The following is a 283,155-nucleotide window of genomic DNA, read 5'->3' on the forward strand; positions in this document are numbered from 1 at the left end:
AAGACACCATCATAGCCCAGTAAATCACACTGACAGAAGGGTTTGCATGCTATCACCAATGCTTTTCTAGCTAAGCCACATTCCCCCTCTGCATGCTGCAGCTCATCACTGTATCTCATGTATCACAGCTGATTAAGACATCCCAGAAGAGGCAGCCAGGCTAAACCCTTTAGACTCACTGCTCCTGCAGCCTCCTCTGTTGTTCCCATCACTCCAGCTGCAGCTTGATGGGTCTGCAAAGGGAAGCCCTAGAGATGCCCCATTTATTATACAACCAGCACCTCTTTCATAACGCAACTGTTATGGCAACGCATTGAGACACGGCCATTTCCCAGTACGTGCAGTGCAATTTGAGTATTCCAAGTTAGATTTTGATTTCATGGAACTGCTCATATCCAGAGGAGAAAATGGAACAAGCTGTCCTGAGCTTTGACACATGAGAGCAGCAGTAAATTCATGTAGAACACACCACTGCAAAATCTATAGTAGCAAAACGCATTCTATATTAAGAAAAGCTGAATTTTAAGAATGTTCCCATAAAACCAGCCATTTCATGACCAATAACCCTGCAGGGTGCAACCAAGCAGGAAGGATGTCACCAAAGACAGCAAGTCAGCTCTCCTCAAGGCTCACTGGCTGCCAATGGGACTGGGGTTGGGGCTGGTAAAGATCTGGGTTCCAGTTTAAGGAGAAGGGGAAATGCATGCATAGCTGGCAAAACGGCAAAGAGATGAACTCATCACTTCATCCATGCTTCAGCCTCCTGAGTCTGAGAAGCAAAGTCAAAAAGAAACCAAGTAAGTCTGGAAAGTTTGTAGGGTGTAGAGGAAGAGTAGTCATCATCTGCCTCCCCTCTGCTCAGCCTGGGACTCACAGCAGCAGTGCCCACACAAACACGTTTGTTAGAACACACGTTCACCCTGCAGCCACAGGGTTGGACGTAAGAACACACAGCAGGTTCTTGGTCAAACAAAGCCCATTCCAGATGTCTGGGAGGACAGCACACTGCCATTGCACTGCTTTGATGAATTTACAGCACTTCATATATGCAGTTGTTTCCATAACCAGATCCAAGAGAGTCTGTGAACAGGAAGGAATTAGGCACTTATGCAAAGACCATTAAAGTCAAAGGGAATCTTTCCACTGGCTGGAAAGTGTTTGGCTCTGAATGTCAGTAGCTGCTGCGGGGGATTTAGAGCAGGAAGCAGGAGTGGACTTTGCAGGTTTTCTCAGCATTTGTTACAGACTTCAGCACAGAAGCTCTCTGTGCCCATTCCCCTGCATGTAAATTAAGAGGTGTGCAGGCAGTGAGCGCTCGCCCTGGATGCAGAGCCCTGACAGCCTGCCTCTGCATGTCCTCCAGTCTCCTTGAGGCAAGCAGAGCAGAACCTGTAGCAAGCAGGAATAGTCCATTCCTATGGGCAACAGGAATTCTGCACGGGTCCCAGCACGTCATTCCTGGTGCTTAACACATTTATTGTCAGCCTGAGAGGCAAAAATACCAAAAACCAAAAACTTCAGCAGGTCTGAAAAGCTGGTTAATCCAAAATTGGAATTCACCTCAGGCTGACCCCGCTGCTGGGATCCACACAGCACTGCACGTCCTCCCAGGTACCCAAAGCCACCAGCATGGAAACAAGAGGTGACAGTTATATTTGAGTGAGAGCAAAACAGCACCTGTTGGGAGCTCAGCTCTGCAGGTTCCCTTTGCAGGAGCATCCCTCCAGCGTCTCTCCCAGCCCAGAGGTACCCGGACACCAGGGGAGGTTTCTCACCATCATCAAGATGTGGGTCAGGAGATGAGCTCAGCTCCCACCTGCTGCACATTTACTGCTTTAGTGGGACCAGTTGCCAATCTGGCAGGAGCCGGGTCTCACTGGCGTGGCTGAGGCTCTGGCAGAGCACAGGCTCCTGGGTTCCATTAATAGGAAGAGCTGAGAGATGCCATGGCAGCAATTCAAGGCCGGGCGGTGCGCACCACTGCATTATGAAGTCTAGACAGAGCTGGATCCCAGCAAGCCTGAGGAATGCCTGTCCTGCCCTCGCACACTGCCTCATACCGAGCAGCATTCCTCAGCCAGGAACGGCGTGGGGAAGTCTTTCATCCCCTTGTTTAACCGGGTTCCTCCTGCAAGCACCTCCACCCCAAAGTTCTGCCTGGAAGCCGGGAGCTTGCTGTTGCTGTAGCTTGCACAGAGCTTCACCTGGCCAAGAGCTACACTGAGGAAGGATGTGGGGAAAAAATATTTTAAAAACAGGGCTTTGTTTTATTCCTATCTGGAATGAAAATAGCACCTTTGGAGCAGCAGCCTGCACCACAACTGGCTGCAGGCAGCTTCCCAAGAGCTGGTTTGAACACAAAGCAAAAAAACCAAACAGCAGCAGTTGTAATTTATTGGAATATTTCTACTGAGGCTCAGATGTTACATGCGTTTTTCACCATCTGAGGGGTAATTTGTACTGAGACGGTATTTCAGCAGCTCTGAAATAAATACAACCCTTGAATGGGGCTGGGGGAGCGGAGCAGCACTTCCCAACCCATGGGCACAAGTGGGACGCAGCAGCTGGGCAATGCCTCCCAGCAGTTCTGATGGCACCAGGGGCCACTGAGAGCCGTTCAGCAGCAATTCAAAAGGAAAATGGGACCCGATGAGGACCCTTCAGAGCAGCTCTGCACATCAAGCACATACGTGCTTTCCTTAAGTGGATTGATAAGCGCTTTGAATTGGTATTAACACACGCCAGATGCTGGGGAATCATCTCCCACTTATGGCAATTATGAGGATATCCCAGAAACCAATAATGCAACTGAGAAGATGAGCATCTGGTGGTGGCTGTCAGGCCCCTGCCCAGCAAGATAAATCTCTGTAATGAAGAGGTGTGATTTCATTTATTTTTTGCTTCAGCCATATGGCATTTAGCTCCAGGTTCATGCAATTCCTCCTCCTTTGGGGGATTCTCCCTGGGAGGAGCAGGGCAGAGCAGTCCCTTGTCCTCACCATGCTTCCAGCCAAGTGCAACACCCCTAAGCTCAAGATGAGAGAACACAGCTTGATTTGGGGTTTGTTAAGAAACCTACAAGGTGACAAAGCAATGAAGGCTGCTTCATATATAAACAAACTGAAAAATCATACAATCATTAAGGCTGGAAAAGACCTCTAGGATTCCCAAGTCAAACCCCAACCCATTCCCTCCATGCCTTCCAGCCACGACCCCTCCTGGGCTAACAGCTGTTTCAATTGCTTGGGGTCTTTGACAACACAATGTTATGACTGCACTAACTATATAAAAAGCAATTTTCATGTCCCCATTAGGCTTCAAAGAATGATTTTTACTTTTACCACAGAATGACCCCACAGGGGTGCTTTGCTACCCCAAGTCCCATGCACAGGAAGGAGGGTGAAGAGCGTGCATGCACCAAGCTGGATAGAAAGCACATCCATCACAGCGCCTCTGAGTGCACGTCTGCAAAGTGCTGAGCAACAGGAAATCGTTTGACTTCTATCAGGCCAAATCCAGGGAGCATCAACCCTGCAATTAGCTATAATTAGAAATCCACTCTAGCAGTGCACCCCCAGGCAGGATCCGTGCACACCCACATGATCCTGCATGCTAAAACGATGCTGTTAGAGGCACAGACAGCGACGGTGTCTGCAAGGGGGGAGATTTCACCAGGAGCAAGAACAGGGTTTGAAGGACTGTAGCTTTTCTGGCTTTAGTAAGACAATAACTCACTGATTTGAGATCCCACGGTGAGCCAAAGCGAACCACTTCCTCATCCTCCCACTCCCACCAGTGTCAGCCCTTCCTCTCCACCACCACCCAAGCACCAGCGGGCTCCTCACCAGCAGCTGGATGTGGCTTTCTGCACTGCCATAGGCCCCTGTGGCTGGTGCCAGCTCTCAGAACATCCAGAAGACAATGGGAGAAGCTCATTCAGCTGTCACTTTATTTTCAAGGAGATTTCACACTTGCAGTGCCACAGCAGTTAAGATGCATTTCGCCATCTTCCCACTTAACTGTGTCTGCAGCTAAAGCTAAACATTGTCACACAAGTGGAAAAACCCAGTGTTTATGAGTCCATGATACTCAGGGATCTGGAGAAACCACAGCAATCCCAGCTATAATCCATGCCCTGTAATCTGCACGTCATGAATCACCACGTAATTTGGCAATAGCTGCAATCACAGCACACAGTTATTTGCTCTTTATGCTGAAATAAAATGGTGGGGAAGATGGACAGACACTCATAATTTTCAACCTTTTTCTACCAACAGACCCTTAACACTTTCTTATGGAGGAAGAACACAGCAAAGATTCGACTTCTACCCAAGCGGGAGCTGCAATCCCCACATGCTAGATAGACTAACCCTGAACCTCTCCAAAAGTAAACCAATTCCACAGCCCTCCTACAAAGCTCAAAGCTTCTGCCCAGACACCGCAGGCCTCCTATGGCTGCAATTCCCACCAAAAGATCCCATCTGCAGAAACCTCCTCACTGCCGCTAACGTGTCTGCTGTGGGCAGGCGTCCTCAGCACGCGGCTTCAGTGCAACGATTGCAAAACAGAAAGGATGAGGCCAACATTTGAATTTTTCCACTGCTACGCTCACATGATTCTGTTGGTTATAATGGATGCTTATTAAATTACGGTTTAAATCTTCCCTTTAAATGGTGAATGCTTGCACATGCCCCCGCATGCTTATGAGCAGCAGAGATGGGCAAATGGGTGATCTGGTGATCTCATAGCTCCTTCTTTCCCCGCGCCTGTATCTCATTTATTCATAGAATGAAGAGGCATTGGCATTAATAATTAGCTATTTTAAGTTACTTGCAAGTCTAGAGAGAGGGAGAAAAACCTTCCCGAGTGCGGCAAATTCCTTTATAGTTGTCTAATGGTTTTTCTGCTGTGGTTGGTGAATATCACCACTGGAGAGCAATTTTAGCGTGTGTCCTAAAACACTCTGTTCCCATGAGAGGGAAGAGGTGGCCTAAGGGAAAGAGGAGCCAAAGGAGAGAGCATGGGGAAGAAATGTGGGTACCCCCATCCCTGGAGGTACTCAAAGCCAGGTTGAATGAGGCCCTGGGCAGCTTGATTTGGTGGGTGGCAACCCTGCCTGAAGGATTGGGCTTGGAACTGGATGATCACTGAGGTCACCATGCTGTGACACTATGGTGGGAGCAGCACTACAGATGAGAAAGATCCAACGCCTTCTGCTCCCCCTACCCCACAGGACTAACTACCACATGCAGGAAGAAATATTCCGTGTCCTGTGGTTACAGCTATTTCACAAGTGTTTACCTCCAGATGAGTACCAAAGCAAAAAAAATGTGAATCTCAGAGCCAGCACAAACCCCCTGCAGGATCTCCTTGGAAAAATGTTGTGCTATAGATACACTTAGGCTGAACCCAATGTACGCACTGACTTTCACCACAGGCCCTAAGACTCGAATCCACGTTCTTTCCAAATGACTGTAATTTTTAGTCTATCTCCTGTGATGATGTACCTAGCCAGCCTGAAATTCCCCTGTGGCGCTCTAATGAGTAGTTTAACCTGAGATATAATTTACAAAGATATAAGTGTGTGCTCAGGAAGATCTATTTCTGTCACAGGAACTTGTACTAAAAGCAGCATCGCCTTCCTCCATCACTGGTATCACCCTGTTCCCCCAGGGCAACCACTCTCCTTTCAGTAGGAACACACTTTCTGCTCTGCACAACACCCCTTGGTACTCACTAAGGGTTAATAAGGAATTCAAGGGCTGAGCTGAGTAACAGCTGAATTTACTGCTGATAAGAGACCTCTTCTTCTAAGCCTTGTTAAAGCCAGCCCGGTTATTTTCTTGTTTCAATAAATATCTCCTTGCTGGCTCTGGCAAACAGTCCCTGCGGTGATGGACGCTGGGGCAGTACTAGCAGGCAGGGCAAGTCCAAGACCATTATTTAGACACAAGTGTACACGCCTAGAAGGCTGGAGGAATTTTATAGAGAGACATTTTAACCTATGAGAAGTCCCAGTGCCGTAATTGCATCTTAATTTGACCTGAACCCTTGATTGTACAGCGGTCACACAGAAGTTCCCAGGCAAACACGCAGCTCAGAGGCTCTTCAGCAGGATGTGTGTTTCTGTTTCTCCTTATTTTACATCCTGGTGGGAAAAAAAAGCCACCAAAACATCCCAATGTGACTGTTGTCTTCCAGCAACGTGAGAAAACAGGAAGCAAACCGATGAGCAGCTCAGGCCCAAATAGCTGACGCAGTTTTGATGCCAGAGGAGCCCACGGCGATGGATGGGAGTGCATTGCATGGATCCAGGAGCACATCTGGTGTCTGGTTTGGTGGCTGGTACCCTGCCCATGGCAGGAGGTTGATCTCTGATGTCTCTTCCAACCCAAGCCATTCCATGATTCTGTGTCTGCTTGTCATTGCATGAATGGAGCAGCTGTCCTCTTGTGGTGCCCCCCAGCTCCTCCACTTGTTCTGTTTTACATTTGATTTACAATGCATGCTGCATTTCTCACAAAACAAGCTATTGAACAGATCCTTGTGGTGCAGTGCCCTACGTGAGCCCTGCATTGTTACTTTTAGTGCAGAATGCCACGCTCACACAGTGCAAAGCCCACTGCCCTCTGCCATCCAATGCCAGCCCCCGAGCCAAGGTCAGGGTGACCACAGTCAGGTCAGGAGTGGGGAAAAACCAAACACAAACAAATGGAAACAAAGCTGAGCACAGCTGCAGTGCAGCAAAGACTGCCCGGGACACACAGACCTGGACTCTCTCCTTCATCCCTCCACCAATCCTTTGGCACTTCCAAGCCCTTCCCAAGCAAAGGGCACGTGGTCCTTCCCAACCCCCAGACCTCTCCAGGACGAAGCAAGAGGAACCATTCTTACCTGGTTTAACAGCTTCACTTTGTCTTCTTACTACAAAACAGCCATGACTTTACAGCCTGCCTGCATGTGGTTTTCACTGGGACAAGATGTGCAATCATAATAGTGCACAGCAGCCAAGATTGTATAGTTTCCTCTAAATAATTTAAAGCACTGTTTTTGCAGACAAAGAGGAATCAGCCAGCAACCTCCATGGAGGACACAGTGCAAAAACCACACCTAACTCACAAGACAACTGATTTCCTCCTGATAGATTAATGCTTTTCCATGGAAAACACATTTGCTTTGGAATGAAGATTTCCCAGCTGCCACCACAGCCTGCCATGCGCAAAGAGCAGAGGCTGAAAGCTGCATTCTGTGCTCTGTATGAAGTGGGACGAGGCTGGAAGTCAGGAGGCTTCATTTTCTGCTTTGAAAACAACAGTTGTCCCATCTGCTGATGTGCTTTTAAATCCTGCTGTAAGAAGTCCCAGACCTCAGTGGTTTATGAAGATGGGTAGAGGAGCTATTGCTTGGCGGGGGTCAGAGCCCACTGCCCTAGGTTCAGTCCCTTACCACTTTGCTCAGCCCCTGCTGTCTGCCTGATAGCATAGGGGAAAAAATAACCAGAGTTCCTCTCTTTGAGAGACACTACAGGTTTAAAAAATCCTCTGCAAACAATCTGCATTTTATCTTCTTAATGGCTCCAAAGCCTCCACTTGTATCCAAAAAGAATTGTTTTCAGCGAGGGTTGAAGAATATTCCTCTGAAACCATGGACCAGATGTTCCATTGAGACCATTACACAGTTAACTACCAATAAAAGTAATTCAAGAAACCAAATACTGATTAAAGAACGCACACGTACAGCCCAGCTCTGTTTGCAGAGCAGGAATGTGATTGGCTCCATGTGATTTAACCTTTACAGCACAGACGCACTCTCCCCTTCCTCCTCAGCAAGGGTGACATCGGCCAACGAGCTCAGCCCAGCAGAGACTGTTTTGTTTTTCCTATCTGGGAAGCCAGATCTCGTCAGTTCATTGCAAGCTGAGCCAGCGGCCAGGCGGCCAGAAGCCCAGGATTGCTTCAGAGGTCAGCACTGCATCGGCACAGCCAAGAGAAACAGCCCCGCGTGGTCCCCACTGCAGGGACAGAGCAAAGGAGACTCCAGGCTTCGTTTCCACTTCGCACATCTCTGAACACCTCCTTTGATATATATAATTACGTTTCTGTAGCAAAATCCCTGGAGTGAAGAGCCATCCTCCCTCCAAAGATGCAAGTGAAGAGGCATTAATTGTCCAAGTGGGGCCTCCAGGGCTTTTCTCTGCATTGTTAGCTAACAAAAACGTGTTCTTCATTTAAACACTTCGCCCCAGCGTTATGCTGCTCATTACAAGCCCAGGCAGAGCACGAGGCAACGCTCCCCCACCAACTGGCCCTGGGGTCCTTCTGTCACACAGGAGCCCTCCAACCAACACAGTGCCGACCCTTTCCCAGTGATCCTCATCAGCCTTATGGACACAAGTTGGGGACTTTACACCCAGCGTCCCTCCAGGGCCGGGGGCAGAACGGAGCTCTGTCACACTGCTGGCATTGCTGCATCCCGATGTGCCCAGACGCATTTCCATAGAGAAAAGCCAAATACTCGGCTCCTCTATTTTGTATTTCTATTTCCTTTCAAATGCTATGTGGCCACCTTGGTGTTTAATCCTAGTAATTAATGGGACAGCAAGAAAAGAGCAGATCCACCTCTTTTTCCCCCATACAAACACAATCAGAGGGGCTGGGCTGGGTCATTCCTGGAGCATTTCAAGCAGAGAAGGAAGAAAGAGAAGCAAACAGAGGCATTACTTATTGGCAAGCAGGAGGCAGCTCTAAGGAAGACCATTTTTAAATCAGAAATGCATGAGAGTACCCAAATTACATACATTTCCCAATGTCTGGGGAAAAACAAGAGGGAAATCTTTTGTTTATTAAAAATGACTTTGAAAACAACCTCCTGGTTACCACCCGAAGCACAAAGGAAATCCTTAGCATGGGATGTCACTGCACGTTTATTTCAAGCTTTAATGATATGTTTGGGGACATCATCTACGCCTGAATATTCCTCCACTGTGACTGTCTGGGAGAAGGAGTTCAGTCTGAAAATAGTAAACGAAGCCAATTATCTGGTGGCAATTCCAAAGGGTAATTTGGTTCCTCTTGAGCTGTCCGTGTCCTGTCCAAGCATCTCTGCAGGTTTGTTTTAGGAACACATCTGCACAGTGCCTGGATGCACCCACAGCCTCCTGGGACAGCACGGAGACATTCAATAGCAAGGAGAACCACGATGTGCTCAGAGCTGAGGGTCACTAAGGCTTTGGGAAGGACCGCAGTGCTTCAATTTGGTACAGATTGATGGGATGGCTTTATTTAATTATTTGTTTTTAATTAGCCTCATTAGCAACAAAACGATCTTCCTGCAGCGTGTGCAAATAGCACAAAGATGCCAGCCCTGCTGATGGCTTTTCTCCTCGTGCCGTTGTTCAGAATTGGCATTGCAAACCAGCAAAGATTTAATAGTGGTTTCTGGGAGAGATTAGCAGCGGGCAGCGGCTCAGAGGGGATTACGAATGCAGCAGCATCAGCCGGTTTTGATGGAGTGGTTGTCAAAGTTGTGCTTTAAGTTTAACGTGAGGCGATGAGGGCTTTTGGAGGGCTCACATCCACGGAGCTGTGTTTGCTGGTGACTCATTCTGGCTCGTTGGAGCGCAGATTTTGTTCACTTCAGCTGGATAATCTCGTGTTTAAAAGAGAAAAAAAAAAAGTAAATAAAAATGAAAAATCCTATTGTTAGCCACAGACCATTGCTTATTGTTGGGATTATTGGGAAAGCACCAAACCGCCGGTCCGGGAAGGGCTGAGGACGGCAGATCTGCTCGCCCAGCAATACAGCACCACTGGGAACGAATCCCCCTGCAATGATTGCTCCAGTTTTAGCCCCCAAATACATAACATTCGGTATTACAACAGCGAGCCCCTCACACCCAAACCCCAAACTCTTCAAATAACAAAAAACGGAGCAGAGTCATTCTGCAGACGCAATTCCAAGTGAGAATATGAACCGGTGCCCATCTTCCGACGATCAGGAAACCGAAGGGAACGCAGGGGAGCGGGGTCAGCAGTTGCAGGGGACAGCGCTACTTTCGGAGCGACCGCGACGGGCGGGGGCAGCGCACCGGGACCCTCCTTCATCCCCGGACCCCCTTTCCCACCGGGACCCCCTTCCTCCCCGATCCCCCCGCGCTCTCCTCCCTCTCCACGCCCCGGTCTCTCCGCGCTGTCCCAGGCCGGCCCCCAGCGCCCTGCCCGCTCCCCGCCCCGAGGTGCCCGCACTCCCGGCTCCGCCGCTCGAGCTCCCCCGCGCGTTCTGCCCCGGGAGGCGGCGGCGGCGGCGGCGGCGGGAGGGAGGGAGGTGCGGGCTGTCCGCACCCGGAGCTGTCGCCACCCGGCAACGGGGGCCATGCCGGGGCCCCGCCGGGACCGGCCGGCCGTGCTGCTGCTGCTCGGGGCGCTGCTGGCCGCCGACCTCTACTTCCACCTCTGGCCGCGGGCTCGGAGGGAGCTGGCCCCGAGCGCACCGAGCTGCCCGTGCCGCCGCCGCTCCGCTCCCTCCGCCGCTCCGCCGCCGCCGCCGCCGCCCCCCGCCCGCGCCGCCTCCTCCTCTTCCTCCTTCGCCTCCTCCTCCCCGCTGCGGCGCCTCTTCGCCCACCCGCTGTACCGCGCCGCCGCCCCGCCGGGCCCCGCCGAGCCGCTGCTGGGCGCCCGCGAAGCTCTGCGCTACTACCGGCGGAAGGCGGCCCGCTGGAACAGGTGCGTCCCGCCGCGCGGTACCCCGACACGGCACCGCTCCCTGGGCGGCCGTCCCCGGGCTCCTCAAACCCAGCGTCCCATCCCCGGGCGCTTCATCCCTCTGCGCCTATCCTCATGTACCCGCCCCCGGGCACCTATCTCCAGGTATCCATCCCCGTGTCCCATCTCCAGGCACTCATCCCCAAATTCTAATCTCTGACCACCCCGTACTCGGGCATCCCAAACTCAGCACCCCATCCACAGGCACCCCATTCCAATCTCCAGACAGCCAAACCCAGCACCTACCCGCAGGTACCCATCTCCAGGCACACATCCCTGGTACTCCATCCCTGGGCACCCCTTCCCCAGGTGCACATCCCCAGTCTCTGGATTCCAATTTCTGGGTACCCAGAGCATCCTTCCAGCACCCCCTGCATGGACACCCCCCAGATATCCCTTGCCCAGACACCCTGACCTGTGCGCACAACCCCTTGGCACCCCTTCAGTGGCCCTCTCCATGCCCACCTCCTGGCTCTCTGCTGTCCTTCCCATTGCCCTTTTCTACAGCACCCCATAGGTCATAGGGCTCTGCGTGGAGGTTCTGCTGGGAGGGAGCTTCCTGTGGTCCCTGATGGGGAAGATGAGGAGGGGAAGGGTGCAGGGATGCAGGGTAAGACCCTGCGAGTTGTGCATAGCAGGGAGAAGTGCCTTCTTCACTCTGCATCAGCACTGTGGGGGCAGAATGGTGTCAGCCCCTGGGTGCTGTACCCCAGAGCCATCTCCTTGTACCCACCAGCAGGAAAAGTTTCCCTGTTTCCAGTGTCCTGGAAGGCACTGTGGAGGAGGGGAGGGACCGTGACCTGAACATGGCTCAGACTCCTCCAGCTTCTTCTTCCTCTCCCTGCCCTGAGAATGCACGGGGTGAGGCCGAGCTGTGCATTGGCTGCATGTCAGCAGGGTGGGACAGAGCAATGATGAGCACACGGCTGGGAAATACGAGGCGAGAGGGCTTGGGATGCTGGGTGGATGCTTCCCAAAGAAAAGCACTGTGGGGAGTTGGGATGCGACCAGGATCAGCTCCATAGTGCACTACCTTACACACCACCATAGAGCACCCAAAGCTAAGTGCACCACTGTGATTTCCAGCCAAGCCCCTGCAACTCCACAGTTCTCTCCTCTGTTTGGCATTGCAAATTGAATGTGGGTTAGGAAGGTGCCTGCCATGGTGCTTTTTGCTAGCCCATCAGAGTGATCTGTGCCTCAAGGTCATACAGCCACAGCAACTCATCTTCCTGGCATGGGGACATCCCTGGGCTGACAGTGGGATCCATATAGGACCGAGCAGCCATGGCTTTCCCAGCCCATGGGTTTGGCAGAGCATGGTGTAGGTAATGGCTGCGCACACATTCCCAGCTCTCCGCAAGGTGTGACACATCCTACAGGGTAGAACAGGATCAGAGCTGACCCTATGGCCATCCCACGTGAAGCATGAATGGAGGGGCTATCAGTGCAGCACCCATTTGCATGGCTTGAGTGGACCCAGCTGCAGCTCAGCCCTGCACCTACAGCACAGCACAGTTTCTGCAGGCAGGTAGAAATAAGTTGGTCTGGGGCCTTCTCATTCCCTTTCCTAGCACTTTGGCTAGGAGAATCTGTCTGCAGGGGTGGCTGATGGGGTTGCAGGAAGAATAAAAAAAAAAAAAAGCAAAACCAAACAAACCCAGAGCTTGTTTCTATCCACGAAGAAACAATTCCATACTCCAAACTCTGTGACCTGCTCAGTGCCAAGCACTCAGCCCAGTACCATGGGGACAGTGGCACCCAGTGCCTGGTGCCTCCTGCAGCCCAGTGCTGAGCAGAGCTATCATGGACCTGCTTTTTACATTATTATGTCTTTTGCAGAGGGCTGTTTTTAAAGGGAAATATTTCAGGCACCCTGGAGGGAGCGGCGTTTGGGGGTTGAAGGCTCGCAGGGCGGCTGGCCCCCGGCCCCGTGCCTGCTGCCTCCCCTTGCACAAAGGCTGCATTTTTTTCCCCATCAGTAATGCACCGCTCACCGCCATCCGGGGCGGGGGGGGACAGGCTGCGTGCATGGCAAGTGGGAGAGCAAATATGGTAAAATATGTGGGCAGCTTCCCTCGGGAAAATTCCTGCGTCATTCTGCTGACACTCACTGGGGGCTTCGCCGTCCCCGTCTGCATTTGTGGGACTGGTAGCATCCCCCACATTTCTCCCCAAATATCCCTGAAACGCATCCCTCGGACTGGGCTGACCGCACTATCCATGTGCACCATGGAGAAGGGATGGGAGCCCTACAGACCCCGCTGCCTGGGGCAGGGTTGGGCACCCCAGGGCCCCACTGGTTAATGAACCACTCGCTATCGGCCCCGGCTCCTGTTTGCCTTCACCGAGGTATCTTGGCACTTTCAATGCAAACTGAACTCAGTTTTCCCTTTATCGTGAGCGCAGATGCCACGCACGGCTCTGCCGATGTTAATGAGAAACCAATGCTGTCAGCCATGGGATAAATGACCTTTTGGTGGCAGTCCAGCAAAGCTTGGGTCTTATCAGAGGCAAAATGATTTATGGTAACAAACCTTTGGTTTGTCACAACTCCACCTGCCAGAATGGGACAGGTTCACCCCAGTTTTACCAATTCCAGGGCAGCGCAGTGCTGGGTGGCCCCCCTGCATCCCATTGCCCAGAACGAAGGCTGTAGAGGACACGGGACAACTTGGGACTCCAGCAGTCGTGCTGCCTGGAACTTCTGGATTTGGCAAAAAGTCTCCGGCACAGCAAAGGCTTTCTGAACCCATCCCATCACACAACAGCCCCCAGCTCTGCTCCCAGCACCGAGGGTTTCCATCCTGCACCCATCCCCATCACCCCGTGCTCATTCCCTTCCAGGAGACACAAGCTCTACAGGCAGGAGCTCAACCTTACGGCTGCAGCTGCGCTGCTCCCGCTGCGCCCTGAAGCCAGCTGGCTGCAGTTCCACCTGGGCATCAGCCGGGATGGGCTCTACCCTCGTTCCAGCCCTGCTGTCAGCAGACTGCTGCAGGACATGCACGACTTTGCCACCGTCAGCGCTGGTGAGTGTCGCAGTGTGGGACTCCGAGCCCTGCGCTGGCTTCTCCATGGGTTTTGTGCTGTATGATTGTCATTGTGTTACCTGGAGATGGGAGAAGGGCTGTGGCCCTTCCTGCGTCTTTAGCGTATAAATGGAGCTTATAATCAGAAGGGAGTCTGGCTTTTTAAATGGTCTGATAGCAAGCCCTGCACAGCCCCTTCCTCACGGCTCTTCCTGCTCTTGCAGACTACAGCCAGGATGAGAAAGCTCTGCTGGGAGCCTGTGACTGCAGCCAGAGTGAGTGCATCCTCCCAGGACTCTGTGACATCTTTGCTTCACCCAAGTGGGGAGGGTGGCACTGGGTTCCCCTCAGGCTTCCATCCCCACACTCCGCTCAGGGATAAACCCCACAGCCCCCACAAGGACGGGGTGGGGATGCCAAGACACTGATGTGCCAATGAGGGGAGGAAAAAGTCCCCAGGGGGACCAACAAATGGACTTTGGGAGACTTGCGTGGTGCAGAGGTGCAGATCTGTAGCACACAGGCACCTAACGTCCCCTTTTCCTCCAGTTGTGAAGCCCAGCGGCGTGCACCTGAAGCTGGTACTCAGGTTCCAGGACTTTGGCAAAGCCATGTTCAAGCCCATGAGGTAAGGCAAAGCCCCACTGCCCATGATGAGCAGCTGGGAGCACTGGAGCTCTCTGCAGTGAGGGCTGCAGGCATCCTTGGGCAAGGAGGGGCACGTCACATTGCATCTCCTGTCCTTTGCTCAGCAAAGCCACCTTGAATTATTAAAGCTACCTTTAATTATTACTGGCTGCTTGCTCTCTCCCCAGTAACACGCAAACATCAGTGTTCCCACTCTGTTTATTGACATTGGAAGGCTCTTTCTCTGTAGATGCCAGAGAACGGAGGACCTCAGGGCACTTTTCTCCTACACGCTGCTGTCACCTCAGGGCCAGCACATCCTCAGCACTGCTTTAGTTTTGTCTCTCCCTGGATCCCCTGGGTGCAGCTGCACGCACACCCCAGGATTGACCCCTGGATTTCTTCCAGGCAAAAACGTGAGGAGGAAACACCCGAGGACTTCTTCTACTTTGTGGACTTCCAGAGGCACAATGCTGAGATCGCAGCCTTCCACCTGGACAGGTACGAGAGGAGCTGTGCTCAGCTCTATGGAGTGCTGGCCATGGGTCAGCGACTGCTCAGCAGCACCGTGGTGGGGAAAATTCTCACTGGGAGCCCAGTACTCATTTTGCTTTGCTCCATGCAGGCTGGGAAGTGATGCACAGGTTGTAGCTTTGCTGCATGCACTGGGTCCATCCTGGGCATTGACCCAGCTGAGCTCTGGGTGCCTGGTTTGTTTTGTTTCAAACTCACAGCTAATGAGCAATTAACCCAGGAGCCTTTTCCAGCAATCCCAGTTTCACCTCCACTTGGGTGCAGCCATCAAGAAGGCAAACATTTTGCCAGCAGGAAGGGCACGGGCAGCATCTGCCGCCCCATGCAGTCAGGTCTCACTGCGTGTCACTGAGCTGCTTTCCTTGGGCAGGATCCTGGATTTCCGACGGGTGCCTCCCACTGTTGGGAGGCTGATCAACATCACCAAGGAGATCCTGGAAGTCACCAGGAATGAAGTCCTGCAGAGCGTCTTCTTCATCTCTCCAGGTAGGAAAAGATTACGGGCTGTGCAGGAATGGGAACTGAGGTCTGTCCTGCTTCTTAATCTTTCCCCCAGCATGGGACTGAGTCTACCCATCGACCAAAACTCTGGTTCTCTCCATGATTTGGCAGTTCACATCCATTACGTGCTTAGATACATTGCATGATGAGGCAGGGGTCAGTCCAAGCTCCACACCCTATAGCTTCTTTCCCTAGTTCTCTCTGTTCTCCTCCAGCCAGCAACGTGTGCTTCTTTGCCAAGTGCCCATACATGTGCAAGACAGAGTACGCAGTGTGTGGGAATCCTCACCTCCTGGAAGGGTCCCTGTCTGCTTTCCTTCCATCCCTCAACCTGGCGCCGCGGCTCTCCATCCCAAACCCATGGATCCGCTCCTACTCGTTTGATGGAAAAGAGGAGTAAGTGGGTAAATGCTGCTGCTTCATATATATGCCTTACAGAGAGTGTGTGGGAAGGAGAACAAGTGGGATACAGACTGTGAGTGGACTCTGTGCCCCCTCCCCTGGTGTCCTGCAGGTGGGAGGTGAATCCGCTCTACTGTGACACTGTGAGGGAGATCTACCCCTACAGCAGTGGCAACCGGCTGCTTAACATCGTTGACATGGCCATATTTGACTTCCTAATAGGTACAATTAAAGCATTTCATGCTGACGAGAAAGAAAACACGGGATAGGTCTGAAAATTACTCAGGCATTTGCAAGGGAAACCGCTGCTCTGTTCCTCCTTTACCAGGGAACATGGACCGTCACCACTATGAGATGTTCACCAAGTTTGGAGACGATGGCTTCCTCCTACACCTGGACAACGCCAGGGGGTGAGGCTGGGAGGCCAAGGGGATGTGGGGAGGCCATGGGCAGGTGGTAATACTCCATGCTCTCTCCTTCCCCCAGGTTTGGGCGGCATTCTCACGATGAAATCTCCATCCTGGCCCCGCTCTCCCAGTGCTGTGTGTAAGTGTCAGCTTTGTTTTCCTTCCCAGACACATCAGTTCCTCCTGGCCCGGCAGCGCTGGCTGCTGGAATCCACCTGGGAACCCAACCAAACAGCACAGCATGGAAACCACCAGTTATCTCCAAAGCAAGAATTAAGCTTTTATGTCACTCAGAGCATCGAGCTGCTCTGCTGTGTCACACAGCCATCATTCCTGCACTTCATACTTACTACTCCAATAAACCCTTTCCCATGAGAACCTCTAAATAACCCTAATGCCCAGGTGAGCTTCCCAAATCCCCACAAACAGCTCCCTTGCTCAGCAGCAGGCAAACATCTGATGCTTGAATGCCCACCAAAGCATCAGTCTCACACACAAAAAGGCTGTCACTGACTTTTCTGTTGGCCCAAACCCTTCCAAGAAGCATCCCCTTGCATTTCCCAACACATCAACACAAAGTGCTGCCAGCCCCACTTGTCTGTGTGCGCTAACGTGAAACCTCCATCCACCAGCTCTGATAGTTAATCAGGTTTCTTCTCACGACATCAAGGAGAAGCTCATCAATTTTACCATTTGAATCCTGTCTTGGCCACCCTTTTATTAATCCACATAAATCAACAGCTGAAAGTTAAATTAAAGAGAAAGAGGAAGAAAAGCTGCTCCTCCCTGTGGTTTCTCTTTAGGAGATCCCTAATCTATTTCCTTGCTGTACCTGCTCCATGTAAGCCTTGGGGTGCTAATTGCACTCTCCCCATATATTCGTATTACCGGATCTAATTTTAAGAACTGCTGTTTGCACCGAGTGAGACTTTCCATTTATAATTGCAGTGACTCCTTCTGCCGTGCTCCTATTTTGTGCAGTTCACATGAACTCTTCGACCCAGCAGCACTACCTGCAGGTCACATCCTTCCTGCTCACCCAGATCTACCTCCCAGAAGCTGTTCTTAATTTAGGTAGGATGAGCTGCAGGTCACACCTTTAACGAGCCAGCTACAGGCAAGAACTGCAACTTGAAAATGACTTCCACTCATTACAGAGCCACCCCAAAGCCTCATTTCCTACAGCAGTCCATTCATTTGGAGCTGGGAAGCATCCAAAAAGGCTTGGAGTCCTCCGAGCTTGGCTTCCTGCAGCCTCCTAGTGTTCTGACCCACCTTTCACAGCTCCTGTTCCAGTCCTTGTCTCGTTTAGTGAAGATTGCTCCTCTCCTCTCCTCTCCCATCATACCTTTCTCCATGGAAATTCTGGCTAAGTCAGCGTGGTTCCACAAACACAGGCTGCCATCTTTCCAAAATTCAAAAGGCAATGGTTAAGATCACTGGTCCATTTCAGTAATAGACTCTGAAATCAAAGTACTTCTGCTGAGCATTAAACAAATCATGTCAGAGTACCTAATGTCATTCCCCAAAGCACGCCAAGATTATAGCTTTTCATCCTCCCTTCTGTCAAAGGGAAATACTTCATCCTCAGTGCCTCTTCAGGCACAATGTCAGATCAGCTCTGGGAAATACTCTTTTTGCTCAGTTTAGAGAGATTTTTCCTCATTCATCAGCAGCTAAGATGCACAGCTTCATTTTATCTCTCCTTCTGCCCTGTAAATGTCATTTCTGGTACCGTGGCACTGTCCTGCAATCATCTGGGGAACTAGGTCACATCTGACTCAGAGGAAGAATGCTCATTGCTGAGGATTTCTAACATTCTTTTCTCTGAAGACAAAAATCTGCTGTATGAGCACTCTGAAAAATAAGTAAGAACCAGAGGTTTCTGCAGAGATTTCCAATTACTTCAGTAAGAGCTTTTTGTTCCAAATATTGTTACCTGGAACCGTATCTTCCCTCCCTCTTCCCTCTCTCAGCAGAGGGCTCAGACAACTGTCCCTTGCTGGGGTGCTGTGAAGTTTGGCACTGGGACGTCTGATTTCTTTCTCTTCCAGAATAAAGCGGACGACGCTGCTGCGCCTGCAGCTGCTGGCTGAGCCCGAGTACCAGCTGAGTGCTGTGATGAGAGAATCCCTGCTGCAGGACCCCCTGGCACCCGTCCTCACCGAGCCCCATCTCCTGGCCTTGGACCGGCGGTTACAGCTCATCCTGAAAGCCGTGAGGAAGTGCATTGACTTGCATGGAGAAGCCAAGGTGGTGGCTAATGACACCAGGCAGCCCGAGGCCTGACAGAGACAGAGTGAAGCTGAGCACATAAACAGCCCTCAGCTCCTGCTCAGAAGCAGGGGAGACCCCCGCGAGACCAGGGACAAATGTTAACAGTTGGTCATTTCTATCTACAAGTGCCCATGAGATGGAGAGGGGAAACTCTGGAAGATTTTCAGGGATTCCCAGGCTGAGCACTCAAGCAAAGCTGCCGGGCTCAGCGTGGTGTGGCTGCAGGAGGTCTTTGCACCCCAAGCACCAGCTCTGTGGGAAAGCAGAGATCTGGTTTGCAGCTGAGCATGCCTTGTGGGTGAGAGGAACACATACAGCCTGCAGTTTGCTCAGCCTGCTCAGGAGCTTGGTCTTGCTATGATGGACACAAGCTAGATCCAAGGATGAGGCTTGAATAAAGAGATGCCACGAATATTCTCCTCTTACTAAGTCTGTGTTCTGTAATCAAGACTGCATGTGAGAAAGGAGCAACCTTACTCTGAGACAAGGTGACACATTGGTTCATGTGGTCAGACTGGAGCACCTCTGCACAGTACCCACCAGCAGACAGGACCCCTGTCCCTGGTTCTCTGCAACAGAAAACAACCAGCCCAAACCAATTCAAATACGTGCACACTGCCCCAGATCCCACTGGCTTGCAGAGCAGTAAGATCACTTCTATTTTCAGCTGTCTTTGGGGTGGAAGAACCAGGCTGGGTTATAACAGAAAAGCAGGGAAAAAAAAATAATAAGAAAATATGTATTTTTATATACATATATATATTTATATATATAATATATATATATATATACATATATTTAGATATAACTACTCAAAGACACAGGACTGTATCTACAATCCCAGAAGTCACCCACTTCTGGTCAAAATATTTTGCTGAGGTGAGGGGCTCCGTCTTGCATCATCATCTTGCTTTAAAGTCACTCAAGCTATCAGAATTCCCTGGAAAACAGAAATGGCTCCTCCTCCTCCCCTTATCTCTGCGTATTTTGAGGAGAAGCAATAGGAACTGAAGACCAAAAAGGAGTAGAGAAGGAGTTATCAGAGATCTTTCAATTTGTAAGCTTCCCCTTGCCTCCCAAGGGCAAGGCTTAAGCGTGGTTTGATTACTGCAGCTCTCTTTAATAGCTTTTTGCTTCAACTGTTCAGGAATGATTACACTGAGCTTCTTGGCAGCCTAGGGAAAGTCGTTGAGAACTTTGTTGATCATTTATCATCCTTAAAGAAAAAAAAAAAAACAGTCTACTAGAAGTTCATTCTAAACTAACCTTTCAGTTAACCAAGAGCCATCAGCAGTGCTGCAGGCTGCTCAGGTTCACAGCAAGCTGCATCACCTACCACATTTTCTTTTTAGGTTGGAATTCTGCCCAGCCTAACAAGCACTGGGTGACGCTGGCCTGAACTGTGCAGGGAAGAAACAGAGCTGGTTTGGCCAGCACTGCTGTTTTTCACAGGGAACTGTAGTGAAGCTCAGTCCAACCCCAGAACAAGTGTTCAACCGGCTGCCTGTCTTCACTCTGTAAAGCTACTAAAGAGATTGTAGGCGTAATTTTTATGTCCCCACAGGTGTTGTTCTATTCATGTTTGAGGGAGTTGGGAATGTTTCTGCTTAACACAGAGAGCCCAATGTTTTGAAGCCACAAAGGTCAGGAAAAAAAAAAAAAAAAAAGATCTAATGCACAAAACTGAAGAGCAGACAAAAAACCCAGCCCAGCAGGGTCCCTCAGTCTGTCTTGATTCAGCCACGTCCTTCCACTTCCAGCTTTCACCTAAGCACATCTTAGATAGCCTCAATCAAACAGAATTCTCAACAGCAGTGGGCTTACAGGCCTTTTCTTCCCCCCCCCCCTCCCCCCCCCCCCCCATGTACTCTTGTGAGCACATAATAGATTAAAATGAAAGGATTTAACTCACTCTCTCAGCACACACCACCTGCAGTTGTTCCAGTATGGGATGTTCTATTCCCAAAGTTGCATCTCCCTCTACTGGTGATTTTTTGTGCACGTTGCGCACACAGCCCCAGAGGGGAAGGGGCAGCTGTGCTGTGAGCAAGGACTGAAACTCAAACCTCCATTAAGTTTCTTCATTTACCACCAGTTTATTGGCAATTCATCCTCTGAAGGTGAAGGAAAACATAAAACATAGGGGTGGGGAAAAAAAAAAAAAAAAAGGCTGATTGCATTTAAGAATTTAAATCATTTTATTGCTTTACCTGCCATTAGGACAATCTATAACAAAAGGAATATAATATATTAGCACATACAGTAAATCAGACTTATATAGTCAGGTAACAATACAAAAATGGTCCTCTGGTTGACTATAGCTTTCTAGGGCAATAGACTTTATAAATTCGCTAAAGGTGGACTAGCAAAAATTACTTCTAAAGCCCCAAACGTTAGCTAAGGCAAAACTATGCCTATTGTGGTTTCAAACATATTTAAATTGCACACAAATGTAAAGCTACAACTGTGATTAATATTTAACTCAGACTTAGCTGATTTATCTTAAAATCTTGTAGGTAAAACTACAAAAGGGAGTAAACAGCAAGCTAAAAAGATGCAGTAGTGAAACTTGATTAGAAAGCCTTATATAAAAAAATGTGCACTTTTGTGTGGAGCTCTAACTAGTTTACACAGTTTTTGGTGCTTTAAAGTAACATGAATACATAATGAAGGAAAAACCTGGATGGATCCAAAACTGAAGAGAACAGTTTTACAAAAAAAAATAATAATAATTAAAAAAGAAAAGTAGCATTTGCTTACTCCTTAAGGACTCCGGCAGAAGCAGTCTTCTCAATTTCTTGCGAAGACAGAACTCAAACCACAAGCATTTAAATCCCACCACTGAGATTTCAGGTTTGGAAATACCCTTTTGTAAAAGCTCAATACCCTCAAGATTACTTTGCATCAATTAGCAGGCTCTTCTTGACACGCCTGGGAGAAAGCCTGTTGGATTTGAATGCATATCATCTCGGAAAGTAAATTAAATGAGGGCTCCATCTTAAGAAGCAGTTGCTCCATAAACGCAAAACCACTTGCTGTCACTCCCAAATACAAACCTACACTACTGGATATAAATTACAGGTTAAAGGAAACCTTAGAAACTGCCTACCATTATTGAACCGTGGAATTCAGTACAAACCTCTGGGAAGTATTGGTGCACACGGAACGATGCAACACAAAGCTGGAAAATACTGAAATACGTTTAAGACTCCACAACATATTGAACTTGGGAGGAAAAAAAAAAGTATGAAATGCGTCGTGTCATTTGGGTAAGTATGGAAAGAGAATAAGCTTTTTGTATTTAAACTAGACTCCTAATTATCCTTTTTTAAAATTATGAGTTGGTTTAAAAACAAACATACTTAAAGAGTGTTGAAGGAAAGTTAAAAGGTTGAAGCGAGGCACATTTTCTGCCTGGCAGTCTCCACTAAGCATAATGGCATCTCTACGGGCCAGCACCCTGCAACTAATGCTGCCCATCAATACTTCAAAGTTTAAATTTCCCTGGTATCAAAGGGACACGTGAACTGATGACCATTTAAAAAAATAATAAGTCAACTGGGGAATACAAAGCAAGCAAGGGAAATAAAAAGTTTGCTTCCAATTTCTGCGCCAGTGTAGTACCTGTGCATGACTAACAGCTGGGTGGCTGCACCATCCCTATGTCCAAGTACTTGAGCCCAAAGTTAGGCATTGTATGGAACATTTGGTTCTTGCCACTTTGAACAGGAAGTTCAGGGCAAATCACTGAAGAAAGAACAAGGAAAGAAAGAATCAGTTGTGGCAAATCAGCAAATTAAGTAACAACTGCAGTAGTTCACCTGAACTGTTAACCTTGAAAGCTTTGATTTACACTCAACAACATAAGTAACCTTAAACCAGCAAACACAGGGACAATTAAACTGCTAAATTCCAACTGTGGCTTTCTTAGCAGCTGATGCCTCACGATTGAACCCTGTATTACAGTACCCAGAAAATTATAAAGAAAACCCCAAGCCCCCAGAAGCTCAGTTACATGGACAATTCTCATTTGGAAAGAAATACAGCAGGTTAGGACTATAGCCTTAAAATCTGTCCAATGATTTAAGAAATACCTTGAAATTCCCCCCACACCCTGTTACCTCCTTACTCTATGGCAATTGGCACGGTGCCTGGAGATCTCTCCCTCAGTAAAGCAGGCTGTGTTTGCTGTATTTGCCCAAGTTGGACACAGTTGCACAGAGAAAAGCTGTAACAGCAAACATCTCCATAGAACTTTTTCCTATGTATTTAATGGGACAGAGAGCACGGAACTAATATGCTCTAAATTAAAAATAGTACTATGAAAAGCTTTTTTTTTTTTTTTTTTTTTTTAAAACAGACATGAAGCTGCAAATGCCAGTGGCCATGTGGCTCTGCACAAGGGTAATAAAGCAGTCTGCGTTCGTGAAGCATGTTGCTGAGAGGGAGGAAGGCTTCAGACAGACAGCGATACAAAACTGTTGTACTGCTGGATGTTTCGCTTGAGAATATCTGAGCACGGACCCAGGACACGTTCAAATCGGGGTCGATCAAGCTTTACACATTTCAACAGGCCACGAGCAACAACTGTGGCAGCACGGGGACGGTTCATCAACAGAGCTATTTCACCTAGAGCAACGGGAGAACGGGAACAGCATTACAAATCAAGGTGCAAAGAGTCACACGTTACCCCGCTGTACTTCAAACCGCTGCAGGAATTGAAGCAAAGTTAATTCAGCATTTATCAGAATGAACGTTTATATAGGTACATTACAAGCAATTGTATAGCCAGCATAAAAAAGAAAAACACCTTCACGTGCTATTCTTTTTTTAATTATTCAGAAATCTGCGTCAGTATTTTCCTTATTTGAGAAAGGGCCACATCTCAGTTAACTATGTAACTTTCCTTATCAAGCAGTCATTTTTCTAAGATGTAAGACATGTTGCTGATCAATTCAAACTTCTATGACCCTCGGGACAAGACCATGCTATTCAAGTAATAACCTCAGTGCACAAGACAGAAGCTTCTGACCAATACCTAGCCAGAATTAAGAACCATACCTTGCCATTGGGTGGTAGAATGAGTATCTCAAGCCTGGGATTCCCATTTCATAAGTTACACACAAGCACATCAAAAGCTTTGTTTCAAACGCATGTTACAACTGCTGAACAACGTATTTTGAAATTAAGTTTTCTTCGAGCCATTGTTTCCCTTGGTGGTAACAGCTATGCCTAACAATCCTAGCAACGAGCAGGAAGTCATCGCATCAACTTCTGGGTTGGTTTGGTTTTAAGCAGTTGAACAGGTTACACTCATGTTCAGGTCTAAGGATAGAACGCAGGGATCCTCAGAGAATAAATCTGCCTGCATTATCAGAAGAGATGTTCAAAAGGAGAAAATTTCCTCGGTGCCAATTAAAACCTCAAACTCGCCAGCCTCAAGAACACAGGCTTGCAAAAGAGTAAGTAGGTTCTAAGGGAGACTTAAAGCCTCAGGGACAGATCTGCAGCACCTGAACAAGGATGGCATTCAGTGTAGTAGAAGGAAATTCAAGGATATACATATCAAGGGAAAGATTGGAAGAGACCAATGTTTGACATAGGTAGAACAAACATCTAGCGCCAGGTACTGAGCTAAGCAAATCTCTGGCCAGATTGAACGCTACCAGTGCACTCCTGAGCACAGCCCCCTTCAGGCCTTGAAACAGAGTATTTGTTGATTACATCACCTACAAAGTTGAAACACTGAACAGACAACCAGAAGATTTTTGCAAGAGGACAGCTCAAAAAAAATAATGAGAGGACATATCTTAAACCTGAAGGAAAAAAAAACAAAACAGCCTTTTTGTTTTCTGAGAGGGAAGTGTTTAAATATTAAATAGTTGGTTCTCAACAGATTTGAGGGGGTGGGAAAAAATTAATTCTCTTTTGAAGAAGCTTTGTTTGGGAACTTCAAGGCATTGTTCTTCTGAACCTAAAATGAGGCAGTCAGGAATATCCTGTTACACACCATTACGTTATTCTCCAAGAATGCCCTGTGAGCATACATGTCCAGTCCTTACCTGTGATCAAATAGATCAGTGTGCATTAGGAACTTAGCTTTTTTATTTTTTATTTTTTTGCTAGTATAGAGGCTTTTTCAAGCCAAAGCAATTTCTCTATCATGTAACTTTTAGCTTAGTAAAAATACCTTCAACAGAAGGCAGAAGAGATGCTGATTTGCACCAAGTACTGCACCCAATCTTAAGCTTTTCAGTGCAAGATGCTGGCATGAAACAAGTCCAGCAATGCCACCCAGATGGTTATGGGACTGCAGCAAAGGCTGTACAGAGAATTGCTGGAGGAACTGGTCAGTTTGATCTTTACAGGGGAAGGCTTTAAGTGAGACTGTGGGATTTCCATCCCTGGATGCAAATTGCTGTAGGGAGGTCAGACCAAATCATCATCCTTCCAAATATCACCACTCTACAACCACCACTTTTCTATAACAGGCTTATACACCTGAATGTCAAGTGACTGACACTGAGTGAACCACATGAATCAGACAAAACAGTGATTAAGCAAATCCATCCCATCACTGTCACCCACAGCAGTCATCACCACAGGTTAAACACTGACAGTGGTATATGGCACCACTGTTGTCACTACAGAACTTACCAAAATAATCCGAAGGTGCCAGTCTTCCCACTTCAACAAATTCTTCATTTTCTGATCGACGCTGTAACACTGCAGCTGTGCCCTTTAATGAACCACAGCAATTAGACAACTGGAATTTCTGCTATACTTCAATCACTGAATTCCAGAATCAGTTGCTTTGCAGAAATAACTCTTATGATGTCAGTCTTTAAAAACCACTTCACAGTTCATGCATAGTTCATAGACTGCTCCATAAGAACAACTGGCCTTCCTTCTTTAAGCTTAAAACATCTTGGGTACCTACTTTCTGCAGCATTGATCTCTTCCCATTTATCTTGCACCAGTATTACAGTACAGTTTGCAAAAAGAGAAGATAATACCACTAGCAGGATATTACTAGCTATCTAGTAACATGTGTCTTTACTTTCCTGAACAGGATAAACAGTTTAAGCCAGAAACTTTTTTTCCTGGAATTACTATTTATAAAAATAGCAAAACTAAATATAAGCTTTTGCATGTCCAGCAAGATTGTATCTCATGAAGAATTCTCTGAAAGTACATTCCAACATTTCATTTTCTGAGAATCTATTTAAGGGCAGAATAAACAATGTTAAAAACACAGACAAACTTATGAGGTTTTGATTTTAGTCCTGCTTACCTCCAAGATAATGAAGAACTCATCTCCTGGCTCCCCCTGGACCACAATCTTTTGCCCATCCTCAAACTGTACTGGTTCTAAGGCATCAGCTACAGTAAGGCGCTCCCACTTGTCCAGAGATTCTAGAGAGTTAAGTGTCCATTAATAGGTTGTCTTTTCGAGGTACAAATCACATACTTTCCTCCATCCTTACAGACAAGACAGCATATTTACAGCTGCAGTTGGGCACTGCGTATCAAGACTTTAATTACAATTATTTTTGAATGATGCAGAACAGCAATACAGAGTTTGCAGTCTGTTCGTCACGTTACCACAATAGCCTGTAATCATAATAATGCTGAGTAACAGCTTAATTGTAATATGGCAATTTATTCCACTTTGGAACAATATCTTCGTACTTACCCAATATAGATACTTTGCTAAGGAATTCCTCATACATCTTTCTCTTTCTCAAAGTACTCCCCTATGAAAAAAAGCACAAAATGAATCCACAAATTTTTTTTGTCTAGTTCTCATTTGATATCAGACTTCAAATAAAGTTAAATATAAAAATATACAGCTTCACCTGATATATTACATCCCATCCCACACAGCCCAAACCCACAAGAGTAAGTGACAATTTAACCAGGAGGTGGTAAATTTTCAATCCAGAGAGCTGCATCTCATAGGTAGCACAGGAATCGATTTCTTCACTAAAGCAAGATTCCTCCTGCCCCATTCCTGATAAGTGCATCCTGAATGATAAGCTCTGATTGCACAAGACATAAAACAGGATTTTGTATAAACAACTCCAACAAAACACAAGCACTGAAAGAAGGTCAAGTAACCAAGAGAAGTTGACTGAAGGGTAAAAGCAAAAGCATAACTGCAGGTTAGCAGACAGCTACTTGAGTCACTGGTGTAAACCACACACCAGCTAGACAAATACTTGCCATCAAGATCCTTCTGTAGCTATCTCTGTCAATGCCCCACAGCTTCACATTTGTCTTCGCTTTGACAGTTGCTGCACGGGGAGTTCCATATATAAGGGCAAGCTCTCCAAAGCTTCCTCCTTCACCAACACTGGTTGCCCACTCATTGTTCACATAAACCTGAAAGCCAAAGCCCACAGTGTCTGGAAGGTTGGTCAAAGAATGTGATGCTCCCACTACCCTGCATTTCCTTTATAACGTAGGGAAATTCTCACATCTACATAGTCAAAGTGGATTATTTCAGGATTTCACTAACACTTCATACCCAACCCCAAACCCCATCACAAGCTTTATTTCCATTGACAAAGAGTCTGCTGTCCACATCATGTGCACAGAGACTAGAGATGCAGACCCAAAGACCTTTGGATAGGAAATAAAATCTCAAAAAGCCTCAATGAAACACAAAGGACTTGAAAGGATTTTCAAGAAGCTGTCACAAAAATTGCATAAAAATGGATGATTTGGATTAGAAAATAATAATCTTAAAGCCTGTCCCACACCTTACCTAGGCTCTAAACTTGTAAAGTATTAGTGCTTTATTAACATCTGAATAATTCATCTTAAAGTTAAACACAATTCATAGTCTCTGCAGTCAGACTGAAGAATCAATAAAGAGCAAAACAGCTCCAAAGCAAAATTAGCTTCTACAAGTTCCCTTCTGCTAGGGATGAATGCATCATTAATAAGCTACCAATAATGCTTACATCCATTTCTCCTTGATCAACAACATAGAAGTTATCACCTTCATCACCTAAAAAACAAAAAACAAAAAAATCAAAAATTAAATACACAAAAAGAGGTAAAGCTAGGCAAACATACTTCTACAAAGCCAGCATCTCTACCAGCTTTCATGTGCAGAATGTAATGAGGTTGGCAGAGACATTTTGCACAGCTGGAAGGGTGAAATACCACATTTTGTTCATTTCACACTCTTCTCAGTCCTGTGAAAAAGGACAGCTACTGGCATGCAGTACATCAGCCACATTTCCAAGAATGACGGAAAGGCATACTGGATCCAAAAATTGTCATAAAGTATTCTACAGAGTCACTAAATCACAATCTTTCCAACACATAACATGTGATGAAACACAATATTCCCACAACTGCTCTACTCCTTATTTCAGAGCATGAGCTGTGCTTCAGTTAACATGACAAGAAAGGGTCACTACATCCAGAGAGGGTTTTTTTCCTTCCAAAGCAGCACACGAACAAGAGCATTAGGTCACAGCCTGCCCACCATCTCAAACATTTATCAATGTAAGCACAGTCACTTGCCTTGCTGTATGACAGTCTCGCCTGCAATGTAAGTGACGGGGAACATCGCATCAAAGATGTCACTGAAAGGAGGACACCAAAAATCAGACAACTGCAACACACACAGCAACCTAATCTAGTGGAAGGTGCCCCTGCCCACAGCTGCAGGGCTGGAACTAGATGATCTTAAAGGTCCCTTCCAACCCCAACTATTCTGTGACACTGCGCACGCATTCGTACATCTCCAACCTCAAGCAACCAACTTTTCCAGTCATCCCTTTACTGCTGTAAACAGGCTGTGCAACTTTGTATTTTACTATAAAAATGCAAAGTTACATGCAAGTTGTAACTTCTACCTTTGCATTTTACTATACTTTGTTCAGACTTCAACATAGATTTATTCCTACCTTCTCTCATTATCATCAAGATGGGCAAACAGCACATTCTTCTCAATAGCTTTTGCCAATGCAGCCATAGTTTTATAATCTTTTGGAATAACCTAGGATTAAAAAAAAAAAAAAAAATCAGAAAAAATAAAGTAACTGACTCAATTTCAAAAAGAAAATCTTCTGCACTATCCAAGACTAACAAATGACTCAAATTGCTACAGAACTTGAGTCTTTCAGATTCTTTCAAGCACTCTAGCTCTAACAAACAAATACAGTCAACATTTACAGCTAGCTTATACAGAAGGTAAATAAAATATTGGTTCTATGCAACTGTAAAAACGTAATTCCATGTTAAGTCTGTAGTTTCTTTTCACAATTGCAAGTATACGTTCAACTTAATTCCCTAAGAATAGCAGCTCTGCCTTTGGGCTAAGCCTAATAATGCTGCAGCTGCTGGAAGCTCTCTGTGTGCATGCATTAAAAATACATATATGTGTGTATATGTATATACACACACACACACTACTTCAAAGGGAAAAGATCAAAACCGTGTAAAAGTGATTTGTCTTCATGACAAACTGAAGAGCTATACACACAGGTCTGAATCTTACTGTTATCACACTACCTAACAGGCTACAGGCTTAGTGTTACTTAATATATCAGGTAAACTCTGATTGTATGTGCATCTCTTGGCAACACTAAAGGAAAAAAATAGAGCACCTTTCTAACATAAGATGCAGCATCCTCCTCTGTATAGACTTCTGCACTGATGGCCCCACGTCTTCTTCGACCCTTGACCACAGGGTTCATAGGAGGAGGAGGAGAGATTTCATCCTCCCGTGAGTCTGAGCGTGAGCCAGACTTCTGTTGGTTTAACAACTGTTTTGTTTCCTCCTAAACAGGAAAGAAGAGATATTTGTGTCACATAATCCAGTAAAGGAAAAAAAGCAATTACATATCATATTCCAATTTAGCCTGCCAGTGCAAGGGAGCTTCCTGTGTCCTATTACTCTCACATTAAGGCAAGCAGGAGATTACAGCATGATCAAATGCCTTACTGAAGTAGATAGAAGACGTGCCTTTCCTAACATTCACGTCACAATGGTGCTTATTTTAATAAATTACACTAAAGGTTAATTAACTTGAGAAGCACAAACAATTTGACTCTACTTTCCACCAGCATATTCAATAGGCAATGAAAAAAAACCTGCAAAAGAGAAAGTCATTTTCCCAAGAGTGCACACAGCAGTTCCTTCCCTGAGCTGCAGGGTGTTGGTGTTAAGCCTTTTATTCCTTTGAAGGACAGAAAAACAACTCCTCTGAAATCCCTGTTACATGAGAAGCTTTTGAAACAAGGTGAAGTCACGGACCAACTCGATGCTTGGTAACCATGGGTTATTTTAGGAGAAAGAAACACAAATGCAGCTCACAGAAGAGGTGCAGAAAGGATGCTAAAGGCCAAACAGTATCTTCCCTCAAACCACAGATCTGTCAGCTGTGTACAATGCTAGACATGTTCCTTATTTCCCACAGCTGCTTCCTGGGTTGTGTTGTACTAATACTGGGGAAAGCCAGCACACTTGGAATAAAGTGAATTCTAGCCACAGCAATGCATGGGGATTTGATCCTTTCACATACCAGAAAATTCACCTTACTTAACTAAGATATTTATAAAAAAAAAAAAAAAAAGCCAATCTCACAGCCAAAACATTTGAGTCATAATAGCTCAAATCACTTTCTCCCTGCCATAAGGAAAGAGGGTTTGGGGACATGTTTGAACAAAACAAGGAGTCATCTGTTCTCCGAGGACTCCAGGCACATAAAAGCCAGGCTTGTCCCCATGTCCTTGATAAACCCTTCCCCCCCAGCCCGGTCAGGCAGCTTGGCTGCCACAGTGCACTCCGGAGGTACACAGAGGCTGTGTGTAACACCACCACTTTGAGGAAAGGGACCTCAGCTAAGCATTACAGTGAGTTGACATTTTATACTTCTCAGACAGCCAAAGAGCACCGACCCGTCAAATCACCCCGCGCTTCCTGCTTTGTGTTCATTAACAAAATAGTGCCACATTTCCAACTGCTGGGGCAAGGAATATTTAAAGCCTTGGCACTTATTTAGAAAGCAAACATCAGCTGCTGTGACTTTACCAGTATCACACAGGATACACAGACCCTGCAAATGCCAGAGGCAGAAGCACTTCAGCAGCACTGAGTGAGGGAGCTGCACATCACAGTGCTGCACTCAGAGAGAAAATAGAGCAGGCAGAAGTCAGCAGTTATGAGACTTAATGCTGTTACATTAAAAACAAGCCTGTTACTGCAGGACATGTGGACATGCAAAGGTTACACATGGCTAAGATAAAATACTCAAGGATTTCAGCTGGTCTGGACATTCTGCTGAAACACCTACGGAGAGGATTGCCCCTAATGAGACAAATCACTACATCCACATTACTGCAAGACAGCTCTGTGCCATTAGTAAGGGACACACTGGAATCTCACTGCTTCCATTACAGAAGCTTTCCATGTATTCATGTTTTTAAAACATACCTTATATCATTTCTGATACTGGACTGTGTTCTATTACACCACTGGATTGGAGATAAATTACACCAGGCCCCAACCAAGAAGTCAGAGCTGCTCCTTTCAGGTACCTTAGAATCTAACCAGAGTGAGGAAACGTATTTGTTCAAATTTAGAAGCTCTTGAAATGAAAGCAAATATTGAAGAAAAGCACCTATGACCACAACATGGATTCTTAAAAGGTTTATCACTAAAGCCAGCCTACTTACTGCATCCAAATGTTCAACCTGACCTCTCAGCTGACAGAGCAGCTCACACAAAGATTTTATTGTCAGTGACCACAATTGTACATTCCACTGATCCTGACAGATAAGAAATCATTTAAGTCCATTTGCATTATTACTTATGAGATAAAAAAAAAATATTAAGATAACGAGCTGCTCATCATCACATTTGAATTCTTTCAGCTACTGAAGACCACATGATTTCAGAATTATTTTGTGCACTATACACTCCAGTATCTGGTAGTTGTCATTAGAATCATAGAATGGCCTGGGTTGAAAAGGACCACAATGATCATCCAGTTTCAACCCCTGCTATGTGCAGGTCTCCAACCACCAGACCAGGCTGCCCAGAGCCACATCCAGCCTGGCCTCGAATGCCTTCAGGGATGGGGCATCCACATTACACCAGAAATAGCTGATTTCCTCTGGTTAACTTTATTTAATTTATATCAGCTCTCCACCATCCTTTTTTTCCCCCCAAACAATTCACTTAAACTTGAAGGATATTTAGGTATGCATTTGTGGAGGCAGGGCAGATGATGGGGAACAGGTACAGTACTTCAGATTCCTGATTTCAGTTTTGCACAAAGTCCAACACACGTGCAGCAAATCCACCTGGCAGGCTGCAATACCAATCTCTGCATTAAGTTTCCACAGCTTCAACTACAGAACCCAGCCAAGCTCAGCACCAGCTAGCTATCAGCTGTCAGTGTGCACTTGTGTTATCAGCCCTGTTTGCAAAGCAAAACCAACAGAAGCCATAGTGCACCACAAACTGATTGTAAAATGTTATTTTATCTGAGTGTAGTGATAAAATTCACACAAAGTTTTTCATAGCTGAAAAGGACACGTGAATTCCTATTGCAACTACATCAGAGGCAGTAATTTTAATGTTTCTGAGCAATAATTCAACAGCAAGTTTAAACATCTTCAATGTATGTGAGTAACATGACAGTGAATCAGCTCGGTGGAAGAGATGACTTGTCAGGAGAGAAAATAGAACCCACACTTCATTTTTAAATGATGTTCCTCCAGAAGTCAGCCTCAATCAAGGCTTAAAAAACACTGTCTCAACCTCAGTTTCATTCAGTGTAACATTTTAAAAGTAGATGGGAAAGTTGCCCTGCTTTCATAGGGATAGAACAGATGCTACTTCTGGAAAACACGTTTCAAACATTTTTACTGGACTGGAGCTAAGTACCAGGTTAGAGCTGGTTAACAACAGTAGCACAGCTACTGTTATCAGACTGAACTATGAAACTACCTCAAGGAAGACGTAGCAATTTTTATATTCAACAATATAAGAAGGCTACAGTTCCACTGGCAGCTATAGCTGCATGAGTTGGCACATATAAGCCACGCCAAAACTATTCGTAACAAAAGGCCTTAAACAAAATTCTAAGAGTAATTTCAGGGGAAAAGCATTATCTAACCAGTTTTATTTTCAGCTTCCTTGTAGGCTGATGGAGTGCACGGACAGCCTATTTGCACCAGAAAAAAAAAAAGTTGTTCATCTCCAAAATACACATGATGAGAGATGGCAAGCCTAGCTCTGACCTTACAGACAAATTATCTTTAAAACTAATTATTGCACATTGAACATCAGCCCACTGCAGAACAGAATTGAAATGCTTGTTTTATGCCCCTTCATGTCTTTGCTTACGGCTTATTCTAAGTTCTACCTCCTAAGCAGAACAGTTTTCTTTTTAAAGCAATGTTACTGCAAGCATTGATACACCAAAGTGTACAATATATCAGTATTAGAAACCCAAGAATACAAGGCAGGAAAGCTGGCATGGTAAAAGGTGGGGACTAAGGATTTTTAGGAACCTGACTGCAATCTGGGCTGCTGCTGGGATTTTGAAAGAGAACATACTCAAGATGTTACCACACAAGAAGAAGAAGAAGAAATACTACAGAGTTCTTGTGCACTTAACAAGCAAATTGCTCCTCAAGCACACCGCAAGCTACAGGAGGTACATCTGCAACATCTGATCACCTTCTAGTACCTATCACAAGCACTTCCATTAGAAGACTATTTCCACTACACATACCTACACTCTCTGTAGCATTATTATTATTTATTTCAGCAATTAATAACTACCTAGAATTAAAAAAAAAATAGGACAAAGATACAGTTCCCATGTAAGTTGCACCTGCAAATGACTGCTGTACAAGGTCACAGCTACATTAATTACTAACAAGCTGTGCTGAGTACAGTGGTTATAGCTAATCTTTCTCCTGCATTAGCCTTTAAAAACTTTCACAGCATATTTCTTTCTATCAGCTTAAGATATTGTTATATTCAATGAACTGTTCAATTTAATGTTAAATTGATTCAAATATGAGCACTGAAATGAAAACTCTTTTCATTCCCAAGATCACAGAAAGAGACCTTCAGGACAAATGAGAGGCACAACAAAGCAAAACACTCACACTCAGTTCCCAACAGAATGAAGAAACAGGCTTGCTGTCTTAGAAATCAGGAAAATAAATGCTCCCATTTGATTTCAGCTAGGCCTGAATAACTACCACTGGCCTGCTGCTGTTCTGTACCTGAATATTTGTAATCAATTTGCCTCAACAGAAGAAAGCAAACATGTATCACCAGCAGCTACCAGGGTCACACAGCACAGTTACCATCTGACCACAGACAGGATCGTGTGTCCTATCTATCAGCTTCTGTGAGTAAACACTAGATTGGGATTACATGTGCATCCCAGGTGGATGAGTCTTCCTGCCAGTTTACTTCTTGCCTTACTTGCTTTGTTGTGACAAAGGTGCTCCCATACCACAAGCCACTAGCAAAAACTACAGAAAATGCCATTCATTCTCCAAGAGCATCAGGCCCACTTCCAAACAGCCAACACAAACATGGGCCAAACTGGAAGCTCAGACACTAAATCAAGTTGAGCAGTACAGATTTCAGCTGTTCCGCTCTCCTTCTCTCCCAGTGCTTATTTTTACCTTCTCCAGTCTTTCAAAGTATTCTCTGAGGAATCCCATGGGTCGGTCAGGTCTCACTGTGCACAGCTGCACAATGCAATCCTTCAGAAGCTGCTGGATGTTGTGTTTTTGGACATAAAGTTCACATTCCCGAAGACTGCGCTCCTCCTCACTGCTGCTGCTGCTGGAAGTTGCCATTGCTGAAAATAAGAGAAAGAGAAGGTTAAAGAACTAGTGGAAAAGAAGATGGTGCTGCCCAGTATAGTCAGACATGTTATATTGCCTCAAGGAAAATCATGCAGCACTATCATCTTACTGACATCACTGGATAAAGTCATCTTCATATCTAAGATCAGTAACAAAGCTAAAGGGTGAAAGAAAAAACTATGAACTTATTTAGCAGAAATTATTTAGAAAAAATAAGAACTGACTGCTCCATATATACAGGCAGAAGTGTATTTGATTGAGCTGAAAAAACCTCAACAATTCAAGTCCTGTGAGCACTCAACATCAGGGAAGAGTTTTCATCTAAACTTTCTGATGATTAAACCTACTATTTCTTTTTGAAGAATCACTTCATAAACAGAATTGTATGGTGTATGGGGTGCTTTGGTTTAAGCTGACAGGCAGCTGAAGCACCACACAGCTATTTGCTCCCCCTTCTCCATTGGGATGGGGGAGGCAAGTAAAACTTGTGGATTGAGATAAAGACAGTTTAATGTGACAGAAATGAAAGGGGAGAGGGGAAAAAAATAACAAAGCAAACAAAAACCACAAAACAAGTGATGCACAATGCAATTGCTCACCGCCTGCTGCACGATGCCCAGTCTGTCACCAAGCAGCAGCTGCCCCTTCAGCCAACTCCCCCAGTTTTATTGCTGAGCATGACACCACGTGGTACAGAACATCACTTCAGCCAGGTGGGGCAGCTGTCCTGGTTCTGTCCCCTCCCAGCCCCTCAGTGGGCTGGTAGCATGAGAAGCTGAAACAGCCTTTGCTCAGCATAAGCACTGCTCAGTAACGGCTATCAACACTGGTTTCCTCTCAAACCCAAAACATAACACTATATCAGCTACTGTGAAGATTAGCTCTATCCCAATTGAAATCAGGAGTCAGGTGGTGATGATCAGGAGATCAGTGGGTGGAAAGTGGGAACCTGAGAGGCAAGCACTGCAAGTATTCGGAAGTGAAATGTACTAAGGTCAAACCAAAGCCAGCTCACCAAATGCCCATCAGTGGCAACTGGGGAATTAGAAGCATTTCTCTTAAAAAGCTCCTTATTTAAGCTGTTTTATAACTACCTTCATGAATACACTGCAATCCCCCAAATATTTCTCCAGCTGCGGATTATCAGGAGGGCACCCTGAGGCATACCTGTCACATTGTCAAGCTCTAAGGAGACTCTGAAATCACAGTGCCAGCTGCAAGGCTTTGAAAAAATAGTATTGTCTGTTCTCTTTTATCTTTCATGTTATAAAATTACGTTAATATATTTATATATATATATATACACGTGTTTATAAAAATCAGTGTTGAGTCTTTTTTTTTTTTTTTTTTCATAAAACAGCAAAAGACATTGCTGGGAAATAAAACGATTTCTCAGGGCATTTTTGATGAAATATAAAGAAAGTTACCTGGCTCAGAGACAGCTGCAACAGCTTAGGACTATTGAGCGAGAAGTATCGATATCAGGATCAGCTTTAGAAAGAGAAGGGGGGAAGGAAAAAAAGGATTCAGACAAAGCAATGTTGAGATGCCATGTCACCGAGCTGCCACACTGCGTGCTTTATAAGCAGCAATAGGCGATATAACACCGCACCCCTTGGAATTGTGCTGGGATTACAGGAGGTACAGAGCTAACACAGAGCCGCAAACACTTCCAACAGGTCACAGCCCCGGGCAGACGCGTTACACGCGTTACACAGCTCACAAACACTGAGCGCGGCCTCGAAACGACTGAAGGAAGCCTCTCCTTCCTCCCGCTGCTCCCTTCGCTGCCATAACAGCGCGCTGAAGGTCAGCGCTAACGAGGAGCCCCAGGGAAGCCGGGGCCGCGGTGGGGGTCGCTCGTTGCTCACACAGCCCGGCAGCTGCCGCCCGCCCCCCAGGCCCCACCCCGCAGGTTTGGGAGCGAACCCCCCCGTCGCCTAGATTTCTTTTTCATCCTTTCTATCGTTTGAACGCTTCCGTTTCCAGTGCCCGAGCCCCGCGCGGCCCTTCGCAGCGCAGCCTGAACAGCGGGGCCTACAGCCGCGGGAACAGCCACAGGGCTTCGCTACCGGCCACAGGGCCGCTCCCTACGGCCGGGCCCGCCCCCAAAGCCGAGAAGCTTCCCCCGCTCGGCCCCACCGCACCGCGGCCGTTCCCGCCGTGTCTCTCACAGGCCGCACCCAGCGCTCACCTGGCGCGGGCGGCTCCGCCGGGCCCTCAGCGCCCCCGCCCCGCCTCGGCCTCACAGACGGCAGCCGCAGCGGCTCCCACCGGAAACCGACGGGTTCGACCAATCAGCGCGCGGCGTGACGTAAATGCGCCTCGCTCTCACCCGGAGCCGTCGCCGCGGTAACCTTAAAGGGACAGCGCCGTTCTTTGCTACGCTCGGAGATACGGCGTTCCCCGCTGCGCCTTTAAGACGCACGGCTGAGGGGAGCGGACCTGGCTGGCGTTAAGGCTGGGGCCGCCCTGTGGGCGGGAAGCGCTGTGTCAGTGCGGGCGTAGCTGCGAGCGCGGCCTGGCGTTGGGGCGGAGTCCCACAGGCTGTGCGGGTTAAGAGCGCAGGCAGAGCGAAATCCCACTCGGTACAGCATGGAGAGTCGTGTTTTGGCTTGCCCCAAGAGGAGCTAACGGGATAATGGGGCAGCCGGGGCTCCGAATGTTACGGCACTGAATCAAAAGTCTTTCAATAAACACTGGGTTTAACAATAAACACCGAGTTTATCCCGATGCTAATGCTGAGGGCCCGTCAATGTGTGTGCAGTGCTGTTCTGACAAGTCCTGCTGCCTTCCCGGTCCCATCTGGAACAAAGATCTCTCCGTGTGTAAAACCTGTTCTGCAGCATTAGGAAATGAGTTTGCTGCACAGCTTAACCTTGGTGCAATCCTCTGCTGAGCCAGAGTTCAGCTGACAATGCAGCACTGCAATGAAGGGAGCAGGACAGGCTTTAAAAGGAGCCAACCTGAGGTTCCTCTTGTTAATTGTGTGCAAATCCTTTCTCTGTGAGGCTGCGCAGACTTACCTTGGAAAGTTAAATCATGCTTCTCATAAGAATGTGTTTGTATGCACCTGTGTGTTAATTCTTAATGCGTTAAAGACGGAAGAAATTAAAAACAAAAGGCTTTGCCATTTAGTCTGGTTTGAATTGCAGTGAAACCCTAGCGTTAACTGTCTAATTAAATAATGAACATTCCCGAGTAAATAACTTGCATTACCATCAGCACTGTTCCCACAGCTTTCAGTTCACACTACTTCATGCATTAGAGTTTCTCATGAAACAATTGTGTGAGGCTGTGGCTGCTGAAGAGAAGAGAAGAGCTGCCCAGACTACTGAGAGAGTGTGACAGAGCCAGCAAGCCATGGGGCAGAGGGGGAAGGTGGGCCTGTGCTTTCACAGAGCTGCACTCATTGTGTCTCTTTGCATTTAATAAGAATTCTATTGAATCGTTTTTCTGGTTCAGTTTCATCTCCTATCCTGTAAGAGACGCTGTCCTAATGCCCCATTTTATGATCTAGTTTGTAGACAAATCTAGAAGTCAGTCCTGGTTCAAACCCCAACAGCGAGAGCCACGGGTTAGCACAGCAGTGACTTCAGTGATGGTGACCATCACATGTCCTCCTGGTGGGACACTCATTTTCCTAGACTGGTAAACACCGTCAGAGTCTGAGAATGGATGAGGGGAGACAACTCCCCAGGCAGGGCTGTGAATCATCATGTGCCACTGCACAGACTTGCAGAAAGCTGCAGATAGGACTTACTGGATTTTAGGAGTCTGATTACTGTCATTTTTAAACCAAGAAACACTGCCTGAAGTTTATTCTTTTTGGAAGGAAATAGCAAAGGCAAGTGCCACAGGCCAAGTTCATCCTTGGTAGGCATTCACAGGATTCAGTAGTTATGTCAAACCTACATCTGGCTTCAAACAGCAGTTACTATTATTTTACATGCTCTCCCAAGCCAAGAGTTAAAAGGACAGACACTGTGGATGTGTGGGAATCCGTGGCCCAGAATATACAAAGATATTGAGGGCCCTGCAAATTTAGAGGAGTTGGCTACCCAGTACCTTGGAGGACCTGGAGCTGTAAGACCACTCCTCTGCTCTTCAGTTCATGTAGTTAGCCACTTCTGCTTCATCTTCATAATGAAGATGTCAGCTGCACCATTTTCATGATTAAAACCAGCAGCCCTCTTCAAGGTCATCACGCTTCCTTCACTGATGGAGTGAGAATGGCTCATCGTCATTCTTAGGCATTTTGTTTACCTCCATTTTGTGTTAAGTCCTGCAGGATTACATATTCCTGGTCTCATAAAAGACCAATAAATTTGTCTGTGAAAAGCATCTGAACTATCCCTAGAGATAATTTGTTTGCTTTTTAACAAAGCTTCCCAGAAGTTCTTAACAAAGACTAAATTTATGACTTTAATTTTTATGGTGCTGTTTATCAACATGGTGTTCAACAGTAATAGAAGCTGAGAATGGTCACTGGGAAGAAAAAAAGGCAAGGCTTTCTACACTTCTTACCACCATGCAATCCTGTAAACCCCACAGAGATACTGACTCAGTATTATCCTGTGAGCATAAAGCATTGCAGCATTCACCAAGGAAGCAGATGAGAGCAGAGCAGCACAACAGACCAGCCAAAGGGAAGGAAGGCTGGGTCAAGGCTGCTGGGTAAGAAAAAAGCAGATGGAACAGGATAGCACAGGGAAAGGCTATGAGAAGTGCTAGAGGAGCATAAGAGCAGCTTGAAGGTGAAGTGGCTGAAGAGTCACTGGATCACTAGGCAAGGAAAAATATCTCCATGAAGAACTGCAGTCTGACAGTGGGGCAGTGAGCAGGGAGGTTGAGGAAGGGAAGATAAGCCACAATGAGGAATAAGGGCACAGAAGTCTATCCCTGCTGCATGTATAGAAGAAGAAAAAAGGTTCCTGATAGGTTCTTCAGAGGCAGCAGAATTGACAAGGTCTGTGGGTATCTGGAATCTCACATTGTAGTTGTAACAGCAGGGATTTCCGCTAATGATACCATCCTAACTTAGTGTCATTTCTGCCCATGAGGTACTACCGTCTCAGAAAAGACACTGGGACTGAAAGCAAATGAATCAAACAACTCTCTGATTGGAGCAGGCTAGGTTTATTCCTCAACGTCACCCACCTCCCAGGTCTACCTGTTAAATCACGTAAGTGATGTAAATGTGTCATCCTTAATGTACAAGAAGGATCCAAAGAAGCACAGCCCAACATACAACACTTGGTCCCAGTGACTGCTGTGTGAGCTACCTTGGTGCAGGGAGGATAGGGAATGAAAAAGCTTTGGTGATACAGGAAGGTTTCTTCTATCAAGAGTAACAGCCATCAGTCCCAACAGCTCTAAAACTCACATCTATCAGAAATCAAACTCAACAGAAGAAAAATTTGTGAGTTCACTGTGGACCCTGGCAATGTCAGAGGTAGAGTTTGTGCTGTGTACTTTGGATATATCTTCTGGTAATTTAGTTCAAGTTTTAATGAGCATAGAAAGTAACTGTCTATTGCTGCTGTACATCATGTCCCACTCAGATGATGCAGGGTGATTAATAGGAAGACCCATAGATTAGCAAGGCAGAAAAAAACCATAATCCTGCTTAACAGGAGACTATTTGGGGACTCCTATGTCCCAAGCCAAACTCTGGAGTTGACTGTATGCATGAACTTGACAGCTCTCAGTGCGACACTTCAATTTACTGGTATACAAGCAGAGAAAATTGGTGCTCACCACAGTGCACAGCAATGTGCGGTGTTTGCCATGCAGTCTGAGCCTCTGGATAAGTAAGTAGATCTGGTATCAACATCTGTAACTTTGCCACATGAAAGAGAAATCATTTAGGTCATAAAAGAACAGAACAAGGAATTACTATGATCAAAATCCATGCCATCTGACAGCTACCACCTGAGCTTCCTGCTCTAACCCTGTCGTGTCCTGTGCTGTGGGATAAAGACCTCCTGGACCCTGGAAGATGGTGCATGGAACCCTTCTTTGCTCCTGCCACACATCAACTGGGCAGACAGCTGTGTGAAATGGTCTCCATTGCAAAACAAGTTTGCTCTGAGCAGCAGTTCTCAAATCATTTCCATATGTTACTTTGAAGAAGAAAACGACTGGTAAGTCTCAAAACACAGTAAGCAAGAGCCAAGAAAAAAAAAAAAAATGCCCTGAAGTGCCCAGATCTTAAAGATTGGCCAGTCAGGGAATCTGTTTCCATCTGCAAGACATGCCTGCTACAGCACAGCCCATAGCACGCTCAGCAGGGCTCCAGCTGGAAGGCTTCCAGCACCCAAGAGTCAATGCTGGGAACATTTTACCTCCCGAGTAAATGCTGAGCAGCTCATCATCATGAGGGAGGCAATGCAGCTGGGGTGGCATGATTGATTAGCTGAGGTGTGTCACGTAGTGCTTACTGAAGGATGAGTTCAATTACACTGAAAAAGCTGTGAAACCTCGATTAAATTCGCACCTAGATTATTGTGTCCTACTTACCACTCAACCACGTTCAACTTGAACTTCACTTTCCTGACCTATGGAGTTGCATCTAGGAGAGGAATTAAATCGCACCTCAACAGTGGGGCAAGAATTCCTAGATTAACTCATAAAGGCATGTCCTGACAGCATTTACTGGAAACTCCTTGCCTAGGAGTCTGAAGGACTTCAGGGACCCTCAGCTGTGAGTGAGGATGGGGAAACAGAGCCTGCTCAGAGTGCTGTGCTGCCTTATGAGAACTGGGAGATAAAAAAAACAGACTGAAACGCTGCAAAATAAAGACCTTGTGAGGGTCAGTCCTCCAAGGAGAGGGGAGGAGATGGGAAAGAGGAGCAGCAGTTTGTATGCAAACCCTCCTTTCATTTGTATTGTTAACTTTCTACAACATTTGAGCACCTTCAGTAGTTCATGAGCTGCCCAAGCACCTGGCAAATGTGATTCCCAACTCGGACAGTCTCTCTGACGCACACTGAATCAAAGAGCAGCAGATAGTGTGTGGCTGCAGTTGACTTCTTTTCCGGGAATGCACGTCAAACAGTAACTCCCTGTTTGTTTTGCAGCAAAATGCAAATAGTTCTGTTGAGACGAATCCTCAGATCCCTTACTTCTAATGTATAAGCTGTTTGGGGCAGCTCCCTCTTGGAGCATCGTCTGAGACACTGTTCTGTTGCAAGCTAAATACACACCAAAAGATTCAAAACAGCCTTTTACTTATGGGCTTTTCTCTGAAAGCAGGTGGCAAAGCAAACACATCGTGCTGTCGGTCACATCCACTGTTCTTGGTCTGGACTGACATCTGAACAATGCCTGGACTGACATCTAACAAACCAGCTACAGAGCCAAGCGACTGCTGATGTAAGTTTGTGCCTCCCTCCTCTGCCCTACATGCTGCTCCCTCCCCACAAGATAATAGAAAAGTTTCCCAGATGGACGGAACCCACTTTAAAAACAATAGGGCTTTGAAATGTCAGTGAAGGCTTGCTTGGCATATGCTGTGCGCCCCAGCAACGTGATAGAGCCTCCGTGGTTTTACAATTGTAGCCCTTCAATCTAAAGCAATGTGATGCACTGTAGCAACAAAACATCCTGCACGCACCTGGCAGCCACGCTTCCACTGGGTGACCCCTTCCCAGCCCCAGGCTAGAATCTGACCAGCCACATTTGCAGAAGATCCATTCTGTTTGATCACTGTCACAAAGATGTGCTGCCCACTGCTTCTTCTTCTCTCTGTACTGCCCATTTTTACATTTGATATCACAACATCAAACAAAGGATTTGAACCAATCAAGAAGAGAAAAAACACATAGATGTCCTGACACTGATTCATCAAGGCAACAGGAGAATGCAAGGCATACTTTCCATGTTCCTACATGCAAGGTCTTACTAGCAGGACTACTTGATTCTGTGAAGTCAGTGGCTTTTCCTTAAATAAATACTAAAAGCTAATGCAGGTGCAGGTAGATCGTTAGATAATCCAAATATTAAGCAAATGCTGTTCTTTCCATTTAACAGATGCACAGATTGCTGTGTGCCCAGCATCAACAAGTGTGCAGCTGGACACGGGGCACCAGATGGCAGCATTTATTGCCTGCAGATCTCAGAGCAGCCATGCTGCTGCTTCGCTGCTACACAGCTCATGCTGATTACACCTCTGAAGGCTGCACTGCAATCTCTTCTTCCTCCTTGGCATTGGTGATCGTGGTACCACTGGGTAAGGCTGATAACCTAATGCAACATCCCCTGCCAAGATCTCTTTTGTGCAGGAGATTTCACACAAAGACCAGGCATACCATCAGTAGCTGGCTTTTATCTGTCTGATAGAGGAGAGCTTGGCTGGAATTTAAACACTAAGCCAGGGGAAAGCCTGAAAATACCAAAGGTACCTAACCCTCCTTGTGTCAAATGGCAGCGTGCAGAATGCCCTGCTGGGAGTGGTCCTTCTGGAAGCTGGTTTCCATGCTTCTTTACCTGCATCTCATCTTTAAAACTTAAATACACACATGTGGAGTGCAGAACGCAAACCAACATCTGTCATACAAAGTTTTCTTCATTGAAAATCGAGCAGAATTCATTAGCTGCACTCTGGACTGGTTTTAGAGATAATGAGTTGAGATCGTTAGTGTCAAAAATTACTGCACGTGAAACAGAGCTACTGAAATCTCAGGCCCACGAGGAAAGGAAAGCCAGCTCCTGATGTATTCTTCCCAGCAAAGCATGCATCAGAGTGAGAGCTATCCTTCTGGTGGCTGGCATTACACTGCTGTCTGTGCTCGACCATTTTCCCCAGGTGTGACATATCACCAGATCCCAAGAAGAAATTCAGCCCTTCGCCCCTACCTGCAGCCTCCTTCTAAATCTGTCCTTTAAAAACCAGAGATGAACTATTTTTTCACATTTGAGATATGGGAGACACTTCATCTCTTTCCAGAAAGACTCACAGTTTCCTCAGTTAGCACTTCAATTTCTATTCCATGCCTACAGCCCCAGTGCCCCAGTCTGTTGGATATCCTGGAGATCCCGGGAGATTTGGCTTTACCAACACACAGAAACTATTCCAGCCAGAGAAGCAGCTCCTCACAGCCACCACCGCTGCTGTGGCACAGCAGTGCTCAAGAACATCCAAAGGCCAACAGAGGCTTTTGCACTGCAGCAGAGGACAAGAGCAGTTTCTCTCCCAGCCCTGCTGATTAAATAGCCATTGAAGGCAGCCAGCTGAAAGGAAGATTGACCAACGTGGTTGCATCAGTCAAGCTGCAAAACTAATGGTGTTGCCCAAGTCTCAGATGCTTCTGTGGCTCTGCTTTATCTCAGCTTCATTTTAAAACCAGCTCATGGTAGTTTGCCTGATTGCCCAAGCAGCAAACATCCAACTACAGCAATTGCTCAGAAACTGGTTTTGAAGCACAAGGCACCCTGTTTAACTTCTTCGTAATCCCCAACCCTGCTTTCACTTTGATTTCACTATTTCAAAATCAAACTATGCTGAACTCACAGGGACAGTCTCAGCACATTCAAAAACAGGTTTATTTCATTTGTAGCTTTTATTAGTGCTCCCCACGAGACCCCTATGGATAGGAGATGTTTTTTCCCCAAAACACTGTAAATTGAAAATCATTCCCCTGCTGGCTTTCCAGTGCATTTCTTATGCTCTATGGCCTAGGGATGGTCTGTTTTCACCCTCACTACAGGCTAATGCTGTTTCAAAGCTGTTTGTTTTCATACTTCTTCCTGAAATCAATCATCTTCACAGTTGCAGGTCTTAAATTTCAAAACAGGGGAATATTATGAACACTTAAAGGCCCCAGTGATGCAAAGGGGGATTAATCTAGGCAGATGTGTCCACATGGAATCTGCCTCATTTGGATGGTATTGCATGCAGATCTTTTTTTCCAAAAGTCCTGTGGTGTACACCAAGTGATCTAGGGCCAATGACTTCAGCACTCACATGAGGATTACTCATCTAATTAGGGGGTTTGCAGGCTCTGCCCCTGTGTTTCTGTGCACTGTTAATGTCATTGTACTGACTTCTGGAACATTTGTCATTTAGAGACTGGCTTTTTTTTTTTTTTTTTGTACTTCTACCGGTAGATTTGACCTCACAAGGTAGCATCAGTCCCATGAATAAAGCTGTTATCTCTGCATAAACGCAGTAAGTTTAGACCACAGATTTTGAGAAGATCTAAAAGCCTCTTCAAAGCCCTATTTAGCTGCAGAGGCTGAAATGAGGGAGAAAGAATCTGAAAGGAGGACTGTCTTATTTTGCAACCAATGAGAACAAGCATAATCACAAGCTTTATTCTTTTCCCTTACTCCTCGCATGCTTCGGCACCTTGTCTATCCAGCACAGCACCTCCTTTGTCTTATTTATCGCAGCACTCCGGGCACAGCCTCCGGGACGACGAGGATTACCGCCCAGGTCAGGTCAACCTCGGCTTTGCTCAGCTGAGAGCCGGAAAGCTCCGGAGGCCGATCCTGCGATCCTGCCCTGCCCCCCCAGTGACCGACCTTCCCAGCACCCGGCGCGAGTCCCCCAGGCACCCCACGCTGCCACGGCCGTCCCTGCACCATCCCCATCTAACCACAGAACGGCCGGCTCGGAAGGGGTCTCACAGCCCACCCACTTCCAACGCCCGCCCTGGGCTGCGTTCCTCCAGCAGCTCGCACTGCCCAGTGCCCCTCCAGGCGCGGAGCACCCACGCATCTCTGGGCAGCAGCGCCAGCACCTCATCGCCCTCCCGCTGAGGAATATTCGGAAACCTAAATCGCCCTTTTTGAGCTCGGAGCCGCTCCCCTCCCAGCACGGACGGCAGCGGCGCCGCTCCTCCAGCTGTGCCCCCCCGGCAGCGGCCGGGCCCCGTCTGATGCAACCATAACAGCACCGCGTGGTCACGCACAGCTGTTCCCTCCGCCAGCCAATAGCATCCGGCCCTTCTCCCCCTGTGGGCGGAGCCTCCCCGTCTTCCCAATGGCGATAGGTCGAAATCCAAGCCAATCAATCGATAGGGCGGTTCTTCGGTACGACCGCGGACCAATGGAAAGCGGCACCGCCCCGAACCGCCAGCACCGCGGAACCGGGGCCGGCGCGGGGGGAGGTGGCGGCGCGGCGGGGGCCGGAGCGGGCCGAGCCGCCGCGCCCGCTCCATGGAGGCCGCGGCCGAAGCCCCGGGGGGGCCGGCGGCGCTCAGCTGCTTCTCCTACAACCAGGACTGCACGTAAGCGGGGCGGAGGGGAGATGGAGATCGGCCTCGAGGGGGAATGGGGGGGAGTGGGAACGGAGCTTCCCCCGGCTCTGAATTACGGCCTGCCCCTCCGCAGCCCGGCGCTGAGAGCCGTTCCCGGTGGCACAGCGAGCACCGCTGCGCTGGAAGCTCCAGTCAGGTTTGCAGACGTTCCCGTGGAGGTGCTGTCAGCCTCCCGTGCCCAAACAAAGAGCAACGCAGTGCTGCTGACGTGAGCCCGCAGCTGCCAGCACGGGGGATTCCGGGCAGCTGCTCGCTGAAGGCCGGCACGTTAATGCTTGGTGTCTGAGCAGAGCCAGTCCTTGGCACGGCTGTGCTGCGTGCCTGCAGCCCTCAGGCTGAGCTACTCCTGGTTTCAGAAAGCCCCTGTGCAATGCAGCAGGTGTGTCCCGTGGGCCCCGTCTGCAGGTAGAGAGATGACTGTCCTCCCAGCAGCCACAGAATCCCCGTGGGTGACACTGTTGCACATGGATGCTCTGCGGGCTGCAGCATCCTCAGATGGAAAGCAGGATGCTTGGGTTTGTTATATGTAGTTGGCTGAGCGGACACTGAAGTTGTGCCTTCTCAGAGCACCACACGATGAATTGCCCATTCCTTTTATCTGCAGGGACTCCTTGCTTTAAATGCACTACTGGATCTAACCCAGTGGGCTTTTGTCTTATCTTTGCAGCTCCCTGGCAATTGGAACCACAACTGGATACAGGCTTTTCTCCTTAAGTTCTGTGGAGCAACTGGACCAGGTCCACGAAAGCAGTAAGTGTCCTCTCCCTAGGTGTTGGCTTTAGCTATATTACTGCAATCTGGTTTGTTTTGAGGAAGTGATCCTTTTTACTGCTCTTGCAGCAATGGCATCTATTTCTGCTGCTCACTTATCAGGACAGAAACAGCTCTGGTTAATGCCCTGTGCATGGCAGCCTTTAAAGCCAACTGCAGCTGTGCAAAAACTCCTGAGCCACTATCAGTACTTTAACAGAGTTTGGAGGAGTCCCACAAGTTTAGAATCCAGCTTCTTCCTCACTACTTGTCAGACTGACAGCAGCAGTTTGTTCTGGAAACCAGTATTTAGAGCTAGTTTGTAGGTTGAATACTTCACATATGAGAGGCTGCAGGCCACTAGCATGGACTCTGGATAACTCACAAGCTTTTAGTTCCATGTGTTATTTACTTGTAAGATGTTTTTAGTGGGTTTCCAGTCTAAGGAGGTCATTCAACAGCACACTTTCAGCCATTAGCTGTGCTCAGAGCAGCACGCAGTGCACTCAACGACCCAAGACAAGGCAGACCTTAAGCACATATTCTGGCGTGGTTCAGGCCAGAACCAGATGTGCTTCAGCTGAGATAACACCACACAAGATACAGCCCACTCCTGTCTACAGTGGGAACTTCAGCAACCAGGCATAGCTTTCATCTGGCACAAAGTTAAAGCTCCTTCTTTGCCTTACAGAGTAAGTGAACTGCTGTAAGGCAGCAAGCCACAGCCATATTTCAAAGTTGTTTAGGAGTTTGGATTATCCACACAGTCAGATCCAAGGATCAATGAGAAACAGATCCCTGCAGGTATTACGTGCACAGTAAGGGGCTGAGATGCATAGTCTTACATCATCATTGTAGATCAGTCTTTATACCTCCAATGCAGGACAGCCCAACCACTGGTTCAGGACTATTTAATTAGAAGTCACAGTTCTTAGTTATTTAAGTAAATGTCCAAAAGTGTCATTGTAATGGTGCCTTTCCAACATAAAAGCCCAAACGTGGTCACTGCAAGACATACCACACCACTGTTCACCTCAGCAATGGGAAGAGTAAATGTGTCAGCCTTCCCATGTCCCAAGAAGGCTAGGAGAAATCACACACCATGCAGAATGCAGTGAGTTACACACAGCCGTGCCTTACCTTGGTAAGTCCTGGCCATTCACTGCCTCTAGAAAGGTCCCTGACCAAACTGGCTTTTATTTCCTTTCATAGGAATGAGCTCTTCCTTTTTTATATCCCACCCCAAAGATTGATTACAGCTGGAGGGCTCTGCCCAGGAGGGCATGACAGCATTCTGCCTTCAGGAGAGGCTTCATTAACCCCTTCCTGCTTTGTGCCTGCTATGAGAAATTTTTAATAGAAGCTGATGTTGAACTTCTTAGCCCTGAGCCTAACCCCATTTCTTTCCGAATTGAGCTTCACTTGTCACTGCAAACAAACCAACCATAAACGAAACTAAAGACTGTCTTGCTTTCCTTCTTTGCCCAGATGAAATCCCAGATGTTTACATCGTGGAGCGTCTGTTCTCCAGCAGCCTTGTGGTTGTGGTCAGTCATGCCAAGCCACAGCAAATGAATGTCTACCACTTCAAGAAAGGGACAGAGATCTGCAACTATAGCTATTCCAGTAACATCCTGTCTATCCGGCTGAATCGTCAGGTAAGGAGCTAGGGAAATGGGTTAGCCAGAGTTGTCCCACTCTGGCTCTTTACTGGTGCTGACTCTACACAGACCAGAGTCCATCTGGCACCCTGCTGCTCAGCAGAGCAGCAGCAGCCTGGGTTTGTACTGTGTTTCTGCAGAGGGTTTGGAGGGATAGGTCTATGTTCTCTTCTACCAGCTCCACCTCAGTCCTGGTTACCTTTGAGAAAGGAGGAGGGTGGCTGTGGGTATCATCTGCCATAACCACTTCAGAGTCCTTGTTTTCTTAGCAGTTACACAAAGGCTTTTTGTTGTTTGCCTTCTGGCCTACTCAGCGTGCAGTTCTGCAAAAAAAAAAAAAAAAAAAAAAAAAAAAAAAAAAAAACAGCACACCTTTTCTTCATCTTTCTCCCTCCCCTGGATTCCATATCCTGAATCCAGGACCACCTCTGCCATCTTTATGCAGATGAGACTGTCAAAGTTGGTAACAAAACCCAGGAGAAATGTGAACCCCATGATGGAGGCAAAAGGCTGTTTCTCAGGTACTGCTAGGCACTGTGTTTTATTTTTAAAGGAGTAGAAAACGTTCAGGCCATTTGGAAGGAGGCTTTTAGACTGTTAGCCTCTGAACTGATCTAGCCTTATGCAGCTCTGAGCCCTGTTGGAAGATTTAAAATCATCTTTCTTTTATCCATAATTATATTCAAAGTATGTGCCATAAGAAGCTAAGGACATTTTACAATGAAGAAATAAGCAGTCTGGGTAATTGTATATAATCAGCTTCTCCTCACTTAGCAACAGTGGGACCTGCAGTAAGGCTCTCCCATAAGGAAACTCAGGGTTGAGTTTCCAGTAAGGCTGTGTTTGACCAGAAGTTCCTGTACTACAATTAAATCTGTCCTAAATGGATTTTTTTCACTTAAGCTTACGATGAAACCAGCAAAATAAGAACTTCCTTTGAATTGCAGATAGATGTATATGTATAAAAAAAAAAAAAACTGGGAGGTTCTTAGCATTTCTAGGAGATAAGAATGTGAGTAAAATAAGTCCAGGATTTTTCCCGTGTGCTGCTCCAGTGACTGCCTGAAGATGATGTTAAAAGTCCATATAAGGCCAAATCTCACATAAGCTGTTAACACAGGAAAATGGTAGTAAATAAAACAGGAACAGAACTCAAACAGCACATGTTTTGACTTGATCTGTCTGTGAAAAATCCTTGTGCAAACAAGAGAGCCCCTTGGATGTTGCTGATCCACTGCAATTCTTTGTTTCAGGCTCCATTATAACTCACATTCACATTAAGCTAGGTCATGGTGTGTCTCAAAGCAGAGAGTAAGGCTGTACTGTGAGATCAGTCAGCATCTCCCCTGCAGTCTCCCTGGATTCTCAGTCCTGCTAAGCCCTGCTGAATTTTTTGGAGACACTTGATAGTTTTTTCTGACAGTATCCATATCCAACACATCTTAAGTCCTCAACATACAACTCAGCCACCCCACTCAATTTGTGTCAGACTTCAGTGAGATGCAGTGCCTTGAATGGTGTGCAGCAATCGCAGCACCAGGCACCTTCTGTGAGGCTCTCTTTGCACAGTGAGGGTAAAACTCATTCCTCATCTCAGCAGGTTTTGCACTGATGTCAGCTGGGGCTGCACAGGAGGCAGAGAACCAGCCCTCTCCAGCTCCCACTGAGCTTACCCAGGCTTCTTTTACCTCTTCACCTCCCACCACCCCCTCTTGTGCTTTCCTGGATTTTGTCCCCATCAGCGCCAGCATCTCTTGCTACAGCTCTGGCTTGCTGCTTTACTATCATCTGGAGTATTTCCCTTCACCTGTACATCAATAGCAGTGCGTTTTGCAGTTCTGGGAAAGTACATGGTGGCTTTGCTGAAATCAGCTGTATAAATATGACTCTGACAGTCCCTGCTAGCAAGTTGATGGCTGTTACTGTAGAAAAGGCAAAATCTTCCTGGAAATGCAAAATGGCTGTGACACAGCCCCAGATGCTGTGGTTAGCAGGAATAGAAGTGGGAAAGAGTTTGATCTGAGAATAATGGTGGAGCAAGGCAAAGATTTTCTAATGTGGGTGTTTTCAAGTTAGTAACTAAACTCCACATTTAGATACTAAATAAGTGGCCTCATTTCTAAAGAGGTGGAGGCTCTGTACATCCTGTACATGGATTTGGGTGCTTCAGCTTCAGGAGCTTGGGCACAGTCTGGCCTCACACTTTTATTGGGATGTTTTCAGAGCTTCTGGACACATGGCACTAATATAGGTGGAGCTGTGCATACCCAGGGGTCAGAAAGCACAGCCCTCCAGCCAAATCCAAAGCCTGGTCCCAAAAAAGCCTCTGTGTAAAATGCCTCTGTAGAAACTCATAGAGATCTGGACCACGCTGAGACGCAGGGCAGAGCAATCACAGAAATGATGGCCCAGTGCTAAAGTTACAATATTAGGCTTCCTTTTTCCTTTCTGCCTTTCCTGCCTGTGGTTTGGCAGCTCCTCACTCCGCAGCTGCCTCCTGCTGGGTGGGTGTTTGTTGCTGATGAGTTCAACAGAAGAGGTGCAAGCATATAAGCTTGGAAATACCCTGCCTGTCTGCCAAGATAGTGCAAAAACTAGGTGTGAAGCACCAACCTCGGTGACTATCCCTGAACAAACTGTTCCTAGCCCAGTTTTATGCAATTCTGCCTCACAACTTTGGGCACATAAAGCACAATCTTGCCTGCTTATGCTGACACATTAGGTTTAGCAGCAGTGGGAGGCCCACCACTTAGTTGCTTGCTTCCAATTTGGGAAAAAGTCAGGGCAAGGGCAGGAAATCCCATCTGCAGGCAGGCTAACAAGCAGGACTGGCAGCCTCCCTGTTCCCTGGTCTACACGATCAAAACGTAGTTCGCTGTGAAAAGAACTGCAAGGAGAAGTTGGGGTAGAAATAGATGCTAACCAAGACCCATGGCAAGGGTATAACCAAGGTCTGTCTTTGTGTTCTTAGGGCCTAGGGATGTGGAAGATCAGTTTGTAGAGTAATAAAGAAGTTGTTACCATGTTTTATCTGCTTTCTAAGGCAAAACCAGATGTAGTCAATTCTCAGAAGCAGAGCCATCCAAAATCAAAGGGTGTCCAGTGGGAGGGGATGTAGAAGCAGAAGAGGTCGTGTTTCTGCAGCATTACAGCAAAATCCCTGCTGAGTTTTTCTAGCAGCAATATTTGAGTGTGCCAAGTATGGGAGCAGTGCTGGTGAGGCTCTGTACCTGTGTCCTTGCAGAGGCTGATTGTTTGCTTGGAGGAGTCAATTTACATCCATAACATAAAGGACATGAAGCTCTTGAAGACTATCCTGGATACGCCCCCAAATACAACAGGTAAGCAAAGGAATCTGTGTGTAAGGGAGAGGTGAGCTCTGCAGGAGTTTTCCATAGCCACAGTATTTGTTTTAGAATTCAAACCGGCCTGTGGTGTGTGTATTCTTAGCAGCATGATTAATTCAGCACTGGGGAACCAGAAATGTATGGAGGCAGTCAGTCAGGCTTATGAGAGAAGAAACCCTGCTCTGTCCTGAGTAAATGCTTCAAAGACAGCAGCACAGTTTGAGTTAAGTTCAGTCCTTTCCCATCCTGGAAGGGATACCCATGCAGCTCATGGCTTCCTGGAGCACACCTTTGTTCCCTGTTACAAGACCAAACTGTAAGGCAGGCCAGTATACAGTATACTCCCCTCCGTATACAGGGCAACTGCATGTTCTCCCCATGGGGCTCTCAGCCCCTCCCTTCAGGGTGCCCTGTTTCAGAGTCCCACAGGACAAAGGGGCCCTGCTTCCCTGCTGCCAGCATGAGTCAGCTGTGGAGGCACACCTTGGCACTCCCTGCAGACCTGCTTCACACCACAAGCACGCTGCTCTGCCAGGCAGGCGGCTCCTGTGATCAATTAGGTGCTCACAGTCAGCTCCCAGAGTGAGTAGTGTTGCAAAGAGCACCTGGGACAGAAAACACAGCCAGGCACAGTGCTGATTCCACCGTGCCTCTGAGCCAGCCCTGCCGGGGAGTTCCCCGAGCTTGGGCTGCCACCTGATACTGTTCCACACACAGGAGAAACCTGCAGGGCAGGGCAGGTGGCTGCGCAACAGATTTTCCCTGCGTAGTGTAGAGTGAATCGTGCTGATGGAGAGGAGGAGTTTTTAGCAGTGAGCAGGGAAGCCTGGCTGAGCGCCCACGGCAGCGCTGCCGGATGGAGCTGTGACATCCCGGTCACAGACCGCAGCAGCTTTCCAAGGGCGGTTGGTTGTGAAGTTATTGATGTGCTCATGCCTGGCTTCTGGGCTTTCAAGGGATGCTGTTCTGGCTTCTCCCCTGACCTACTTCAGGTCTTAACAGATGGCCTCCTCATGTAGATTAAACATACTAAATACTGAAAATATAATTAAAGTTTAAAACCTTCCTGAGAAAGCCCAGCAGCAGCATGCAGGAAGGGGATATTCCGGGCCTGGAGCTGTTTTGATCAGGTCACGGTTTAAAAGGAACAGCAATCAGCAGTCACTGGGACAGGACTAGGCTGCTGCGGATCATAGGACTTCATGCAGGCTTAATTTTCTAAAACCCTTTCACCACAGCAGCTGTCATTGAAATGAGCTGAGTGACAAGTGCTGTGACATGCGTGCTCCCTTTGTCCCCCAGCATCTGCTTTGCTTCCAAGCCTGACCCCAAAGACAGCGTGTCCGGGAGGCCAATGCAGGCCCAGCTTACTGCTCGTTTTCAGAGCAGAGATCTGGGGATTTGCTGCACACCCATGGGACACTCACTGTGGGATCGCTGCCTGGCGCTGTGCAGGACGCAGCTCCCAACCCATCGCTTTCCTTCAGCTTGGGCCGCACACGAGGGACTGCGGGTCGAGCAGCCCATGCTGCTGTCACACGGCTGAGGGAAGTGCAGTGACCTCGGGCTCCCCTCGCACACACATGCCAGGAGAAGCGATGCTTCCTGCGGGGCGATGCGCGCAGCCTTTCCAGGATGATCGCACGCGCCGCGGGCTGCCGCTCGGTAATGTCTGGCCAGCCTCCTCCATGCAGGAGAGGAAAATGCCCGGGGTGGGCGAGTCTGTTGTTTTTCATGCATGCTCAAATAAGGAGTGAATTTCTCTCCTGAGAGGAAACCACACTGCTTAGTCTTGAGCTTTCAGCTCCAGGCGAGCACACGAGCCAGGCTGATTGCTCGTGCATGAAGCAAAGCCCCCGGGGAGCACGGCTCTGCAGAGCGGGGCTGTCTGTCACCATCAGCATGCTTGCTGTTCAGGAGAGCACTGGTGGCTCTTGTCCCCTGAGAGTCCCAGCCCAAACTGCTCCAGGGAGGGCAGGAGAGCCCCAGGGAGGCTGTGCAGTGACTCATGTCAGAGGCAGGATTTGCACTGGGGTTGTTGTGCTCAGTGCTCATGGACATGCACACTGTGAGGGCTGATCTGTGGAAACAACTGCAGCTTTGGAAAATACTTCAGGTGATTCCCTTGAGCCCCGAGACCCCACTGGACCTGCTGCCCTGGCAGCAAAGCCAAGTTTCTCCCATGCTATAGGTGTTTCTCCATGCTACCAGAGGAAGCTCCCTGTGATGTGGCAGCTACAGAGATGCTGTACTGAGCCATGCCCACTCCTGTGCCCACTGACTCTTGCTAGGCTGCCAGGTGATAGGACCAGAAGAGCATTTTCAAAAGCTGCCGTATGGCTTATGCTCTGTGTTCTTTGTTCGTCCCTGAGGTCAGCTCAGTACACTCACATCTGTGTTTTCCCCTGGCCTGGTTTCCCATTTGCTTCTCCCAGACAGGCGCATAGCAGAGGAAGAGGGTGACTCACACCGGCCAGCTCAGAGCTTGCTTTGTTGAGCTTCAGCCTTCCTTAGGCCCTCACTAGAAGGGGCTACACTGACCCCCGGTGCTGTCTGGGCTGGGGCAGACCCTCCTCAGACACACAATTGCTCTGTACAGCAGTCTCAGAGCTGTCTGCGTTCCCCTAGCCTGTCTTTCTTGGGTGCCATCACCTCTGCTGTCTCTGCTCCACTTCCCTGCAGCGCACACAGTCCTTGGCATGATGTAAATGCTTCTCATTGATAGGGAGTGGACCTCAGGGGCCTCTGGCCCATCCTGAAGCTCCTGACTGTGCTGCGGTCTCTTTGTTTAGTTATAAACAATGACCTAAAACAAGATCTTCAGCTGATTCTTCCCTACTGCTGGGCCAGGGCCAGAGCAGTGTCCTGACATGACAGCTTGCAATGTCTGTGCGCGTGTCAGTGCGCATATGTGCCCGTGTGCGTGTGTCCTGTTTGGGCAGTGAAGAGCACAGCCCCGCAGCCTTTAACCCCACAGCTTCCTCCCCACGTGGGGGACGTGGGACCCCTGGGTGGCAGCCAGGAAGCTGGGGTCGTGCTGAGCCCCCGGCTGAGTGCTGGGATGACAGGGAGCACGCAGACATGGGGCAGGAAGCAAGTGAGATCCATTGCTGCGTGTGACATGATCCACTGCCATGATCCTCAGCCAGGGCAGAAATGAGAGGCAGGAAGAGGTGCTCCGTTCCTGGGTCACCAGGGGGACAGGCGGATGGACAGCCCTACACACACACTCATCCATCCCTGTTGTGTTTCCTGCAATTCCTGCTCACTTGAAAGGGGATGTTTGGGAGACTTTATTCTCATGTTGGCGTAAAAACAGATCTTATTAAAGGGAAGAAATCTTCGTGTGGGTAAAATTCAGCTCAGCTCAAGTTCCTCATCTGCCAGAACCTCTCTGCACAACTGTGGCATTTGCTTTATCTCCCCCTGCTTCCCTTTTCCTATCAGGGAAGGAAGTGGCAGTGCCCGGCCCCGTGGCTGCAGCTCAGAGCTCCAGCTGTGCACTTAGCCCTGCTCACCTCTGCAGCTGTCCAGATGTGCCGGGACAGGAGCCCTGTTAGCCCTGAGACCAAGGGTCCCTTGGTCCCTACATTCTTGCCTTCTCAAAGGAGATGATTAAAGAGGAGAAAGGAAGAGCTTCAGCAGGACAGGGGCTCTCTCAGGGCAGGGTTTGGGGAGGCCGTGGCGGGGTGCAGGAGCCATACTGTCCCGTACCAGCAGGTGTCCCCACGGCTGAGGCGTTGCCAGCATCCAGCTGGCGCACACCCGGTACCGGACACCATCCCAAAATGTGACAGCACCCGAACCCCTGCGGTGTCCATGGCCACGTTTCTGCTTTCTTTGCTCCACCAGCAAACAACCTCAGCTGTGTCCTTCTTGCCCTGCCAGGTCTGTGCGCTCTCTCTATCAACCACGCCAACTCCTACTTGGCTTATCCCGGCAGCGCAACCAGCGGAGAGATCGCACTTTACGACGGAAATACTTTGGTAAGTGTGAAGCTCGCCCATTTGGATACCGGCAGGGGCTGAAAACAAACAGAACCACAGCAGAGCCAACAGGGCCTTGGGGAAAGATGAATAAATGCTCTCTGCTGCGCTGCAAGGAATATTTGCCTGGGGGCAGGCACATTCCCTATCCCTTTGCCTGGATATCGCACAAAGCAGGCAGCCTCTTTGAGATCAGAACATCCATTCCCAGTACTGGATAGTGACCCATGCTCGAGGGCAGCTGCCAGGTTGGCACAGACAGGGCTCAGCGAGCTTCAGCCTCACGCCCAGGAGTGATGTGAGCGGGGTGGCTCTCAGAGCTTGGAGCTGCTCCAGGCCTAGGATGTGGGCAACTGCTTTGCCGTGCCACAGGCTGCAAGGGATGCTGAACCCTGAGCCATGTGGAGGACGAGGTGCTCACATCCTCCTCAGAAAGTTTGCCCCTGGCTAGGAGCAGGGTTGTGGTTATCTGCAGTTTATGCCAGGGCTTTGGATTACATAAGGCTGCTGCTCTGTACATGCAGCAGGAGCTGAAGATCTACAGCAGAGGAGAGCAGAGCACATATGGGGAAAACACACTGCTGCTGTGGAGAGATGCTAGCAGGAGCCAGGACTCCCCACAGACAGTAGGGCCACAGCAGTATTTGCTGTATAGCCAGAGTGCGTAGAGCCAAGGCACAAAGAAATGCCAGGCTTTGGGGGCACAACTGCGAGCCTGCAGCCTGCTTGAGGGGAGAGGAGCTGAGGACATCTGTGTCCAGGAGGAGCTTTTGATAAGCACAGTGCCTGTAGCAGGTGGAGAGTGAGCTCGAGGCAGGGCAGGGACTGTTGAAGGGATACCAGAAATGCAATACGGTCCCTTGAATACACATGGGCAGTTCTGCGTAGGGCATGAGGCAAGAACGCCCTGCGCTTACGCAGTTTGAGGGGCAGTGTGTCTCTTTACTCTCACATCACCTTCTGTCCTACAGAAAACAGCCTGCACGATTGCTGCCCACGATGGGCCTCTGGCTGCCCTAACCTTCAACTCCACCGGGTCGAAGCTGGCGAGTGCTTCTGAAAAAGTGAGTGAGCACAGCTGGGAGCAACCTCCTTGCCACTACCAGCCCGTGGCTGGCAGAGGAACACAGGCAGCCTTGGAGCATGGAATGCAGGGACAGGGGATGTTGGGGTGGCCCCTTTTTAAGCACAGCTTCCCAGAGAGGGGCACTCAGGTAACGGACTTGTAAAAGGCCAGCATTTTGTGCCCATATTGACCCAGGCTGACAAACAGAGCCTCTACATATTCTGAGTTTCCTTGGTGTGTCAGGGCTCGTGCTCTTTGCCCTGCTCCTGTGTGATCTTTCCATCTGCATTTTTTGCAGGGCACAGTCATTCGTGTGTTTTCCATTCCTGGTGGGCAAAAGCTCTATGAATTCCGTCGAGGGATGAAAAGGTCAGTTCATGCTTCTATCAGTGACAAGTACACAGAGGGCTCCTGGAGCAGAAATGTAAACATGGGGACAGAGCACCGTCAGATCCTGGCAGCTTTGGCATCTTTTGCAGAAAGAAAACAAGAGTGAGCATATCAGATAGAAATGTCATTGTGCCAGACAGCCGCGCTGCGCCCAGCTGCCTCCAGCAAGCTTAGCAATTCCATTCAGTGTGTCACAGAACAGGGCAATCGCAGAGAACAGAGGTAGATTCAGTCCATCTTCTCTGTCCATTTTTTGTTTCTTACTTGAAATAATGAAGTCTTCAGAGTTATCATCCTAATTCTTCTCAAAGGAGGTGTTTTGAAACTGCTAAGCCACTTGCACAGAGCTCAAGTCTTGATGGCAGGGGTGGGCTGGCTCTTCTCTCTCCCTGTGCTCTGTGAGCAAAACCTTGCAGTTCCCATGCAGCGGGGTGCCAAGTAGTGAATGGTCTGTGCTTGGCCGTAGGTATGTGAATATCAGCTCTCTGGTGTTCAGCATGGATTCCCAGTTCCTGTGTGCTTCGAGTAACACAGAGACAGTGCACATCTTTAAACTGGAGCATCTCACTGACAGGTGAGGGAGTAACCTGAGCTAAACTGCTCTAGGAGTGTCCACTTTGGACATCTGCCTGTACAGCTCTGTTTGTCCCCCCTCAGCCGGCCAGAAGAGCCACCAACCTGGACTGGGTACATGGGAAAAATGTTCCAGGCTGCCACCAACTACCTCCCTGCCCAGGTGTCGGGCATGATGAACCAAGATCGAGCCTTTGCCACTGTCCGCCTCAACATCTCTGGACAAAGGAACATCTGTGCCCTCTCCACGTATGTACTGACATCTGCTTCCCACTGCCACACCAGCCTTCAGGCAGACACAGCTATGTATGCTTACCTCCACTGCTGTTACCTTGCACCCCGCAGAGCACACAGTGTATGTTTGCTGTCAGTGTGTGCATGCAGCTGTTGTGTTTGAACTCGTGATGCTTTTCTCCTTAGGATTCAGAAGTTGCCTCGACTGCTGGTGACTACATCTGATGGACATCTCTATATCTACAACTTGGACCCGCAAGATGGAGGAGAGTGTGTCTTAATTCAGAAACACAGGTGAGTGCCCCTCCAGTTCCCAGCATTGATGTTTCCTACACATTTGAGATAAATTCTGATCCTTAAAAACTAAGAAAGGGAAATTTTACCTGCAAGCACAAAATGGAATTGTAGGAGCAAGAACATTGGAACTGAGTTGTGATTTTAGTTGCTTGATCTAGCAGATATCAGTGAAGACCATGTCAGCAGCAGGGACCTGGGGCATCATGCAGAAGAAACCAGGGACATCTCAGGCAGCTGTGGGGACGTAGTCTAGATGGCAGAGGTGGGCTTGAGGAAACGCCTCCATCAGCAGCACACAGACCCGAGGGTGGCAGAGAGCAGAGCACCTCTCCCAGGCATCAGCGGGTGCTGAGAGCCAACTGTGAGGCTGCGATCGTGTGGAGCAGCTCTGGGAGCTTCCGTCACCAAAACCTCACACACACGCATGCCTGCAGGCACGCAGTGCCTCAGCAGAGCCTTCCGTGCTGCCGTTCCGTTTGTATGCCAATTTGATTAAGCACGTAACCCCGCATCTGGGCTACTTGGCTCCAGATGCGAAGCCTTTGGGGTGGGGTGCGATGTAACATGTGCTGTAAGCCAGGAGGTGGCCGGCAGCCAGGAAAATGCCAACAGATTTTGAAAAGCCACAAAACAAAAGCGCTTCAAAGCTGCGCTGTCCAGCGTGCTCCGGCCGCCGGCCTCCCACCTCCTTCAGACACTGCTGACCCCCCTCCCGTGCTCCCATTGTGCTGTGGCTGTCCGGAGCTGGCAGCCCTGCGTTGTATGTGGGTTCCTCTTTTAGCATCAGAGAACTGAAAAGGGCCCTTGGGTCATGAGTTACATTACATCATACTATATCTCTGCTCGGGCTCCGTCTGAAACTAGCCAGCACTGCTTTTCCCATCTAGTCCACTCCTGTTGGAAGCCCTTTAGAGCCCCCTCCATGATTAGAAACACTGTTTGCCTTTGTAACCTAAAGCTTTTGTGGTCAATCTGTTCCCTTCTATTCTCATGCCAGCATTGTCCTCTAGCTGAAGTGCTGCCTTCCCTATCTTCTGCATCCCCCCTGCTTCATTTGGAGAGCACAATGATCTCCTCTTCTGCAGCACTGTTAGGGCTGCAGTCAAAGTTTCGATGCATTGTTACAAATCATAGAACTGTAGGACGGTTTGGGATAGAAGGGACCTTTAAAGACCATCTAGTTCCAGACCCTACCTGGCATTGGCTTGGGCACTTTCCAACTTTTCAGTTGGGTGATGTGCCTCAAGGAGACACAAGTGCAAATGTGTATCTCAGCTAGTGCTGGGGGAGGAACGAATGGGATCAGAACTAACTCTTCTTCCCTCTTTTGCTCCTGTACAATCAGTCTGCTTGGCTCAGGAAAAATGGAGGAGAACAAAGAAAATGACCTTCAGCCTCCATTACCTCAATCTTATGCAGCAACTGTAGCCAGACAAAGTACAGTGCCTTCAACTTCGACCATGCCAGGTAAGCACCACACCTGCCCTTTCTCGGAGCAAAGAAAGCAAGATAGCCCCTGGAGCAAAGTGGGAAGTCTCTGAACAATCAGATGTTCACTGTAACCGTGTGCAAGGCACACTGGGGCAGCAGGGCCTTCTGCAGCTCATCCAGTTCATTCTATTGGGAATGGGTCAGTTATTTTCTGCTCTGCTTGCCCGGACCCCTTGCCAGGCAGCTGCAGTCCATTCCTGATAGGTAGTGTTGATTGTGATACCTTTTCCTTCTGCTGCCCCCAAATGCTCTGCCAAATGCCAGAGAAATCAGGATGTATTAAAACACTGGTAACAGCGTTGCAGCTGTTTGTTTCCAGCCTCATAGCACCCATTTGTCAGCAGTGCTTTGCATTTCCACTTCTGCAGGTTATTCGGAGGATGGTGGTGCCCTGCGAGGAGAGGTTATCCCAGAGCATGAGTTTGCAACTGGACCAGTGTGCCTCGATGACGAGAATGAGTTTCCTCCTGTGAGCATTCAGGACCCCTAAAACAGCAATTCAACCCCAATGCTAAGAAGAAAATATTAACCTCTTACAGAAGAAATTCTGTTGCCCTGACCTTGTCCCAGTTAGCTGTGAAGCTTAAAGTAACTAATTCAGGTATAGGGAGAGTGCCAGGCACATCACACCCCTACTACATGGCAGCTGGGATGGGGCAAGGATGATCAGCCTCATAATTAGAGAGAGACCTGAGCAAATGAGCAGAATGAAGTTCAGATGCAGAACGGAATTCAGATCCAGATCTGACCTTTGTGCCTTGCTTGGATTTCTAGTATTATCAGGAATAGCTTTAATTTGAACAATGCCATCATTTAGAAATAAAAACTTAGTTTTCCTGTTGGATTTTCAATCAGTTGTATTAGCTTATGGAAAACAACTGGAACATACCTGAACCTCATCAGCCCTCTGGAAATATCTCATTCCCAGAAAAAGAAACAAAGCAAAACAGATTTTTAAACCATTGTTTTGTTTTTTTAAGTGGCACTTTCTCAGTTACTGTTGGAAGAACATACTGGCTTTATAAAATTTAACTTAAGCCTGGCAGTGTCTCCCAAATCTTCTTCCTGTTATATAAGCATTTACTGTGTTAAATACTTGACCCCTAATTGGACAGATATTGCTTACACTGCTGTGATCTGGCTGTAATCAGCAGCATCTTCATGATAGTAATGCATTAATACAGGAGAATATTGTAATGGATTTCAAGCTGTAGACTTGGCAGACTTTGGAATTCCTTACTCCACTTTCACATATCCTGCTGTTGGAGATTTGCCTGAAGAAGGAGGAAGTAAAAATTTCATTGGGATCCCAGGATTTGTTCCATATGCTGGGGCTGACCTCCTCTGTAAGGCACTTTCAAATTAAGTGATGCAAAGAGTTATTTATATAAAAGATGACTAATTCGTGCCTCCCTTTGAAACTCTGCCTAAATGCAGCTCTTCAAGTCACATAAATCTTAGACCGATTCTCTTTACCTGTACCACAGCTTGTTGGGGACAGAGAACAAGAGTTTTCTATTTCTCCTACTCCATCCCCTGGAGTAGGAGGACGTTTCAGTGTCTCCCATCTGCTCAAAGCCCTTTGGGCCGCAGAGCAGCTGGGAGGAACGTTTGAGGAGCAGCAGAGCCAGAAAGAAATCCTTTGCTTCCTTCTGACGAACCTGCTCTTTGAGCATGTGGTTTGGGGCCATGCAAATGCCAGCAAGCAGGAACCACGCTGCTCCTGAATGAGCCTGCCTGCTGGGACTGCGCTGTAAAAACCAGCCCCAAACCCCTGCTGTACAGGCAGGGGTTTTATTAAATGGACTTTGATCTGTCAAAATCCTGTGCTGTAATTAACCTGACGGAGCAACTTACATGTGTAATGTTAGGGAGGAGGTGGTGTGAGAGGGAAGGAGCTTTCCAAAAATACTCTCTGATACGGCGGCTTAGAGATTGGAGCTTCCAGATGAAGTGTGTACAGTCAGGACTTCAGCTTTGCCCTCCATTGCTGACGGTGATGTGTTTTGCATCTGCTCTGCTCGCTGGTGCGGCGCTGGCTCCCGCTGTGTGCTGCATGGGGAGACTTGGTTGGGATGTTTTGATGTTCTGAATTTCACTCAGCTTTGCTGTTTTCTCAGTGCTGAGCAGTTTTTGGTGACTCGTCCAAGAGGGGTTTCAGGGATCGGTCACTTCTGTGCATAGAAGGAGGGAGAAGAAAACTGACCTTATCCAACAAAAATGTTTTGACAGCATTCTGTTTTGCGGAAACATGGGAAGGGTTTTGTTTGTTTTCCAATGTGCAACAAAAAGACATTTAAAAACCTCAAAACTTGTGACAAAATGGAATATTTACCCACAGCCCACGAGCACGGCTTTGAACTCAGACGTACTTCTGGAGGAACAGCAGCGCTGAGACCCAGCGGATCCTCTCCATTTTGAAATGGTTTGCCTTCCTCTGACCTCAAGTGCTGGTGAGCAAGACTTCAGAGGCTCAGCTGTTAATAACGAGGAAATGCAGCTTCGGTCTAAAGCACAATCTGTGGCTAATGGTAGAAAACTGCCTCTTCATTAAATGGAAGGAGGGACAGGTCAGAGAAGGGATAAGCACAAGGAGGGCTTGTAAAAACACCTCGATAAGAATGAATGTGGCTATTGCTGTTGATGATGCCAGCACGGCAGAAGTATCCTGTAGCAAGAGGTTAAGCAAGTTCAATTATGTGTCTTGCTTACACTGATGGGCTGGATTAAATGCTCTCAGGTCTCCTAGGGGCTCTGGAGTAACTGATCTTCTGCAGAAGGTACTCAGGCATTATTGAGATGGACAGCAGGCTGGAGGAGAAGGTGAAGAGAAGATGCTGTGCCTCCGAGGGGCTGAAGGAAGCAGCACTGCACCTGATCTGAGCAATTGGACGGCGCCGCGGGAAGAACGAGCCCAGCTCTGGCTGCAGGCAGTTGGGATGGTCCCTGCCGTTCTCACCAAGCAATTGCCACCTCTCTGCAGGTTCACTGGTGTCACTGAAGCTTCTAGCAGTGTCAGAAATGTTGGTGTGTGTTCACAGCTGGCTGCTCAGCCTCAGCAGGCACCATAGGGTAGGGCTGTGAGGTTCCACAAAAGAAATTCCATAAGATTCAGTAAGAATGAAGCCAGATGGTGCACGTGGCATGTGTTTATACATGAGTAGCTCATGTGAAGTGTTTCAGAGTCTTTGCTGCTCCCACTTTCCTCTCTCTGGCTGCTTTATCACTAAATGGTTTTGGTGATACTGAGGATTGGTTTTGCCTTGCCTTGTTCAGGTTGGATATTAGGAACAACTTCTTATCTGAAAGCGTAGTCAGACGTTGGCACAGCTGCCCAGGGAGGTGAGGGAGTCCCCATCCCTGCAGGTGTTCCAGAATGGTGCAGATGTGGCACTGAGGGATGTGGTCAGTGGGCACGGTGGGGGGCAGGTTGGGCGTGGGGATCTTAGTGCTCCTTTCCCACCTTAATGACTCAATCATCCTCTAATTCTATAATTCAGTCTGGGTTCCATCTGCAGTCCCCAGCGATGCACATTGCGCTCCGTTCTCCTACTGTGCCAAAGATGAACCTCTAGGGGACCTGGTGGGGCAAACACAGCTCACCCAGAGTGACCCCAGTCCTGCAAACAGAGCTGCACTCAGTGCCATGCCCACCCCAGGCAGGACACAGCACCAAGACAGCTGGTTCCAGTTCCCAAGGCTTTAAATTTGGGGAGGGGGAGAGTAAATAAATAAACCTCTGACAAATCTGCCTTTGAATGGAAAGTAAAACACTGCAGGACATCCCTCCCCTTCTCCTCCCATGTACGTAAAACCAACTTGAAACACACCCCGTTGCTGGGAAAAGTAAGGCTGTTCTGTTTTGATTTTGGTAGATAATCTTGTGCCGTGGAGGTCAGCCGGGCAAAGCGAAGAGGTCATGATGGAAGCAAACATCCGTGTGTAGGACAGCTGCTGGGAAGTGCTTGGGAGCAGCCAGGAATCTCAAAGAACAGATTTGTGAGTCTTCAAGAAGACTAAAAAATCCAAGGTGGGCCACTGCTTTTAACTAGAGTACGTGTAAGTGAATAGCTGATCCTGCTCACCCCTTGTTTTTAATCCTTGTCTGGGTGGGGTGTCCATGTACTGTATGCACGTTGCTATATTTAACAAACCATATGTTAGAACCACATTGTAAATGCTAATTTAATCAGATCTGTATGTAACCAGGATTTTATATACCTGTTTTACCCGTTTCTAATTTATGCTGTTCTATGTGTATAAATGTACTTATAGGAAGATATATTAAACTTACGTCTTTGTACAGTACATACTATTTTACCCAAGCAAAGTATTTTTGCAGTGACACAAGAAAAGATGCGATTTGCTACGGCTAAAGACAGAATAAAGTCACAGTCCGTCCCTGGCAGCTCGCTGCCCGTGCTCCTGCTGTTCTTTGTGGGGCCCTAAAGATGTCAGTCTTGATTAAGCTTTAGCAAGTGGGTTTGGGGCGCTGCTGAGAGGTTGGTGGCTCCGGCACCATCCGGACCCAGGCCAGCCAAAGCCACACTGCGCTGCTGTGGGAGGCTGTGGGCCAGTGCTAATTGCAAACGGTTGGGCAGCCCCTCTAATTTCAGCAGTGCTGCCCGTAATTACAACTCCCAGTTTGCTGTGGCTCATGTAACACCTTGCTTTGCTTGAGACAAGCCACTTACGGCTTGTCCAAAGAAAGACCTGGGTGCGTAATTTGGAGTCCAAATGTGTTTCAGAAAACCCTCACTCAGCTGCTGGGAAATCCTGGTGGTTTCTGAGTTTCAGCTGCAACTTCAGTTTTGCCTCTGCAGCTCCTCAGGCTTTTGCATGTGCCCACAAATGTCCCACAGGAGCCTCGCCCAGCCCTGCAGCATCGCATCAGGGTTGGTAGAAGCTGAGTCTGCCTGCAGCGCTGGGCTGCCTGGAGACCGTGGGACCCTCTCCCTGAGCTCCCTAAAAGATGCAGATACAGAGTTGACAGGGAGCAGTTCCCCCAGTTCTGCATTGCACACCTGTTTACACAAAGCCTTTCAAAATATCAGGACTCAGATATTTCTCCCAAGACAATCTCTGACCTCCGCTATGCAATGCACAGCAGCTGCAGGACACACCAAGCATCCCATCTAGCAAGGTGTCAGGGATGCGCAGCCCTGCAAAAAGCCCGGAGCCACCAGGTGCTGCAGTGACTGCTCCAGCCAGGGGACAGTGCTGCTCTGCATAGAGCTGCAGCAAAGGAGACCCTCTGTCTGCTCCCTCAGACACAGCTGAGGGAAGGCTCTGTGCAAGGCACAGAGCGCGGTGAGCTGCAGCCTCCATCCCTGCTCTCTGGGCCAACCTCAAGCCTGCAGCCAGCACGAACAGCAGTCCCATTGACAGAAACCAGGACTGGAAGAGAAGCAGCTTGAGCAATGATTTGCTTACAGACAAAGCCGTGTTGCTCTTCTGTCCGTGTGTTGGTCCAGCGAGGCTGTGTGAGATGTGGGTGTGTGGCACCGGCAGGCCACGTGCTGTGTGCTGCAGCAGGGCACCGCGGCCGGGTCCCTGGAGTAGTCTGCAACCGTGATGTTGTCTGTTGCAATATCCTCCAGGGCCTGGGCATAAGCCCTGCTGACTGCAGGCAGCACTGCCTGATACTCCCTGGATGCCACGTCCAAAGGCTCCTGCTCCTGGATATCGCGATCCAAGTTGAAAATGAGAGGTGGCCAGTGATGCTCTTCTAGCCCAATGCTTCCATCACAAGCCTTCGCCCCTCCTAGGGAGGAAAAGAGAAACACAGTGCAGTGCCAGGCTGCTCACCCCTGCCCAGGTATCACCTCCGCGATGGCCCTTTGCCACCATGGTGGCTTTGGGAGCCCTTTGCTAGGCTGAGTGCTTCTGAAGCACCAGCACTGTGACACGCACACACTCCTTGCTGGGCTTGCTCTTGTTGGTGTTAATCTGATTTGGTTTTCACCCATCCCTGCAGGGAATTGAGAAGTCCAGAAGTTGTTGTCCTTGACTTTAGCTCTGTAAAGCAGCTGCCCTACCTGTGGTGTAGAACGCCTTGTACTGAACCAGCCGCAGCGCCTCGACCGCCCCGTCCTTCCCTGCTGCCCCGCTGTTGGGGTGAAGCAGCATCTGAAGGAAGAACACAACACAGCCCACTGCAGAGAAAACCTGCTCTGTCCCAAGATCTCCCAACGTGGGGTCACCTTCCCAATAAAAGCACACATTTAGAGGCATTGCTCAGCCCAGGAGCTGCAGCATCAACCCGAGTTCTGCCTGCTGTGCCCACAAAGGGAGTCAGGGTGAGGAGGAAGGAAAGGAGGGAGGGGTGGGTCGAGTCTCTGCTCTTTGGTATTTAGGACACTTGATGCCTTGGCACATGGCAGTGAGAGACAAGTGAGCTGGACGGTGCGGTGTGCGCGTCCCTCTGATCAGATCTGCTGCAGAGCCAATGGCTTCGCTGAGTGATGAGTCACCAGAGGTTTCCTCCCTGGGAATTGAATTTAAAAGTGATTCAAGAAATTTCCACTGTGCTAAAAATTAGAAACATCTGCCGAAGTTGTAGGCAGCTGCGGTGCCAAGTTTAGTAACAGTGTTCGCAGCTGATCAGCACTGTAATGACCTAGCAGGTGTCCGGCGCAGGGCCCTGTGGCACTGATTGCTCTGCCCGGCACCCCCAGCAGAGCCACGATTCGGGGGGAACTTCCCATGGCTCTCAATTTCCTCTCCTGCCCTCAGTTGCAAGGCAAGAGAGGCAGAAACGCCATCTGAAATTCAGTTTTAAGATGGTATTTTATGGGGGAAAAAAAATGAAAATCTGAGCTGAGGAGGTGGTGTGGTGCACGTCTGCTGCAAGGAGGAAATCTGTACTGCCATCCGCTTGTGCTGGCACCCCTCTGGAAGAAACAGGTGGCTCCAAAGCAGAAATCAGCAATTATTTTAGGGTGCTTGAAGCCAAACTATCAAGAACTGAACCTATCTGTCCGCTTCCAGCTTTACAGCTCAGCTTTGCTTGTCCCCTTTAACTTGAGCAGCATGGGCTGGATGGTGCTGTATGGCTGCAAAGCACCGAAACAAACAGCAAGCTTGCTCACGAGCTGCCTCCTGGAGCCCCAGCACGAGGGGCTGACTGCACACATAAAGAGTTTGCTTCAGCTGAGCCCTTTCAGGAAACATTCCCAAGGTTTGCAGCCAGTGACTTTGTTATTAAAAACAAAAAGAAGAAATAGGAAGAAGAAAGACAAACCCTCTCCCCAGAAAACCCTCCGTCCGCACGTAGAGCTCCGGGCTGTTTTCACAAGTGAGCCGTGCGTGGGGAGGAGGAGCACAGCCCTCTGACATTACGCTAATGGAAAGAGCGTATTTGTGTGACACTCGTACCCTTGATACATTTCGTGTGATGTGTTTATTTTTACTGTAAATAGCCTTTGCTCAAAACAGGGCCTTGGCTGCTGCCCAGTTCTGTCACAGGTTGTGCCGGCGCTGAGCCGGGCTGGGACACAAGCAAGGTTACGTCCGCACCGTGAGCTCAGCCCCCACCCGCCCGAGTGGGAAAGCAGCTGTCAGCAGCGTGCGTGGATCCAGCGACCGGGCGAGAAGAGGAACTGCTCCGGGAGGATTTGTGTCAAGGAAAACCCTGCGACATCAAAGGTGGTTTTGCCATTAAGAGATGAAAGCGCCGCGCTCCCGCTGCTGAGCCGGGAGGGGATGAGCGCAGACGAGCGGTGCACGGGGAGATGCTCGTTGCACTTGTCTGCAGGGCTGCAGGGATGGGCAGGGACAAACCCTCCTGGGACAGAGCAGCTAGGACGGGCAGGGCCCTGATAGCGGCACAACACCCCCGAGAGCACCGGGGCGGCAGCAGCTGGGGGCTCAGCCCCGGTTTGGGGGATCGCCTCCTGGTCCCAAGCATGTAGTAAGGGCTGGTGAGGGCGGCTCCACTCTGCTGTGCCTCTGCAAGAAGAGGGTTAATCCCTGAGCCATGTCCCATCCGCTCCCACGGTTTATCTCACAGTTCAGTAGAAGGTTCCATAAATACGAACTAAATACCAAAACCCTGATGGACGCAGCTAGCAGATCCAAGATTCCTGCTGGGAGCAGGCTCGTGGTGCTCACAGGAGAGCCGAGTTTGAAAAGCAAAACCAGGCTCTATCTGTGGGTCTGCTTTAAAGCCAAACTTCTTCTTATTCAGTTCAGTGAAAAACTTGTAAAATTCTGAGAAAAATATATTGCTGTACTTCTCGTTCTGGTAGCTGCGTTTCTCATGCCTAAAGGAGCCGTCAGCAGCTCCTATTGTTGCAGGGGCAGAGAGCTGCAGGGCACGGGGCTGCCTGCCCCACTCAAACATCAATAGCGGGCACCTTTCTGAGCCAAGGAGCTCAGAGAAGGAGTGCTTAATTACATCTCTATCTGTCAAGATCAATAAAGTAGATAGAAGGAGGTCTGAGCCCCAGGGATCCTTTGTTTCCCATGCCTGTGCACCTCTCGTGACCAGGAAGGAGCAGCCCGCGCTGTGCCCGTGGGGCCACAGGAGGGACGATGCTCCAGTTTGAAATCATTTTCCCTTTTTCTATCACAACAGACTCCACTAAAGATTCTGTCCCTTTCTTCTTGCAGCCCCCCTTTAGATCTGAGGACATCCCCAGGATGGGGCTCTCCTTACCTTGTGTCCCACGTCTGACAGCCCGAAGAGAACCGAGGACACGTCCATGCCATCAAAGCGCCTGTTTGGGGGAAGTGTGGCTCCAGCCAGGGCCACCAGCGTGGGGAAGACGTCCAGGGTGCTGGGGAAAGAAGCAGGTTCCACCAGAGTACAGAGCAAAGCCCCCAGCCCCACCTGCACCCGCTACCCCTTGCTTGGGGGCCCTGGCTGCTTCCCTACAGCAGAGCAGGGTGCAGCCCCCGCCACGTCGTCCCCCCGGGCACATGGGGAAGGCCCCGGGTCACCCAGCACAGAAAGTGCTAGCACAGGGACTTTTTACGCCAATCCCAGCAGATCCCGCAGCCCCAGGAAAATGTGGTCTCGCTTTTGCCTCGCACAGCACGAGCCATAGCAGCCAGAATGGAAAATGAGAGCGGTGCTATTTTGTGCACTTATACCAAAATGCCTGTCAGCATTTCCACCATAATCCTCTCTTTTCAGGGGCCTCCGCCACAAAAAATCTCTCAGGGCTGGGTCTTGGTTGCATGGGTGACCCGGTGCCCTCTCACTGCCAGTGCTGACACGGAGGGCAAGCGAGTCGAGCAAAGGCACGTCCTGCTGCAAAGCACACCTCCCTCCTGGGCAAGTGACACACGGCAGTGCTGCGCTCCCTGGGCAGTTGGCTCGGCTGGGCTGATGCTTGCACCGTGCACCCTGCACCCTACCAAGAGCTCTGGGTCCCAGCATCCCCCAGCTGAGCACCCCAGGGCGCAGCAGCAGTCACACTGTAGGAGCAGGGCCCCTCGCCTGGTGCACACAGGCTGTTGCGTGAGCAGAGAGAGCAAACAGCCCAGGACTTTAGGGCCCCTGTTTCTCCCATTCAATGAGTTTTAATTTAGCTGCTAAGAGACGGAGAGGACAAATAAGAACAAACAATGCTGAGGAGAGCTGAAAGGCAGCCCCGGCTATGCAGCTCTCATGGAGACGGCCGGAGCAGCCAGGAGGCACCAAAATCCTCGGCTCCCCACTGTGCAGAGCTGGAGTGCATCCCTGCAGGATCACACTGAGCCCTGCACGGGGCTGTCCCACATCGCTGCTGCAGTACTCAGCACCCACGGGGTGCAACCCCAGCACTGTGATGTGTCTGTACCCATCCCGTGTGCAATTATCCTAAATCAGCAGCTGGATCCCCTTGGAAACCATCACAGCTCATAAAAAGGGCAAAGCAAGAAGAACTGGGACAGTGTCAGACAGGTGCAAGCAACACGCTGAGATGAAAGAAGGCATTTTTCAGCACTTAGCAAAGGCTCCATGGGTACGGATAGGCTCCCAAATTCCCAGCTTGAGCTCAGCACTCGCAGCAGCAGCCCTGTCCCTCGCAGCGCCGAGCACTGCGCTCTGCTCACTTCTTGGCCACTCCACTGACCCACTTCCTCAGCACCCTGCAGGGTGCGGGGCATGGCAGGGGCTCCCACCATTAGCTATAATTAAGAAGAGCCGATGAAGCAGCTCGGTGCAGGGCGCGGTGCGCGGGTGCAAGTCCATGCAGCTCCAGCTGCTGCCTCCCCAGCCGCCGGCCACGCTCACCTCCTCTCACCCAGCAGGGAGGTAACGAAGAGAGGTGATGCCACACAGCCCCGGGCAGAAAGAGGGCCGGGCTGGGGAGCTTTCTCCCAAGTCAGGCTGTAATCACTGCCAACACTTCCTAACCCCAGGGCAGGAGGATGCAGGTAATGCCTGCCCTTGCCCAGCCCCATGTGCAGCCTAGCAGAGGTCACCTCTCTCCAGGACAGGATGAACCAACCTGCTCAACTCAGAAGCATTAGGGTGGGACCGCTGCTGAGGTCCCCAGGAGCCCTGTGTCCCATTGCAGTGACCCCCACAGCCCCACCGTGCCGCACAGCTCCAGCTGCACAGCCGGGTCGGGCTGGGTGCCAGCACAGCTCCAGCCCACAGCTGGCAGCTCCCTGCCCTGGGTTGGTTTGTGTATCACACGCCTGAACTTTACGAAACCTCCCTGGGCTGTTGGCTTTGAATTTCCACGGTGGAGGCAGGCTCCTCTGTAGGCATTTCTGAATAAGCAGCTGGGTCAGCAGTGGTGAAAAGCAGGATGGGCTGTGCTTCCTGGAGGTGCCCCGAGGTGCGATGGGGCTCAGTGCAGGGACATCAGCACCGAGGTGACCACAGCCAACCGGCACAGCAACCACACGTGGCTGGAGCTGCACAGCTCTGCAGCCAATGTGTGGGCATAATCAGACCCAGCGTCGCAGCTTTGTCTTCAGAAGAGTACAAAGTAATAATGATAAAGAGCTGAGGAAAGCCCTGGGGAATGGTGGAGCCCCTGCGTAAGCAAGCAGTGTGTGCAGCATAGCCCGGTGCTGGCAGCTGTCTGCATTTACAGCCGCCCAACCTGCTGGACTGGATCTGGGAAATGCAGGAGATAAGGAGTGGGAGATAACCGGGTCCCCTGGGGCTGCTCTGTGCAGGGGGATGCAGGCTGGAGTTCCCCATGCAGGGAGGGATTTGCAGGTGGAACCCCAGGCGTGCCTGGTACTGCACTCATCAATCAGCAAGCATCAGAACTCCAGTGCATGCCTGTAACCATCAGCCTTACAGAAATCCCAGAGCTCTTTGCTGCAAGGAGGGATGCAAGTGCTGCAAGTGCTGCAAGAACTGCAATGAGAGCTGCCAGGAGAGCGGCAGCATTGCTGCCATATGGCTTTCTCTGTGCCAATCCCTGCAGTGCCACCATCCCCATCGTGTCCTGTCCCCTCTGCTCTCACCCATGTGCAGGAGCAGCTCAGGACTACCTCGGAGCGGGGCTGCTCTGCCTGCCAGCACTGTCCCTCCGGACGGCCTTTCCCACAACCGCACCCTCCTTCACATTAAGCCATTTGCAAACCACAAAGCCTAAGCCTGCTTCTCGGTGGAGAGAGAGAACATCGTCATCTTTTAATTACCGGGAGGCACTCAGCCACCGAGGGGAAGAGAAGCACGGAGCCCTGCAGCTGCTAACGCGGATCCACCAGCCGCACAAAAAGAGCTTTCAACTCCTATTTGCTGAAGCATTAAAGTCTTTGGGGAGAGGACAAAAGTGCGGCGTCATTCACAACGCAGGCAATGCCCAACCAGGGCCCCGTGCTGCCAGGACCCAGATAACCACATGGCTTTGGGGCTGTCAGCACGTGTGGCAGCGTGACCTTGCAGACCCACAGCATGAAACACAGCGAGCTGTGGCACAGGCACAGCCCACCCCACTTCCCAAACCATCCCTACCTCAGCATGGCGCGGCTGCTCCGCTCGGCAGGGACGTGGCCAGGCCAGTACACCAGTGCTGGCACCCGGTGCCCTCCTTCCCAGGTGGTCTGCTTGGCAGGGCTGCCTCCTGCAAGAGAGAGCAGAATGCTCAGCATCACCTGCATGGGAGCTGTGAAGCGGTGGGGACCCTCTGACCCAGAGCTGCTCCGGAAACAGGAATGCCCTGGGACACAGAGCACTCAGAGGGAGGAAGGTAGCAGTGGTTGGAGCTGGGTCAGGGGAGGGAGAAGAGCTGGAGGAGTTATTACAAGAAATAGGAAGAGGGTGGGAAAGGGGCTCAGCATGGCATTGCCTTTGGTTTCACATCTACTCCAGCAGGAAGTGATGAGAAATGGAACTGAATACTTCCGTCCACCTCCGTGGCTTGGGGCAGGTAGCGAATGCAGGCATTGGTTCTGGGGGCTCCCAGCCATGCCCACGTGTGTGTGCACAGGTGCAGTATCTGACAGCACATCAGTGGTCCCCAGTCTCATTAAAAACACATCCCCGCTGCTGACTCTGCAGCAATCCCACCTGCTGACCAATTAACCCTTTTCCTTGCTTTCTTGAACAAAGTCTGGGAAGCACAGAGGTGGGAGAGTCACCAGGCCCTGCCTGCAACTGAGGGCTGAGCACCACAGAGAAGGGCTGAGGATGTAAGTGGGGACGCTGAGCAATAAAAAAATGTGCTGAGCAGCATGACGGGGCTGCTGGTGGGTGTCACCGAGCTGCTGCCTCTGCTGCAGCACCAAGGGCCCCAAGCAGCTGGGGGAAGGGGTTGGGCATGGGGCGAAGGGAACATCCCAGCCCCATTCACTGCACGGAGCTCCTAAGTGGCCACTGCCCTTTGTCTGCCTGGCTTTCAGTGTGCACATGGCAACGGTGCGTGCCCGCAGACATTTCCTTTGGCAGAGGCAGCAGCCAGGGGATGTTCCTGCTGCGGGACCCCACGGCCAGGCACGGCGCTTCGGGACGCACCGCGCCTCCTGCGTGTTCAGCTCCCCTAGGAAATGATATCAATTATAACAAGCATTAAATAATCCTCGCAGTATTGCACCTACGTTTCAAGGGATTTGCTGCACAGCGAGCAGCCTGGGGGCAGCAGGAGGAGGGCAGCAAGTCTGTCCGTCTGTCCATCAGTCCGCAGCCAGAGCAGCCCTGGGACAGATGCTGTGCCCCTGCTTCCCTGCAGCCTGCCTGGTACGGCTTGGAGCAGGCTGGGAGCCTGCACTGCCCATGTATGAACTCATGTTCCACATTCAGCACTGAACTGGGCTGCAACACCCTAGACCCAAGCAAGGATTTTACTCCGGAGCAGGGATAATGCAACCATTCTGAGGCCACTTTCCAGGAATGCAGAGCTGAGCATTCCCATGCAGGGATAAAAATCACTGTGTCCCCACTCCTCAGTGGGATTGCAGACCTCCAAACTTGTCTCTGAACATACTCACATCCCAAGACAAATGTGTCTCTTCCCGGGCACTTGGGAACAAGGGATGGGGTTGGGTTTTCCGGGTGGGCAGGGGGCTTCTAGGGAGGGAAGGGGGCTTCTAGGGAGGGAAGGGAAGCTCTGCCCTCAACTTGGAGCTGGGGGGCCCAGCACTTGTGTTTGCTGTGCTCTGCGTGCAACGGCCAACTGTATCGAAGCAAGTGGAAAACATTCCTGGAATTTGGGTTGGACCCTAAAAGGAAACGCCAAGCTCTGCGAAATGTATATAACCCTGAGCAACAGTTCCTCCCCTTCCTCTCTGTCCTCCCCGGCGTGGGGAGGGGGAGATGCCCAGGCGGAGGCTATCTGACCACCAGCTGGTGGCTACGGGCAGCCCACCTTCCTCCAGCATCCCGTGCTCCCCAGGGCAGGGTTGTTTTGGCAGGGCCGCATGTGGGCAGCGGGATGCTGGAAAGGGGCCGTGTTTTTGTAGGTTTGTTCCCGAACGCCGCGTTGCCCGTACCATCTGCTCCAGCTTGTGACCATTGGTTGCTCAAGAGAAACCCAGGTCGTCGGCAGGGCTTGTTTACTAAGAAAATGAAGGTTACGATTTCTTCCCAGGGTTGGAGCACCCGAAGGAAGGACCCTGGGAACCGGAAAAGGGAGCGGGGGGAGCCAGCGGCTGCCAGCCTCACGGCCGTGCTCACACAGCACCGGCAGCGGCTTCCTCCCCCGGGTAGGTGTCAGGAAGCAGATGAGGAAAGAAAGAAGAGCTGCCTCCGTGTCCCCCCCGCTGCTCCCCTCCCGCACTGACCCCGAGCAAACGGGGAAACATAACCCGCCACACATTTACAGTGCGTAATACAAGCAGAAGTGGGAAATGCCTGACTCATGCATGTTTCTGGCCGCTCCGGCTGAAAGAAACCCACCAACCAGATGGCTTGGCCGGAAAAGGAGGAAATAATAATAATAATAAAAACAAAACAAAACAAGAAGTTAGAAAGAAAATACAACTCCCGCTAGGCTGGGCTTCAGGGAGCTGGGCAGGGGGTGCAGGGGCACTGAGACCCGAGGGGATGAAGGGCAGAAACTGAATGCTCCATCACCTGCAGATCCCAGGAGCTGAAGCACCCCACGAGCTGCTGCATCAAAGGGATGAAAGCAGCGGCCACTGATCATCAGCTTGCCAAAGGTTTGGGGTAACAGGAACCTGGCGGGTTCCAGTCCCACCTGGTTGTAGTTTTGGGGGAAAACGGAGGAATAGATGGATCACCACATCTGTTTTGAAATACAAGAAACTGCTGGAAAGGCTGAGGAGAGAGAAGCGTTCCCCACTTTCTGCCCACAGGCAGAGCAGGGCTGTCTGGCATCAGCTCTGTGTACCCCCCCTGGAAGCCCCCCCAGCCCCTTGAGGTCACCTCGTGCCCTCTGCCAGGCCCCCAGCAGTGGCCCCAGGCGTCCCGCCAGCTCACACTTCTGCATCCAAGGGCCGTTGTCACCTGCAAGAGACAGAAATGTCCCCATGAGCAGCAAGCAGGGGCACCTCCGCTCTGCAGGGTGACGGAGGACAAGCAGCCCCCACACTTCGTCTGGTCCCCTGGGTGCTGCCCTACACCAGCAGGAGCAGCGCAGGGCCTGGCAGCAGAGCTGCTCTTGTTCCTGAAGGTTTATTTCCAAGAGATGGGGCCCATTTCTGGGGGTCCCAGGTAAGCAGCTGGAGCAAAGCCGGGGCACAGAGGTGGCTGTCACCAGCTCTGGGCACTAATGAGCAGCAGAGCAGTTCCTGTGCCAGGAGCAAAGTGTCCTCATTAGGGAGGCTGCACAGCGCCAGTGGATTTGGGCTTCTTAATGAGTGTGGATTTGAGGTTCAATTAGGCAGGCCATGCCCGGGGTGGGGGAGGGGTGGCGGGATGGGCACTGGCTGAGCTGCTGCCCATAGGGCCAGCACAGGAGCCACATCCCCACAGTGACAGCCCATGTTCCACCGGTCCTCCTGTCACAGCACATCAAGGACTGCGGAAAAACACCAGTCCCACTTCTTTGTGCCGCTGGGGCTGGTGCACAGCCATCACCCACCACCACGGCCAGTTGCAGTGCTTTACCTGTGAACCACAGCAGCGTGCTGCCCTTCCCACAGCTGTCGGCCAGGCGCTTGACACGTCCCACCAGGGCATCCATCTCACGCAGGGCAGCCCCATAGGTGCCCCCGTCCCGTGGTGGGGCGATCTGCAGTGGCACGTGCATGTGGGCCAGCGCCAGATAGAGGAAGAAGGGACGGCTGCCGTCCCTGAAAGGAACAAGGGGAGAGTTCAGCGAGGTTGGGGTGAGGTGCAGGGGGTCACAGCCGAGTAGGGGATGTGGTGTGGTGGCCCTTCCTTGCAGGAGCAGCAAACTTGCTATAGCAAACTCTGCCACCCTGCAGGACGCTCAGCCCCCAAAACACAGAGAACCACAGTGGGGAATGAAAGCAGAGGCCGCCTGCCCCCAGGCAAGTGGGAGACGTTCCCAGACCACTGCTTGGGCAACGCTGGGTGAGCAGCACCTGCCCCAGCACCATGCCGGGAGGAAGCGGCAGGACAGCACGTCTTCACTGTCAGTGAGTCACTCTTTCCCCACCGAAACCTCCCCAGTGCTGCTTCCTCTCCCCCTGCTCCCCCCGGTGCTGACCTTCCCCAGGGCACCCACATTTGGGATGAGCTCGTCCCTTCCTCCATCTCCCACGTCCTACAGCACATCAGCCATGGGCAGAACGCCCCGCATCGATGCTCCCCTTCCTCTCCTTATGCAAGAGGAGAGGCAGCAAGGCGGCTGTTTGCTTTTAAATCACCAGAGGACACGTCCTGTTTTCTTGTTTATGGCTATATTTATCTCCTCCAGTGTGGTTGCTCTTCCTCAGGGAGCTCAGAAGGGAAGGGTGGGATGGCGGGGAGGGGCTGGATCCCTGGGATGTTCTGGTGTGGGTGCCCCATAGCCCCACTGTGGCCAGAGAGAGCTGGGGGCTGCCAGGCTCCCACCGAACTGCAATTCCTTTCTTTGCCCCCTGTGCATCACTCACCTTGGGATCTCAAACTAAGAAATCTCACCCTTCCCACAACAGCCATCCCATCGCAGGGCAGAGGCGGAACCCCGCGTGGATTTGAGCCCTTTCAGCACCCTGCAAACCAGCAGGATTTGGGAAACAGAGGGGCCGGCTGCACATTTCTGCAACTGGCACTGCGAAGCACTGCCTCTTTGGGATTTCTGCATTGCCTGTGGGATTTCTGACACCCTGGAACAGGGGAGCATGGTTCAGCTCCCAGTGATTGCCCGCTGTCTGTGAGCCAGCAGAGCACAGCAACCTGCCTGAGCCCTACCCTGCAAGGAGCCACTCGGCTTCATGCAGAAACCTCCTCCACCATACAAAAATGCTTAGCATCCCCTTCACTTCTTATCAGCAGCAGTGCTCCAATGTAGCCTGTGATTACAGCTCTCATGGGGCAGGTCTGTTTCTCGTACCGCTCTGGCTCACACCCAGAGCCCCAGCATGAGTTTGTCCCATGCAGCTCCAGGGGAACTCTCAGACCGGTAGAAAACAGTGCGCAGGGATCGTTATCCTGGCACCCCACTGAGAGCCCTGCTCGCCTTTTGCATCTACATTTCATAGCTCAGCCCCTCTCCTGAAAACTGAGCAAACATTTAATCAATAACTTAAGACTTGATGTCCTTGGCTTTTGCTCCTGTGTTTGTTGTGCTCTAAGCGTCCTGGCCAGAGCAAAATCTCACTGAATTGCTCAACCTTGACACGACTGGTTAAAAAAACAGCGAGATGACAAATCCTGTGTTCTTTTCGTTGCCCCATAATGAGTGAGTCAGGCAGAGGAAAACTGAAATAAACCATCAAAGGAGAGGAAAGGCAGGCACCTGTTTAATCCTGTTCTCTGTAAACGCAGATAACCCCAAGACAGTGCCCAGACTTCTCCAGATCCCTGACACAGCCCTTTCCTTGCAGTCTTCTCTCTGCCTCTCCCATTTCTTTACCCCCCTACAGCACGCAGACCTTTTCCAAGCCCCCCTGCACAAGCAGCCCAGAGCTGTGCCAGGCAGCGGGCACTGTCCCTCAGATGGCCTCTTACAGAGCTGCAGAAAGGCGTTTTGCAAAGTCACAGCTATTAATCCTTGAATAATAGGGATTAGCATTACGAAACCCATCGGCAGGGCGTGGGGGCTGCTGTTTCCCGGAGGTGCTTTTGCTCCCTGGGGAGCAGCAAACCTGGGCTCCGTGTTTCCCTGCACCGCAGGGAAAAGTCACCCACGAAACGCGGTGACTCCAAGGCCTTTATTTGGGTGCAACACCCAGGATGCTGCCTGCACCTCCCAGCACATGCTGCCCAGCAGCTGTCCCCTGTCACCTCTGGGCGACACCAGCACAAGGACAGCGGCACGGAGGAGGATGGATGCTTCCCTTCACTGCTAGCCTGGATGCTGGTGCACGTCCAGCCATGAAGATGCCCCCAGATGAAAGGCTGTGACCTTTGCGGTTAGATTGTATTTATAAATCCCTTCGCATGTGATTCTCTGAAGGCCAAAACATTTCTATGGGAGCCCTGTGGGACCTTGGAGCAGCTCCTTCCTTACCCAGAACATCAGAAAACAAAGCCTGGAGACTCCATCTCCGCAGATCTGCTCACCCAGTACAGCACTGCCACTGTTCAGCTGAGCTCATGAGTTCTAGGCATGTGAATTCTGGCTGCCCCAGGATGAGCAGAAAGTGCTTGCCAGCTTCAAGATCTGGTGTGGGGAGAGGGATGGGGGTGGGGTTGGTGTGCGGTGCCCTCACCTTGCCTGCTGGATGAAGCGTGCTGCCGCCTCCACGTACCGCTCCACCAGGCTGCTGAGGTTGACAGGCTGCTGGATGATAGTGAGGTTCTCAAAGAGAGGAAGGGCTACATCCGTGTAGCAGTCCTTGTTGGTGGGGCTGCAGGAAGAAATCACTGCATTATCATCACTGCAGCAAGGACTGCGATGGCTGGGAGTGGGCACAGAGCCCACTGTTCACCCAGATTTGTAGAATGGCACTGCCTAGGGTGGCAGAGAGGGGACAACGCTGATGTCCCCACGGCGCAGACTGCTCCCTGCCTAGCCAGACCACCCCAGGGCCCCATGCTTCACCTCTCCATGCCATCTGCAAGGAACGTGAGGGAGACCATAGCAGGGAGCAGTTCATCGGACTGCAGCTTGCAAATCCCAAATCCCAGCATTCAAATTGCCCCGTGCATGGTGTGTCTTCAGCAGAGCTGTACCTGGTGGCTGCGCTGTGCTGTGGGCAGGGTGGGCAGGGTGGCACGTTGTAGCCAGGTGTGTCCGTGCAGCCCATGTCGTGGCTGTAGGGGATCCCGAGGTAATAATCGAACCCTGCCGGCAAGGTGGGGGTCAGTGGGGGCCAAGCAAACGCTGGGCACTCATCTCAGCTCCACCTCATCCTTACCACGGAAGATGGGGTGGTGGTGGCCATGGTGCCCCAGGTGCCATTTGCCTGCGTGGAAAGCACAGAAAATCATTTGGGAGGTTAACTCAGCCGTGGGCGCTGCCGTCACCAGTGAAAACCCACAAGGCACAGTGCAGGATGTTTAATCTAGAAACAAGAAAGGCCACTTGTTTGTGCTGGCTGTATTTCTTTTTACGGAAACCCAGAAAAAAATGCCAAAGGTATCTCATGTCTGTCCAAATCAACCATCTCCAGCTTTAAAAGGCTCTTTCATGTGTTTGTGTTCAGAAGAGACAATTTCCTAACCCATCCCAAAGAATTGAATTCATCCTCTGATCTGCAGTGTCCCAAGACTTGGCTGCACCTAGCACATTGATATCAGAGGGGAGAAGAAACAGCAAGGGCTTCTGTGCTTGATGAAACCCCAACACACACACGATCACGGGGAGCTCCACGTGCAGAGGAGTCATCACCGCCTGATGCACTTTCAGACGGGTTGCAGTGCACTGCGTGCACAGGAAGGTGCCCAGCACCACGGCCCAGCAGCACAGAGCATCCCAACCTGCACTGCCAGCCCCTGGGGCACCACACTCAGCATCACGCCCACCCAGGGCGTGCGAGGGCAGCGCTGCTCTGCACACTCATGTTTTCTCAGGAAAACTCAGCGTTCCCACTGAAAGGTTAAGCAACTTCAGATTCCAAAGAAACCTGGGGCAGGCCCAAACTTCAGGCTGTGTTTGAATACGAGCATGAAAATTAGGGATTGCAAAAAGAGAGGGGAAAGTGCAAAATCTCTCCCACCCGATCCTTTAGCTGCCGGTGCCTGCCCTACGTACCCACGGCACTTTCTTTTTGGGCACCTTCATCTCAGCCACAGTGTGACTAGTGGGTGTTACCTATAGCTGCTGTGCTGTACCCTGCTGCCCGCAGCACCTCAGCCAGCGTGGTCTCATTGAGGGGCAGGCCGCCCTGCGAGCTGATGGCAAAGTTGTGGGTCACCCCATTGCGCACGCCGAGGCGCCCCGTGAGCAGAGAGGCGCGGGATGGTGAGCAGGTGGAGGCGGCCGAGTGGAAATCCACGAACCTGGAAAATGAACAGAAAATAAACCTTGGCTTGCAAAATGTGCTCAGCGGGAGGCTGCCCCATCCCTCCCGGCTCACACACAGCCCTCTGAGCCCCAAGAACAGGGGGCTGAAGCAGGACAGAGGTACCAACGATGCTCAGAAAGGCCCAGGGTGGGGATGCAGGGTTACCTTGTCCCTTCAGCAGCTAACTCATCCAAATGTGGGGTCTCCTTCGTCTCGGCCCAGTTGGCCCCCAGGTCCCCCCAGCCCAGATCGTCTGCCAGGATGACGATGAAGTTTGGCTTCCCCTGTGCCACTGGGGGAACACAGAGCCCCATCAGCACAGCGAGCAGCAGCACAGACCGTGGGGCTGGAGTTCCCATGATGCTAACGGGGTGATGCTCTCTCCAAAATGCTCCTCCAGGGCCAGGCTGAGTGCCAGGCACTACTCCACAACCTCAGCTACTGACCTGGCCGAAACACCTGCTCCATCCTTCAAACACAGGCACAGCTGGTACTCCTAAAACCAGCACCAGCAAAAGTGTTATTCTTACAAGTCAGGCACCCTCTTTGAAGTCACTGTCACTCTACTTTTAACTTTCTTTCCTTCCTGGTAAATATCTAAACTGTTATTTTTTCCTCCAGAAGCGCACTGGAATTCAGCAGCTCCTGTTGGGGTGACATCTGACAAATGGCTCTTCCTGTGCAGGGTTTCAAGCACAAGTTTGGCAGCAGGCCTTGTTCCCAGTTCTCTGAAGTGTCCCACGTGGGTAGGAATCACCGAGGCTCTGCTGGTAACTATCAGGAATCCTTTGCCTCGTCAGGTGGTCGCCGCTGTGGGAATTCCTGTGCAAGAGACACAAGCAGCTATCAGAACCTGCAGAAACTCCCTAACCCCAGTCCTAAACCTAATTAACCCTAATCCTAACAGCCCCTCCATGGACGCAGCCTGCAGGGAATGGCTCATCCAGCATTGAGGCTTTGCCTTTGATGTTGCATTTCTTGCTGCCCCGCCGCCTGGTGCACAGGGTCGAAATCATGCAGCAATCCAGACAAACCAAAAATGCAATAATGCCCTGGCATTTCTAGGTTTAGAGAAGTAAGTGCAGCACTTGAAAACTGTAAGCTGGGATGGCTGCTTAGGGCAGGATTTGTCTCCAAGTGGCAAAGAGGCAACAAGAGCAGACAATCCAAAAACCAACAGCTGTGAAACCCAGCATCCTGAGCACATGGGGACGTGCAGCCAAGCAGGACAAGAGTCACAGAGATAAAGTGTGAGGGAGAGGAGGGAGGGAACGATCACAAACAAACGAGGACAACATGACAGAAGGAAGCAGGAGAGGGAATACGATGAGCCCCATCTGTAGGCCAAGAGTTTTGTCGCTGGCAGAACAATTTATTTGCAGGTTTCGCTGTGCGTGACTTAAAAGCTTAGGGCTGTCGCTCAGATGGGCAGAATCAGGGCTTTCATCACAGCATTAGGAACAGAACTCAATTCATAATTCATTGCCCGGAGCTTTAACTCACCAGCCCCCAGCAGAGCTCTGCAGCTCTCCGTGAGCTGAGCGCTGGGTGCAGGCAGCACAGCAGGACATGGGCGCAGTGTCACGGGGCCATCATGCACCCTGAGCCACAGCTCAGCCCTGCACGCCCAGCTGCAGAACAACCAGAAAACACCTGCAATCTCTTTGAGAAGCCCTGGGATTTTGGGGAGGAAAGGGGCTTGAAAGCATCAATTCACCCGGGCATGGGGAGGACCTCAGCCCCATTGCAGCTCTCTGGCTGGAGAGGACCAAGTTAAGGCTCCAATGCTCTCCTTTCCCCTACTGACCCAGGTGAATATATCTGTCTAGAAGCCTACGTAAGATTTCACATGCACTATCTAAACAAAAGACAGATATGGAGCTGTGCTTGCAATTCCTCCCTACCAGCACTGAATGGTTTTAGAAAGATTTGCTCCCCATGTGGGCACAAAGCCCTTCCCAGGGACCACCACCCCTCACAGGGACCGGAGCAAGGCCACCTGCAGGTCAAGGGGCTCCCATCCAGAAATGGCAGTGGAAACCACACCAGGGTGCTGCTTCAACACAGAAGGGCTGGGTGCAGGAGTGATGTGCCAGGGCTGCCAGCATGCTGATGGGGCAGGGGGATGGGGAGTGCCACCAACACCTCAGCGCCCACTGCAGTCGATTCAGGGGGACCAAAAGGAACAAAGCTGAGCCCCCCATCGGGATGTGCTGATCATAGGCAGATGTAGCTTTGCCAGGAAGCCATGCCATAGTAGCCAGCCCCACAACCTCACCCTGTGCTGAGGATTGCCCCGCACCGCTCCCCGCAACCCTCCAAACCCCATCCTTGTCTGAGCTGCAAAGGCTCAAATCAAACTGCTGAAAAGGCAAGGGGGACAAATGTAAGAATCCGGCATCTCAGAAGCTGCTCGCCAAGACGAGGGCTGCAGGGCTCTCCTGGCACGCTGCCTGGCAGGGAGAGACGTCACAGCAGACGGCCGGCACACCTCCGCCTTCAGAGCATCCAGATAGCGGAGTCACCCCGAACTTGGCAGGGGCTCCTGTTTGCTTTGGGGAGGTACACCAGCGTAACGCAGCTAAGAAAAACAATCAAAAGCGTTTTCAAAGGACATTCTATTCTCTCTAATTTACAGGGGGAAGTTATCCGGGCCAAAATTTATACACCGCTGTCAGACAGGGAATCTGAGCTCCGATTTCAGAAGAGTTTCCAAAAGATGTTAAGAAAGGCAAATGGAAAAGTGGGACGTGACAACGCGGCATGCGCTTCCCTCCCTCGTGCCAGAGGAACTGTCCCCATCGGCAGCTCTGACCTCCAGCATTACCTGCAGGAACTGAGACCTCCTCCACTCGCCAGACAACCCGCACTGAGGTGCAGGGTGCTGCACTGCCAGCACTGTACGGCTGGCTGTGACCACTGTCAGATGGGTGCTGTGTAACAAAGTGAAAGTGTGCTTTTGCACGCCAGATAACGTGGTTCAAAAACAGCAGAGGGGGATAAGGTGGAACCAGACAAACCAGTTCAGAAAAGCCCCACAGCCTCCGCAGGACATTGCTGGGAAAGGCAGAATAGGAAAAGGTGCTTCTGGGGCTGCGCCCAGGGATGCCACCACCAGCTCCCAGCTGCCTGCAACAGAGCCCCAGCCAGGAGGATCCGCCATGTATTTATTACACATTAACCAGAAATTTGCAGTCTCAGGGCCAGCATGATGACTTTCACATTTTTCACATTCCTTCACATTTTCAGGCCCGTGGAGCCAGGTGACAGCTGTGGTGCTCAGAGTGCTCCGCTGCTGTGCCCCGGCCCCACGCACGTGGGGATGCAGTGGGACAGCAGAAACCCCAACAGCAGCTCTGCTGCTGCAAGGGGCTGGGATGGACACATCCTGGTAAGGGGAAAGGTTGTTTTGTTTCCACCTTACCACGTGCAGGTGTTTTATTTTTGTATTTGAACACAGCAAAGGGCAGGCAGTGCTTTGTGCGTGAGCGTTTTCACTGCCCCATTCAGCCTCCGCAGTGCAAGCAGAGCCCATTCCTGGTAACGCTTGTCCTGACAGTGTTCCGAGCTGTCAGAACTCCATTCCAGGAAAAGGTTTCCGACTGGAATAGTTTATACAAGCTCCCCTCGCAGAATAAGCAGCACTGACAAAAACATACTTCTGCAGACTTACTAGGATTTCTGCCAGATCCTGAGACCGGAGAATGTTTTCCACTCATCTCACTGTTCGGTCTTTGAGGAAAAGCATCACACACACAGAGCAGTGCTGGACAGACCCGAGCTGAATAACTGAGCTCCATGTCTCTGCCCCACATGGGCAGCACAGTGCTGGGCGAACCGCTGCTTCCCAGCAGCCGCCTCCTGTGTTGTGCCCACGGTCAGGCTTTGCTTTTCATGGCATTCTGCAGAGCCCCATCTCAAGACCCCAAATCACTCCCCGAATTCTTGGGAAGCAGCAGGGAAAGGAATGAGAAGGCAAAGCCAAGGGACAGATGCAACGTACTGACAAGAAATACCAAGGAGTGAACGCCTTTGTTTCTTTTCATGCCAAAGATATCTGCATTCTTATTTCTCCCTTGGAGGCACAAACCTGTTTTGTTGTCCCTTCAGCGCTCACGCTGTCACTGCTGGGCTGAATTACAGCTCGGGGAGGGCAACCCCAAGGTGAGGCTGTGTAACAGGAACGTGAGAGGTGCTCACCGTCGGCACCACAGGGCATTGCCAGCCACAGCTGGGACAGCAGGCTCAGCGCCAAGCTGCCCTGCCGGCACAGGAGCATCAGTGAGTGGCCAATGGGCTGGTGCTGCTGCAAGAAATCTGTGGGCTTGTGTCTAAGTTACCAGGTGAAACCTGTATCTTCTGTACCCAACCTCCCAAAAGTCTGTTGCCCACTAAACCGACCACTGCAATCTCCACTGTTAAATAAAATAAAATAAAATAAAAAAAGGCAAAGGGACTCCAGCCCAACCTAAAGCACTGGGGCTTACTGACAGGTTGGGAACTGAAGGAGCAGTTTCATTTGGGTTATTTTTCCAGCTGTATAAGCTAGAATCAATGGGTTACACACTGCCCCAGCAAAGTGCACCCAGCACAGTGCAGGAAGGCACATGGGGCAGGGGTATGGTGTGCTCCACTGTTATCTGTGGGCAAAAGTCCCTCTCCATGAGCCCTAAGGGTGCGAGGCCCCGAAATCACCCCAGCATTGTGGGCAGAGTCCATCTGTGCCTGGCACATCTGGCACGGCGAGCTGGGCGCTGCAGCACTACTGCCTGAAGGACCCTTCCAGCCCCAGCCATTCTAGAACACTACGATCCCACCATTCTGCAAACAAAGGGACACACAGCTTCCTAGTGCAAACCTTATGCCATGTTCTGCAAGTCCCCACCGGGCAGAAGTGATGGAGCAAACCCAGCCCTTCTCCTGTAATGCTTAACGCTGCCCCCCAAAGGCACTGCCTGCTCCCCTCTACCCTTATCACGTTTTGTGCCAAGTCCCCACTAACTGGACCAGAGATGACCCAGTACCATGGCTGGGACACACACCCCCAACCCCAATTAGCGTGGCTGGAGACTCCAGTAGCACACCTGGAGACCCTCCTGGTCAGGGACCCTCCAGCACCAGCTCTGGAGACTCTCAGTAGTGTGGCTGTGGACCCAGCAGCAGGGCTGGGGGTCTCCTGGTAAGAGGGTAAGGGACCCCTCCCCCCCCCCCCCCAGTAGCAGGGCTGGAGATCCCAGAATAACAAGGGTGGGGATCACCCAACACCTGGGCTTGAGACCTTCCCTGTAATAGGGCCAGGGACCCCTCCAGTACCAGGACTATGGACCCAGCTGGGCTGGTGTCTCTCCCAGTACCAAGGCTGGGAACCCCCAGCAGCAAGGCTGAGGATCCCCACAGTAACAGGGCTAGAAACCCAGCAGCAGGGCTGGGACACCCCCCAAAAAAGAGAGGCAAGGACCCTCCATACCCACAGCCGGGGTCACCCCGCAGCAGCAGGGCTGGAGAACCCCATGCACCGGGGCTACGGACCCTCCGGCAAGCAAGCCTGCAGACCCCGCAGCGGGGTCGGGGGCCGCCCCTAAAGAGCCTCAAGGCTGGAGAACCCCCAGCACGAGGGTCAGGGACCCGCTATTAGCCGGGCCGGGGACCGTCCTCTGCCAGCAGGTGCTGGGCCGGCCCGGCGGTACAACTCTCCCCCACTCCTCCGCACCCCCCCCTTCGAGGCGCGCTCCCAGCACCGCCCCTCCGCGGCACACGCGGTACCGGCGCCGCCGCTGGGGCGAGCCGGGCCCGGCGCGCACATGGCGCTGCGGAGCCGCCGGCGGAGACCGGCTCCAGCCGGTATATAAGGGGCTGGGAGCGAGCGCAGAGCAGCCGCCGCCGCGGGCAGCGGGAGCAGCGAGCGGCCGCCGGGCAGCGGGGCACCTCGGCACCTCCTGTCGCCGCCCCGCCGAGGCTCTGCCGGCATGGGCAGCTCGTAGCCCCGCTCCTCGCCCCGCCGCAGCACCCAGCGCCGCCCGGTGAGTGGGCTCCCGGCTCGGGGAGAGGGGGGCTCGGTTGGCTTTTTTTAATTATTATTACATATATATTTTTAATATATATATATATATATTTTTTTTTTCTTCCTTCCCAACCCCCCCTTTCCTCCTTTTCCGCATCCCTTTATTTTTAGCCGGCGGCCCCGGCGCTGCAGAAACCAGGTCTGAAATGTTCGGAAAGTGATGCAGGGAAGGGGGGGCACGCTGCGTCCCTCGGCTCCGGCATCTTTAATTTTTTATTCCCCCGCATGGTTCACCTTAATTTCTTTTAATTTTTAGACGCACCTTATGCACGTTAAGGTTGGTTTTTTGTTTTTTTTGTTTCTTTTTTTCTTTTTTCCTTTTTTTTTTTTTCTGCTTTAATAACGAGCTTCCTTCCCATCTCCTTTCCTCGTGCCATGACACAGGCATCCAGCGCCAGCTCCTCGGGAGGGATCACGGCACTTCCCACAAACTTCGGGCACCGCACGGCGGTGGTCGTGTACCCTCCCTCCCCCCCCTCCTTTTCACCCCCCCTCTAACCCAAAGGGATACTGGTGGCAGATTTCCCCCCCCACCGGCCGTGACCCACCTGGCGGTGCCGCAGAGTGTGGCGGTGGGTGCTGGGGGAGGGATGGGGGTCCCACGGGGCCGCCCACTGTCACGGCTGGGTGCCGCCCTGCCCGCTGCCGGGTGAGAAGTTCCCCAGTGGGATGGGGAAGCGCTGCCGGAGCCGCTCAGGGTTCAATCGAGCGTAAAATGGAGGAGGGAAATGCCTCGGAGGGGGGGGGAGGGAGGGGTGCCGTGCACCGGTGGCCCCTCTTGGGTGACGGCTGCAGGCGGCGCCGGGACCGCGTCCCTACGGGCAGCGCAGGTGTCGTGATGCAGAGCTGAGCCGGGGCCGCGGGGCTGGCCGTGCTGATACACGCGGGGATGCGGGGGCTCGGCAGCCCCGCAGCGGTGCTTTTGGGGTACAGGTGTGCTCCCGAGGAGTTGCCGAGTGCCGACAGCCGCACGATGTGACGTTTGGGGGTTTTAAGGAGCAGCGGCTTGCTGCGGTGTGCTGGTGTCATTGATCGACGCTGCGGGGAACGAGAGGCACCCCGAGGTGCGGGCGGCCCCGGGCTGCCGCTGCCCAGCGAAGGGCTGCGGATGGGGAGGTCGGGCTGTGTCGGGAAGCCGTGCAGCCCCAGCAGCCCTCTGGGTGCCGCGGTGGATCTTTCACGAACTGCATCCATCCCGCTGTGCTGGAACGCAGCTGATCGCTGGGTTTTGCTGATGGGAAACGGCTCGACCCGGTGCTGAGCGGAGAGTTTCTGGTCCTTGGTTCAAAGGGCGCGGGTAGAAATGGTCCCCCTGGGACTGTCGGGGGAGGGACTTCAGCCCAACTCCTGGATTTAATTCCTCAGCAGCACGGGGACTGCCTAGCAGCTCCGGCCAGCTGCTCAGCTGTGCCTTGGTAAGCAGAACTCGTCTCGAGCTGATGCCCGGCTTGTTCTCTCTTCTTTTCCAGATCAAAAATGACTGTCAAAGCTGTAAAAATGCCGTGCACCACTCCAAATGTTTATACTAAAGTGCCTGACGGAGGATGGGGCTGGGCAATTGCTGTGGCTTTCTTCTTTGTGGAAGCTCTTACATATGGCGTTATAAAATCATTCGGAGTCTTCTTCAATGACCTGATGGAAAGCTTTGATGAAACCAACAGCAGGATATCGTGGATAATATCCATCTGTGTGTTTGTGCAGACCTTCACAGGTAAGAGTAAAGGGCAAGAGCCAGAAGGTGCAGTTCTGCTGACTCAGCACATGGAGGCCAGGGATCAGGGACTCGTGTCCCAATGGCTCCATGATAAATCGCAGCCTCCAAGCCTTTGTGGCTGTTTTCTGAGACACCACCAAATGGCTGTCCCAGCCCCCTGGTTTCCCTGAGCTACAGCTCCTGTGTGGCACAAGGACGTGGCCCTTGGCCCAGCTGCTCGGCTCTCAAAGGAGATGAAACTCTGACAACAGAACATCAAAACCTGACTCAGTGGTGGAAAAAGGAGGGGATATATAAAACATAACCAAAACCCATTTGCTCCTGCTGGTTTGTTCCAGGCCGCCCACCCATCCTGGTCTCTTCTGGTTCTTATCCCACTGCCACGAGCTGCGTGGTGCTGCAGGAGTGATGCTCCGCTATGCGAGCAGATGGGGAGGTGGCACATGGAGGGGACGGGGGTACCTGCAGGAGGTGGCTGGTGGTGGAGCTGCTGGTTGTGTTGTTGCTGACCTGTGCTGACCACAGCTCTCTTCCCATGCAGCTCCTCTGTCGACGGTGCTCAGCAACCGCTTCGGTCACCGCTTCGTCGTGATGGCTGGAGGGCTGCTGGTCAGCACCGGCATGATCACAGCCTCCTTTGCACACAGTGTCGTTCACATGTACATCACCATCGGCATCGTTTCTGGTGAGTTCCCCTCTTCTCAGATCTGCCCTGCGCTTGGCTTGCTCCCGCTGCTTCCAGCGAGCTCTGCTGGGGAATGCTGCCACGCTCGGGCAGGAGCTCTGACTGCTGGGCTCAGAGGAACGCCCTTCGTGGGATCACGTTCTCTCTCCTCCTTTTCTCCCTGTTATTTTTCCCTTGTTCCCATCTGGCCTGGGTGTCCTGCTCACATCTGCTGTCAGTGAGCTTGCCTCGCTTACGGGAGCGATTGCTACAGGCTGAGTCCTTGAGCAGATGGGGTCCTCCGAGTGACGCTGCTGGCTGTTTGGGAACAGGTTTGGGGTTTTGGGCGTTTTGTTTTTTCTTGGGTTTTGCTTTTGTTATTTTTCTCTCTTCCAATTTAAAAAAAATAACATTCTGGTTTCCCCAATGGTTTTTTTCCAGGGTGACTTGCTGAGTTGGCCGAAATGATACTGTGTAATCTCGCCATGGGGAAAGCTGACTTAACGTGTTCTCGCATCGGTGTTTCCCCCTCCCTTACTTGTTGTTATGGCAATTTTTGGCATTTATTCACAGGCCTTGGGTACTGCCTCTCTTTCCTCCCGACTGTCACCATTTTATCACAGTATTTTGACAAAAGACGTTCGTTGGTCACAGCAGTGGCATCTACAGGGGAATGTTTTGCTGTCTTCCTCTTTGCACCAGGTACAGTGCCGGAATGCCGTGAATTCATGCATGCCTAAAGCACAGCGCTACTCTTTCTCCCAACAAAATGGTGCACACTGGCCTTCCCATGAGCTGCTGCAGCCCACGGTGGTTGCTGATGTACTCATAGTTACAAGTAATCCTGGAGAGCTAAGAACCATGTCTGACACCCTTTTCTGTCCCAAGGAGCTGTGCTGCAGGGATACCCGCATCCCCAGCACAGGGGGCACAGTGGGGAGCTCGCAGCTGTCTTAGGCCACAGCAGGGAGAGGGGAAGAGGCACAGCCAGGTGCTGGCAAGGGCTGGGAAAAGGGCTGAGCTCACCCAGCATCACCAGGCAGAACAGGACATGCTACGCTGATACACAACCTGCTGCTTCCCTATATAGATCTCGCAGGCTAAAAATAAGACTGAGAAACTTCAGCTATTTAAAACATAAGGCAGTACGAATCACAAGCCCGCTAACCTTTAGGAGCAGTCCTAAGCACAGGAAAGTGACACGTCCCCATTGCCACCTGCTCCCCACCAGTGTGTCACAGCTTCAGAAGTCTTTTCCCCCCACTTCGGATGGGTTTCTGATGTGCCTGCTTGCTTCCAGCTAATACCCATCACAAAGCTTAGCTGATTGCAGATGAAGGCTTGCAATTAAGCAGTTGCATCCACCTTAGAGCGAGGCTAACAGACTTCCTCTAGAAGCTGGTTTCAGGGTGGGGTCAGCTGTAAGAGGAAACTCAAATGTTGAGTTTACTTTCATTCACTAAAAATAGCACCACCTCTGTCCTTGCGCATCCCCAGCTAGCTGGGACCTCAGAAGATAGCCTCAGCCCAGTGACAACCCAGAAGATGTTTGGAGTTGGAAGGGACCCCTAAAAGTCATCCAGTCCAACTCCCCTGCAATGACCAGGGGCATCTACAGCTCAGTCGGGTTGCTCAGAGCCTTCCTTAGCCGTAAACTCTAATAGCTGCTTGGTGCAACTGCAGGGATTTTTAATGATGCTCTCTTTCTCTGCTTTCTTTCCTCAGTAAACACTCACTTGAAGGAGCAGATCGGCTGGAGATACAGCCTCCTTTTCGTTGGGGCGCTGCAGCTGGGCATTGTCGTCTGTGGATCGCTGCTGCGACCCATGATCATCAAAGAGCAAGAAGAAGAAGAAGTGAAGGCGCAGCCTCCAGAAGAGCCCGCGGAGACAAAGTACATGCTTGAAAATGAGCAAACACGCACCTCAATAGAGTCCATTGACTCAGGAGTAGAAATAACTACCTCACCCAAAAATGTGCCTGGAAACACCAAAGCAGAGCCGAAAAGTGAAGAACCAAAGGACCACGTACAGATAATCGTTGAAAATAACAGCAGCCCTACAGAACCAAAAACCAAACTACTGGACTTCTCTGTGATGAGAGACTATAGCTTTATCTGTTATGCATTCTTTGGCCTATTTGCTACCCTGGGATTCTTCGCTCCCTCCCTGTATGTCATTCCCCTGAGCCGCAGCCTTGGCATCAGCAAAGACCATTCTGCATACATACTGTCTGCAATGGCGATTGCGGAGGTCTTGGGCAGAATTTCAGCTGGCTGGGTGCTCAACAAAGAGCCTATCCGCAAGATCCACATCGAACTCATCTGTGTCGTTCTGCTGTCTGTAGCACTGTTTGCCTTCCCTTTTGCCTCTGAATTCTGGGGGTTGATGACATGTAGCATATTTTTTGGGTTCATGCTTGGCACGGTAGCGGGCACGCACATCCCGCTGCTGGCAGAAGACGACGTGGTTGGCATTGCAAGAATGCCTTCTGCAGCTGGAGTCTACGTCTTCATTCAGAGCTTCTCTGGGTTGGCTGGTCCACCCCTCGCAGGTAACACTTTTGTTGTGTTTTTTTTTTTTGTATGTTTGACAGATATTGGTGTTGGTTTATCTAGATAGCATTCTGCCAGCCCTAATGATAGAACTGCCCTAAAGACCTGCAGCTAGCACAAGGAGACTCAAAGCCAGAAGGCTGCTGCAATGCAGCTCTGCAGAGTCCCACAGATGAGGCAGTCTCCACCGAGGAACCTCAGAGCAGAGAAAAATACTGCAGTGCAACCCTGATCCTGTCAGACACCTACTGCTGGCATCGCTTCAGGCTGTGGTGAATGGTAGAAGCAAACTACTTGCCCTATGCATGTTTTTACCATACTCAGCCAAAAAACAGACCCTATCATAATATAGAAATGCCTGAAGTATTGCAGTCCTGCAGTGACTAATCCTCTGACTTGCCTAGCAATGACATGCGGAACACATATTTTTACTGCTAATTTTAAAGTAACATCTATTTGTCATTAAGTGTCCTTTCCTTGCAAATAATGATGCTGTGGTACCTGGATTAGAAGCCCTATGGGAGGGATGGCAAGAGCGTGGGGGGCAGGTCGTGGCTAACTGATGTATTTTCTGTAGGTGTCATAGTGGACAGAACACAAAACTACAGCTCAGCCTTCTACTCCTGTGCTGCTGGCACGGTCATGGGTGCTGTGTTTCTGTCCTTGGTGAGACCGTGCAAGGTTGGGATGTGCCACCAGCAGCCACCAGGCACGGAGGGAAGCGTGGTGGAAGGCACACAAGACTCACCAGAGGACTTCATAGACATGGACATTGGAAAGGCAGATCATTCAGGAAAAGGCTCTGACAGCGTGGCTTAAAAACCACTCCTCTACCAAGCATCCTTGGTGTAAGACTACAGAAAATGTCAACTCTGCTCCACATTTTAAAACTACATTCTGAAGGGAATGTGAAATTTTAAATGTGAACAGAACAGTTGCTATCAACAACTTTTTTTTATTCTTAGAAAAAAAACTTTTTTAAAACCAATTGAAAGCTCCATAGAAAGCCACAAAAGAGCAGCTTCTGCCTAGCATGAAGATGTGATGCACACTCCTGCTTTCCAATACCACCTGTAGCTGAAGTCTTGACCGACTCCACGTGAAAAGCTGAAGAGCAGAATCAGCCCATGCAGCTCAAGCCAGCGGAGCAGCCTGTCTCCATCCCATGCTGCAAGTCCTGTGCAGTCCAGAAACCAATTACACTAACGAGAGAAGAGTATTTCATGCAATACCAGTAGCCAACTGCAGTTTCTTGCAGAAGAATATGGACTGATGTTTCAGATTTGAGGAGGAGGCCAGGCTGGATAGCGGCTTAAAACATTGCAATTATTCTTCTAATTAACTTGAATGTCACAAATGCTGGGAAATTGGAGGTTCCATATGTCTTTATGGCCAGTTATTACTGCACATGTATCACAATAAGGTCATTTTTCTTCTCCTGATTGATTTTTAACTATTTTCTATTCGTTTTCTGTTTATAATTTAACTATTTATTAATTTATTCTGATAGTTAAAGGACGTTATTTTAAATAACTGGAGAGGAAAAATTATCTTCTGCATAGTGGGAAGCTGTCTTTACGTTAGTCTTTTCAATACCTATATCATATTGCTCGCTTGTGAAATCATTAGGAAACTTAATTTTACAGCGTAGTTGTTTTTAATAGGTAGGTCTTAGGTAGCCCAATTATTATTTAAAAGATGATGATGATGAGAATAATAATAATAAACTACAGATTCAGCATCTCTTTCTGTAAGGCCTCAGCTGCTGGCAGCAGATCTGGCTGCACTGCCACGACCAGATCAGTGCGCAGGGAAGATCCAGCCCAGCACGTCTTTAACCATGTCTGAATGTACCCCAAAATTTCCCCTCTCGGTGCACAGAGGTCTGTGCCACATCACTGAACAAAGGCAGGTTGGTGCCAGCAGTGCCCCCTCCTCCCACGCTCGGTGAGAGGCTCTTTGCTGCTGCCTTCAGGGAGAAATGAACTGGAGCCCGTGTGCATTTGATCTGTAAAAGGAATTGTAAGACAAAGTAGTAGCTGTTCATGTAGTCTTAGTGGGAGAGGCTCACGGTGACACAAGCTTGCTTACCCCACCTATATGCATCTTAATGCCTCTAGGCAACTCAGGGGGATCAATAAAACAAGTCTGCTTCGGTTCGATGCTTTGGGAAAAAAGCATTTCTGTGCATTTAAGTGGAAGTGGCATCATGCATTAACTGCTACACTGACACGTCTGTGTATTCTACCAGCCATAGATATGTGGGACAATCTGTTAAACTCCTCTTTGGGAAGGTGCTTGATTTGTTTTTTTTCTGTCTTAGATGTCCAAAAAATGATACAGGCACTCGTGCAACCAGTTGGCTGCAGCAGCCCATTGCCGCTGCCTGGCAGCTGTCGTGTCCACGCTGCATCTCGTGTCCTTTCTGTGCCTCAGCACTTTATCACCCCCAGCAGAACCTCACGCCAAGGACTGGAAGACCCTCACAGAGGACTCATGCGTTGTGAGTCAGTGAGTCAATGATCAAATGTGTCGCGTTTCGATGTACTTTTATTTATTGTTAATTTATGATACTTCAAGCACGTTGGTAAATGTTCTGTAGCCTATAATTGTAAGGTTATTGAAGTCTTTGTAACACGAGACCTCACTACAGCACTTTGCTATTACAACTCTGCTTGAAAGTGGAATAAGGCCTCCAGGTTCTGTGTGTGTGTGTGTGGAAGCTCTCCGTTCTGCAGATTTACGAGGTTCTACTGTATTATTATTATTTTTTTTTTTTAAACAACCGTTTCCAATACAGCTCAAATCCTACATTTGTCACTGACCTCACAGCACGTTTCTGTCCCGGCTCCAGCAGGGCAGCACGGCTGTGCCGGCCCGGCAGGTGCCAACGAGCTCAAAGCAGGATTTACTGATTTGTTTGTAATGTATCTACTGGTCTCTGGAAATACTCTAAACACTGAGTTTTTGCAATAAACTTGTTTGTTTTTTTTTTTTTTACTTTTTTTTTTTTTACTTTTGAATTATGAAGAACCTCCCTTCCCCCCCCCCCGGGCTGCTGCTGCTGCTTCCCCTGCCAGGAGGGCTGTGCTGCTGCACATCACTTCTGGGGCTGGAGCAATGTCTCTGCCATGCAGCCTGGGCAATCCCACGTTCTACATGAGCTGCCTGGAAGCTGGTAGCTTAGTGCTGACCTCAAGGGGACTCTTGTCAGCCCTTATAGCACAGGCCTGAGTGTGAGCAGCTGCTGCTGCTGGGTGTGAGTGGGAATTGAATTGGTGCTACTCAGAGAGGTGATCTGCATGCCTTCAAGAAGCAGGCAATCGTGTCATTATTACATCATCTCTCTCAATTGCAGAATGCTTTCTACTTGCCAGACTAGACAGCTTGTGTATCAGAAACCAAGCTAAGAAACTCCAGGGTAGTTGCACTTAGTGACAATTTTCTCCCCCTTAAATCTCACTTCTCTTTATACCAGTTGAGATTATGTCCTCCCTCGCTTACTCTGTAACTCCCAGAATCGCCAACCCCTGCAAAGAGTACTACAGCCAATGCTGCACCATTCCAAATATGAGTGCATATATTCAATTTGCAAATTAACTACTTGCTGAAAGACTCATCACACCACTGATACACACTAATTGCAATTTGCTTTCATTCCAGTTGCAAAAGTTCTAGAGCAGAGATGATGATACGTGCAAGCAGAGCAGACAGCACAAATACCAGAGTGCCAGGAAGATCATCAGTCTCCAGATCTGACACTCTGGCTCATTTACAGCAGTGAACAAACACTATTTGCAACAACTTCCCCAAAAGAACAACAGAAGAGCTGTACAAGGGCTGCACACGCTGCTCCCCTACTTAGATATAAGAGCACATAAAGCTGTAACACTCTCACGTGTCTCCCAGCACACAGTTTTGAGTAATTCTTCCCACCTGGTTTAAATTAATGGCCCATGACCTCCTCTGTTATCCTGGTCTGAAGGCATTAATACCAGAATAAAATAGAATAAAAGCACTTCTACTCAGTAACTGTATATCCAATTTGAACCAGTAAATAGGAGGACAGCGTGGGAGAGGAGAGCTCACTTCTGCAAGCCTCCACATTCCCTTCAGAAGGGATTGTATAAGCTCTGTAGCCATCTCGCCAACGAGGGCAATGCCAACCAGATGTAAGCACAGGAAATTACACAAGGGCAGCTTGCAGAGGGCAAAAAACGCCAGCCATAGGTGTCTGTCCATCCTACAGCAGAAGGCTGTCTTGTTCCTTGTTTGGGGGCAATAGAGGTCTTTAAAAAGAAAGTCCCTCTCTTTTCCCCCATTGAAAACCAAAAGGAACAGCAACCTGTTGGGCTTTGCCACTTGTTGTAGATGAGCTAACATCAGGTACTCGGAGGGAAAAACGTCTTTAAAAACAGCTGAACTGGTTTGGGGAAAAAAAAAAGAAAAAAAAAGTGAAGTAGGTGCTTACAAAACAACACAAGTGCTTTAATGATTCCCTTCAGATGTTAGTTGTTAGCATGTGAGATCATTGTTTTCCAGCTGCCCACAGTAAACATGACCTGAATTTTCACACTGATGCAAGCACAAAAAGCAATCCTTCTCCCTGCTTAGAGCTCACCCTGAAGATGTCTCAGAGTTCAGTTTTAGAGAGGGCTCATGAAACTGCTGGCTTTGTTAAAAGAGCGACAAAGAGAAAAGGGCTGTGTTCAGAGGAATTACTTTCTACTTGGTGACCACTGGGTAACACCGAAAGGCAGAACCCCTCCTTTGCACTGGAACACCACACCAAGAGCACGTGTTTCCCTTTGGCCAGAGATGCTCTGCACAGCAATCTGCCCGCTGCCCATCAGCACTGAGAGCACAGACCCACAGGGGCCTGGGGACTCTGGGCTGGAGAGGGAACGGTTCCCTTTAGTGTAGTGCTGCTGCAGGAGGCATCCAAAGATGCTCTCAATTAAAGAACCCTGTTGTCAGCTGAAGTTTATGTACCTCCTATGGGTCCAGGCAAACTCTGGGGTTCCTGGCAGAGATATACAGAGTTTTTCCTTCCCCATAGCCTACGCTAGCATAAAGCTCTTTTTTTTCCCCCTGCAAATTGCAGCAAGTCATGCAATAAATCAAATACAACCCCCCACCCTCTTTCCTACAGCAGTTGTCAAGCCCCAGTTACGACAATTTGTGGTAAAATATTACTCACCAGCATTTTGGCCTGTGTGAGAAGCTCTGCCTCTGTAAAGACAGCCCCCTAAATCACTGCTTTGTCACAGAAGCCACAAGCGTAACCAAAAGACTTATTACACGCAGACATTATGAGAAGAAGGCCAACAAGACAATAGTTCCCCATCCTTCCTTTTTGTCAAAGCTTTCACTAATGCTGTGAATGGCTTTTGCTCCTTGAGCTGCTGCTGGCTGCTTGCTGCGGGCTGCCCAGCCCTTGGGCACCGTGAGCTGCCCAGCCCTTGGGCACCGTGAGCATTGCTGGGAGCTTGTGCCAGAGCCTGGCACCCCTCACCATGCCCCTCTGCTTTGAGCATCAGTTAGCAGAAGGCACGTGAAGTTACCGCAATCTGCACAGCAAGGCTTCTTTGCATTTGGCCACTGATGTCTCTCCTGTGCTGAGGACTTCACATTTGGATGCAGTGCTCCAGGTGAGGGCTCACCAGCACGGAGATAATCTGCTGCAGGATGATCTAAAGACCTGGAACAACCAGAGAAATTACAGCCATGGTTTGTCTAAGGACTGTGGGAGTTGGGCACAGGGAAGCAACCCCAGCAGGGAGAGGGGTTTTGGTTCTCGTTGCTCCCCATGCAATGCTGCTGCTGGAGCAAAGCACTCTTCTGCTCTGCCCTGGGCACTGAGCAGGTGCCCCAACCCCAGCACAGCCCCTGCTCATCCCCATTGTGTGCAATGGGGGAAGGTTTCCTGCGCTGGGGTTACTGTAAATTGATGAGTAAGTAACACAGGGATGGGTGCCCAGGTCACCTGAAGAATACACAGACATTTTAGTCACCTCTGGCATGATCCATTTCTGACTCTGCCCCTTGGACAAATCTACCGCTGAGGCCGGTTTGAGTTTCAGCCACTTCCAGACACAACATTTGAGCAAAGTCACTTAAAACCTTCCCCTCACATGCCTGCTTCTCTCTGTTGGTGTCAGCATACCCTGGGCACGCATCTTGGCTGCAGACAGCAGTGCTTTGGGGACACCTCAATTCTCATGGGCACTGTTATTCACGACTCAGCACTGGCAGCCAGGAGCTAGCACAGCAAGTGCTGCACTCTGCATTCTCCTAGAAAGCCAGCAGCAGGTGTAAGGGAAGAGACTGCTTGGTTTGCACAGGGGGGAGAGCAGGGCAGGATCCAGCAGCAAAGACTGGGCTCAAGTTGGGGTGCACCCACAGCAGGACTCCTCTGCTCTACAAAGACAGCTGTGTGCTACAAGCCAGCTTTTGCTGAACTCTGCATTGTGCATGCCAAGAAACTTGGCATTTGGCAACACATACGGAGCAGGAGGCCCATGCCCTGCTAGGATCTGAGCACCCTGCCCCTTCCCAAACACTGCAAGGCTCCCTGCCTGCTGGGAAACATCCCTCACCCTCCTCTCCTCCTGCAATAGCCCAGGCCTTCGGGCTCTGAGCTCGCCCTCACCACAACACATTAGTCACCAAAACGCTGCCTGCACTTGTATCTCCCTCCCTCACGCACCCCAGGCTTTATCAACAACAGCTTATCAGTGGCAGCCACTCAGAGGAACAGCCCCACGGGCACTATCGGTGACGTGAGGCAGGGCTGGATCACTGCTGTCAGCTGGTCTCACCAGGCGGATGGATCAGGCTGGTTTTGTGCCTCCAGGAAAAGCCAGACCCCTCTCGTGCACCGTCATAAAGACCCAAAAGCAAAACCCGTGCACTCTCAGCACAGAGCTGCCTGCAGTAGCTCAGTCCTCCTTGCCTCGGAGTCCAACAGGAGCACTGCACACCTCTGTCTGTGAGCTCAAAAGCTCTGGCTGCAACAATTCTGCAACAGCAAAACTCCCCCCCATGCCCACCTGCAGGGGAACCACTTGGTCCTTGCAAGACTTTTCCTCCTTCAGTGACACAGCACAACTCCCATGCTCTGCCAGAAGTAAAACACATTAAATAAACAGTACCTGGAAAGACAGAGCCTGCAGAGTCTCTCCCATTCACGGGCTGTTTTCCTCCTGCCCCAGCTGGTGAGGAGTCAGAGCCCTGCACAGCTTCTTTCAATATCACAATCGAGAGCTCTCAGAGGAGAGCTTGGAAACAAACTCCCTTTACAACAATTAGCAGAAGTCCTGGTGCAAACACATCACCTCAATATTTAAATACAAAACCAATTCAATCTCTGGTTTGTAAAAAGTGTTCACTGAAGCTGCCCATGTCCTTCCCAGGCCTACAGTGTTAGCTTCACACCTCTACGATTTTTCTTCCACCTATTTTGCACAGCCTTGAATAAGACAGGAGTTTTCAAGAATTTCTTCAGACACACCCCTGATCTTAAATGCATGAAGGAAGCAGGGCTGGCTCTTCTAAAGGTAGATACAGGCTAACCAAGTCCAGCCAGCATTTCTTTGTCACCAGTGTATGTGCCTATAGCAGTTCTGACCCACTTCTGCAAGCTGCTCTGCTGGTGAAATCTGACCAGTGGCAGCACTTCAGAATGTACCTGTACACTTGGAAGTGCTTCTTGGACTGTCTTCTTTAAGGACCAGACCTTGCAGCCCAACCTGCATGTTGTACTTCTTGGGACAACGGTGTCTTCTGTGCAAGAGAAGGAGCCAAACTGGTCAGCTAACAGTGTGTGTAAAGCAATAACTGGACATAAACGATATATTTTTATAGGGTTAATTTGTTTCTATATAAAAACAGTAACAATAAATATCAGAATGTGTGTTTCTATTTCAAAATACTATTTATATACAGAGATGCAATTTATTGAGTGCTTTCTGATTGGCAGAACAGCAGATAATTCACACACTTCAGAGAAACTAATTGCTCTCAGTGTGTAAGAGCAGGAAGGGAGCACCAAAGTAGATCTGTGCACCAGGGCACAAAAATTAATCCTGAAAATGATGCCCAGTGGGAACTCTCACCTGCCAGCCTGGTCTGGGGCCCTGGGATGAGTGAGTCAAGTTACCAGGAAAGATGAGGAAATATCCTACCTAGGTGATGTAAAGCAAAATGAAAGGCTGATCACATCCTGGTAACATTAATTAAAAATAACACCCGACACAGGAAATTAAACCTTTCACGTGAATTGCCAATTAAATCTGTGAACCCACTTCAGGAAAAAAAAATCATAAAAATCAGAAACTACGTAAATAACCCGGATTAAAGTCCAAGGCACCTCCTCTTGATCTTCACACAGGCAGACGTCCGACCCTCTCCCTGTAATGCACTGCCAAGGACAGGGCCTGGTACCAACACCGGCTCTCTTTGAGCACAGCACTGCCCTCAGCTGATGTCCCCACACCCATACCCAGCTCCCTAAAAAACAGCAGTTCAGTCACCGCCGCCTTTCACCTGCAATCACTATTTTACTTGTACACAGGGACTCTCATTCCTGCAACCCCAGCACTAGTCTCACAGTACATGAAATATTAAACAGCACAAGAATCTTTCGCAGCTGCGTGCAATGCAGCACACCCCAGACCCTATTTATAAAAGAAGTGTTCAACAGTGATAAAGACAAACATTCCTGGATACAGGCGGCATCAGCAGAGACCAAACACTGCAGCATCCTGTTAGCAACCAGTGTCAGCCAAGAGATGATACAAACATGAGCTTTTCAGTGAAGAATTTTTAATGCACTGGTAGATTCTCATCACGCTGTAAATTTTAAAATAGTTCGTAGTAAATGATGGAAAGTAACCCTTTAAATACCCGAGCTTTTCTGTGTATACTCTACACTTCTTTTGCCTGCTTTTTCTGTATGCTTTAGTCCTACGCCACATCAAAACCTGCTGGTAATCACCTGTGGCTCTTCTTGAACACTTCTAGGGACTCTGGGGAACAAGACTTGATGGCTGTGCTGGGCCCTGCCCATGGCAGTAAGGCCTTCACCATAAACAGACAACACAAAATGAAAGATTTTAACTTGAATGCTGTAAGACCAAAGACTTCAGAGTCGTCTTCTCACCGCTGCATTCTGTTCCACGCTCTTAATAAAAGTGGGGTTAATGCTAGCTAGGAGGTCTTCAGCCCCTGTGTGCAGCAGAACCCTCCTGCCTCTCTCCCCAAGTGCCCCGGCAACACCTGCTTCTTGTTAGCAAAACAAATAAACAGTTTGTTTCTAACCACAAGTATAACTCTCTACCACTGACATTTCTTTGCACGTCTCAGACCACAGCTTCCTTTTGAAACCCTAAACTTACATGCTCCCTTAGTTCTTTAGTAAGACTGTAGAAAGATGAGAAAAACAAGAAGCCGTGCAGAGACAGAAGCGACAGTATCTACAGCAACAGCTGAAACAAAAACTAACCCAGGGGTTGTGAAATTCACCGTGCAGGGACACTAAAACAGGCTGAGTGGCACACACTGATGGTGAAATCAAATCTCACGAGTGAGGTGTCAGTTCCCAGGCAGGGCTCGTGCTCCCAGCCACCAATTCCCATGGCACTTCCCAGGCAGAGGCAAACCCTAGCAGCAGTGCTCTGCTCTTGACACCTCTGTCTCAGGAGGCCGTGGGAACTGCCCACTGCTGATAACAGTTCTGAAGACGCAGTACTGGCATTCGTGCCCTGCTGTACAAGATCTGTAGGGCAGCGGGTGGCGGCACCAGGATGCAGGTCGGCGAGCAGCGAGAGAGCTCTGCAGCAGGGTGCCAACAGCACAGCTGCCGAAGGAGAAGAAAGAAAAGTTTGGCTTCTGGGACTGCCCAGACCTGAGAGCTTTCAGCGTGGCACACCGCAGCTCGCACCTGCAAGCTGGGCACAGCACAGAGGACACCTATCCGAGCTCCCCAGGTGCCCAGTGGCACTGGCACAGTCCAAAAACCAGCCCAGTTTCACGAGCCGGCACAGACAGCGTTAGATAAACTCTTCCTCTCTTCACCTCCTCGCCTTCCTCCGCTCCTTTCCACTACAGACCCGCTGCACGCCGCGCTCTTCCCCCCGCCGGGGCGCAGCTCGGACCCGGGGCCGGGCGGCGCTGCGCAGCCCGCTGGCGCCCCCTGCTGGCCGCCCCCGCGGGGCTCCCGGATGGCAAAGCGGAGCCCGGCGTGGGGGGAAGCCGGCACTCCGGCCGCGCTCTCAGCGACGCTTTCAGCTCTTCTCACGGTATTTTTAAGGCTGAAGTCACTGTGAGGCTGCTGCTGCCCTTACCCGCACGCCCCGTCACCATGCAAATCTGATTGTTTGAGCGTGACGTGCCTAGCAAAGTCTGACGCTTGATAGCTTTATCAGGGAAGGGTCAAAGAGCGTAATTACGACTGGCACAGTTCACTTATCAGGGAGCCCTGCTGTGACCGGGGGACCAACCCACGCTCTGAGCGTGGCACGGGTCACTGAAACTATCAGACTTACAGCCCATCTCTCACATGTCAGGAAGTTTTTAGCATGTAAAAAACACGCCGCTGTTTGTTAGGAACTCCCCTCTTGGTTTTATTTGCATATGAAACTCAGCAGAAAGGGTGTCTGAGCAGCACAGTACCACTCAGAATTTAGCACCACAGCATTCAAGTTAAAATCTTTAGCACCACAGCAGAATCAGTGCCGCTCGTGTGCCCACCTTCTGCGATGATTAGATAGCAGTGAAGTGCAAATATATCCATCTTCTATCATACAGCCATAAAACAAACTAAAAAGCAGTAACCCTGCTCACCTTCCACCACACTCCCACAGCAAACAGAACGTGATGATTTTGTATTATTAGCGCAGAATAGAATACAACAGTTCCATTGGAAGGCACATCAAAGACTATCACATTCAACTGAAGCTGGCTGTTTCTATTTTGAAAGTCATCTGAGTTTTCAAGGCACACAAAGTGATTGCTGTAAGACAACACAGTACCTTCTGTCACAGAAGTTTGTCCAAAGAGGGAATTCCAAGACTCAGCTGGATGGAGGTGTAGCACAGCTATCTCCACAAAAAGCATCTCCTGGTCTTTTCTCCTACAGGTACTGCAAGAAGTCCCCTGGGATAAACAAACAAATAAACAAACAACCATTGATGACAAGGCTATTTTCAGGAAATACAGAGAAAAGGTGTGAACACGCAGGGTTATTTTTACTAAGGAAATGTTCAGTGTTGAGCAGGACAGCCTGGGCCTCCAGGCAAATTAGCCTAGGTGGTTTGGGTTGGGTTTTTTTGGTTCACAGAAAGGACAGTAAGAAATGTAGATGCTTGAATCTGCCGCTGATTGATAGGGGGCAAAGTCTTCTTGGCCCTATGGATATTAGAGTAGGCTCAGCAAAATACCTCATAAACTCCACCACAAGAAAAATACCAATATGAGTGAATAGCAAATTTTATTACTGTACTTGCCCTAATTGTTCTCCCAACTTAAACTTGACAAGAACATAAATCCCACATTATTATGCTCAAGAAAAGGCAGAACACCTCTCTGTCCGCTGCAGTTATTGAGGGAGTTTATTTCTCATGCACAGTGGCTGACAGTACAGCCTTCACAGAGTAATTCCACCAGCTCCTGAAGCATCAGGCTGCTGCTCTTAGATCACCCTGCCATCTGCAGTGGGACTACTCCAATGAATAAAAGCTACAGAATCAGCTACAGGAGCTGGGATTTGGGCTTGCAAGATACTGACCTTTAAATTGTCTTCACACCTGTTCTCTCCAGCACAAAGCACAGGCTTTTAACAGACATCTCCACCTTGATTAACGGCCAACAAAGAATCTGAAGTTCCCTCTGTTTATCATCTAACAGCATTATGTACCTGAGTAAGTCTGTAGGCTCCCAGTGTGCCCATTTACTTGAGAAGCACACGTTGTATCTGCAACTGGAATATGTTTTGGGATCTGTACAGTCAGACCACAGCAAAAGGCTTCACGGTACTCCTTCAGCCATCTCCTACCATCTTCCAAACTGAGTTCTTGAACAGACCTGTGCAATGAATTCAAAATGGCACGAAGTTATTAAAATGACATCAAATTATTAATTACCTTGCAGCAGAATAAGCCAATCAGCTCGCTTAACAGCTTTTCTCAGAGCTGCAATATTCCCACTTACTGCAATTTTTAATGAATTTCAGTCAATTTCATGGCACAAAAATACACAGACCAGCTGCTGTGCAGCACTGTAATGTGTAACACAATATAGGGGCTTCAAAGATCTTGTTGTGTTGATATCTCCCACCTTCACCAACCCTGCAGCAGCACTCTGCCCATCACAGAAGTATAAATGTGTACCAATGATGGCTGCAACGCTGCACACCATGGCCACACAAGGGCTTGGCTATCTGCCATCACACCCAACTGGGCCACCAGCAGCATCACACCCCTCAGCATGGGACAGAACCCCAGTAGCACTACCCACATTCCAACACGACCATCCCAAATTCCCAACACAACCATCCCACCCCATATTCCCAACACGACCATCCCATCCCATATTCCCAACACGACCATCCCATCTCACATCCCAACACATCCCATCCCACATTCCAACATAACCATCCCATTCCACATCCTACCACAACCATCCTATTCCATATTCCCAACACAACTATCCCATCCCATCCCATATTCCCAACACAACCATCCCGTCTCACATCCCAACACATCCCATCCCATATCCCAACACGACCATCCCCATCTCACATCCCAACACATCCCACCCCACATCCTAACACGATCATCCCATCTCATATTCCCAATACAACCATCCCGTCCCACACCCCAACACATCCCATCCCACACCCCAACACTCCCCATCCCACACCCCAACACATCCCATCCCACACCCCAACACACCCCATCCTCCCCTCAGCCCAGAGCTTTGCACCAGCTGCCCTTGGGATTTGTTTTCCAGCACGCACTGACGGCAGGAGCGCAATTACTCGCTTTACATGTCCGTGTGAGAGAGAGGAGCGCATTTTATTAACGCAGTTCATTCCACAGCTATGAAGACAACCAAGCAAACGCTAACGCAAATACACAGCGACTGATCAGCACCAGTGCAGGCGTCACACGGACCACTACTAAACGAAGAGCTGCGGATGGAGTACCCGAAACAAAACCGCTCCCGTCCGTGCGGCGAGGAACGGACCTGCAGACGGGACCCACGCGGACCCACACGGAGCCCCGCAACCGGAAAAGGCCCCATCGACCCGGAGCCGCCCCCGGCCCCGCCCGCCCCTCCGCCCCTTCCCCCGCACGGGCGGAGCCGGGCACGCCGACCTTCCGCCTCCGAGCCGGGCGGGGCCGTAAGGCCGCAAAACTTAACGCAGAAGACGGCGGTTCCCGCGCTGCCCTGGATAAGAAGAAACGAACGCAGGTCTTAAGCCTCATGATGTCTGTCTGTCTTCAGAGGCTCCTGCAAGCATCAGTAAGGCGTGCTGCACGATCACAGAATCATGGACTGCCCCGAGGTGGAAGGGACCCATAAAAATCACTGAGAAGGAGGAAGAATTCAGCACACAGTTCCAAACTGTGTTCTGTTGTTTGTTTGTTTCTTGATGTTTTCATTCTCCCAGACATCCGAGAGACACAAACCAGTGAACAGACAGGATCCCAGCTCTCCCGGTGCCAAGATGGGGATTTAATTTCACACTTCCAGCTCCGTCCCGGTGCGGGATGTTATCTGCTGTGCTGACGGAGCACAGCTGCTATATTTAGTGCTCAGATGCTCCTGCACTCTAGTCCTGTGCTTGGATCACAGTGCTGCTCCCTCTGCTCCTCTGAGATGATTTTGTCTGAAGCAAACAGGGGCGGTTTGGATGCATGCAACACCCCCAGCCCTCATCATTCCCAGGCACTCCGGGTCACATAGCTGAGTGTACTTGCAAACATCAGCAGGCAGTTCTTTGGACAGGGTGGAGAGCTGAAAACAACCTCACCATTTATGTGTGTCATGGATCTGCTGTTTCTCGTGGTAATGATTTCAGCTCTGACCTGCTTTACAGACTTTGTATTAAGAGCTGGGCTTACCTGCACCGAGTGAGACGTGGGAATAGAGAGACATCCAGGTCTGCAAGAAATGCAAGTGCTGTCTAGCAGAATGATGGAGAAAAAATTAGTCCACACTACAAAAATATACGATCCAGAGAAATTCAGCTAAGGAAATGGAAATTTAAATGAGGATTTTGTCAGTTTTTTGCTTTTAAGGAACTGTAAAATGTGGGGTTATTTCCTACACCATTGCCAAAACCTGGAGCCATTCTGCAGTGGTTACTGCAAAAGTGAACGTGGAGACAGGACTGATGAAACCCAGCCACAAAGAGCCGCTGGAGGACCTGCACAGAAAGTCATCCTTCACGAGAAGACAGAGCAGACCTTTTCTCCAGGAGTCTGAGCTCTGCAGAACTCATCACAACATGCTGCCCTTCCCTCGTTAAGGGAGGCAGCACGCAGGCTGGAGGTGATTTCATTTCACTCGAGGTGTGTGAGAGCACAGTGACACAGCCTGGGAGAAAGCAGCCCGACCAAGGAGTGACTGACGTGAGCTACCTGGGACACGGCTTCAGGCTGAGAACTGCTCCCTGCAGTGGCTTTTCTCTCCCTAATGATGGAAGCTGACCCTCGTTGCAGCTAGCTGCTGCAAACACTGCTTAAATTTGGGCGGTAGCTCTGATCCAAGGAAAGCTGCCCTGCACAGGGCCGCTCCAACACCAAGGGAAGCCAAAGGTGTAAGTGAGGGTGTGATGCTGCACGTTCCCTCCCTATGCTTTGGTATAACCACAGACATTTGTCTTGCTGCAAGCGAATGATACAGGGCACAGAGAGAATGAAAATAAAGCCTGGCTCCAGCTACAGCCTTGGCTGTCAGCCAGATGCTTTCATATTCGATCCTTCTTCTGGCAAGAGGGAAATATAAAACATTTTACCTTGCTAGCTTCTTAGTGAGGAGCTACTTTTGACAATTGATTTGCATATCACATGTATAAATACTCTCCGTGTGTTTATCCTGCTCTTGCAGGAAAATGGGGTTTCCTTTCTGAAGGAGGAAATCTGTGTCAATCAGTGCTTTGTCTTGACGAAGAAACAGACAGGGTGACTTGCTGCTGACGTTCATCCATTGAAAAGATGTTCCCTTGCCTCGTTGGCATCCACAAATAAAAGATAGTAGGGATGATTGTGCACCGATTTATTACAAGCGCAATGAATGGCAACATTTCACTTGGAACAAAGGATCTGCTGCGTTCTGAAAGACGTATTTCTCCCTTAGTATTGCAGAGTCACGTAGGCAGAGCACCCTTTCCCAGCAGAAGGTTTGTGGTGCCCAGGTGATAAAACTGGAAGCTCTGAGGGTGTTGTTTTTTTTTTTTTTAAAGGTATAACTTCAATGCCAAGTTCACATCTGCAGGTTGCAAACATGGATCAGCTCACAGCAGTGCTGTGCACGCAGCTCCTGCGTCACACTGCTCCCAGCCCAACGCAGCTGAAGACAGCAGCTCTAATGCCCATCACTTTGCTGTGCCTGGCCTGAATCACATCCCCTTTTCTCCTCAACATTTTGTAAGAGGGGAAGGGAGAGAGGGTGAAAGACAGTCTGCTTGGGTCATCTGCATGAATAAGAGGAAGTTTTTCCCTTAATTCTAGACAGTTTTTTTAGCAAATGTCAGACATGAGCTAAAAAGGCTGTCACTGCTGAAGGCTTGCTTAGCTTGCTCCCCTGCAAATCCTAACATTAACTCTTCAAAAATGCTGGTTATTTTGAAGGTTTGCTGTTTGCTTGTTTCCTCTTTCTTCAGGAAAAAGAGAGGTTTCAACAGGAAATGGCCATCAATTGGTAGCTGCTTTTGTGACTAGATGTGGATTAATGTCAAAGAATCAGGCTCATACAGAAAACATTACACCTAGGCAACCCCAAAAGGCCTGCATCATTTACAGATATTGCCTTTTCTTTCTATAAAAGCTTAAAACCATTCCCAACCAAAGACTGCAGGTACACAGAGCACTCGAAGTTGAGCCTGGTGTCAGGCTGATGAGCACACATACTAATTGTGGAAGTGCTGACTGACTTAACAGCCTGATGTGAGCTGCTGGCCATTAATTACACAGGGTTGGTGTCATGCCACAAATGTCACTTGCATGGTATATGTTCAGTATGGAAACAGTCATTCATCATCTCAAGTCTGCATGGGGGAGTTTCAGTGTTAAGATATACACCCTTTTTTTCCTCTACTGTTTCCTCTTTTGAATCTAAGAAGTAGCTTTCTTTAACATAAGAAAAGTTGACTGTCTTCCAGGCTGCGGCCAACAAGAACTAGAGAGCACAGGGCAGAGCCTTTACCACGGCTCAGAGACATCAGACCTCTGATATTGGATAGGGGAAAGAAATGGAAATCTAGCAAGCCTGCAAGCATTTTGGCTGTAAGTCTTGCTACCTGTCAATGGGAAGAGGCCTGGGAAGACAGCACAGAATCTTCTATGCTGGCAAGATACAAGATCCATTACACGGAACACTGGATCCAAAGACAGCAGATACAGAGAGGCACAGTCTTATGCTTCCTCTAAAGTCCTAAATTAATCAGTGCTAGCTTGCCTTGATCAGTGTCATCTTACTGATCCATATTACGTCATATTTTAAACTCCCCAGACAGAGAAATTAGATTTATGCACTTACTGTGCATGCTGACGAACACGTCCCTGCCTTACCCTCCAATGCCCTGCAGCCCTTGTTGCCTGCAGAACAACAGATGCACATCTTGCTAACGACGACCACTAGCTTGGAAGATGTGCCCTTTGAATTTCATCCTTTGTATGAAGGCACAAGTTGGAAGTTGCTCTGAACCAGAACCCTCCTCACAACAGCCTACATCAAATTCAGACTTGTCAAATCAGCGACTGATCAAACTGTTCCACTTTCTCTGAGGAGCAAAGCAGACACAGTAATGTGGTCTTCAGTGCCTTAGACTGCATGTGTGAGTGGTGACCATTTCCATCAACTCAAATGTACATTTCTGCTGGATGTTTTGATTCCTTATCTTCAAGTCATCACAGCTCGTTGACTGAATTCACATGTAAGGATTTTGACTCTGCCACAGCAGTTTTCACAAGGCAGACTGTGAAGCTCACTACAGGGCCTTCCAAGAGCTTTCCTTTGTAGCAATAAGGAGCAAGAAGCACAGAGCCCAGACAGCTGCTAACAATGGAAGTTGCACTCAACCAAGAAAAAACATTTCGTCCCTCAGTAAGTGTGCATAAAAGCACAAGGGAAGAATGCAGAATAATTTACCACAATCTAATACTACCTAAAGTTAGACAGAAAACGGCCCACGCTACTGCAGGACCTTGTGGGACTCCCTGGACTGAGTTCATTGAATAATTTCCATACAGTTGTAAAGAGCTTGTGTGCATTAGGCAAGACACTCAGAAGTAACCTGCACCAGAGCAGACTCACCCCAGTTCCACCCATATCCCCAGGACAGCTCCCAGCTGGCAGCTGCTGCTCTAGCACTTTGCCATTCAGCTACTCCAGAGCAGACCGTCCATGTCAGCTCCTCACCAGGGCTCTGGAGGTCGGCTCCAGGAGCAGCTCCTGCCTGCAGCCACGCTCAGCTCAAGCAGTGAGCAGGGCTGCTTCAGCACAGCCTCACTTGATTCTGGTTCCCTTATGTCAGTTGTTGTGTAATCACCAACTAACAGGAAGGAAGAACCCAACCTACATTCAGTAGGCCATGCAATTAGGTGAAATAAAGAATTTATCAAAAGCAATGAGACTTCTGCTTGCTCACAAATCCAGTAACAGCCCTTCTCTGCCCGCTTGGCTCTCCCTGCTGCTGCCAGACACAGCACACAGCCACCTTACCAGAACCCACAGTGCTCAACAGTCCATTACCAGCCCTGGTTCTGCTAACAGAGCTCACGTTCCAACAGCATGCATATTTCAGAAATAGTCACTCAACGTTAGCAGCACTTCTGTTACAACTCCAGTGTTCAGGCAGGTCCTCCCAATAAGGAAAAGCTATTTCTAATGACAGCTTTATTCAACAAGGCCATAACCAGAAGCCTGGGTGAACCTTGCTGCAATTCCTCTGTGGCACTACCCTGCTCACTTCTCTGGATGTTATTAGCTTTATTCCACAGGCAACTGACAGCATCTCAGAAATTAAGACGTGTACAAAAACAAGATTTCAACATCATTAAAAAGATTGATTTTCCGCATTAGAAGGAAAGCATCACCAAGGCTGTTCCAATACAACTGTTCCAGTGCAAAAAAGAGGTTAAGTGCTAAGTTTCTGAAGAAGCAGAAGCACCTGCTCTAGAAACAGGCAAGACTCAGAAACAAAACTGCATTGCAAAGCAGTGCAATGCTTTGTGTCTCTCACTCCTGATTCCAGAGATTCATGAGATGCTCTTCACAATCAGTGCAGAGGGCTGGGGAAAGGATGCAGCTCCCTATTAACCCACAGCAGATTCACATCATCCCAAGGATTTCTATAGCTTACTTATTAACATTATTAAGACAAATACTCATGCTAACAAGTAGCTGCATATATCATTACTACTTGGTCTGAGTATTTTCAGAGATGTAGTGCCCACAGCCAGCCACATCTGGGCTCTGAGGAGAAACTGAAGCCTCTCAGGCATAAAAAAACCCAAAAAAACTGCTAAGGAGAAATCAGTGTTTTGCTGCAAAACATGTTTCACATTGCCAAACAGCCAGTGACCCATTTCTGGAGGAGGCAGAAGTTGGCAGAAAACAGCCATAAATAATGAAAAAATATAACTATACAGAACTGAGATAGATCACTTATACAGAAGCTTGCCACTGACGCCAACACACACAAGCATCGTCAATACTTTAAGTATCAAGTACCAAACTGATTGCCAAATGCAACTGCAGCAATTTCACTTACTGGAGAAAAAGGGAGCAGTGTGAACACAAGAATCAGGACGAGCCATTGAAGCCAAGAGTTTGCTTGAGCCCAGAGACTTCCAACATCACGTATTTTATGTGCAGCGCAAGCTGTGGCAGAAGCACAACAGTTGGCCTGATAACCAAAAGACAAATGATCTGAGTGCCACCACACATCATGTAAGTATGAATCTGAAAAATGATTTCACAATACCAATATGAGGCTGTATATGTTTATTCATCGTCAGTAATTTTGTACACAAGGCAAATATTAATAGCTGAAAGGCAACACTTTTGGAGAGTATGTACAGAGCGATGTACAAGCGAATGGAAGAGGTTTTAAACTATAAATTGATTTAACCATTTTATAAAAAGGAAGTGATGTTCTGTCTTCTAAGACCTCCCTTAGAAATAACTTATTGCCAATCTTTAACTAAAGCAAGGAGAAAAAAAAATTTACAATAAAAAGTAGTCCCTGGAAAGTTTATAAAAAGTTAAACATATAAAATTGTAAGCCACAAACATTTATACAAAGCTAATACAAATCTTGGTTTTGTTAAAGATCTATGAGATTGTTACAAAATATATTTTTACATAAAGGCTTCACTTAAGGTAAGCTCTCACTGCTACTGAAAGCGCAGGAAAGCGGTTTTAAATAGTCTGCAATTCAACTTATTTTCAAGTACAATGCAAAGAAATTGCAAAATGGCACTGTATTGCAATGCTGTATAATTAAAAAAACAACTATGTTAATGGTACCATCAAATAGACAAGACCTGTAAAGTTAATTTATGGACATCTCAGTATGGTGTGAAACTTCTGTTCGTTTTGAGGAAGAAATGCTACTGTTGGCAAATGAACGATCTGCAATTGACCTTGAAGTCAGTAAGTCGGGAAGTCTTCCAATGGCAACGGACAATGAAACGTGCTTAGGTCTGTGCTTAAGCAGTGAGCTGCTCCTAAACACCACGAGCAGATCAGTTGGATAAGCTGTCTGAAACCGATCATAAATACTATTATTAGCCAAGTGTCACAAAGCTTGAAACGCCTCATCTGAGCAGTTTGCTATAATAGTTCTGATGGGCAGAATATAAAGCCTCTTACTAGACAAATGAGTCCAATATACAGCCGTCAAGACGAATGAACCCACCTGATCTTTTTTTTTTTATATTATTATTATTTTCTTTTTAGGTGAGTGGGCATCCCAGAAGAAAGCTTTACATTTTACATAAGCTGATGGCTTACGCTCCCACATACAACACATAAAGAAGTAAAAATTTTTAAAGCCTCGATGAACAGCCACAGTTTTAAGGTATCAATTGATGCAGCTGAACGTACTGCAGCAGGGAACAGTCATTAAATTTCACTTCCAAGTACAGTAATCCTGTACAAGACAGTGGTATATCTCCTTATGGTCACTGATCAGTCATCTTTTTTAACAGGGCTTGCTAACTCTGTCGTTAAGAGAGTTCTGTGAACCTTGCTTTGCCACCTGCTTTTCCACCTCTCCTGGAAACGCACCTTGATTGGAATGCAGACTACCAGGCTGACCCTTCCTACCCAACGGTGATTGCTTTGGGATAAGAACCAGCCTGTTCCACAACAGCAGTCTTGTACCAAAATTAAATAATGCTGTACAAGAATTATATTCAGAAGAAAATCTAAAAAGCAATACAACAGTACATGATGTGCTCCTTTTCAGGTAGCTATTAAGTTTAAAGATGGAAAAGCCCAATGCTGATTCAGTTTGTTTATCCAGTATGTTAACATAGGAACCATGTAAACAGTTACATCAAGGTTAGTTGCCTCCCTCCCTTTAAAGAAGTGGGAGTGGGAAATGCAAGTGATTTCATTCAGTAATTTCATTAAAATAATTCACTTTTGCCTGAGATCCATATAGTGCTTATCTCCCAGGGACTACTAGTTTGTCAGAAGTGCCCCAACACTTGGGTGCATCTTGCTGCCTTATAGGCCCCAACATTCACAGAGAAAGTCTTCTGAAGGGATTAAAAACAGCGGTGTTTTGTTTTGTGTGTGTACGTTGGTTCGTGGAGAAGCTCGCTGAATATTTTCCTACTTGAGCTCATGTCAGAAGTGCCTCGGTGAAACTGACTGCATCCTTAGACTGACATCAGTTTTGAGGATTTTTTGTAAATTGACAGGTCCCTTGACACAGCAAATTATCAACACTTTACTTTTTTTTTTTTTTTTTTTTTTAAAGACAAATTCCTGGTAATATTCCTCATCATCCAATATCCAGTCTTCAGTCTTCTCTGCAGCCACCCGGGCTGACATCCCACAAAACACTTACTACAGACCCTCTCCAAATTAATTATTTTAATCAGCACAGACAAGTCTTTTTTCAAAATAAACTTGTTCAAACAACTGTCAGCAATGGAGAAAAGTCCCTTCCTCCTCCTGTGGGTTTGTTCCAATGGTTAATTGCCCTTCCTACAAGGGTGTGGATTTGTTCAAACTTCTGCTTGCAAACAATGGACTTTGTTATGCGCTTGGAGGCCAAAAGGCAGAGGTTTGTCATCTGCTCACACAGCATTTATAGCCTGATCAAATCAACCTGTCATCCTCCCAAGAGGAAAGTGGAGAACTTCTGGACTGACACTAGAGGCATGTTGTCCAACCCTTTAAATACCCTCAACCAGCCTTTTTTGAGGTGTCCACTTCACCATCCTTGAGTTGCTTACACATGAACTGAAGACAAAGTAACCGTATCCATGCCTACAACAGAGGCAAAATCTAAATATCCCCATCTAATGATTGTATTAAGCCTCTCGAAAGTGTTGCACTATGTTGATAACACACTGTGACTCCTTCCAAGATCTTTTCAGAATTCCTTCCTCCCAAAATAGTGCCTCATTGCAGCAAGCACAGACTAATCTATGACTATTCATTGGATGATATAAAAAAATAGAGGTCTTTCAAAACACTTAACTAAATAAAAATACACTATTCTCCATCTATGAACAGGAGAATGAGGTACAGATGTTAATACAACTTAGAATCACAGTAAGTAAGGTTTAAGTTCAGAAGACAGGCAATTTTCCTATGTTCCAGCAACACGATCACACCTGCAGGGAGGCTGCTCCAAGCAGTGAGAACATGACATCACACCTCTTGCCACATATGTGGTACGCTGATAAAAATTCATTTTAAGAAAACATTGGCCAGCATCACGATCCACAGGAATGTGCAGGTTCCACGGAGCAAAGTGGCAAGTTGGGCAGACTAAGTGGAACTACAGCCTGGGGAAAGACTTGGAGCAGCTCTACTTTTTAAAAACCCACCTTGGCAAGCTTACTCTTAGTTAGTAGCACACTGCATGGTGTATGAGGATTTCTAGGCAAGAAGCATTTTTTTTTTTTTCTTTTTCTTATTTTGTAATCACATGGCAACAGTAAGACCTCCCCCCTACCCTTTAAAAAAACTACAATGGAACTTTTGGTAAAATATTATTAGTCACAAGCAGCACTCTGAAGTACGCTATGCAACATGTTTGGCTCAAGTACACTTAGGATTGCTAGACCCAACTGGAAAGTCTCAGAAAGAACCTCATCAGCTGAAGCATTTCTGCTGTGATGGCCTTTTTTCAGAAAACACATTCATCTTCACGGTGTCAGCTACACAAGGCCTCTGCTGGGAACACACATTTGCATAAGGCCACTGAAAATACTGTAGGACAGAACACAAGGAGGCACTTAGGTCTGCAAGTACTTCTATCCATCACCAAATCCTTACTGATCACGAGGAGGCACGCTGCAGGAAGTCATCAACCAGTGATACATTAAAGCGCTTCAGGAAAAGGCAAGGTACCTACATGTCACATCTGCTCTGTGAAGGTAAGTTTAGCTTGCTCCCCTTCCCACATCAGAATTTCAAGAGGACCGTATCATAGTGCTCTGTGTTTGCCACGGCTCCAAGACAGTACTTACAATGCGACAGAGTGAAACAGTGCACTGTGCCATTCTCTACGCCTCGCCGCTGGACCTGTGCCCGCACCAGAACTTCCTGCCAGGCGACTGAAGTTCCCAATCCAAGGATTTTTAAAGCACATCCTACTCAAACCCCACGCAAAGGTTTATGCTTAACAGGAAGAACGTTACACCCAGGAATCCTAGCTTCAGATGCATGATTCCAGTGAGGGATTTAAGGGTTTTCTAGCCAACAATAGACCTGAGAAATTGTAAGTCAGCTACAGTATCACAGTCTTCATTACGAAGTCAGATGTGAAAGGTTTGCCCCCCTAAAATTACTGCCAAAGCTCAACGATTTCAATGAAGTTTGGACTTGGAATTCTGAATATAGAATGATTTTCTAAGATAATATACATGTTCTTAAAAGGTCAAATTTAATCACTTTACAGGTAACTTAGACATAGGTCTGCTATAAAATTACAACTTGAGTCAACTTGAAGCTACACTGGGAGAGATTAAGCCTGAAATTCTGCAGAAATTGGCAATAATGTGTTCAGCAGCAGCTTTTAGCCACATATCAAGAAGTCTGACAGGATCTGGATTTCTCTACTCCTGCTGTAAACTTCTAGTTAAAAAAAAAACCAACACACAAGAGTTACTCAAATAAAAATGTCTTTTTGCACATCACTGTAGCATAAGCTGCTTGAGGTTGTCATGAAGGATGGTATCCTTGACATCACGGAAAACTAGCCGGATGTTTTCTGTGTTAATAGCAGTGGTGAAGTGGTGGTAGAGGGGCTTCTGCTGCTGGTCCCGGCGTTTGGTACGAAAACAATCCACCAGGAATTTTTGGACATCCGTTAAGCAGTGGGGATCCCCTTCAAATTCTGGAAAATAGTCTTTGATGCTCACTTTTTGTACTTTTTCCTCAAGCAAGTCCGTCTTATTTAAGAAGAGAATGATGGAGACGTTGCTGAAAACCCGGTTATTGACTATTGTTTCAAAAATGTTCAGGGACTCCGTAAGGCGATTCGTTTGCCGATCCTCCATAAGCACTTGGTCAAATTCACTTGAGGAAACAAGGAAGAGTATTGATGTGACACTGTCGAAGCATTCAAACCAACGTTTCCGTTCCGACCTTTGGCCACCTACATCAACCATTTTGAAAGGAACATTCTTTATTTCAAAGTTGTACTCATGAATCCCTTTTGTGGGTCTTCTTGCCAGCAGTATATCTTGCTGTGAGGGAAGATAATCCTAAAAAAAGTAAAGCAGTTTGATGATTAGGACAAGTCACAGGCACGATGATCACAGCTGACTTACAATTGAGAGAAAGCTTGCAGAGGAACAGCGTGAGGCTTTGAACAAACATGCACATGCATGTATATTTATATTCCAACACTGAAGCATTTTGCAAAGATCTGGAGTCAAAAAAATCAGGAAACACACCCAAGATTAAATAAAAACATTTATTGCCCTGCAGAGAACTGAAGCTTTCCATTTACCACACAACAAGCATTCATAAACAACCCTGAAAGGTGCACCATCAGCTCCTCATGCCAATTTCCCTTATTCTGAATTATTTTCTGCTTCATTCATCATCTTCCCACAAAGCTAGGAAACACATCTGACAACTACACAGGAATGAAGCAAATGGGGTCTAAAATGGGTCTCTCAAACCAGTATTCATGGTAGTATTCCGTTCTAACTACGGGCAGTCAGTTTGCCCCATGTTCTCATGCATTCTGCACAGCTGCCTCGAGGCAAAAAAAAAAAAAGAGCTGCTTCAGTTAGTAATTAAAGGCAATCAATTAATCATGCCAGAAAAGTCAAACCTAAGCAACTTGCTGTGTTTGTACCATGGATCTTTTGGATCCAGCTGAATCTGTCAAAAAAAAAAAAAAAAACAAACCCAAAAAGCACTTCTATTAATTAGCTGTGTCCCTCCTCTGAGCTCCCACAGCTTGGTTTTGTCCAAACATCCTGTGCAATTGCAATTAGTAGAACAGAAGGAGAAACAAGTAGTTGATGACAGCAGTGCTTTTGCAGTAGTGCAGCCTAGGGAAACACCTGAGCCAGCTGTCCCTGTGGGTCTCCAGCCTGCCTTTCTTCCCAGAATTTCATAGGCAGCATTAAGTTTCTGCACTTCTTACACAGTCATTGTCAGACGTAGATGCTTATGGAAAGAGGAATTTTATTAGTCAGCTTTTGATGGTATGAAATTCAAGATGCATCATATTGGGTATTTCTTCATTCTAAGAATTACATTTAAGTCTTCTGCACCTAAACCAGACAGCTGGCTGATGCTGATGCTTACAGCTTTTTCGTTCACTTCTTACTGAAACTCTTCCTTACATTTTTCCAGCATTTCTCCTAACTTCAGAAAGAATGATTTACATTTCAGAGCTGGAACTTTAGCCTCTTCTTAGTGATCTATGTCTTCCTTTGACACTGCCAGTTACCAAATTGGAAGCTTTTATAAAGATGTCTAAGATCATAGCCCAGAAAGTCTGATTCAGCTAATACGTTGTGAGTTAGGAGCAGGAGGGAAAATATATGGCAATTCAAATACTGGCATTTCCAAGTTTAAGAGAGCTAGAAAAGTCTGAACCACAGCAAAAATTGCAAGGGAAATGTAATGCTCCAAATATTTAATTTGCTTTACTTTGTAAGCTCAAAAGTGAAACTAGCTAGACTGTTTTGTTTGAACTCCTTGCTCTCTTCATTCGAGCCGCCCAGGACTAAGGCACTGATTTTTATCATGGCTTGCAATCTCAAAGCAGTTCTCTGAAGCAAAAGATCCCCACCCTGCACTGCTAATACAAATCCCAAGCCTGTACTACTTCAGTCTGCAGGAGAGTTCAACAGCTATAACAGTTCCATGTTCTCCTCCAACCGTGCACCAGACATGTGCTTCCAGGCCCTTCTGATGAAAGAGAAGGGAATATAAAAAGTAATGGGATGGTTGTATTAGTCACATTTATCTTGGATTTTTTTCTACCAAATGCTGTTAAGAGAAGGAGGACAACCAGAAACAGAGTGATATCAAATGGCAGTGGGTACACATGAAGGCATTTTGAGTACTGTTGACTAAAAGCTTCTTAGCAAGAGAGCTCAACACATATCCTATCTTGCAAACAGCCACCTATAGGGTTTCTTATTTGGGAATTCAGTCACAAGTTCTCAGAGCAAAACCAGGAAGTTTTAGGAGTGACTGATATTCTTGAAAGAACATAAATGAATAAAATCAGATAATAGGAAAGACCTTACATGCTTTGCATATTGCTTTCCATATTGAAACAAGAGGACAAAGCAAACCCTCTGGAAGCTGGCCCTGACTGTTTATTCAGTAAAGCTTTCAAGCAAAGGGCTTCATCCTAGAATTCCTGACAAACTCCCTGCACACTGCAACCACAGATAAAACACTTTCAAGTGCTTTCAAGTTCCACATGGAGAAGACCTACCACATTTTATCCTACGTAGTTGGCTGCTCCTATGCAACAGCCCACAGTTGTGTGACTGGAAGTCAAGTGCTTGCTACAGAGACATCATTTGCTTACAGGAGACTACATACAACTCCAAAGTAATCTCCCAGTATTTTAATGCGCTTTTTGAAGGACATTTCAGTTCTTTTCTCCTTCACGGAGATCTTTGGGATACCAGCAGCTTGCTACTGTAACAATTCTAAAGTAGCCCTTTCCTCACTATTGATCCCAGTCCCTGCACTGCACTTGTCCTGTACCCACTCTTCTTCACTTTGTCCACTCTTTCATGGGGACTGACTTCTTTGCTACCTTCCTTTTTCCCCCTTTTCCTCCTGTGCAGCTCTATTTGCCTGTAAGCACTGGCTCTTCCCAAGGATACACATCAACAATGATTCCTAAAACCCAATTCAATTTTTTTCCTACCTCCTGCTTTCTTCCTGAATCGTCACCTTCCTCAATTTCACTACAGTCTACCTTTTCCAACAGCACAACTTTCTGTTATCAGGCAGCTATTTTGCCTATCACATCAGTGTTTGCTTACTTACAATTGGAATTTAAGGTATGAATAAGAGCCAACCACACCACGGAAACCAAATGTCTCTATGAGCTTTTTTGAATACATACAGTCTGCACTGGCAGCAGAAGTAACAAGCAGTTGCAAGGAATGCAGCCGATCCCAACCTCTCTTATTTTGCTGAGCTGATTAAATCTGAACAGCAAGTTCTTTTCCCTACATGCTGTTATCAGCAGCTCCCTTTTTGGCAACAGGCAAAAGAGCCCCTTTTGGCAAGGGGCACACAAACCAGAGGTCTATCTGTTTATACACAATTCAGTTGCAGGCCAGCCTCATTGTATCAGATTATCAGATAAAAGCAGTAAAATACTTACATTAATACAGTTTGTTGAAACAATCATTAGATAAATCTTCCATATAGATAAGAACAAACCAGAAGAACCTATCAAATCTTTCACTCTTAGTAACACAGCTAGCAGTTTTTTCCACCAAGATTAAATATTTTCTGTGACTGCAGATCTTGAAGAATCCTTTGTATCTCATAGTGTTTGGTCTAACCTTAAGCAGGAAATGCTGTCATTTGGAGTTCAGCACTCCCACACCAACAGCAGAAATACAATTGGAGTGTGCATGCATACAAATCTATATAGACATACACCTTTTTTTTTTTTTTTTTTTTTTGAAGTAGTGAGTTTTGGTCCCACGCTGTAATCAAAGGTTGGAAGAAGGTTTCTCATAAAGACCTTTGAAAGAGAAACTGCAAAAATTTGCGCCCAAGTACACAAAAATAAGTGGGAAAAAACCCTTGAAATTCAAGTGGCATTGGATGGAGAGTGTGAGAAATCCACCACTTGCAACAAGGTTCATAGTTCATTAAGAGAATTAAAGCAGTTTTGTATTCTCTCATAACTGGAGGCCAATAAAAATTCAGAGTGAGTGCTAGACTTCAAGCAAGATACCTGGAAGCACACACACTCCACAAGACATCACTGGTGCTCTATTTAGAGAGCAGAGCACAAGAAGTCTGGCTCCACTTTTTTTTTTTTCCTCCAATCTGTTACAAAGTCAAATGAAATTAAGCATGATGTAACAGCATTCATCTGAAGTGGCTCAGATTCCTTCAGTATTTGTTACCATCTGCTGGGAATGACCATGGAAAAACATGCAGCTGAAGCCAGCGCTCTATTTCAAATGCAATTTTCACATGCTGTTTCTGCAATACAAGGCTAACGAGCATATAACTTCATCACTGAAATAGAAACCAGCATCGTATCAAAAATATTGTACAGAAATTTCAGCTTTTTCCCTAGAGAAAACACATTCTATTCTGTACCAAATTTGTCCACTTAAAAATAGATACTAAGTAAGTTACCTCTGCTTTATAGATTGATTTAACTCAGTTTTCCTAAGTGTGTATCTATACACATTTTTAAGTCACTTTTGGATAGCAGTTGATCTTAATGTGCTACTTTAGCAACCTTCTGAGTGGGCAGCCATTTGTAACTTGCTTCTTGCTCAATTTCCACAGAAGAGTTTTAATTCCCCAGTCTCTTGGCCCTCACATTGCATTGGTGCTGACACACCAATGATGAACTGCTGAGGTAATGAAGTAGGCAAAGTTAACTAAAGTTATTTTAATAGACGCTAATTATATTTGATCAGCTTAAAATCCAGTGATCAAAGAATCCTTTGAGGAGAGGAAAAACAAAAAGCTTACCTGTTCTCCAAGTTTATCCAAGTTGTCCAAGAAATATTTTACGGATTCCCCCTAGAAATGAAAGCAAACAATTCCTTAGCAAGTGGCTCATTCCATCTCAATGGCTTATACACTCAAGTCCAGTTAATCTAAATCTAAACTGAATTGTTGTAAGCTTTAATTACTACCTTCTTTTTTTCCCCTAAATCAGCAATCCTAAGAACGCAACTGAAGTTTTATTTAGGCCAGTTAATATTTAAGCTTCAAAAGCACAGTCAGCCACGTTTAGGGGAAAATTCTTTCCAATTTTAGGATTGCTAGATAAATCCTACAGTGTTATTCACAGGAACAAGCAAGGAAACAACCACGCCTTCAGTATGAAAAGATGCATTCAATTCTCCCAGCCCTTTGAAGGCTCTGGGCACATGCATTCAGATGTAAGGGCTGAGCACTGGAGGCAGATTAATTTATAGCTGTATTGCCATAGGATCCCACTCATGTGTGCTGCCCCTGAGCACCAACAAACAATGAGCAGAGGAGAAGAAACAGAGGAAGCATTTTACTAGACAGGCTTTCCTGTCAAAGATCAAGCTGGAGAAGAACTCCTTACTCAGGGATTAATACACTGAGTTCTGTGCTGCAATGGCGTGCGATGCTGCATCTACTGTATGGGCAACCTTCCAATCCAAGCTATCACTATCACAGAAACAACAGTTCTTAATCACTCCACTAACACAGAATTGAAGATTCTTTTTGTAACTACAGTCAGCATCCCAGGACTCTGGGAGGGCACTGGAACCCAGGAATGAACCCCTCTCACAAGGATGCTGCTGGACCCAGAATTACTTGCAATATGTAATGAACCAGTTGAGCTCATTGAAAAGGGAAGAAGTAGCTTAGGACTCCCAGCATCACAACAAAAACATGCTTCCCTCTGACAGCTCTTGATTACCAAGCTGTAACATAACTTACTTTATTACAAACACACAAAGAAAAGCATCTGTGTTCCCACTCTGAGGATGGAAGAGTAGGAAACCATGAAGCATCCAAGACTGGAACGGCTACATCCAAGCCAGACAAGTGAATTAGGACAGCAGTTACACAGCAGTAGTAATGACTTCTCACTTGAATTGGGCTCAATAAATTTTTCTAGGAATTACATCAAATCTCAGTGTGAACCTGTGTCCTCAAAGCAGCAGCACCACATTAGGGTAAAGAAACAGAGCAAAAAGGGTTCCAGCAGACACACGTGCAATGTCAGTAGATCCTATAAATCACATAATAGAAGTATATGCTGCACCTTTAATTGGGCAATTTGAACATCAACTTTTAATTAGGCAAGAGTGAGACTTCGGTTGAAACATGCTTTGTGCTTGACACACCTGCAGAACAGAGTCCAGCACAGATCTCTACCTGTTCTGTCAGTGGGGACAAAGTACAGCAGTAACACTATTCTAAAGCCTGCTGGTGCAGGAAGTGTTTTATTATATTTTTCAGCATTTCAGAAATCTGTTCTAAACACAGCCCTGCAAGGAACGTGTAGGTGGAAGAGCAATCTTATTTTGCAGGCAATAAAAACACTACTGCTATACACAAACCTACCAGGGATACTTCAGCTTCAAGCTTCCCAAACAGGAGTAACAGGAACAGAACTCAGCCTTCCAAGAGCTAAACCCACCGCCTTTAGCTGAATGGTATGGCAAAATAAAGTCAGACTCAGTTTCTTGTTTAGGTTCTAGTAGGAGCTGAGAACCTCCCTCCCCCACAGGGTTATGTAAAAAAAAACTGGCTAGATGTCAGATTCATTAAGAGAAGATATTTATTCTAGAATACCTGGGCCTCAGGAGCTGTAGGTATATGTGTGTGTGCATATATGTATTTTAATATCAGCTCTTTTATACACTACTTATGGCAATGCTGTTCCCTGAAGCATTAACTCCACAGTTCTGGAATGCATGAGTTACTGCCTCTCCTTCAAATCCTGGGCTTACTGCAGACCAGCAGCTCGTGCACACAAGCAAACCACAGCCTTCAGAGGTCACCAAACAGCACCAGAGGAGGGGATTTCCAGAAAGCACAAACGCAAAATGCATCGTCCTGCAGCACTGGTAATGCTCTACAGTCACATGTCCAGGAACAGCAAAGCAACACAGAAAGTTGCTTAGGTTTTTAGGCTGCCGTGCAACAGAAGTCAGTGGCAGATGAATATCAAGGTGGCCGTACTGAAATTCAAGGAATTAAACTATAGAAGTAATCAGCTGTAAGAACAGTGAAATTTAAAAAGCAGAGATGTACTGAGCTTCCCTCCTCATTGCTTTGGGATCAGTCACCGGCTCTTTCCTCATGAAAATCTTTTCAGACAACCAATAAGACACCATTCTGAGCAACTGTCAATGGCACTCAACCCTGCAGTATCTCTAAGCCATTCACTCATTGGCTTTTATTTATTTGGATGTTACTGCAGAACCGAGGAGTTTTAACACATTTTAAATAAGCTTAAGAAGGCAGCATCACAAAGCACCCAAGCAAGACTGACGCCTTGGGAAGGAGAGCAAACTATAGAAAGGAAAAAAACAAAACAAACTGATGGAAAGACTTAATCCCAGTAATTGCTAAAGCTGAGTAAGAAGATGATCTGTCTGCAATCTTGTCTGACAACAGGTCCAAAGACAGCTTTCACACGAGGCTATTTCCTGATACCAGATACAGAACTAGATCTCGCACTGTAAACTGAAACAGAAGCCACCAATAACCAACCCAACAGCAGCTTGGGAAACTGCAGGATTTCTCTGTTAAAAAAGGCAACTTTTCCATTACACTGCCGTTGTCTTCCAGCCCTCATTCTGTGAGCATGTATCACGGAAAGTCCAGCTGAAGATCTAGTTAAAGCACGGTGATGCAGTGAGCTCATGTCGGTTGCCTCATGCTCCACAGAGATCCCTGAACAAGTCACAAAGCCAGGAATAACACATCTCTGATGCTATTTTAATGGTTAAGGAGATGTCACAATGCTCCCCTCAGAGAGACAGGAGAGGAGGAAAAAAAGAGCACACCACACATACTGGGTTTGATACCTATTAGATAAAAACAAGGTTACAATCAATTGCTGTCAGGTAACATCAGCATGTTCACAAATGAGCTTGTTACACAGCACAGCATGGTTCTGCTTTTACTTTGTGAAGGTCCCAGGTGTTGGTTTTTACATTTGTTTGTTTTTAAATGCAGGTAAAACTTTCAAAGTGATTTCTGCAGCTCAGCAGTTCTGAACAGCAAACTTGTGAAGTGTGTGAAAGGCCCCCAACGACCTCACCTGGTGCTGCTCAGTTCCTTCTGCTCAGCCTGCAGCACGGCCCTAAGGACACCAACATGAGTGTAGAAGTCAAACACGGGCCTCAGCACATTTCTTGTACTCACACTGATGAGCAGCAGCTTTAACCAACAGCCACTGCAGTCAGCACAGCAAAAATGAATGGCCTACATCAGCTTTAAAGATCCTCCAGCCTTAGATGACTGTGCTTTTACACCTTTAATACGGGACTAAAAATACATATTCGAATCTCAGATTTAAAGCAATCTGTGACCGCTTGTAGAAAATGTCCTTTTGACTTCAAACAAAGTGTATGCATTTCAGCTGCAGCCCTTCAGCCTCCTCCTGATTCAGAAAAGCATGTAAACCACAGGAAGTTGACTGTTAAATAACTTTACTCATAATTGTCAAGTATTCCATTTTCAGAAAGGTTTGATTCAGAACAGCTTGTATGCCTCCTGAGCCTTGTGATCCCTATGCTGAAGTCAAGCCAAGTCATTTTATTATGAACTCAGGAGTAATTCACAAAACACAACTAAATCATATTCTTATCGAGGTATCTGATGTTAAAACAACAGCTTCCCTCACAAAACTGCATTTATTTTAACCAGTCCTGCTTATGTCAGTACAGTGAAGGACCTCAAGTTCTGTGCAATGCACTCCTTCTGCAGCAGTGATTTACCATAGGACACCAGTGCGTTTTAACTGCTGTTTTAATTCAGAAGACCAGAAGATTAAGAATCTTTCATAACAAAACATGGTACGGAGACAGATGACTGTCTAATACATTACCAGTACCTACAACAAAGCAGCCACAAATATTTTGTGGGAAAGAAAACTACATGAAACACAGTAGATGAACACATCTTTTAAACTCAGGAAGTGACGTCAACTTACTCGGTTTCCATGAAAACACTATCAGCCATCATATATGATTTATTGATACCTTAAGATAGCTAAATGAATTGTAGCTGCTTTAGGGGAACACAGATGGTATAATTCTTCCTAAAGCTATAAATTAAAAAAGGCCTGAGAATCTGAAAGAGTAAATCAGGTATTTAATGAGAACAGGAGATACAGCCTGGTAACAGAGCAGGATGATAGCAAACACCAATCATTCTCTCTTCCTGACCTGACTTGAATTTCTGGGAAAAGAGAAACCAGTATTTCCACATCTATTAAAAACAAATAAACAGAAACTCAAACAACCAAAAAAACATGCTTTTTTAAAGCTCAGTTTAAAGGAAGAACAGGTCACTACAATGTTTTTGGGTTGCTGTGTGTATGCCTAAGCTGACATAGAGAGCAAACTGCCTATAAGCAGGGAAATGCAGCCTGAAGAAGGAAAGATGTAGGAGGAGCCAGTGTGTTAAATAAAATGCTGCATCTTACAACACCCATACAGTCAAGTACTTACAGCTTCTGCTATTAGAGATTTAGTACAATAAAATCATATCTGAAGATTTTTACAAATGATCCAACCAAAAGAACCCCTAACCTTTATTCTCTTGATCTCCCTCTGCCCCAGCTGATCCAAAGGAATTCTAAGTACAGCTCAGTGGTGCTGCTATTGATGATCCACCACAAGTCTTCTGAAGTTTCAGCAGTAAGCACAGGAGCAATTCTCAGAGGTGTCTGAGTCAAGCCAATGACCTTTCCTAGTGAGACGAGCAGGTAGGAGCACCGCAGCTCACCCTTCACCCCAATCCCTGAGGCTCAAAACAGTGCCATAAAGAGTCAGATGATCAAGATGACGTTTATGCCATTAACACATCTAACCCTAATTAAGGTACCCATCTCCAATCTCAAATTATTTTGATAGTTAGAACAGTGAAAGCTGAGCCAAGTCCTACAGCCAGACATTAAGTCTGCTCCATTTCTTTCACCAGCCTCAGAGTGAGGAACACTCCTGGGCCCTTCTCAACTTTGATGTTTCTACAGATTAACTTCTCTCACTGTTCACTCCTCTTGGGCCTTTTAAATGGAGGCTCCTCTTCCAAACACATCTCAGTTAAGAGAAAAGGATGGAAATTCTGCACACTCATACGTGTAACTCGATTATTCTGATCAGAAAAAAAACCTCAGATACCCACCCTACTTCACAGTGACTTCAGTTACTTGCTTGGTATCTGCTATGGCTGGGGAAAATTATTTATTTCCCAACTGCCGTTCATCTGTTCTAACTATAACAACTTTATATATTGCTTTCTGTTTAAAGAGAAACTTTATTGGCAGTGTCTCGGGAATTTACAATAAGAATATCCAATAATTCCTTTTTAATAAAGCACTTTGAGAAAAGTGTCAGTGTAAGCAACTGTCCATTTACTTACTGAACTGAAAGCCTTGCCTAACACAGAAAACAGCTCCCCAGCAGAAATACATTTCCTTTATCTACAGACAATGTTATGTTAAAACCAGCACAAGCTGACACCCCCACCAAAACAAACCACCCCATTTATGTCCACAGAAGCATTATCACACCTTTGTGGTACAAACAGATCCAACATTTGATCCATTTATACTCATTTGTCCCTAAGAAGTGATGGCAAACTGCTTTAAAGCAATACTGTGTGTTAAAAGAACAGTCTTGGGAGGGCTGAAGCACAGACCTTGTTATTACCAGACCTTTAAGGATCTGTCTTCTTTCTCTCCAGTACAACCATTTGAACAGTCAGCTTAAGTCTGTTCTGCCTGTTTTCAAGATAAAATTTAAGTACACTGGAATTAGCAACAGGTTTTTGCTAATGTGCAGAGCCTCAGCTACAGAATACATCTGCTTTTACAGGGGTACAAAACAATCCCTTCCTCCACCAATGCACGTCACAAATGCGTCACAGCTCGTCCTACCTCTGCACAGCACCATCCTATTTCCTCTTTTCAGCACTTCCTGCGTGCAGCTCACATTGTATTTGGCTTTTCTTCAGAGCAATGAGAAACGCATCACGCAGCGTGCAGGTGAGACCTCAATCAGGCACACAAAAAATGGATCTGGCCTCAAAAAAGAAAGGTTTAGGTCTTGATTCATAAAAAGTAATCTTCTGTAAAACCTTTTGGTAGTAGAGCAGAATTTGGAACAGCTGGGTGCAATTTGGTGGAGGGCGCTCAATAGCACGAAGCTAAAAATGAACCAAGAAAGGGAGGAGTCCCACTGAGTTCATTGCATGCCTGACGTTTTTATCTCATGCAACAGCACTAACAGCAAAAGGTGAAGGAGTTTAAGAAGGGTTTTTAACCCAATTATATCCCTTTAATCTATTATTCCCTATTTACCAAGTAATCCAATTAAACCATAATTCTCAAAATGTGGTTAATAGAGGTAGACAGAGCACATCAACCTGAGCACATGCACTGCAGTGAGCGGGCAGCACCTGTGGGCTGCTGGAAACCTGCTGGAAACCCAGGGCCACCTCATGGCTGCTGTGTCCCAGCAGGGAGGAGCAGAACACCAGGCCATGAGCACTCCAGCCTACAACACAGTATTCCAAACAAGGCTCTAACACCTGTTTTCTTCTTGCACTGAGTATGGTTTTGAATCATCCTTCAAAGTGCTTCACTGACTTAACCCTCCAATTTCATTTGTTAGCTAGGTATCCTCCCATCTCCTGATGAAGTGATTTAATTGCCAGCTTCCTAATAAAATTTGCTCAAAGATATGAAAATACACTACAGCTTTTAGGCTAGAACAGAGATAGCTTTCCATTAAAGCCAACAAAACTACAGTTTCTTCCATGCACATCGCTCAGTTATGACATTTCCAAGTAATCCTGAAAGCCTACTTGGAAAGCAAGATGTGCCATATTCCATTAGCAGCTGAGAATTTTAAGAAATGGAACAATTTTGAGCTGTATGAAGTGATATTCTGTTTGTACAACTCAAGAGCAAAACCCAAGAGCCTGCTGAAAAGCCTTCCCACACCTAAAAGCCCAAGCAAAACACAGCATTTGGGCTGGCATGCCATGCCGTGCATCCTGAGGACCGCTCTAAACGATGCAAACAGAGGCCTCTCCTGCAGAGCTCAGAGCCAAGTCAGCAACCACCACAAACAGAATTTAGGACACAACTACTGCAAAAGCAATGCATTGAACAAATACACTCAGGTTTGCCAGAACCTGAAATCAATCCATGACTGCAATTTAGGATATACTGTTCAGAAGATCAAGTGCAAAAGACCATTCAAGGACCATTTTCACTTGCTCCCTCAGTCTTTACAACCCACACTTGTCTTCCAGAACATTTCCTTTAGGAAAGGCACTCAGTATTTTGCAAATATTTTTCAAAATTGCATTGACGAAATGATCTTTCAAGTCAAAACACACAGGGACCTAGCAAGAAGCCATATGAAAACAGGCACTGATGGAGATGAAACAGCCACCTCCCAATCCCTATTTACACTCTGGGAAGCATCTATGTAAACTTTAGATGTTTTGCACACAAAACAGACTGGAACAAGACTGTAAACATTTGTTCCTCTTCCAGTGCTGACCCACTGGCTCCATGACTTCATGTGTTTGCAACTCAAACTGCATTTCATCTAACACTGAAGGAGCAGTGAGTCTGCAAATCCACCATCCATCATTTAGAGCTTTGCTTGCTTCCAAGTTGTATAAGACTGGCAAAGGCTTCAAAAAAATGAGAAGTATTTGGCATGTGGGAACACATCAGCACTAAAACTGGTCATGTTGAACTTTAAGATGCTTGAAAATTCCATTATTGCACATTCAGTAAACCAAATCATAACATCTTAAAAGCAGAACCCTAAACTAGATACTGATGCATGCACTGAAGTATCCCTAGGATTCAGTTTTACAACACACATTTGGTTTCTATTTCAGCCTCGTGAGAAATCCAAGCGACCAAATGCTTTTTAGTTCTTCCTCTGCATCCATTAGCAGAACCCATTTCAATTAAGTTCTGATATTTTTGTTTGCAAACAGCACTAAACCAGCAGAACTAAGCATTAGTACCATACTAGTGTATCAGAGCTCGTAACAAGATATTTGATGAGAGTTAGTGATAAATTTATACCTTTTTGAAAGACCTGCAAGTACCATTAGATGAATGTTAATTTAAGATGTAGTAGAAGCTGTGTCTCAAGACAGTAGAATCTCAGAAACTTCCTAAATAGAAGCAATACCCAAACATTTCACATCACTTGTAGAATTCCACACTAGAAGATAACCTTCTAAAAGAACTACGTATCTGCTGTACACGCTTCTGCAGAGATGCTCTGAATTACAGAAGGTACCTGCATGCTGTATTCCCTTTCCTGCAACATCCCCGTCCTCTTTATTCAGTCACCACGGGGTGACCAAACACCACAGCCAGTGAGAAGTGCTTCCAGCTGTCTGTCGAGCCCCCAGTCCAGCAGGTTGCTTAAAGCCATTTCTCTGGCATCATTAAACAAAGGAGGAAGATACAGAAACTCACCTCCAACAAAAAAAGGATGCAGGACCTTTTCAGTTCCTTGGTTAAATGAAAGAAAAGGTGCAGATACTACAGTAGCCAGTATAGTTACTCCATGTGTTTTCTTATGTATTAAGGTCAGCTGCACTTTTGTTTTCTCACATTTTCTTGAGCAACTTCCTCAGCTACCACAAGTTGAAGTTTCCTACCATTTTGCTGCTTCTGCATAAGAGTTACAGCATGAGCAGGGCACATTTAAGCAGCTCTCATCACAAAGTGAAGCTCATACCAATAAAGACAGCCTATGCAGACATCCAAATGCAACCAGAGTACATGAAACTTGTGCTCAGCAACAGCAGACTGGAACCAGGCTGAAATTTAGGGAACAGCAGCATGAGACAATGCTGCCCCTGGCACTTCGCCTTAATCCTAAAAGATCCCACGTTCACATATGAAAAGGATCACTCTATTCTTTGCCTCAAGTGTAAAATTAATTTAATGTATATAAATGGAACATCACTGCTGCTTCCACACATGTTATGCCAGCACGGAGATTCGCCGACTGCTGTGAATATTGGGATTTTGCAGTGTAGATTGGCCTTATAGAAAGTAATTTCCAAATGGACAAAGTCTGAGCCACTGCCACATCAAAACCGTGGGAAGTAACGGTGCTACAGGTACTGACGTGCAGGTTAGTAACCAGGAAGGAAATTGGCTCCTAGCCTTTGTTCGTACCAAAGTCTCACATTAGACCGTAGCAGCAGAAACACCAAAAACTCATCCAACACTTTTTCTCAGCAGATTCTTTGAGATCTGTGCAAAGGTTCACCCACTTAAATCTTTGTCTGAACTCTTGGTTGGAAGACAACTCAGCACGCTGCCATCTGATGTATGCACTGACATAACACATCCACATCAAGACAGCCTCCACTGAAACGATCCCAATCCAGTCACATCTGTGCACGAAAATAATTTACAAGATACGTATGCACTCATTTGGAGTAGTTGTAAAGAAAGAGCCACTCACACAGCCAGTAGCTGCACCAAATACAGCAGCAGTACACTGTGTAGCAACCACGTTCTCCACTCAGCTTTGCCAGTGCAGACAAAGCCCAAAGCAAAATTACTTTCAAACTTGAAAAAAAAAAAAAAAAAGACAATCCAACTACGGTGAATAACAAAAAATCAACTTCCTAGGTGATCAGAAAAAAACATGACAAAGATGTCCATCTGTAAGACCAGGCCATCTTATGCTACAAAGCCAGCAGGCCATACATGGCCACTGCTCTGCAGATATTCAGTACCTTCTGCTGAACAGCCAGCAGGCAGACAAGGCAGAATGGCAGAAGGGGAAGGAGGCAGACCCAGAAGCAGCCTTTCGAGGCACAGGAACTCAAAGAGATTGAAACAGAAATCCTAATCTGAGTTTGGAAAAAGATGAAAGTTGGCATTTTGTGTAAAACTAGAATTAAAGAGTTCATTCAAAGGTAATTCAGCTCAGTTACAATATTATGATCAATCCCCATTACCCGAAGCACCCGTAGACGTGTTGGGAGGGTTTTTAGCCAAAAACTAAGCCTCCTTAATGTTTGGCTCTAGTGTTAATCTCTATACAAAACCTTACTAATATAGATCCACATAATCTTGTCACTGGAACAGGAAAAAGAGCAGAACAACAGAGACTCCCAGTCTTCTCTGAGGATTTGAATGATTCACTTTGTAGAAATGAGTTTTGTGGAAATTTGTGTTAGCAACAAGCTTTGATAAATCCTTTTAATACAAAGTAAGGACAGAAGATGGCAAGTAGCTCTAACCTTCCCAATGGTTTTAAGGAGTCGTGCTCACTGTACACATGCCATCTTGTCATGTGATGTTTAGCAGACCTATCGATCAGGGAAAAAGGGGAAAAACAATTCATATTTCAACACTCACAAAGCAGCAGCAGTTTGTTATTTTTTATCCACAAAAATTCAAGCAACATGCAGCGTAATCACAATGTTTTATTTAAACATACTAACTGAACTAAGTCAGTGCACGCTTACAGAAACACTGTGTGACTGGATCACAAAGAAGATTCTTACATAGAAGCATAGAATTGCTCAGGTTGGAAAAGACCTCAAAGACCATCGAGCCCAACCACAACCTAACCATACTACCCAATTCTAACAGCCCTCCATGAGTCAATACAACTTTCTGACAGTCTGTGCACTGAAGCTTGCCCTGCAGTTCAGGGAGGCTGCAGAGGATGAATAGTGAGAGGAGTACTGGCACGTTCCAGAGGATACAAGCTGTTGAAAGCCTTCTGAAATTCAGTCACTAGTATGGTGTAGAAGACACTTCTGATGAGGCGTGGGCAAGATAGTCTGACTTCTTCCAGGTTCAGAGTTGCTGAAGCACTGAGTTCTGAACTGCCTCTAAGACATGACTTCCTCTTTCTCGCATGTGGATGCAGCTGCTTTGTCACGCAGCCCAGTCTACCCTCAAAGCAAAGGCCTTCTCAGGATCACTGCTCTATATGCGTATTTCAAAGATATGTTGCCTTTGGACCTCAAAGAACAGTAAATTTTGCTAGTACTTTGCAAAGGCCATCTGAGGACTGATTCTTTCCCTGAGAGCTAATTTAATGTTCTCTTGCATACAATAGCCCCATCAATACTCAGAGGCAGAAGCTAGAAAAGCTCCAAAAGAAGATGAAATACAATCTTCCAGTAAGCTGTACAACACTCTCCCGAAGTGCTACTTTGCATGACAAAAAATACTATAGAGAAGCTGCAGCAAAAAGGACTTCACTCTGAACACACCTTTTCCTGTCTTCTATAATCTGATCGAGCACTTGCAGACATGTCACAAAAGTAAACAGGACCCAGAGGTAAACACATACCCAGCTGTCTTTATGTGCCAGTGTCTGCAGCTCTGGGTGAATGCTGACAGAATGAAATGTCATCACTGCCTCCTCACACTGAAGGGTCACGGTATTAAAAAAACATCTGTGTAATGTGCAAGTAGGGCAAGAAGCACATATCTGAAGATCAACAAACAATGGTAACAAACATTGAAACCTACCCAAAAGTTACCTTTACCAAGAAGAAACCTTTAGCACATTCAAAGCTTATCATGCAGATGAGGAACCCAGCTCTTATCCCACTTTTCCACTCTCAGAGAGAAGCAGGCTTTCAGAAGCAGCACTTGCACAGAAGTGCTCTCCTCGGTTACTGGATGCACAGCACCAGAATGAGATGCTTTCTCAGTTGCCAGTGCCTGAAAGCAAAACTGAATGAGAGCAGCAAACCTTTACAACTACTGAACGAAGGATCCCACGGGTATAAACATAAAAGCAAGGAAGTCTCTACTTAAGCACTCAGACATCCCTCACAATTTGTTAAAAATACCTCTGCTTCCCTCCTCCTCCAAGTAAAGCAATACAAATTTCACTCCAGCGCTCAAGCAGCAGCTTTCCAACCGAACGGAAAACCAGCTTGCTTTTGTATTTAAACAAACCACTGGTCTGCGAGTCACACAACTAAGAGATGGGTAGGTTTATCCAGGTCACTTCAGGAGATTACATACACGCATTTACTGGAAATCAACTTGTAATGGGAAACGCAACGTGTGAATGAGATGACAAAGCATTGGGGTGACACAGACTAACTCCATAGCTAATCCATGCTTGCTGTCGGACACAAGGTCATGGGAGGAAAGCTCCATAGACAAAGAAAAAGCTTGTGGATGACCAAAACCCCAAGAGCAAATTACAGGAACTGACTATGCTATGGAGCCAAAGTAACCTGTAGTTAACCGTGTTAGTACCTAAGTGGTTTTGGTTTGTAATAAAATTTGAGGGATTATAACATTAACCATCAGAGAACTACTGATGGTCACATTGCACTGTAAGCTGTCATTAGTTCTTTTCAGTTTTAACGCATTACAAGGATGAAGTAATGAATTTTCATAAGTACTGCTGTGTGACTGGCCAGAAGGCCCCTATTTTTATACGGAGGGAACTAAAAGATATTAACTATCCCCATGACCACTTAAGTTAACAAAATGAGGAAGGACACCAGTGAACTAGGCATGGAAATGCTGATTTCTAACTCTATTAAAATACAACCGCATTCCTCCCCCCCCACATTGCTATAAAAAGACGACGCTGTTTCTTTAGGCTCCCAGCATCATCTCTGGTGCTACAAATGAAAGATGGAGCAAAACAAAACAAATAGCTCAATGATCTCTCACAAATATACAGCCATCTTCAGATTTTAACTACACACATGCATAAGCTTTCACCTTAATCTCTCTTATTCTACACTTATCTGCTCAGGCTATAAATGGCATCCAGAACCACACTCCTGCATCCTTCCCTCCACAATTTCCATGCAAGTTTTTGTTTCGCTCCTTATCCATCATTGCTCTGTTCTTCATTTGCTCACTTCTCCCTTTGCCTTACTCCCATCACAAGCAGTACTTTCCCTGCATTCCTGCCTGTGCCATTATAATACCAGCCATGTTTTTCACTGCAGTCTGAAACTCAGTCCAGTCCCAAACTCAGTCATCACTCTGAAGTTAGAGCATACACAGGCAAATAATACTCCTTTCTAATTCCTCTATTGCCGATTCCTCTTGTTAGGTTTTTTCATTATACCTCATTTTTTGCTACATGCAGTTGAACTGGATGTAGAGCAGTATTTTTCTTTTACCCCCCACGCTGCAAAACAATTTTCAGTTTTTAAGCCTTATTTGAAGAGTCAGTACTCAATACAACTGAGCCACCTGCACGTGCCTTCCAGCTCCCCCTGCCCTCCCTCAGGTACACCTCCAGCTCCCACCTTAGCTATTTGTCTTCATTCCACACCACAGCACACGTCTGGATTCCCTGAGAACACAGTCCTACAAAACCTGCCAGTGGATATGTCAGAAGTACACACTGCTTTCAGGAGTTCTTTGTCACTCTGTTGACCATTTGTATCTGTCATAATTTAATGCTGAAATGTACTAGGGTAAAATTGAGACTTGATATTTGGGTATGCTGCTTGCACCCCATGCAATGACATCATTCAGCTTTTTTTTTTTTTTTTCTTCCATGTTTATATCATGTGATAAAGAAATCCTTTCAAAATCTCAGCACAATTTAGGGAATAAAGCAGTGTAAGTATAAATAGAGCAGTTACCTGATCTGCAAAACCTATTACTAGGGCAGCACTCAACTATGAATAGCACATTAAGAAATACTTTAAATTCTGCCTAAAGCCCAAATGGTAATGTGTTTTTTGCAGAGCCCATTACACAGCTTTAGGAACTTCCAAAACAAAACTTTCTTTTCCCCCCTCCCTTCACAGATTCAGTAGAAAACGTTTTCAGCTCCTACTCAAAGTGAAACTCTGCACATGGTTCACAGAATCATAGAATCACAAGGTTGGAAACGACCTATAAGATCATCTAGTCCAACCGTCTTCTCATTACCACTGCTACCACAAGCTACTTCAGTTATGGAAAGAACCTACTTGTCAGAAACCCAAGGTGGCAGAAGTAGAAGCGAAGGAAAAGGGAGCTACTTAGCCTCAAGTCATTAAACATATCTAATAAAAGATGGAACGTTTTTACTCAGTGGATTTTAGAACAGATCACTCCAGCATAGCAATTATGACAACGAGAAGTCACATTTGCAGCAGATGAAAATCCTGAATACAGTCGTGCGATTACCCCTTCGTGATAATTGCCAGTGCAAAATGTAAAATGCAACAGGCCTCATTAAAAACATACTGAAATAGCACAAACAGGTCAGGCAGGCGATAAGCAAGTCGGGCACCTCTCCGAGACATTCCAGGATCTGGGCAATACATATTTATAAAGAATATTTATACAACCTATTTAAGCCAGCCTGTGATTATACAATCGTTCATAATAGCTCAACAGGAGACATCATTAGCCATTGTTCAGATTCACATTAAGACAAAGGTTATTTTTAAGACATAAAAGCACAAAGCCAGTTAGGTTTAAGAGACCAACAAGAACAGATTTAATCTATTTTAAGGTTGTCAAACCCCACCCTCACCCCTAAACAAGCCTATGCCATTGGCATTTACTACACAAGCCTACAAAACAATAAACAGCAAACTAAGTCTTCATTTCCTCTTGTACTATCAGCATGGAAACGGAACGAAGGGGCTTTCGCTGTCACAGTTAATGTTTCAGCTCGAGAATCAAGGCAATCCTTTTTCCTTTCCAATCCCACTACTGAACTATATATTCCAGCCTTAGCTGAGAACTTCCATCTAACAAAAACCTTATTACAAGAGAATTAACACAGACATCTGAAATTAAACAGGAAGTATACAGAGGGAATGTTTGCTAGATTGCTCAAATTGGAATCGAGAAGGGAGTGGTTTTTAAATTCTTCTCATTAACCCATGCATATCTTTTCTTAAAGATCACTTTAAGTCACCCCTACAAATGATGTTTTTTAAAAAAGTTTTAAGTAGAAAAACATAAAAATAATCATTTGTTAAAAACACAACGCAGTTCCAAGCTTTGTTGTTGAACATAAAAGGTAACTGATACTTTGGCTTTCTCACATTTAAATGTGGACAATTATATCGGGTGCGCCATGTAAATCTTCGTTTTGAAAGAAAAAAGGGGGAAAAACGGAGCTAAATGCATGAGTTTACAGTAACACAATAACAGACTGCCATCCAAAATGCAGAACATCCATAAGGAGGTCACTTAGCACAAAGGTTTCAACAAAAAGCAGCACACCAACCAGGCAACACGCACAGCTCAGACTCAGAACACTGAAAAACAAAGCTTACCAACTGGAATTCTCTGCGCCTGTCGTACGCATGCTGGATCCCACTGTCTGCCCATAGAGCTCTTATGGCCGGGAGGTACTGTAAAAAAACTGCTGTCTCCACCATTCCTTGCACCACCGTGACTGAGCGGGTATCGAAAGCCATCATCGTATCTCCGTTACTCTGGTTAACAGGATCTCCCCAGGGGATATGAAGTTTCTCTCTGGCATCCACAAGGACTCTCACACCTTTAACAACATGAAAGAACACTGCAATTAGAATTTGACTGCACCTACTATCTTTCTAGCCTATAACTCTGCAGAGAGTCCAACTATATGCTTACTCTGTACAATCAAATCTCAGTAAGACGCTGAAGCCAGGAGAAAATCAGAAAGGTTCAGAAATATTGAATTAAAATACTACGTTTTCTGGTAGTAACAAAACTCAAAAAACAAGAGCCGCTATCAGGAAAACACAGCCTTGAGAAACAGGGTAATATCTGAAGTACAACACTTCCAAAAGTGCCATCTTTAAACCACTAAATCCCCAATCTATGGTATTATGTAAATATATTTCACATATATTTATATTTTCCCCTGATCTCCTGAATCATTTTACAGCTGTTATATTTACTTGGCAGGAACACCAAACAAATGAAGTATATTTAAAAGTTTTTTTCAGAATATGTTAAACCACTTGATGGCTTAATTTTAAGGCTCCCAGTGCCTACAGGGAGTACATCTTACCACTTTGTTACAGTGTCGTATTGAATTGTAGAGAGTTGACAGCCTTTAACATCTTCACGATGTGCAGACTAAACTCAGTAAAAATATAGAGCTTTCTGAACTGTGTGGTTTTACTGCTTAAGAGCAGCTGGAATTGTATTTACATGAAGACTTTCCCACACTTACTGTAATTAAAAAAAAAAGTAAATAACCTCTAGGAGAAACTGAGCGTCTTGGTACTGTCTCACATAGATTTTAGAGAAAAAAAAAAAAATAAAATTGTGTTGATACTGATCACGTAAACAAAGGGAAATAAATTTTAGTATTATGCTTGCTGGTGGCAAGGAAATAAAATCTGGTCAGAATGAACAACTGTAAAGGCACAGAGAAAGACGGTGTGTACTAATGGAGGGATAATGACCCCCCCATGGCAGCAGGCTGAAACCAGGAGATCTTTGAGATCCTTTTCAACCCAGGCCATTCTATGATTCATCAGGACCAAAGCATCCTTCCAAAATTAATTCTCGTTCTGTCACTGCTGTATCTGTCAAAGCAACGATTGCAGCAGCAGACCTGCACTTGCTCCGTGTATACTTTTACAGTACGAATCACCCAGCTTTATTAACAGACTACCAGCTCAACATTTCTGCTCGTGATTTCTACTTCCTCGCTACGTTTTTCAGCCTTTATTTGAAGCACTGTTATGAAACAGCTCCTTAAGAACCGCTGGAATCCCGGAGCCCCATTTAGAAAGGCTGACGTGTGCCCACGATTCAGCCTCAAGAAACACACCGAAGACGGTACCAAAGCGTTACAGAACCCAAACTCAGAACGGGACGGATAGGAAGGCAGGGCTGACAACGCGCGGCCGGCTGACAGCGGCGAGGCGAGGCGCCCAGCCCGGCTGCGGCCGCTCGGAGCGCGCAGCTTAGCCCGCCGCTGTCAGCCCGCCGCCGCCGCTCCTCGCACGGAAGCAGAACGCGCGCCGAGCTTCCTGCCCGGCACGGGGCCCGGCCCGGCCTCAGGTGCGGCTCTTCCCCACCCAGCACCCCGCGTCCCGACCCCGCCGGCAGGAGGAAGGCCGCCGACGAGGACCCCGAGCGGGACGGAAGCCGAGGACCCCCGCCCGCCCTCCGGCCCTGGGCCCCGCCGCCCTCAGGCCGCCCACGGCCGACGCACCCTTGATAACGTTGCTGTAGATGGTGGCCCGGAACTCCTCGCGGGCCGCCCGGTCCCAGTCCTGCCCGTGGATGATCCGCATCTGCTTGAGGAAGGTGGACTTGCCGCTCTCGCCCGCTCCCAGCAGCAGGATCTTGACGAGGCGCTTCACGTAGGTTTTCTCGCGGTTGAGGCACTTATCGATCTCCTTAGACTTGCGCTGCTGTTCGGCCTCGCCACTGGTCAGCAGGCAGCCGGGGAAGCAGCCCGACAGCACGGAGCGCGACGGCAGGAAGTCCGCCATCTTAGCTTGCACTGCCAGCGAGGGGAGCGGCCGCCCGGCCCGGCCCGCACCAGCCCGCTCTCTGCCCGCGCATGCGCATCCACACCCTCGGCGTAGGACGTGCCCTCGCGCCTCGCACGCGCGTTCACGTGATCGCCGGCGTCATGTGACGGTTCCAGAGCGCACAGCGGTGTCACGTGGTAGTGAGTCGCGCCCGCTCTGGGCGGGAGACCCGCGCGGCAGCGGCTCCTGACAGGAAATGGCGGGAGGGCGGCGGCGGGTTTCGTTGGTGTGGACGAAGTGACTCTGAGGGAAAACGAGGCCTGGGCTGGCCGGGTTGGGCAACAGCACCTTTACCATCGGCCTGGCTCGGTTCTGAGAAGCTGGCCGGGGGAGGTCAGCCCTCGGTCAGAAGAGCAGGATGGAGCTTTGCCAGCTCAGCGGTTTTTGTTCTCCGTACGAAAAGCAAACGGTTTTGTGAAAACGCTCAGAACGGTTTGGCACGCATTTCCTCTTCGGTGCTCTGAGAGCTTTCCAGTAGTACTGCGCCGTGGCACAAACTAAGCAAACCACAAAGCACAACGCCTCACAGTGATAAAAAGCAAGCAGGATGTTTATTTACCAACAGTAAATGAGTAAATCCAGCGTTCTGATGTGTTTTGTACTGAAGTTTTCCTGAAAGTTGGCTGCTCTTTGTGGGGTGGGCAGAGCAAGTGATTCCTCTTGGATTTAAGTTCTAATGGTTCTTATCAGTGAGGTGGAACTAAAGGAAAATGAACGTTTATTGCATCCCACTGATGGAGACAGTTAAAGCTGAGGGCAAAGCATAGAGACCATACAGGTCGTCTTCTTTTTGGAAGCGAGTTAATGCCCACTAGGGAAGCATAACAAAAAGAGATGTAATTAGCCATAGAAACAAGCTAAAAGTCAAAGCTGTGCAGCAAAGATAGCTGACAGTCGAAGTTGTGCATGGATATCGTAATGAGTCTTTGCCTTCCAGGCCAGCAAAGAAATGCACCTAAAACCCGTGCTGCAACAACAATGAGGGAAAGAATGAAGAAAGAAGCTATTTACTGATGTCTCCCCATGGTAATATCACCTTCTTCATCCAGAATATCCCTCACAAGAGGTATTTGCTGCTTCAGGACAGAGAAGTGTCTCCTAGGGCTACCTGCACTCTGTTTCAAGGCTACTTCCATCTCCTGTTGGCTCTCCCTGGCAGTCTTAGTTTTGCCCTTTTTCTTCCTCATTTTCCTCCTTTCACTTCACTTTCCCCCATCCGCTTGCCTACCCGGTTACTTTGCTCAAGCCCCTCCCTCCACTGCCCCTGTAGCTCTCACTCTTTCATCAGCTGCTTCCTGCTGCCCCTCCCTGTACAGGTCCCTGTCTCAAATTTGTCACCCAATTTTCCGATACTTGTATTTCCGGCTATTCAAGTCACCAAGTGCAGGGTCATCCTTGGCATCCTCCCCTCTTCTCTCCTCACCCCCAACAGCTGCCAAGCTTTCCAAAGCTGCTTAGGTGTGCCATTCCCCTCCCTTGGCAAAGCCGCATGGCTCTCAGCATGCTGCATCGAGAGGAGGGTATTCCTGCCCCAATGATGATGGATTTACCTCAGTACTGCCTCAGCTGTGAGTCCAGCTGTGTTCTCTCTCCCCAGCAGCAGCCTGGTTTCATCTCTGAGGCATGGTGCATAGAGTATTTCTCTGTTTCCCTTTTTTCCTTCTTCTTTGCCACTCCCTGGAAAGTTCAGCAGTGATGGGAGACAAGTGCTTGCTGTCTGTTCCTGCTCACCACTGCTTTTTGGCAATTAAGGATCCCTCTTGTTTTCAGTGCTTGTGCTCTACCAGCTGGGACAGTGGACTCCGGAAATAGTGCTTCCACTGTTGCCTTACTGGGAGACCTGAGATTAAGTCATGTCTCTATCTGTGCCAAGTTTACACTATTTTCTGATAAACTACTTTGAAATCTTCCTGGAAGGAACTGCGTACTGAAATTCAGCCTGAGCCTGACACTCAGTGCCATTCATTTACGTTGATTCATTGATTCATTTACCTACCCCTTCCTTCCCCTCACCGCTGTCCCCAGTTTCCTCAGATAGAAACGTAGTTACCACACGTCTTTTGTGTTGCATGATTCAACTTCTGATGTGTGAAGAAGGGGCAACCACTTAGGAAATGTGATCTTTAAAAAAGGGGGGATTCCACTTGCAGTGCTTTCTGCAACAGAAAGTAACAAGAATTGTTGACTTCACTGTGAAAGTGTCTGGTGAGAACAAACATTACTGAAAGGGACTTCACAAGGACATCAGTACTTAACAGGGGGAGCTGGAAATAAGCAGGAAGACAGGGATTGTGCATGGCTTCTGCTGGCACTCTTCTGCTCTGCCCTGTTGCACAACCTTTTTTGACTGACAGATTCACCTATAAGTCTGCCAAATTGTATCAGGGATGGAAAAAGTCTGTTTGCTCTCCACAGGTGAGGATTTTGTCATTGGAAGCCCAGGACTGTCTGCCCTTTGTGAACTTGTATAATCTGATTTAAGTGCTTCGTGCTTCACATGGCAAAGCTGCCATAACACATTAGCTGCTGGTGTAATTCACCTGGGCAGCAGGTGAAATCTCTGATCTCTCTTTGGTGGTTTGCGTCATTTCTAAATAGTATCACTGTTGAGCTTATGTTTGACGTTTTTATAACAATGACATGAAACAGATTTATAATACACAGAGAAATGCTCTTACGTTTTATTTTAGCTTCTCAGAGAAGACTAGAAACTGAAAAAAATCCAAACCTGAGCTATGAGGGGGCTTATCTAGGGTGGAACAGCAGGGTTTAAAATTACCAAGAGTGTTGGAGCTCAGCAAGGTTAGAGCTCACACCACAGCTTGAGCACTTTCAAAGCTATTTCTCCTGGCTCTCCTGCAAGGAAATTTTGTTTTTCTGAATTCATTTGTAGACCACATTTTCAAGTGTCTCTCCAAAATGAGACACCTATATGGCTCAGTGGGACGTTTAAAGTGAGCATTGTGGGGTGAAATGCCCATTTTTGCTCCTCTAACTGTGTGAGGCATTTGTGGTTGGTGGTGTCTGATCCTGTTTTTAGGCCAGTGTCTGCACCTCCAGTGTCATCTGGAGAACTTCTGGATTCTTCCACAACACAGTAGGGGCAATGCTAACAGCCATTCAGAGAAACCTTTTGCAATTTACTGTGATTTTTTCCAGTTTGCTTACAAAGCCAAGACACTGAACTACATCTTTTTCAGGGCCTTCTTCCCTGATATCACGTCCAAAAGTTACTTACATTATCTGTCTTTCTCAGAAATGGAATCACTTCTCTTACTTCACACCTTCAAAATGCTTGCATGTTTTACTGTTATTTCCCTTTCCTCATCTCACCCCACTTTTAATTCCCTCTCTCCTGCTGTTTGCCTACAGAACAGTTTGTGCTACTACAGTTTGTCACCTTGGCAGTATCAGAGGGCCACCAGGATCTGAGCTTGTTTTGAAAAACCAAACAGCAATGCAACGCTGGAACTACAAGACACTGCAAATGCATGAAGAACTTCTTCTTCTGGCAGTCAGCTGATGCCTTGAAGCATGAGGTGGATATAATAACTTTGGTATTAGCGGAATGACAGGTTACTCATTGTCAGTATGCTAGCTAGGAGCACAAAGCAGAAAATGGTGGAAAAGCCTTTGGAAAGTAAGAAGTGTCTGCGATTCAGCGGCTGCTGTGACTCACAGGGGGATTTCACATGGGAATGACTGAAAGCAGACACAGAAGAAAGGCCTTCCAAAGCTCTGGCTTGTTCAGATAGTATGAAAGAGCAGAGATAAAGATAAAACCCTTCCCTGAGGGCAGCAGAGCAACTGGGAAAGCAGCCCGTGCCCTCAGGGTGTTATATGAATGGAAAAGAACTTGGCTCTGTATTCAGAGCCAACGTGCTTTCCTCCAGCACATGAGCCACAGATTGCAATGTCAGAGCAGTAGCACTCACTGTGCTGGGGAAGGCAGTGCCTCAAGAAGCAGCAAAGCACATGCATGGGATGTGTGGATGCTGCAATGCATGACTTCAAAACAGCTGTAATGCGTGTGAATGTGCGGGGTATAAATGTGCCTGTATGATCTCTGTGCGTGTCTGTGGGATGTGTGAGAACACCGGCCACCATGCTGGGCGGGTGAGTAAGGACCATCTCTCCTCCTGGCTGTGTTGTCTGGCCGAACCTTGGCAGCAGGAGGAAATTCCACCACTCTCTGAAGAAATCAGAGACACGAAGCTCTTGGTTTTTAGTGCTGCCAGTCAGGTTTCTGTTCCCCCACCCACTGGCATGAGGCAGCTCTATCGTGAGGAAGCGCGCTGTAATCCTGTGGTGTTCCTCTGGTCACCGTTAGTCATCATTTCCCCACATGACAAATCCGTTGAGTTCCCAAAACCGCCCTGCTGGCTGGCAGGGGAGCAGCGTTGCAGTTACAGGTGCAGCTGCCCCAGTGCTGCCCGCCTCTCGCGTTGCTCCATCACACTAACCCAGCTGCACGCTGGGAGCGTTTTGGGAAGACTACTCTCCCCAGGCAAGAGCAGTGTTGGAGGGACTCTGCCAGCTGCCCTCCCAAACACCAGCGGCACGCTGTACGAGGACAGCTTCCTATGTGCGCTATCACCCACCCGCAGGCCCCGCTTTCTCAGCCCCGCCCGGCTCTCAGTGGCGCCCCGAGGCGGGAGCCGTGCCGCCCCGCGCCTGCATGTAAATGAGCGTGGAACGGCGGGTGCTGATTGGCTGCGGCGCACAGTGGCGGCGCCACCCTCGGCGAGGACGGGAGCCGGTGGTGGGGGGCTGCAGCCAGGTGAGCTGCTGGAATCGCCGCTCTGCCCGTTCGCTCGCCGCGCTTTCGCATCGGCAGCACCATGACCGTCGCGCGGCTGGACCAGGGGCAGCGCTACCGCCCGCGGATGGCCTTCCTGAAAAAGGTGAGGGCTGAGGAGCTCCGGGTGACAGGCAGCGCCGCTCTGGGCGTCAGCACCAGGGGCTCAGATCGCACCCTGGCTGATGGCGCTCCGGGTAGGAGACCCCGTGTCCATATCAGCCGTCCGAGCATCCTGCTGGGAGCTGCTCCCCAGAGCCCCCCGGCAGTGTGCTGCCCGCCGGGGACAGCCTCGTCCCCAGGGCTGTGCCGTGTGGCCACGTGGAGCCCCCGGCACCGGGGCTTCGGCTGGTGGCTGAGGAGCAGCGTGTGCAGGAGTCACGGGGGGAAAAGAAAACTGTAATTCGAAAGTTATTTATATTATTATTATTATTAGCTTAGCTGAATCACTCGGGCGGTTTTCTTCCCTCTCTTGTCTTTTCCCCTAAATCTCTACAACCCAGTCGTTCCCTGGGGGAAAACTCCGTGCCGTGGCCGGGGCTGTATCCTCCGCTGCGTTCCCACCCGCTCAGCTGCTATCTGCTTTATGAGCGTATGTCATGGCCAGCTTTTGCTTCCTGCCTCCTTCCACATTGTCAGAGACAAGCGTATTTGTGACCACAAACAGTTGAAAGAGTGGGAAGATGCATGCCTACGCTTTTGGATGTGATGCGTAATGTTGTAAAGTATTCAGTGTTGGGTTTTTTTTTTTTTCTTCCCTGTAGCATTCATTCAAAAGTGTAACTGGGTTTTAGTGCAACCAATATCTGCAGAGATTTTTAAAAGCAGAGTGTTAAGCTAGCTTTTCTTCCACCCACCTCTCCTGCCTGTGGCTTATCTTGCTGAGTGGAATTAGCTGAATTTCCAGTGACATGCACAGCCAGCCAGTTGCTATTCGAGTCAGCTCTCCTGCAACGCCTATGACCTGCAGAGACACAAAGGTTCCAGGGATACAAATGAGGAAATCATGGGCTATTCAGTGCTCAGGTGTGAGCCTGGCAGTGCTTTTCACAAGGAAGGAAGCGGAAATTACACATTTATGTCTTTCAAGTTACACTTGGCAGGGAAACCCTGTGGAGGAGATACATGGGGCCACATTCTGCACTAAGTAATACTTTGTGGGATTTCATGCAGAGATGTAGAGGAGAGGCTGCATGCTTTGAGAAAACAGCTTCCCACAGCTGTGCTTCAGCTGCTCAGTGGGTGTTAGCAGTCTTTGCAAAGTGCTCTGAGCTCCTCAGGTGGGAAGATCTTTTAAAATACAGCCCTGTTTATGGAGCACGCACAATTCACTCTGCAAGAAGCAGGAGGGTTGAGTAGTTACAGTGCTTTGAGAGTGGCACTGTGAAAGGACACCCCTGGATGGTCCGCGAGCAGGCTTTAGCTCTTCTCTCTGCTTTCCTTCCTCCTCTGCTTTTTCAGTCCTTGGGGAAGCCATGGACAGAGCCTCAGCTGTACACTGCAGCGTGTACATGGTGCTGGTCACATCCCCTGAAATACCGAGTCCTTCATTGTTGTCCGGGAGGGAGCTGAAGATGCTTGGTACTCATCCAGTGAGCGCTTTGGAGGCTTAGAGCCTCGAGGAGCTAAAATCGTAGAGAGAAGCTTTGTTAATTGCTTAAGTCTGTGCTTAGGCTTTGCCACGGGCTGACACGTCTGCTGTAGCCATGGGTTTGTGCCAGCAGCACGGAATGGTTTCCTGCAGTGCCATGAAGCTGCTGGTCCTGTGCTCTCACAGCTGCAACTTGTCTCCATGTGCTGGTTCTCCAGCTTCTGACTGATTTAGGGAGTAGAAGGGCTTTCTTCAGGAAATTAGGTTGATTGTTACATTTTTTCCTAAACTGCATTAGTAGAAAGAACATGGGCAAGAAAGTCTGTCAGGACAGGAAAAAAGCCTCCAAAATGCACGTTTCAGCTACATGTGCTTCAGCTCAGATATTGTGAATGTTTGGTGGTCTGAACCAGAGCAAGCTCACAGTGTCTGCTACCCCAGCAGTGAGGATCTGGCCTCACAGGGTGGCAGGCAGCAAGGCACGCAGCAGCATGGGGCTGTGCTCCCAGCACCTGGTGGGCACTGTGTTTTCCTCTGCTGTGCTACATGAGCTGCATCATGACTCATGCCTCGTAGGCTGGGCTGATGGATGCCGCTTGCCTTTTTCTCTGCCTCTTCCTTATTTAGCTCCTTGATGTCCAGGCAGACAGAGATGGAACGGATCCACGGCATTGTTGGGGCTTCCCAGCCCAGCTCCATCTTGGTTTGAATTCTCCCATCTTATACTATTCAGTTGCTTCTTGTCTGTCCAGATGTTTTTAAAGATGTCTCAGTGCTGGAATTGTGTTGTGGCTGGAAGGGGCTTCTCTGTAGGCTCCTGCTCTCCATTTAAATGAGGTTCAGAACATTGCCAGAGCTGAGCTGTCAGCCTCTTGGCTTCTCTGATGCCGTTTGTTTTGTCCCATGGATGAGTTAGCCTGAGTGCAAAGGCAGGGGCTGTGCTGGCTAAGGGCAGGTGATTCCCTTCCTCCTTCCCTGTGCTCTCCCCTAGGTACAAGAAGTTCATCACCAAAGCATCTCAGAGGGTTAAGGCCCTTCCCATCTAGAAGTGGAAATGCCAGTGCTGTTTGAGTGAAGTGCTGCACGAAGTGTGAAATGCTGTGTGCATCCCTGGTGAGAAGCTGTATGTGCAGCTAGGCAGGGCTGTCTTTTGGTTTGGTTTTGTTTCCTTGTGGGTTTAATTTGGAATGGAGATGGTGCTCCAGTGAGAAAAGATAATGCATAATGGCACAAGAGACAGCTGCAGCTCCTTTTCCCCATTTGTGGATTTACTTCTTTGATGTTGGATTGCTTTGCTGTGGTGGGGTGGGAAAATCTTCCTCCTCCTTTGTCTTGGTTAAGGAAAAGCAGGGATTTTTAGCTGGTTAACAAATGACTCATGTCTTTCTTTTTTTTTTTTTTTCCCCCTCATCATCTATGAAAGTGCAAAGCAGAACTGTTAATTGCAGACCTAGAAAACTGGTTGAGTTAATCTTTTGAGCCCAGAGTAGCAGTGAAATACTGCACTGCTATCTGGGAAGTCAGAATGGAGAGGGATGATCTTTACTAGGCAGTGAGTGGGACTGTAACTGCGCAAGCATTCCTGATGGAGAAGGCAGCAGATGTTTAACTATAGCACCAGGAGTGGGCACTGCACGAAGCTGGAGCCTGCTGGGAAAATGCGACATCATGAATGGAGACGTCTGCCTGTGCCTGTTGTGAGGGGGCTGAACTCCTCCCTTTGGCGTTTTGCTGTTGTGTGTCAGACCCAGCACACCCTGACCCTGGTTGGTGCCCAGAGGATAAAGCCAGGAGAAACAGGCATGGGAAGTGTTCCCAGGCAGCTCACCAAGCTGCCACCAGCTGCCACCTGTCCCCACTGCTCCTTCCCATGAGAAAGCCTTCACCAGGATCGAGTTGCTCCAGCAGTCAGATTGTCTGCCGGTGTCCCCACAATACAGTGATCCTTTTTCTTATGGTTCATGAATGTAAGAGATTTGCTTGTCACTTAACTGTCCCTCTGACTTGCAGTTAGAAGACAGTTTTCCTGTTGTATTTGTGGCTTTTGGGCTGAAGTCACTTCTGTGCAGAGATTCCTGCTGATCTGATGGGAGACCTCAGTGGGGTTCATAGTTTTCCGTGGCTCTGTGCTAGAGGTGAGCTCACCCCATAGCCTGGCTCTGTTGCAGTTTTCCTGCTGATATTTACCTCTCTGCACATCTCCACCCATCATCAAAGGCAGGAAGTGGCTTCTAGCTGTACGAAATTAAAGCCAGACAATGCTTCTCTGGCTGAAAGTGTGACAAAATGTGTGAAAGCCCTTAGCAAAGCAAGCAAATGTTCTTGCTGTATTTTAAGCAGCCCTTTTGGCCTCCCGCTGGCTGGCTGGTGCTGAGAGCATCTCCTGCCTCCAGCAACCTGCCATAAAGCAGAGTGTTCCCTTGGGAGGAGAGGAACAGGCAGGCAGAGTATTGATCAGCAAAGTGCCTGGTTTGCAGCCAGAGCAGCAGGCACCCCCCAGCAGCAGCTCCTTGACTCCTCTCTCTTCTTTCTTTTTGGTATACGTTATTTTTCCATCGATAAGAGGGAGCCCAAAACAGAATGAATGCGACAACAGTCAGGAGCTCTTTGCTCATTAGTGAAAGAGAACGTGCTGTGCTGGGAGGTGTGGGGGGGCTTCCAGGCCAGTTCCACATTCTTGGCTGCTAAAGTCCTGTCTGGAACCCACTGAGAGGGGAGGGCAGCCCTGAGGTGCTCCTGCCATGCAGACTGGGGCAGAGGATGCTGTGCTGTACTGCAGGCAACAAGTGCAGCAGTCCAGTGGTGATGGGCACTACTGTATCTGCATCCCAATATCCCTTGGAGTAAGGAAATACTGAGTCTGGCAGAGAAGGTTGCTGCACTCTGTTGCTGCAGAGGGCAGAGTGCTGGATAAGGGCACTCTTGTGTCCTTTGGCCCCATCTCTGATGCCACAGCCCAAGGTTCAGTTAAAATATGACAAAAAAAAAAAAAGAAAAAAAAAAAAATCATGTTCCATTGTTTTGGGTCTGGTTTTGCTGTCTTAAAGTATTTATATACAAGTATTTGTGTGAATTTTTACCAGATTTCTCTGTTTTAGTATTAATTTGACATTGGCTTAAAGGACAGCGGAAAATACATTTTTACTGTTAAACCTAGATTGCATCCTGTCACTATGGGCTTAAATCCTCACTGAATTTGGCAAGGCTCAGGGCCAAAGTCACTGTGGTTCCTATGAAAACAATGCCCTTCATTGTGCATAAGTGTCATCAAGTCACACTTGTTAAATCCACAAATCCTAGTTAAAAGGCTACAGCTTCTCCTGAAATGGATGTGCAGAGAGACTAAATTGGTCTTGTTGGACCAGTTCTGACTTAACATCTCTGGAAGCAGAAGCAAACATCAGAGCATCTCTCACGATGCCAGAGCTCTCATAGCCCTCAGCTGAGCATCACATGGAAGGAGGAGGTGAGCATGTCCCAGGCCCACCCATCCTGAGCATATTGGGACATTCTTGCACTTTTAGGATGCTGTTATCAGGAAGTCAAGTGTAAGAGAAGGATGTAAGTGTAACATGTGAATGCTGGGCTCTGTTGTAATCGATCCTTTGCTTGCTTCAGAGACTTGGTTCCAACGTGGCTGTGCTTTCTCAAAGGATGGGCCCTTCTCATCTCCCTGGTGTTTGTGCTTCTTGCTCAGTCCTGGAGCAAAGCAGTGTGCTTTTCCTGCTGCTCTCCTGAAGTCCTGTCTGATTATCTGCAGACCAGAAACAGAACCTTTGCTGTTTGGTCACCAGCCAAAATGCTGCCTTTTTTTTTTTCTTTCTTTCTTTTTTTTCCCCTTGGTGAGTGATACAGTATCTGTGAGTCTGTGCACAGCTGGGGTATTTGTACAATAAAAGCAACTTTCCACGCTTTGCAGATTGAAGCACTTATAATGGAGATGCAGAATCCAGACACGGGCATCAAGACACAGACTCAGAGGGTGATGATCACAAACATCCCACATGCCGTGGCAGGTAAGAACTTGTCCAAGGGAAGAGCTGTGGCCAAATTCAGCAGAGCAAGGCTGTGTGAAGACCCCCTGTCTATCCCCAGGTTATTGCTGCATGGATTCCTGGAGAGGTTGTGGATGCCCCGTCCCTGGAGGTGTTTAAGGCCAGGTTGGATGGAGCCCTGGGATATCCAACCTGGTACTCGATCCAGTGATTGGCAACCCTGCTTGTGGTGGGGAGTTGGAACTTGATGATCCTTGAGGTCCCTTCCAACCCAAGCTATTTTACAATGGAACCCATGCTCCTGATAAACATTTGCTGTATGTCCTTTGGGGCATGCCTGTCCCCTTTATCTCATTCTCACTTGTCTCATTTTATTCCTAGCTCTTGGAATAAGAGACAAAGATTTCTAATCGTGGACTTAGAGCTCTCTCATGTGAGTGTCACTCAACTTGTTGTGGTTTTTCTTGGAGTAGAAGTGAAAAGGTGCTCTGGGCTCCAGACCCATTGTATTCCTGGTGTTGCTGGATGATAAATAAGGATAAATATTAGAATGTGATTACAAGAGGCAGAGTGGAATCACAATGACATATCATGCATCAGAAATGACAACAAACGATTAGTCTTCCTTTTAACGTTTTCTGATAGTAATTGTTTTTCTTCAACCTGCAGGAAAAGAACAAAATATTCAACCCACTTCTCTACCTCTAAATGACAGCTTTGCCTCCTTCAAGCAGGCTGGAGGAGAAGCAGACACATAGCTGGACTGTGATGTGTCACATCTAGCATTACAGGCAGCTCTTATCACAGCCCTTCTTTATGACTGCTTGCTCCTTGCCCAGGGCAGCAGAATGCACTATCAGTATCTCTGCTTGCCTGTTATCCAAGCCTCTACAGCAGCACTTGTGAGAGATCCTCTACTATAAATATTCACACATACTTGTACATTTTCTCCTGCTTCATTTTTTCTGCAGCACTTTGAAATTCAGAACCAAAACTCCTGCTGAGAGCCGTGAGCTTGCTCTGGGTGACTCAGGAAGAAGTTTAGCCCCAAAAAATTAATTCATCCTGACTGTATTTGTGGAGCCCTGCAGGCTCTGCATATTTCTTGCCTCCCTTTTTTTTTTTCCTTCAGTACAGAAGCAGAGGCATGCAGATTAAGCCATTTGCCCATAGTTCCAGTCGGAGTCAGTGTAAGGAGATGTCTGAAGCTTGTTCTGAGGAGCACCTCAGTGTGTTATGGCACATCCTGCTCCTGCCTTACAAAGCTGCTATGAATGAAATTTGGTGGACTGTTTTGCATCTGCAAAAGATCTGGCCTTGCCTCTGCTGCTTCTTATTGAATGTTAAGGCAGTGCTGTAGGAAAGTTGCCCCATTGCTGTAGATGCTTCTATAGTGCCAACTATACTAAGTGCTTCTCCTGATATCTGCCCAAGAGAAAATACCACTTCCTAAAAGTCTGTGGCTAGATAATGTGGAGGAAAGATGCCCGTTGGTGCTCGTTGTCTTCACGTGCTGTCTGCTTTATTCTGGTTCCTTAACCAGAGTTGTTATGAGTTTCCTCCTGCATAAACTGTCATCAACTTCTGGTGGGCATGTGAGTTACAGTTGCGTGGCAGTCATCACTCTCTAAACTGTGATGTATTTAGGGCTGCAAAAACTGCATATATACTGATTGGTTTCTGGGTATTGCTTGAGAAATTAATTAATTTTTAATGATGGAATGTGGAAGACAGAACAAATCAATCTGTGGACACACATTCACTGTAGAGAACTTTGCTGTTTGCTTGCAGGAAGTGAATTAGGTAAATTCCGTATCAGTAAAATGGCTTACATCAGAAAAGGCAGAGAAACATCCATGCTAAACGTGTACCTGTGGGAGATAATACAGAGAGAACTGTCTAAAAATGATTGATGAGATAATCCTTTAATTTCATCTATTTCAGGAAGCAGGCAGTAGGATAAGAGCTCTGAGCCCTTATTAGAAAGTTAAGTCATCACTGCAATGTCAAGAAAGGTTAGCATCACAATCTACAATCCTAGGGGACTTTGGGGAGAAGAGACCAATAACTGATCAGGGGTTGAGTGCATTTCTGCTTGGGCCTGTTGAAACAGAAGGAGATTCATGTAATCTGCCTCCCAGGACGTGAAAATAAAACCACTGGAGATCTATGCTGACTTTGGGTATGACTGACCGCATCCCAAGAAAAGAACTGGGAGAGCTGCAGTGTTTGCAAATGAAGAAAACTCATTTGCCTTTGATATATCCTGTTATCACTGCAACCTGGATCTGAGACTCAGACATCCCTTCTGCTCTGAAGGTCACATTCCATAAAGCACCAGAGCAGACTAGTCACTAGTCTCTAACTAAAACTGAGACAGAACCATGCTCTATGAATCTGGAGATACTATGCAGTGAAACTTCCAAGACAAGCTAGTACAGAACAAGGGATGCTTACCCTTCCTTGGGGGTGTAAGCTGTTGCATCACTTAAGTCCTTTCTAAGCCAATGATTAGGGTTTAAATGTTGCTTAGGCCATGTGGGTCTCCTGCACACTCGTAGCGTGTCATGCTGAGCTCATTGCTGCCCTGTGCTCCCACTCCCAAAGACTGGTTCCTGCTTGGTCAGAAGAAAGCCAGAGTGACAGCGTGGCCAGCGAGATGCTGGTTGTGCATTTTATCTGTGTGCTCTCAAATGTGTCATGCAAGAGAAACATTTGCAGGGAGGAATCTGCAGTTGCTGAGCTCCCAGGCTGTGTTGGGGTGAGGAGTGGAAAGCTATCATTTTGGCCCACAAATTGTACACTTCTGGTTTCAAGTGCCCAGTATTTTCTTTGCTTTGCAGGTAATGATATATTTCAGTGGATTCTCCAGCGTTTACAGATCACTAATGAAGGTGCGTAGAAATGTGAGGTAATGATGCCTTTCCAGATTAGAGTTGTAAGACTTTAAGATCTCCATAGACAAATCTTCCTAGATGAATCCTTCTCTCCTGAGTTACAGCTCACTTCTAAATTCCAGTGCAGTGTTCCCATCAATCAAAACTTCTACCTTCCCTATTTTCAGAGGCATTGCACCTGGGGGACCTGTTTGTCAAATATGGCTACATCTACCCTCTTCAGGAGCCAAAGAATCTCACCCTCAGGACAGATGGCAGCCTGTACAGGTTTCAAGTGAGTTGCACTTCGTCTAATGCCACCACGAGGGAGTTCACAAGTTTTGAATACAGGCACCTAGGGCAATTCCCCAGGAGCTGGAGCCATGAGTCCCTGCTGTGCAGCCATGCTGATTACCCGGTGTAGGGAAGGAAAAGGGATCCACAGAGCAGCTTGATGCTGGTTCACCCAGTCAGATGTCATTTCTGTGTATCAGAGCACAGATTACAGTCAAACTATGATGCTCCCTTTAATTTAAAGTTGCTGCTCCAGCTCAACTTAAAAATAGCTGTGAGTTCTTCCAAATATGTTTCCTTCCAGGTTTATCATAGCAAATGGAATGGAATACATGGTTAATTGTAGAATGATCTGGGGAGAATGAATAACAGATACACAAAAACCCACAGTGATAATGAGATTTTTTTTTTCAAGGTTCTCAGTTGGAGAGTTTCTGCTGCAATGGCAAATTAGGATACTCTGATTAGTACTTTGTATGAGAGAGTACTAATGAGCCAAATCGTGCTCCAGCATCTCAGTCTAAATGTTCATGCGGCAGGGAAAGGTTGGACACACTGATTGTAGAGCAGAAGTGGATTTGAAATTGCAGTCTGATGACTTAAATTCTCATGCTGTAGCTGGCCTGCATCACTGTGCATGCTGAGCTAAGGAGCTGAGGTTCTGGGTATGGCAGAGAAAAGCTGTTCTCTGCTTCCAGTATGGGCAGTGCTGTGTGCCACTTGGCATGAGTTCACGGCTGCTCTGCACTAACAAAAGGCTTGTTCTCCTGCAGACCCCGTATTTCTGGCCCGCACAGAGCTGGCCTGCTGATGACACCGATTATGGTAAGTGATAGCTTTGTATTTAGGAGAGGTAATTCTGGTACAAGTTTGTGTAGGCAGTCCTGCATTGTGCTTGCTCTTCATCTTTTCTTGCTGCGTTTCTGCATGGTATGACCAGCCCTTGTGTTCATATTATCTTGTGAATGACTGTGGGTAATGCTGAACTGAGGGAATGCTCCGGATGTATGCACCTCGTGTGCCTTTGATGTAAGGGCTTATCCTCCTCTTACGTTCCAACCAGAGACATAGGACTGGAAAGTGTCTAAAATACTCTGCTGGGTTGGGAAGACTTTAAACACAAGGTTAGGTTTCCCTGAGAAGTTAAGTATATTCCTGGATCTGAGCCCAAAACTGTCTTCTGTAGGTTTGGATCAAACCCTGCATTCAGAGATGATTCTTTCTTTACATAATGCACACTGACTGCCAATACCTCTTAACACCTCTTCCCTTCACTCTTGCTGTCATTGTAATGTCTTTTATCATAGGGCTGGTCATGAAACTTGGGCTGATCAGCTTAATTTCTCCTTTAGGCTGTGCAGTTCGCAGATGGGTTTGTTTATACCAAGGTTGTCCTCTGTGGTTTTTATCTACATTATGCTGTAGATCTGAAAAAGAGCACATTCTACACTGGAATGTTTTTAATAGAAGTTGAAACAGAACATTGGCCTGCTTTTGGAAAACGTGGAGGACGAGCTCTAACAACCTCAATATCTTAAAGATTTGGCTCAACATACTTTGGCCCATGAAATCCTGGCCGAGTTCCCAAAGGAGGAGCAGCTGCTGGTGGAAGGCATACAGCACCAGTTGTGCATGGCTGCTCCCACCATACAATGGTTTGTGTGGCACTGATGGCAAAACACAAAGTTTGTTTCTCTTCAGTGAGCTTTTGTGAGCCTGGAGCTCGTGCTCAGAAGGATACTGTCATGAAGATTCCTGTATTTGCAGTGTAGGCAATTTATTAACTATTCTTGGAGTTGTTTGCCTAAGTACAACTGACTGCTTATTTGTTTCTCTCTCCACAGCAATTTACCTAGCAAAGAAGAACATTAAGAGGAAAGGGATTTTAGAAGAATATGAAAAGGTGAGGAGGTTCTGTACTTGTTCCATGCCAAACTCCTTATTTGCTAGAGCTTAAGCCCTCTGTTGCTATGAATGAAGCGTAGCAAAAAGTCACCTCTTTTCAATGAGGTGTTACTCCAGTGGTATCAAAAGCCAAAACTGTGGAAGTGAAAAATTGGCTGGTGCAGAAAAATACTCTGAAGTCAATGATAATTTTAGCAGGAGTAATTGCTCTCCTTGCTGTGGTATTTTTAAACTGTTGCAATTCATATAATTACATTCAGAACAATCCAGATTTCTTGGCTCAGTTAGCAGCCTGGCCTAGCTGAGCTATGGAGAGTCAAGAAAACCCTAGCATGGGAGTGCCTTGTCCAGAATATTCACACTAACTGCTTTTTTTATTTTTATTCCAGGAACATTACAACATGCTCAATAAAAAAATAAACTACAAGTGGGATTTTGTTGTTATGCAGGCCAAAGAGCAGTATAAGTGAGTTGACTTGCGTTCTGTTATTTGCATCAGAGGGGTGGGTATGAGAAAGCAGAGCTTCACTGTCCTGCTACACAGTTAAATTACAGTTTAAAGCATAAGCTGCAGTTTTAAAATAACTTGCAAGTACCCCTTGAAATTGTGAGACAAACCTGCCTTTCATATCAGGTTGCAGGTTTTTCCATTTAACGTGGGAACTTTGTTCAGTTCGCACTTCACATGTGAAGGATTGCAACTGTTTTCAAATGAGTGGACATCGGCTTGCAAAGTCTCACTCTCTCCTTCTGCATCTGTATTTCTCTCCCTGCCTGTCCTTTGACCACCAGTAATGTGAAACAGTGGTTTGTCAGAGTGAGAGCAAGGGTGGGGGTGGGTAACTCAAGGGCATGCCTCTTTGTGAGTGGCTTTTGCTACAGGAGGCTTAGGTTTTGCACCTGATGAGACTGAAGTTTCCCTGCAGAAGCTGAGGTCTGATGCTGCAGCATGCAAGCACTCATGAGCTATAGCTTCTTTTAGCTCAGGCATCAGAGATGGCCCTGTGTCATTATGGGTCAGCCCGCTGGACTTAGGAGATGTTACTGGTCTGGTTTGATTATTGTTTACCCAAGTCTCACAGCAGAACTTTAGTCCTGAATCAAGAAGTGGTAAGTGTTCCCAGCAGAGACTTCTGGAGAAAACTGAAGTGCTTTCTTAGGTACCCAGACAAATGGCTTGATGTGGGGAGCTGAATCCCTTAAATTCCCATGAAAATCAGTGAATTGGGATGGGGTTACTCCTTTGAAGATAAGATAGTTCCTACTTCTCTGGATTCCTTCTACTTTTTTTCACCTTCCGTTTCAACAAGCACCACCTCTACTGTTCAACAGCCATTTCGGTCCTCACTGGGATGGTAGCCAAGTTGTCAGAATACAGCTCATCTGATAACTGTCTCATTAAGCACAAGACTGTTGTTCTTGTAAATTGAGGTCAGACTCAGGATTAGAGGTACCAAATGCAGTTTTAAAGATGGGTACTGAGGCAGTATCTGAAGAAGCAGATTAAATGCTTCTGGGCTGTTTAAGGATGCTGCAGATGGTGGTGCAGGCAGCCAGCACCCACTAAGCCACTGCTTATGGCCACAGCAGATGGCCTGTTGGGAATGCTCCTGTGTCCATGCTCAGAGCTGATGTGTACCCAGGACATGTCTGGGAGAAAAATTACACCAGGCAGCAAGACTGACTGCAAGTAGTGGGTTGTTACCATGAGACTCTCTGAAAGGGCTGTCCGTCTACTCAAAAGAGGATGTGTCTGCTCCCAGCTGAGCTCAGGAAGAAGATGATTTCTCAAAAGCTAAAAGCAGGGAGGAGTAGCAGCAGTCACATGTGACCATGTGAACTGTGTGATCTGCAGCCCAGAATTAGCTGGGATAAGATGTGGTCAGGAGCCTGCATGAGAGCATTGGGCAGGCAGACTGGAACCCAATGGGGCGGGGAGGCTGGGGATGTGTCCCCTTTGTCATCCTACTGGTTTTTGAAGAAGAAATCATGATTTCTTCCTGTAGAGTGAAATCCTGTTCTTGGCTTTGCAGGGCAGGAAAGGAGCGGAAGAAGGCGGACAGGTACGCTCTGGATTGCCAGGAGAGAGCCTACTGGCTTGTGAACAGAACTCCTGTAAGTTGCAGATGATAGTGTGTGGCTTTTGTGTCTTAGCAGGGCCCTTCCTTAGAGCCGCTGGGATAAGTCCCTGCCCTACTGGGGATCAGCTGTGGGCACTTGAGAAGGGTGAAAAGTGGCCACGGGGTTGGAGAATCAATGGACTCGGTGACAGTCCTGGAAAAGAGGCTTGAAGGGATGTTGTACGTACAGACAGAGGGAACATCCCACAGCTCTCCCAACCGCAACCAGACTGGGGTGCAAAACAAAGCCCTGCATCCACACCACCTTCACTGAGATGGTTTCCAAAGCTGCGGGGGAGGGAGGTTCAGCTGCAGCACCCATGCGGAGAGGGGTGCGTTCCCAGGGAGGGTGTCATGCATGGCAATGCCAGGCCAAGCTGTGCTGCTCACAGCCTGACTGTGGGCTGTGCTGAGCTGTGCTCCCTGCCCTCCAGTCAAAAGCATTCATCTCGTGCACTGGGTGAGGTCACAGTGGAGAGCAATGAGTGACAGCCCTCAGGCTTTGGGAATCTCCTCTCGTGTTAGTATGTCCAGCAGACTTTGAAACAAATGAGTGGCAAAGTTTTGATGTTTCCTGTTCATAACAGCCCGGCATGCTGGATGTCCTAGAATATGGAATAGACCGTGTAACAGATCCCAATGAAGATAAGGTAAACCAGGTGAGGAAGCATTTCTTCACATCTGTTGAATCTGTTTGGGAGGATCCAGGCAGTGTTGCTGGCACTGTGGTGTTTTTGGAGAATGCAGGCAGAGCAAATCAGCTCAGCCATGACAGCCAAGCAGGCCAGAAGCTGAAGCTGTGTCATTGTCCACAGGGTGTGGAGCCCTCAAAATAGCTTTGGCAGCTTCTTTTGGCTTTGTCAAAAAAGTACTTTGTCAACTTTCTTGCCACATCAGTTAGTCAGAGTGTACAGCTACAGGAGATGCTTTCTCTGCTGGTGAAGCTGAATGAAGGAATCTTCAACCTGCAAATGCTTGTAGCTGCCTTCTTATTAGTGCTCAGCATGGGCTTGAGGAGTAAGAAGAATCAGAGGATAGATCCAGTTTTAAAATATGTAATAACAGAATACTTCCAGGAAGGTAATATGTGGTGAGGCAAAGTTGGTGTGATGGACAGAGGCACAGAATGTTCTCTAAGAATGCATACTGTGGTGCTAGACCATAAACAGAATTAATGAACTGAGACTGTGGAGGCTGTAACTGGGTGGGACTGGTTTAGAGTTCACAGTAAGATGAAAGCAGTGGATGAGGAGCTGAAGCCTGTCTTCTCTTCCATCAGTCCTTTAAAGGGAGCCTGCATTTGTGCACTTAATGGTTTTCATTTGAAAGTGCAGGCAAAGTGTGCCTCAGCAATTAAATGCAAATGTTACTGCGATCGCACTCACTGTATTCCCACAACTTCTCATTTTTATAACAGCCTTTAAACATCTCAACAGCCAGAGGCAGGATAATTGCTTTGGCCAACTCTGTTCTGTTACCATAGATACTGAAAATGAGCAAAATGTAGGTTTGGGGTTTTTTTGTTTTTTGTTTTTCGTGCCATAACTAGTGGCTGCTGAGAGCAGGAGAGGAGGAAAGAGGGGGGGAAAAAAGGAGTAAGCCAACATCTCGCCCACAGTTTTACAGCTGACACGGAAGGAAATTTTCAGTTTGCAAACAGTCTGAAAGCCTGTAGCTATCTGCCAGCTGTTTGGTAACAGCTGAGGGATCTCAGTTCAGCTCACACCCTGGGCACAGGTGGAACCGACAGTTCCCCATCTCGTAAGGGACTGGGGGTTACTGGGGCCTGAGCCAAAGGACACCAACTTCGGGGTGATTCACTGCCTTTCTGCTTTAAACTGATCTCTGAGCTGCCTGTCCTCTCTGCAGCCTGAGCTGGAGAGGAAAAGTCGTTCTTGCTGCTCTTTTTGGTTTTGAAAGAGCAATTGGCAGTACATGAAGCAGCCAAAGGCTGACATCCATCCGTGTTGGACTTGCAGCTTTTTTTTTTTTTTTTTTTCATCAAGCAGAAAAGCACCTGTGGCTCAACAGCCTTTGTTGAGCTGGAAGGATGGCCCAAGGTCTGTGAGTGCAGAGCTGGGCTGAGCTTTGTTGGACATGCCTTACCCCTGCTAAAGGCAGCATGGGTTATATTGATGTTTTCTGTGAGCCCAGCCCCTCTGGTTCTGACAAAGGTGAAAGAATGGAAGCAGAAAATAAGTGCATGCATCCAGCACCCATTTATTTGATTTGTGACTCTGTTCCCTCTCAGTCTAGTTTGGCAATACTGGCCAATTAGTTTACTTTTATCTTGACAGCTGAGTAATTCAGCTGATAATTCATTTCTGACACCAGAATGACTTCTTTGAAGCTGATATTGGCTCACACATCTCTTTTTTCAGTTGCCTCAGACCCTTTGGTGGGCAGCTCCCTCTCTAATTGATAGATAAACAGGTGCTCAGCCAAACAGTTGCACAATTTTGAAGGGGACTTTTATCACTGACCCGTGGCATGCTGCTACAATGAGCTAGGAGCTCTAGTTGGACGGGGAGTAAGGCAGCAGTAGCTGTCCGTTGATCAGCTAATTAAGGGCTGCTTTAGCCTTTTGTTACCCAGGTCTCAGGCTCGTGATCAAGCATCGCTGCTTAGTGAGTTACCAAGCAACTGCAGAGCCCACCGCATCCTCTGCTGTTACTGCTTCTGCATTCTTCTGTGAGCAGAAAGCCTTTCTAAATGGTGCTTAGGTTGGCCAGAATCACCGTGCTAGATCTGGGGACTTCTGAATGAAATACTCTGTGTTGCATGCAGCAAATGAGCTACATGCAACAGTTCGTTGCAGTCCTTTCGTTGCAGGACTTCAATTTTTTTTTTTTAAGCCTCTGTCAGTTTGGCTGCCTGATAAACACACGACTTCCGCTGCAACCCTCACTGTTTTTGAAACAACAGGATCAGAAGCAAATAAACAAGATAGAGGAAACCCAGCTATTTGAAGGAAACCAGACATCTGGACATTTTAAAAAGCTGATTTCCAGCTGTGGGGGTGGAAAGACGAACGCAGCGGAGATGCATGCTTAGATGGTTTTGTATTAGATGCAGACAGAATTGGCCTCTGGAGTGCACTCTCATGGTGTTTATCTGTATGGTGGATGGAGGGCACTACCAGCATTCAGGAGAGGCAAACTGCAAGGCACTTTTGCAGTGGCCAGGTCTAAAAATGAACTCTGGATAACTATGGTCTGTGCTTGTTCTTTGCTCCAAGCTCTGTCTGGGCGTACGCACAAAAGCTGTTGTCCAGCTGTTCCTGGCCTCTGTAGACACTGGATAGTGGCCAGACAGGCAAAAACACAGTCACCATAGTCTCTGCAGTGTGGTCAGAAAGGCCCACACTGGGAGCAGATGAAGTCTATCCAGTTGGAAAAAAAGCAGGAGAAATCCCAGCTTTTGTAGGAGCTCTTGGCTTCAGCCACGTGGATCGGCTCTGGGCTCAGAGCCTGGGCTGCTCCCAGCTCTGCCTCAACGGCTGCTTTGAGCAAGGGGTGACAAGGCCATAGTGGGGTTGAGGTGCTGCTGTGCCTCTCAGGGAGGAGCACGTGTAGCACTCAACCTGAGACAGAATGAGGTTTATCACTAATTGCCATTTTGATTTGAAGCCTGAAGGGCTGCAGAGCTTATCCACAGTAATTGCAATAAGTCACTCGTTAAGAGCATTGCAAAATTAATCTCATTATAAGAAATGACTCTTTTGTTCCAAATGTTATTTCCAGTCAAATGATGGAGGATGGATGGGTGCTGTGGTGTGCTTTGGCATTGCTGTCAGTAGCTGGAGATCAGGATGGGGAAAACCAGTGGAGACCACTGGCAGTGTTCAAAAGGACTCAGAATATCCAGGGTTTCTTGTAGCAGCAGTAAAGCTATAAACACTGGTGATAGGAGAAAAGATTGGATATTTGGGAGGAAGGGAAATGAAATGATGTGCAGCTCTGGGATGAAACAGCTGAGATCCTTCCCAGTTACAGAGCTGGAAAGGCCTGAGCACAGCCAGCACCTGTAGCCCTCAGTGGGGTGGGCTGATGGATACTATGCTCAGTGCTGGGCTGGTTTGATTCCTTTCCAGTTCAGTGTTGGCCTTCTTGTGCCATAGCCCCCTTTCTGTGCAATCCCTTCCCCACCTCGGGGTACCCCACCAAAGCCCCCAAATTTCCCAGGACCTGTGCAGAGAGCTGACCTACCTGCTCATGCTGTGACAGGTGGGATCCTTAGAGTAGGATGCACTTTCAAAATAATTTGTTTGCAGGTGTGGCATAGGCTTTATTTTGTTTTTTTTTTATTTACATACACAACTTCTCTGCAGTAATGACAATTTAATTTATTTTTTTACTCCATGTAACATTTAACTTACTGAGTTCTTCTTCTCTTTCCCAGCAGCTGTTTGTCTTGTGTGTGTGTGGTATGCTGCCTGCCTCGCTAAGATCCCTCTAGAAGACTAATACAGCTTTACCATGTGAGCTCCCTTCAAGCTGTTCTGCCAGCATCCACCTTCTCTTCACCCCACTGCACTGCACCAGGTCAAGGAACCCATCTGACAAAACAGAAGAAGACATCAGAGGCCTTTTAAAATCATCTAGGAATTTTAACCTGTTGATTTTCCTTAAGTAAAAGCCCTGGCCACTCTTTAGTTTCATCAAATGGAACAGTTCAGCTGGCACATTGTAAATCTAATGGGGCCTGATTTGTATCTCAGGTTCCCTAAAGAGATAGTGAACTCCTATTGTGCAGGAATTAGGTAGCCTGAAACAGAATCAAAGTTTTCTGATGTGGGCATTTCTAGGTCAGTAAATGAAGCTAGATTCTCTGTCACCTGCAAGCAGGTGACTTTTTTTTTGCCTTCCAATTCTACAGTGTATATGGAACAGTATTAACTTTGTAAAAAAAAAAAAAAAAAAAGAGGGGAAGCAGTGATGCCTACATGAAAGTTTGCCATCAGGGGTATGGCCAAGAGCCAGGGAGGGTGAAAAGCTGATACTCAGTTTTTATCTTCAAATTATTCATAAGATGTCCCAGGAACCTTTGCATCAGCAAGGGAAGCTGCACAACTGCACAACACTGTGGCCAATGATCCTATTGTCCAGCAGCTTTGTACTCCTGCTGTCATGTCAACCCTCAACCCCTCACATCCAGTTCCTTGTATGCAGTCAGCAGGGCATCTCTGCTGGTGCAACTAGTGTTTGCTGTCCTGCTTGTCCCAGCTGAGATTATACATCACTCAGAGTTGGTCATGGTATTTCCAGTAACAAAAGCTTCCTCCCATTGCAATGCCAACACAGTCAGGATTCCTGTTAGTACTACACCGGCCAGGCTAGGTTTGTGTTAGGATCAGAGGGGATGGCTCTGAGGTAGTGCTGTACAGATTGGCTGATCTGCTTCTACTTCTGAGATGGTGAGTGTGCCCTCTTAAAAACAACCAGGTTACAACAAAATGTACACATTTTTCTTCCAATTATAGAACAATTTCTTCCTTCTGAGTAGGGCTGCTGATCATGGTTAAAATGCAAAATCAGATCTGTATCAGTGCCTCTCCAAAAGCAGCCCTGGGAGAGTATCCTGCCTTCCCCAGAATAAGGGCACAGGGGCAGCGCTCTGCAGGTTCTTTGGTGAGAAGAGAGAAGCAGGCTGTGCTTGTGTTGTTTGGCAGCAGATGTTCTATTCCTCATGGCTGACAGACACTGTGCTTCCACAAGGCACTCTGCAGGCCACTGTCTGCTGCAGGGTTAATTAGATAGGATAATTCTGGTCTGCAGATTATCTGTGTGGCTCTTGTTAGCCAGAACAGGAAATGCAGAACTGAAAGCTTGCAAAAGCCTTTAAAGGCTTGCTGGGAGCATCTCTGATTTAGCCTGTCTTTTTCTTTCCTTCTTCAAGTTTACTTCACACAAAGTAACTGTGCTTCAAAGAAAGATGTGTGCATAAACACCCTGCAGTTAATTTCTTGCCTTCAATTGCTTGCTCATTTGTGGATGACATGTAACGTAGTCTGAGTTACTCAAATCACAATGTAAGCACCCTTTGCACAGCAGATACACCTTCTGAGGCTTTTAATTGTGGTGTTTATATTTTGCAATGTGTTGGTTCCTGTCTCCTTTACCTAATATTGAATGATCTAATCTGTGTCTCGTAAATGAATCTATTTTAGCTCCATTAGAATGCCCCTTTAATTGAAGGCATACAGGCAGGCTGTGATGGAAGAAGCAGTGCTAACAGTAAATACAGCTAATGGAACAATTTACAGTGTGTGGATGCTCTTAGCTTTGATGCTACCCTGATTAGCTGAGCTGCTGTGTTTGATTTTACTTGTAATGAGAATTAATTGGAGAGCACTGCACGACAGCAGCAGCGCAATGATGTTTTCATGTCTCAAAGAGGATGAGTGAAAGCACCCGCCCCAATTTCTTTATTTTTGTGTCTTTATTTTACAGAAAAAAACAATGGATGTCTATAGGAGAGAGGTAACTGGTCATTCCTTGATTACTACTTGTCCAACGTGTATGTATTACTTTTATCACTGTTACTTGAGAGATCAGAGCCCCCTTTGCAGGGGATAGTCTGCGTTAAGAACGCTTTTGGCTGGCAGAGTCTCTGCCCCACAGAGCTTTTGGTCAGTGTGTTTTCAGAACATTTCCTCCCGCTGCAGCAGGCAGGCAGCAGCTCTCATAGTGATGTGAGGAAACACTGAAGGCTTAGCGAGGTCAGACACCGGGGCTAAAATCCAACAGATCAAAATTAGTGGTGGGGAGATCACAGGAGATGCATCCAATGGCGCCAGTGTAGAGACAGCCAAGGATCAATGATAATTACATGCTAAATCATCCAGGGCATTTCGAGGTGCCAAGAACGGTAGCTACTGTGCAGTTCTTTTATAGCATGGAGGGTGTTTTTTCATTACTTTCACACTGAAAAATGCTCGGCTGGTATTTTCAGTGAGCTCAGTGAAAATAGCCATTTTTCCCTGACAGTTTAGGGATGTTGTGATTCCTTGGACATCCAATAAACTGCTGGGAGGAGGAGCTCTTAGTTGTAGTTACTGCAGGTACTGCCCCTCTCCTGCCTGGGAGAGGGCATGTCTGATGTTCAGATAGAGGTGGCCTTGTCTGCATATCTCATTTCTCCTAACCATGGGCATGTCTGATCCCTTTCAGATTATGTACTATCAGCAGGCCATCATGAAATCCAGAGTGAAATCTTCTGTCTCCCTTGGAGGGTAAGTCCCAATTTCCATCTGTCCACACATTAATTAGCCTTTGGTGCTCATCTCTTAGAGAGATGATGAAGCTGTCTGTTCTTGCAGCTGGTGACTCAGTCTGGGGAATGGCTACAGTGGCCACATGGCCTGTTGTTTGTATGTTGGTGGCTGGGCTGTGTGCTCCTGTGCTAGAAGGCACAAAGCAGAGGAGGTAGCAGAGTCCTCATCTTCAGGGAAACTAAGCAGTTAAGGGAGGCTTTGCTATAAACGTCTGCAGAGCAGTGTCAGCCTCTCAGTCAAGATTCCCTTTGAAATCAAGAGATATTCAGGCTGGCTGAGGCTGGGCTGTGGCTGTTGGATCTAGCACGGCTCTGCAGTTTGGAAGTTTCTCACCTGGAGTCACGTGTTGGCAGCTCCCACACCACCAGTCCGTGTTGCATACGAGTTATTGCCATCCAGCAGTTCCTCTCAAATCCAAGATAAACGTGGAGCTTGGGCCTGTTCCCTCGTAGAAAGACAGTCATGGATGAATGAAATAGGCTGGAAGATCTAGGAAGTTGTACTGTCTTCTGATAACCACAGCTTGTAAGGCACAAGCAGTTTTGCTCCTTTGTCTGTCATATACGCCCCGGTCACGTAAAACTCTCCGTGCCTCAATTATCTGAACTGTGAGATGGAGCTGGGGACACCTGTCTATCTTCCAGGAATTTGGGGTACTTAAAATAAAGTTACACATTAGTACTAGTCATATAAAGGATTATGGCCAATACTTGGAGCAAAAAGCACTTGGGAAAGTTGGATCTCCATCTTCAGCTGTGGGATTGGCTCCAAATCAAATTATTGTTGACGAGGATAAGATCAGTAACTAGATAGTATGCATGCATCAGAGCACCACACTGATTTAGGAGGAGCTGCAAAGCATTAATCATTAAAAGAACAGAATGATGTTACCTGAGTTGACAGGTTTAGATTTGCAGCTTAATTAGAATGTATGGACTGGAGAGAATTATGTAGGTGCTGAATGCCTTGGCATTTCCAGTGAAAAGATAGGATCAAGCACTTCTGTGCCAAACCTGTGCTATACTTTGTGCAGAAACATTGTATAATCACGGGATCTATGCCAGGGTGCCTGTTAGCAACAGGCCCTTGGACAGTGCACTCCCTGCTTTGAGCACATAAAAGCAGTTTTGCCCAGAGGGAATTTTAAACAGAGAAACCAGATAATTTTTTTTCAAGAATGAAAAAGGGAGGAGAGAATTAAAATTCCAGGACATTAGTGAAATTGGTTGTAATTACAAGTCTCACCAACTTAGAAGGTAGAAGTGTTTGTCTGGTTCCTGCTAAGATAGGGAGATTTTTGCATTGTGCTGAGCCCTCACCCTCATGTGTATGGGAATGGGCTTTATAGTATGTCAGTGGAGAGAGAAGAAGTCAGGATGTGCCTTGAGCACTGCCATATCTCTTCCAGAGCTTGCTGGGATCTCTTAAACCTTGTAGGGAGGCTGCAGAGGATCCAGTCTGAGCAAATGCAGTGCTTGCTTTCCTTTTCTCTGCAATGTGTGGCACAAAACAGCATGGGGGCAGGTTTTTCTCTATCTGACCTATTGGCTGCAGAAGACAGCTGTCTTTTGGGGGCTTTAGTCCCACTTCCTTGAAGTGAAGAGGCAAAAGGAGGGTAATGAAGGAGCCTTGGATTTCCCAGAAGTTGACCTGACAAAATCAGTGCTTTGAAAGATGCTTGGGAAATTTCTGTTTGTGAAGCACAAAAGATTAACTGTGTTACTGAATCAGTTTTTGTAGTTAGGCAGGGGCCACATTCCATATCTCCATGGTAAGGCAGCTGCTCTGAGCATAGCCACAGTCTGTACAGCCATTCATTTGGTTGTAATGGGTCTGACTGCAATTCTGTTGCAAGTTATGATTTTGATTTTGTTGAATTTACTTGCAGGCTTGTGAAGTACTCTGAGCAGTTTCTCTCCAATGATCCTATCCTGTCTGGATGTCTCCCTAGCAACCCCTGGATAACAGATGACCCTGATTTCTGGGATCTCAATGCAAAGCTGTACGTAGTTTTTTTGCCAGCTTGTGGTTTACAGTGACCTTTATGCTGATAGAAATCAGAAAGGGGAACTGCTGATCTAATCATGATATCCAGTCTATGATCATGAGCAGGGCAACAATTCTCCTTCTGACATGGCTGAAGTGTCTGTGGGAAATACTTCATGCTGAACCTTCCTTAACACCACGGAAATTCCTAAAATGTTGAGAAGCTGCTCAATTGTCCTAATCCTCCCTTGAATTACTTCAGTTTTACTAGCACAACAGTACAACATGACTAGTTATGCTCAGGTACAGCACTTGATTTAGGATTAGCCTTGCTAATATAGCCCCTGCCAATGGTGTAGCAATTCAGAGTTCAACTATTTGGCTTCTTAGTAGGGAGTTTGAACTGGGGATGTGTAATGATGGTCCATCCCTTCTCTGAGGTCTCCCTTGGTTCCTATTCAGATAGCATTTGCTAATTCTGTATTAGCAACTCTGGGATTGAAGCATACAGCATATTACTGATTCTCATTTGAGACCAGCAATCCTGTTATAGTGATAATATCCCATTAAGGCAGCCCCAGAAGATACCTTCACAGAATGGAAGCTTTGAGCAACAATGATATCCTCCTCCAGGATGGGACTGAGTCAGACCTCCAGCAAAGCTGGGCCAGCATTGTGAGAGCAGAATAAGTCCAACATAAATCCTCATCCCATGTGTACCAAGTTGTTTAATTACTGCTTCCTTAGCAGGCTGACTTGAGGAGCTCATTACAGCATTCTGGAAAACAGAAAGCACTAAGTCTCCTGACATTCCAACATTTTGGTTTTAATTAATCTCCCATTTAGATGCATGAAACTGGCAGTACTGTTTGTATTCAACCTTTGCAGAGTGGAAATCCCCACCAGGATGCGTGTGGAGCGATGGGCTTTTAATTTCAGCGAGCTGATACGGGACCCAAAAGGTCGGCAGAACTTCCAGCTCTTCCTGAAGAAGGAGTTCAGCGGTGCGTCCCTTGTCTCTCTTTCCCTGGGGCACACAGCAGGGTGCTGCTCGGCTGAGCCGGGGCACCAGGAGGAATCCGTGCCTTTGCAATAGATGCCGTGAGCTGTACCAGGGATACAGCCATGAAGCGGAGCGGCTGTGCAGCCAGTGCGTGCAATGCCACCTAGTGGCACCGGACACACAGTACAGCTGCACGGGGTGCTCGTGTGAGGGGGCTGTTCCCAGACAAGCTGCAGCTGGTTGAATTCGGATGCTCCTGCAGGTTTGTGACTGAGCAGAGGGCAGTGGGAAGCTGTTTCCTCCTTCAGTCTTCGGGAGATTTTTAGGGTGACTGTAAGAATTAGAGAGATTCTGAATTGGGACGGTGTTGTATTGAATCGAACAAATTCAGTTGAGGAGTTAATAAATGGGATTTCCTTGGTCTCACTCTGTACTCAACGAATCCTTCTTGTGCAGGAGAGAACCTGAGTTTCTGGGAAGCCTGTGAGGATCTCAAATATGGAGACCAGTCCAAGGTCAAAGAAAAAGCAGAAGAAATTTACAAGTGAGTGTGATGACTTTACATTCTTACACTCTCTACGTGAGTCTCGTATTCTCCCTGACATGTTGTCGTTCCCCTGGTGATTTATTCCTGAAGCTTCGCCCTCAGTGAGGGCAATGGAGCTTGTGAAGATGAAAGCTTAAATATCATTGCATGGCTGCTTTTCCTCTCTGCTCTCCAGTATAATGTTTAAGAGAAATCTTAGCTTGTAGTTGAAATACCAGAATAGCAAATGTCTTGGGCTTGCCACAAGGTCTGTGGAGAGACCCTTTTTTGCTTCCAGAGGGCTAAAATTTGGTTTATATTGTGTGTTACATTGCAAGAGGAAGTGGCTGAATGTCACAGCTCACTTTGCTGGAGAGAAGATTAATTGCTCGAGATCAGTTACAGCAAATTGTAGTGGGAAGTTGAAGGGACTTTTCCTTTCATCCATAGACGGAGGAATCTCGGGGAATTCACTTGTTAATGACGCTGTTGATCCACCTCTCCTCCTAGGCTCTTCCTCGCTCCAGGAGCTAGGCGCTGGATTAACATCGATGGCACAACAATGGGCATCACGGTGAAAGGCCTCAAGCACCCTCATCGCTATGTTTTAGATGCTGCTCAGACCCACATTTACATGCTGATGAAAAAGGTTTGTTATTTGTTCCAAGCCTCAGGGGGATTCCAGGTCTCGGGGCCTTTCCGTGTCTTTGGCTGTTACCAGCTGTCACTGTCGAGTGGCCTCTGTTTGAAAATCCCTCAGATTTGCTGACTTAAGCAAGCACTGGGTCAGCTCTTTGTATTTTGCTGCTGTTTTTTTCCCCAAGGTGGCCGAGGTTAGGTGTCTGCTAGAAGTCTTTCTTCCTAAATACTCCCTTGGTGAAATTGCACTCAGCAAGGAGGAGTGCTGTTGGCCAAATCAGCAGCTAATGCAAATGGACAATGAAAGAAAAAGTTGATTTTAAGCCAGTTGCTGAAATGTTTGGCTTCTGAAACATGAGTTCTTCACCCTGCAGTGATTGTGGGACCCCTGGATAGTACCTGGGAAGCTTTAGTAGGAGATGAAAATTCTTGGGAATTTTACAAGATGAAAGGGTATTGGTTTAAATACCTACATTTGCCTGAAAATGCAAAGTCACTTGGGCTGCTGGGTGAGGCTATCCAGTTCCCAGCCTCCTTGGCTCCCAAGCAGATATATTTGGTGTTGATTTTAATAAGCCCATAACTACCAGCTTCCCTTTTTTCTCCTAGTAGGACTCCTATGGCCGCTATTTAAAGTCTCCAGTATACAAGGAAATGCTGGCCAAGGCTGTTGTGCCACAAGAAACTGTCAAAAAAAGGCAAGTGAAACTAAACACAGTTGTGAGCTTTGCTTTTCTTATAGCAAGGGTTGAAAAAGCCTGAGTTACAGCAAAATTACTATAATTTAGATATTTGCTTAATTAAATACATTTTTTTCACGAAGAAGATGCCTTTCTTTGAAATTCATTATGCTGTTTATTTGTGAGCCCTTTGGAAATGCCTCATATGCAATCAGAATCTGCTTGATGATAACTCAGCTGCCTTGCCTGTTGGGTCTTTTCAGAAATGCTGTGATTGTTGCATTAATCACGGAATTTTTCTTGGAAGGAGAGAGCACTGTGTACTGGGCATGAGAACTCTCAGCCATGAAACACTGGGTGCCAGAGGAGATGCAGAGCTGTTGCAGGATCCTCCATGGATTCTGCTCTGCTCTGCCTGAACAAAGCTGGTTACACCCTACACAGTGGAGGTGAGAGGCATCTTACCTGTGGGTGATACAAGGTAGACAGCCTGAGAAGGAGAAGGCTTGAAATGGCTTTTTCCTGACCAAGGTGGGAGTTGCACAGCAAATGTAGGCAATTTGAACTGCAATAGCTTCTTAAAACAAAATGTCAAAGCCAGACTGGGTGCTGTGCTCTTCTCTCTGTTCCTCTTCCACTCATCAGCCTGGCAAACAAAAAGAGGAATAATGGACTTTCACACTATTGTTTCTTCTAAAGCCCAAGTCAGTGAAAAAAAACCCACAAAAACAAACCAACAAACCTTCTTGTTTGGGGCTGGGTTAGTTTTTCCCTGAGCCACATGAAGTCACTGGCAGGTGCTGGATTACCCCTGGTGATTACCATCATATCTTTCAGGGCCTGTTCTGGATACACAACACAGACAGCATCTTGTATAAACTAGAGAGCTAGTACCCCAGAAGTGGTTTAACATTTGTTTTCACTGCTGCTGGTCACGATTCTGCTGAAGCAGATAGCAGGTGTCTTTTTGGGAACCACCTGTACTGGTCTCAATTCGATGGCCGTTGTTTGGACTCATGCTGAAAGTTAGTTATTTTCATAGAATCACAGAACTGTAGGGGTTGGAAGGGACCTCTAGAAATCAAATCCAACCTCCTTGCTTAAGCATTAGGGAACTTCCTGTGCTCCAGTTTCTGCCTGTTGCCCCTCTCTATTGCCAGGTGCCACCATCGAATGGACTCCCACACTTTAGATACTTACATAGCTCTGAGATCACCTCTCAGCCTTTCCTTCTCCAGGCTGCAGAGTCCGAAGTCTCTCAGCTTTTCCTTGTAGGGGATATGCTCCAGGCCCTTTCAAATGCTTAAAACAAGAAGAGTAATGTTCTAGATATCTCCTGGCTTTGGTGTCTCTCACTAACACCAGGAACAAAGCTGCCTTTACTCTTTTAGTAGTTCTGCAGCTGGTATATAACAGAATCACTAAGCCCTGTTTTAAACCACTTAATCTGTGTTTGCACTTCCCTGTTGTTGTGAGTGTGACAGCATCATGTATGCTTCTTTATCTACGCTTGCCCTCCTCATTAAATGATCTCATGGAATACTCACTGGCTTCTTTCTGGGAGAGATTTTAAGAGACAAAAGTGTTTAAGAGGAAAGTCAGCCAAAATACTAAGGTACACCTCTGTATTTAATGTATGAGGTGCCTTTCTTTTGCCTAGTCAGGTAGCAGCAGGCACTGCGACAAGTGCCTTTCTCCCCATGCATAGCCTCGGGGATTGAGCCCACCAGCAGGTTTTCTGATTGATGACTCTGCTCTATCTGAAGTCATCCAGCTATGCAGAGTTTCTACCTCTCAGTAACATTCTGTTTCTTTCTCTTTCTGCTCAGTTCCAATTTCCCGTTTGGACGCCGTCATCTCCGCTCCAGCCCCAGCCCCATCATCCTAAGGCAGCAGGAGGAAGAAGCCAAAGCCAAAGAAGCTGCTGCTACCGTGGACATCACGCAGGTCATGAGCAAGCTGGATCGGAGGAGCCAGCTCAAGCAGGAACCTCCTAAGTAGGCTCTGAGCCCTGCAGGGCACAGTGCAGGGAAAAGACAAGCTGAGGCCGGTGTTGAGCTTCGTCTCCCTTTCCTGAAGGTGTCAGTGCTGCTTTAGGTTTCCCAGACCAGCTCTGCCAGCAGCCTGCTTCCTGCATGTTGCCATGGCTTCTGCAGCAGCAGATGTCACTTCCCAGGCACATCAGGCATGGGAATGCTCCTGGAGCCAGGCTGCTGGCTGTGCTGGATTCACAGCATGGGGCCAGAAATCCCTCTGTGCACACCATGACAGGGGATGTCTTCTTGCTGCCCCAAGCCCCAGGAGACTGGGCAGCCTGTGTGCCTCTCCCTGTCTTCTGCTCCTGCAGCAGCTGGGATGGCACAAGGGAGAGTGAAGCTGTGCTGTCTCAGTCATTTGGGTTCATACTCACCTTCTTTGGAGCAGCAGTTGAGGACTCTCCAGGGAGCAGAGCAGGCACCATACCTCAGAACGTGTCCATGCTGATGTCCATCCTCTCAGCAGGATGTGCACCCTCCTGTGTTGTGCATCCACTGAGAGGAGTGGTCACATAAATTCTCCATCTGCTCTAAGGCACTTCAAGTATCCTGCACCTCCAAATCAGTGCAAAGGAGCTGCAGGCAGAAGAGTGGGATAGGCTTCTTATGAGAACAGTACAAGGAGCATTTCTGAAGGTTTGGGTGTCCCTTTGAATTTTAATGACAATCCCAAGTCCCCCTGGTACACTGGAGATCAGTGGAAAGCTCTGCTCTCTCTCCATTACCCTGCACACAATGAGCTAGGTGTGCAGGCTTAGAGCTGTCTCTCACAGGAGCTTGCAAGAGTGCTTGAGAGATGCTGCTATATCTTTGTGTTTCTTTTATCAAGTCCTTTCTGCCTCTTGTCTTGTCTTTTTCCTGCTATTCTATTTTCTGTAAAATAAAAAATAAAAAAATAACAGGAGGTAGTTCCAGTTGTCACTGGTTTGTAGCCCAGAGGCAAAGAAGAGCCAGGGCAGAGGAGTTAAGAGCTGATTTCAAGTTTAAGTAGTGATTTTTGGTTTTTTGTTTTTTTCCATCTCTACTGTCTCTTTTGCTCCTTAGAATAGTAAATCTGAACAACTATGTTAGCACTAAGGAGCTTGGGGAGATTCCAGACTTTTCTGGGAAACCCCAGCCTGTCTGGACTAGGCTGATGATTATCAGAACTGGGAAGATTCCTGCAAAGCTCAGTAAAGGCAGTGGGGTGGGGGTGGGGAGGCAGAAAATCTTGTTTGTTAGAAGCTAGGGAAAGCAGAGGAACTGGATGGGAAGAACTGAAGTACAGGAAACTTCTTAACTCCTCTTGGTATTGTTAATCCATTTTTACAACAGGAATGAAATTGCAGAAAAACAAAGGTAGAGAAACCTGGGTGTGAGTGGGAGCTCTTAGGTGCATATAGACCAACTTCTCACTGGGAGGGAGATAGCCAGGCTTTAGGCCCAGCCAGCTTTGAACAGAATTCTTGCTTCCCCTGTGCACGGTATCAGGTGCAGAATCAGGGCTACATGGTCTGATTTGGTCCTTGCAGAACCAGCTTCCTTCGCTTTGCAGCTGAGCTATGGGAGATTTTCATGACCTTGTTAACCTAATGGTGATATAATGTTTTTAGAGGAATTGAAATCAAGTTATGAGTCTTTTGCTCTGGCCTGCTTGCTAAATCTCTGCTCATGTTCCCAAAGGAATCAATGGTAAATTTTGCAGTACCATAAGGGGGACCAGACTCAGATGTAAATGCTTAAAACCACAAGACTTGTTTACATGAGGTACTGAGCACCATCAGCTTACCTTGACAAGAGAGCACTGAAGAGCTTGGCAGGGTTGGTTTAAAGCTGTTTGGATGCGATGAGCGCTACACTTTTCAGAGCTTGTGTAACATGGAGCACTGAACGTGTTGGGATTGCCAGTAGTAGTAACGTATGGAAGATCAAGTCAGGATATAAATAATAAATAACAAATCCGTGTGTTCCAGTCAGTCCCTCTGATTCTACTTCTGTTTTGTTTGTAGCTGTGCTTTTTATGTTACCTTTATCCATTCCTTTCTATGATTTTATTTTTTTAACATCTCAGCTTTACCTTGCTGTCCCACTGGCAAGAGTTAATGCTGCCGGTGGCTTAATGCTGTTCTGGAGTCCCCATGCTTGTGAAACTCCAGTCCCACGCTTGCAGGCAGAAGCTGGCTCTGTTCTGCTATTAGGCTGAGTAAGCTGGTATGACGCAGTGTGCCATTCCTTGGTCCCTTTCTGCTCAGTCCCTAAAGAGGAAGGTTGTGTGGTATAAAGTGTGACCATGGTACAAACTGAACTTCACTTTGTCAGCCAAGAAATTGTTTCCATTGGAAATCAGAGCAGTAGGTTGTTTGTTTCTTGGCCATCGCTTTCATGTATTCATCTGTCTAATAAAAATAAATGTAGAAAATGAAAAAAAAAAAAAAACAAAACTGTTCATCCTTCTCTGTCATGTCTCTGTGTTCATCCTTCACTGCCATCTCTTTGCCATGCATGCGTTTTCTGTATGTACTTTTGCTCTCAGTGCTTCTGTCTGAAGCCTTGAGCTGCATTTCATCCTGCTGGCAGCGAGGCCTTGGTAGCTGGGTGGGGGACCCTGGTTTGCAGCATGTGCTCTGTGGATTAATCTCTCCTATTCATCCCAAGGGCTTTGGTAACTGAGTCTGAGCCGTTGCAGCATCAGCTGGAGACATGGGGCTTCAGTCTGAGATGTAACAGTCACAGGGGCTTGAGCTCATTGTCTGATTAGCTAGGCACCCCAGCAGCTCGTGCCGTTGTGCCATTCATAGCCAGGATAGCAGGCACTGTGTGTGGACAAACTGATGTCTCCTACAGCAGCGTGTCAGCCTGGTGCAGCAACCCCACTGAGGCCTGCAGTAACGAGCCTGGTGCATTCCATGTGCAAACAGCTCCTTCACATGCAAGTCATAACTCCGCCCTCCTGCAGGAGCTGTGGGACCAGCAGGCAGTGATGAGGCCCCATCCTCACATCTGGGGACACAACCAGCCCTGACCAAACCTCTCCTTTTCCTCCCCACATCCACACCTCTCCTCCCCAGCCCCTCATCCAGCCGTCTACGTCGGCCCCAGCAGGCTGCCCCCCAGCCCCACGGCCCTGCCCCCCGCCCATCAGCATGGCACTGGAGAGCACCGAGCCGCAGCAGGAGCCCAGCAGTGCCGGGCACGGCCGTGTTCTCTTAGCCGCCGGGAAGGCGGAAGCCATGGCGCCCAGCAGGCCCCGCGTGGCCACGCTCTCCTTTGGCCGCTTCCCAAAGAGGGGCTGCCTCAACTCAGCCGTCTTGGCCACACTGTTGCTGAGATGCCCAGCCGTGTCCCATGGAAAGGTGCAGCCGCTGGGCGGGAAGGAGCGGCAGGTGCAGCGGAGCAGCACGGCGGTCAGCAGGTAGGCGCCATGGTGGGAGGCGTCGCTGAGATGGCGGCCGCCAACCGCTCTGCTGAAGGCAGCTAACCACGTTGCTCCTCGTGCTTGCTGTCTGTGTGCAGCGTTTCCTCTGATGGCCAGGAGGTGCTGGCGGTTCTGCTGCACTCGTGTCTCCTGGCGATGGTGTAAAGCTCCCAGGTCTTCCGATCCCTGAGTTTTGAAGACCACTTGTGCGTTTGTGTCAGTGTTGGGTCTCGAGCTCTGGTTCAGGAGCCAAAAATGATCCAAAAGTCAGAGGAGACTCAAAAGTAGTGAGGAAGCAGAAATCCTGAGAGAGAACCTGGAAATGTTTGTTGTTTTGGAGAGGGACGCTGTGAGAATGGGGATTTTGGGGCAGTCTGTCACTGCTCAGACCTATTCCTGGCTTTGTCCTGTGGTAAATTGATGTGCTCTCAACCTCTACATTAATGTATGTGTATTTTATAACCAGCCATGCTGCAGTCAGACAGGATGAGTCCATACTGTAAATCCAGAACCTGAGGGCTCTTTATCCGCCGGGCTGTGCTGCACAGCAGTTTTGTTTCTGAGGAATCAGAGTGCACCTTTTCTGCAGTTTTCTTCATCTTCCATCTATGTGGGCTTGTGCCCAGGGGTTTTGCTTTGGGGTTTGGGGGTTGAACTGTAGGAAACTCAAAGCCAGACTCCATGCTGCGTGCTTGCTGCCTCAGAGAGCACATCGGAAAATGCCTTGTGCGTGATGAATCTTTATTTCACAACACAGCTTCTTCCAAATAAAAATGGACATTCCTCTGGAGAGCCGAATCTGCCCCATAGACTCTGAGGGAGAGATGGGCAGCAGCGGACCCATAAGGACTCTGCAAAGGAGGTCATCTGCCCATGGGAGAGCCCCACAGAACAGGACAGGGCTGGGTAACCAGCAGCCCCCGAAGCAGATGGGATATCACCTGTTAAGAAATGCTGCTCACTGAGATGATGAGCTCTGCCACATATGGTTCAGTACCTGAGCTGTGCTGCTGAAGAAGTGCATTAGAGCTGTCCTTCAGCATCAAAGAAACTCAAACTACCACAGCTGTGAATAATGGGCTCTGATACACCCATGTGTTTGTAATTCAAGAATTCGAAGCATTTCTGGATTTTTTCCTTCCTATCTTTGGCATATTCAGATCCCTTCATTACAAACTTCTTGATAAATGAACTTCTTTTCTTGCCTTATAGCAGATGGAGAATTTATGTCCGTATATCCTGGAAAATGGTCTTATCTGAATTATTTTCGTGGCCATGAGGTGTCAGCACTCTGTACACAGCACAGCTGGAGCAGAGCTTGCAGGCATTTTTCAGAGCGGGACTAAGACTTCAAGCACCAAGTTCATTAAGAGCCAGCAAATAGTTGGGACAAAAAGAAAACAACGCTAAACCCTTCCTGAGAAGCCATGGAATGGTATAATTTCTTAATCAAATCCGCAAAGAATCCCAAAGAGCAAACAGTGCAGGAGGGCAGTAAATGCTCCTGAGCACTTCTCTATGAACTCCACTTTACCTTTTGTGACTTCTCAGCGCCAGGATGGGTCCTGAAATCACAAAGAGGACAGCACTCGTGCAGCAAATGAGGAGGGCAGCAGCAAGTCTACGTTGCATTTTGAGCCTCTCCAAGCTTAGACTGAGGCATTGCCACCATTTAAATCTGTGTTGTTCTCAGGAGTATTAGAACACTGCTTTCCATACCATGTGCAGTGTTTCAAGATGTATTACAGGATGTTTTTTTGTGGAGGAGTTTCTCAGGTGTGTGTAGTGTGGGCCGTTATTCTGTGAATTGCCATGTGGCCTTTGACTTTCAGTGCTGCTATTTCATACTTCTAATTGTAAATGGAGCTTTACCTATGTGGCTGACATTGTCCATCATGCAGACTTCTGCTGTAGGATGTAAAGTCTCTCTTCCACCGTGCTCAGTGGTCCCCACCCCATGACAGGAGGTAAAGCTGCTGATCAGTACATCGTATGGGGCTGACTTTGCAGAGCTTAGATTCGTGGAACCATAGAATAGAATCATAGAATCATTCAGGTTGGAAAAGACCTCCAAGATCTCCAAGTCCAACCTCAACCCATCCCACCATGACCACTGACCACATCTCTCAGTGCCACATTTGCATGGCTCTGAAACACCTCCAGGGAACGGTGATTCCCCCACCTCCCCGGGCAGTCAGTCTGTGTGCAGAAAACACAGCCTGTTTGACTGACGTGCCAGGCTGTGAGAACCATCCTACATTTGGATGCTCCAAAATCTATAGCATCGTTCTTATCTTCAGAGTTCTCCCGATCTCAGGGCAGTTGGGGAAGAACAACAGACTGTGACATCTCCATTGCCACAGACTCTCCCAGAGGAGCAGAACCCTGCAGTACCCCAAAGCAGAGGTTCAGCAGGAGGCTGCTGCCTGCACTGTCCCTGTTTGTGCTGTGCAGTCACTAGAGGTGACCACTCATCCCCAGTGAGAGTAAAATGTGATGCCTTCTGTGACTGTTTTTGTTAAAATTGTTTCTCAGCTGCTCCTGATTTCTGGACTCGTATATATTTTTCCCCTACGTGGTCAATCTCAGGTGATCTGCACTACTTTCCTTCCTTATGGACCCCAGGCACCCACCGCCTGTGGGTTGGAAACCAGAGCTCCAGAGCCCCACGTCCCCACTGCCACTCAGTGCTCACACGGTGACACCTGAGGCTCACAGCCCCGTTGGAGGCCGGGCATGTTGGAGTCAGAGTGCTTTCAGCTCCAGCAGTTCAGATCCCCTCGCTGTGCAGTAGCCCATTTAAAGCCGCCTGGAGTCACCTGGAGGAATTAGCTCACTGCAGCAACTTACACATCCAGAGTATTCCGATAATGCGAGGGATGTGTGAGGTTAATGACTGGAAAAAGTGATCGCTCCCTGTGGGCAGTTTCTCAGAAAACTCCCTGCTGTTTGGCTGAGAGAAGAAAGGAGTCAGCAGCGGTGCTGAGGATCCCAGTGCCCTGCTCACTGCCTGCTGTAGGAGGGGGCACACAGCAAGCGCTGGGAGAGCTCTGTGCCTGAGCTGCCATGCTGCCATTGGGCTCCAGGTATGGTTTGAATGCATGGGGAAGGATGAAAGATGGCACTTAATAAATGTTCTGCTCCCTGGTGGAGGTCCTGTGCCATGTGCCAGTTCCGGCTCCTCCAGCCTCCTTTGTTCAGCCTGCCCCACAGGCACTGGGGTTTGTTGTGATCATATGTTTATACTTTCCTTGTCCTCTCTTGGCTACAAGGGAGGATTCTGGGCTTCCCCACATCCCGGGCTGCCTCCCAGAAACCTCAAGGGGATTCTGTTGAGACGGGATGGGAGCAGCGGGCAGTGCTGACAGCTCTGCCACCTCCAGGGCTGCCCCTCAATGGGCACACAGTGCTGGTATGACCCAAAGGCTGGAGTGCGGGAAGTCTGAGCCCCTGTTAAAATACCCAAATTAAAAACTGTTCTCCAGGTGATGGATGTCTCTCAAATCTTCCCCCAAACCTGACATTTCGCTCTCTTCTTTCCAGCTGGGACACAAACACCAAAAGCATCAAGCACCTCTTTTATTTTTTTCCCTCAAGTCTCTGACTCTGCATTGCTCAAACCTCATTAATTTAAAAATGGAACAAAGAACGCTCAGCATCCCACAGGATCAGGCCTCGGGAGCAGGAAGCACCGGTTGGCTCAGGAGAAAACTGGTTCCCATGGGATTCGTGGGGAGGTTTTGACAGGCTGTGCAGTGGGATGGCTCTGTAAGCAGGCTTGTCCTGCCCAAAATGCTGCTGTGGGGAACAGCTGGCCCAGAGCATCACTGCATCCCCAGCTGAGAGGCGAACCTAGCGGTGTAAAAGTTCTGTGGCTGGAACTCACCTCTGCAGCGTGGCATCCTGGAATAGGATCAGTTCAGGGCATCCTCACCCCTACCTCTGAACTTCTGAGTATCTGAATGCTGATAAATACATTATTAATCAGCTTTTTTGGGGTGCGGAGCCTCAGGGATGCAGGAGGAAATCCAGGCAGTGGGGGAGTTTTCCCCTTGCCTCCAGGGATTTGTTTTATGGATTTTGCACTATGCCTGGCCTGGAAGCAGAGGTAAGCACCTCATAGGATCCCTTTTGGGCTGCAGGTTCCCAAATCTCTTCTACACCACACCAAAGAGGAAAAAATAAGCTATTGCAAGTGAGTTTACCTTTTAAAATTCATGTTGCCATAGCAGCTTAGCACACTGTCTCAAGTCCTCTTTCTTGGAAAACTTTGATCACCATGAAAACAGAATTATGTTGTTCTCCAACATGTTCTACATATAAATATACCAAAGTTCCCATAGTTCATGCTTCAGCATCTCTGCAAAGACCTCTTTTATTGCTCCCTCACAGCACTTCCCAGGCCAGAGGACAGCACTGGGCTCTACAGCAGTGTGAAGCCATGCCCCCAGTGCTCATCTATCAGCTCAGCTTTTGCTTCCAGCAGTTTCCAACACACACTGGTACAACACAGCACTGAGCCCAGCTGCCAATCCTTCCCCATGGGTGGCAGCAAAACTTCCCTCCCTTGGCTCTGCTCTTTGCCCACCAGCTCCATCCTTCCCTGGAATATCACAAGGGGACACCTAAATTTATTCTCAGCATCCTCCTTGCTGGAGCAGCTCTTGCTCCTACACCTTCCCTCTGTTGCACTGTGCTGGGAGCAATGGGAGGAGTTTTCATAATCACATCACTTCAAACCCTGCTCGGAGCAATCTTTTTGCTTTCATTGCGTGTCCCATTTTCTGGTTGCATTCATGCTAGCAATACTGGAAGTGAGCAAAGAAAGAAAAAAAATTAGACTGGACAGGGATAAATTTGCAACAACAACCTATGGAGTCATTGGGTTAAACAGCACATTAACCCAAGCTGCCATCCCGCTGTTGTTGTTTGCATGAATCCATCTCCCCACACCAGGTGAGACCCTTCCAGACCAGGACTGGGAGAGGGCAGTGGGATTTCTATTAGTGTGCACAGCCAGACTTCTTCTCGTCAGCTTTTTTTTCTTCTTTTTCCCAATCAACTGAAGGGAAAAAAAAAAAAAATAAATAAAAAAGGAGAAGAAAAAATTGGGGTAAAAGTTGAAGAACACTTTAATTTATAAGAAAAAGAACTAAATAATTGATGTAGTCATGGTGCCAAAGGTAATTTCTGCTGCTCCCTCTATCTCACAAAGACATTTAGCATTGATTGAGATCAAAGTATCAAAAACCCCTGCTGCTGAGCTGAAAGGCAAAACTTTCGGCTGCCTTTCTCCGCTCTAATAATATCGTCTTTATGTAGTTAATAAACTGCACACTTCAGTCAAACTATATCATTACAGAAGACTTAGGGAGCTAATAATTTAAAAGCAAAGAATTGCCTCTGTTCTTCGCTTTGAACTAAACAACATTCTGTTGAATGAAGGGGACATCAAAGCTTTGTTACTATTACCAATGTGGCTGGAGCATAGGGCCGCACAGAGTGTGTACTTCAGTCATCAAGAGAAAAAAAAAAGAAAGATTAAAGAAATTGGCTTATCAACCCACAGGCAGAACCAGGTGTTTTCTTTTCTGCTGTGCAAGCATCAGGTGGTTTGCTTATCAATGAGTTTTCTTGTTAAATAAATGTACATGACTTAGACTGGTCCCTCCCATCCCGGCTGTGGCCCTTTTATTTTCTTTGGAAAACATGGGATGGTGGCTGTTTGTTGGCCAACCGGGCCTTCTCACAGGGACTGCCTCTGATTGCTGCGCCACTTTGCTCCACGTGTGCCACGGGGCAGCAACACAAAGTCCATGGCCACAAAAGGGCCTGGTCCAGCCCCAGCTTCTTCCCCTTGGATGTTGCTCCGTTGCTCGTTTCTGAAAGCGTTGTCACAAGAATGAGAATCAGCACAGAATCACAGAATGGCCTGGGTTGAAAAGGACCTCAAAAATCATCTAGTTTCAACCCCGGTGCCATGGGCAGGGTTGCCAGTCGCCAGACCAGGCTGCCCAGAACCACATCCAGCCTGGCCTTGAATGCTCTTAGGGATGGGGTGCATGGAACAGCGGATTTTCTTTGGCCTTTGCACATATCTAAATACAGAGAGTTTTCCCTGGGGCAATAGGAGAGTGAAAGTGTGATCCAAGGGGACTTTCCATGATGCCAACTTGGACCTTCCACACCCTTAGGTTGGCGATGCTCAAATATGGGGCTGTGATGTGAACTCTGCGTTGTTCTTTTGGTGCCTGATGGGGTCAACAGCTGAGAACAGGGCCTCTCACCCCTCCTGCTCACACCTCACAGCCCTGATGCTCCCCTGGGTATTCCAGGCAGATCTCAGAGCCAACAGTTTGGTGTGGGCTCTATTATGGGATGCTTCTACTTCTTAAATGCTGCTTTTCATTTGCATCAAAACCTCTCCTTGCTTCTTGGCGGTCTGGATCTTATCCCCTATTAAAGACTGGAATTTAAAGAAGCAGAAAATAATGGCTTATTTCAAAGTAACAATTCAACTGCTTTTTGAAGCGGTGTCCTTATTCAAAACCACTTAAATTTATACATATTTCCAAGTCTTTATTATCCTCAGAGGCTGAACCAATTTGGATCTTGATTTCTGCGAGCGTTCTCCTTGATTTCTGCATCAGAAAGTTGAGATGTGAGCAGACGGGACGTTAACCATAGGTAACTAATGGCTTCCTGAGAACTATTGCTTCCGTTGTTCCTTAAAATACTTTGCAAAGCCTATTAAGGTGGAGAAAAACTTCATATCAAACAGACTTCTGCGAAGGGACAATCTTCTGCTTTTTGTCCTGTGGAATAGCAGGCTGGAGCTTGTGCCAGAGCACACATAGAGATGTGTGCATGTGCTGTTGGACTGCACTCACTGCAATGGAAGTGGCTTCACTGTGCACTGAGGACAATATTTTAGCCCTGCTGAAGTTGCCTTTCATTTCAGTAGGACTGACACCTTTCTCTGCAAAGTGGAAGCGATTCTTCCAGCAGGTACACTTATGGCTGACGTACATCTAACGACCAGAATAATGGAAACTGCACTTTAAACATAGAGCAGCTTGCCCATCACTGCTTGCCTTCTGCAGAAGCAGTGGTGAAGACAACCTCATGGGTCATCTCTCAGACAGCCTGAGCCAAAGGACCCCTGACGTGCTCTGCTCAATGCGTACGGACAGTCTCTAATGGGATCTGTTGGGCAAAATACCCACGGTTTGCACACAGAAATTAATGTTCAGTGGGTATTTCAGACAACCCGTAGAGCAAAGTATCCAACACAGTTTCTGGAGAATAGTATCTGTCCATCTGTCTGTTTATCTGTCTACCTACAGGCAGATTCATTCACAGAATGATAATTTCTGCAGCCTTTAGAAGTACTCCCACATCCACACAGCTCTGTGAGCCAGCACGGTGCTGAGAAAGGCTTTCCAGTTGGGCAGGGATGCAGAGCTAAAGGCTCTTGAGCCAACCTGCGCAAGATCTGGCAATACAAAGAAAAGAAAGTGACTCTGATGGGAGTGCAAGGCAGAGTGAGGCTGTCTTTAGCCTTTACCAAAACCACTGTCAGTGCTTTTGCCTTTTCACAGCACAGCTCTTCGCAAAGCTAATTGGGTTAGTGCCTTGCAGGGGGTTTTCAGTGTCTGCAGGAGATGGGCTGCTGCAAACACCTTCCCCTTCAAGGCGCACAGCGTTGCCTTTTTCACACCACAGCTCTCTCCCTGGCTTCTGTTCTCGAAAAGCAAAAGTCCCAGGCTGTTCTTCAGTATCAGCCATTACAGCATTTCAGTTCTTTCCTCCCAGCCATTTTCAAATGTTCAACTTAAAAGGAAGATGTTTCATTTTAGGCCAAATTCCCCCCTCCTCTTCCTTTCCCCTCTCTTCTCCTTCCCCCCTCCTGCCTTTCTCTGGAAGAAGAACAAAGTCATTCAAATCAGGAAGCTGAGGAACTCCATGTACACTTTCCACTGGGACCTCAATCCCTACTGGTTTGGCTTGATTTGATTGAAGTGTAATTTAATCCTTCACCATTTGTCATAATGTCATTTATGTATAAAAACAACACCGCATCCAAATGTCAGATGAGCAGTGAGGAGCTCTCTGGGAGGCACAGAGCCCAGCGGGGCGGGCTGTGTGCTGGGGATGGAGGGGCCACGTCCCCACTGGGGCCAGTGCTGCTGGGACGGAGGGTCTGCACTCACAGATGGGGTGATGGTGAGCACATCCATGCACGTGTTGGTGAAAATACCATGGGAACAGTGCAGTGGTGGTGATAGCATTGGGCTATTGCCCTCCATTGCCCGCAGGAGTGCGGTAGGGCTGCACTCTGTAGCTCAAACCATTGAGTGGAAACCACTGAAGAGGAAAGGAAAGAAAGGAAATGGCACTGCAATCAGAATTTCCTTCCATCGTGTCTGGGTTTCTTCCATCCCCTTCGCAGTGACCTCTATATTTTTGGGTTCGCCTCCAAACATTCACACCTGCCAGCAGCCCAGCACAAGGGGAACAGAGAGGCGTTGGGAAAGCTCTCAACCAGAAGCCCTAAGGATTATCTTCAGCTCGGTGTCTTGCTGAGGCAAGGTTTGCTCCCTGCATGGCACTCAGAGGAGCTGACCCCTACTTTGAGTACAGTACCCACAGACCCCCATCCCCCTGCCACCACCCCCTCCTGGGGACTGGGATGCTGTGAGCTGCCCAGGGGAACGGGGGCTTCTTGGAAGCACTGAGCAGCAGGAGAAGTATTGAGGAGCGTGCAAGGACCCCCCAACTTCCCACCACCCTGCTCTGTCCCCTCTCTCTAATAGCAGTGCAGAGTACCTATGCCCAACACTTGTCAAAAATTAAAGCAGAACCTTCCTTCAAATGCTCCATCTGTGCTTCACTGCCAGAAAAGCGATTCTTCCTCCCCCAGAAAATTTGCATTTAAAATTCCAAATATGCACTTTTCTCAGACGAAAGAATGTGTGTTCCTGCTTTCAAGTCAGGCTCTCCATGACCTCTAAGTTTTAATATTTTCAGCAAAGTGTCATTTGACAATTCAAATACAGTCAGTAAGCACAGAAAAGTAAATGTCCTTTAAGATAAGCGCGCATTATATTGAGAGCTGGTGATGAGAAGATTTCACCTACAGCTAGAGACTTCACAGCAATATGTATGACTCTCTGCATATTAAAAAGTGCTTTGGTGAAATATTGGTATTTCCAGATTTCAGCTTCACCGGTGCTAATATATTCCCTCTGTTTAATTTGTAGGGAAGTGTGCGGAGAGATTTCACTGTTTGGCTTTGGCTTTTCAATTAAAAAGAAAGCAGTGCTCAAACGCAGCTTGCAGCAGATCTCCAGGTCCGGACGGATGGAACCACACTGCCCACCACCTGTGTTGAGCTGGAGTTGGGCGCTGGGCCCTGTCTTCATCTGTGGGTGCCCTGTGCTCTCCTTTGGGCTCCCCAGTTTCCTTGCATCCCTTTGGCTTCATGGCTAGCAGAAGGCTCGCTCAGATTCTGCACACCCATCCCTCCAAGCAACGCTCAACACACAGATCTTGTCACAATAATTAATAGACCTCCCTGCAGCCCCTGGTAATCCATCCCAGGGCTGCACAGCACCGGCTCTGTTTTGCTTAGGTACATGTGAGCCTTTGAGCTGCCCCAAACAGAGCCTTTTTCATGGAGCTGATTCATTCAACACCTTATAAGGGCTGCGGGCGCAGGGAGGGGGCACGTTTACACAGATGCTAGTGTCTCAGGACGTGCTAGCAGGTGTCTCCTAACTTTACGCAGACCACCCTCACACTAAAGGGACTCTTTTGCTTTGAGCCTGTTTGAGTTACAGGGCTTTGGTCTTCCAGTTCCTGCTCAGCAGACGATTTATGGCGTTGCTCATTGATAACGCCCCTGGAAGCAGAGGGACGGCTGTCAGCCCCCAGTGTGGGGTTCAGAGCGGCCCCTGATAGCTGAAGTTCCCCAAACATGCCATTCCAGCAGCTTTCTACGGCAAGGAAAACAACAGCAGCCCGGGGGCTGAGGGGTTTTTGGCTGTTTGTTTGTTTATTTAAAAAGGGGGGTGGGGAGGAAGAGCTAATGATAGGTTTAAGCAAACAGTTTCCTCTGAATTTGGCCGTTTTCTCTTTCTGAGGTCATATGACAGCTGAGATTACATGATTAGAGACGTTTTTAAGGCATTCCTTCAGCCTCAAGAGGGGAGGAGGGCAAATATTTGGGGATTGCTCTGTGTGGCTCAGGAACACACATCTGAGCAGCTCTCTTGTGCAGGGCGATCGATGGTGGAGGGCAGTGCCTCTCTGGGGGGGATGAAGCTGAGGAAGAGCAGGAGGCCCCACGCTGTGCCAGGTATGGGACAGGCTGCTGCCCAGCTGAGGTCATTTCTTGCTGTTCTCTCAAACCTCTCCACCTTTCTGCATTCAGATCGGTGAGGGCACCACCGCGGGGTGCTGTGCTCCATCCGTGCCAACGCACAGGCAGTGTGTCCCTTTGCCACAGCAGAGAAAACCTGGTCTGCTTCCATTCTACTCATGTATCAATGGGGAGAAAGTGTTCCCTGTGCAACTGCCGTGCTTGGAAATCCCACCCCAAAGAGGTGGTCTCTGCCTCAACTCTCTGCTGCTTCATCCCCACCATGTTGTTCATCATTGCCGCCACTGCTCCTTGTCACCCCATGGCCCTCATTCATTCCCTTGCTCTAGGAGAGAGAAATCAGCCTGGAAGCATCTGGAAACAAAGATTAGTTCTCTTTCACATCGGTGTGAACACAGGATGGCAATTAGGATTTCAGCTGATGATCCAGGGGTTCTGGATGCACCATTCAATACAAAGCGGAGAGTGCACCGTTGCAGGTTGCATACCAGCTGCTACCAGTTAAAGAATGAATATATAACTGGTGCAACAAGGGACAGCCACAATATTCATCTTCATCCCCTGCTCTACCAGCTCCCACTGGAAAGGAAAGGGGGAAGATCTGCTGCCCAGGGGCATTGGCTGCATTTATTCTTGGCTGTATGATAACTTCATGCTTCAGCCCTCATCCTTCAGTTCCCAGTTTTGCTCCTACAGATGTAGAGGCACCCGTTAGCCACACTGACCACACTTGGGTCAAGCACCAGACCAATGTCACCTGGTGCCACACGTGAAGGGTCCCAGGCAGCTGGAAGATGTCTCCCACACCCAGCTCCCTGCTCCGTTGTGCTGTAAGAGTGAACCTGGACAGACACGATAAAAAATAAATGAGTTTGTTGTGCGTTTGAAATTAAATAATGCTTTAATAGCAGAATCCTTTTTTAAAGTTAGCAGTTAAGAGCAAGCGGTACTTCAGGCAATCCAGGCATCTGCCGCAGGGACTTTCCCTCGTAATTAGTTAATGAGCTTGATGTACTTTTCCCATCTAAGTAAGATGTCATCTTTTCAGAGTGGTAAAGTTTTGAGCCCCATTGGAGATGGGTTCCTGCCTGACCCCAGTCTGTGTGTCCTGCTAAGCTGGAAGCCACCTCTCCCTGCTTGTTTCTATGAAGAGCTCCCTGAAGCTGGAGGAGGCTGTGCCATCAGTCCCATGTCCACTCCTCCTATCTTCTGTCCCACATGCAGTGTTTGCACCCAACCCACCTGGCTGCCTCTTCAAACCAAACAGGGGTGAATGGCTGCACTGGGATTTCTGTTGGCCTCATTCCCTAGCTGACCCCATTTCTATATGCTCACCTTTTCATAGCTGGGCTCCAAAGCCTGGATGTGTTTCCTCCTAGCTTGCCATCGTGCTGATTGGATTTAAATATGAAAAGCATGACTCAGTGCAAGTTCAGACTTTGGCTAAAAGTGCAGGACGTGAAAAGGTGCTGGATTTTTTCGGTCTCTCATAAGGTCTTTTTTCCTCATCTCCTTTTGTGGTGGCCTTGAAAGGCTCTGATATAATGATCTCACACACAGCACTGTATTTCTCCTCCTGTTACGTAGAGATTTCCCAGCTAATTTTGCAATAAACTTCATTAAACTGCCATCCTCTGCCACGTGCTCTGGAGGATCTCACTGCCACATGATACAAGTGGCTGCTGCTTGCATATCTGCCTTGTACTAACACCTTCGTCTCCTGCAGCCTTTTGGCAAAGCTCAATGAGCTCATTCCTTGTCCTGCAGGATAAGGCCCCAGAGCCACCCAGGTCCCCTCCAGCGAGCAGTCTTTACCCCCACCCCACAATCCAGCCTTGTCTCTGCAGCTTCTGAGCTCCAGTTTGAGCTCCTCTGGTTTGGGAATGGAACTGCTGGAGTTTTGGACAACCAGAGCAGCCCACTGCACAGCATTCCTCCTTGTGCCCCCATTTGGAGGAGTGAGGTTGCAGAACACTCCCTTCTCCCCATAGAAGCTTCAGAATAAAGGGAGAAGGAAAGAAAAGGGCAGCACGCATGGATTTAGGACAGTCACCACCGCAAGCCACTGCCTTCTCCAACCCTTCTCTTATGTTTTCCAGAATCCCCCAGCCCAAGACCTCATGCGCAGCCCAGTGCTGTCAGCAGTGTTCTTCCCATTGTCTTCAGCTGGCCATAAATCCCAGTCCCTGAAGGTGAACCCCCAGCCACATCCCCTGCCCTGGCGCCAGGCATGACCCATGCCCGTAGCACTTTTTGGCATGAGACCCCACCTATATGACAAGGACAAAGGGGACAGTGGGTCACGCAGCACATTTTTATGGTCACATCGCTTCCTCATGCCCAGCCAGGAGAAGATTAATCAGGGATGAGGGGAGAAAGAGAGAACAAGCAGAACAAACCACACAAGGCGGCAGTCCAGCTCTAAGCCGTACCATCTTGTGGGTGCCTCTATAAGCACACATACGTAACACAGGGATGAACAGCAAGGAGATTCTGCCAGCCGAGCAGCACAAGGATGAGCTCAAAGCAACACTTCTGCTGCTGTCTTCCATTTGTAACTGGTTGTACATGTAAAGGCACTGCTCTGTGTTTCAAGATGTCTACATACCTACCCTCCCGCTCAGCTTTATGCAGATTAATTGCTGCTTTCCATTCCTTCTGCCATGTTTTGCTCTAACTCCCTGTTTGAACAAAAAACTAGAATTACAAAACCCAGCTGAAGCTTAATTGAAAACACCAAGTTCCATCTGGCCTCAAATAAATTACAGTCAAAGTTGCCATTTTAAAGAACAGTTGTTGTTGTTGTTGTTTTCTAATGCCAAACTATAAATCAGTTCAATTTGAGTTCAAACCAGCTCCAAATTGGGACCAGGTTCACTTGCAAAATTTGGGCAAAATGCTGAACTTGAAACAAGCCGGGCAAGCATGGGGCTGTGCAGTGAGCATTATCCCAGAGCTGTATGGCTAATGCTTGGAGCTGATTTGGGCCAGGTGGGGCTGTGGGGGGATGCCTTTGTCTTAGCAGTAGGGACACAGCTCAGGTGACTGCAGCAAACACAGCTGTCCTCGTTCCACCCTGACGATGCTGCTGGCCCTGCTCAGCCCTCCCTGAGCTGCCCTTAGCTGTGCTCATAGCACTGCCCAGCTCCTGCACTGGGGTGTAGGGGACCATGGGTACCCCATCTCTGTCCTGCATGGTGCTGGAGTAGTCCCACAGCAGCACAGCTTGCTCTTGTGAGTGTCTGCTGTAGAGCTGAAGGATGATGGGACCAGGAGAGCCTGATGCCCGAGCTGTGCAGGTAAGCAGAGTGCAGTGTGTGTGTATGGAGGTGTGCAAGGGCTGCTGCAAAGGTCCTGGCAGAGGTGAGTGTGTGTGTCCAGGAGAGCTGGTCCCTACAGTGACATGTTGTTTTATTTATTCCTAGAATAAGATGGTCTGAGACCTGTGTTTGTTTGTTTTTTTTTCTTTTAAATGTGTTGCTTAATGCTCACTTTTGGTCATGGAAGCAGTGTGTGTCTGTGTTTTACATTCTCCTCTGGCTTTTATTCCCCAGCCAGGTTTGGGTGCTGGGCTGGCACCAGCACTATGTGCTGTAGAACATTCTGAGTGCAGGGAGAGCATGGCCCTGAGGCACCAGGTGCATTCGACAGCTCTGTCCTGCCTCTCTGCAGCAGAGTGGCTGTTGAGGGGCTGTGAATAACACAGGAGAGGTCCTGTGGGATGGATTTGTTAAGGGAATCAGAAGTGAGATTACTCGGTGACACGAGCAATGAAAGCCTCTCTGAACACACTGGTGACTGGTGGAGTTAATTGTTGCGTAGAGCATGCGTAAATTGTCTGAGCAGAAGATGCTGCTGCCCTTGGGAGGGTGAATGCTTTATTTTTTGGTATTTTTCTTTAAGGCTGCACAACTCCGAGGCACAAACACTCAGCTGATCCCACTTCCTTTTTGGCTGACTCTGTGCCTTCTGGAGTTGAGCATCCTCCTGTGAAGTGTAAATGATGACTGACTTCTGATGATCAAAGGGCCTTGATAGACACATTTCAGCTACCTAGTTGATACCCAGACAGCGTTTCCTATCAGCGCTCGCATCCAAATGGATATTTCCAGAGCACTTACTACATTAATTCTCTTCAGGCAAGTAGGTTGATGGGATCCAGCCCTTCTTCGGGCCCCGTTCCTGCCACGTGTGTAAGTGCAGGTGGCCCTGCTGGTGTGGCACTGCCCCTGGGGCTCAGTGTGCTCTGGGCACGAGTGGGAACAAGTGCCTGGGAAAAGCATTAGTGCTGCGTCATGGTATTGTGAGTGCAGAAAGAGAAATACTTGTATGTGTGCACACAACTGCTATATGTATTCCAAACTTTTTATATTTTACATGTGTATATGCACACGCTTTATAAAAGGACAATTAATGCTAGTGTTCTCCTTGCTTTATTAAAGGAGGACTGCAGTTCACGGCACGTGGGGGAACGCATTGCTCTCCTCCCTTTCTGCTGCTTCCTTTTGCCTTTAGCCAGAGGAAAAAAAAAAAATAAAAGGCAAAGCTGTGTGTGCAGCTGCTGGAGGGAGTTGCTGCAAAGCAGACGCTCCCTGCACAAAAAGCAGCGATGGTGAAAGTGGTTCTCCTGCATCATCTTGAGAGGTGGGGGTGAGGTGGTGGGGCTGTGTCCTGCAACCTCACCTTCCAAAGTGAGGAGAAACCCTTCAGGCTTTTGAAGGAAGCATTGCATGGCCGGCAGTGGCTCCAAGATCCTGCAGGAGTTGTGGGGGCTTTGACCTCTCTCACCTCATCTGTGTGTTGCTGATGATTTTCCCAACATTGCACTCCTTCGCGTAAAAACTCACCTTTGTGTTGCTGCACACAATGACTGAATAACGATAATAACAATAAAACTCCTGGGAAGTCTCCCTGTGGCAACAAGTAATTGACCCAGGAATTCTCACTACGAGGAATTATTGTTGTTTTATTTTATTCTTTTTTAATAACCACACAGCATTGGAGATCCGTGCGTCCGTCAGGGGATGCACCACCATTGTTCTCGGCAGCCCCGATGCTTTGCCTTCACCCTTTGAGTTTTCTCAAAGGATTGAGATTATTTGGTTCCTTTGAAGAACAAAGGAGGAGGAATTTTTTTTAGATGACTGGCTATTTTGATCTGCAAGGTCTGTGCACAGTGTGAGGGAACAAACATCACTAAATCATTAAGGGGAAAAGGAAGGGTATACATAATGGAAAGGAGGAACACAAAAGCCACTGCTCAGTGGTAGGGACGGGCGCTGGGTGCGGTGCCTCTCCGGCCCTGGTTTCTCTGAAACTTGGCAGGGTTACTTTCTGATGTTTCAGGTTATGTTTCTTGGTTATAAGTCACTTTCAATTCCTCATGCCCTTAGAAATAACGGGTGTTAAGCAGGATGTCTGACTGGAGCAGTGGTCCCTTCCAACCCAACCATGCTATGGTCCCATAGCCATGGATCCTACAGCCTTGCCCCCATCTGTGGTGCTGCACAGCTCGCCCTGCCCTCCCACAGCCAACAGCACTACCAAAAACCAAGATCACTCCTGGAGCTGTGTGTCATAAGATAGCACACAGGCACACTTCCCATTCAGATGTGCCTCTTCCGTTCTGGGAGATAAGAAAATACCACACGCATGGAGGACATAGGGTTAGCCTATAATTAAGCACAAATCCTTCTATTTAACGTGATAATTCTTTAAAAAAATCAGAGTGTTACCTGCTAATTATGGGACTCACAGTATACATAGAATGACTGAATCATTAAGACATTGCTCTATGACCATCCTGCCTGGGCTGAGCACCCTCTGTGTGATGGTTTCCATCTGGACCGAAGCTCTGCAGCACGATTCTTGCTTAGGACCTACTGTCATGGTGAGCTTGTTCTGGTTTTGTGAAAAACTGTTACAACCTGGGATTATTTCCACCAAGTCTGGATATCTGTAATTGAGACTGGACCATGTTGTGGTTGAACTTTTCTGTTTCTCTGTGGATCATGGGAAGTGGCTTGCTTAAGCTGCAGATGGCAGCTGAACTTAGTTTCTCTAAATGCTGACCCTCACTTTCTCTAAACGTTGACCCCCATTACTCATCAGTTTTAGATTTAGTTCAGGATTCTGCAAACACTTAGGCACATGTTTTACTTTGCACACTTAATGGCAGCATTTGCTTATATGCCATTAAACACGTGTATGTTCTTCATGGGATCCAAGAGCCTGCCACAAATATTTTGGGTTCAGCTTCCACTTTGAATCCCCTGAATTAGAGCTGGCCTTGTTTCAGGAACAACCCGGTGCCCTGGCTGGTTGCTTTAATGTGCCGATTCCCTTCCTGCTCTCTGCACACGCTGACATGAGCCTGTCCTAATCTCTAGTGGGGATTTCTTCCAATGACTTTGGGTTCCATATGTCTCCTCAGCTGCATGAGTGCTCCTGACATATGAGATGGTGGTGGTTGTGGGTTAACCAGAGTAACTTCCGAAAACACGTGGAAGGAGAAAGTCTCCCATTTTCCCTCCTGCAGCTGAATATTTTCTTCGGAGTATTTGCCCATACCTGTGCTTTGGGATCATGGACCAAAGGGGATGGATCACATGGAGGTCACTTTCTCTTGGGGGGTTCTGTATGGAGCCAGGAGTTGGACTCAATGATCCACGTGGGTCCCTTCTAACTTGGGGTATTCTGTGGTGTGTGAGCACGGGCTGACACTAAATAAATGTGGGGTGAATGGGGCAGCCACCCCCTGCTGCTGTGGAGGTGGTGATGGGGCTGGTGTGCAGATACTGACTGTGCTGGGGTCGCTGCTTCTCCCCATACCTCAGCAACTGTGAAAATCCACCTTGCAGCAAAGTGAGATCCCTCAATTAATAGAGGTGCTCGCAGGCTTGCCAGATGAAAGAAATGCAGAACACCGTGATCACTTCTTTTATGATCATTAATAATAGGATAGCTTACCTGAAAGGCACAGTGCATGTCTCCAGTGGTTTTGATCTGTCATGCCTGGCTATGCGGGACGGGGAAGGCTCTGTCTCTTCAGGGAGTTGTGAGATGAGAAAACAGGCAGCAGAGATTTCTCCACCCCCTGCTTCGCTCTATTCCCAGCACTGCACCGCTCCCAAGGATCGATATCTGAACTGAGAAATTATATTATTAAGCTGCATCTCATAACCACACATCAAGTACAGTCCACCGCTTTCCCCTCGGTGCCTGGTCGCGGGCCCTGATGGAGTGATGTTTCTTTTGAAAAGATTAAGAGCATCCAGCAATGCAAAATGCGTGGGGTGCAGGAGGGGGACGGTCCTTGTGCAGAGCGCCTGACTACTTTGTGCAGATCCTTCCTTCTGAATTTGCATTACAGAAAAACAATCTTTTATTTATTTAAGTTGGAAATCCCTTTGCATCCGAACTTCAAGTGTGCAGCAAACACACTTTGATCATTTTAATGCAGAAGTCACTGATTTACAATAAATATTGTGTTTTCTTTTCATACTTCTTTTTGTTCTTTGAGGAGATTAGAGCAGAGGAAGGAAAATAATTTTGACCTCGTTAGATTTGCCTGGCAAAATAAGCAGGAGGAGGAAAGTGCTGGGCTTTAGCTTCTGTCCCCAGCTCAGGACAGCTGCAGTGCTGAGCTGTGGGCCCTCGGTTCCCAGTGCAATTCATTGGGGTGGGGAGGAAAAGGGATGCGATGTTTGGGAGTCATCCTTTGGCTGTAGAGCATCAGGAAGGACCGGTGTGTGGCCCAGAGGAGGTGGAGTCTCCAGAAGCAGGGATTGCTGTGACGAAAGAAACCTGGGAAGCACCTCTGGGGTCTCCTCAGTGCATGCTTTCCCCTCAGGGTGCTCTGAGCCCACCTTATCATCTTTGCTTTCACTCCCTGATGATTTATTATTATATGGGACTGCAGTCGGGGCAGTTCAGCTCAAAAGTGCTCCACCCTCAGTTATGTGCTACTGCATTACCTCTACCAGAATGACCAGAGGCAGCCCTTAATCCTGAGCATCTCACACAAACGGAGCAGGGGGTAGGTGGCAATGTAAACAAATCCAGCTGCCCTTTTTGGAGAGCTGTGATCACTCATTAGGGGTTGTTCCCATGCAGAACACTGAGCCCACGCAGCATTTCCAGTTGTTACCCAATGACCGAGCTTAGGTTTCCAGTGACAATACAGCAGAAAATGATTAACACTTATAACTCCATCCAGGTCCTCCTCAGTAAAGCTCCTTGCTTTGTTTTGGGGGCTTGGAAGAGGAACTGTACATGACATTGCTTGAAAGCGTGTCCTCTGTTGTGGGAAATCTCCGTCTATTTTGCTTCCATGTTATCTGCGTGGCTGTAATTAGAAAACGATGTGCCTGCTACGTGACCTCCTCATAAAGAACATAGCTAAAGAGAGGCAATAACATTCAATTCCCTTCCTAAACCATCAAAAAGAAAATGGTTTTCGAGGCATTTCTTCCTCCTTCAGCCACTTGGGTGGTCTCGTCTGACAAGTTTTACAATAGAGGGTGGTTGTTTTTTTTTTTTTTTATGGACATACGTGTAAGTGCAGGGAGAGATCTGGAGCTGGGACACAACCTTTTCCCCCTCCCTGTGACACTGAATGCCAGCAGGTCCTGCTGCTGCTCGTGGAAAGGCAGCACCAGAGGGAGACCTGCTTGCATGGAAAGGCAGCTCAGCCCTTCTGTGCTCCCACCTGTGCTGCTGCTGCAGAAATTCCTGCTGGAGGGAGCAGCAGCAGTGAGGGCATTTTCCATAGGAACAATGTGCTCCCAGCACTCCGTGGTGCTGCTTTTGGTGCTTCCATACAGCCAGAGCCCTGGGGGTCAGAGCTGCTATGAGCTCCTGGTGTTGATCAAAACATCGTGTGCGTAACTGTCACTTCACTGCGGACCTTTAAATGCCTTTGCCAACCTAAAGAGGCCTCAATATAAATGAGAAATTGTATTCATGGCAATGGGCAGTAGCACAAGAAGGTGTCTGCAGGGGTATTATTGCACAGCTCAGCTCATAAGATATGCCAAGGGCTGCATGCATGCAAGCACCCAGGCTGCACCCTGAGCTCTTTGGGCGTGCACGTGCAAGAAGCAAGCTGTTTGCATTTTACTTCTTTCTCTCTCTATTTATTTATTTTAAGTATTTCTTTGTTAATTCAGTTGTGTGCTGTTGTAGAAGAGCTGGTTCCTGGCTGGTTCATCCAGAGCTGCTCTACGAGTGATCTTAGTGCTCTGAGAGCTTCTCGTACTGTGATGCCGGGAGGGCACAGGTGTGTGGGCACTGAGCACGGGATGGTTGTGCTGCTGGCAGCTCCACACTGCGAGAGTGCATTCCCTGCATCCCCAACTCTGCTGTGGAAAGTGAAGAGCAATGTCTGGAGTGTGCAAGGAGCAGAGGGAGAGCAATGGCTCCCTGAGGAGAGGTGTGGGGCATGTTGGGCTGCCCAGGGGTGGGTGAACCCAATGGACTGTTCCCCAGTCTGCATGCAGTATTTCAAGCACGGAGGAGGCAGTTTAACTCTCCTTTGCTTTCCTCCTCACAGCACCACTGCTGCGGGTGGAGCAGGAGCAGCTCAGGAAATGGCCATTTGGAGACAGGTTGGGAGGGGAATCCTGTCCAGCTTTGGTCACTGAAACCATGGGACCAGGTTATTTGCTAGGAATGTCTCAGGACTGAGATGTCCACCTCTTCTACCTCCATGACATGGATATTCTTGGAAAAAGCAGGGGCACAGCTGCCCAAGGGGTGGGAGAGTTCCAGAACAGTGGAGATGTGACACTGAGGGCTGTGATCAGTGGGAACGGTGGGGTGGGTTGGGATTGGACCCGGGTATCTTAGAGATCTTTTCCAGCCTGAATGATTTAGTGATTCTTCTTTTTCTGGACTATTTCCCCTTTCATTGCTTATAGAACAGCGTACACCAAAATGCTGGATCTGTTTGGGGGCATCTCCGTTTGGGGTGGGGATGGTGAGGTCTGGGACACTGTTTGACCTTCCCAGCTGCAGTGAGGAGGTATTTGGTCCCTAAGGCAGGGGACTTAGGCAGCACTGCAGGCTTCAGTGCCTGAGACAGTGGGGCTGTGAGGCTCAGCAAATGATGATCTGTCTATATGACATGTGATCCATATTGAGGGCAAGTCAAAAATATTATTCTCCTTAGCCATTTCCAAGATATTTTCCTGTAAAAGGAGAGCTACTTGTGATCCTCTTGGACAAAAAGCAGAGCACCAAGGTGCACTCAACTCGCTGCTGTCACTGCTTCATGGTCTGTGCAACCAGAGCCGAGCAGCGCTGCTATTTACATATGGGACAGCCTAAGAGTGACAGATCAAATAATCAGATTTTAGTGTGATTTAGGGAAATTAATTAATTTGGTGAGAGAAATCATGAATCCCCGTGGAGATTGCAGGGTAAAACTTGCTTCAGATAGTTCTTAAACAAAGGGATGTGTTGCTAGGATTGCCAAGTTCAATGGATTTTGCTTTTGCAACCCACTGCTGCGGTTTTATTCTTTCCCTTTCAGTCTGGGAGATATTTAGCCACCTCTCAGTTTTATGCTTTCCTTCTGATTCTTTTTCATTTTCATTTTTTTTAATTGTTTTCAACAATCCTCGCAGCAGGACTTGCCTCTGTAGCCTGTTCCTGAGGACCAAAAAATAAAATTAAAAAAAAAAAAAAATCAGATGGTAAATAACAAAGAATATCAAATGTTGATGAGCAAAAGGAGTGCCGTGGGGCAGCCTAGCCAAACAGAGGGAGTCTCTGCAAGGGCAGGCTGTGTGTGTGTGTGTGTGTGTGTATCCATGGGCAGGTGGTGGGGAGAGGAGCAGTGGCAATATGGATAGGGTGGGTATATCTTTCATCATCGCCCTTTGGCATGGTTAAGTGCTGTATCGGGGTGCCTTGGCACATCCCCTGATGTCATGATGTTCCTTAGTGACTCTGTTTGTTCTTGGTCTCGTGTTGCAAAACACGTCAGGATTCCTTGATCTTCCCTTGTTTGGATTCTTTATGAATTGCATCCATGTGTCTGATGCGCTGAGCCCTTTCACATGATTGGGCAATATCTGCCTGAAGATCAACTGTTCTTTCCTAAATGAGTGTGGGTGGTTGTTCCCTCTGGTCCCAGGAGAGTCAGTGCAACATGCAGGGCTGGGATCTGTGCATGTGGCCACGAGTCTGGGAGACAGGGCTGCAGGACAAGCATCTGCTCCATCTGCATGTCCCTCGGAGCAGCGTCCCCTTCCACGGCAGTGGCCATGCCTGAGACCATGTAGAAACTGTAGGGAGGGCAGTAACCTGCCTGTTAAGGGGGATTTTGTGCCAAAGCATGTTACGTATGGCCTTCTTAGAAAATGCTATTTTCATTCCCATTCAGGGTTTTTCATCCGTTCTCCTGCTGTATGTCTGGTTTATCAGAGTGGCTTTACGTGTGCTTCTTCCTCCCGCTCTCCTCTCCCTTGCTGATACTTGTAAGAAAATCACCGTTTCGTGGCAAGCGAAGGATGGGGAAAAATAGTGATGTTCTTGTGTGCACTGTACAATGGAGATGATGATTGAAACTGCTATTAATGATTGCTCTCTGCATGCCCAGGCAGGGAATTGGGTTTCTGATTAATTCTAGCTATGGTGATGTACACTGATGGCACTGTCTGCAGCTTCACTTCTGGAATCAGCCAAAAACCACATGTTCTTGTCACTAGGCTGTTGGAATAGCAGCAGGATCAGACCATTTGTTAGTTAAGAATGGTAGCTATTGGTATGGATTTCCAGAGGTTTCCAAATAGGGTTTTGATTGGTTTGGTTTGAGGCCCTTATTTTCATGGAGGTCACACAGAACTTAATGAAAATCAGGTCTCTGACACCTGCATGGCCACAAGTGGAAGCATTAATCAGCTGTTGCATTCAACAGTTATAGCTATGAATTAAATGGTCAGCTGGCTTGGGGATCTTGGGCACGGAGGTGCCATAACTCTTGGATCCAACAGAGCCCAGACTGTGTGACTTGCAGATGCTCTCAGACAGAAGGTCACAGCAGACACCAGCACCTCTGTGTCCCGTTCCCTGGGAATGCAGATGACAGGCACTAAGCTTAATGCCGTCAGACGTGGATGGAACCACAACTCCTGCATTGTGGGAGTGTGGCAGGAGGGGTGCAATAAGGGTTGAGGAGGCGATGCTGTGGGTGCAGTGAACCCAGGGATGTTTTGCTGGATGCACTGTGCCACAGAGGGCTTCTGTGGGAAAAATCAATAGCTGGAATGGGTCAGCCTCTGTGCAAACCTATACTTAAGTGTGTTTAAAATGCTTTCGGCAAAGGAAATACCCTGTAGTTTAAAGCCAAATGTGGGGACATCCTTTCTCCCCTCTGATTGATGTTATGGTGGTTTATGCGGTGTACTACATTCTGAACCAGTCCCAAGTCAATTAGGCACCATTTCAAAGTATTTTCTCATGCAGCCCAGGGTTTTTCTCATGCCAACGAAATGTGAAACTCAGGGAAATGATAGTGGGAATGAGTTGTGTGAACGAGCACAGCCAGGCCGTGGGGTGAGCAGGCAGTGAGCTCGGTGGGACTCCTTGCTTCAAGGATCAGGCTGCCTTTTTCAAGTTGTGAGATTTAATGGCCTTTTTAGCCAAGATCAAGAGTAGCATTGGTTTAATATCTGATACAAGCTCTGTCAGGAAGGCATACCCTACACCTTTGTGAAGGGACAAGATGATCTGACTATAAGATGATCAGACCCTGATAGTTCTTTCCCAGCCCTGGGCCAGGTGGGATTTCTGCCCCATCTGGAACACCTCCGCCACAGCCCCTGGCAGTTGGAAGCTCTCAGACAATCACAGTCTGGGAAAGGACAGTGCTCACAAATCTTCTGACCTTTCAGTCCTGAAATATCACTCCTTGTGATGGGGGAGAGTCGTAACATGTGAGAGCACCATCACAAGCAGCCGGCAAAGGAAATAACGGGGTGACCTTATGAAATCAGTGCTGCAAAAAAACCCAAACCAAATATAGGGTTAAATGCCACTGAAGTAATGATTCTCCCTCTTCATCTCTCTCGTGATACGCTGTATTTAAACTCAGCCACCAGGGATATGTGAAATGGTACTTCATCATCAGCAGAAGGTTCTCTCGTACACCAGACACATTTCCACGTATTCCAAAACAGCCCTGGAGTACGGGCAGGCAATGAGCGAGCTTAATTCCCTCCTTTGTAGTAGGAGATCTTTGAAACTCCTATTTGATCGTTTCCCCAGATTAGGACGATTCTGAGCTGCTTTGGAGCAATGTGTCCCTCTGCCCACCAACCTCCTCCCCGCCGCGATAAGGCATCTGTAAACACTCTGAAACTCTTTACAGAACCTCCTCTGCACGCCGCTTTGATGCAGAGCTGCACGAAGACCTCTGTACCGGCTGAAAATATCTTGCAAACTGATAAAGAAGTGCAGGTACAGCTAAAATCCGCTGTGTAATAAGGATTAGTTGAGCCTAAGGAGGTTTGTTAGGATTGAAGATGGAGTTGAAATGCGCGAGGCTCGGATGAATCCAGCGTTAAACTCAACTGGGGTTCCATCTGCCGCCGTCCCACTTCTCTCACCTTTCTGCACGCTCTGTTAGTGCTCAGAGCTCATTGATCTGAAAGGAGCAGTTTAGTTTTCCCACTGCTCCATGTCTCTGTTAATGGCGCTGAGCATCGGCTGTCCCGCATCCCCAGCGCCCGCCTGCCCGAATGATCTCAGATATGTGGGCAATTGCTCTGCCGAGCACGGCCCCCAAGAGCCCCGTTTGATCCATTGGTGATACCTGAGCACACATCCTGGCTAATTGTATCCACGGAAATCAAGTGCACTTTAACTAATGAAAAAAAAAAAAAAAAAAAAATGGGGGGGAGATAACGTGGTCAAAGCTTATTTGAAGAAATGACATGTTTTAAAGCCTGACATGACTTAAAACAGAATCATATAACTTCCTTTGCTAAAACACTTTCAGGATATATTAGGTATAACAATAGTTTTCTACATGAAAATGGCTTTGAAATCTTAAAAGAAAAGTATTTTAAAAGAAAAGAATTTTTGCGGCGCATTAAATTGGACGTGAATATGACAGATTTCAAAGACTGTCAAAATAACGAATTTACATCATAAATGCACGGGCTCCCTTTTTAAAGGCCTCTTCAACAACTCAGGAAGGCGTTTAATGGTGAGCAAGTTCAAAGTGTCATGGACTCCCACTGGTATGAAAAGGAGGCAATACCCACTATACTCTCTGTGTTTCAGATAATGTATCTGTCTCTTTTCAAGTTAATAAACTGCACTCCTGTCAAATTGCAGATAAATGAAAGCGACCAAGACATTGTTTTCCCCGCATATTGCTAAGAAAGATATCTCCCAATATTTCTAAACGACCAGTATGCTAAAAGGAACTTGAAATGAATCCACCCTGCAGTTATTTTACAGCATCAAAGACAATGAAATTTCCACAGAGGCACTTTCTGAAGTTTTAAATGCTTTATTTCTGATAGCTGCTCATTAAGAAGCTTCGAAAGCTTTTTATTGTTTCAAAGGCAGTCATCTAAATTTTTAATCATTCTCCGGTGCTGTATGGTCATGATGTTACTCTCTAGCTTTAAAAACCCTTTATATTTTCTAAACAGGAGTGTCAACGCGACGTTTCCCCGAATAATTGTTGGGTTCGGCCTCACTCAAAAGAACGGTGAGAAGGAGAGGAAGGAAAAGGGGTTTTTGCAGCTTCCATTTGTGAGGCAGGAAAATGTGACATGTGGGGCAATGGAAACCCAGGACCACGGGTTTGCAGTGCTGGATGCTGATTTCAGACGTTGGGCTTCTGCGTGACTTCAGCCTGGATTTTTTCATAGCAGGGGAAGTTCGTGGTGGGTATTCCCCAAGCCAATAATAGCGCTCTGCGGCCCGTTCTTGCTTGGTGACACGTGGGTGTCCTGAGGAATTAAAGGGGATTTAGGGAGATTTCCCATCCCTGCCCCTTGGAGCTGCCTCCCCCATGCACACCCACTCAGCCGTGTCGCTGCTCGGGGAGCAGCATCCCTGCACACCCACCTCCTGCATGGGGCTGTGCGTGGTGCCCCTGTGTTTGCATCTGGTTTGGCTTTGCTCCGCGCTGCAGCACCCACAAAAGATGGGATTTTCTTTCTCGCTGCATGGAACTGCAGGTTCTCACACGCAAGGCATAGGGATGAGATTGCTGTTTATTTACTCTATGAGCATCTGTTACATTTTTCCCTGCAGAAAACAAAGCCCAGCCTCTCTCCTCTTTAGGGACAAGAAGTTTTCCATTCTCGGAATCTGAGCGTTGGACTGAGCCCACATTCCCTCACTTGTGCCTGCACTAAACACGCTCTGTGCACCCGTATGTGAGCAGCAATGAGAGCTGCAGGCAGACCCAGCCTGCCCACATGGCGATGACATGGGTCTGTGTGCAGATGCTTGTGAGGTCCACCTTCCTGTTTCCAGTTGGGGTAAATGCAAAAGAAAGAGAAGGCTGAGCTGCAGGAATAATCCCTGCGTGGCTCTGCGTTCAGAGGATCCTAGGAGCAGAGGAGAATGGGCTCTTGCTAATCTAATGCTTTGCCCTCCTCTAGTGGTACTTTTGATCTGTGTCTCTCGAAGGAATTGCTGGCATCAGTGCTGCAGCCTTGTGCTGGCTCTGGCACAGCGGAAGCCCCGAATCGTGGGCAGGGCACCCACCTCACCCACATCTCCTCCAATGGTGGTGGAGGTTTAATCCAGTCTTCAAAGGATGACTTTTTTCACGTTGGCTGTGGCGGTGTTGTATAGAGCTCACCACTGTTGCATTGTAGACAAGCATATGGTTGCTATAGAGGCTCACTGACATTTTCATAGAATCCTTTGGGGTAGAAGGGACCCCTAAAGGCCATCTGGTCCAACCCCCTGCAATGAGCAGGGACACCCACAGCTCCATCAGTGCTCAGAGCCCATCCAGCCTGACCTGAGTGTCTCCAGGCATGGGGCACCGCCACCTCTCTTGACATCCTGTGCCAGTGAATCACTGTGAATGTAAAAACCCTTTTATTATATCTGATCTAACTCTGGATCCAGTGCTGCGTCTCAGATTGGGTCAGGTGGGTGCTGTGGTCCCTTGCTCCTTCCATGGGCTCCAGCATTCCACACACCTGTGCTGCCTTCAGAAGCTCCCACATCATCTTCCCCAATCCTACATTTGCAGAACACTCTTTTCCCATGATGATAAAAGGCAATTTGCAGCCACCCAGAATCTTGTCTGAAAACAATTTCTGTCCTGTGTCTAGGATGACCAATGAAAACAAATGGCATGAATAAATCATAAAATTTGCAGAACATAGACTTTGCCAGAGACAAAATAAATTCAGACCTAATGTGCTATGTTCTGAGCTAAATTTAGAGCCCACGATTTTGGACAGAGCTCTGAGTATTGACATTCAGGGTCTCAGGCCCTTCTCACAGATTACAAACATCCTGCATTCTTGGCTGCTCTCACACTGTTCCCAACCTCTGTTACCTTTCCAGTTCAGCTCTGGCTCTTTGCACAGGCAGAGCCATGGGCTTTGAGAACAGCTGGAAGCAGAGAGTTCTGTATAGCACTACAGATCATTGGCCCATCTCTGCAGCATGAAAGGAGGAGATGGAGTAAGGCAGCACAGCTCTTGAATACTTGCTATTCTTCACCCTTTGGCCATCTCCTTGTAGAGTTGCATTTAAGGAGGGTCTCCCATCTTAAGATGTAGGCACTTTGGTAGTCATTGTCTTCCCCAGACCCTGCAAATGGAGGTAGCTCCCAGGACAGACTCTTGGAGCTGTTTCACCCCTTAAGTTAAGCATAACCACGTTGATTTCAGCTGAACAACTCGAGCACAAGTGCAGCCCCAGCCCTGCTCATTGCACGAGGGTAGTGCCCATGCTGCTGCTCCCTGTGCTCTGAATCCTCTGCATGCTCTGTGTCTGTGTTGCAACCAGCAGCCTGGCTCCTGGCAGCTGCAAGGCTGTCCTTGGAGGGATGTGATGGATGGTGCTGTTGGGCTGTTTCTGGGGGTGATGCTGACTTGCTGGAGTGTTTCTTGAGGTGATGCTCTGCTCTTCAGAATGAGCCACAATTCCCCACTACTTTCACTTTCCTGTCATGCTGTTTGCTCTGAGGCTGAAGCGCATGTTTCCAGTGCTGATGTCCAAAGTAAAGAAGCAGAGCTTTTTCCTCAAAGCAAAGTTTACCAGTATGACTCAGCAGAAGCTCCAGGTGTAGCCCCAGCTGGCCAGTGAGAGAAAATACTGACTTTATTACTCTGGATGACTTGTACATGTCTTTGTACTTGATTTCTCTCTGTTTAATCTGAAAGAGTTAAACTTTGTCATTCCATGAGTGCTGGCAAATTAACTCTGTCATATGGTATCGTTTCTCTTCCCTTGAGGATGGCTGAGATGATTGACTCACAAAATACTTAAAATACTTATTCAGGCTCCATTACTGAAGAGCCTGGTGAGGTTGGAGCATTGTTGCAATGCACCAAGCCAAGCACCTTAGGTGTTATTACATTCCTAAATCCAGAAAAACATTTGTGGTTGTGAAGGATGGGATCTCTCTTAATGTAGCTCAAACGTGAGCTTAGTTGGTATCCACTATAGGAGCTGCCTTTGCAGCTGGCTGAGATGTGCACTAAAGGTTCTTTGGTTCTGCTGAAGTCAATGGGATTCAGTTTAGATAAGGCAGACATTTGGGAAATCTGATGTCTCCTGTGTTTTTCTAAATGCTTCGGAAGAACGTGTGCCTGAGTGCTCTCTGGGAGTCAGGTCAGATTTGGCTGACAGACATTTAATACGTTTGATCTTAATGCGACCCTCGGGAAATAACAAACTTTTATTTCAGAATGAATGCCTTATTTGGAGGAATTGAAAATAGAGCCTTTCCTGCTTCTTTTGGGTGATGTGTCCCTTTCCACCAAGGTCCTGACTGCACTGTGTGTATGGAACAATACCTTCAATACAATACCTACAATACCTTGACTAGGGGGAATATAGCACAGGCTGAGCCCCATTATTCCTTGGGATGCACAGGGCTAGAACAACTCTTCTGTTCCCCATATAGATTCTATATATTTCTTTTTCATCTTAAAACACTAGGAAGAGGCACTGCCAGTCTCAACTTCTACTTTTCACTACATCCCTTGGCTGCTAATCCTAGTTTCAGAAAGGAGACAACTTAGTGCTCATAAACTTCCCAAATGAGACAAACAAACAAAACAAACCCCTTGTGTGCTCAGCTCCAGATGTCCTTTCTTGTGCTGTAATTTGTGGCTGTCTGATCCCTTCAGGGTCGTAGCGCTGCTTTCTTCACCACCCCTGATCTCCCAGCCCTGGGAGGGATTTGAGCTCTGCCGACCGCTTTCAGAGATGCTGCTTCATGCTTTAAAGCTGCACGAGGGTAAATCTTCAGCAACCTACCTGAAGTTCAGGCAGGGTGAAACCAAAGGCAGCCGCCAGATGCAGCTCCTCTTCCCTTCATTCGTGGTTTTCCTGCCCACACTTCTGCTCGTGAAAGCTGTGCTCTGCGAGCAGGTGTGTGTGTTGGGATCCAGCTGTGCTCCTGCTGCAAGATGGCAACGAGGCACATCTGGTTTCCCTTGATTACACTGCTGGGAATTCACCTTGTTCTCATTTTGAAGCGGTGGAGATGGCAGAAGGTCCCTTTATTTGCAGTAATCAATTCTAGTTGGAGGGTCCTTTAAACTTGCAGACAAAAGAATAGCAAGATCCAGTAAACTGGAGCTAACAAAGGTCAGAGCAGAAATAAGACAAAAAGCTTTCATACCAAGCATAATTAATCATCCCAATGTCCTTTTCAGATGTATGGCAGGTTTTCTATCACTTCAAGTCTTTAAATAATGACTGAATGTTTCTCAAAGTTATATTTGAGACAAGCAACAGGTTGCTGGGAAAAGTGCAGGAATTGTTGCAAGAAATTCAGAGCCACTTCCAAGGAAACATAGCCTAGGGTCCATGCACTTTGATTTTTGTTGAACATCGCTGTGGGATCCCACTGCATTTCACTAAGAACTTTGGGAAAAGTGGCTTTAAGTTGACGTTTGAGGGCATCGCTTCATGCAACCTCTGGGTTCTGGCCTTGGCACGCCCCAAGATGAGCATAGGCAAAGTAGTGCTTGGGGCTGAGGGTGTTCTCTTTGGACGCCAAGAGAGGATGGAGTGAGCTGCAGGAATGTGATGCTCTTTTCAATTTGGGCCCAGTCACTGAATGTGGCAGCTTGGGCCAGCTGCCAAGTTGAGCTCTTTTTGTAGAACAACTGGCTGGGGCTTTTTGCATCTCCTTGTTCCTAGCAAAAGGAAAAATATGCTGGAACGTCCTCTCTGGAAAAGCAGATGTAGTATCTTGGATCCCTGGTAAATGAATTTCAAGATGAAATCAAACTAAACAAAGCTGCTAACTAACCCAACCCTGCTGCTCGGGTGTTTTGCTGGGTTTTCAAACACCTTTGTGATGATTCTGTTCTTCTCCTGTTCTCCCAGCGCCATGTCAAATCACTGCATGACTTGAAAGCCTGAAAGTTGTGGAAGGGGGGTAGGGTAGGAGAGGAGGAGAACACAGCATGTTGTGCAGGCAGCTATTGGGGGGAGAGAGGATTTTTTTTTTCACAAGCCTCAGTAACCACATGAAAGCCCTTTAAAAAAGAACAAAACTGTCTTCTCCATAGCAGCTCTGGTAATGCAGGTAGTAAAGGCTGGTATTAATTACCTGATTGAGCTCACTGCTGCAGGTGGAAGCTTGTCAGAAACCAAATGCTTGGGTGGCCAGACGTGCTGGTTTCAATAAAGCTAATGGGACAACTTGTCAACCCCAGCCTCCTCCCCAGTGCCAGAGAGCAGCCTTCTGGAGGACTCCGTTTGCAGAAACCTCCCAAAGGAGATTCTGCAGAGCCACCCGGATCCAGCCCTGTACGGATATGTGTGACTGTGTGCAAACCAAACCTGCTGGAAGAAGAAATGCTCAGGTGACACGAGCAGCAGCCTTTCGGAAGGCAGCACGGTGGGTGCTCCAATTAGCGGTGCCACGCCGATCGCTGTTGCTCATGAGTTCATTACAAAAGACAGACAGACATCTGCAGGGGTCTTAAAATAATGACTGCTTTTATCTGGTGATTGGCAGAGGTGGGCTGACAAGGATGTGCTGCTTAGCATAACCTGGTTTTTCCTTCTCTTTTTTGGATACCAACAGAAAACATAACGCGGGCACTTGAGAACAGCTTCATGGAGGGATGGCAGGGCTGCAGCAATCCTTTGCTTCTCTCACCTTGGTGTAGCCACGATCTTCCCAATAGGTTCTTTCTTAGGCTCAAGGTGTGGATGAGCTTTCTGCTCCTCACTGCTCCACAATGTGCATTTTGCCTTCTGTGCCCATGTTTTCCCATCAGGGGGATTTGTTCCCTCTTTCCACCACTTTCAGACCCTTCAGTCTCTCTAACTTAGAAGCAGCCTGAGCCCCTCCAAGGAGATAACAATTTCAGGGCTGTTCCCAGTTCACATCCATCGCAGGGATGTCCATCCCGTGAGCTTTGTGCCAACTTCTTGTGAATCTTCTGAGAGCCCCAACGTTTTACTTTAATTTATTTTTCCTAAACTAGAGCCAGCTACAGAAAAGATTTTTTGCTGTTTTATAATTATATTCTGACCTTTTACAGCACATTTCGGGTCAGAAAAGTAAAGAGTTCTCCCAACACATATGAGGAGCTGAGCAGAGATTAGACCCCAGCCCCCCCCGCAATCCCCAGCTTTAGCTGCCAGCTCAGCCGTTGCTCATTCTGGCATGGGAAAAGCAATTGGGAGTAAGAAGCTATTACTGGGGCAGGCAGTCTGTAGGGGATAGAGTTACATTTTTTACAATAAAGTATTCTTTAGGATTGGGTTGTGACTGGAGATGAACTCAAGCTGCAGAATTCAGAGGCACTGCTGGGACTGAGTGCTGGAAAACCCCAAGAGGAGAAGAGTTTCAGTCTGAGCTTTGGGACCTATTACAGTGGATTTCCAGAGATGTCCATTCCAGGGGTCTACTGCATAACTTCTGCAGCACTCATCTCTTGCTTTCAGTGCTTCACTTTACCATGCTGTGCCATGTCATTAAGATTCCTTCCTTTGTACTGACCGGCTCAAAATTATATGAGGAAGTGATAGAAGGCACAAGGCTTCCCAATCGAAATGTTTTCCTTTTCTGCCTCCCGTTGCATAGCTGCACATTTGGAATGTATGCCAAAATAGCAAAAAAATAGAGGCTGCTGATTTGTTTCCTTTCCTTTTTCATTTTAGGATTGCTGGCTATTTGCAAACTGAACTTAGCTGGAAGGCCACAAGAGTTTAAACCTGATTAAAATGATGCAGGAGAACATGAAATGCTGTTCTCCAGAAGCTATCAGACTCCCTGTTAATCTGTGCTGACACCTTTTGAGCATCAGGGTTAAGAGACAATAAAGAACGTGGGGCATCTGGGATTGAGACAAAAAGTGAATTAGTGAATTAATGAAGAAAGATCTTGAGAAAAATGTCTTTGATACTTAAAAATAACCGATAGTGTGTATTAGTCTAAAAGCATATTTTCAATGCAAGGATAAGTGCACGCAGCAGGGAGGAAAATACAAGAGAGAAGCTCTAGTAGAGAGTGTAGCGGGTGAATTTAACTGACAATAGATCACTAGAGCCTGTGGTATCACGTTTAGAGGGTTAAAAGGCTAAACATCTTTGTATTTAATGGAAGATGCTCCTAGAATTCTCAAAAGGAAAAGAGAAAATCTGTTGGCTGGGAACTTGAAAGTGATGTACTTTTGAGCCCAGAGTCTGGAAAGCTGCAAACCTATTGAGTGGGGAGACCCAACAGACCTATCCCTGTCTTTCTGCACTGCAGGGAATAACATCAGCCATGGGGGATTTGCTGTCAGTGAGACCATACCAGGTGTGTGCTCATCCTGCCCTACGCTGGAGCTGCTCTGGCATAAGTTTATCTGCAGGTTAAGATGAGGGGAAGAGTGCTCAGGGTCTTTCAGTCAAACCTGGTGACAAATGCTCTCCTTGAGCATTGGGTGAACCCTCAGCCAGGAGAGGGCTGGTGGTGATGCAGGACTGCATTTTGCCTCTGGTTACTCTCTGGCACCCCTCAGCACCCAGCGTGGGCTGGGAAAAGGGCAATGCTTGATCTCTCTCCACTGAAAATTGCTTGTGGGTTGAGATCAGACTGGAATTTACATGGGCCAGAACTAAACCAAGTGGTTATAATTCTGAAATCTACTATAATTTACTCATTGTTGTCTTCTCTAGGGTTATACCACATGACACTTGAATCAAAAAGTCAAAAAACTCATCTTTTTTACCCTATGTAGGTAACTCGCCTTCTCTAAAAACCAATGAACGACATTCTTGGATAACAAAGATCTGAGGATGCTCTGTAGAAAGGAGAAACATGAACAAAGCTGTACCATACATTAAAATGGGCAAAACTGCTTCAGGCAATCCAATTGCTTTTTTTTTTTTATTAGTATTGTGTTGTGATGCTAAACAGAAAATGACAACTGTGAATAAGATAAAGGTCTTCATTGTGCATGAAAAATTTAAATTGTTACTTTAAGGAAAGATTTTTTTTTTTTAAATCCCATAAAACATTTACAATAACATTTTACAAAATTAGGAAGGGGAGAATCTTCTTGAAGTCTTCTAAACCCATTAAATTTGCATGCTGTTGTTCAAAGCAATGGTTAAAAAAAAAGGAAGAAGAGGAAAAGGTCTGCAAGGCATGAATATATGGATTTGAATACATATTTGACAGTTTTTATCTGAGAATCAGGAATCCAGTGCTTGAACCAGTTCAGAGCAGAGGAGTTTTACTTGTGGGTTAGGCTGGGAACTTCTTAGCAGCGAACCAGGTGCTGAAACTTCAGGAAAAAAGCTTTTATTCTCACCAGAAACCACATGTTACAGTCTGGGCTTCTTTGGGCACCTTCGCAATAAGTTTTCTTCTCTGCAAAACAGCCAAGGCAAGAATTCTGGAGGGGAAGGCGATAGAGGTGCAGGTTATGGAGGTGCACCACGCCAAGGGTTCAGTGAGCGCTTTGCGGCAGCTGTTAGCAGATTTCTCCCAGAACAGGATCAGTGCTGCCAACCCACTGTGCAGATGGGGACTGTGACACCTCCTGGGCTCGGGTTCCCATCGTCCCACCAGCCCAGGGACCCCATTTTCTTCCCCGCCTCTTTGAGAAGCGGCTGCAACGTCACACAGCTCCTGCACCGCCCGCCCGGCAGGAACAGCGATTTGTTCCTTTTTAAAGAAAAATTAATTGCGGCGCAGGAAGGAATGTGAGAGCTTCAAACAAAGCGGGGGGCTCCAACCGGAGAAGTTGGCACTCGGAAAACAAACACGAGCAGCAACAGCATCGCGTGTCATGCTGAACTCCGAGAGACACTTCTGAAATCCCGACTCCGGTCGGCGGAGCGGTGGGAAACTCGCTCGCTGCTTTTTGTTGGTTAGCAATTACATTTCTCATATTTTATTTATTTCCTCAAAAGGAACAAGTAATTATTACACAATCCTTTCTCCGTACCACTTTGGAGGATTTATCAATTATAATCTAGGAGAACGGCCCCGTGTTAGACTTCAAATGCGTCTCATTAAAGATATTTTTTAGGAAGAGTGGTGGAAAAACAAAGAACTGCTGTGCTGTTGTCTTTTACTTCTCTTTAATGTCGGGTTCAGAAGTAATGATGTTGGGAACAATCGTTCGCCAAGCCTCTGTTTCCTTGTGTGTACTCATTAAACACGAGAACCAGGTGCTCTCACGGGGAAATGCTCATTCTAACGTGGGCTTAAGAAATCAAAAGTCTCTTCACTTTTGCTAACAAGCACTGCTTCGCAGGGAAGGAGCTGGGAGGAAAGTAAGCAGGACCCGCTTTAAAATGAAATATTAGTACCCAGCCCTGCAAAATTAGCTCATAGAAATCATCCTGGTTTTAGAGAGTTATTGGTGGGAGGTGTGTGATTACGGTGTATTCGTTTTGCCTAATGCTTGGTCTTGGCATTCTGAGCTCCCTGCATTGCTCACAGTGAGAGAGGGTCTCTGGGGACCTGGAGCTCTCACCGTCCTCTGAAGGTTGCTGTCCTTCTCCCTGCTGATCTCCCTCCATCCATCGCCCCTCATGGCACACTTCTAGCTCTTGCTCCTTGGGGAGCAATTCAGTGACCTGAACGTTGGCACCTCATGCTGCTTTGGGCTCTTGGGGCACACAGGAGGTGCGTGAAGGCTGGTGGGGAATACATGCCTTCTGCTGTTGTGCATGGAGGTCATTGGAGGTGCCAACACAACCCTGCATTTGTACACCTATGTCAAGACTTAAAAGACAAAAGATCTGTTCCTTCCACAGGAGGTTCACTCAGTTTTCTTAAGGATTCTATAGGCAAAAATTAGAAGCCCACAGTACAGGTCTGAGCTGGGTTGGCTCTGTCATCTGTGCCCAGAATATTCCCCGTTTTGCACTGGTATTTGCTCTGAATATCTTGCATTCCATGGCAAGGAGGTATCAGGGCAAATTAGGATAAAGACTTCTTCCACTGTTTTTCTAATGCGTGTTTAATGAATGTGGTGAAACAAAGCCTATCTGTTGTGGATGTCACCACCAAGGGTTGGGGGTAGGAAAGCATTTTCGTGTGGCACAGGGAAATGAATGCATATGTAGCAAGAGGCGGAGCAGAGAGGGCTGCAATGCAGTGACCTTTCTGTGTAGGAAAGACGTTGGATACTTTGATAGAACACTAAAAACTTTCATACTCTCTCAAACTGGGTGAAATGTTCAACAAATGGTATGGTTTTTTTCTTGAGAAGTAGAAAACTCATGTTTCTCTGGAGGATGCTTTTCATGCAGGACTTCACCCTATCCTAATTTTAGCACCACTTTGGTGGTGTTCAAGACATCTGTTTGTGCCTTTTGAACCACTGCATCCCCTATCCACCAGACATTGCACTGGCTGATGCAGACTGTTCTGGTGCAGACGTCTACCAGTGCGCATCCAAACCATGACATGGCCACAGTGAGTCTTTCTGCAGTGCCTGGCTCCAGGTCTGCTCCTATTCCCAGCAGCTCATGGCTCTCCTGAGTCTTTGAGCAAAATCCCGCTGATGCAGAACCTGAAGATCTGTGTTAAAAGCTGTGAATGCTGCTCTCCTGTTTCTCGCCTACCTTCCCAGAGCCAGTCGCTTAAACTTTTTACTTGTCCTGCAGGAAAGCCTGTTAGTGGGAAGATATCAAGGGGAATCTGTATAGATCTGATTGGCAAGCTGTGTTCTTAGTTCTTGGTGCTCTTTTGAGTTGTCGTCTTTTCCCCAGCAGTGCCTTTTAATTCTGGTTTTATAGCTGACCTTGTTACTGTTGTTAGTACAGTTTTTTTCTTTCTCTTTTTTTTCGGCGTAGCACTTCTGTAAATGTTTTTGTTCTTTGTTCTAGTTCACTGTCCCTTTGAGGTTCCCTCTGATGTCTAGTCAGTGGCGTGTTTTTGATAAATTCTTCCCTAGCTGGTGCATCTTCTCTCCAGGTATCAAAAATCAGGGCAATGGTTATTGAAGGGACGCTCATTAGAGCGATATATGATTCCACTGCTGCTGCTGCCACTAAGGAGTGGGTGCCTCTGAGTCAACAAATGGGCCAGCATTTAAACAAAGAAGCAGGAGCCCTGCCCTTGCAGACCACCGGGCGAAGCCTCAGCCGTGCGCTGGGTCTTTGTGCACGGGGCTTTGATGGTGTAATGGGGAAAGCAGTGCCTGTACTCCCTGCACACAGCCCTGACAGCAGCACAGGGCCACGCTTGCTGTCCCTTGCAGGGCTGGGGAGCTCCTCAGGTCCTGTTGGATTGAGAGCTGAGAGGGGCAGTGAGGGGCTGACATGGGTTGCCCGAGAGTGTGGGTGCCCATCCCTGGAGACACTCAGGTCAGGCTGGACAGGGCTCTGTGCACCTGTAGAGCTTGGGCAAGCCGAGCTGGCCCTCACCCCATCTCCAGTATATATTGACCTTGACCAAGCCCTTGGCATCTAGCTTAGTCAAACCAAAAATATCTGTTGTGAAGCAGAACCCCAGTGGCATGTAGGTCAGAATGCTTTCTTCATATGTTAAGGGGTCAGTTTGAGGATGTCTCCCTGGGAGCCCCTGTGTTCATCTGTTTGCAGGCATCAGGGAATCAGCAAGTGCACAGAGTGTTTCTGAACCCAAGACAAATTTTGTTATGTCTTTCATAAGCCCTCTATGGACAGAGAGTGGAGCAGGAGAACCTGCAGCTCCAGGCTCTTTGCAGCAGTCAAATGGGAGACCTGGAGAATCTAGGAATCCTCATGAAAGGAAAACCAGCAGTCCCACCACAGTCCTTTCCCAGCCTAGACCTTTTGTCTTGGATTATTCAGGAACCTTTCTTGTGTTATGCATGGTAAATAGGCTTTCCTTGAGTCTCTCTTGTGTTAGAGGTTTAACAACAAGAAGGGCTTTGTTCTGGTTACAAGCATTGCAAAGAACATCTCCAAGGATTGTTTACACCAAAGGGCAATAGCCTAATAATCCTCTGTGCATCATGCAAGGGCTTGCAACAGGAAAGGTAATGTCTAATGACCTTGATTCCTTAAATGCTTTCCAAACTCCTCCTCAGACACTAGAGGGTGAAGCTTTACAATTCCACTGAAAGGTAAAAGTGAGAAAATGAGCCACTGAAAGGTCAAAGGCAGTGTCTGAGCCTGGAGTCTTGGCTGCTTTGATTGTGTCAGCACTGCCCTATATCCTAAGAACCTGTAGGAAATTAAAGAAACACTTAGTTGGACAAAGCTAAAGTTAAAAACAAGATTGGGCGGCCTCTGGCAATGCCTTTTGTACTTCTGAACCCTCACGGAGCTGCTCTGCGAGCAGGCAGGCCCTGTGGAAGTGCTGAGCATCCAGAAGGAAATCTGCCAGAGACAACGTGACACAGATTCATGGGAACAGCAGCAAAGCCTCTCAAACAAGGTGGCCTTAAAATAAATTCAACCAATTCATCCTCACCGTTTCACCTTAGGATTCAAACCAGCTGCCAAGTGAGAGCTCTGGAAGCACATCCCTTAATTTAACGTTAATCTATGCTTGTTGCAACTCGATAGGCATACTCCAAATGCACTTCTGCTTTGTTCCAGCTCTAATTCACCCATCTGCACCTGCCTAAACTGCTGGTGACTTTCGCAGTTGGATGCACATGTACGCATCCTGGTGTTGAGCTGTGTCAGCAAACGCTGCGCCTCGTTGCTTTAAAAAGATTGCAAAATGCTTGGTTGGTGCCAACGAGCAAGCTTCGTGCAGCCAAAAATGAAATGCAAATGGGAGGTTTGGCCCATCACCGGTGAGAGTCTTCAAAGCAGGGCTCCCCTTCCTGTGATGTGAAGACTTTGAGATGGAATCCCCCCAAGCAAGAGCAGCTCTCAGAAGGGATGCCAGCACCTGGTAAAATCAAAGCTTTGAAGATGGGCCTCCCCATTGATAGACGTCTTTGCATAAGTACCCTCCTATCTTCTCTGATGCCTTTCCAGTGTCAGCAAACTGGAAGTTACAAAATCAGGAGCGGGGTGGGATCCCTCTGATGCACCCTCACTGGAACAGCAGGTCCTGACCGACCTTCCTCTGTCTGATGGAGGGGACTGGCAGGCGAGTGCTGGCACACCTTGCTGGGGAGCCTGCAGATGTTATCACTCCTCTGCTTTCCTCCTATGGCCTCACCCTGCCATGCGGGGCCAGCACAGGGAGCACCTGAGGGAAAACCCCGCAGCTCCGCTTCGGATGGGAGGATTCTGCCAGGACTGAGCCTTGATTCCCTGTGCTGTGGGAGCAGGAACCTCCTGCAGGCTGCAGGCAGGGAGATGCTGGGGCTGGAACAGCACAGAGAGCTTTTTCAGATCTCAACCCAACTGCTGATGTGCAACCTTTTCCATTTTGGGTCTCCCTGAAGGTTTTGATGATGATGGTCATGTATCATCCAGTTGTCCTCCAGTGGAAGCACGATGCTCTCTGCTGCCTCCTCCCTCAGCTGTCTCACAAAGAATTGCTCACATCACCCTCTCTTCTTCTTCCTCAAGCTGTTCTTCACCAGAGCAATGCTTTGCCTGTACCAGAGTTCTAATGGCTCACAAATTATTATTGTTATTGTTTGATAGGGCATAATTTTACCTTGATGTACTACCGGCCGAATTGCAAGGGAAAAATATTTTCTGGTTTTAAAGATCCCTTTCTTTTAAAAGAGCCTTCAACCTCTCATTGTTCCTCATCCCTGGAGATTCCCACAACCAGGGCGTAAGGAGCAGGAAGGAGAGAAACTTCATCTCATTCCTGGCCTGGTCCTCTCACCAAGAGGCACTGCTGGCACCCTGCAATACCTGTCCTGGAACCTGTTTGGGGTGAGGGCTGTCCTCTGACCAGGAAGCGAGGGGGTGGAAATGGAAAGAAAGCCCTCCGGCTCTCCTTGGAAAGAGGAACTGGGAGTGCAAAGGCTTGGGTTCAAGAGAAGGTGTGGGCTAATGAAGTGTCAGAGATGTCTTTGTCTGTGGATAAAGGCAGAAGGAGCCTGTACTGACTGGTTGTGTTCCTTAGGAGAGCAATGTGGGCTGCATTCCTGAGAACATCACTGAAAAGAGACATTTCGCTCCTGGGTTTGTCTTTCTTGGAGTCCCTCAAGATCTTCTCTTCCTTGGGGTGCTCTGGGAGGGATGTGGATGCGTGCATTGAAGAGTCTGGGCACGGGGTCTTGAGCAAGAAGTGTCCCTGCTGAGCTCCCTCTATGGGAGCACTGCTGCTGCTGGAAGAGGGAAACAGCCCTGGGCTGCTCCGTTGGATTATTTTGGTCATTTCATTCCACCTCTGGACAAGAAGCCCACTGCTCGAGTCCACCAAGGCCAGAGCTGGATCTCTCCATGAAACGCAGAACTGGAAGTACGCTAAAACTGTGCATTTTAGTCTTAATGATTTACCCGTTTTAAAAGTGAAGAATTGCTGGCGTAAGTGTGGAATAAGATTTTTCAAAGGAATTACCCCAGCCAAGGCCCAGGATAAGAGTATTTTCAATAATAGCATTACGCCAGGAAGAAGCACAGCAAGAAATGCCAACTGTAGTCTCTAAATGCTTAAGCAACTTGAAATCTAAAGATGAAAAGGCACTGTACACTATTTACTCTTATTAATGCTGAATTGTACAGAAGTACATTTATATTTTATACTCCTTTGAACTGGGAAATACATATAATTCCCACAAGAGGATAAAGTATTTTTGCACTGACGGATTAGAGAGGTGCTGTTTAAAAGCAAATTTAAGATACAGCTCTAAAAGGGACAGAGATCTGACGGTAGGTCTGGCTGCTGCTCTTGTGGCTTCATTAGTGCCCAACGCTGGTGAGTTGTGGCTGCATCTTGAGAGCGAAGGGGATGGAGGTGGATGTCAGCAGCCCAAGAAATCCTCAGCAAATTGCTGTGTTGTTTGAGGGTGGAGTTCTGCTTGAAAATCAGGGAACTGATGGATGTCCTTGATTCCTCTCTGTCGTTTGTGAGGCTCTCCGCCGCCGTGACCTGCTGGACGTTGGCTATCCGTGGCCAAAACTCTTCCACATCTCAAAACAGGGGAGCAGAAAGTGGTGGTTGCTCACGCTGAATGCTCCCGTTTGAACCCAGCCCATCTCTTCCAGTGTGTTTCCCTGCTGGAAGGTTATTAAGAGTAGCAAGCCTCTCATTTTAATAAAGGAGCTGTTGTGTTCTGCAGGTGACTCCTTTGTGGTTGAGCTCGGAGGAGTAGCGCAAGGAATGATGCTGCCTGCCTTTAAACTTTGCTGTGGTACACAAAGGGTAGAAAGATAAATAAAAGCCAGGCAAGGCTGGCTCACAGCATGGAGTCAGTGTGCCCCATCACATCAGTGGGAATGGCTGGAAAAGGCCCTGCCCGTGTGGAGCTGAGTTTGCACCCGAGTCGCTTTTATCTGTTTGAGCACATCACCAACCCAAACCTCTCACACAACAAGGCAGACGTGAGGGTGGGAGGACCCCTCCCCTGTCCCTGCACTGCTGCCCTGCCACCCCCAGCCCGCGGTGCCATCAGCGACCGGGCAGCAATTCCTAACCAGCAAACAGGGTTTGAAACCTCCATTGTACAGCCCACGGTGAGGAGGGGAGAGGAGCAGATAATGAGCTGCTGCATGATCAACCGCGAGAAGAAGGTATAAAAGATATAGACCATTAGAAAAGAACAAGGCTTAAATGCCATCTGAGATTTTAGCTGAAAAGGCCTTTATTAGGTTAAAAAAAAATCTACATTTAACAATATAGAGTACCCAGGCCTGTAGATTTCTACCGCAAACTCCTCTGAAGTAAACTACAAAGGATTGCGATGTTTCTTCTTTCAGACTTTTTTTTTATATGAACTTTTTTTTTAAGGCACCGTATCCCAGTGAACTATCCTCCATTTCTTTTTCTTGCTGAAGCTGCAGATGTACATTATGCTAGTGTGAAAAAAAGCTAATTAAACTGCATAGACTCTGCAGGAGGCAGCGAAGGCCTGCAGTGCACGGGGGATGATTGATTTGGACTGTCACACAGCTCTGCTGGGTGTCATAACTTAGTGACAAATAAAGGATTACAGTGTCCCAGAGTAACTCTCTCCCTTTTATTGTTCACCAGACATCAAAGCACAAAAGCATATTAGCATTTTTAATAAGTAGTTAGGTCAGTCGTGGCTTACAGTTTGGAATTACTTTATGTAAAACTATAAGAAAAAAAAAAAGAAAGAAAGAAAGAAAGGAAAACCAAACTTATTGGTAGATTAAAAATATAATACCCACAAGGCAGGAATGATTCTTCCATTGCTTTTGACGGAGAGTGTGTTATTTGTCTAAAGCATGCAGGGAATGCCAGTTCCCAGCCCATTGTCTGAAAGCTGGATTCCCAGCTATAAAAACATTATTAAGAAGTCAAAAACGTTTTATCAAAAAAAGCAATTATTGAACTTCCAGCATTCCGGGCCTGCATGGTGTGTTGTTCGTGCATTTTTCATGGGGAGCTTATTGTTTTCTGCTTACAATTAGCAGGATAAAATGCTTTTTTTAATCACCTTATCTCCAATGAACACGTATCCCCGGAAATGAAATCACGTTTTTTTTTTTTTTAAATAGCCATTTGTGGGTGTTTACTTTAAGTAAGCAGAACTTAGATATGAAAACATGAACCGGGATGGAATAATGAAGCTGGTGTTCTTATCAGGATACAATTAGCGTGGCGTAATTACTGCACTGCAATTGAGGTTGGATGGCCCCAAAATGCCCTCAGCCATCACCACACCGTGCCTGCAGGACCAGATGCTGGCTGGGGCAGGATCCTGTGTATAAGGGCTGGAATTAGGATGCATACATCACCATCCCCAACTCCCCTCTCTATGGCACAGAAGTGACCGAAGCATTCTCAACGTCCGAGATGCCATCGTTAAAATCAGTTTTATTTGCTGCTATGGGTGGCTGTTGCAGTGCCATCATTAGCACAATGCTGTTATGCTTTGTGCTGGTCTTTGGGAAGTTAATTTACTAATGGCCCCGTTTTATCTCAGTGCCTCCCTCCATCCCTTGTTGTTACATTCTGTTGCACGCACAATCCAGTGCTAAGGATGTTTTTGGTGCATTTTGATGTTTCAGGTTTTCTGAAATCTCTTCTACTGTTTGTATGAAAAAGCCACACTTCGATGTAAGCTCAGTTCGGATGCTCCTGTTGCTCCCCTTCAGCTCAGTCCCTGTCACCGCTGTGTGCTGACAGCACTCTGGCCATGGGACCAGGTGTGCTACCCACACTCTGTGCTGACAGCATCCTGTCCCGGGGGCACCTCCCATCGCTCCCAGTCATCTCCTGAGAACTGAATTGCTGAGTCTTTTAGAATTTGTATTTTTCTTAGAGGCCCCTTCCTTATTCATTTGCCGCTGTGCCTCCTGCACATCAGGACCACCACTTCCTTCTGCCAAGGACAGTGGCTGCTGCAGGGGACAAGAGAATTGGGAAAGAATAATGTGTGTTGTTAAGCTGTATTTATACAGTTTAGGAGCTGAAAATGAAGAAGAGATGCAGGACATTGGTGGAGCTCCAGCAAATATGCTATGGTTCATCAGTGGTTCAAGACCACATTTAGGGAACTGCTGGAATGGGCCATAACAGCTTTAAGCAGATATGGTTTTCAAATGATTCCTGGAGAGACGATTCCTCCTCTCTTACAACAATTCTTTCAATACTTTTTAAAATGAAAACTCATTTTCTTGGTATGAAATTACGTTTAAAAAAGCCCAAAGTACTTAACATGAGAAAAAACCTGGCACACGGATACCCATACAACAGGCACCTTATAAATAATTGTGATAAATAAGAAAAATTGACATGAATGTAGTCTTATGAGTTCTGTCCTTCATCTCCAAAGACAAGAAAATGTTTCTCACTTAAAGCTGACGTCGTATCTTTACCCTACTCTCTCGTACCTACATGAAAGACACTTAAGGTACGATGGAGACATCCTAAACATACAGAATTGCATTGACTATTTTGAAGGTGCCAAAACATGACGTGATACAGGAATTTTTTATGACTGAATGTCCACCTAAATTTAATTTTCTTTCCCTGGGCCAAATAAAATCATTCAGTTAATCTGAATGCAGTGCTTTTTGGTAAATCCTTGATTATGAGTTACTTAAGCCTCCATCCAGAACTGAATGTCGCCATGCGAATCCACCACTAGTGTTTATGTGAGTACATTGCAAGGCATTGCAATTACTGTGTGTTCTCAGGGCTGCAAGGACACGGTGGAGGAGTCAGCCTTCGTATTAAGGGCAAGCTGGAAGCCTCCACAGGCCACAGGATCTGACTGTTGGAGATTCTTAATCTTGGCAGGAGTCAGCAAGTGACTTCTGTGCTCAGACTACAAAAGACCATTTGCATGTGGATTGGCACAAGTTCCACTCCTCGGGATCTGATGTTTTTGTAGAGCTGCAGTGACTTCCTCCTTCCCCTGCAAGGAGTCAATGGGGCGGACTGCTTTTATTTCTCCTATCAGATACATCTGTATAATTTATACATACCTGCTTTGCGTCGTCTGGTGATTTTCAGGCATCTCAGGGGGCTGGGAGTCTCCCTCTGTGCTGTGAGCCCTGTGTGCTTGCTTGCTCTTGTAATTTGGGAGGCTCCTGAATCTGTGAAAAAACGATGGCTTCATTTGTTTTTCCAAGTTCTTACTGAATCACTTGTTAGTGTACAAGTGACATTCCAGGCACCGGATTAATGAAAGCTCCTTTCTTCTCTGTACAAGTTGTATTACGTCAGAAATTTCTACACACGCACACCAGCTCCAGTTATCTGATTGATATACTTAGACATCACGCATGAAATATGCCTTTATTCATGTATTTGTGTCTGTAAACTGAAAAGGACCCTTTATTCTGAAGGAAGAGTCCTGCAGCTTGGAGCTGAACTGTAAGGCTCTGTCAACAGTTGAGCTGGACACAGGCCAAAACCCAGTCTTATCTCTTCAAGCAAAATCAGTGGAAGGAGCCACAATAGCAAATTTTGAAAGCTGTGTTTGGACAAACACGTTGCTGATGTCACCTCCAGTGTCGGCCAACAGCCACAGCCCACCCTGTATTGGGGCTCATTTTGTTGTCCTGGGGGCTCCCCACTGCTGAGCCCAGGGCTGAGCTAATCTGCCCCAAAACCCATCCTTGTAGAGCCCTGCTGGTGGGGCTGTGTGTTAAAAGAGGGGCCTGGTGCCAGCTGGTAGCAAACGGGAATGCGGCCAGGAAAAGCAGTGGGAAAAGGAGCCAGCCCATCTCAGTCTCTTCTGACCTGATCCAAAAGCAGCTCTCTTTTGTCTGCGTTGTATTATTGCCTATAATGTGTTTGTAGTGAGTAATTACGACGTGGGAACCTCAGCCAGACGAGGGCACCATTGGGCTTGGGCACCAGCCCTCCCTGAGCCCTGCAGGGCACGGTCTGATGGGTGGAGGAGATGCTGCTGAAGAGCAGATTGTGTGGAAATAACGTGCTGTAATGATGGGGCTGTGCCTGAGAGGAAAATCATGGGCACCACCCGATGGTGTGATGCACGTGAGGTGGAACACAGGAAGAGTCAGAGACTGTTCCTTAACATCCTATGGCGATGGGTCACCTCATGGCAACACAGGACTCCTTCCTAGGTTGGCCATGTTCAGACCAGAGGACACCGAAGGGATCAGAGCACTGTTCCATGCTCAGCTTTTGGCTGTTTGTCCTCGGGCTGCAGGTGTCCTCCTGGCTGAGACCAGGACAGTGCAGATGGGGCCCTGGTTTGTTCAACCTTTTTATGCCAGGCATGGACAGCTGGGAGAGTCTGGGTGACAAACTGCAGTGGACCACAGGCTGGAAGAGCTGGCTATGGTTTTGACCTGGTAAAACACAAATCATGAACATAAAAGTTGAGAAGAGTGTGATCTGAACAACCTTTGCTGGCCCTGGCAGCCATCGTTCTGAAGCCCGTTCTGAAACTTCCCCAAGTGCCCATTGCTCAAAGATTTCCACCACCCTACAACCATTAGTGACCTGCACAGGAAGGCCCAGCAGGAAAGCCAGAGCCAGGAAGGGCTTTGTTTTTCTCCCGTACCTCCTCAAAATGGGCCACAGCTCATAATAAACACCAAGAGCAGTTTATTCTCTTAATGCAAAACTTGTAGGATAGAGTATTTCAGTTCCAAGCTTCCCATATAATTCTTTACTTGTAGCAGTCGAGCATGTGCTGCCTGGGAAGGGGTAGCAGTATTTGCAAAAAGCTTTTTCAGAATTATTTGTGCATCTTAGGCAAAAGCAAAGCCTATCAATAGGAAAAGCAAAGCCCCAGAGTAATAGGTAGCAGGTAGCAGGTCTGTGTGGATATGTGAGAGTGGGCATGCAATATATATTACAGGGTGTGCAGAGGATGCCTAGATTTGCTGGTGCTGTAGGGAGCACAGAACAGCTTTCATGATCTTGCAACAGCAGAGGACTTTTTTCTTCTTCTTTTTTTTTTTTTTTTTTTTTTTTTTTTGAGCTGAGAGACAAATGAGCTGAAATGACAGAGACAGAATGGAAAAAATAAGCAGACTTGGGTCTGGACTAAATATACTAGCAGGAGAGAATGTTAATTTTACCCAGATTGGGTTTCGCTTGGGAAAAAAACCCACAACGTGTTGTCTCTCAGAGCCATCTGCATCATGTAGAAATGTGGCAGATCTCAGTGTCACTGTGAACAGACTGACAAGCCAGGTTGACCCTGTATGTGCTAATTGATAGCTCGTTGGAGGTGTCTCACATCAGCATGTGGCCTTTCTAACATATATGCTCTGGGAGAGCTATGGCTGAAGACTCAGCTCTGTTTCCTTGCCCTGGTTGGCTTGCATCATATACTCCCATTAAAACTGGAGTATTTTGAAAGTTAATTAAGAATATTGAATCAATTAATGAGACACTAAAATATTTACTGCCGTAATATGTCTTAAATCTGTGAAGAGTTCGGTGCTTTGGCTGCTGCTGTAGCTGATTCCTGGTTTGATGAAGATTCCCAGCCATTATAAAGGCTCAGGTAATTAGTGCTCATCTGTGATATGAGCTATTTTAAACCACCCAGCTCTTACTGAGCTCGCTCCCTCCTCCTTCAGAAGTGGCACTTTTCAGATGTAATTTGGAGAAAACCTAGGAAATTCCCCACTGTTAAGGAAATGTTATGATAGGAATAGAAATGCTGTGCTCTGTGTGGACATGAAGGCCATGTGGGGCTCCATCCTAGGTCTAATCCTGCCCTGGGTGGAGCAGAGAACAGAGCAGTTCAGGTGGAAGGGATCTAAGAAGGAGATCATGGAGCCCAACCTGATGGCCTCCTTGCAGAGCGTGAGGACAACACTGGGGCTGAAATCCGAGGTCTGCATCACACAGTTGGGCAGGGAAGGTCATGTCTGACATTGGAGAGCATCTCTGGTCCTCAGCAGGGAGGGACTGGGGAGAAGAAGGGCGACCTTGGCTGTAAAACCCCACTGTCCTCTGCGGCAGCGCTGCTTTGGCAGGGCAAAGAGCATTTGCAGTGAAGAAAGGGTAATTTCTGCTTTGCGTGGCTCGCAGAAAGGTCTCAGCACACAAGATGCAAGGGAGATGTCCAAAGGGGCCCCGACCTCTTCTAATCTCAGTGACATTAAAATATTCTGCCCCAAGATCACAGCGACATCTGAAACTTTCTTTCAGCAGTTTTCTTCTTCCTCCTTTTTTCTCATCTCTTTGGGTCCTTTGGCCCATATGTTGCTAATTTTCTGTCTTTTCAAAGCACTCTGTTTCATTTAAAGTCAGAATACATTCTATTCATCACCATGAATTCTAGGGAAAGAAGAGATCTCAAAGGTCAGCGTTCCCCTTAATATATAAAATAAATGAGCAAAGCGCTGTGTTTTTTTCCTTTAGCTTATTACTTTTCCTAATCTACTTTTTAGCTCTACTGTGTGAGATCACAGGAGGGACTTAAGCAATCGCTCCTAGAAAGGCATTTTAGATATCCTGCAAGAAAGGAGTCCCTCAGAGATGCGTGCCTTTGTAGTTTGATGTGCTGAGCCAGCCCTCAGCCAAGCTAATTACTGGTCAGCGAGCAGCCGTGCACGGCAGTGACATGCACAGGCACCCAGAGGGCTTTCCTTGCCAGGAGTCCATTTGCTGTACATCACATCGATCAGGAGAACAGTCCTTTCTCTGTTAAGGCATTCCACCTAACCCATCGAACCTGTGAAGATGAGGAGAAAACACTGGCAGTTGGATGGCTGAAGTGATGATCCAGCTGATCTCGGCCTTGCCAAGATGCCAAGATGTTAAATTCACTTGAAACTCAGAAGAACGTCTGGGAGGATTTGCTTTGTCGAGTTCTGTTGTTTAGAGATAGGGTCTGTTTGTAAAAGGTGACTGTGGGACTGCATTTCTGGAAGGGCATGGAGGAGACTGCCACGCAGCCTGCTGAGAGATCTGGGGCTGTGCTTGCAGCACGGGAAGAGAAGGCTCTGGGGAAATCTGAGCGCAGCCTGTCAGTGCCTACAGGGGCTGTAAGAAGGAAGGGGGAAGACTCTTCAGCAGAGTCTGTTGTGATAGGACAAGGGGAAATGGTTTTGAACTAAAAGAGGACAGATTTAGACTGAACATAAGGAAGAAGAAGTTGGTTGTGCTGAGGGTAGTGAAGCACTGGCACCAGATGGGACTCTGAGCACTGATGGAGCTGTGGGTGTCCCTGTTCACTGCAGGGGAGTTGGACCAGGTGGACTTTAAGGGTCCGTTCCAACTAAGACCATTCTGTGATATCTGTAGCTCACTGTTTCCTTGTTTCTCTGCCATCTGCAATGACAAATGCTGATCTCCCCACAGCTGTGACAGCAGGGCTGGGGCCAGCTCACATCAGCCTCACAGGCTGCATGACCCAGGAGATGCAGCCAAACCCAAGGCAGCCGAGAGCTAAGTGAACCTTTCTTTACCAAACCTCAGACCACATGAAAGTGCCTGCGTTTGTGTCACGTTATGAACCTGGGGCTCAGGCCAAGCAAGTTAAACCGTTCATCAAATCTCATCAAGGCTCAGATCTGTGTGAATCTGGGCCTGAGAATGGGACTGAAGCTGGGCTCCAGCTATGCCCAAGGTGAGTGCTGGATGGAGTGGGACAAAGAGCAGGAGATGCTTCTTTCTGTGTGCCATGCACATGGGCAGATGTTTGTTCTGAGCGCTTGCACGGTGACTCTGCTAATAAATAATCTCCTAAAAGTTTCCTTTGGTGCTGTGAGATGCCTGCTTCCATCTGGCAGCACTTCAGGGCTGGCACTTCATCAGTAGATGAACAAAGCCAAGGAATACAGTACAAGCAAAACTATTACACGCTGGGGTATTTCCAAAATGAGGTTCTGACCAGAGAAAAAGTAAAAGGAAAAAGATGGGAGAAGTAGTCAAGGAGGGGCCTTAAAGCTGTTAGCTTTGAGCTGTAAATTTGGTATAAATTTTTGAACAAGCATAGAAGTTGCAGATCTGTAATTGCAGGTTCCTTGCTTTGTAGGATGGCTCCATCCATCTAAATTGAGAGCATCCAGTGGGAACCAGGAATGGTGCTACTGAGAAATCAAGCTAAAAGCCAGTTAGCAGGCAGCTGTTCCTGGATGCCTTTTTACGTCGGGGCTATTTGATCTCTCTGAAGGTTGAGGCAGGTCCTGCAGATGGGTAATGGGTTCTTTTTGAACAAGAGGCCTGCAACCTTTCTGCATCTGCAATTGAAAACACTGCGGCAATGAAAGGAAGCGGGGTCTTTCAGGTCTTGTTTCTGGCTCTACCACTAATTTAATGCTTGACCGCGAGCAAGCCAAAAAGCATCTCTGACCTCAGTTTACCTAGTGAGAAAATGGGAGTGGTAGCACTTATCAGCCACTGCGGTATCCACGATTTCACTGAGAGAAGTGAATCAGCATCCTGCTCACCTGCAGGCCCTGCTCCAAAAAACAGCTTCTCCTTGCAGAGGTAACACATACTGGAGGAGAGAATTATAACCTGCTGCTGACCTCCAGCACTGCCAGACAAGTGTGCACGGGCTAATCCATCATGATATCACCCTGCCCATCACCTGACTCTTTCCGTGGCATTCTCTCATTGCTTTCCACCAAGAAGCAGAATCATATTTAGTAAAGCACATGCACTTTAAAGCTAGACTTTTCTGTCTCGCACCACATTCGTCTTGAATGCAATTAATTTAACACCCAGCTGGTAGTAAAATTAGGTGCTTCCTAAGCATTTTGTTTTTTAAATTGCTTTCTTAATGTGTTCTGCTCCACCAGGGCTGTCCTGCTGAGGAGAGGGCGAATATCTCCTCCCAGATTCAACTTCTCGCTCAATGTTGCTGTATAGAGACTGTTGTAAATGTGTCATTTTATCAAAAATGCCCACTGGGCTCTCCAAAATTCTTGCAAATCTTCCAGTCTGGAGGTGGTTTCAGATTCTTGTGCTGTGGGTTCATTAGAGCTTGCATGCTAATTTCTCACTGGGGATACTGTCCGTTACGTATCCAACAGCAGTGAGCCATGCTCAGCCCACGTGCCTTGTTGGCCAAGAAGATGTTGGCTTAGCAAACTGTAGATGGATTCCAGCTTTGGGAGCCATGAAACCAACCCTACTGCCAGGCTTCAAAATCTCACAGTAGTTTTTCCTAACCTGCAGGAAAGGGGAGGGAGGGAGGGAGAGAGGGACCCTACACAAGACATCCCATGTCTGATTACACTCCATGCATCCATGGCTATTGAAGCTCTCTGATTCCCCTGTTTGAGATTTAGCTGCAACATCCCATTTGTTGCAAGCAGATATGTAAAGTCTCCTTGGTATTCAGGTTCATTTAAAGATTTACATTTTGTATTTCCTTGCTCTTTTTCTGACGATGTACATAAAACAGAATTGTAAATGTTTAGGAAAATCAAAGCTATTCTTAGATGCCTGCAATTCCACTAAGTTTGTATTCTCTAATTTGCGCCGTGAAAGGAAAAGGAAATCTGGGAGAGAAGCTTGTAGTTTGCTTTTTGAGGTTTTCTTTACTGCATTTCCATTGAAACTTGGGGCTCAGTTATGCTTCCCAAGGCAATTTGAAAGTCTTCTCAGCAAGCATTCCCTCCAAGGGACATGCCTGCAGCTGCCTACCCTACCTTTTCACAAAGCTGTAGTGGAGTGTTTGAAGGTTAATTGCAACAGAACCAACTTCAGCAGTTGCCCCGAAGTTTGGTTATACTCATCTAGCCTGGTGAAATAAGTTTTACTTGCTAAATTCTGCTTGGCTTTTGCATAAATTCTACCATCTTCAGCATAGAATGCAGTGCCCAGAGTGGTGCTGAGATGCTGCCATGACCACAATAAACTGGATTTTGAACATCATGAACCAAAAGACCAGTTCTTCTCTATTCTGAGCTCCTGGCTTGTCCCAGGGGTATCCAGGGAGAGCTTCCCAGTTCATCTCTTCACATGTCAGAGGCAGAAAACTACTTCGGGGGAGAATAGGAAGAAGTGGTTTCAGATTAAGATCTCTGGAAGAAAATCACTCCCTTGGTAAATCCAAGGTAGATTAAATCTGCCCTTCTTTCTTCTGCTTTACGCAGTCAACATCTTGAGAAAGTTCAGCCCATTCTTCCCATACAAGTGGGAAGTGAAATGCTGAACACAGCTCCAAACTGGCAGAACAAGAATTTTTCAAAGGAATGAGAATTGCATTCCCCGAAGCCAGCCCCAGCACTGCTCTTGGTTCTCTGCTTCTGAATCTGAAATTAAAAAGAATAATAAAAAAAAAAAAAACACAACAACTAGCAAACAAAAACAGAAAGCCAACAACAAAACCTGCTTGGAATAGGGAGGGTGGTTGCCTCACCCTTTGCTCAGGTTTACAGCCCTGTGGGAAAGGCAGGTTTCTCCAAGCAGAAGCTCTGCAGAGGCTGCGTCCCTCGATGAGCAGTGGTCTGGAGTAGAATTCAGGCAACCCAAGGCCTCCTTCCTGCTCTGCCACCCGTCTGCAGGAAAACTCAGTGCTTCCCCCCACATCTGCAGTAACGAGGATTTCCAGTCCAGAGAAAATTTCTCATATCTAAAATACCTCTCTGAATTAAAAAAAAATAAATAAAAAATAAAAAATAAAAGAAAGAAAAGAAAAATCAGAGATGTGGAGTTTTCCACCAGTGGAAAGATTGCGTTTTGGAGAACCCAAAAGAGGGCATTACCACCCAGCCCTACTTCTCTGCCCTGTGCAGGGTCCCACGACTCTCAGTGGGACAAAACAGTGAGAACAGAGCCCTGGTGAACCTGCTGGTGGGAAACTGACACAGCAGAGTGTTTCTGGGGAAGATTTCATTGATTCTCTTAAACCAGCTGGCATGGAGAGCCCATATGCTGAGGACAAACGTGTGTGCTTGTGGGACCGACCTGCTCTGCATAGCGAGGGCTGTGGCAGGCATGTGCCCAGCCCTGGTCCCCTCTGGCTGAGCCTGGCACAGGGCAGACATCAGCACATCTTGGTGGGGTTAGAGGAATTTGGCATGGGGCTTTACCTCTGCGAGGCAGCGCTGGAGGAATGCTTTGCACATATGAACTATCTCATGCTCACCAAACTGCTTATTAGTTTCAGGCACTGGCCCCTGTATTATTACGGCCTTGATAACTTTATTAAATTCAGCCCCAGCTTATTCATCTCACAGAATGGCCTAACTATTTGTAGATATTTTAAAGTAGCCATCCTTGCGCCGTGATCGCTTCCAGACCTCGCTGCGAGACACGCATGTGTTTGAAATGCCTGCTTTCCTTCTCCATTTCACCATAAAGTAGCCAATTTAATTTTGCACAATACCATTTGATAACAACCATGTGTGTGCGTCTTCAACGTTTATATACTTCAGAGAAGGTACTGCTTGGTCAGTGTGAGATAATTTCACAAAGAAAAACGGAACCAGATGTTGCTCCTTTCCATTTGCCTTCTCGGTCCGCCTATCTCATTTCCAACAACAATCTCTGTGCAGGTTTTCCATTACCTTGGGAAGGGAAGATCTTTGCTCTTTCTGTTTTCATTACCAACGTGCCTGACAAAGTGTGCAGAGTAGCTGAGGTAGATGATTATCAGCTTAGCACCTCTGAGATTGTTATCAAATAGTAACGGTGCTTGGGAGACAAATAAAGAGAGGGCGTGGAGGTGTTGGCAGGGAACTCCACAGGGTTGCATCTTTAGGTCAAACCTACTGGGTGGTGACAGGTCGTGTCATATGGGCAAGCTTAGAGATGGTGATAACTTGCTGCTATTCATGGTGGCAAAACAAAGTGGCAGCAATGGGGTGAGCTGTGCTGTGCCAGCTGTGTGCCAAGCACGTTGTGTGAATGGTGAAGCTCAGGTGGCCACCTGTGCTCAGAAGGTGAAATGAGAATTTCAGGGATGTGTTGAGGGCCTCCAAGAGAAATCAAGTCCTTTGGCTTTGAGGGCATCACATGCTATCTGCTCATTGCTTTTCCTTGCCCAGTTTTTTTGTTGTTGTTGTTGGTTGGAATGTGAGTTTGGCCTGAGCCTTGCATGTATTATTCTTAGCTAAATCACCCCAAATTTGCAGAAAACCTTATATAGGCGTAAGCTGATCTTGTGAGTCATGCTCGTTGCTGTGAATACCGTATGACATATGGTAAAGTGCTGCAATGGGACACATTCTCCAAGCAGCTGGCTGGAGTCATGCTAATCCAGTTAGCGGGTGGCATGTAGGCCAATGAGCAGAGGTCCTGCAGAAAGAAGTCCGATAATCACCATTTCTTAGGGACTAATCCTAAATGGTTTTGCTCTCTGGCATTGCTTGCAGTAATAACAGCAGGTGCCCATGCAGAAATCCCTTCCCTAGCACCTTTTTCATGTCTTTGCTTTCCAAGAGTGAAGTTGAAATACTCTGTGATAAGGATACGGAGAAGAAGAAAAAAAAGAAAATACTATCAATTTTTTAAAAGCCTTTTTCACTTGAATTGTCAACTGCTTGTGATTTTTTTTTTTTTTTTCCCAGTCATTAGAAGAGTAATAATGTTGTCGCTCTATGCTTCCAGCCTGGTAGCATGGAGGAGGCAATGCCAGTGGAGGCCTGGATGGGAGGAAGGAGGGATATTTGCTTAATGCACATAGATCTGGTGGTCATCCTGGCAAGTTCTTAGTGGCCAAAGTAACTCTCATCACTGGAGCTATAATTTGCCTCTTCCTCTTCATTTGCTCTTTCCTTCCTTCCACTCATCTCCTTCTACCTGAACCAGCAAAAATTCACTTCCTACCCCAAACTATTGAGATACATGGAGATGAGGAATAATGCTGGTGCTGATTAATGTGGTTGAAGTAGTGGGAAGGACACAGTGGGCCGGGGGTGACCTCTGCTCCCTGCGGGGCTCATGGAAGCAGCCACCCACAGCCAATTGTCCATTGGTTTCAGTGGATGTCAGATGAGATCTTCAACTCACGAGGGTGAGGTTATTGACCTGGGATATCGAGGGTGAGGCCTCAGTGCCACATGAAGGCATGTGGATAAGGGACTAGAGTTGTAGATGGGTGAGTTCAAAGACTCCACAAATTTGGTATACTACTTCAGTGAGCAAAATCCACATCCCCAGGTGTGCTGCACACATCCTCAGGTCCATAGCTTAGGTATCCCAGTTCAGTAAACACAACCTGCAGCTCTTTGCCTCTGTCTGCAGATAGCACTGTCTGTAAAGCAAGGTGCCAGAGCTTCTCCTTCCCCTGCAGCCAGTGAGGCTCTTGGTGGCCCCGTGTCACCGAGCAGGGCAGTGTCTGGCTGTGGCAGTGCTGAAAGCAGATGTAATCCAGCTGACATTAGGGTGATGTTCACACAGCGCAGTCTAACCTAGGCTGCATAATCGAACAGTCTTTGGAATGTCCTGGAAAAGTCTCTTGGAAAAGGGGCTGGCTAAGATCTGCAAGCCCTCTCTGCATTTCCTCATCCCACCCACACCCCAACTCCCTGTCTGTCTTTTCTTGGTCATCCAAGCACAGTTTTCTCCTCCTTGCAAAAGCTCAGGTCATTCGTTAGTGACAACGGGATAGATCTTTTGGTGATGTAAATCAGTGTCACTTCAAAGCTTCGATGGAGCAATGCTTATTTACACCTTCAGATATCAGATCCGTACGTTTTGCTTTTATGTCTCTCGGAGTTCTTTTTTTTCTGAAAGGTAACATTTTGTTGCAAATTTCTATAATTAAGCCACCTCGTTTCTATGGCAATAGACACTATAAAATAAATGAAATAAATATCCCAGCGCAGTTTAATTCTGGTGAAGTCAAGCTAAAAACCTCTCCATCATTCCTCATTATGAAGGCAGCAAAACGTGCTTAACAGTCTATCTTACCAAATTAGTGAAAACATTAAACTTCCCAAAAAAACCTTCTTTTGAAAAGTTGTTCTAAGCAAGTTCCTAAAATCTCAGAAGTATTAAATCCTCATTAATATAAGCTCAATGTATTTATGGTGTCAAAAATATGTTTTATAAAAGCCAAAAGCAGAGTTGCACAAGTTGCCTCATTATCAATAATCTAGCATCGTCCCTTTTATGTGTCATTTCTTTACACAATATACTATCATTTATGACTTTTAGCAAATACATCATGGCAAAGGATTACTCTCATCAGAGGCAGTCTTTGAAAAGGATATGCTAATTTCTAGAGAGCAAGAAAACATCAAAACAGTGCCAGCAAATAGCCAAGGGACTTTCATGTCTTAATATCCTTCAGAAGTGCTTTATCTCCTAGTGCAACGTGTATCATAGAATAAACAGGAAATGAAACAGCCAAGGCATCAAAGAACCACCAGTGCATGGCTGTAATTTTAGATCAGGTTTAATAAAGGTTATCTGCAGCAGGCTAATCAAACAAAAGGGTGTATGTTTTAAAGCGCCATTTGATAATTTTCATTTAAGGCTCCCGATCAAAGAGATCCTAACAATGTCTTACTGACTCCAGATAGATCCCTTTGCCTCACTTTTCAAAGTAGCTTCGTTTATTGCTGGTAAAACTGGTTTTGATGTTCTAATTTTTTAGGTGGAGGAGAGATCAGAAACTGCTCTGGTTTCCTGTGCACCTTAATTTGAAAAGCAATAGGAAGAGAGCTGAGAAGGAAATGAGCAAACGGAGCCAGAGTCAGGGAGATCTCGGGGTCACTTCTGCAAGTTCTTCGTGGGCTGTAATGCCGGGCAGGGATGGTTTGCATAGTGAGGAGGGACAGAGGCTTGGCCAAGTTTGGGCTGTACCATTCACTTGCTAATGGGAAGGCAAAGCAGGCTGGAAGTGGGCAGGGAGAAACCAGTGGCCGTGCAGAGCGAGCCAGATGGCCACCTTGTGCCACCTGGGTGTCACACTTGTCCCAGATCTGCTCCCCTTCTCTTTGTGACTGATTCTTTGGTTGCCCTTCAGGCCAGATCCTGCTGGAGAAGGCTCAGGGAAGACCTTATCGCTCCCTACAACTACCTGAAAGGAGGCTGTGGGAGGTTGGAGTTGTCCTCTTCTGCCATACAAGTAGCAATAGGACAAGAGGGAATGGCCTCGAGTTGCACCACGGGAGATTCAAGTTGGACATCAGGAAAAAATTTCTTTCCTGAAAGAGTGCTCAGGCACTGGAATGGGCTGCCCGGGGAGGTGGTGGAGTCACCATTCCTGGAGGTGTTCCAGAAACATTTAGATGATGTACTGAGGGACGTGATTTAGTGGGGAAATACTGGTGGTAGCTGAATGGTTGGACTGAGTGAACTGAGTGATCTTGGAGGTCCTTTCCAACCGTGGTGATTTTACAGTTCTATGGAAGTTCCTGGAGAGATGACTGTTTGATGAGTAATCCCAACAGGAGCGATGTGAGAACTTGCTGCCTTGCAATAAGGCCAAAGCAATTGGGGATGCCAGTTTAGTCTTCCATGTATCTGGTTTAATAATTATTTCTCCAAGTACAAACTTTACCAAAATAATTGTTTCTAGCAAGACATTTTCATGTGAGGAACTCAACATAGGTCTAACTTTTGGTCAGAGCTTTTCACACTACTGAAGCACAGGGGTGTTTCAAACTGGGTTTCATAAAGAAGGCATTCCACATTAATCACAGTTGCTAGTCTTGAAAATCCAGACATCGATATTTCTTGCAGGAGATGTCTGGTGGGCAGCTGGGATGGCACAAAACCCCTGCAGGTCCCAGCCAGCCAGTCCCAAGCTTTGAGGACAGCTCTGTGCAATCTGGGGCTGGTGGGCTGGGTGAACTCAGTGCCTTCTGAGAGCTGCTGTGCTCTGTGACCTGAATGTTTGTAAAGCTTGTTGTTATCTTTCATGTCCAGAAATCCAAAGCACCATGGGGGGGTGTTTCTAAAGAAAAAAAATCCAAATAAACAAAAAAAATTCACCCTTGGGTGCACTTAATATTGTTGGTATGAAATGTGCTGACTCCCCAATGTTCTTCTTCCCACACACTTCACGAAGCACTAGTTTTATACATATACATGTGTATACATTTCCTGCTGTCACTCTCTTAAATATTTCAAAGTATTCTCCCAAACCAGCACACTTTTATTACGGTATAAGAAAAAGCACAGGACCCTGGTTGTACCCATTCAGCCTCGCTTTGCTTTTTTTTCCTTTTCAAGTAAATTTTAAATTACCAAAGAAGTGCTGATAGTCAGAAAAATATAGTTACTTGCCATGAAAACTCAGCTGTAAGTAACCACCTCCAAACCGGTCCCATGAAATATTCATGCTCCAGGAACGCTGCTCTGTGCAGGGCGGCCTCTTCTGATAAATGCTCCAGGAGGAGCAAAATGGTAACTCCTCTGCCTTGAGAAGTGAAGACGTTGCCAAACTGTTTGGCAGAATGATCTGTTGGAAAACAGAAAGCAGAACTTGCTTCTCACTGAAAACTCGCAGAGAGAGAGGCTCCTGTCCCAGGCTGCAGAGCCAGCACTGATCCATTGGGTGCCTGCAGCTGCCCTGATCCCTCCTTGTGCTGGATTAAAGCTTTGGTGCAGACACAGATCAACAGTGACTGAAGGTTAGTAATGGCCAAACTTCAGACACCTTTGTTAGCAGCTTATTTGAACTAATATTGGTGCTTCCTAACCCTGTTGTCCAAGGATACCATGAAAAACACCGTGATGGTTGGTATGAATTGCCAACCTTTTGCAGATTCACATACATGAAGCCAGGGGAAATCATTCAGTATTCTTTTTCTGCTGACCTTTATTTCATGGACCATTACATTCCATCCATGTCAAGCCCAATAACTGATGCCTGACTAAGGTGCAACTTGTGCTTGGAAAAAGGATGTCTTCATAGAGGGAAACCTGTCCTGATTTGGAGATGCTGGTGCTGGAGACTTCACCACCACTTGGCAGTTTGTGGGTATGACATAAACACTCATCTCCCCAAGGAAATTAACTTGGGGCAAGGGAACGTGTACAAGTGAAGCCAATGATCTCTACTTCATCTGCAGTCACAAAGACAGGAACGAGAGTCACTCAGAAGCACTCTACAAAGGCTGCTATGTCTTCATGCTTTATGTGGGGCTTTTCTGCCTTGGTCCCACCTATTGGTCCTTTTCAGAATGTTCTCCTGCTCGTGAAGAGCTGCATATTTTACACTGATGTGCTTTCCTCAGGCCTCATCCCCACCTTCTTCATAACAACAGTCCCTGGGGCTGGAGCATGGTGATCCTCATGTCACCTCCAAATGGTTCTTGCCCATTTTATATTGGCCACATCAGAGAGTGGGGAAAGTCCTGGCCTGGCTGTATTCAGAAGAACTCAGACATTCACACTTGGTTGAGCTCGGAAGGTTTTACATCACAGCCATGGGACGAGCATCCTTCCATAGAGGAGCACACGAGCCCCGTGCAGTGCTCAGACAGCTCCTCTGCCCTCGAGACTGATGTTCCCCTCCCAGGTCGTGGTCCCTGAGTGCCACCAGCAGCCACCAAGACAGACACCCGTCATGCCTGCAGCTGTCCAGCATGTGAACATCTATAAAGTTGCTTACTGGAGCCCTAGTCCACAAGACTGGGGCTTTTGCTCAGCCTGGAAACGTTATTATCAAGCTGTGAGTTGTGTCTGTGTTCAAGCTGGTCACTCAGGCCATGCATGCCCAATTCGGGATCTGGGCCATAGCAAATGGCTTTGCTCAGGGTTCGTCCATGACCTCAAAGCTTTGGGAAAATGTGAGCACGAGCTGGCAGGTAGCAAATAAAATATACATGGTCCCAAACATGCCTGAGCTCAGCAAAGAGTGTGCCTAAGTCCTGAAATTACCCAAGACAGTCTCCATAATCTTTATGGGGGAAAATTAAGTCTTCAAAGCAAAAGGAATTTAAGCCATCTCTGGTTCAAAGAAAATTGCCACACGCCGACAAACATGAAGAACGAAAATATTTTGCTAAAGCCCCAGTAAATTGTTGTGTGGTTTCTCTGCATTTCCTTTCCCACTGCCATTCATTGCTCATCCATCCACGTTCACACTGGGAGGTGAAGGAAGGAAAATCTCCCTGTTGAAGAGGGAGAAAACCATTCATTCTGATTTGGTTTTGATGCAGTAGCACTGCTTCCTGTGCAGGCGGCTCCTTGGGAGCATCTGTTGAGAACCAGAGCACCCCAGCATGCACAGAAGCCACCTTATCAATCTGTCACATTAACAACTGTAATTAAAAGCATTAAGCAAATGGATTGAGTGACTCTCTGGCATGGTGCTAGCACCTGTGCCTGCCTCTGTGTTTGCTAATTGCTGCAGTTGCGTTGTAGGTCGTTAAATGCCTGCATGAGTTCAGGGAACGTGATGGAAGATTAGAAGGGCTTAAGAGATGGGCTTTTGTGGTGTGAGTTGGAAGTGTGACAGCACTGCAGTGGGGGGACAGGAGTTGGTGGTATGGGGGCTGACACAGCTGTGCTGGGGGACAGGACGAGGCTTTGGCCCCCACTCACAGCTGACTTCATTCGCTTTGGTTCGGTCCAAGCAATGCTGTACACATGCAGCAACCCACCACGGCCAGTGGTCAGCATGAGGTTAACACTGGGTTGTAAAAGGAGCAGTAATTGAGTAATAAGGCCAGAGGAGCTTGAGCTGATCCAGCAGTGCCTTACAGGGCTGTGTACAGAGACAGTAAATCAGGAAAGTCTGTTCCCATTACGCAGATTTGCCCTAAAGGAGCTAAGCTACTTTGGCAGCACAGATGACATTAAACAGATGAGGAACAAAAATGGCTCAAATATGATCATAATACGTATGTGTGGCTGTCACAGCTGCCCTTCAACTTGCGCCATATGAGAATAACCTCATCAGAACAGAAAGACTTTTAGGGCTGAGATTAATGGCAAAAAAAAATACTGTAAATAAAATATTCAAAGGGCTCCAAATATTGCAATTGGTGCGAGCCAGCACTTCACTCTGAGATTTACAGTGCAGAAAGTTTTTGCTCTGCACTTGCAAACCTCACCATAAAATAGACAAACTGTAACTATCTGCTGGAACAAGCCTAGAGCTGGTTTTAATGTGCACCAGGTTGCCTAATATCCCTGTGCCAGAACTTCTGATATTACTGAGATCACACATAAACTGTTCTCCCACAGAGTCACAGACCCGTTGGGGTTGAGAGGGACCCTTAAAGGCCATCTGGTGCAACTCCCTGCAATGAACAGGGACACCTGCAGCTCCATTAGCTGCTCAAAGCCTGATCAATGGCTTGATGTCAGGCAAAGGGAGCCAGGTGGGGATCCAGCGTGAGAACCCTGCTACAGATACCTGCTAGAACTGCTGCACAAACCCCACAGTCTGTCTTTTTTAAATGAATCAAATATTTGAAGGTGAAGCTGAGCCTTCCTGCTCCATCACAGCCCTGTCCAGAAACCCGGGCACTGTATTGCAAGCGCTGCTCAGAACAGTCATGGCACCCATGAAGATGGTTATGAGGTTTTCTATTCATATGTGGAAGGAGCAGAGATCTTCTGAGAAGATTTGTGGCCCTCATGGCCACCTCAGGAGTGATTTCCCCTTCCTCTGGTGTGAATGTGAAGCTGAGTGAGACTGGGAGCTCTGACAGAGCTTTTGCTTTCAGAGCCGGGTTTATTTAAGTGGCTCCAAGGGGTGCTGAGCCGCCTGGATCGAAGCCAAAGAAAATGTTGATGCAAATCCTGCAAACCAAACCTACCCCCTCCCTGAGCCACATGCAGTTTATTTGTTTTCTATTTTATTTCATGCGACATCCCCAATCCATCAGTGTGACAAGCAACACGGCAGCACGGAGGCGTTTCTGGTTCTCTTTCTGCAAACTGGACAGAACTACCTACTGGCTCTCTCCTGCCTCATCCCTACGTTTTTTAAAGGTTGGATAACAAAGTTGAGAAACCAAGTCAGCTTTGAGACCAAAAATGCCCAAAGCTCACATAAAACTACTCCATATATGACTCTGAAACTCATTCCTGAAGGATGACTTGGATGCCCTCTCTACCTCATCCTGAAGCAGCTTTAGCACATTGCTCCAGGTAACCCCCCAAAATCTGCTCTTATTCTTCAATCTTTAGTAAGATGTAGGGGCAAGAGGGCTAACTGGTGCATTTTGCCCCCTCTGGTTTGTTTTCCTTCTGTTCCTTTTTGAAACATTGCTATTTTTACCCAAATCAGCAGTTCCCCATCACTAGTTGATTGATTCCTCAGCACTAAAACATCAGGCTGTCATGGTTGCCCTTAGGAATCTAAAGCTACAGGCTTTCCAGCACCAACAAGGGAGACAATGATCTAATACCAGGCCCCGCAGAGGCCAAAAATACATCACTGGAGAGCTGACTATGAGCCATCGCTGCCACATTTCCCCGCATACTGAAGAGCATCTTCTGGAAGCAGCTCAACTTCTGCCTGCATCAGCATTCATGGCATTCCAGGCCAAAATTCCTCTCTCCTGACAAGGGGGGAGCGCAGTGCTTTCAGGCTGCTTCCTTCTAGCACCTCTGGTCAGAAGTTGCCCAGAGTATGAGGCTGGCATTTGATTTTAGCCAAGCTTTGGGATGTTGGACTGGTATGTGGTCAGAGGGAGGAGGGCAACGCAGGATGGCTATTAAGATGAGGAAAAATGGCTCTGGGAAGTGATGTAATTGATTTCAGTCTTAACCAAGCTGCTCATCAGGAACAGATCACACAACCAACCACCCTTCCCACCAAACTGCAACACAAGGACATGGCAAAGCTAAACCAGTTTCCTATGAACCTCTTAGCACTGATCATCCCTTTTCTGCTGGGGGGCAGCCAGGTTTTTATGCTAATGCTTTGGGAGGGGAGGGGGCAGAAACGCTTCTCTCAGCTCCATGGGGGTTTGTTAATGATGGTAAATGCTCACAGCTGGGCAGGGAGTGCTGCTGGGTCTCCCTTGGGCCTTCTGGCAGGGAAGCAGCTCTGGCACCAAAGTAGCTGGTCTTGTGGCTGCAGGGATTTTGCAAGGTAAGATCCTGATATATATATATTTTTTGCTTCCCTTTGATGAACTTTGCTGCTCAAAAGCGTAGGGTGAGTTCTGCTCTTGATCTAGTCCTCGTTTCCTTGGTGTTGGAGCTATGAGGAGCTTGCTGTTCTGGATGTTGCAGGAGCTGGTGGCTGCTGCTTTTGTTTCAAGTGGGAAAGGATGCAAATAAATCCTACTGTTTTGATCCATGTGGGTGACAGCAGCCCTGGAGGTTTGAAGTAATGCTAAGAACAAACTTCATTAAACTTGCAGGGTGTCATGTGGCTTTTATGCAAAGCTATAAACCACTGCTGGTGTCCACAGTTTGCACTATGGGCTCTCAAACCTTGGGTTGGACGTTGGGTTGGTTTGGTTTTTGGATGTGTTGTGCAAGGGTTGCGTACATAAGTACATGCAGTTTTACTGCCCATTCCAAAGCAGGGTGCTAGGCCTGCAGAAGTTTGTGCTGGAGCTGATGAGTGCTAGAGTTCTTGGATTGTTTTGCAGCGTGTTGGATGGGGTGCAGGAGGAGCTCATTGGGAACCACCCCAGGGACTGTGCCATCCCTGCTCCGCTCGGGGACACAAGGTGTGTGCAGTCAGCAAAGCAGGCTGCTCTATCTGGGTGCGACAGATCCACGTGCATTTCAAGAGCGGCAGAGAAGCAAGCAGGAAGATGGGATATGAGGTTAAAATGTGGGTTTGATAGAAGAAGAACTCTGGGTTACGATAACACAGAAGGGGCATTTCAGAGCCATTAGTGACATCTGCAGCCTCGCAGGAATGTGTCAGATGGTTAATTATTGTGTCGAAGCGTAATTCTATCGTGCCGGAACAGAAGTAGTTTGTTTGGGTACTCTTTCTTCCTCCCTTGCTGAAGATAAAGGAGTTAAGCTTAATCATTAAATCTCCATCTCGATCCATGTAGGTCACGCGTCGAACCAAAGTCAGATAGCGCAGCATTTAGCAACCTTATCTCCTCCACTGTAAAGAGCGAGCAGGAAGATGGCTCTGCTGTCTGTTCTATTTTTTAATATACGTTTATTTAAAGAAAAGCCATCTCGAAAATGGGAGTGGGGCGTGTGTATGTGTGTGTGGGGCGGGGGGGGGGGGGGGATCTTCCAAACAGCAGCTTCTGTAAACAGGATGAAATCAGATAAAGAAATTACTGTAAAAATATTGCCTCATCTCTGAAGCTCAGAACTTTTTTTTTTTTTCGTTGGCTCTTTTTTTATCTTTGAGAAAGATAATGAAAGAGGAAGCTTGAAACCACATTTCCATTGATGTTTGAATACACAACTGCTGGATTTAAGAACTGGAGGAGATCAAAGAGAATGGTTTTCATTCCGATAAAATTATCGCAGTTCTGGTATAGGGTGATGGGCTCATTTATGAACTCTGCGACACAAATAGTTGTTAAGGCACCTTTTTTCTCCTTTCCTTTGCTAAGAACTAAATGAAAAATGCCTGGAATTCCAAAGGATTAATTAGGAGTGTGGCTAATAACGTTATAATAGATACATACTATGAGTGTGCGTCTCTCTCAGAACATTCTCTGGGAGCACAAAACATCTGTATGATCCAAAGGGAATAGGAATGTCTGTTCGTTGCTACTGTATATTACAGCTCACATGACATGGAAACTTAACAGCATTAGGTTACAGAAGTGTGTATCTTGACACCGTGTGATGGTGATTTAATTTTTTATTAATGCATAATCTGATGCTCATTACCGCGTATAAGCTGCAAGTTAAAGCCATTCATGCACACAGAGCAAGTGCAATTATTTATCAGACGTGCTATTATGTTTTTAAACTGTGCAATAAAAGTAATCAGGAAGGATCTGTACAAAGCACAGAGATGATGCATCTGTGGTTGGATGGGAGATGGGAGGTTCTGCGGCATCCCCATGAGGGCTCCCTGGGCTGTGCATGGGCTGCTGACTTGGGAAGGCTCTGCTGGAGTTGCTGGGGGATTTTTGGGAGCTCAGGGTTGTATCGGGGCTTGTGTCAGCTGCAGTGTGCTAACCTCACATTTGCATGCCCTGGGGATGTGAATGTGCTTTAATGCAGCTAGTGCAGAGATGGATTGGTCTGCACACACAGCACTGCAGAATGTGGTTTGGTGCACAATTCTCTGCTTTTTGTATGTTTCAAAATGTGAAGTTTTGCAAAAAAAAATATATCCTCAGTTGGTCACGGTGTAGAAGGCAGAACTTGGAATTCCGGAAATGTTTCTGTGGCTTTTTTTTTTTTTTTTTTTTTTTTTTTTTTTGGGTCTGTTTGTTTGCTTGTAATAATGTTGAAATCAAAAACAAGTCAGACCATCTCCGCTGTGGGCAAGGCACTTGGCTGGTGTGCTGTGCTGCCTTGGGCTGCTTGGTCAGCCGCTCAGCCACAGGCCCAGGTTTAGTCCTGGTCCCAGCAGCTCTTGGTGCTTGAAGAGCTGAACAGGTGCTGGGGAAGGAACCTCATCCTCAGAGGGGCTGAGTGGTGGTACCTGTTGTGCTGTTGATGCTGATAGTAGGTGGGGATGTGGTGCTGGAGGCATTGGCCAGATCCAAAATGGATGTTAAGGTGTGTGATTAGCAAAGCAGCCTCTCAGTTTTGGCTTTACTCCACACGTGCTCATCCCTCCAAGCTGGGATGGGGCAGCAGGAAGGCCTCCCAGCCCCTCAGATCACTGCCTGGGGGCACCCCTGAAGGGCAGAACCACTCCTCTCCTACCACACCTGATAAGTCCACTGGTCCAACCCTTCCTTCTCTCTGCTCTCTGTTGGTCTTTTTATTAAAATCTGGAGCAGAGAGCGGTTCTCATGGCCTCACTTCTGCCAAGTTCTTTATCAGATGTGGCTTGTACCTCAAAGAAGCAGAGAAATGGGCGAGCTCTTACCCTGATTTCTTTTATTTAGTTTCCTTTGCTGGCAGAGTGCCCTGCGTGACAGCACGCTGGGCTCCCAAATAGAAAGGAAAATATTGCTTCAACTTAAAAATAGCTTGTGTTCATGGTGGGCATGGAGGACAGCCTGAGCAATTAAAGTGGTGATTATCAAAGTCATGCCGAATAAAGTCATCTGTGACTTGCTGAACTCAAGTTAATGACCATGAAATGCATGGTTAGTAACAGGCCAGCCATTAGCACGATGGTGACGTACTGCAGGTAGCCAATGCAAAGCAATAAATACTATCAGATGTTTGACAGTTGAAATGGCCACTTGAAAATTTTATCCCTCTGGTGACTATTTGAAGCTTATATTTTACTTCCAGTGAGGCAAGGCTGGCATTTGGAGCTAAGTGCTTCGATTGCTTGGTGGTGCTGGATCCCACATGTGGGGGTCTTGTGTCTGGTTCAGGAGCCAGCCGAAAGTTAACAAAGCATCCCTGGGCCTCCATCCTGCTTGAAAGGAGCTGAAAGAATGAGAAGAGCTGAGGACTGAGAAGTAAAATAGGAAAAAGCAGGTTGAAAGTATAGGCAGGTTGATAGGATGAGAGGTAATGACTCTAAGTTGCACCAGGGGACATTGGTTATTAGGAAACATTTCTTTTCCAAAAAGAAGTGATGCACCAGCACAGGTTACCCAGGGAGTGGTGGATGTCCCATCCGTGGGGACACTCTGCTCAAGCTGGACGGGCTCTGAGCACTGATGGAGCTATGGGTGTCCCTGCAATAGGCAGGGATGGATCAGATGGCCTTTAAGAGTCCCTTCCAACTCAAACGATTCATTCAATGACTCCATGATCGTGTCCATGGTGGAAGCAGCACCAGCTGCACCTCAAGTCCCAGCAGGCTTCTCCAAAAACCCATTGCAAGGGAAGAAGCAAACCCTTACAAACCTAGCAGTGTACCCATATATGGCTCATCCTGTATTGGACCAGTTCCCACCTTGCCCTGGTGGAGGGGACACGTGTGGCACAGAGGCACCCTGGGGTGAGGGTGGGATGCGGTCCCTGCAGCGGAGCCCTGGGGGAAGCAGCTGCACTGGTCTGGAGGAGGAGCAGCCCCAGGGTCACAGTGATCTCCTTGTGCTGCATCTTCATCTCCAAGAGCTCATAGCGTGCCCTTGGAAGCATGTTTTCCATATAGATTGTTCACCTGAGGATATAGAAGCCCTTTGTAGGCACTACTTATTATAATTAAGTTTCACCCTGCTTCTTTGAGTCAGGGAAATGATACTTTGTGGGCTTTCTTACACCTATGTAAACTGAGGTGCAGAAGTTGTGCATCTGTGGGAGAGTCCAGGGGCACTTTGCAGGAGAGCTGCTGTTGAGGGTGGTGTTTCCTCGGGAAAGAAGAAAGAGAAGTCCTAAAAATCAGGAGGGAAAAATGCAAAGCCAGAAAAGCCTCAGAAAAGGGAAAATAATGTTTCAAAAAGCTACACATTGAAGCAATTTTAAGTAAAGCATTTGGAAACAAAGCGCGGCAGTTAGTTTAAAATTAAAATCTGCTGGTGGGGCTGAAGGGTGGGGAATAGATTCTGCTTCAAACACTGCCATCTGAAACGCAGGTCAGCCCCAGCTTTAGGAAGGGCTGGGAGGATTTTCACTGCAAAATTTGAATTGCCAGAAGGCAAAGAGTATCAACGGGGGGACCAGGGAAAAGGAGAGGGCTGTAATGCGTCCAGACTAGGAGAATCTCCAGCCCTACTTAGAAAATGAGTTTTGTTTAGCTAAGCCCCAATTCAAACACACTTGAGAATGCAGAGTTTTAACCAGGCGGGTGTCGGGCTGTGAACAAGTCGCTATTGTTGGGATGAAGAATGCTGTGCTGTCACCCACACTCGGGGCACGGACACTGCGCTCAGCCCCTGCATGAGGCAGGCACAGCAGGGGCTCGAGTGCATTTAGGAAACACCAACATTTGTGCCCACAATACACAACGCCGACCTCTTGTCTTGCCCTGCTTGCTCCTCCTCTCACCACGACTCAGACAGCACTGCTGGGTGATGTGCTCCAACAATGATCATCATTCAAGGTGGTACTCAGAGGTGATATTGGCACTGCTGCCATTAGATGCTCTTCTGATAGCAACTGTTAGATATTGCTGGGGTCTTTAGCCGTTTGTTTTGGGCTCCGAGGTTTCTGTCCCAGCTCCTGAGTCTCTGCGCTGCTGCCATCTTTCATAGGATAGAATAATTAAGGTTGGAAAAGACCTCTAAGATCTCCACACCCAACCCGTGCCCACTGACCGTGTCCCTCAGTGCCACATCCCCACAGTTCTGGAGCACCTCTGGGGACGGTGACCCCACCACCTCCCCATGCAGTCTGTTCCTCTCCAGACTGGGGTAGGGGATTCTCTGGGAAGGCGCTGATCCACAGCTGCCCTCATGCAGCCAAGTGGAGGACGAGGGCTGGAGGTGGAGCACATCCCCTCCTCCTCAGCCTCCTTGCTGGAGGAGCAAAAAGCGAGTTGTGGGGCACAGACCAGACATGAGAGAGCTAGAAGAGAGGATAGGGTGCAACCTTTTCAGTGCACACTGCTGTACACCACACATGATGAGGCTCCATCTGCCATCATGGGGGCTGGCAAGGGGAGGTCTTCAGCCCCACGTGCGTTGCTTTGGGGGCTGCACAAAGGTTAGCTCATGCACACAGCCCACCAGACTTCATACAAAGGCTGTGATGCTCAGTGTCACTGTGGAATCAGGAGCACTGAAAAGGCAAATGCTGTTGGTCATCACTTTGAGGAGCAGGGGGTTTATCTGTGGGTAATTCATGGCTCACAGAAGCTGGGGAAAAGAAAGCAATAATTGAAGCTCGTGCCCATTTAAAATACTTCAGATCAGAACTGAAGAACTGGAGCTGTTTTTTCCATTGCAGAAATTATTTGGCCTTGAACCATACAGACCTCACTTGCTATTCTGCAATTGAAAAGAGCCTTTTGTGAGGAATTTTAAAAATAATTACTACAAAGCACTTCAAGAGGAATTCTGATTGTCGTCTATTTTTCATTTCATGCTTTCATGACATTTTTGTTCAAGGATGAATCTTTTATGAAATGTCTATTTTAGGTTACACCCTCCAGAACCTTATTATTTGCCTTAAAAAATCCATCGTGGGCAGGAGCATATTCTTTAAGCTCTCCCATTAGTGTAACTAAATTCATCAGAGTAATATTACTATTCATGCAAAATAGGTGTCATCTTTCTTTTAAACCTCTTGGCAAGTGGTTAAACTGATTTTAACAAGTATGCAGTGCCAACTTCTTAAAGCCTTGAAATGTCTGATGATTCCCAGGCTGCAAAGGACTATTTACATGGTTACAATTATATACATATCCCCTCTACTTACAACTGTCCCTTCATCACATAAGACCCTTGCAAATCCATTCTGACTTCAAAAGAAGTGAAAGTTCCTCTTCCAAGGATTTTTTTTCCCCCATTAGGATAGCCAGGTTGTGAGAGCCACCCAATGGATCTCAAGGTTGGCTTCCAGTTTCATGGGTGCCTCTCTCCCATTGAGAGAGAAAGTTAATGTGAGGTGTTCTGTTTTTGAGACCTGTTGAAAATGTAGTTGTAGAGATGAAAGACAACGTTAGTGATCCCATTGCCTGTTCGTGTAACGCTGTGAAAGCACCACAGGTGATGCCATGAAACCTCACGGGACACATTCTAAGCAGATTATCAGATTTACAAATTAGACCTTCACTCTTTGACTGTCTTTACACAGCTGAGTTATGACTCCTTTGACACAGCAAGTGACTCTTACTGACCCCCATGCGTGCAAAAGGAAGACTTCAAAGTCGCTTCCTCCGTGCAGCTTCATGGGAACCAATTGTTTTGCTTTGTAGATATATTCAGGGAAACTATTTGCAAGTTGGTTTGGCGGAGGAGCAGAAACCCACAATGTGGTGCAGCCAGTTGTGGCTGCGCAGGCAGAACCGACCCGCAGTTATCTGCAGTCACTGCACAGAGCCGTGCATTTGAAACGCCGTTAAAAGATTAAAAGAGCTGTTCTCATCTGAGATCTGCAAGTCATTGGAATGCGTTTGGGGAGCTGCTCTGGCTTGAACTCTGTGCCTTTATTACCCTTCCTCCCGGCCTGAAAAATTCTTGATGAATTTATTGCGATTCTGATTTTCCCAGGAAGGTATCAAGCTACTAAGGGAGAATCCTAAGCTTACTCAGCATTCCTGCCTCATCTCTGGTCTTGTTGTGCTGGATGTCTCGGGTGTTAGTAGGCTGCTGTGCTGACCCAGTGCAGTGAAAGAATTTGGTCATGTGCTCTGGCACAGGAAGCAAACAAGATGATGTACCTATCCGTATTCCTGCATTTTATTGTATTATCTAACTGTTCTGAGCTGGATTTGTCTGCAAAATGGAGTAGTGCTTCCAGGAAAGTGCTGAAAGTCGCATGCTAGGCATGGCTGTGGGAGTTCCCTCAGTGGTACCAATGTAAGTCAGAAAACTGAAATGCCAATGGTTGCCTTGAAGTCAAAATTGTTAACATCTCATGTTTTGACTTGGGTAGTTGTTGAAAATCTGTATGTGTATACACAGACGTAGTGTGGGGGGAGAATGGGTGAACCACAAAGCACTGATCCAGATTTGGATCTAAATACTTTTGAAGTTCAAGAGTGCTCCCATCCCAGGAGCTGATTCAAAGCCATCCACATTGCGTGTACCTGCATGGGGCACTCGCTGCCATACCTGCCTGACTTGAAGAGCAACCAGAGCAGTATCTTTATTGCAAGCCTCTCATTAGAGGAAAGATGAATTACATGAAGTAACTCAATAGCTAACCAGGCTCATTGCCATGCTCCTTTCCCACTTTCTTCAAAGGAAATGTATCCTGTATTTTGTATGGATTCAAACCAAGGCACAAAGGGCAGCATGCACTCCTGCAAGCCCAGCAGCCAGGTGCCATTCTGTGTGTGGGGCACGCAGAGATGCTGACTGCTACGTGCAACATAGTCTGGGTGCGGAGTCCCCATCTAGGTTCTTTTGTAATAAACAAGAATAGTAGTAAGAGTAATATTTTCACATGTTCCTCTGCAGATAGGCAAAACAATTGCATTCTTCAGAATTTAAAGACTGCTCAAATAGTTGAGCATTTCTGAAATTTCTGATGAGAACCCAATTTTCTCCCTGTTTAAAAAAAAAACAACAAAAAACAACAAGCACGACAGGCGCATTTCCACCAACAGCAACCAGCCCAGAATTGCCACAGCTGGCCACAGCCTCTGGGCTGGGGAGACCCTAGCAGCCCCTGCTCCCACATTTTACTGTATAATGTCCCTCTATGGGGCCATCTGGTCTTGCTGATGTATTTGGGTGACTGGTGTTGCAAGAGAGAGCACACCAAGGGTGTCCCTGGTAGGGACCAGCTGCACTCAGGGTCTGTGCAAGCAGAATTGCAAAGACAGAATCAGAGCTGGCTTCCACTGGCAGGCCCATAAGCTTATTTCGTAAGGCACCTCAGAATACCTGGGCTCTGAAAAGAAGCTCTCTTTATAATATACCAATCTCTGTTCTTTTCACAAAGCTGCGTTTATTTGCAAGGCTTCTGAGTGGCGTTTCATGGCTTAAATGGGGCCATTAAGAGAATCCCCAGGAGCTGCTGGCAGTGGCAGCCAAGGCTGTGCTGGATTCACAGCACCAGGTGTGTGAGCTGAGAGCAGGAATGAATAGATAAACTGGTTTGCTAGACTCTGAGCCCTCAGTGACCAACTCATGACAGCACTAATTAAGAAGCAGTCAACTCCTGCTTCCAAAATGAAAATGCTGTCAGCAGATGTAGGGAGAAATCCCTTTCCATTGGCAGCTGGTTAGTGGGACGCTGCTGGACAGGCATGGGGAGAACACAAAGCCCTCAGCCTGTCCCTGAGCATGACATGAAATGGGGATTTTTGAAGTGTACAAGTTATGTAGCCATCACCCTTTGTGAAAAGGAGAAAAAAGCATTTAAGAATAGAACCAGATTGCACTTCCCTGATTTTTATTTATTATTATTTTTTTTTTAAACAAAGATCTTTTGATCTCACCAAAATGCGTATTACCATAGACTATAAATTGTGGCATTGTCTGGCACAGCTCCTTCTGCAAGATCTCTGAATGGTTACAGGGGCTCTTCATTAGACCTGGTAAGATCCCCAAGTCCTTGCTCCTAGCAGCAGCACCAAGCTGGGTCATACAATTGCAGAATGATTGGGTTGGAAGAGACAGCTCAGGCTGCTCAGGGCTCCTCCACAGCCTCAGGCACCTCCAGGGATGGGCACCCACAGCTCTGGGCAGTGCCATGGCTTCACTGCTCTGCAGATGGGTCCTGCCAACTGGCCCAACACAATTGGAAAGGAGGGCCAATGAGCCTCGTGAGTGATTTCACCTGGAACATCCACCCTCTGAGCACCTCCAGATAGCAGAGCGATGTCAACAAACTGGATGGTATTCAGAGAAGAGCAATAAAAACGATGAAAGGGCTGGACTGATTTATGAGGAAGGATTAAAAGAGTTACATGTGTTTAGCTTGGCAAAATGATGACTAAGGGTGGGATATGGTGCCTGTCTGTGAGTGTGAGAGGGGTGTAAATATCCTGGGAGGATGGGAATTATTTAGCCCGGTTCAAGAGGGAGTAATGAGATTAAATAAAGGAAATAATCTTTGTAACTGGGTTGAAGGAAAAAATTCTTCATGGTTGGAGCCCATTTCCATGTGGAATAATCTCCCAAAGGAAATAGCTGAAGCCTCAGGACTTGAATTGTCAGAAAGGAGCTGGGGGAGTGGAGCGCCAGGGTTGGAAAACGCCGGTTCCTGCGCTTCCAGCCGTGCCATGGGAGCAGTGAGGATGTTTATATCCAGCCATTAACCGCCGCTTTGATGTGGGGAGGGAAGCAGAGGGGGAAGAGGGGGAAAAAAACCCAACAATTGTACAAATTATCTATGTATTTAAAACTGCACATTCAAGAGGGAAGAAATTCAAACCGTCAGTGCAAGTTTCCCTTAGCCAACCTATCATGGAGGGTTGTGAAATCCTCCTTGCAGCCCAGGAGCACCGTGGTGAGAGCTGACCTGGAGCATCTGATGGCACAGGCTGAGCCCCTGCATGGCTGAGGGGCTTGGGATGGAGCAGGAGTCCAAACAAAGCAATCTGCTGGTTACCCTAAAAGCTCCTGATTTGCACAGCACTTTTTCTAATGACAATTATAAGAAAAGGTTTTTCCTCTGTAATTGTGAAAAGGGGGGGGGGAATGGTAATAATATGAAGAGATCGACTCCACATTACAAACAAGAACCATATGTTGACTTATCATGGGAAATATGTAAATACAGGCTTGAGCTGATCCAGAGCACATGTTGTTAGTCATGAAGCAGCTATTTAAAATTCCACGGCTGGATCATTAACTTCACAGTATCCTTTATGGAAGACAACAGAGGGCAAATAATCAGAGTGGCACTGAAAATAGCCTTCTTCTGGAGAAGTCTCATTTCTCTAAGCTTTACAGGAAGGTCTCTGTGATCCACCAACTGAATGGAGAGCCGTCCCTTGGTGCTGGTTCACCATGGCTGGCACTGGGAATGATGCTCAGCCATGGGGACAAAGCTGCTGTCCAAACAGGGAGCGCTCACCTCTAGCTCCAACCTGAGATGGAGTTTGCCTGGAAGGATGTGGCGATTGACCTCAAGCTTGAAGGGAGGTCTGTTCTACAATGGCTTGGGTTGGAAGGGAACTTACAACTCACCTCGTTTCTCTTGGCTGTGCAAAGCTTGGTTCCCTTCTTTGCTTGGCTCTTTTTAGCCATTCTGGGCAGTCACTTGTGTCTATCATCTCCTCACTTACTCTGTTGATCCAGACAAGACACTTCTCTCTAGGGCCAGTCATGATCAAAGGAGGTCTAGATTGAAAGAGATTCCATAATTAGGGAAAAACTCATAAAATGCAAGAAAGAGATCCTGGACCCTAGAGAAGGCTCTGCCTTAAGCAAACGCTTTAGAGTGGTGAAAGAATGGATTTAGACAAAAGCAGCAACCTGGCAGGCCGCGGCCCTTCTCAGTCTCCTTCTAATGCTGTGCAAGAAGGTGTTGTGTCAGAAATCTCCATGGCGTGCACTTGAGGGCCATGTGGCTGCTTTTTGGCATTTCTGTGACCTCAGAGAGAGGTCGAGAAAAAGCTGAGCAGGCTGCAGGGTTAATGGCATCGCTAAGCTGAATGAATTGGGACTGAAACATGTCAGCATCCTCAGCCTCCATGCTGGCAGGATGCTGTGACCCAGTGTTTTGCAAAAGTCCTCATCTGCACATGCTTGGGGATTGCTCAATGCTTAAAAAACAAACAAACAAACAAAAAAAGACTTAAAAAATATCTATTTCTGTGTAAATTTGGACAACGTTCAGAGCACGGCTCAGTCACTGAGGGCTCTGCTCAGCTGCCGTTGGGGCAGGAGGGAGGCTGCAGAGTAGGGCTGGTGTGACACAGGGAGCCCATGGCAATAAAAGCAAGCTTCCAAAAATATAATTGTGGTGAAGAACAAACTGCTTAAGGTGACTTCCCCATCCAATTGTGGTATTTTGGGGAGGGAAGGAGAGGACAGGAATTGCCACCATCACTTGGTTTCTCCTCCTGTGCCACCAGCTTTAGGCACCTGTGCCTTTGGGGGAGTAGTGGGCTGTCCTAGTGCTCTTTGCACCGTGACAGTCAGGTTTCCTTGCTGATGCTCAGGCCCGTGTCTTCTTTATTTTCCTTTTCTGCTATTGGCCTGGTTTGCTGCTCAGTCCTGCAGGCTATGACAGGAGAAACTGTCTGTGAATACACTGCATCATTTTTGTTCATGGAGTTTCCCAGTTCTCTCAACTGTACGCTGGCAGCTCTGAATCTCAGGGGCCATTTACAGTTTCACTCTCACTGAAGCCACCATCCTGCACGAGGGCAGTGCCAGCTCAGGTGGGGACAGCAGCATTGGGGCTGAGGTGCCAGCAGGAAGAGCTGGGCTTTGGGGCAGCCCCTGTATTGCAGGCTTGATGTACCCATCTGAATCCTTGAGGAGTTTCAGACCAGCAAATGGGGAATTGGACTCAACCCACTGCCTTTGTTATCTCCTGATAGAAACGAGTTTGTTTAAACTTTCGTGACTGAGAGAAAACGTTTGCTTTGGTTTGTTTTTTTTTTTTTCCTGCTCGTGTTCCGACGGTTTTGTTTCAGTGGGGCATTTTTATGAGGAGGTTTTTATTATTTCATTACGTTATTCATCTGCATTTTAATTGCACACAATAAAACTCGAAAGCTCCCAGCAGAGAAAATCCTATCCCACTTCCCACCCTGTCCCACTGGGGAGGAGTTGCTGAGGTCACGGCGTTTGTCAACAACCAGAGCCCTTTGTAGGCAAGGCGCTGCTTTCCCTGCTATAGAACAGAAATAACTGTAATTGGAACCATCAAAAAGTTCAGTTTAAGCCGCCTTCATTTTTGGTGAGCAGGCTTTGCTGGAATGGAGCAGGTGGAGGTGGGATGAGAAAGCTGTGAGTGCTGCTGGGTCTGCAGTCGTTGCAACGTTCTCTGAGAAACAGTGGTACCCAGAATGTCGGGGAGGGGATTTGCACATGTGAGCTGTTCTGTATGTAATAGCCGTAAAAATGCATCTGTGTATCAGGGCTGGACCTTCAGGAATGTGCTTGGGCTCTGTGTGAGCCATGGAGCTCATCCATCCATTGCTTCTCCCCACTCCCAGCTGATAGTTCTGGGATCAGAAGCAGAATTATGAGGCAGCATTTAAATCAGCCATGCTGTGAGTGCCGTATATTCGTGCACCTGTGTTTCTCATCAAAAGTGCTACCAAAAGGGATGGTTAAAAGTGCTTTGATCTGACTTTAAATACCCCCAAACATCAGGAACTGGAGGTATTTTAATCTGATTTTACTGGATCCACACTTATTTAAGTAAAACAGAGACAGAAATTAAGTTTGTATTTTCCGTCAATCCCTGGAGTTTGGAAAGAGGAGATTTTTGTAGGGGAGGACCCCAGCTCTGTATGCAGGGTGGCACAGGGCAGTTCCTGCTGTACAATAAGCTGCTGCTCTGCCCTGCGTTGCTTTCTGAACTTGGGTACTTCTTTAGTTTTTTCTTTTCTTTTTAATTGATCTCCCTAGCGATAAAGCACACGGGGTGTTATTCCATGTGCTCTCTTAGCACCCATCTGCCAGGTTTGCAGGGCAGCTGGGTAGGGTTGCACAGAGCCTGAATGAAACAAAGCCTGAAACAAAGTCCTCTTGCTCCCTGAGCACCCATTTCCTGAATATCCCATCCCTGCTGGTGCTCCGGTCAGGCTGGAGAGGCTCTGAGCACCTGGTGGAGCTGTGGGTATCCCTGCTCATGGCAAAGCACTTGGGCCATCTGGGTCTTTTTCCACCTCAAACAATGCTATGATCCTCTATCATTTCCCCCTTGCTGTTTGTCTCATCCCTGGCATGGCATTGGACAGGGGAATGCCCCCCAGCTTGGAGCTGGGGCAGCATCCCTGCGGGCTCATGTGGTCAGGAGCTGCTCCCAGATTATCTGCTCAGTTGGTGTTTTGCTTGACATTGACTTCAGTTGTGCTATTAATGCGCCTTTTGTAATGTCTTCTGTGCTGAATGGGTGATAGCCCCTGTTGCTGAGTGATGGGTGGCTCTGAGCGATGTTATCTTCAGGTCTCTCCGGTCAGACTTTAGAACTCCCTGCAGCCCCCAGCTCTCGCCTTTCTCTCCCAGGACAGCACGGGGTGTTCCCAGCACTGCCACATGCCTCCTCCTCAACCTCATAGCGTCCTGTCCTCCTGCTTGCAGCTCCAGCCCTTCCCCAGGTGCAATGTGCTGTGGGTCCCTTTCCCACCTGCTTCACTTCTTTGCTGGAGGAAAAGCTCAGACTTTGGGGTTTTTTGAGAAAATGAGGCTGGCTGAAACCACAGAGGGGGGTTAAAAAACAAAAACAAAAACAAATAATACATAAGCACAGGAGAGAATGAGATATTCACAGCATGCCGGTGGGCTCACCAGAAACAAGGTGCATGTCCAGGCAGGATGGGCTGAGGTATCTGCTGCCCTGAGAAAACCTGACTGCACATTTGGAGAGACTGCGTGCTGGGTTGGCCATGGACCTGGGTGATGGGTGGGATAAGATTGAAAAGGTTTGGGGGCAAATGGGCATCTCCTGCCCCGTGGGGCATGGAGCACAGAGCTGAAAAGTGTGCAAGAAAGAATAGAGCCAAGCCCTTGGTGGAGACCAGCTCTCCCAGCTCGGCCATCTCTGCAATATTGTGCTTAACTTCAGCGTTTGATCAAAAAAAAAAAAAAAAAAAAAAAAAAAGATAAAACATATAGGTAGAAATCAATGGAGCCTTTAAACACTGCCCTCTGGAAAAGGCTGCGCTTTGCTGTTGTCTTTCTGAACCCCATGAAACGCTGGGAAACTGTTTTTAATAAACAAGAGTTCAAACAGTGGGGCTCCGTAGCCAACAGTCACGCCTTAAACTCTAAACTTTACATGAAAACTCTCAGATCCCTTTGAACTCTTTTTTTCTCCTCCCTGGCAGAGGATTCCAGTGTTTATGCATTTTTTTGAGATTGCTGGCGGGATCATGAGGAGGGTTTTAATATTTTTTTTTAAACAATCTCCTGCCTTCAGAACCCATTAATGCCCACTAAGAAACATCAAGGCGTTGCTTTGAAGTGCCTTCTGGCTACAGCCCTCTTACACTCTTTGGTTACTGTGCAATCAAATAATTAAATGGAGTCTAAAAAAAAATATATTCTTTTACCTGGTAATTAAACACCCCACGTTGGACAGTTGCGAGGGTTTTATAAAGGCATTGCTGAGTCTACAAAGAGGTGAAGTACAAAAGCTCTACGTGCTGCTGGAGTTGGTGAGCAGGCACTTTCCCTCCATGTTGGCAACCTGTCCCTATGGGCAAAGTGAGCGCCGTCCCTCCTCTTCCAGCCCAGCCGGGCTCTGGGAGTGACTCCTAAGGGAGAGAGGATGGCTTCGATGGTCATAAATTAGCAAAGCTCAATTCTTCAATGCTGTTTTTTTTTTTTTTTTTTTTTTTCTCCATTTGTTTGTTTGCTTTGGAATAAACTGTAAGGAAGAAAAAGTTGCTTTGTCGGATGTTGTGTTAGAGGCCAGAGGCCATCCCAGAAGGACAGGGAGTGGGGATTTGGCCACAAGAGGTCTCCAAGTGTTGAGGGTGTTGGGCTCCATACACTGCTGTTAATGGCTCCGTTGTGTTGCATGAGGCTGGAGCTCACTGGGCTGTGCTTATGCCCTTCTGGGAGGTTGTGAAGGAGCAATGGGAGTTTCAGTGATGGCGTTATGGGAGCAGGGTGAGTACTGCTATGGGGTGTTGTCACCCAGCGTCCATTGGCAATTCCCTCTCTGGGAGGAGAGGGACAGAGTCTCCTCCTCACTCCCGTGGGAGTTTTGTCTCCTCCAAGGAGCCGTTCTGGTCGAGGCTTTCTGAACCCTGCTTGTTCCACTTCCCAGAAGTTAGCTGAGAAAGTTCTCTCTGGTTCCAACCTAAATTAGCCCTTCCTTCCTGGAGCTCTGCTTTGATCCGAGCATTTGAATCTCAATGCAAAACTCGGTGTTTTTGGGTGGTTTTTGCATGGCAATAATGTGCTGCAGGCTTTAACCCCTCCCCAGCCATCCTGGCTCTATGCCCACACACACCGTCTTCGTTCCCAAATCATCTTTGGGTGCCAGCTGGTCTTATAGCATCTGTCCTAGGATGGATGCCCCAAATGCTTCCCTTTGCCTCCATCCTGCTGGTGCTGCTTGGAGGTTGCTGTGTTCATAAGTGCTCCCCAGGGATGCTCACCTGTTGCATGTGCAACTCGATGCACATCTCACTCATCTGCCAGCGTAATCCTTTAATGCTTGTACCCACAGAGGAGACACTGTGGTTTGCCATTTACTGTGATACGATTGGAAGGTGCTGTTGTGCTTGTTAGGCTGCACAAAACCTTCAGAGAGGTAAAGATTTTAGAAAGGTAATGCTTTCAGAAAAGGCATGAGCCCTTTGCTCCAGGTTCTGTTGCAGCTATCTGCAGACATTGGGGTTTTTGGAGGACTGAGAGGTTTTCTGTTGCGCTCCTTGATGTTCTTATTTTGGTTTCAGGTGGGACCTTGAGGGGTACAGCCCCACAAAGGGGATACTGTAGGCCCCCCCCCATAAGAGTGGTTTTAGGACAAGATGTAATGGCCTTAAATTGGGACAGGGGAGGTTCAGGTTGGATATTAGGAGCAGTTTGTTCTCTGAGCAGTGATGCAGTGGCACAGCTGCTCAGGGAGCGGTGGGGTCACCATCCCTGGAGGTATTCCAGAACTGTGGGGATGTGGCACTGAGGGATGTGGTCAGTGCGTTGTGGGAGTGGATTGGGGTTACTTGATGATCTTGGAGGTCTTTTCCAACCTTGATTCTATGATGCTGAGCATTCCACTGGGAAGCAGAGAGGATGGAAGAGAAAAGCTAAGCCCTGGCCATGCATCCCATTTATTTTTTGACTTGTGGATTATTTGGGAGGGGGGGAAGGGTGGGAGAGGGGGAAGAGAGCTCTCTTTGAGCTGTCACAGGAGAAGGTGAGAACAAAGGCTGAGACCCCGAGGAGGCAGCACCCTGGCTCCATGCTCCTGGGGGGGACAAGGCAGAACCGGGGATGGGGTGGGGGTGCCACGCACTGAGGATGCTGAGGAAGTGGCTTCAAAGCAGGGTGAGCTGTGGGGTTCTGAGATGTTCCAGACTCCTGCAGGGCCCGACACTAATGTTGAAAGCCATAATTCCCAGAGGGTCTTTCTGTTTTCTTTTCCTTTTCTTTTTCTTATTTTTAAATATAAAATATCTACCTGGCAAGTCTTACAGAAGGAAGCACTGAATTAAGGGAGACAAGGCTTATGGGGCTTTCTCCCCTAAAAATAGATCCTCTCTTGAAAGAAACAGTGGGTGCTGCCCAGGGAGGTCAGCCAAAGCTGCCTGGACTTGTATTACCACCTCGATCTGAGCTCCAGAATTAGCCTCCTCTCTTGCTGTGTGGGTTCAATGCTCCCTGGAGATGAAATGCATCACAACATTCATTTAATTTAAAAGAGAGTCTAAGACATATGGCATGCCATCGTTTAAATGTTAGAAAAATTCAGCTTTGGACTCTTCCTTGTGATTTGCGGCATGGTAATGAACCAAGGGAAGGGTCTGGGCTGTGCTCAGGGCTGGGGCAGGAGTTGGGAAAGATGGAAAGGGCCTCAAACAGGGCTGCTTTTGCCACCTAGAACTGATCTGACCTTTATACAGAAGAAGGAAGGTGATTTGATTTGATTCTCTAGCCTTTCTCTGTGTGGGTGTTTTCTGTGCTCTGCAATTAATAGAATGTTTGGAAGCAATAGGATTGGAATCTCATTTAAAGAACTGAGCGTTCCTTACGTTTTTCCCCTTTTTAATTAATCTGAGGTCGCTCCTGGGGCGGAGCAGTTGGATGAAGGAACAGGAGGTTAATGCAAGGTGAAGGTGGAAGGGAGTGACAATGCTGATACACCACAGCCGGGCTGGACTGGGGCACCTGGGAGGAGCAGGAGGGAGTTTGCATGGGGCTTCTGCAGCGTGAGGCACCCTTGGTCACCTGTGCTGGCTCAGCTCCAATCTGTGGTCTAATTTATGTTCATGAAGGGAGGGACAGGGGATTTTTTCATTGTTTCAGGGTCTCTGCTTTGCTGTCTGAGCAACCGGCGTGCAGGAAAGCACCACGAGGCTACGGAGAGGGCCGATGTGCTTGGGATGCTATCCAGGCTGGGGCTGGGGACCTCCTGGCCCCTCTGGCAGATGGCTGGGTGTGAGCAGTGCTGGCCTGGCAGAGGGACCCCCCGCTCCTCCCCCCGTCATTGCTGCCCACCCCATCCCTGCTGCTGCTCCCCAGTGCTGCAGCTGGGGTCGAGCCATAGCACTGCTGCTCCTGCAGCCGGGGAGGCCGCGCTCCCTCAGACACACGTATCTCTGCGCCATTAAAGCCGTTCGAGTTACGCTTTTAGAGCTGTAAGCACACAACTTTCCCACGCTGCCTTCGCAGCGCAACGCCGACAAGACAGGCCTGGATCAGGGGCCTCATCCCGCGTCAGGCTGAGGAATAAAATGCTTCTGAAGCACTGAAGGTAGCGGAACATTTTCCGAGTGTCACATTTTAAGGTTGCATCTAACGATCTCCATGTCCCACTTATAATTGAAACAGAAGAGAGTGTTCACTTTTCATTCATTTTTAAAAGACTATTCAAATACCCTTTCATCTCCGCTAAACAGCCTGCCATGTATTTGAAGCCATTTTATATTTTGTTTCTACAGACATCCAAAAAACAGAGGTGAGTATTTTGGAACATTGATAGAAAGATGCAAAGGCTTGCGAGGCGCTGAATGGCTTCAAGCTGCCTTGAACACATTCATCTTCCCAAGAAGAATTAGGCACAGTGTGATTCATTTTAATAGCAGAAGAAAAATAATACTACGATGTAGTGCTAAGTTCCCCACCTTTGATGGCAGACTAAAAAATGAGAGAGAGAGAGAGAAAAAAAATCTTTCTTCCCTTATGTTGCTGAAGTCTCCCTACACCCATCCGTTATGTCCAGCTTATCAATTAAGACGAACCCCATGAACTTCAGATGGTTTTTAAAACAAGGCACCATCCATTTAAATGTGTAAAACTGCCTGCAGCTCCCTTTAGCTGTGGGATTCAGTTCTGGGCTCTGTGTACTCGGTGTGAAGTTGAGCCCTTTGATAGAAGTTTTACTGATGTTTTAAATGAAGTCTTCTCATACACACAAAATAACCCAGATAATTTAAAACTTCACAGTAAAAATAGGGTGGAGGAAAAAGAAAAAAAAGTAGTCGGTGCCATTGGTCTAGCAAAAGAAAAGAGGCTGTCTTTGGTTACCAACATGACAGACCAAAAGCCTTTCCACAATTGCTTTCCCAGGGTTACTTGCTGGAGATGGGGAAGGTCTGGGCAACAGCTGGGAGACAAATCCAGCCCTGGTATGGGCAGCTTCCCTCAGCAACAAATTAAGGTCATTCATCTATAAAATAGGTTTTGTACCATAAAGACCAGTGAGAGGACGGGTGCACAGCTACCAGCAGAGCCAGCTCTGGTGCCCACAGCTTAGAATCACAGAATCATTCAGGCTGGAAAAGACCTCCAAGGTTCCCAAGTCCAACCTCAACCCATCCCCACCGTGCCCACTGACCACATCCCTCAGTGCCGCATCTCTGTGGTTCTGGAACACCTCCAGGGATGGGAACTTCTCCACCTCCTGGGCAGCTGTGCTGGTGCCTGACCTCTCTCTCAGAGACTTTCCCAATATCCAATCTGTCGGGCTGGGCCAAAGGCAGCCGGAGGAGCCAGGAGGGGCCAGGTGATGTGGGTGGTGGAAGGAGACAAGCTGGCAGCCAGGAGCAGCCCTAGGGCACAATCCCCCCACCCTCCATCACCTCCATCCCATCACTGGCTTGAAGGAGAGCTCCAGCACTGAGGCTTTGAGAAATCACAACTGGCTTCTGCAACCCGAGTCCTCATCTTCAACAGCCCTTTCTCCTCCATCAGCCAGGCTGAATTTGTGTCCCAGCTACCTGGGTGAGCTGTAGGTGATTTAACCACTGTGCTCAACACAGCTTCAGCCTTTCTGATCCCTACCTGAACTGCAATGCTTCCCAGCTGGAATAGCTCCTGACCAGGCAGGGCAGGGGCAGAAGGCAAGGCTGGGCTTTGCTGTTTCCAGCTACCACAAGGTGAGAAGGAATCTTTTCAGACAGCAGAAGTTGGGAGGGGGGGGGGAAAAAAAGGCAGACGATATTAATTTGAAAAATATAAAATTTTAATAAAGGCTACATCTCTTAATTACAATAATTATTGTACCAAGTTTGTGTTTTTTTTTTTTTAAATGAAACTCTTTATAATGCATAATTTACAGTATAAGTAGAACAAAATGCCATGGCAAAAGTCATGAGTACAGGACTTGTAATAAAAGGCATAAAATATATTTATACATAAACCCCTTAAACAAACAAGGGAAAGCTTGAACCCTGAATATAGGGCGACGCATGGTCTAGTAACACCATGCAGGCACAGGTACTGTACTGATTAAATTTAAAAAACACTAGAGATAGTGTATTAATATTTTCACCATACATTTTCTACAATATATACAGACTTACACAAGGTAGCAATGGCAAACAGAATGCACAGATTAACTTAATCAAAACCCAACTGTAGAAACGCAAGGTCTTGGGAAAAGGCTGCTGTGTCCTTGCATACGCACTCAAAACTTTGCAAAGGGCTGCAGGGAGTTTTGCTGACATCTCCCATTGGCTCCAATAGTCACTGTGAGGGTAAGGCCAAAAAAAAAGCTACCCCAACCCCCCTACAAATCCCACGCTCCACAACCGTCTGCAAAGACAGCCCATCATAGGTCTGTGTCCTTTAAATTTAAACAAGTTGTGCTAATAACACTGAAGTAGAATGGTTAAAAGATGAGCTATGTGGAATACGAGCGGGTTTTTAACGTGGTTTCTGTGCTGTGTCCTTTAGGTGTGCTCTGTATGACGAGGGGAACTGGATGGCTCCTTTACAGCCCTCCCACACTCAGGTTTTGCTCCAGCTCGCCTCAACACAGGCACTGAACACCATGCTGAACCCTCAATCCTGACAGCAGCACAGCAAAAACCTCACACCTCAGAAATCCATGGACAAAACAGCAGGTTGGTGTTGCCGTTGTTACATTGCAGCTGACGGACCGAACGCTTAAGACCTTTATTTCCAATTAGAGCAGCATATGTTCAAATGCACCGGTCTCAAGATGAATGGTAGGACAGTATTTTTAATATCGGGTTTTATTATTATTTCTTTAGAAAAGTTTTCTCTTCACTCAGAGAAATACTGGGCATGACACTGTTCCTTCCCTCCTCCCCCTTCAAAAAATAAAAATAAAAATAAAAAAAAATCATGAATGAGCTCCTGGCCACACTCCTACGCTTTAGATAGTGGGAACAGTATAAAAAAATAAAATCATCCTTCCTCCCATCACGCCACTTCCCAGCCCCTCTCTTCTCCATTGTTAAAGCAGCATATCCAAAAACTGGACTTAAGGGAAAACAGACTGTTCAATAAATATCAATAAGGATTACTGTTAAGGTAAGCTATACATAGTTTCTCTTAGTCCGTAGATTTCAGATCCCCGGGAAATCATATATTATGTATGGAAGTCTCTCAAACACGGTCTGCATCTCCAATAGCCAACAGTGGTCATGTTTTTAATAAATAGTATGGGGTTTTTTATCATCTCAGTACCCAACTCATGAATAATAAATGCCATTTTTTCCTCTAAGGCTAATTCAGCAAAGTCTTCATAGACTTCACTTTTTTCTTCATTGGTTCAAAACTTTCCTTCAGAACTTTTTTTCTTTTTCCTTGTCATCACTACTGTTGTGTGTCCAAAGGCTTTTTTTTTTCTAGCTTAAATTTTCTCAAGAAACACAGATGCCATCAATCGATCCTTTCTACTTTCCCAAGAATCCTTCCTTCGTACATGGGCAGAATTGTTTCGTCTTCCCAGATCTCTTCAAACACTGCACCGCAGTCAAACTCGTCGCTTGCCTTTTTGAAGTAGTATCTGTGGCGAGGAGAATTAAAACACAGTTAAAAATCAAAAGGTAAAGTAAAGGATGCTTTGGCAGTTCTTTAAACCACTACATTTCCAATCTCTCTCTCCTAGGATGCTACTTCAGTTCCCAGCGCGGCCAGGAAAAGCTTGGGGCTGGTTCCATATGAAAGCACCGCTGGCACCACAGGGCCACGCAGTGGGATGGCAATGGGACAGCAACGGGACGGTGCTGGGATGGAAGGAGCAGAGACAACAGCTTCTGCAGTACTGTGAGTAACCCACACGCCTTGGCAAGGGATATCCTCAGCAGTAAAGAAAATTAGAAAGCGCAGTGATTTCTGGTCAAATATCTTATTTGAAAGAATAAATAAATACAATTTCAAAGCAAAGTGTTCTTAAGGTTCCCCTCTCTCCCCACCTTCTTTCTTTCATGTGTTTTCTTGTTTCAAAGCGGAGGCCCAACATTAAAATTAGCAACTGTTATTAAAAGGAGAGGCTTTTTAGGCATACAGACGGATTAAAGGAAAGCCTTCCCAGCTTCCTGCAAAGCAGAAGCTGAAACCCTGTGGCACTTCTACAGCAAAACTGGGAGCTTCCCATTAGAAGCAACAAAATGCCTAATTCACATCTCCATTTTAAATGACTGAAACTACTGTATTTGCTTTCTGACGCTTCGTAGCGGTCACATGCAAAGAGCAACCCCCGGTCTAGCCTGCAAGATGTGACACTGGAAGGTCAAGTAGCAGTGTCCTGCATTCCTTCTCTTTTGCTCTGGGTCATTAGATCATGAAACCAATGCTCCCAGAGACAAAAAGTACCCCCACCCCTCCTGTGTCAAACAGTAAGGACCCCTCTATTATCCTGAATTAGACCGTTCAGCTTCTTGATTAAAGGTTCCTTTTATCCCGTTTCTAGCTTTCTTCCTTCTAAGGCTGCTTAATTGCATATGCAGAAATGAAGGGCTTCCATTCAGAGGGGTAGCATTTCGGGAGCCTGTCCGTCTGCCGCCGCGCACCTCCTCAGCCATGCCTGCTCCCTGGAAAAGGGCTTTGCCATCTCATCCCCAGAAATGGAAAAACCTCCATCAGATGGATCACCAAAAAAAAGTCAGTGCCTGAGGGTGGTGGATGGTTGCTGGCTGGGAGGAGTTTGCAAAAAAAGGAGAGGAAATCAAGCTCCCTTTTACTACCGAAACTGAAAAGCCAAGGCATCCAAAGCATGCTCTTACAATCTGGGTGTGAAGTAGTGATGGTCAGATTATGCATTTTTAAAAATCACCAGCAATGCTGGCTTTCAAATCTATCAATTTCTAGGATATGTTCAAGTTGTTTTGGTAGGGGGCTACAGGCTGGCTTCTTGGTTCAAGAGACTGAAGCAGCTCCATTTAGTCAAGGTACGTTTAGGGTTTATGTTAGTCAAGTCGATCCAAGCCAAACTGACACATGTTGTGTCCTTAATGGTTCAGCAAGGAAAATATCCTCACATCCTCACAGGCTGTGTTTGCTGGCGGCCATGGCACAGCTCCCACCCTGTTAACGCTGCAGGTCAAGGCCACAATTCCCCAGGCCAGCAGGCTTGAAACAAAACCCAAAACAGGGAAAGTTTGAATGAATTACAAAGAACTTTCTCTTTCCTTTCCCCTTCTCCGCCCCTCTGCAGATAACAGCCGCTCTTCCCAATAACTTCCTCCCCAAGCCCAAACGCTGGCTGTGTTTACAACATTTTTATTGGAGAAAACATGCTGTGACCTTTTACATAATTACAACCTTATTTCACAGAGAAAAGGAGAAAAAAATATGAAAAAAAAAAAAAAAAAAAGGAGGAGGCAAAGCAAAATCCTCCCCCACACCATCTTCAAACAAGGCGTTCGGCTCTTATTTGCTCAGAAACGGGCTTTCCATTGAAACATATTTTATGTGGCAAGCTTTGCCTTTTTTTTTTTTCTTTTATTCCTCCCCTCCTTTTTGGACATCTGGTACCAATAGAGCCGAGCAGGCCTGGCGTTACTGCTCTGTTTTGAACCTCTGCCACGTTAAGATTACCCGACACCACCCAGTTTTTGTGTGTGTGTGTATGTTTGTTTTTTGTTAACGCCATCAGCGTTCAATCACTGCTTGATTCCTTCGTTTTTGGGGCTGGGAGGAGCAAAGCAGTGAGGGCTGTGGGGCTGCCCCACGGCCAGCGGGCACAGGTCTCAGTGCAGGGAAGAGCAGGGCCTGAAGTACCCGCCTTGCAAACTGATTCAATCAATAAAGAATTTGGAGAGTCGAGCATTTATGCATGTCTTTGTGCATTAAATGAAAGGCAAAGGCTTCAAAGACATGCTTATTAAATGTGCCTTAAAAAGAAATCAATGCCAGATGTGACCAAAGCGGCCTAGTTAGTGCCTCCCGTAACACACACACCACTCCGGGCACTGCGGCCTTCTTCCCTGAAGGTCACCCGCAGTTTCACTCAAAGTCCAGCCAAAAGTCAAAGCTTAGATCAAAATGATTCCCTGGAGGTACACACATTTGTGTAATTAGTTTCACCTTGTGTCTGTGCAAGATAAAATACTGGGCACATACCCAAGTTCCTTTTATAAATTTCAGTATTGTCTTTACCCAGGTGTAAAGGGGTGAGATCTAAGCAAAACATTGTTTCATCCTTGTCAGTCACTTAAAAACATTTTCTAAAGTAATTACAGTCTGACAAGACACAAATAATTGCACCTGGAGGGGCTTTCAGGCCACAGAGGTTCCAGTATCCTACTATAGCACTCAGTCGTCACACAAAAATTGCTACAGAAAGCAAACATTTAAAAAAAAAAAAAAAAGATTTTTTTTTTTGGGGGGGGCAGGAGAATAGAGCAGCAGCAAATCACAGCAAGGCTCAGAAAACTGGGCTGCAACTGGGCTGTGGGGTTGCACCTGTGTTTGCAGTGTAAAGGAGGTGCGTGGTAGGCCAGGAGAGGCTCTGCAAGCTGAAAAATGGCACAGGGGTGAAAGTAACACCAGAAGCTCTCCTGGAGGGTATCCAGGTTGGGTGTACTTGCAGGTTGCTGCCATCTGATGGCAGCTGGGCGGGCTGCAAAGATGGTTTTTGGGCAGGACTGGCAATATTTCAGCCCCAGCCCCACTGGGTGGCATCCAGAGACAGACCCTGGATTAGCATCCTTCAGCCCGAGAGCTCCCTGGGGTGAGTTCTGATCCGCATAGGTGGAATTTCCAATGCTAGAGACAAGCCAGCCATGGTGCACCAGCTGGAAAGTCCTCTTAACAAAACAAAATGACCATTTGGAAGTTAAATGGGAGGCTGCCAGTTACAGGGCAGGCTGCCTGGCTCTTTGAAGAAGTGCCAAATTCAGTGCAAATGCAATCCTTCAAGCTGGACCTTTCCCCCCTGCTCAGCCTGAAGGAGAAGTGGCAGACAGATGATCCCACTCGCACCCGAATCCACTGGGAGAGTAAAGCAAAAGCAGCCAACAAAGACACAGCCATGGGAACAGGAAGAGCAAGGAAGCAGCAAACTGGCTAAACTGGGCCCTGGCAACCAGACACGTGGGGTTTGCTGGTGCTTGAGGAGCAACCCAGTATTTCTGGTGGATTTTTCCCTACTAGGCAGAGGTTTTTTTCCCCCCTAACAAAGAGAAAAAGCTTTTCAAGAGCTGAAGCAAACTGGCCTACACCTCAGCTACATGCCCAGACCCATGCAGCATCCCAATCTCACACCTATTGGATTTATGGCAACACTGTTCAAACAACCACCAGGAGCTGGTGGGGCAGAGATGGCACTGTGCCTGCTGCTCTACACCCCCGAGTTGCACTTAAGGTTTGAGTAAGAAAAAAAAAAAAAAAAAAAAAATCAACAAGCTCCAAAAGGTGATGTAAGCATGTCATTGTGGGTAGCTTTGCAAAAAGATCAGCTGATCCTTTTGTTTTATTTCAGTACTTGAAAGAATTGCAGAGATTCTTACCTGTAATTTCCCTTTTTGCTCAGCTGTTCTTTAAAGTGCCCAAGTGTCAGGCTCTGGGCCTTTAACATCCTCCTGTAGGGAATTTCTTCTCCGCAAAAAAAATAGGTGACAACCAACTCACTAGACTGAGAGGTGTGAACAACTGGGAGTTTCTTTGGCTCTTTGTGGCTGTGAAACAAAAACAAAACACAACACACAAAAACTCTATTTTTCCATCTGAGAACAGGCAGTTTCACGGCGCTCAGTCTACATGTAGCACTGGTCAGAAATACAGTGGGTGTGACCTGAAAGTCAGATATTCCTGCACTCGAAGTGAATTTGTCATGCTGTGTTTGCACAGCACTTAGCCCTGTGGGATGCTGGGCTCTGACAGCAGCTCCTGGTCGCTTTGATGGTGAAAATATCAGCATCACAAAGTGCCCAGCCTCAGGGTGCATCTGGGCAGCGGAGGCTCAGCACCATTTGCTGGGTGGGAGAACGGCGGGATGGAGGGGAGGAACTTGCTGGAACATAGGCAGCAGGACTGATAGCCAGATGAGCGTGCACAGGGCTCACCCCACATCCCAGATCAGAGCATTGAACATATCTGAGTTTCATTAACAATCAATCTGCCTTCATAGAAAGCATCTGACAAGCCTCCTCCTAATGCACAGAACTACCTGCAGCCAATAGCAGATAACAGAACCAAATTGCTGCCAACTGAGGCACCTGAGAAACACAGGTGAGCTTATTTTCACCCGTGAGCAGCAAGGATAAAATTAACTGCATCTTGTCATTTGAAATAAGGAACACTTCTTAAGGAATAATTAAAACAATATTGCACAGCAAAATGGCAACGCTCTGGTAAATGCCATGCAGCCAAATCTACAACTGCTTCTGAGGCAATGTACACTTGGCATGTCAAAAGGTCACAAAGTGTTAGTCCACAGTAATTTAGTCTTCCTAATTTGTTCTAAGTCTTTGTAGAGTGGCTTCAGAAAAAAAGCTGCTAGCAAAGACAGCTGGTGGACTTAAGGTCAACCAATTAAAAATGAAAGGCTCTAGTCAGGTGGCTCAGTCTGGACTTCAAACATTACTCATTGCTTAAGATGAAGAGGGTAAGAAAGAAAACTTTAATTATTTAGGCCATTTTAGACCTCTCTGTAGCAGATTTCTTGTTAAAAGAACCATCCTGTAATTAGACTAATCCAATCTTTGTCCACTTTACAGGAATGCAAGTTAAAAAGAGCCGGAGACAAGATTTGAAAATGTTTTGTTCTTTCTTCAAGAAGAATGTTTAAAAGACTAAACTTCAGATATAAAAATTTCCTGCTTTTTCAAAGCACAATCCATTTAATGAAAATATAATTATTACTATACATGCATATTTCCCAATCCTCTTATGCACATGCAATACTTACTCTTCTGTCGTTAGACTTGCATTGCAAAAAGGGGTGTTTCCCCCCTGTACAGCAGTGGAGTGGTTTCGATCCCTCTGCTGATTTGAGGTTGAGCATCTGAAGTTGGAGGGGAACACATGGGGGAAGAGAAGGAAAAGAAAAAAAGATACATTTTTTAAACTGTTGAAATACGATCTTCCTAATTGAAATCTCCTGTGGATTGTTAAGTTGCTCTTTGTATCAACCTGCACATGTTGTAAACAATCAAAGGAAGAATTAAAAATACTCTGGGCTAATGATCGTTCCATGCCCAAATGAATGATAACCAGCCCAGTTCTCCACTTGGTATGTAGCTGGAGTCCATCCCAGAGGAAAAACGGGCAAATTACAGCCATCAAAAGAGTGGAAGTAATACTCTACGATTCAAACTATTTATATTGGGGTAGGGTGGGGTTGGAATAAGGAGGCTCATCCCTGGGGCTTGGCCAAGCTGTGCCGTCATGCAGCCCTATGATCCGGCCCCATTCCCGACCTGGACCTCTACCTACAACGGGAGGAAGATGCCATCCATGCCTGCTACAGCCCTACCAGCCCTCAGCCTCCACCTGTCTGAAGAAAAGCACAACCCAACACCCAGCAACCAGCCCTGGCCGAGGCTCCTTTCCTTACACAAAGCCACGAAGCTCCCACATCCCAGCACCGAGCCCAGCGAGAACACCCCATCCCTCCCACCACTCTTACCGTTGCTTCTGAGGCTTGGAGACTTCGGCGAGCCGGCGGCACGCTTCCTCCAACTGGGCGAGGGTGTTGGGTGGGGTGAGCGGGGGCATGGCAGGGTCCTGGATGAAGGGGTGGGCAGGCTGTGCCCCGCGCGGGTGGCTGCTGGGCCCCCAGGGGTGGTGGCGGCCGGGGCGCTCGCTGGGAGCCCCCTTGGCGAAGTCAGAGCTGTAGGCCTTCTTTGTGCTTTGTGTGCTTGGGGAGGGGAGGAAGTCGGGTTAGAAAAGCTGGAAAATATGACTTTAATAGCAGCTCCTATTCTGCTCGCTCCCTCTCAAAAGTCTGTCATAACATGAAAGGAGGTTTATTGCCAAAAACATGACATTTTTGTGGTTTTTCTGGTTCTGCGGAACAGCTTTTATATTAAACCAGAGGACCAAAGAGTCTCATTTGTTTTTAGCGATTGTAAAAATAGACAGCCCATGTAATATATAAATATTTACCGGGAGCGATATTGCAGTAGACAGCTGCGTATTTACCTATGGGGCTTGTGCTTATTTTGTCTCTCGCTCTCCAGCATCCACTGCCAGACGTTCTGTGCCCGGTCCGCCTCACCGCCAGGTAGCTGCACCCCACTGGGGCCAGGCAGCCCTCCATCCCCGGGCAGCAGGGTGATGTTCTCCACTCCTCGGCCCGGCCTCTTGGTCAGCGTGCCTGTCCTGCTGATGGCGAGAAGGGGACAGAGCTCACCATTAGCCCACCATTAGTCCCCCTGTGCTGTCCCACCACCCAGCCTCACACAGCCCCGTTGCAGCGAGCTGGTGGGTTTGGGTGGGTGCAATGGAGAAAGGCTCGTGGCTTACCCAAAGGGCTCCAGTGAAGGGAGAGGTGGGTCAGTGCCCTTCGTGTGGCCCTTGCACTTGGAGAAGCAGTAGTAGTCGCTGCCTGCCGGGCAGCAGCACTGCACCCGCTGCGCTGCCTCCGCCTCGATCTGCTCCTTCGTCTTGGGCACGGCGTGATGGTGGATATAGTGGTGGTGGACATGCTTGGTGGTCTGCTTGGTGATAAATCCCTTACCCAGGAGGGCGCAGGTGGCTGGTGAGGCAGTGCTGGGCTGCAGCTTACCCCCCAGCAAGTGGTCAGGGGAGCGGGCGCGGGGGCTGTGCCGGCCCATGCCAGGCGACTGGCAGCCGGGGGTCTTCAGCACGCGGGAGAGGTGTTCATCCAGGATGGCCTGGGGGTCCTCCTCGTAGCTGCCAGATGGCAGGAGCGAGAGCGGGTGCTGCTGGTGCTGGGGGTTCACCATCTCCCGACCGCTCTGCAGGCTGGTGGGGAGCTCCAAGCCTTCCTTCTCCTCATCCTGGAAGGAAAATACGGGTAAGAAATAGATGCAAAGGGACAGGCAGCTCTTGAGGTTGTGCCCCCACAGCTCACCCAGTACAAGAGCCACATTCCTCCCTGTGCTCTTAGCCCTCGGCATGGGCAGTATGCAGCCCCTCTGCCCCCCCAACCCAGCAGCGTGCAGGGAGCTCTGCCCAGCCCCGGCAGGGCTAATCCTCCTCCTACCTCCTTGATTTGCTGCAGCCTCTCCTCCAGACTGTCCATGGTTTCTTGCTCCTGCTTCAGCTTCTCCAGCCGGGAAATGAGCTCCGCAGCAAAGGCAGCCGGCTCCACCGGGGTCATCTCCTTGGGAAGGCGGTGGGTCCTCTACAAGGAGCGGGGACAGAAGGCACAAGGCATGTTTAGCAGGCAGTGCAGGGCGCTTAGCCGGAGCGGCATCGCCGGCCCCGCTACGCTTGTTGTGTCTCCATGTTTGGATGAAAAGACGACCGCAACTAGGCATGGTCTGCTCTGGATTTTTATGAGCTAGTGCTGTGGCCTCATGGAGTGACATCCTCCCCACCAGCGTTTGCCTTCGGCAGGAGCAGTTGGTCGCACTCTGAGGAACCCCGCTTGTTCTCTCTGTAGTACAACCAGCCCATCAGTAGCTACTCTGAAGTAGAAAATCTTCAAAGACTGTTGTCAAACATCAAAAAAGAAAAAAAAAAAAAAAAAGAAGAAGAAAAAAAAAAAAAAAACCTCTGAGGTGGGAGGGAGAGACTTTAACTCAAGGAATAAAGTGAGTATAAACAGAAAGGAGTTGGAAATTAAAAAAAATAAGATGGGGGAGAAAAAGGGAAAGAAAAAAAAAAAAAAGTCAAACGGTTGCAGATCAGAGAAGTGCTGGTAATTTATTTCCTGGCTACACACTGGGCACCTTTGAGGTAGTGTTGTCTCAACAGTGTCCTAGATCTCTTCCCCCCCCTCTCCATCTCTTTGTACAGAAAATGAAGAAAGCTGCTGCAGGCTAGCGGTGCTACACTGCTGAGCTTGGCTGCCTCAAGCAGATCTATCAAGGGAAAAAGGGAACATCTCCAAATCAAGTGCAGAATATAAAAAGGCAAAACGAGAATTTCTGCCAAAAGAAGCAAACATGGCAGACAAACGGGGGGTGGGGGGTGTGAAGAGTGAAAAAAAAAAAAAAGGGAGAAAGAAAGCACCCACCTGACTCTGCCCTCCTTCCTGCCACCCCCACGCAGCCCCACTCCACTCCCTCTCACCCCCATGTTCACTCTCTTCCTCCCCCCCCCCCCCTTTTTTTTTTTTGAAAGCAGAAAGCTGAACTGCCAACTCTTTCACATCCTAACCACCAGATGAGGTGGGGCCTCTCTCCGGCAACCACTTAGCTCCAGAAATGATGTGAGGGTAGAAAAAGGCCACTCTGCTGGAAATTGTCACTCTTACACAAGCTGGCTCTATTCAGTCCCTGATCAAAGCACTGCCTTACAGAGAAAGTCGATTTGCACGCCCTGGGACAAAATAATCTAATTTACAAGCTCAGGCTATAGAACTTTCTTTATGGAAGAAGGGAAAAAAATACCAAAAAGAAAAAACCAAGTAAACCATCCCCCCCCCCTCCACCAGAAACATCATCTATGATCTCTTGCTGCTTAAGACAGCAGAAAGAGGAATTTTAGCATATTAATCTCAAGACAAGATGAGTTTATACATGTCTGTGTAAACAGTTTATTCACTGCAGGAATCAGAAGTCTGCAAGTCAACAGAATTAGCAAGTCAGTGAGTTAATTTTCGAGAGCAAGGCTACTCCACAAACTGGATTTCCTCTAAGTAAAGCAGCGAGAGTTCTGGAGGCACATATTTGCTGCAAATGTTTCTCTTTTGGGAGAGCCTGCTTCCTGCCAGCTTACAAACGGTGGGCTTTGAAGGCTGAAGGTAATGATGTGCATGAGGTGAAGTCACTCTGTGTGGCACAGAGGTGTCAAGGTGGTGCCTGGCTGCTACACCTGCACCCAAGAAAGGCTCTGCTGGACCTAACCTAAGCATCCCTGCTTGAATTAAGCCAGGATGCCAAATTTAGGGTCATCAATGAGCCTTAATTAGCACTTGGCTTTCAAGGAAGGACCAGACATGACTATGTGGGTTTCTACAAGGATGCTCAGAGCACGTGGCTCCCACTTGGCACCCAGCAGCATCTTTTCAGGAAAGCTCAGGCACTGTGTAAGGATGGAATCACTTCTCCCCTGCTCCATCCCCCCACGTGTCCTGACTCCAAGCCAGACCCTGCAGCTCCTGCCTGAACTTACCGGAAAATGAGGTAGCGAAACTTGACCGTTGGCCTTAACACTGCGATGCATCTCTCTCTGGAGCTGCTTCTTGCTCCCAATTCTGTACGGGGGGATCCCATCTCTGCACATGGAAAAGAGGTCACTGTCAGCTGGGGCTCCCCATCCAGAGGGAGGCACAGATCAGTCACACACGGCTCCACGCAGCCACCTCATGCTCTACCCAAACCAGTTCTCCATCACCTCCAAAGTAACCCAAGCATGCTGCAGGCCCACGTTCTCAGACATCTTGAGCACTCCGGATGTCACCTGGAGCCAGGATAAGCCTCCAACATCTGGTGGCTTGGGAGGGGCCCATCACCATCCACATGGATGAGCAGTAATTAAGTAAAAGCTAAAAAGCAAGCTGAAGGCAACTCTATGTGAGAAGATGCCCAGAAGATCCCATTAGCTTTACTACTGGGACATCTCATAGAATGGCCCTTCCATAGACAGCTTTCTGCTTTTGCCCTTTGGCTTCGTTGCATTTTTCAGCGCTAATTTAAGCTCTCTGAGATCACAGCTTTCTTCCTGCTCAGAAACATCCTATAGGACACTGGCACTTATGGAGTCAAGAAGGAAGGAGCTGATGATGAATGGCCACCAAAAAACTGCTCCCTATCCCCAGGGCCCTACTTGAGCTCTCACAGTTCTTCTGCCCTGAGGGTAGGCACTGCAAGGGCCAAGCAAATGTAGGCCTCAAACTTCAGGCACAACACTGTTCCTGTTAGCCATGCCAGCCCCTTGCCAAGAACCCAAGAGAAGAGATACAGTAATAACAGCACATTGCAAGGCTGGCTCAAGACTACGGTGGGGTGTTCTCACCTGGCCATGCAAAAAAATTACCCCATTGGGATTAAAGGGCCTTCCATAGAGAGCGGGGACAACAGGAAGAGCATGAAGGAAGTCCTGAATGTCCGATTCCACCCCTTCTCTCAGACTTGCTGAGAAACTTTGATCTCTGGTCCAGCCCCTTTCATTCATCTGCCCCCACACCTTACTCATCTCCTGAGCAGAGAAAATAGCTCCAAAAAGCCGAGGTGGCACAGTGTCACCCATGTCACCTCCTGCTCATGGTTTGAAGCGCACTGCTTCAGGCCTCTGGGAAGACCAGAGCCAAGCTTTCAGTCACTATTAATAATAAGTGACTGTTTTAATGAGCGAAACTAAGCTGGAAAACCCAGAGTGAAAGAGCAGAGCAATTTCATCCTCATAAACTTGGAAATATACTGATAATGACAGAGAGCATGCTGGGACTGTAATAGTCCCCAGTGCCTCAAGGTGATCATCAGCCTCTTCCAGATGCAGCCCATGGATGCGTATGACATACAGGAGCTCGTTGTCCCCACTGCACAACACGGGGCTGCAAGTGCTTTGCAGGGAAGCAGTGAACCATGGTCACCACTGGTGGCCCCCGAGTGTCCTGAAGGACACCTGTAGTACCTGCATGGGGCTAGGGGAATGACTGAGAGAGCAAATCTTGGGTGAAGGACAAATCAATCTGCACTTTCAGAGAGACATCTGCTCATTGCAGCTTAACTGAGATAAGGGTCTTTTAGGGAAGAGCATCACTTTAGGAAGTAAGGAGTGAAACAGACATTCTAAAGGTAAGTAAAAATGCCATCATGCACACAAGCCATGCTCATATGTAAAGGCCAAATCCTGTTAACAGCCAATGCAAGAGCAGGTGTCCTCTACCAGCAGCAGTCCAAGAGGTCAGATGGGGAGGAGCAGGGAGGGGGCACAAGGTCTGCACTCAGCATGGGGCACACAAGGACATGAGGAGGGTGTGGGTAGCACCCACCTCGCTCCAGCCTGCAAGAGAGATGCTGTCCCCAGACTAACACTGCGGCCATCAACCATCCCTGCAGGGTCTCCCCACGCTTTGGGACCACCCCTGCCCAGCAGGATGCCCCAGGACAAACAACAGAACAGGAGCAACTGACTTATGCTGTCCTTGCAGCCAAGCCAGGCGACGTGGCTTGAAAAGGAAGAGGAAAAGCAATGTCTTGCAGAAGCTGACCCAAGAGCACAGCCTCCTCTCTTGATTTAAGATTTGCCCTTGTTCAGGTCACTATGAAAGCCACTCCTTCCTCCTAAACCTCCTCTGGCTGCAGAGCCCAGATCAACCCTCCTGCTCCCTGCTTTTACAGCCCTGTCTTGTCAGAAGAGTTTTACAACTTGTAACAAAGTGCAGAATTAAAGAAAAAAATACGTATTTCACTGCGATGAGAAGGCAGCAGTACTGCTCAGGAAACCCAGCCTGGAGAATGAGGAGGGACTTTTATAGCCTGGGACTGGGAGGAAAAATGGACAATACTGGGTGAGAAGGGAGGAAGAGCTGAACAAAGCATGGTCACCCCCTGCAGCAGGGACAGATGGATGGAGCTGGAGCCAGGCTCAGTACAGCAGGAGATACTGCGGGGCACAAACCCCTGATGCTGAAATAGACTCCAAACATGATGAAGAGAAAGAGTTTTTAAAATGAAAATGTGCTTGGTCAGAGGTTCCAGCACAGGGCATAGGCTTAGGGTCAATCCAAGCGAAAAAGTGCTCCCCTCGATGCAACCTTTCCCTGCACCCAGCAGCAAACTTTTGCGCTCACTTTCTTGGCCATTAAAAGCTGTAGGCTGAAGAACTGCAGGGTTTAGGCACTAAATAGTAGAGTTTAATTATAAACACCTCAGCTAACCAGGCTGGGGCTAGGCCAATCTGTTTCTGGGGGAAACACTAGCTTGAAGTCTTCTACCCAGTCAGCTGCCATTTAAGCTGAGCCAATTATCTTAGCCTTTTGACTCAGATGTGCCTGACCTAACCTGAATGTAGTTTTACTGCTGCTTTGAAATATCAGACTCATGCGCATATGCATTCACTCCCATCTTCATTTGGCAACGGCTCTGAAACAAGCCTCTGATCTTGCCAACATCAAAAGCCTGGTTTGTAAGATAAGGTAATATTTGAAGTTTGCTCAGCAGCATTCCCCTGTGTCCAAAGTAAATCCATAAATAAGATATAAGCAAATAAAAAAAAAAAAAAATCCCCTTTCCTCTCCCCCACCAATCAAGAAATGGAAATAGGAATTTGCATGATGCTTTGTGGCCATTACAAAACACACGCAGGCTGCTCCAGCACAGAGCACCAAGGCCGCCTGTGTGCTGCTGGGAGACCTCTCCTAAGTCCAGTGCAGTTCAGGTTGAGATTCATTTGGACAAACCTGACTTCTGCAGCAACGTCTGACAGACTTTTCCAGAACAAGTTTTTCCTCTCCACTTGATACCAATATGAGCCGAAAGAACTCATTTGCATTCTCACTGATGACACAGAACAAAACCAGGGCCCCCGTAGAGGCGCAGCAGAGCTCCCAGCACAGCACAGCACCGCGGGGCTCCGTCGGTGCCGGCTCACCCCAAAGCTCCTCCTGCCAACCTGGTGGCAGCCAACTCTCCATAAAGAAACTTGTCCATCAGCCTTAACTTCAGCCGTGCCTCCTCAAGCACCAACTCACGGCTCCCACCTCCACCACGCAACCACCCCGGCGTGGCCGTGCCATCCATCCCCGGATGGAGCAGCACTGCAGCGGATGCGCGCTCCAAGCCCCCAACCGCCCCCCAACCTGGAGCTGCGGGCAGTTTAATCAGCCAAGCTTCCCCAAACTCTCACAGCCTGCACGGGCCATTGTTATGGCAGGAAAAAACAGGCAGGCTCCTTTCATGCGCTGCTTTATGGGGAGCTCCTATTCACTTGTTCAAGGAAATTTCAAAGCGGGCTGCTACCCTCTTATCCCCGCTAAGCTCCCCTGGACTAACAATGGGCTGAAAGCGATTCAGTTAAGCCTTTCATCCACCATGCACTTTATTTCTCACTCAGTGCTCTCATCTGTATAAGGCCTACAATTGGCATTGCTGTGAAGAGAGGGTATAATCCTAGCCCTGTGAATCCCAAGTGACCCTACACTGGTCCAGAAATGACTAACCCAATGAATGCTCTGTTGACACATGATCACATACAACCAGAGCCAGTAAGAAGAAATAAAGAAGTCACCCTATGATTCAGCTCTTTTATTTAATGCCAATATTGTTCAATAAGGGAATCTGGTGGGACAACAAACTATTTTTTTCCATAATATCAGTTCAAAACACACTTGTGTATTAAGAAAAAAAAAAGCTAAATAAAAAGCTTTTGTTTACGCATCAAGGATTTTTGGTAAATCCTGTTTTCCATTGTGCATCATCACGCAGCACTGTCGATTAAAAAAACAGCATGCAAATCTCTCCAAGGAGTACACAGGAATCACTGTCACATAGGCACATAGGCAGAGGGGAAGGTTCAATTCTGGGATCCAGACCTGGAACACAGCGCTGTTATCTGACAGGCTGTGTTTCTAGAGGACTTGTACTTAAGTGAGGATCACGGAACACAAACAGAAACATCTGCCTTCTATCCAGTTGAAGAAAGTGGTTCTTAAGAGCACTACGTGAGTCCTACTGATTCCCCTACCTCCAGACACAAAAACACCATTTCTCTTCTGCTGGGGAAGGAAACCTGTGGGAGAACACTCACACTCTGCACACTGCTCAGTGGTGAGGAGGAAAAAACAGATCCTGTCACAAAACCATCTCCTCCCTGTGCTCCTAACACACTCAGACCTGATCCAGGCAGTTCCGTTCAAAAGGTTCTTTGAAGGCTGCCCCAGCCACACCAGCTGAGCAGCTATTTGCCCCTTCAGGTCACTGGCCCTATTAATGTACGTTCTGACATTACCGATGAACCTTAATTACAGAAAGTGCTTCCTACAGGAAGTAATCTCCTCCTCTTTGATGACTGATAACTAGTTAAGGAAGCCTGGCCTTAAGACAAAAGGCACAGGGAGATTGCTCCTTGGGTTAGTCAGGCAGTACTATTAGCATAGGGGAAAACACGTTTGCTCAGCTGCAAAATGCCAACAGAGGGGTTCATCACCTCCTTCCATCCGACACCTACGGCAATGGCACAAAGAACGAGGCCACCAGGCCTGGCTGCCCTCTGGGTTTGGCTGGGCCCACAACTACCTGCAGAGCATCAGTACAGCCCATTTGGAGATGGCGCACCCGAAAAAGGACCCGGCCAACACGGGGTACTTACACACTGCTGTCTGTCATCGACATGGAGTCATCTGTCAGGGCATCACTGGATATTTCACTATCGTTTGCGCTGGTTGCTGGGGCAAAGACATAGCCGGAACTCACATGGTAGGGGTTAACGGGATCATTCCTCTTGAAGGACCTAGAGACAAGCAAACAAGAACCCAGTTATCAGCCAGGCTTGGGCTGGAGCACAGCACACGAGCTTAACTCTAGCACTCTCCACGCGGAACCCAGTACACCCCTGAGAAGCACCAACCACCCACTGCTCACACCAGCTCCCTGCCAGCAATAAGGTCACGACCAGGGCATGCTGTCCAAACCGTACTGTCCAACAGCCCAACATTAAAGATGTGGCTACTGGCAAAGGACACACAGCTCAGAAAACCCCAGGAGGTGCCCCAGGGCATTTTGATACCTTTAGAATCTTGGTCCTAAGAGCCTGGTGCTGTACTGCTGAAGACAGCAGGAGCTCTGCCACCAGCAAGCACTGGATCAAGAAGCTCATAGCTTGAGTCCTACTGAGGACCAGCTCATAAATGCTTAAACCTACTCCAAAGAGAGGAGGTAAGGCACCTTTGAGAGAAGTTATGGTATCTGTGTATCTGAAACAAGAGAACTGCCTGGCATTGCTAAGCAGGACTCTCAAGCATCACGGCTGCAACCAGCTGTCCCAGGCCCTCCAGAGAGAGGTGCCATCTTCCTGGCATCACAAAGGCCCATTTTCAGGGCGAACCTCCTCACTGAACAGCATGGGATTTCTCGTGCTTAGGGCTGGGTGAGGCAGGAGGAAAGGCACGAGGACAGGAGCAGCTGCAGATGGTAGCTGGAAGGGTACAGCTTCATCTGAAGAAGCAAAACCTGAACCCAGCCAGGATGGCTGAGCCATCCCCACCACCCATCTGCAGGCAATGCTGGGAGCTGCGATGGGGTCACTGAGCAGGGAACCTCCAACTCAGCTGGGATCAATCCCCTATCTTGGCAGGCGATAAGGGGATTATGCAGGGAGGTTTGAAAGCTGTGTGTTAAGGTGCACATTTTGTTCCCCTGAGAGGGAAGATGGGGTTGTTAAGCTTCTGCGTTTGTATATCAAAGCAAAGGGCCTTGTCATCTGATAAGGGCTGCTGATTTTAATAATTAGGGCCACTTACCCAGGACTTGGGGGCCTAAGGAATGTGCCAGCAGGCTCGGCAGGTTTTTTAATGGGCTTTCAAGGTCCCCACCCCCACGGCAGGGCTGGGGGGAGTGGTGGGATGCAACAGAGCAACCCTAATAGGGGGCAGCAGCTGCCCCACTGCTGTGCACCCCTCCCTTGCAGCATGGGGAAACAGGGGCTTTTATGGAGCTTGGATTAAAAACAAAGCAAGAAAAAAGAAGGGAGGAAAAAAGTTATTAAAAAAAAAAAAAAAGAAAAGAAAGAAAGAGAGGGGAAAAAAAAAAAAAAAAAAAGAGGGAGAGAAGCTGGGCCTCTCTGGTATGAGGTGCAGGGCTGGGGCTGCTGCAGGTACTCAGCCCAGCCAGGGCCGCATTCCTTTCCAAGGGAGGCCAAGGCACTGCTGATGGGGAGATCAAGATGTTAGAAAACATATAGCTGCAAAAAAAATGAGATAGTGAGGAATGCCACAGGAAAGAAGTTAAATCTTCAAAGATAAATTAATTCCACATGTGGGTGAAAGCTAAGTTATCCCACTACTACTACAAAGGAGTTTGCTAAACGCATGCAGCCTTCTGCTGTGATTCAGAGGGATGTGAAGCCCCTGTGACACTGTGTGGGTCCTTGGTGGGCTTCCAGGGGATTGTGCAAGGGATACAGCTCTTTCCTAACTCTGATTTGAAACCATCATGGGTCTTGAGAGCACACACAAGGACCACAGAGCTCAGTGGGGTGGGATGCTCCAGGGTCCTGGATTGGGATGCTCCTCAGGGATCCTGGAGTGGGATGCACTGGGGTCCAGGAGCACAGCCCTTCCCAGCTGCCCCAGGAGGGCCACATTCCTATGCTCTCCCAGCAGACTGCTAAAGAGGCTGTGCTGGGGGTGGAGGCAGCAGCTGCTTATGAACACAGCGCAGGGTGAGGAGGTGTGTCCAAATGGTGTTTGGAAAGATATAATTAGAGAAAGTGGCCAGAACTCACTCCTCTTCCCATCCGTGTCAGTCTGCAGCACTGCTTCCCCCACCAAAACCTCACCGATTAAAAACCCCCAAAGTTCACCTACCTTTAAAGCAAGCCCCCACTCCACACACTTCAAGCAGAACAACCCCTGCACATTTTCCACTTTTTTTTTTTTTTTTTAATTGTTTTATTTTCACGTGACCACCTGGCTGCAGGAATTGCCCCCAGCTGCACCATGCTGCCTGCAGGGGCTGGAACTGCCGTGGAAGCAGTGGGCTCCAGTGCAGCCCCAGCTCCACGTGCAGCTTTCCAGCTGTCAGGCAGCAGTTGCTTTGGAGCTTCAAGGAGAACGTCTGATGTTTCTCAGACTATTCTTATCTGGATGCAATGACACACAGCATGCAACTCTCTCTCTGCCATGTTAGGCCATGGGTGTATCAGAGCTCAGGGCCGTTACAATTCCAGGGGCTCCTGGTTGCATCCTCTACTACAAGAGGGCCATTTCAAGTGTGTTTTTTTTTTTTTTTTTTTTTATTGCCAAACTCTGCTTTTTCAAAATAAGAGCACTCGGGCACTTCAAACCACAGAGAGAAAAGAAAATCTACCAGGAGCATTTTGAGGCAGAACTGAACCTCATTAAGTACTTTCTTGGGACAAACATCATAGGGCACTCACAAGTTTAAAGGCAAAAAGAAAAAGTGGTACAAACATCGGGGGGAGGGGGGAAAAAGCATATTTTAAGAAAACTATGTTAATCACAGCATCCATACTCTAATTGTAGAACACTGCTTCGAGCATAACTTTACAATGGCATCATTTACTTTGATAATTGAAGCCAAACTCAGTTCCAATAACTTCGCACACAACAACTCCACCGGCGCGGCGTTCAAAGGGCAGGAAGCCTCCGAGCCAGCACTGCTGATGAATGCAGGGCTAATGGGAGGCAGATGAGCCCACCGTGCTCCCAACACCACTTCAGTGGCACTGACATGGGAGGAGAGGAGAGTGGCTCTGTGTACACAAACTGATGTGTGATAAATTTAGAAGGGCATATAAATAATGGCTGGGATTCCTAGACAATGGGGCCAGGTCCAGCATGCTCAGCAGTACTGATGCTGGGGATGAACGCTCGGCCACACACTTCCCACAGAGTGCCATGGTTTTGGCCACAACTCTGTGCCTTGGGATTTCCAGGTGCCTCCTGGCCCCAAATCTTGGATCAGATGCACTAAGCCCTGTGCTGCTCTGCACACACTGAGACCCACTGAAGCAAGTGGGAAGAGCCTGCACAGCACTTCCAAATCGTAGCACGCTGGGTCCAGAGCAGAAATTCTTTGATTCCACTGCACGTATGAGGAGGGAGGTGTGGTTTGGCCACTCACCAGGAAAGACTTTGTGGGAGCTTCAGCTCCAATCCTGAGCTCCTTCCTAAATGCTGAGTGATGAGAGATAACCCATCCACATGCTCTTAAAACACACACACAAAAGTGGCTCTGCAAATGGGCAGCTCAGGGAGGGACCAAGAAGCATCACAGCTTGACCTCTATCTCTTTGCATTGAGATCTCTTGGCCCTACGGAGAGCAAAAGCTCCTGGAAATTTAACAGGTGATCAAAGCACAGCACACCACCGAACGTCCTAGGAGGGCAGATCTGACATGTGAGGAGCAAGCCGCATTCATCCTGTGACCAACAAAAAGAAGGAAAAAAAAGAAAAAGCCCACAAGTGCTAATCAGGGAAGCAGCCACAGCTGTGCGAGAGCTCTTGCGGACCGGGAGCATGTGGGCTTCAGCAGGGCCTGCAGCTCTGGTAGGACACCACACTGAGCCCCCCCAGCCCCAAACACCAACAAAGCCTGCAAGATGAAAGCACCCAACATCCTCTCCTGGAAAGCAAGCGGAGGGCAGCAGGTCACAGCAGGCTCTGGAGAACAGCAGACTCTCAGACAGCAACACTGAGGCACGAGATGAAGAGCCCCAAACCCCAAGTCCCACACACAGCTGCCGGCCAGAGCTCCCACCCTAAGCAGCCTCCCAGCACAACCACAGCGGGATGAGACGCGTTTCCCCCCCATCCTGCACCACTCTGGTGGCCATCACCTCTTCTCTGCCTCCAGCAGGGGCAGAGATACCAAACCAAACCGCATCACCCCGCAGCAAGCAGGAGGCTGAGCCCCACAGGCTCCGCACAGCCCCACAGCGGGCAGCTCAGTGCAGGGCAGGAGGAGCGTTCCGGCACTGCCTCCCCCGCTGTGCTGCCGTGCCCTTTGATGTCCATGAATCACAGACAACACTCCAAATTCCCCTAACCGAGATGTCAGGCACTTACCGGAGCTAAACCCAAACTCCCCATCCCGCAGACAGGAGCGCACATCTGCCAGCAGAGCCCTCTCCTCTCAACCCTGATTCAACGAGCCACGCTTATGGCAAGGGTGGGGAGAGGAAAGAATACATTTTCAGGGGATTATACAACTCATCATTCGCTCATCAGAGCCTCCTTCCCATCCCCCTTCGCTCGCAGAGGGCTGTCCCTCTCTTCACCATCACCAGCACACCAGAGGGGTTGGTGGGCAGAATGCCCCCAGCCAAGCGCTCTGCCACCCCCAGCACAGGCCACGTCCCCTCCAGTGCCATCAAACAGCCACGGCCTGAGCCCAGCTTGGACCATGCAGCAGGACAGCACCCAGGTGTGCTATTCCCCTACACCTGGGCTACCCCTATGACCTTAACTACTTCGTTCTATGTATCCTTCCGTATACATTGGCCCAAAGCCACCCCAAATGGCTCTGACACGACGCCAACCACACGCAACGAGAGAGGCTCCGTATCACACAAACAGCCAAAACAAAAAAGATTTTCTGCGAGTTGCATAGTTGGGTGTAATGAGCTCGTACGTTTCCTGCTCCACGACCACACAATTGCTTCCCACATAACCAGCAGAGTTAAGCTCTGGCTGATGGGGAAGTCGGGGAGCTGGTAAGTTACATTATTCATGTGCCTCTATGATCCTCTCCACCACCGTGCTTAATAGGTTTGAAAGTCGAACCAATAATTAACGCGTGTCCGGAGGACATAGTTGCTATGAAGTTTTTGATCTATAAGAACCGAAAGAGCCAATGGGGCTGAAGAGCACAGCCTCTTGTTTTCCCTCTGCAGAGGGAGCAAAAAAAACAACCACCAACACCCCCAGATTCCCCTGTGCCCCACCGCCTCCCCCACACACAGCCCCAGATCCCAGCACAGCCCGTTTCCCAGCTCCCCTTACCTGTACCCATTCTCCAAAGTCTCGGTAGCTCTGACGCTCGCCGTAACCCTCAGCGTTTTGCTGGACAGCCCAACCACTGAAGGCAGCATTTTGCTTTTGAAGTCGGCGCAGCTCCATTCCTCCTCCTCATTCAAGGTCGGCAGATAGCCACAGACAACTTTTAAGCTCCCCAGCCCATTGCTGCTCATGTAAGCGGGGTTCTCTCCTCCGCTCCGCACGTATTCGAGGTATATATCAGAAGTTAAAAACATCCGGTACGCATTTTCCTCCATCACAGTCTGGATCTCAGTCTGTGCCTGATCAAACATGATGGAATCTATCTGCTGCTTCTTGATGCTATCCCTTATGTAGGTCTTGGTAGCAGGCTTGAGCTGCTTGGAGACGATGCTGTTGTTCTCGATGTACCTTTTGTAGATAGCTTTGGCTACTCTTGAAGTTTTGGTATCCTTAAGGTCCATCTGCCTGAAGCCATTGCAGGCAAACCAGAAGTCTAAGGTATCCACGCATTTTTCCCTTTCCAAGAAGGTCCGAAAGAGATAGGCACCATCTTGATCTCCCAACAAGGAGTGCAGGGATTTGGTCCAGCGGGCCAACGGGGAATCGGGGGACGCGCTGCCCTCCGGCTCCCCCAGCCCGTTCTCATTCCTCCGCGGGGCAGCGGGCACCGGCATGGCCGTGAAGCTTTGGCTTTTGGCGAGAAAGGAGCTGTGGGGCTGCGGGCATGGCGGTGCCTCTCCCTCCTCCCCCGGCACCGGGGGTCGGGGCGCGTCCTCCCTGAAGCTGCTGCCGGGGTCCGGGAGGTGGGCGAGGAGCACGGCGCTGCTCATGGCTCCGGAGCGGGGCTGCGGGAGGCTCCGGGAGCTGCGTGCCGCTCGCTCGAGTCAGCGGGGGATCCTGGGAGGCTCCTCTCTGGGAAGGGGAAAAAAAAAAAAAAGGGAAAAAAAAAAAAAAAAAAGGGGGAGGAGGGGTGGGGGGGTGGGAGGGGTAGGAGGGGGTGGGGGCGAGTGGGGGGGGAGAGAAAAAAGGAGTATTGATCTAATCAAAACCAGATCCTCCCGACATCAAAGGCAAAAAGTAAACAGGCTTTTCAACTCTTCGCATTCACAAAAAAAAAAAAAAAAAAAAAAAAAAAAAAAAAAAAAAGGGAAGGAGGGCAGCGCGGCTCTCCCCGCAGCCCGACCCGAGCGCGGCGCTCCGCTCAACTCCCCGCTCCCTTTAAGCAGCCCCCCCCTCCCCCCCCAAAAAAAAACCCACTCCGCTGCCCCCACGGCAGCCCCCCACCCCCGCAGTCCCCGTAGGGACGCACCCGCGGAGGGGACACCGCTCGCTCTGTTTTGGGGCAATCCCGAAGCGGAGGGAGAGTGCGTGTGTGTTGGGAGGGGGAGATGGGGCTTTGCGGCAGTTTGCGTGGGGTCCGAAAGAAGTGCAGCCGCACATCCCCCGAAATATATAAAAATTGGAGATTTAAGGCCAAAAAAAAAAAAAAAAAAAAAAAGGGGGGGGAGGGGGGGGGAAAGGAGCAATGGGGAACGGCGGCCGTACCTGGGAGCATCGGGGCATCCCGGGCCGAGCAGTCCGGCCGGAACCATCAGACCGACTGCGGGAAGAGGGGAATAAAAAGCAAAGAGCCGGAGGGGGGGAGGGGGCACGGGGGGAGCAGCCCCGGGCGGCGCCGACCTCCTTGGGCCGCGTTGGAACGGGAGTGCGAAATAGCAGCGCTAATAAATAAAAACCTGCTGCAGAAATGGCGACGGGTTGGGAGGAGAGCGAGGAGCCCGAGCGGGCACGGAGGGAGGGGACGGGGCGGGGGGGAAAAGTCCGGAGCGACTTCGGGCCGCGCGCAGCCCCGGCCGCGCCCGCACACCGCCAAACAGCAAGAATCAAAATCATCATCATCATCATCATCATCCTTCATCTGCGTGCCCAGCGATAAAATAAATCCCCGCGGGGAGCGCAGCCGCTGCCCCCCATCCCCTGCTGCCACTCACCGCGGTGCCCGGAGCTGCTGCGCGCCCGCGGCCCCGCCGCTCTCCGCCGGCAGCGCGCAGGGCTGCCCCGCGCCTTCCTCCTCCTCCTCCTCCTCCTCCTCCTCCTCCTCCTCCTCCTCCTCCTCCTCCTCCTCTTCTCCCCGGCGGTGTAACCGCATCGGAGAGCATCGAGGGGGAAAGGTGGGAGGGGGGGAAGCTGCGAGGGAAGGAGCCCACTGCGATCCGCACCTCCCTCCTCGCCCTCCCCTGGATATTTATTTTATTTATTTTAAATACAAAAGCGTTGGCCCCGCCCCGCCGCCTCCCTCCATCCCTCCCTCCCTCGCCGGATCCCCCCGCCCCTGCCGACCCCCCCCAACCCCCCCCAGCTCCGGGCTCTCCCCGCCAGCGCTGGGCGCATCAAAGCGGGGCCGGCGGAGCGGTCCTGAAAGGGCGGTACTCACACACAGGGGAAGGGAAGAAAGAAAAAAAAAAAAAAAAAAAAAAAAAAGAAGAAGCGAAAAAAAAAAAAAACCCGGAAAATAAAGAAAGAAAGAGAAAAGAACATAAATAAGAAGGAAAAGAGGAGGGAAGCACTCCCTGCATCGCTCGGTGCACCCCCCCCCCTCCCCTCCTCTATCACGCACCCCCTGTGAGAGGCGAACCTTCCGCGCGCAGGCTTTGCACCGTTCGGGTGGAAAAATGAAATAATTCTATTTTGGGGAGAGGATTTGGGTTCCTCCTCCCGGTATCCCGGAGCCGGTACGGAGTTGCCAGGACCTTATCAAAGCGCAGAGCCGCAGCCGCCGCCCCCGGGCGGGAGCACCGCGCGCCGCCGCCGCCTTAAAGGGACCGGAGCCCTCCGTGCCCCCCCCCAAACCCCCCATCGCGGGTCTCTGTGCGGTGCTGCGGGTTTGGGGGGAGCTCGGAGGGCAGCGGAACTCTGCGGAAAGTTTTCTTCTCCAGGAGAAAATGGGGCGAGTCCAGCCCAGTTGGGTGGTTTTTTTTTTTTAATTTTTTATGATTTTTAATTGCTAATAATTTTTTCCTTAATAAATAATCCAAAGGCGCGTTTTTGCTTTGCATCCTGATTAAACAATATCTGATGGCACATCGGCAAAACTATGCGGTTATGTTCTCAACTTCACCCCCCCCACCCCCCCCCCACCCTGGCCCCATCTGTTAAATATTAAACAGGCACGGAATGGAGTTGTTTTTAACTTCATGAGAAAGGTTTTAATTAGGGATCGGCCCCTAAACCTGTCCTGTGCCTCCTGCCCTGTTCCGGGCTGAACGTGGGGTCCTCCTGGCAGCAGCCCAGCCCTGCAGCCCCATTACTGCCCTGCAGCCCCAATACTGCCCTGCAGCCCCATTTCCCTGCTGTTGGAACACAGGGAGCACCGTGCACCCCAGGTTTGGCACGCAGGGCTCACAAGCAGGTGTCCAAGCTGTGAGGAGGGGTAATGCCATGGACTTTAATGTTGAGCACTGATTAGTTTTTATGATTATCATCACTAATTCTGAGATTGTAGTCCTCTGAGAGGCACTGATTCTCTCTCCCATATTGATGAACAAATATTTTGGGCTAAAGCCCCGCTCTTGCAGCATTTCTGCATTGCAGCATAGCCTTGTGTGCCAGCCCCTGCTGCATGCACCCCACACCCAGGTGTGCAGTTAGGCTCAGCACCCCGTCATCCCCCTTTTTGCTGGGGGAAAAGGCTTTGGAAAATGAGCCCACACCTCCAAATTGCCCATGGGGCTGGGAGGAGGGTGGCAATGACCCCACTGGTGCCTCTAACCTGGCAGCTGGCACAGCAGGGAGAGCCCAGCTCTGTGCCCAGTGCTCAGCAGGACCTGGGGAGGATGGAAATCAGAGCCATGGCCATAAAGCTGCATGTCTCCTGCATGCCCAAACTGCCTTCTCTTTGCATGCTGCTGAAAACGCAACTGGTTCGCAGCATCCCTAACCCAGGGAGCTCAGCACGTGGCATCCTTCAAAGCTGCAATTTCGTCAGCTCTTGGATGGCTGAGCGAGCAGAGCCACGCACAGCAGTGAGGAGCTGGCCCTGTGCAGGTAATGGATGCATGGCTTGGACAAACTGTGCTGGTAAAATGAAATAAAACATCAGTGGATTTGTTGTTGCTCCCAATTACATATTTTTCAGGCCTGAGAATGTCTGCCATCAGACGGGGAAAGCAAACTTTCTGCACAAGTCCTGTAAGACCAAGCAATGGAAGCCATCTCTGGGCCCAACAAGCAGTTACAAACGAGCAGCATCGCTGGTAGTTTTGCTGCTGTTGGTGACAAGAATGGACATTCCACTATGACAGATGCCACTGAACCATACAGTGCAGTCCTTTCCTCCCATTCCCGGCCCCTCGCCATGGTAGGGGCAGCTCCTCATCCAGGACAGACCAGGAGGGAACAGATCCCTGCTTGATGCCACATCCGAACTTGCTTTGAAACAACCCAATGGATAAAAAGCTCTCTGCGTCCCATCTGCTGCCATAGCACTGCAGTTAACTCACTGTCACGGAGGCTTCAGCCTGACTTTTTCCACTTTGGAAGAAAATCTCCACCCGTGTCATTTAAGTGTCACAGGGGCACAAAGGTGCCAGGTAACCACGCCATCTTCCCAGGTCCTGTTGTGCCACACAACCGTGCAGCTCAGGTGTATAATTCACAGCAATATTTTGGAACCACACGTGCATTGCACAGCCCACCACAGAACAGCTCTGACACCAAATGTGGCCTCTTTGGGGACAAAAGGAGAGGAGGGTGAGTGCCTGGGGATGGGGCTTTGTGCTCAGTGCCTGTCCTCCTCCCAGGGCTGCAGTGGCCCCATTCATTTCTGCAGTGTCCACTCAGGGAGCCTATTTTCTCCTCCTGCCCACGGGGAAGAGGCACGTTGTGCCGGAGGGTTGAAAGCAATCTGATGAGCCAGGCAGGCAGCAGTGGGTACAGGGAGGTCTTCCGCAGTTTTCTTCATCTTTATCAGCTCCTGGAAGTCCTTGTTCGTAGATCTACAGGGAATCTCTGTGCTAAGGTAGCAGCTGCAGTCATCAAGAAAGCAGAGTATCTTTGAATTTCCTTCTGATTTTCTAGTCTAAACTTGAATCTGAATTCCCAGGCTGAACAGCAGGAAAATTAACTATTTATATTTTATTTGTTAGCTCTTTTTATTATTATTATTTTAGATAGAAATTCAGTCAGTGGGTGAAAAAAATGACTGCAAAACGCTCTGTTGAGTAGCATCACCTGGCTGTGGTAATGCCCTCATGGTGCCCCTGCAAAGGGCGGACACGTCGCTCCTTGCTGGATGCTGTGCATCACATCCACAGGCAGAGCAGAGAAGCTTGAAGTCACATCACGGCACCAAAAAGGAATAATTTTAGATGAAAAGAATCCGTGCACAGTGAAGCTCCATAACAAAGAGAAATGAAATGTTTTGTGAGAGCTTTTTTGGAGCAGGTAGTGAGGAAAAAAACACCGTAGGAGAGAAGAAAGCAGTGGGAGCCATTAAGGACACGAGGGCTGAGCCAGAGAGGCTGCACGGCGCAGCGCTGGCAGATGTGGTCCGTACTGCAATGCTCTGTGTTGTGCTGCTGCAAATAAGGGCTCAGCCCTTTGCCTCCCTCCGGCCATGAGGCTGTCGTTTCGTGGTGCACTGCTTCCCAGGAGCTGTCTCCAGTGGCCGTCTTCCTGCACAAGGGAGGTTTGACACCCCCTATGGTAAGGTTTGGAGGGGACACAGAGCTCTCCTGCCTGCAGTTATCCATGGGCACAGCCAAACCAAGAAACCTAAACTTTGAATCATAGAATCATAGAATGGCCTGGATTGAAAAGAACCACAATGATCATCAAGTTTCAACCCCCCTGCTATGTGCAGGGTCACCAACCACCAGACCAGGCTGCCCAGAGCCACATCCAGCCTGGCCTTAAATGCATCCAAGGATGGGGCATCCACAACCTCCTTAGGCTTTGTGGTTGATCCTCAAAGTGCTTACATCTCTTGGTGCCAACACATCCATCCGAGCCATCCCTCCACTCAGCTTTGGTAATTCACAGCGTAGAGATGCCTACATTTCGCATGGTGCTTCCCCTGCACACAGCAGCACACTGAGTACAGGGCAATACCTTCCTCTGCCCATCCTCAAAGCGGTGACAAAGCCACCAAGCACAGAATCACAACATGGTTTGGGTTGGAAGGGAACTCAAAGATCACACAGTTCCAACCCACCACCAGGTGAGGCTGCCCAGGGCCCCATCCAGCCTGGCCTCAAACACCTCCGGGAATGGGACAGCCACAGATGCCACCCAGCCCAGCCAGCACCATCACTCATGTACCAATCCATCAGTGCTGCTGAAGAAGAGCAGAGGCAGCAGAGCACACAGCAGTACGGGCCAGGGGCTGACGTCACACACTGTCATACGCTCAGCTCTCACACTGGTGGTCACGTTGATAACGAGATCAAAGGCTTGCGAGTATTTCAACAGAAGTGCCGGGAACAGTCTTGATCAGAATAAGAGGAAGGCCCTGTATACAGATGACATGAGAGGTTTGCAACCCACATGCGAACCTTTGAAGTTATTCTTCCTCTTTTTTTTTTTTTTTTTATATAAACTAGTTTAACATCATTAGTTTAAGAGGTATAAAACCAATCGGCGGGGTAATCTCTCCCTATACTGCGAGCACAGAGTGTTATCCACACGCAGACGTGCTTCTGCCATGAAGAAAAAAGCACTGCCAGAGATACTCAAAAATAAGACAAGAAAACACACAATTAGTTCTGTGGGATTTGAAGTTCATTTCACAAATCGACAGACTTTTGTTACCGACTATTGCCAGATAAGTCCGATACATTTTCTCTTCCTATAATCCTTTTAACATTTCCATTCCCCCCTACAGACTCTCTGCCTTGATGTTTTGTTCGGAGCACTCCCTGCTATCTGCACACGTTTGGCCAGATTTTTCCGATTTGAAAGGGGCACCGTATCAGCATTAAATGTTCTATGAGAGCTGATAAAACGCACACGAGCACTTTGCTATCTATTAACATTTTTGAACTGCTTCCTTCACCTGCACGGAATAGTGATTGAAAAGAGGGTAGGGGCAAAAAAGGGGAATGAGGATATTTATGGCCAACTTTCCACAGCTTGTTTTTTCCACAAGCCCTTCCTCATTGCACATGAACCAGATGCTGCTTTCTCTGTTGGCTTCATGTTCCAGTAAGTGGTGGAGACCAGGTCCTGTTCTGATGGCAGCTCCTTGCCTGGCACTGCCCTGGGGACAGGGGCTGCCCATGGCACTGCCTTGGTGCCAACACGTGCCTGTTGGGTGCAGAACCTCATGAGGCTCAGCAATGCCAAGCTGCACCTGGACCATAGCAGCCCCAGCTATCAGTACAAGCTGGGGACAGATGGAGCACAGCCCTGATTAAAAAACACCTGGGGGTACTGGTGGATGCCAGCTGGACATGGGCTCTTGCAGCTCAAAAAGCCAACTGGATCCTGGGCTGCATCCAAAGCGGAGTGGCTAGCAGGGTGAGGAGGGGTTCTTCTGCCCCTCTGCTCCGTGCTGTGAGACCTCACCTGGAGCACTGCAATAAGGGCAGTAAGGCACTGGCATCCATGGAGATGCTCAGTTCAGGCTGGATGGGGTCTGAGCACCCAACGGAGCTGTGGGTGTCCCTCTTCATTGCAGGCAGTTGGGCCAGGTGTCTTTAAGGGTCCCTTCCAACTGCAACGGTTCTACGATTCATCTTGGAGCGGGTGGAAGCATGTCCACTGATGTCCTTGCTACAGGAGGGGAGGACAGCAGTGCAGTGGCTGCAGGGGGCAGATACGCGATGCCACAGCATAAGCACTGAGTGTGGTACACGAGGATTCTGAATCCAAGTGGCCTAAAGGTTGGCTTTCCTTGGGGCTCTCCATCTGCTGCCCTGTGGGTTTGGAGATGTGACCCTCAGACACCACAGCACGACAGCAGGATGTCACAACCGCAGGAGAAAGCCCAGGAGGCAGTGGAGCATCAGTGTGAGAAGGCCCACAGCAGATTCCATCCCATTTGCT

At 47.9% G+C, this 283,155-nt stretch overlaps 8 protein-coding genes and 2 long non-coding RNA genes across 26 annotated transcripts; 5 read left to right on the top strand and 5 right to left on the bottom strand.

The window, feature by feature from the left end:
* The first annotated feature begins 10,240 nt into the window (after positions 1-10,240).
* Positions 10,241-18,952, top strand: FAM20A (FAM20A golgi associated secretory pathway pseudokinase). The gene is given in 12 exon segments (XM_010721505.3): positions 10,241-10,721; positions 13,608-13,792; positions 14,017-14,067; positions 14,342-14,420; positions 14,828-14,920; positions 15,324-15,439; positions 15,670-15,850; positions 15,969-16,078; positions 16,185-16,266; positions 16,343-16,402; positions 18,318-18,540; positions 18,542-18,952. Coding segments are annotated over 12 exon segments (1,569 nt in total). The 5' UTR covers positions 10,241-10,371; the 3' UTR covers positions 18,581-18,952.
* A 326-nt stretch (positions 18,953-19,278) lies between these two features.
* Positions 19,279-20,381, bottom strand: LOC146543081 (uncharacterized). The gene is made up of 2 exons (XR_014887411.1): positions 19,877-20,381; positions 19,279-19,756 (listed from the first exon to the last, which is right to left on the bottom strand). It is a non-coding gene; the product is annotated as an uncharacterized LOC146543081 (long non-coding RNA).
* Positions 20,382-20,719: 338 nt separating this feature from the next.
* PRKAR1A (protein kinase cAMP-dependent type I regulatory subunit alpha) lies at positions 20,720-36,757 on the bottom strand. 3 transcript variants are annotated; one of them, XM_085239988.1, is made up of 12 exons: positions 36,602-36,757; positions 35,835-35,898; positions 34,222-34,400; positions 29,169-29,342; positions 28,467-28,558; positions 28,081-28,142; positions 27,510-27,556; positions 26,767-26,925; positions 26,237-26,297; positions 25,835-25,956; positions 25,198-25,279; positions 20,720-23,169 (listed from the first exon to the last, which is right to left on the bottom strand). In XM_085239988.1, the coding sequence occupies exons 3-12, from the start codon at positions 34,396-34,398 to the stop codon at positions 22,997-22,999; spliced, it is 1,149 nt and encodes a 382-aa protein (XP_085096114.1). In that variant the 5' UTR covers positions 34,399-34,400; positions 35,835-35,898; positions 36,602-36,757; the 3' UTR covers positions 20,720-22,996. The 3 variants fall into 3 exon arrangements, with proteins under 3 accessions (XP_085096114.1, XP_085096115.1, XP_085096116.1); XM_085239989.1 differs by lacking the exon at positions 36,602-36,757 and adding an exon at positions 36,555-36,577; XM_085239990.1 differs by lacking the exon at positions 35,835-35,898 and having other exon boundaries at positions 36,602-36,730.
* Positions 36,758-45,474: 8,717 nt separating this feature from the next.
* WIPI1 (WD repeat domain, phosphoinositide interacting 1) lies at positions 45,475-63,875 on the top strand. Its single transcript, XM_010721504.3, has 13 exons — positions 45,475-45,642; positions 46,340-46,422; positions 47,911-48,080; positions 51,328-51,424; positions 55,319-55,416; positions 56,388-56,480; positions 56,781-56,851; positions 57,339-57,446; positions 57,530-57,694; positions 57,866-57,973; positions 59,322-59,443; positions 59,836-59,936; positions 63,343-63,875. The coding sequence occupies exons 1-13, from the start codon at positions 45,572-45,574 to the stop codon at positions 63,388-63,390; spliced, it is 1,335 nt and encodes a 444-aa protein (XP_010719806.3). The 5' UTR covers positions 45,475-45,571; the 3' UTR covers positions 63,391-63,875.
* Positions 63,626-103,736, bottom strand: ARSG (arylsulfatase G). 5 transcript variants are annotated; one of them, XM_085240144.1, is made up of 14 exons: positions 103,585-103,736; positions 102,295-102,461; positions 101,411-101,534; positions 79,550-80,206; positions 79,192-79,379; positions 78,296-78,343; positions 78,111-78,222; positions 77,648-77,785; positions 74,934-75,118; positions 74,250-74,330; positions 71,382-71,490; positions 68,127-68,247; positions 65,506-65,596; positions 63,626-65,231 (listed from the first exon to the last, which is right to left on the bottom strand). In XM_085240144.1, the coding sequence occupies exons 4-14, from the start codon at positions 79,741-79,743 to the stop codon at positions 64,897-64,899; spliced, it is 1,602 nt and encodes a 533-aa protein (XP_085096270.1). In that variant the 5' UTR covers positions 79,744-80,206; positions 101,411-101,534; positions 102,295-102,461; positions 103,585-103,736; the 3' UTR covers positions 63,626-64,896. The 5 variants fall into 5 exon arrangements, with proteins under 5 accessions (XP_085096270.1, XP_085096271.1, XP_085096273.1 ...); XM_085240145.1 differs by having other exon boundaries at positions 103,626-103,733; XM_085240147.1 differs by having other exon boundaries at positions 103,553-103,664.
* On the top strand, positions 85,129-93,069 carry SLC16A6 (solute carrier family 16 member 6). Of its 3 annotated transcripts, none has more exons than XM_085240152.1 (6): positions 85,129-85,404; positions 86,915-87,156; positions 87,701-87,844; positions 88,397-88,525; positions 89,549-90,376; positions 90,955-93,069. In XM_085240152.1, exons 2-6 carry the CDS (start codon positions 86,922-86,924, stop codon positions 91,194-91,196), a joined length of 1,578 nt encoding a protein of 525 aa, XP_085096278.1. In that variant the 5' UTR covers positions 85,129-85,404; positions 86,915-86,921; the 3' UTR covers positions 91,197-93,069. The 3 variants fall into 3 exon arrangements, with proteins under 3 accessions (XP_085096278.1, XP_085096276.1, XP_085096277.1); XM_085240150.1 differs by lacking the exon at positions 85,129-85,404 and adding an exon at positions 85,531-85,722; XM_085240151.1 differs by lacking the exons at positions 85,129-85,404; positions 86,915-87,156 and having other exon boundaries at positions 88,265-88,525.
* Positions 103,737-109,598: 5,862 nt separating the features above from the next.
* On the bottom strand, positions 109,599-136,809 carry GNA13 (G protein subunit alpha 13). The gene is made up of 4 exons (XM_085240158.1): positions 136,400-136,809; positions 134,517-134,743; positions 119,025-119,075; positions 109,599-114,565 (listed from the first exon to the last, which is right to left on the bottom strand). Exons 1-4 carry the CDS (start codon positions 136,680-136,682, stop codon positions 113,993-113,995), a joined length of 1,134 nt encoding a protein of 377 aa, XP_085096284.1. The 5' UTR covers positions 136,683-136,809; the 3' UTR covers positions 109,599-113,992.
* Positions 136,810-141,108: 4,299 nt separating this feature from the next.
* RGS9 (regulator of G protein signaling 9) lies at positions 141,109-170,875 on the top strand. 5 transcript variants are annotated; one of them, XM_085240153.1, is made up of 17 exons: positions 141,123-141,628; positions 147,033-147,129; positions 149,952-150,002; positions 150,173-150,279; positions 151,052-151,103; positions 152,123-152,181; positions 152,573-152,649; positions 154,217-154,298; positions 154,891-154,962; positions 160,756-160,785; positions 161,476-161,537; positions 163,468-163,581; positions 164,412-164,569; positions 165,025-165,112; positions 165,605-165,743; positions 166,346-166,431; positions 168,243-170,875. In XM_085240153.1, exons 1-17 carry the CDS (start codon positions 141,566-141,568, stop codon positions 168,412-168,414), a joined length of 1,509 nt encoding a protein of 502 aa, XP_085096279.1. In that variant the 5' UTR covers positions 141,123-141,565; the 3' UTR covers positions 168,415-170,875. The 5 variants fall into 5 exon arrangements, with proteins under 5 accessions (XP_085096283.1, XP_085096279.1, XP_085096280.1 ...); XM_085240154.1 differs by having other exon boundaries at positions 141,127-141,628; positions 154,891-154,953; XM_085240155.1 differs by having other exon boundaries at positions 141,144-141,628; positions 164,454-164,569; positions 168,243-170,874.
* A 1,028-nt stretch (positions 170,876-171,903) lies between these two features.
* On the top strand, positions 171,904-177,517 carry LOC146543082 (uncharacterized). The gene is made up of 2 exons (XR_014887434.1): positions 171,904-174,929; positions 175,387-177,517. It is a non-coding gene; the product is annotated as an uncharacterized LOC146543082 (long non-coding RNA).
* A 75,582-nt stretch (positions 177,518-253,099) lies between these two features.
* AXIN2 (axin 2) lies at positions 253,100-277,861 on the bottom strand. Of its 5 annotated transcripts, none has more exons than XM_085240026.1 (11): positions 277,730-277,861; positions 275,116-276,024; positions 269,741-269,881; positions 264,602-264,704; positions 262,524-262,664; positions 261,821-262,317; positions 261,497-261,679; positions 260,982-261,212; positions 260,262-260,357; positions 258,862-259,029; positions 253,100-254,915 (listed from the first exon to the last, which is right to left on the bottom strand). In XM_085240026.1, the coding sequence occupies exons 2-11, from the start codon at positions 275,940-275,942 to the stop codon at positions 254,789-254,791; spliced, it is 2,514 nt and encodes an 837-aa protein (XP_085096152.1). In that variant the 5' UTR covers positions 275,943-276,024; positions 277,730-277,861; the 3' UTR covers positions 253,100-254,788. The 5 variants fall into 5 exon arrangements, with proteins under 5 accessions (XP_085096152.1, XP_085096154.1, XP_085096155.1 ...); XM_085240028.1 differs by having other exon boundaries at positions 277,748-277,772; XM_085240029.1 differs by lacking the exon at positions 277,730-277,861 and adding an exon at positions 277,104-277,230 and having other exon boundaries at positions 261,497-261,676.
* Positions 277,862-283,155: the final 5,294 nt, after the last annotated feature.

This window comes from Meleagris gallopavo, chromosome 20 (genome assembly GCF_905368555.1).
Source record: "Meleagris gallopavo chromosome 20, MGAL_WU_HG_1.1, whole genome shotgun sequence".
Classification (NCBI taxonomy): domain Eukaryota; kingdom Metazoa; phylum Chordata; class Aves; order Galliformes; family Phasianidae; genus Meleagris; species Meleagris gallopavo.

Bases quoted from the DNA above. Each gene is read 5' to 3' on its own strand.
- GNA13 (XM_085240158.1), bottom strand. From the start codon at position 136,682: ATGGCGGACTTCCTGCCGTCGCGCTCCGTGCTGTCGGGCTGCTTCCCC. The intron at 119,076-134,516 runs GTAAGCTTTGTT...TTTCATTTCTAG, and splicing joins GGCGCAGAGAATTCCAGTTG to GGGGAATCCGTAAAATATTT. The intron at 114,566-119,024 runs GTAAGCTTTTTG...TACTTTTTTTAG, and splicing joins TGGATAAACTTGGAGAACAG to GATTATCTTCCCTCACAGCA.
- SLC16A6 (XM_085240152.1), top strand. From the start codon at position 86,922: ATGACTGTCAAAGCTGTAAAAATGCCGTGCACCACTCCAAATGTTTAT. The intron at 87,157-87,700 runs GTAAGAGTAAAG...CTTCCCATGCAG, and splicing joins GTTTGTGCAGACCTTCACAG to CTCCTCTGTCGACGGTGCTC. The intron at 88,526-89,548 runs GTACAGTGCCGG...TTCTTTCCTCAG, and splicing joins TGTCTTCCTCTTTGCACCAG to TAAACACTCACTTGAAGGAG.
- RGS9 (XM_085240153.1), top strand. From the start codon at position 141,566: ATGACCGTCGCGCGGCTGGACCAGGGGCAGCGCTACCGCCCGCGGATG. The intron at 151,104-152,122 runs GTAAGTGATAGC...CTCTCTCCACAG, and splicing joins TGCTGATGACACCGATTATG to CAATTTACCTAGCAAAGAAG. The intron at 163,582-164,411 runs GTACGTAGTTTT...TCTCCCATTTAG, and splicing joins TGGGATCTCAATGCAAAGCT to ATGCATGAAACTGGCAGTAC.
- WIPI1 (XM_010721504.3), top strand. From the start codon at position 45,572: ATGGAGGCCGCGGCCGAAGCCCCGGGGGGGCCGGCGGCGCTCAGCTGC. The intron at 55,417-56,387 runs GTAAGTGTGAAG...TCTGTCCTACAG, and splicing joins TTTACGACGGAAATACTTTG to AAAACAGCCTGCACGATTGC. The intron at 59,937-63,342 runs GTGAGCATTCAG...TGATTTTGGTAG, and splicing joins ACGAGAATGAGTTTCCTCCT to ATAATCTTGTGCCGTGGAGG.
- ARSG (XM_085240144.1), bottom strand. From the start codon at position 79,743: ATGGGAACTCCAGCCCCACGGTCTGTGCTGCTGCTCGCTGTGCTGATG. The intron at 78,223-78,295 runs GTAAGGATGAGG...CCTTGCCGGCAG, and splicing joins CCACCACCCCATCTTCCGTG to GGTTCGATTATTACCTCGGG. The intron at 77,786-78,110 runs GTACAGCTCTGC...TTCTTCCTGCAG, and splicing joins CAGCACAGCGCAGCCACCAG to CCCCACCAACAAGGACTGCT.
- PRKAR1A (XM_085239988.1), bottom strand. From the start codon at position 34,398: ATGGCAACTTCCAGCAGCAGCAGCAGTGAGGAGGAGCGCAGTCTTCGG. The intron at 28,559-29,168 runs GTGCTCTATTTT...TTTTAATCCTAG, and splicing joins CTGCATCTTATGTTAGAAAG to GTTATTCCAAAAGATTATAA. The intron at 23,170-25,197 runs GTAAGTTCTGTA...CCGTTGCTCTAG, and splicing joins GGCACCTTCGGATTATTTTG to GTGAAATAGCTCTGTTGATG.
- AXIN2 (XM_085240026.1), bottom strand. From the start codon at position 275,942: ATGAGCAGCGCCGTGCTCCTCGCCCACCTCCCGGACCCCGGCAGCAGC. The intron at 261,680-261,820 runs GTAAGCCACGAG...TCTCGCCATCAG, and splicing joins CCTTCACTGGAGCCCTTTGG to CAGGACAGGCACGCTGACCA. The intron at 254,916-258,861 runs GTAAGAATCTCT...TCCTCGCCACAG, and splicing joins AGCAAAAAGGGAAATTACAG to ATACTACTTCAAAAAGGCAA.